At 38.0% G+C, this 288,358-nt stretch overlaps 1 protein-coding gene, 1 non-coding gene and 1 pseudogene across 2 annotated transcripts; 1 reads left to right on the plus strand and 2 right to left on the minus strand.

Annotated features, from left to right (window-relative positions):
- The first annotated feature begins 53,574 nt into the window (after window positions 1-53,574).
- Reps2 (RALBP1 associated Eps domain containing 2) lies at window positions 53,575-201,622 on the plus strand. The gene is made up of 17 exons (XM_071606892.1): window positions 53,575-53,647; window positions 80,393-80,541; window positions 83,140-83,266; window positions 89,088-89,185; window positions 107,672-107,810; window positions 110,964-111,027; window positions 113,240-113,382; window positions 118,976-119,070; window positions 125,761-125,830; window positions 127,550-127,609; window positions 132,293-132,338; window positions 135,803-135,939; window positions 156,506-156,567; window positions 179,744-179,827; window positions 180,960-181,105; window positions 193,688-193,793; window positions 201,418-201,622. The coding sequence occupies exons 2-17, from the start codon at window positions 80,413-80,415 to the stop codon at window positions 201,484-201,486; spliced, it is 1,575 nt and encodes a 524-aa protein (XP_071462993.1). The 5' UTR covers window positions 53,575-53,647; window positions 80,393-80,412; the 3' UTR covers window positions 201,487-201,622.
- Window positions 201,623-203,624: 2,002 nt separating this feature from the next.
- On the minus strand, window positions 203,625-203,696 carry Trnat-agu (transfer RNA threonine (anticodon AGU)). The gene has a single exon. It is a non-coding gene; the product is annotated as a tRNA-Thr (tRNA).
- A 46,672-nt stretch (window positions 203,697-250,368) lies between these two features.
- Window positions 250,369-251,617, minus strand: LOC114086175 (large ribosomal subunit protein uL30-like; annotated as a pseudogene).
- Between the last annotated feature and the right edge of the window lie 36,741 nt (window positions 251,618-288,358).

Here is a 288,358-nt window from a genome sequence, read left to right on the forward strand (position 1 = left end):
TTTTCCTCATCTTTTTTAAAATTTAACTTTATTGTTTGATACTGAGGATTGAACCCAGAGGTGTTTTGCCACTGAGCCACATCCCTAGGCTTTTTTGTTTTTATTTTGAGACAGGGTCTCATTAAGTTGCTTAGGCCTTTGCTAATCTCATCTTTTTTTTTTTTTTAAATAGAAAATCTCAAACAAATGAGTAGGTAGAATAATGCAGTAGATCCTACTGTACTTGCCATGTAGCCTCAACAACTATTAGTGAATGGCCAATTCCTTTTTTTAATGTATATTCCTACTCTGTTCCTGTCCCCCTCTATTATCTTGAAGCAATTCTCAGACATATAATTCATAGTTTTGTCTTTAAGGAAGGAACCTGGAGTGGACTGAAAGAAGTGAGATTGTGCTGTAGTTTAAGATAGGCAAAAATGTTACCTGTGGCTTATAGTCCAATTGTTAAGACTGATGATGATTCAACATAATCAAGCCTTTGCCAGTTATTGGGATAAATGGTGATTGAGAACTGATTTAGAAACCAATAGGGAGATCGAGGAAGTAACCAACTGAAGACTAGGCATATAAGATGACTTCGAACATGGTCCCAATTTCACATTCTTAAGTAGGGACTACCCTATTCGAAAGGCATAGAAATTTGGTTTTGATGAAATCTTGGGCTCTTTTCCTAATTATAACTTTTAAAAGATGATTTGACTGATTTCCAGGTTTTTTCCCCCAACTTTCTATTTGGTTCTTAAAGGCAAAGATCTTATATTTCCTGTTTATTCTATTATTTCTATACATCTATTGGTGGGCAGGCAATCAGCCTGGGTTGCTCAGGACTGAGGGTTTTCTTGGAGTATGGACCTTTTAGTTTTCAGACAGTCCCTGGCAAATTGGGATGGTTGGTCACCTCTGTTGGTTACTGCAATATTTATCTATTGCTCTATGACAAATTGCCATAAATTTAGAAGCTTAATAAGCACACATTTACTACCTTCCTGTTTCTGTGGGTTGAGAATTTGGACAGGATTTAGCTGGGTCCTCAGTTTAGGGTTTCATAAATATACTGTCAAGGTGTCAGCTGGATTGAATTTCTTTCTGGAGTTTAGAGGCCTCTTCCAACCTCTTGTACTTGTTAGTAGAATTCTTTTGCTTGTGACTTTAAAAATATATTTTGCTGATGCTGGGGATTGAACCTAGGGTCTAACATGTGCTAGGCAAGTGCTCTAGCACTGGGTTGCATCCCCATTATGCTTGTGATTTTAGTATTGAGGTCCTAAATTTCTCAAGGCCACCTCCAGTTCCTTGCCCCCTGGCCCTCTCTATAGGTAGTTCACATGGCTGTTTGCTTCTTCAGGGCCAGCAGGAGAGTGTCTTTAGTCACCTAAGACAAGTGACATCTCATCACTTTTGCCATATTCCATTGGTTAGAAGCAAGTCATATGTTTTGTCTGAACTCAAGGGGAGGAGATTATACAAAAGCACTGACACCGGTCCTTTGGTTCTTTATCTAAAGCAGAAAATTATTCTGGTTAATTTTTTGAGGCCAGGAAAAAAAAAAAAAATATATATATATATATATATATATATATATAAAATTAAATGTATGTATGTTGCTCCATTACTAATTTTGAATTTCTTTATCTTTAAAGAAACATTTTAATGTATAATTCATTTTTTTATCCCAAATAGAACTGGCAAGTATATGTATTCATAGGTATTTTCAATTTTAATCTTTTTTTTTTTTTTTTTTAGTACTGGGGATTGAACCCAGAGATGCTTTACCAATGAGCTACGACGTCTCTAGCCCTTTTTGTTTTGAGATAGGGTCTCACAAAAGTGCTTAGGGCATTTCTAAATTACTGTTGCTGCTTAGAACTTGTGAGCCTCTTGCCTCAGCCTCCTGAGTTGCAGGAATTACAGGTGTGCACCACTACACTTGGCTCAATTTTAGTCTTTAGGTAATTTGTTTTTCCTCTTACCTGGAGGGAGGCAGGATAAAAAGTATAAAAGCAGATGTTCTTGCCCTGTATTGCCACTCTTGCCCAGAATGCTTCCAAGAAGACCATAATCTGGGTCTTCTTCAAGTGTCTGTGAGTTTGGATGGCAGGAAAAACATTTGTTTTTATTACCACCATCCCAATTTAAATTGGCCATTTCATTCTGTTATGCTTGAAGGCAATACACCACAGTAACATCAGCAATTCCTTTGGCTTTATCACCTACAGAAATAGGAATTTTTTTTTTTTTTTGTATCAGGGATTGAATCCAGGGTGCACGTAACCACTGAGACACATCCCCAGGGTCTCACTGAGTTGATGAAGGCCTAAGTTGTTGAGGCTGGCCTGGACCTCCTGCCTCAACCTCCCAAGTTGCTGGGATTACAGGTGTGTGCCACAGCACCCAACTTAACTTGAAATGTTTTATGCATTTAAAAATATTGTCATAAGAGGTCCACATAACAGTCTGCCAAAGGGGCCCAGCATAAAAACAATTAAGAAGTCCTGCTGTGAAGAGTTGTGAGGTGTCAGGACTAGAAATATTTGTTTTTCTTTTTTTTTTTTTTAATTTTTTATTGTGGGTTGTTCAAAACATTACAAATTTCTTGACATATCATATTCCACACTTTGATTCATGTGGGTTATGAACTCCCACCTTCACCCCATACACAGATTGCAGAATCACATCAGTTACACATGCATTGATTTACAAATTGCCATACTAGTGTCTGTTGTGCTCCGCTGCCTTTCCCATCCTCCACCCTCCCCCCTCCCCACCTCTCCCCACCTCTCCCCACCTCTCCCCTCCCCTCCCCTCCCCTCCCCTCCCCTCCCCTCCTCTCCTCTCTCTCTACCCCCTCCACTGTATAACCCTGAGGGTCTCCTTCCATTACCATGCAATTTCCCTTCTCTCTCCCTTTCCCTCCCACCTCTCATCCCTGCTAAATGTTAATCTTCTTCTCCTGCTCTTCGTCCCTACTCTGTTCTTAGTTACTCTCCTTATATCAAAGAAGACATTTGGCATTTGCTTTTTAGGGATTGGCTAGCTTCACTTAGCATAATCTGCTCTAATGCCATCCATTTCCCTGTAAATTCTATGATTTTGTCATTTTTTAATGCAGAGTAATACAATTTGTTTTTCATAGTTCATTGTTTTCAAAGTCAAAAGGCAAGTCTGCTGTGGTCCCTCCTTTTTCCAGTCCATCCTGCAGGAAGCCCAGAGCAAATGGATGCTCAGCTGCTTCCTCAAAACACGCCCTTAACAGTCCTTATAGTCTGGCTCTGAGCTCTGCTCTTGACCTTTTTTATCTGGCCCTGTCAGCTAGGCTTCACTGTTAAGGGTGAAGGACAAAAGAGGAAGAATAAGCTCTGTTTTGGGATAGTTCATCGGGAGCAAATGTCAGCTGCTTGTTGGGCCTATTTAATGTACTCTATTATCTCTCATTCAGAGATTTTGATTCAGAACTAGAATTGTAACTCAGGACTAGGAGGGGTTATTAACAGTAGGCTAGTGGGAAATGTTTGCTTTGACTTAATTTATTTGTAGCACTTTGCCATTATTTTTCAAAAAATAACTTGGTTCAGTCTCCTGAGGGCAAAGTGTTTCACCTGTGTTAACTTCCTGAGTAATTGAAGTAAATCCCATAAATGCCAGCAATTAAGAATTGTTTTTTTAAAGGCTGTCTTTCTCAAGTATTTAATATGTGCCCCTGATGCTTTCAAAATACCATATCTAATACAATAATCTCTTAGTCTCTCTCTTAGTTCAGGGTCAGCTTTGTGAAGAACAAATAATACATCAGCAACAATTTTTTTTTTTTTTTTTTTTTTTGCCCCGGAGGTGTTTGGTGTACTCTGGCTTTTTAAAATTTTTTTTCCCCTTTTGGGATCTCTTTGAAATTATTTTAAATGTTTTAATTCATCTCCTTTGCTTTCTTTCTGATACCTTTGTAGTCCTAGTATTGAAAATGGCAATGGGAATAAAGCATGTAAAATTTAGCATTTGGATTTTTTAGCATCTTTTAAATTATTCTTTGTTCAAGATCAAGGTTTTTTTTACCTTCACTACTACTAACATTTTGTTTGTATGTGTGTAGGGGCCTGTTTTGTGTAGTGCAGGATGTCTAGCAGCATCATTGGTATCTACCTGGTAGATGCCAGCAGCTGTCCCTCTCCCAGTTGTGGCAACAAAAAAAATGTTACCAGACATTGTCAAATGTCCCCTGGGGGCAAAATTTATTCTAGTTTTACATATATGGTAGTAACAATCATGGTAGAAGCTGACATTTATTTACTTTTACTATGTTCTTGGCCTTGTCCTATAACTTATAAAATGTTCATCTTGTTTAATTCTCAGAACCAAACCAAGACATAGCTATTACCATCATCATTTTTTTAAAAAAATATTTTTATTAGTTGTTGATGGACTTTTATTTTATTTATTTACTTATACACGGTGCTGAGAATTGAACCTAGTGTCTCACACATGCTAGGCAAGCACTCTACTGTTGAGTCACAGCTCCAACCCACCATGCTCATTTTGAAGAAAACAAAACAGAGGCACAGAGGTTCACTTACTTGATCAAAATCACATAGATAAATGACTTTTGGCAATACTTTTAATAACATAGTTGGATTGAAATTAAGTCTTTTACTGAGGACATAGAATAAAAAAGAATTGAAAAGGGCAGGGGAAGTTGGGTGGTGTTGTCTTAATGGAGAGGATATTACATCCATAGCAATTCTGTGTAAATGTTGGATTTCTTGCTTAAACGTGTGATTTCATAGTGTGTGTCTGAGTAAAGGACATGGACCATTTCTAAGGAGCTTCTGAAATGTCATGAAGCAAAATGTGGGACAGTCTAGGGTCAAGGATGACAGATCAAACTTTGAAACTAAGGAAAACAATGGAAATTAGGGTAAACTGGGTATGGGGGTGAATGCCTGTAATCCCAGCAGCTTGGGAGGCTGAGGCATGAGGATAACAAGTTCAAAGCCGGCCTCAGCAAGTTATGGAGGCCCTAAGCAACTTAGTAAGACCCTGTCTCCAAATAAAAATAATAAAAAGGACTGGGGATGTGGCACAGTGGTTAAGTGCCTGTGGGTTCAATCCCCAGTAACAAAAAATAAACAAACCAAAAAAAAAAAAAATAGGGTAAGGTTGTGGATCATTCAGGGTCTCACAAGAAATGGCATGTTCAAAGTATTTTAGTGAAAACAGGAATTGGGGAGGCATGAAGGAACTAGCAGCAGCAGGAAGTCATTACTGTCCCTAGACCTGAAGGAATAAGGGGAGGGAACAGTTGCTGCTATAGCTGAGAAAGGTGAGTTTTTCTGTAGGAACAATAGTCTAGAAGAATATAACCTTTGCCAGAACTGTGGCTAGGGACTAGGGAGGGGCTGGAGCAACTCATTTCTTTCTTTCTTTTTTTTTTTAGGAAAGCTTAAAAAATACTTTTTATTAGTAAGAAAAACTCCCGATCTTTAAAACACAGAGAAGATATTTCTTCCTTTTCATATTTCAAAATTAATAATACTTTTCTTGGAAGGGAGATCCTTAAAAAGAATATATTTATGTATGCAAATCTTTTTTTACTACCATAAATTTCTTTTTAAAAAAATTATTTATGACAGTGGAATGCATTGCAATTCTTATTACACATATAGAGCACAATTTTTCATATCTCTGGTTGTGTACAAAGTATATTCACACCAATTTGTATCTTTATACCTGTACTTTGGATAGTTATGATCATCACATTCCACCATCATTGCTAACCCCCTGCCCCCTCCCTTACCCTCCTATCCTTCTGCCCTATCTAGAGTTCATCTAATCCTCCCATGCTCCCACTCCCTATCCCACTGTGAATCAGCCTCCTTATATCAAAGAAAACATTTGGCATTTGGTTTTTTGCTATGGGCTAACTTCACTTAGCATGTTGGCGAGGATCTGGGGAAAAAGGTACACTCATACACTGCTGGAAAGCAGTATGGAGATTTCTTGGAAAATTGGGAATGGAAACACCATTTGACCCAGCTATGGAGTAACTCATTTCTATCTCCTGCCCTGTGATTTGCTGCCGTGGTTCCCATTGTCCTCGCCCAACTAAAACTCAGGGAACCTGGGCATTGAAACTTAAAGAAGTTAGCCTTCTGGGCTGAGTGACTAAAGAAGGGCTGAGAGTGGTTCTGGAGAACACATGGAAGAAAAGCCACCTTAGACTACAACTGGGAATGAGAAACACTGCCCTGGATCCTTGGCACAGTGGGGCATGACCAGTGATGGGAGAAGGAGAAGTCCTTTTGTGCCAAGCAGGACTTAGGAGTATAGACAGAAGAGAGGGCTGAATAGGAGCAACTGGTTCATGTGAGGTTCTTTTTCCAAATTCTTCAGGGAGATCTTGAGGAATGTGGAGGTGTATGTGTGTGTGTGTCTGTGTGTGTGTTTTGTCCTTTTTGAACAGAGTGGGGCCTTTCTATGGGTTGGAGTGGTTTGTCCTTGTTCATATCACTGGAAACATATAGCAGTAGAATGACTTTGTTTTTGAAGTTCTTCTAGATGTGGCTGCACAGGGAGGGAAAGGTTGCCTTGAGATTAGAGATCTAATTCAGGGGTGGAGAAAGTGTATGATAATGTTTGGGGGTATGGCCAAGCATGAGTTTTACTTTTTTTCCTCACCTAAAAGACAGGACTTCTACACGAATTCTTCCCTACACAAAAATAGTTCCCAAAAAAGAAAAGCCTAGGACCAGATGGCTTCATAGCTGAATTTTATTAAACATTCAAAGAACAATAAATACTAATCCTTTTAAAGCTCTTCCAAAAAATAGAAGTAGAGGTAGTATGTTTAGGTTCATTTTATGAGGTCAGTATCACCCTGATACCAAAGTCAAATGAAGGTACCAGAAGAAAAGAAAACTACAGGTCAATATCTTTGATGAACATTTGTTATGGTTTGGTTATGAGATGTCCCTCAAAAATCCTGTGTTAATTGAAGAGGTGAAATGGTTAGATTATGACAGCTATAGCACAAACAGGGGATTAATAATTTGAAAGGCCAGGTACTGTGGTGCACACCTGTAATCCCAGCAGATCAAGAGGCTGAGGCAGGATGATTGTAAGTTCAAAACTAGCTTTAGCACCTTAAGGCTGTAAGCGACCTAGTGAGGCCCTGTCTCAAAATAAAATATAAAAGGGGCTGGGGATGTGGCTCATGGTTAAGTGCTCCTGGGTTCAATCCCTGGTACCAAAAAAAAAAAAAAAAAAAAGGAATGGACTACTGTACTGGGTAGTAACTGTAGGCGGGAGGGATGTGGCTGGAGTTAGTCGGTCATAGGGGCCATGCCTTTGGGGTTTATTTTTAGCCCCTGGCATTTCTCTCTCTCTCTCCCCCCCTCCCCCTCCCCCTCCCCCTCTCTCCCTCCCTCGTCCCCCCCTCTTTCCTGGGAACCACAAGGCACAAGGTGAACAGCTTTCCTCTACCACACCCTTTTGCTATGATGTTCTACCTCATCTCAGGCCCAGAGTGATGGAGTCAGCCCATCATGGACTGAATCTCTGAAATCGTGAACTCAGACTTTTCTTCCTTTAAGTTGTTCTGTTCAGGTATTTTGTTCATAGGAGTGAAAACTCTATTATACAACATTCATGCAAAAATCTTCAATAAATTTTTTTTTTTTTTGGTACCAGGGATTGAACTCAGATGCACTCAACCACATCAGATGCACTGAGCCACATCCCCAGCCCTATTTTGTATTTTATTTAGAGACAGAGTCTCACTAAGTTGCCTCTCTAACTTGCCAAGGCTGGATTTGAACTGGTGATCCTCCTGCCTCAGCCTCCCAAGCTTCTGGGATTATAGGCATGTACCACCATGCCCAGCTTTTTAAATAAAATATTAACAAGTCAAATTCAAGAATACATCAAAATGATCATATAGAGTCAGGTGTAGTGGTGCATGCCTGTAATCCCAGCAGCCTGGGAAGCTGAGGCAGGAAAATTGTGAGTTCCAAACCAGCCTCAGCAGCTCAATGTAGCCCTGAGCAATTACTTAGTGAGATCCTTTCTCTAAATAAAATATAAAAAAGGGCTGGAGATGTGGCTCAGTGTACCCCTGGATGCAAAGCCTGGGGCCCCTGAAAAAAAATCAGACATTATGACCAAGTGGAATTTATCCCTAGAATTTAGGATTGGTTTAATAGACACAGAACAATCAATGTGATACACCACATTTTAATAGAATGAAAGATAAAAACCACATGATAACTCAATAGATACAGCAAAAGCATTTGACAGTGTTCAACGTTCTTTCATGATAAAGTTATCAACAAAATAGATACAGAAAGAAATTTCTTCAACATAATAACAATCATCTATGTAAAGCCCACAGTTAATATCATAATAGGAAAAAAATTAAAATTTTTAATATCTGGTACAAGACAAGAATGCTCACTCTCAGCACTTCTATTCAACATGGTGCTGGAAGTAGAAGCAAGAACAATCAGGCAGGAAAAATAAATAAAATGCATCAAAATTAGAAAGGAAGAAGTACAATTATTTCAGTGTGCAGATGACATGATCTTGTGTGTTGAAAACACTAAAACTTCCAAAATAATTTGTTAGAATTATGAATCCAGTAAAGTTGCAGGATCCAAAATTGACTTATAAAACCAGTCATATTTCTTTATGCCAATAATGATATGTCTGAAAAAATTAACCAAGAATACAATCCCAAATATGATAGCAGAAAAAGAATAAAATACGGCCAGGCATGGTGGCACATACCTGTAATCCCAGCAGCTTGGGAGGCTGAGGTAGGAGGATTGCAAGTTCAAAGCCAGCCTCAACAAGAGTGAGGCACTAAGCAACTCAATGATCTCTAAATAAAATACAGAGTAGGGCTAGGAGTGTGGCTCAGTGGTTGAGTGCCCCTGAGTTCAAAGTTCAATCCCTGGCACCCACCACAACCAAAAAAAAAAAACCCAAAAAACAACAAAAAAAGTAGGAATAAATTTAGCCAAGGAACTGAAGATTTGTGTGCTGAAAACTACAAAACCTTGATGAAAGAAATTGAAAAAGATAGCCAGGTACAGTAGTATGTTCCTGTAGTCCCAATTACCCTGGAGGTTGAGGCAGAAGGATCGCAAGTTCAAGGCCATCATTAGAAATTCAGTAAGACCCAGTCTCAAAATTAAATAACAAAAAAAGGCTGTGGATGTAGTCTAGTGATAGAGTGCTTCTAGGTTTAATCCCTAGTACCATAAAACAAAACAAACAAACAAAACCCTGAAGAATATTATGAAAAGATAGCCTTTTTGTGGATTGAAAGAATTATTGTTGAAATGTCTATATTATCCAATGTGATATATAGATTCGGTGCAATCCCTATCAAAATTACAATGACATTTTTCACAGAAATAGAAAAAAATTCTAGAACTCACGTAACATCAAAAAAGACCCAGAATAGCTGAAACTTCACACTTCCTGATTTCAAATTATAGTACAAAGAAATAATAATAAAATGGTATGGTATTAGCATAAAAACATATATCTAAGCCAGTGGAAAAGAATAGAAAGCCCAGCTTTTACAGTGATTCTTTTGGATAATACAACAAAAGCACTGGTAACAAAAGCAAAAATAAACAAGCAGGACTCATAAATCTAAAAAAAAAAAAAACAAAAATCTGTCTGCACAGCAAAAGAAACTATGAAATTAATACATAGCCTGTGGGTTGTGAGAAAATATTTATGAACCAAATATATGATAAGGCATTAATAGAAAAAATATAAGGAACTCATCCAAGTCAATATTAAGAAATCAAATAAGCCAATTAATTAGGCAAAGAACCTGAATAAACATCTTTCCAAAGGACACATACAAATGGCCAACAGATATATGAAAAAGTGTGCAATATCATTAATCATCAGGCAAATTGCAAATCGTAAACACTATGAGAAACTATCTCACATCATTTAGGAAGACTGTTCTCAAAAAGACAGACAAATGTTGACAAGGAAAAGGAAACCTTGGTAGTATATTGTTGCTAGGAAAGTAGATCAGTGTAGCCATTGTGGAAAACAATATGGAGGTTTTTCAAAAAATAAAAAAAATGTAACTACCATATGATATAGAGAAATCTCTTCTAGGTATGTACCCATAGGAAACGAAATCAGTATATTTAAGAGATAATCTTCATTGCAGAACTTTTTATAGTAGCCAAGATATGGAAACAAGTATTTATCAGATGAGTGGGTAAAGAAATTGTAGGGTGGGGCTGGGGTTGTGGCTCAGTGGTAGACTGCTTGCTTAGCATGCCTGAGGCACTGGGTTCGATCCTCAGCACCACATAAAAATAAAAATAAAGATATTGTGTTTGTGTAAAAACTAAAAAAATAAATATTTCAAAAAATTTGTAGGGTGCATACATACACCCACATATACATACATACTCATATATACATACATGAGAATATTATTCAGTCTGAAAAATAGATACTGCCATTTGTGATGACATGGATGAACCTGAAAGACCTTCTGCTAAGTGAAATAAGTCAGATATTGAAAGACAAATATTATATGATTTCATTTACATGAGGAATCTGGGGTAAGTCGAGTATATAGACAGGGAATAGAGCCATGGTTACCAGAGGCAGGGGGCGGAAGGAAATAGGGGAAATGTAGGTCAGAGGTAGGAATATGCAGTTTTGTAGGATAAATTAGAGGTCTAGTGTATAGCAGGATAAAATTGTATTGTATATTGAAAATTTGTCAAGAGAATAGCTTTTAGCTGCTTTTACCTACCAGTCTCATGATAACATGGAAGATGATGAATATGTTAAATCACTTACCTCTAGTTAAAAGTTCAGTGTAGATATATATGTCAAAATATCATGTTGTATGCCTTAAATTTATACAGTAAATATAGCTATATGTGTGTATTTGCACATATTGAGGATTTCTTTGTATTTTACTCAAATCCACTAAGGAGATATTGAGCCGAGGCCTTAAAAAAGTTACAATCCTCCTCATATACTTTAAAGGCAAATGCAAAGAAATAGCTTGTTCCTTTTTGCATTCTTCTTGTATTAACATATCTTCTGGAAAATTTGTTGCCATGGCAATGGGATATTATCTATCTCTGTAGTGTACTGCATAAAAATAGCCCTTTGTGTTCAAGAATGATGTTAGTGACAGGTGGTTGGGTGAATGTATAGCAGGCTGCTTTGTCAGGAGCAGTTTCCCAATTTTCCATTGTTTAAAGTTGTGAAATCAAAATTAGCATTGTTTTTTTTCTCTCTCAAAATGTAATTTTACATAGAAAAAGCAGTAGTGATGCTCTGTTTAATTATGAATTACAAGCCTTTTTTCGCAGATCATGTCAATATGATGATTGAATCCATCTCTCATGGCAATAAGTAAAAGGTTTGTTTCCAGTTTGTATTGGTGTTACAGGGTGTGGGGCATCAGGTTTGCATAGGGGGCCAGTAGGGCTAATTTCTCATTGTTTAAAATATATATATATATATATATATATATATATATATATGTGTGTGTGTGTGTGTGTGTGTGTGTGTATGTTGTAGATGGATACAATACCTTTATTCATTTATTTATTAATTATTTTTATGTGGTGCTGAGGATCAAACCCAGTGCTTCACACGTCCTAGGCAAGTGCTGTACCACTGAGCTACAACCCCAGCCTTAATTTCTCATTCTTGAGCAGTTGGTTTTGCCTTAGGTGCCTTGTGCTTATAAAACAAGAAGTAGACACGGGTCAGGTTGAATAGATGAGCTCTGAGGCGTTAATAAAATAATAACTTCTTGTAGGTTTTTAAGTGGAACAGTTCTTTGGTAAAAGTCAGATCTACCTGCTGGTTTTAGAATATAGCCAAGGACAAACTCTGACCTTAATCTCAATTTTTCCTTTGAAAAATCATTTGGGCAATTTATTTTTATTATTATTATTATTTTTGCAGTTGTAGATGGATACAATACCTTTATTTTATTTATTTATATTTATGTGGTGCTGAAGATAGAACCCAGGGCCTCACACGTGCTAGGCAAGCCCTCTACCCCTGAGCTACAATCCCAGTCCCATTTGGGCAATTTCTTAAAGCAGTAACTGAAGCTTTTGTCATCCTCTCATCTTTCTTCTAGAAGTTTGTCTTATATGTAAATAATAGCTTCTGGTGTTGAAATAAAATTTATTGTAGTTTTGAGAATTTTAAGAGACCATCTCAAGAAGAAAATACCATGGTTTGTAATATTAAACATAAAAACACCAGCTCTGATTGTGATTTGCATTGTACTACTGTAGGAATAGAATCATTCATTACCTTTGCCTTGTCTGTTGGAGTCAGTATGAATATTTTGTTGTTGATAATATTATAAAAAGTTGTTGAGTTTCATTATGGGTATCCAGTACTACTCTTAGGACTTTTTGTGTATTAACTCATTTCATTTCTATAAATGTTCCTGAAAATTTTTGTCACTCTTTTCCAGAGGAGGCATACTGATGAGTAGACCTTGCTGTTTCTGCTAATTTTGTGCCTTGTACAACTTTGTTGGTTCTTTTTGCTTACCAGTATGTTGAAATGCGTGTTATTCTGAAAGCATTCTTCTAATCAGGGGTTGGCAAAAAATAAAAATAAAAATAAAAGCCTGTGGGCCAAATTCATACTGTCAACTATTTTTTGTATGGTCTATGAGCTAAGAATGGCTTTTACGTTTTTAAATAATTGGGAAAGAAATAAAAGGAAGAATAATTTGTGACATGTGGAAATTGTATGAAATTTAAATTTCAGTGTCTGTAAACAAAGTTTTATTAAAATACAACAGCACTCATTTGTTTACATATTGTTTATGGCTGCTTTTGTACTACAAAAAGAGTTGAGTAGTTGTAACAGACTGTCTAGCCTCCAGAGCCTGAAGTGTTTACTGGAAAAGTCTGCTGCCCCTACTCTGTAATCTACATCTAGAATGGGAGATTGTGCTGAATTAAAAAGCAGATCATGTAAACATTCATATGTATATGATGTCTCTTTTGCTATGCATTTTATTTTCCTTTGTTCTACTAAGTGTTTATTTTCACAAGCTAGGTTTCATGTACTGTGGACTTTGATTTAAGCTCTTTTTCTATACCCATATTGTTTTTTTGTCTAACAAATATTCATGGCCCTTCCCAGGTGAGGGAGAGTAATGAATTTTATCGTTTTACTAGTTAATGTGTTTTCTTTGCTAGGTCAGTAATTATAATCCCCCTGCTCTGTTTATTTCTAACCATATTGCTTTCTACTTTTGGGCTTTCAGCCAACATATAAACATTGACAGTTCAATAATCTGAACCAAACCACCTGGACTGATTTTGCTATTTTAATTTAATAAATCCTGCATATGATTAAGATGACATATTGTTCATTCCCCAGGTTGGATTTAATATACTTAACATAATCAAGTTTGAAACATTTGTGCAATTATTTTTGAAAATGTATTTTTCCTTGTCTCTTGTTTTCTGGCTTTAAAAAATAACTGCCTTGAGATATAATTCACATACCACACAAATCACCCATTTTAAGTGTACATACAGTTCAGTGGTTTAGTATATTCAGTTTTACAGCTGTCAATCACCACTATCAAATTCCAGAATATTTTCATCACCTCACAAAAATGCTCCCACACTTGCTAGCAGGTATCCCCAAACCCACCATTCCTAGGCAACCAGGAATTCTACTTCCTATCTTTGTAGATTTACCTATTGTGGACTTTTCATAGAAATGAAATCTTATGTGATCATTTGTGGCTGATTTCACTTAGCATAATGTTTTCTTCCTTCCTTCCTTCCTTCCTTCCTTCCTTCCTTCCTTCCTTCCTTCCTTCCTTCCTTCCTTCCACCAAGGAGTGCTTACTCACTGAGCCACATCTTCAGCCCATTTTTTATTTATTATTTATTTATTTATTAATATCAGTGATTCAACCATTGAGCCACATCCCCAGCCCTTTTTTAAATTTTGAGGCAGGATCTGGCTAAGTTGCTCAGGGCCTCCCTAAGTTACTGAGGCTGACTTTGAACTTTCTATCCTCTCCTGCCTCAGCCTCCAGACATGCTGGAATTATAGGCCTACACCACTGTGCCCAGCATATTTTGCTTTCTTTCTTTCTTTTTTTAGTTATAGATGGACATGATATATATAATAAAATGTGGTGCTGAGAATTGAACCCAGTGCCTCACACATGCTAGGCAAGTGCTCTACCACTGAGCTACAACCTCATCCCATATTTTGCTTTCTTGATGCTCTCTTTTGAAACATGAAAGTTTTTAATTGTGATGAAATTCCATTTATTAATATTTTTTCTTTTATCACTGGGTTTTTGGTGTCTTTTTAAAGAAACAATTGCTTAATCTGATATCACAGATATTTAAATCTATGTTTTTCCTGAAAGTTTTGTAAGTTTTAACTTATATATTTAGGTCTTTGATTCTTTTTGGATTAATTTGTGTATATGGTTTGAGGTAAAGGTTCATTTTCATTCCTTTGTATATGAACATCCAGTTGTCTAAACATCACTTGGTTTTTTCTCATTGAATTGTTTTGGGACCTTGTCTAAAATCAGCTGGCTAGGGATATGGCTCAGTGCTTAAGTGCCCCTCAGTTCAATCCCTGGTACCAATGTAAGGGACCGGCGAACGACGGAGGAAGAGACCACCAAGAGACCGACTCATGCAACAGCAAAAGGGGGTTTATTGAAGATCCAGCATGCTGGGGCTCTGTGCTCACTCAAGGAGGGAGAGCAGCCCAGAGCCCCGAGCAGGGGTTGAGCAGTGCTTAAGTACACTCTTTTTAGGGAGGGCAGGAACTTTACATACATCACAGTCTCCTTTAACAAATCACCATACACCGCGGGAAAATCAAACAACAATTCTCAAACATGATTAGTACATTCATTGGCGGGAACAGGTCGGGCGGGAGTGATAGGTCAGTCCTAAGAAGGGGGTACATTCAAACTGATTGGTTTGGGCCCTGAATGCCTACGTGCCAAACTGCACAGGGCCCAGGTTATTTAACAACTAAATGGTCAGGGGGAATATCTACTGGGCAGTCCCGGGAATTGTCCTAACTGCCTCAGGAATTTCAGGTTTTGAGTGTAGCATAGGAGCTTAACAATACCTGATCCTTTACATTTTAACTCAGGCTTTGCAGCTTAGAAACTTTACAATGCCTGGTCTTTAACTTCAGTTTCTTTTATCCTTTCACCAAAAAGAAAAAAAAATATATATATATATTTGGATCATCATTTATATTTAATCAAACTATATTTCTCTCATAGTTATTACTTCAGTACTACACTATCTTGATTTGTTTCATCCATTTTACTTTTTCTTTTTAGTACTAGGGATTGAACCCAGGTCCTTGTACAGGCTAGGCAAGTGTTCTCCCAGTGAGCTACAGTCCTTTTTTAATATTTTGAGACACGGTCTCACCAAATTACAGGGACTGGCCTTATTCATGTATTTGAGGCAGACTTCTCCCTTCCATCTCTCACTTAAAATTAGGATGTTTAATAATTGATGTTATCTTAATGGCATTGAAGCTTGCAGACTGGGTGTTATTGGCTTGAGAAGAGACACTGGAGACTAGAGTTAGGGCCTTGTTAACTTTAGGAACAGAGTGGTTGGAATGCGGGGTTCTAAGAGAGGTGGTAAATTGGATCCTTCCTCAGTGTTTAGCAGCAGTCCCAAAGCAGGAGTAAAAAATAGGCTAGTTTCACAGAATTTCAAAGTTGAGGACTGATGGTTCTAGCTTCTTTTTATGGAGGCTTTTAAGAAATATCGTCTCACCAAATGCTGTTGATGGCACAGAGGACAACACTGGAAAAGTAGGAACTTTGACTACTCCGAGCCAAAAGATAGACAAGAAGTCTAATTCTAAATGTGAAGCGTCTTCAGGAAAAACTTGAAAAAAATTAATTTTGCTTATTTTCCTTTTTATGTATATATAAGTGGTAAATGAAATTCTAAGTCTAAAAGAGCTCCTTTAATAAGCCTAATGAGAGAAATGCTAAGTAGTAGAGTGTGGTGCCATATATTACTTGGCAGTGTTTTCTTAGTGCTTCCTAAAATACTGGAGTTTTAGGTTTGAAATGCTTTTCATCCTTCTCTTTTGAGCTCTGTCTATACCTCAGAGGGATCTGGGTATTTTCCTAAGTTTGCCTTCTTCCTGCACTCACTATATTTCCATTCCTTTTCCAGTCACCATGATATTGTTCTGTTTTTCCTTTCTCTTGTGCTGGTAGGTTTAAGTTGTTTCTCAATAGAAATAAAATAAAAATAAAGAGAGCCCTGCATTATTGTTTCTCATAGCACTGAGTGGGAGTGGTTAACATTTATGTTCAGTTCAGTGGGAATTCATTCAGTCACTCAAGGGATGAGTTTACAGTAAATGACTTATAGAAAAGTTGTAAAAATGGCCCAGAGTTCCCTTGTATTCCTCACCCTGTTCCCTTAATGTTAACATTTTATGTAACCATAGCAAATGATCAGGAATTGATTAACATTGGTACAGTATTATTAACTACACTACAGACCTTATTGGAATTTCATGTTTTTCCCCTGGAGGTCTATTTCCGTTTTAGGATCCTGTCCAGGATCCCATATTGCAGTTAGCTTTTATTTCTCCTTAGTCTCATCCAGTCTGTAGCAATTTCTTAATCTTATCTTTCATGACACTTTTGAAGAATATGGACTGGTTATTTTGTACAATGTCCCTCAGTTTGAATTTGTCTGTCTTCTTACAATATGTGCATTTTTGGCAAGAATACTACAAAATGATGATGCATCATTTTCAGTACATCATATCCTGTGGATATGTCTTGTTACTGGTGACATTTACCTTGATTCCTTATTTAAGTTGGTGTCTACAGGGTGTCCCTCCTATAAAGTTATTATCTTTTTCCTTTGCAGTTAAAGTATCTTGAAGTATATGGTTTGGGACTATGCAAATATCTCATTTCTCCCCAATTTTTGTCCATTAATTTTAGCATTCATTGATGGATTACTCCATTATTATTTCATAGAATATTTGTGATAAATATTTGATTAAGGAAAATAGAGCTGTGCCCTACAAGAAGCAAATATCAATTGCATTTAAATCCTCTTGTGTGGGTCATGGTGGCACACACCTGAAATCCCTGTGACTTGGGAAGCTTGATGCAGGAGGATCGAAAGTTCAAAGCCAACCTCAGCAACTTTGGGAGCACCAGTTTCAGAATAAAATATAAGGGACTGGGGCTGTAGCTCAGTGACAGAGGGCTTGCCTAGCATGTATGAGGCACTGGGTTCTATCCTCAGCACCACATAAAAATAAATAAATAAATAAAGTAAAATAATTAATAAAATAAAATATAAAGAGGGTTGGGGATGTGGCTCAGTGGTTAAGTGCCCCTGGGTTCAATCTCAGTACAAAAAAAAAAGAAAGAAAAAAATAAATCCTATTGTATGGATTAGTATAATACTAGCAACTGTGTCCCCAAATTTCTAGGGGTTAAAGACACAAGACATTTTTCTTTTCAGTATTGGCATATTTCCTGTTTCCAGGAAAACACTTTATATGGGTATTTTCCTGCTGTGCGGTGATTCAAAGATTCAGGCTAAACTTTTTATTTTGAAGTAATTTTAAACTGACAAAGAAGTTACAAGAATAGTACAAAGAAAGCCTCTATAACCTCTACCAAGATTTACTATATTGGCCTTATCATTTTCTTTCTCTCTCTGTGTATATATATATGTGTGTTTTATATTTGTTAGTTTATTTGTTTTCACTGTGTTGGGGATTGAACTCAGGGCCTTTTACATGACAGGTAAGTACTCTTATCACTGATGTACATCCCTAGCCTATTTCATTTTATATTTTGAGACAGAATCTTACTGAGTTGCTGAAGCTGGCTTTAAACTTGTGATCCTCCTGCCTCAGCCCCCTGAGTAGCTGGGGTGATGGGTGTGCGCCCTTGCACCCATCACCATATATGTCTAAATTTATATATTGCTATATACTACAACATTTTGAGATAAGGTTGCCATATATCATGCTCTTTTATGCCATAATAATTTAAACTTAACACTTAATATTTTTACTTATTTGTTTAATTCTAACAAACATACAGTTTCAGAATTGCTGACCTGTGTGAGAAACACTTTAAATATATTGTAGCATTATATGCACAGTTGTTTTTGTCTCAAGCTTTACAATACCTAGTCAAGATACAATTTTCCAGTTTTCCACTGATGCTTTTGGAAACTGTACCTAAACATACACTTCTTTTCAAATTGAGAAAATGTAGTATCAATACAATAATTTAGCATGCAGTCTGTATTCCAGTTTCATCAGTTATCCCTCAAGTGTTCTTTGTTGGAATATGTTTTTTCTCCTGATAAAGAATCAAATCCGGGATCAAATTGAATTTATTTGTCATGACTCTTTTGTCTCCCCTGATCTGGAGTAGTTCTTATAAGCCTTTCTTTGTCTTTTCATCACATTGACATTTTGAACAATCACATTTCGTGACACCATTTCATAGAATGTACCAAATTTAGGTTTAGTTGATATCTCTTCTTGTTTACATTAAGATTATGTATGGAGTACTGTATAAATGACATTCTTCTAATGTAATGCATCAGGAGGCATATGATGTTTTATTGCTTCACATTGGTGATTGTAATTTTGATCATTTGGTTGAAGTATTATTTGTCTGAAGTGTTTTAGATATGATATATCAGAGTAATCAATATTGTGAAACCTCATATAGAAGTGTCTAGATTGAAAAATTATGATTGAAAAGGTTTTCAAAATTCTTCAGATTGAATATATCTTACAATAAACCCAAACTGTTTTTAACTTTTCTTTTGAGTCATTTTCTATCATTGAAATGTGAATGTATGATTTAACCATTTATGACTATTATATTTCTTCATGCAGGCACTTATCTTCTTAAATTTTTTATGGTTGTAAAAAATAATAAAACCTACCATATTAACCCTCTTTTAAAGTATTTTTTAGTTGTTAATAAACCTTTATTAAAATTTATTTATATTCAGTACTCAGAATTGAACCCAGTGCCTCACACATGCCAGGCAAGTATGCTACCGCTGAGCCCCAGCCCCAGCCCATTTTAGATAGTGTAGCCTTATGCCCTGGTTTGGGTGGAGCTGAAGAAATAACTATAGTTTTAAAAATACTCAATAAAATTGCCCAGGTGACCCACTTAGTCCTTTTAAAGTGTGCAAATCAGTGACATTAAGTACATTCACAATGTTATGCAACCATCACTGCCATCTATTTCCTGGGTTTTTTCTTATCATCCCAAATAGAAACAGTACCTTCCAAGCCATAACTACATTGCCACTTTTTTCCCCAGTCCCTCACAACCTTATTTTATATTCCACCACAATATTGAAGAATAAACACCAGTTTTTTGTGTTATCTGGTCTGTCATTTGGCTTTGGCTCCCATGTCAGAAGTATGATAAAATATTATTTGCCATATAATAAAAAGGTAATTTCTGGATTTTGGCATGAGTTATGATATACTTCAATTTCTGGTATGGAATATAGTTTTATTCTGAAAGTTAACAGAAATAATCATTAGTTTGATAATGATCTTTGGGTATTTTGGAGAAGATAAATACAAAGAGAGGTCAAATTATTCCTCTGGGGTGGCAGACCAAAGATTAAGTTGCCTCTTACATCTACCCATTGGATATAGTCACTCAGATTAGCTGTGCTTTTGTACAGGGCTCAATAGATATACATACATATCAACTGGAATAAATTTTAGCAGTGTTAGAGGCCCATGGCTCATAAAGCACTTTCACACTGCAGTCTCTAAATATTCCTATTTTCTGGTCTGTAAAGTGAGAATAAAATTAACTTCTCTCTAAAGGGTACTTTGGGACAAGACTGTATAATACTTTGCAGAGTAGAAAGGGCTCCTTATTTTTAGTAACATTCTTCAGTATTCTTCAAGGGCTCACTATCATTTTTATGACTATTAGGAATATTTATCAGAGCTCTTTTTTAAGAAAAAATTTTTTTGTAGTTGTGTATGGACAGCATGCCTTTATTTTATTTGTTTATTTTTATGTGGTGCTAAGGATCGAACCCAATGCCTCACACATGCTAGGCAAGCATTCTGCCACTGAGCTACAGCCCCAGCCCTCAGAACTAATTTTAATAGCACCATAGATACACTATAGATAGTGTAGCCTTATGCCCTGGTTTGGGTGAAGCTGAAGAAATAACTATAGTTTTAAAAATACTCAATAAAATTGCCCAGGTGACCCACTTAGTCCTTTGCTGAGTTGGATGTTGGGTGACTCATTTCCTTGACAAATTTGACAAGGCCCCTGGACTGTTAGCAGATTCCTGCTTTTAGGTGGACTATAAAAAGAGAGAGAGAGGGCTGGGGTTGTGTGGCTTAGTGGTAGAGTGCTTGCCTCACATGTATGAAGTACTGGGTTCGATCCTCAGCACCACATATAAATAAATGAATAAAATAAAAGTCCATCAATGACTAAAAAAATTTAAAAAGAGAGAGAGAGAGAAACACACACACACACACACACACACACACACACACACACAATAGGAGTAGCCTGGGAGTCTCTTGCTCTTGAAAACAGCACATTGATTGCATGCCCCTATCAGATTGTATGGCCCTGTCAAACAGCTTGTATGATTTCTCTGATGTTCATGGGGCCAAGGATTCCCAGAGGAAGGAGGCTTTTTACCTGAAGATTCAGCAAGTCAGTTAGGCTCTTACTCCAGGCTTCCTGCTCTTGGGAGCTCTTAACTTCAATGAGTGCCATTAGTGCCTATAATGCCTTAATGGTTCCTATTACAATGGCCAGAAGTAGGACTCTCCATTTCTCATTGAAACTCACTTCTGCCTGAGGATTAAGGATGGGTGACTGAGGTCCTGAGACAGCTGGAAGGACCCTTGTTCACTTTCTAGTTTTGTCTGAAGAATACTCAGGCTGTCTCACTGTTATTTCTTTGGTGGTGTCAAAGGGCATGTGAAATTTGATGGTTGTCTTGTTTTGTTTATTTCTGCCTTAAAGCTTATCCCAGAACTTAGTGGTTTACAATAACCATTCTCACAGTTTTGTTGGTGAGGGGTTAGGGAAAGTCTGGGCTGGGCTGGGCTGTTCATTTCTGTTCTACATGGTGTTGGTTGGGCAGCTGGGCCTGCAGGTTCCACTTTCAAGGTGGCTTCTTCACCCTTATTAATGACTCCTCAGTGCATGTGACCAGGGTCTCTCATGTGGTATCCCATCCTCCAGTCTTTCCATGTGGGTTAGGCTGCCAATACCGTGGTGGTCCCTGGGTAGTTGCCCTTTTTGTAGGGCAGTTATGAAATGAAAGTTTCTATTTCAAATTTAGTTCAATATTGGTAACAAATTTAATATTGGGATTGGGATTTTTATCATTTTCTTTTATTGTAATTATGACCCAGTCAGGATAAAAACCCAAAGAAAAGAAAGAGCACTTCATTTTCTTTGCTATTTGTGTGGGTGATGGATTGTCCAAATAGCAGGAGGTTCAACTTTTGGCTTGTTTTGGATTACTGAGCACCATCCTTCAGAAATCATTTCCTAATGTTCTCTTGGCCATCTGGCATGAGCACAGAAGACCTTTTACTCAATAAAAGTAAGCTAATAATAATAACAAGCTGAAACATCTTGATAATAAATATATTTGTACAGCTTTTCAAATCCTAGGTTATTGAAATTCTGTCAGCTTTGGCTGGTTTCCATGCTCCTTCTGTGCCCTTGTGTTTTTTTTTTCCTTGAGCCACTCCTGCTGACTTCAAAAGGATGCTCTGAGCTCTGACAGGAGGATCGGCACTGCTGCGATGCAGAAGTGGTGAGGCTAAGGTTGGATTCAATTACAGTAATCCTCATAAGTTTTTGGTAGAAGAGAGGCATGCCAGCCTAACTTCCATTTTACAGGTAAGGAAGAATACGTATAAAAAGATAAAATGGCTTTTCTTAAGGTCAGCATCTGATTCGCTACCTTCCTCAACCTGGTAAGGATTGATAACACAAAACAGATGTTCCTTGGATAACAGAGCTGGATCTTTTTATGATCCTATATTTATTATTTGTAGCACTGAATCTTTAAAATAGGAAAAGCAATGTTGATTCTATCTAGAAACCGTGAAGCATTTAAACATGAGGCAAAATTATGAGAAAAGGTTAGAGACTAAGTGGCTCCTATCTTTTAATGTCTTATCTTCTATGGTGTAAGTTAAGGAATAGTTCGTTTTTAATGCAATGAAAGTCAAATTTCAAGTGCTGTTCAGATTAGACAAAATACTAAATTAACCAAGTGTTGTAAATGTATCCTAGGTCAGGGCTTTGAGTGCCCAAAAGCAATTCCCTATAATTATTCTGAATGCTCAGATTAGAGGTTTTCTGATTTACCATATATATTGTATTACCTCACGCTGTGAGATTCTTTATAGGGTGTCAAATATGTGGGAGGATTTAAATGAATTCTCTTAAATACTTTATAGGATAAGATGATCCAATGGGAACTGAATGTTTTCAATTAGGATGTTTCCATGGATACCATTAAACATGCCAAAATTCATAGCCACAAGAGATTTTTTACTTGCTTCAATATTGATTAAGAAATCTGAGAACAGTCTCAAGAAGTGTAAGATGCAGGTGGAGGATAATCAGTCTGAGGGTAGTATAAAATTTGCTTTCTCTCCCATGGTTAAAGGCTAGTCCAGAAAAATTCTAGGCAATCAGCCAAATCTATCAACAGGATTTATGTAAAAAAAATCCAGAATGAAAATGAATATGGGTTATTTCTTTTACCCCAGGTTTATTTATTTAATGTTATTTATTTATTATTTATGTTAACTAACTTATATTCGCTTTCTTATGTGCTGGGTTTGGCAGCAAGAAAAAACAACCAGTCCTTTGTATCTGTGTCATTTGTTAGGAAAAACACACTTAATAGTATTTAGATATCTTCAAATTTGCATCCCTCTGGGAAAGATTTACCTCAAATTAATACTTTTTTTTATTTAGTACAGGGTTCTTTACCTGGGTTCTCAGATCTCTAAGGATCTATAGAATAGAATTCAAGGGAATCTTGATTTTTGATAGAGAAAAAAGTATATCTTTGTTTTGATGTTTAGCATTTTTATATTTAGCATTAATAGGTTCATTAATCTATTAATGAATGCAAATGATGTCATAGTACTATTATCCCTACCTGTGACTTTGGCTTCAGTAGATCACAGATATTTCCATATTGTATCATAGCTATTGCAGATATCTTGAAATATTATTTATGCTAATCACCACTTTACATTTTGGCAGTTTTTAGTTACTGCTAGTACTTGATTAGAAATTTTTTTTTTAGTTGTAGATGGACACAATACCTTTGTTTTATTTATTTTTATGTGGTGCTGAGGATTGAACCCAGTGCCTCACACATGCTAGGCAGATGCTCTACCACTAAGCTATAACCCTAACCCCTAGTTATTGATTTTTAATGCTATAATAAAACATATATATTGCCAGGCATGGTACCAGGGATTGAACTCAGGGGCACTCAACCACTGAGCCACACCCCCAGCCCTATTTTGTATTTTATTTAGAGACAGGGTCTCACTGAGTTGCTTAGCACTTTGCTTTTGCTGAGGCTGGCTTTGAACTTGTGATCCCCTCCTTCTTCAGCCTCCCGAGCTGCTGGGATTACAGGCGTGTGTCACCGTACCCGGCTTCTTTTGACTTTAGTGTAAGAATTTTACTTCAGGTGGATGTTAAGGAAATTTGGGAAATGGTATTTAAGTGTATTATGTGCTGCATTAAGTAGATCATTGTTAATCCATGGGGAAGAGAGGAAAATTCTGTTCATTTTCTTATGGATTGCAGTAGGGATCAGTAATACTCTCACAGAAGTTTCCCCAGACTGTGTGACGTGCCTCCTTCTTTTCCTGTGCCATGTGCCATAATAGAGCGTAGAGCAGATGTGGGGACTTGGCTGTCTCCTGGGAATTGGAACTCTGACACTTTCTTGTGGGACTGTTCTCTGGCTTATCCTGGTGGGAACTGACCTGAGATTTAGCAGTGAAACTGGGTCAGTTCATGGCTGGGATCCAGAATGTGGAGAAAACAGGCAAAATGATAGCAGGGTAGTTTAAATGAAACATCCTACCTGGCTTTTTCCCAACATATTATTTTAGAAAATGTGGTGAGTGAATTTGCTGTGATGTGAGAGCATCATTTTCATCTGTTACTTGGTTATGATAGCCTATTTATTGTTGTCTAGTTTTAGTAGCCTTTTAATGTTCTCTAGCAGAATGCTGAATTAACACACAAAAAGAGTAGGTAGTTGGTATTTGGTTCTGTGATAGGCATTATCTTGCAAAAATGCCAAACAATTTTTATGAATCTTCAAATTCATTTTCACTCCTCACCATGTTTGTGAATCTGGGTTGTCCATCTTCTTTTGTTTCAATTGTATTTTCTCCTTTTTCCCTGTGGGGAAAGCAGTTCTTGAAAATATGATCAAGCACTGTACCTGACAGCATCGATTATCTTTATCTGAAGGCAAAAATTACATCACACATTTACTTTATAGTGCTCTAGAAAAAAGGCATGACAACAGTAAACAAACATATTTTATTTCTATTCTGGCAACTTTTTTGGTAATAATGTTATTTACCATAGAAGTCATATACCACATAAGTCACCTATTTAAAGTCTACAGTTTGGGCTGGGGATGTGGCTCAGTGGTAGAGCACTTGCCTAATGTATGGATGTGTGTTTTCCACTTTCTTAGTATATGCCCAGAAGCCAGAATGGTGAGATATAATTTGAATTAAATATGGCAGAACCCCTCAAGCACTTTTAGAAACTATTTACTTCCCTAGAACACAGTTTGCAGACAGTGTTCAAAGGCAAGAGTATTGTTTTATTTATTTATATATATATATATATATATATATACGTATATATATACATGTATATACGTATATATATGTATATACGTATATATATACATACATATATACGTATATATATATATATATATATATATATATAGAGAGAGAGAGAGAGAGAGAGAGAGAGAGAGAGAGAGCGCGCGCGCGCCCAAGCTGAGAATCCAATCCAGTGCCTCACACATGCCAGGCAAGTGCACTATGGCTGAGCCCCAGCCCCAGCCCCAGAATATTGTTCTTTTTGTATTTGTTGGGGAGTCATGGTTTGAATCTTGGTTTCGTAGGCTGTGGTGTGAGTTTTATTAGTCATATGTTCACAGATGTTCACATCTTTCTTCATATTTAACATGTTAATGCTTCTAGATGTTTTAGGGGTTTATAGACTGTATTGTTGCTTAAAAAATTTCACAGTGTTTCTTGCTATTAACTTTGGCCATGGATTTGCTTGGGCTAGTGCTGTAAGAGAAAGTAATATATGCCTTTTTCCAGGCAAAAGCTTTAAGAGCTAGTACAGTGGACAGGACAACCCCAACAACACTAATTGTGTGGTCCCAAATGTCATTAGTGTTGAGGCTGAGAAAACCCTGCAATAGTATAACTCAGTTTATCCCTATTAATGTAGGGGTGTTGAGAAGATTAAATGGAATAAATTATATAAAACACCTTAGCATACAGGATGGCCTTTTATTTTATAACCATTTGGCAGAGCCTGGCAGTAGCTTTGAGGTCCCTTTCATCCATGGGAACCAAGGTCTTTTTTAAGTTCCCTAGGATTCAACATTCAGTTTAATTGTAGTTGTGTTTATAAATCAAGGGTCATTTAAAAAAATGTTTTTTTTGTTGTAGATGGATACAATACCTTTATTTTTATTTATTTATTTTTTTGTGGTGCTGAGGATAGAACCCAGTGCTCACACATGCCAGACAAGCACTCCACCACTGAGCCACAACCCTAGCTCCTCAAGGGTCATTTTTTTATCAGAATCACTTACCCCTTAAAAGAGGGAACTAATATTAAGTACTCATTTGGCACCAAGCTGTTTTATATATTATGATTTTAAACAAATATTATATGAAGTTGCTCTTCCTATACCATTTGGTTTTGATGATGAATTGAGGCACTATGGCTGAGTTAAATAATTTGACCAAGATCATCAGTTTGTGGGAGGTGGGCCTTGAATCTGAAGCATGGCTGTTTGCTTCCAGAAAACTCTTTTTGCAGCATTGTTTTACTACCTCTTTGGCATTAGTTTCAACATAAAGAAGTGAGAGCAATACCTGATTTATAATAATTACATATGGTATTAGTTAACTCTTGCTGTATAACAGGTTACTCAAAGCTTAGCACTTTCAAATAACAAATAGTTATTTTCTCACATAGTTTCTGAGAACCAGGAGTACAAGAGAAGATAGGCTTTGTTCAGGATCACTCTTGAGGTTGCATTACAGTTGTCATTCAGGCTATAGCAATCTGAAGGTCTGATTGGAGCATTTGCTTCCATGATGGTGTGCTCATATACTTGTTGGCAAGAGGCTTTAAATTGCTCATATGAGCCTCTCTTTAGGACTTCTTGAGTGCCTATACCACATGGCAGCTGGCTTCCCCAAGAGATCCAAGAGAGATAGCAAAGCAAAAACCACAATATTTCTTATGATGTAATCTCAAAAGTCATAAATCATCACTTCTGCCTTATTCCATTGGTCACATAGACAACCCTGATACAATGTGGAAGAGTACAATACAAGGATATCATGAATATTATAAGGTCGAGATCATTGGGGGTAATTTTAGAGACTGGCTGTCAAATGTATAGGATCCTCATTTCCCATAGTTGCAAAATTATAAATTACATTTGTGTTTTATATTACAAAATTCTAAACACTTACTTTGTACTGTAAAATGATCAATTTGATTCGTTTTTATAGCTGAGTATAGCTCCATTGTATAAATATATACCTTATTTTATTTATCTATTCATTTTTTGAAGGACACAGAAATTTGATTCACAGCGTGGCTGTTGTGAATTATGCTTCTATAAGCATCGGTATGTGTGTATCACTTTAGTATGCTGATTTTAGTCCTTTTGGATAAATACCAAGGAGTGAGGTAGCATGATCAAATGGTGGGTCCTTGCCTAGTCTTTTATTTCCTAGCCTCTTGAGGAACCTTCATACTGACTTTCCAGAGTGGTTGTACTCATTTACAGTCCCATTGACAATGCATGAATGTACCTTCCCTCCATATCCTCATCAGCATTTATTGTTATTTATATTCTTGATGATTGCTAATCTAACTGGAATGAGGTGAAATCGCAGTGTAGGTTTTTAAAAAATTTATTTATTTTTATGTGGTGCCGAGGATTGAACCCAGAGCCTCGCATGTGCTAGGCAAGTGTTCTACAGCCATGCCACAACCCCAGCCCCTCAATGTAGTTTAAAAAATATTTATTTATTTATTTTTAGTTGTAGTTGGACACAATACCTTTATTTCACTTATTGATTTTTTTATGTGGTGCTGAGGATAGAACCCAGGGTCTCGCACGTGCGAGGCGAGCGCTCTACCACTGAGCCACAACCCCAGCCCTCAATGTAGTTTTGATTTGCATTTCCCTCACTACTTAGGATGTTGATCATTTTTGTTGGCTATTGGCATTTTTAGAAATGTCTGTTTAGTTCATTTGATGATTTATTTATTGGATTATTATTATTTTTTGGTGTTATATTTTTTTGAATTTTTTATATATTCTGGATATTAATCTCCTGTTGGAGGAGTTGCTCATAAAGGTCTCCTCTCATGCTGTAGGCTCTCTCTTCATGCTCTTATTTCCTTTGCTATGTAGAAGCTTTTAAATTTGATGACATCCCACTTATTAATTCTTGGTTTTATTTCTTGAACTTTAAAAGTATTATAAAGGAAGTTGGTGCCTGTACCAATACGTTGGAGTGTTGACCCTCTGTTTTCTTCTAGTAGTCTCACTTTTTCTGGTTCAATTCCTAGATCTTTGATCGATTTTGAGTTGACTCTTGTGCAGGGTAAGCATGGTAGGAGTTTGGGATCAAGCTTCATTCTTCTACATATGGATATCTACTTTTCTCAGCACTATTTGTTATGAAGGCTTTCTTTTCTCCATTTGTATGTTTTCGGTGTCAATGGTCATATGACTGTTTTTATGTGGATTTGTCTCTGTGTCTTCTGTTATATTCCATGATCTTCGTGTTTATTTTTATGCCAATGCCATGTTGTTTTTGTTACAATAGCTCTGTAGTATAGTTTGAGATCAGGTGTTGTGATGTCTCTAGCCTCATCCTTTGTGCTTAGTATTGCTTTGACTATTTGGGTCTTTTATTCTTCCATATGAATTTTAGGATTTTTTTCTAGTTCTATGAAGAATGTTATTGGTACTTTGATGAGCACTATATTGAATTTGTGTATGTCACTTTTGGTAGTATGGCCATTTTGACAATATTAATTTTGCCTTTCCAGGAAAATGGGAGGTCTCTCCATCTTTTAAGGTTTTCTTCAATGTTCAATAGTTTTCATTGTAAAGGTCTTTCACCTCCTTAATTAAATTTATTCCTAAGTTGTATTTTTTGAGGTTATTATGAACAGAATAGTTTTCCTGATTTCTTTCTCCGCAATTCATTATTGGAGTCTAGGAAGGCTATTGATTTTTATGTTGATCTTGTATCCTGGTACTTTGAATTTATCAGCTCAAGAAGTCTTCTTGTAGAGTTTTTTGGATCTTTAGAATGAAGGATCAAGTCATCAGCAAATATGATTTGACTTCTTTTCCTGATTGTATCCCTTTAATTTCCTTCTGTTGCATGATTGCTCTGGCTGGAGTTTCAAGAACTATGCTGGCTAGGAGTGGTGAGTGTGGGCATCCTTTTCTTGTTCCTGATTTTAGAAGACATTCTTCCAGTTTTTTTCCTTTCAGTATGATGTCGGCTTTGTGTATGTAATTTATAGCCTTTATAATGTTGAGGTAAGTTCGTTCTATACCTCGTAGTGGTGAATTACACTTATTGATTTTCATATGTTGAATCAACCTTGCATCCCTGGAATGATACACACTTGATCATAGTATACAATCTTCTTAAGCTGTTTTTGAATGTGGATTACTAATATTAAGGATTTTTTGCATATGTGTTTATCAGGGAGATTGGCCTGTAGTTTTCTTTCCTTGGTGTGTATCAGGTTTTAGTATCAAGGTGATACTGGCTTCATAGAATGAAGTTGGGAGTGTCCTCTCCCTTTCAATTTTGTGGAATAATTTGAGGAATATTGGTGTTTGTTCATCTTTTTTAATATTTATTTTTAGTTGTAGTTGGACACAATACCTTTATTTTATTTATTTTTATGTGGTGCTGAGGATCGAATCCAGGGCCTTGCACATGCTAGGTGAATGCTCTACCACTGAGCTACAACCCCAGCCCTGCATTTGTTCATCTTTAAAGTTCTGGTAGAACTTGGCTGAGAATCTGTCTGGTCCTGGGCTTTTCATTGTTGGAAGGCTGCTAATTGCTGCTTCAATCTCGTTGCTTGATATTGGTTTAATTAGGGTTTCTATGTCCTCTTGGTTCAATTTGGGTAGGTCTTATGTGTCTGGAAATCATCAATATCTTGTATAGTTTCCAGTATAAAGTCTCAAAATTAGTTCCTAATGATCCTCTGGATTTCAGAAGTGTCTCCTTTTTCATCTCTATTTTTTTTTTTTTTTTAATTTGGGTCTTCTCTGTCTTTTGGTTAGTTTTTCTAAGGGTTTCTTTTCAGAGAAACCAATTCTTTGTGCATAGATCCTTTGTATTTTTTTGTTATTATCAATTTCATTAATTTCAGCCGTGATTTTTTTTGGGGGGGGTACTGGGGATTGAACTCAGGGGCACTTGACTACTGAGCCACTGAACCACATCCCCATCCATAGTTTGTATTTTATTTAGAGACAGGGACTTACTGAGTTGCTTAGTGCCTTGGTTTCACTGAGGCTGGCTTTGAACTTCTGATCCTCCTTCCTCAGCCTCCCGAGCCACTGGGATTTATAGGTGTGCACCACTGAGCCTGGCTCTCAGCTGTGATCTTAATTATTTCCTATCCTCTAATGATTTTGGAATTAGTTTGTTCCTGATTTCGTAGGGCTTTGAGGTATAGCATTAGATTATTTATTTGGGGTCTTTCTGTTTTTACTTTTCTAACATAGGAACTCAATGCTATAAACTTTCCTGTTAGAAATGCCTTCATCCTGTCCCAGAGATTTTGATATGTCTCTATTCTCATTTTTTATAATGTATTCATTTTACATTTATGTGGTGCTGAGGATCGAACCCAGTGCCTCATGCATGCGAGGCCAGCACGCTACCACTGAGCCACAATCCCAGCCCCCTCATTTGTTTTTTAAGGATTTTTTTTTAGTTGTAGATGGACACATGTGGTGCTGATGATAGAACCTAGTGCTCCACACGTGCTAGGCAAGTGCTCTACTACTGAGCTACAACCCCAGTCCAAGAATTTTTTGATTTCTCTTTGATTTCTTCTCATTCAAAAGTGTATCATTAATCTCTATATGTTAAAATGGTTAATTTTTTAATCTTTTTTTTTAGTACTGGGCATTGAACTCGGGGACACTCAACCACTGAGTCACATCCCCAGCCCTATTTTGTATTTTATTTGGAGACAGGGTCTCACTGAGTTGCTCAGTGCTTGGCCATAGCTGAAGCTGGCTTTGAACTCACAATCTTCCTGTCTCAGCCTCCTGAGCTGCTAGGTTTATAGGTGTGCACCACTGCACTTGGACATTTTGTTATTGGTTTATAATTTTTTCATTATGATCTGATACAATGCAAGGGATTATCTCTATTTTTTGTATTTGCTTTGTATGCTAAAATAAGTTCTGTTTTTTATTCAGTAGATGTTTTTAATAATTTTTGAGTTACATTTACACAAGATTTTATAACTCAACTATGTTGGGAGGTTTGACATCAGATTTAGTTTATAATACTTTAACATAGTCCCCTACCACGTTGGTTATTAATGTGGGTTGTGTTAACACAGAATGGTATTTCAGAAAATATGTTACTGAAGCTGTATCCTTGATTAGTATAATTTTTCTCACATTTCTTTTTATATATATTTTTAGTTGTAGATGGACACAATACCTTTATTTATTTATATATATGTGGTGCTGAGGATTGAACCCAGGGCCTCACACATACTAGGCGAGCTCTACCACTGAGCCACAACCCCAGTCTGCTCACATTTCTTTTTAAAGTCAATATTTGTTTCTAGGGAGCAGTATGAGGGAGCGGGTGTAGATATATTCTATCTGCAACATGGAAGATTGGCAAAGCCGGGTGCAGTGGCACATACCTGTAATCCCAGTGGCTGGGGAGACTGAGGAAGGAGGATGGTAAGTTCAAAGCCAGCCTCAGCAATTTAGGAAGGCTCTAAGCAATTTAGCAATACCCTGTCTCAAAATAAAAAATAAAGAGGGCTAAAGATGCTACTCAGTGGTTAGTCACCCTGGGTTCAGTGCCCAGTACCCACCCCCACCCCCAAAAAAATAAATAATAAAAAAGGGGAAATTATACCTTTTCTTTTGTAGTACTGGGGATGAAACTGAGGACTTGCCAAGTGCTAGGCAAGTACTCCACCCCTGAGTTACACTCCATCTCCTGTCCTTTTTATTTTGAGACAGGCTCTCATGAAGTTTCCAAGGTTGATTCAAAGTTGCCATCCTCCTCAACCCACTAAGTATCTTCCAGAGGCTCCTCAAGTTTAGAGGGGTCCTGGAGTCTGCATCCTAGAAGGCCCCGGGGCATTTACGATTTTGTGCATCACAAAAGACAGAATCTGAGCTCGGTGTCCAGCCCAGAGCCCAGTAGGACCCAGGGTAGCATGTGGCCCATCTGCACCTCAGGCTTCTGTAGCCACTATGCCCAACTTACAGGACCTGTGGAATGTGGCGCAGAACCCACATACATTCAGGAATCTCCTGGATCTGATTTATCTGCATCCTCAAGGTCACCTTCCTCAGGCTCACAGTGGAGGCAAAGACTGAGAGCCTTTTGAAGCCATCTAGGGTCTTGCAGGCCTCACTCCCCTGAGAGGTTGGAGGCATTGGGGCCCCTAGCCTGGGTTCTTGCTGCTGGGACAACTCCTGGGTGCTGTCCCCAGGGATTCCCGCAGGTCTGGCACTGACTGGAGTTCTTCCTTTGGGAAGAAATCCCAAGGACTGGCACTTGAGCAGCCATTGCCTTAGGGTCTGCGCTCACAGAAGCCTCCTGGTGCAGGCTCCAGGGCTTCTTACATCTGGAGAGGTAGGTGAGGTACTGTTCTTAGCTCCTGTAGGTGAGGTTGAGTTCATTTGACCAGGATGAGGGTAGGCTCAGAGGCTGCTCCCGGCCAGGGGATGGTGCAGGGTGAGGGTGTGGTACTTGATGCCAAACTACCTCTGGGGAGACAAAGGGGATACGGAGAGATGTGAATGGGAGAGGGGGACCTCAGAGATATGAACAGGACAGGGGACCTTGTGCACCTGCCTGTGCCCTAGGTGGGAAAGTGCATGGGGATGGGGGTTGGGGGCAGGTCTCTGAGGGAGCCCTGGGCAAAGATTTCATGCCTCTAATGCAGAGATTTGGAAGGCTGAAGCAGAAGGGTGGCAAGTTCAAGGCCACCCTGGGCACTTTAATGAGACCCTATTTCTAAATAAACAAAGGACTAGGAATGTTAACTCAGTGGTAGAGCCCTGGGTTTCATCCCCAGCACTGCAAAAAGAGAAACAAAACGGAGATCCCTTGGGCTCTGGAGGTCAAAGGCAAGAGGAGAAGCCTGGAGGGACAGGACCTGGAACCCAGGAGGGTAGGAAGGGCTCTGCCTGAGGCTCCTCAGGTTTAGAGGGGGCCCTGGAGTCTGCATCCTAGAAGGCCCTGGGGCATTCATGATGTTGTGCACCACGAAAGATAGAATCTGAGCTCAGGGTCCAGCCCAGAGCCCAGTAGGACCCAGGGTAGCGTGTGGCCCCTCTGCACCTCAGGCTTCTGTAGCGGTGGGAGCCTGGGATGTGGCCAGGGCCAGCAAGGACAGGGCTTCCCCTGCTGAGGGCCAAGGACAGGGATGTGTTGAACAGGAGTCCAACCTGCACATGACATTCCTCCAGGCCGAGCCTGGAGGCCAGTACCACCAGGGCACTGTGGGATGGATAGGGGTCCTTCAGGAAGTGTTTATCCAGTTCTTTTTGTTTCTGCTTGCTGAGGATCTAACAGGATCGCAACTCTGGCATGTTGAGTACAGTAAATCACTAGATTCTTGCATCCTGGATCCTATTCTGTTCCTACACAGGTCTAAAATATAGTCTGATTTAGAGAAGGTTCTATTTATAACTGAAAAGAACATGATTTCATTGACGATAGATGAAATATTCTATAGATGTCTGTTAGGTCCATTTGATTAATAGTGTTTTTAGTTCTGAAGAGTCTTTACTTAGGAAGACCTATCTCTTGGTGGGAGAGTTGTGTTGAAGTTACTCACTATTATTGTATTGTGTTCTTTATATTGAGTAGGGTTTGTTTTATGTACATAGATGTGCTGACATTTGTGGCATAAATATATACAATTATTAGAACTTTTTGTTAACCCATATGAAGTGACCAACTTTGTCTCTTCTAAATAATTTTTACTTCAAGTCTACTTTGTCAAATATGAGAGTATCTATTCCTGTTGCTTTCAATCTTCATTTTTCCAGCCTTTTACCATTAGCCTGGGGAGGTGGGTGGATGTCTTTGCCTTTGAGTCTGTTATAAACAACAAATGGTTGTTTCATTTTTTTTTCTTTTCTTTTCTTTTTGATACCAGGGATTGAAACCAAGGGCATTTAACCACTAAGCCACATCCCCAGCCCTTTTTATTTTTCTTTTGAGACAGGGTCTCACTAAGTTTCTGAGGCTGTCCTTGAACTTCCTATCCTGCCTACCCTCCAGAGCTGCTGGGATTATAGGCCTGTGTCACCATCTCTGACTGTTTATTTTTCTTTTAATCCCCTCTGCTAATCTATGTCTTTCCATTGAAGCGTTTAAGCCATTTATGTTCAGTGTTATTATAGAGAGATGGTTTTATTTCCTGCCATTTTGATTTACTTCTAATGTTTATTTCAGACCCAATTCCCCTTTTATTCACTATTCTTCTAGTGAGATTCATCCATATGTGGGCTCTAATCTTTATTTTTCATTTTTGCTGTTTGTAATATTTTGTAAGTATGTTTTGTGGTTCTGGTTTGGGTTTATGAACTCATTTAGTTCTCTTAGCATGTTTAAGTTTTTATTTCATCTTTAATTCTGAGGGATAGATTTGCTGATTGTAGCAATCTTGGTTGACACCTGTTATCTTTCCAGGCTTGGTACAATTATTCCAAGCCATTGTAGTTTTTAGAATCCAGGCTCAGAGATCATAGAAAGTCTAATTCTTTGACCTCTAAATATGACCTGCCTTTTTTTCTCTTGCAGCTTTTAAAATTCTATCCTTGTTCTGTATTTTAAACATTTTAATTACAGTGTGTGTTAAAGAGGATTGTTGGGGGTGCAGAGTAATTGGGAATTTAACCTAATTAAATCCCCTGTCCTTTTTAGTTTTTCTTTTGAAACAGGGTATCAGTAAGTTGCTTAGGGCTTCACTAAGTTGCTGAGGCTGGCCTCGAACTTGTGATCCTTCTGCTTCAGCCTCCTGAGTTGCTGGGATTACAGGTGTGCACCATGATGCCTGACATGAATTTCCACCTTGGATTGCACCTAGGGACACTTTACTACTAAGCTATATCCCCAACCCTTTTTAGACAGGGTCTCACTAAGTTTCCATGACTGGCCTTGAACTTGGAATCCTCTTGCCTCAGCCTCTTTAATAAAACAATTTTTTAATAGTTGTAGATGGACAGCATGCCTTTATTTGTTTTAGTTTTTTATATGCTGCTAAGGATCGAACCAAGTGCCTCACACATGCTAGGCAAGCGTTCTGTCACTGAGCTACAGCCCTAGTCCCTTGCCTCAGCCTCTTGGGTAGCTGGGGTTACAGGTATGTGCCCAGCTAGCTTTTCCTTTTTATATTAAGCTCTTGCTGAGAGGCAATCCCTTGCAATTAATGTATGGTGTTTATCAGTTGGATTTTGGGAAGGGGCTTTGTTTAAACAAATCAGAACTAAGTTTTTTTTTCTATCTATCTTGGAGGTTAGATTAGATTTTCCCTGAAACTTGAGGATGTTAACTGGTCCTCTTCTTTTTTTTTTTTAAAGAGAATATTTTAATATTTAATTTTTAGTTTTCAGCGGACACAACATCTTTGTTTGTATGTGGTGCTGAGGATCGAACCCGGGTCGCACACATGCCAGGCGAGCGCGCTACTGCTTGAGCCACATCCCCAGCCCTGGTCCTCTTCTTGAAGAAGTTCAACTATAATTTTGTTTATTACATTTGGTTTTGAACTTTGAGGCATAAAAGTGTCCTGATGGGCTACAGAAGTATATGGATTTACTGTGTGTAATCATGCAACCATGAAATCAAAAATGTTTCCACCTCAGGAATCAACCTATCACTTTTAACCATTGTTGATTGCATTGGCTTAGAGCTTTTTCCTCCCTTCACGTATTTTCCTTTTTTCTTTCCAAATTGTGTTTAGTTGGATGTGACCAATTCTACATGGAGGCTGGCTCACTCACTCACATTCTTGACTCCTGTTGTCCCAGTGTCATGCTTCATTTACACAGTGATAGCTTTTCTTTATCTGTTGACTTGATGACATGTGCATCATATTTTTTTCTTTGACATAAGAAAGATTAAAAATAAATCCATGATTTGAAGAAAACTTGTCAAAGTTAAAAACTGTCAAAGAGGCAGCTTTAATTTTCACTGTAGCCAGGACAAGTAGGCCCCTGATGGGAAGACTTGCTTTCTCATTTCACACTGCCCAGTGTAGGTGCCTGGGACAATCAAGGTCAAGCTGGTCACCAGTATTACTTTTGGTCTTAAGTATAGAAGGGCATAGGGTTTTTTTTCTTACCATAATTAATAGATGTTATGATAAAAAGGAGGTGTAGTAGCATAGTTGTCTATGTGGGTGTTGGAAAGGGTGGAGTTTTTCCCTTATTTGAAAGTTAGAAAGTTGGAGGTTTTTTTTTTTTTTTTTTTTTTGTAATTTTAAGTTATTCATTATTTATTTTAAGAAAAATTTTTGGTTATTATAAATGAATGATCAATGGTATTTTCTGATCTTGAGGATTTGTGGGCAATCTTTTTTTTCTCTCTCTCTGATGTTGGGGGATTGAACTCAGGGCTTTGTACCTGCTAGGCAAGTGCTCTACCACTGAGATATATCCCCGTCCCTGGTGGGCAATCTTTTTGAAACAATCCAGAATGAGAATAAAAATTATTATGAAAATCAATTTGAAAGACTATGCTGTGTTCTATCACAGGAATCTTAATACAATTTATATGTTGAGTTTTTACCTTAGGGACTTGCATTCTTAAGAGCTGACTTTTATTTTGAACTTTCTAATGTGTGTCAGCTTATATCAGCTCATGAGCATGTTTTCATCTGTGCATCATGTTATATTGGGACTTGGATGGAATGTAAATCTTTTATTGGCCTAAATCTGAGTCTAATCCTCTCCATGGTTTTGGTAGAAAATCAATTTCCTCTGCTCTGTCAAGATTTTTCAGGTCAGTGCTCTTTGGAAGTTTCCCAATTCTCTTAGATTAAAATAGATTTTGTTTCTGTGCTACATACTGGTATCAGTTAGTAGGACACTGAGATCTAGAGACTGAGAAAATGGAGGTCGATGAGATGTGTATGCATTCTTCTATATCAGTCAATTTGTGAATACACTGCATGTTTGAGGAGCGGAGGGCTGTGTTTGCTTTCAAAGGCATCATTTTGTGAAGAATTGTTAGGAATACACAAGTTGAGACTGTGCACTTAACTTTAATTAGTTCTGCTTGATGACCTGCTCACTGACTCACTAAAAGTGACCTCCTCATTAGAAATGAATGGGAGGCAGAACTTCGTGTCCCAGTCAGTCCATTTCACTAACATGGGCCATTGGAAGTTAGGTGATCAACTTGAACTTTCTTAGTTTTAGTATTGAATGTTGTACATCCCAGGAAATCCAGGATGGTTAGTCACCCTAGCAGTGAAAAGCAAGGAGATGGATGATTTGGAACTGGCAATTACCTTTATAGATTTTTTTTTTTTTTTTGGTACCGGGGATTGAACTCAGGAGCACTCAACCACTGAGCCACATCTCCAGCCCTATTTTGTATTTTATTTAGAGACAGGGTCTCACTGAGTTGCTTAGTGCCTCACAGTTGTGAGGCTGGCTTTGAACTCACAATCCTGCCTCAGCCTCCTGAGCTTCTGGGATGACAGGCATGTGCCACCATGCCCCGTTTTTATAGATGTTTTAAGGAGGGAGTTAATGTAGATATGTGGCCCCTTCCTGCCTAGTGAAGCTATTGGGTTAATGATTATACTTTGATATAACCAAAAAAAAAAAAATGGAAATAGAAGGGATAGATCTTTTTCTGTCTTCTGAACCTAAAGGATACATTTAGGGGATGTTTTGGTTAAAATTGTTTTTAATTAATTAAATTAATTATTTTTTTTTGCAATACTGGGGATAGAACTCAGGGATACTCTATCACTGAGCTACATCCCCAGTCCTGTTTAGTTTTAAATTTTGAGTCAGGTTTTTACTACGTTGCCTAGACTGGCTTTGAACTTGCAATCCCTCTGCCTCAACCTCCCAAGTCACTGGCATTGTGGGAGTATGTCACTGTACCCAGCTAAAAGGTTTTTTCCATTAATGTTATTTTTATTTTTCTCCTGAATGATGCAATGACCTTTGACTCCACTTATCCTAGCTTACAATTTCTGTTGTTTTTGCCATATATTTTAGTACTATATATTAAATTTCATAACTCATTACTATTTTATGCAGGTATTTTTTATTTAGGTCAGAGTTCAGCAAACTTTTTTTTTATAAAGGCCAGATGGTAAATATATTAGTCTCTGTAGTCCATATTGTCTCTGTCATAGATGCTCAGGTTTACTGCTATAGTGACAAGTGGCCATAGACAATATGTAAATGATTATATTTGCCTGTATTTGCACAAACAGGCAATAGCCTAGATTTGGTCTACAGGCCAACTCCCAATTTAGATTTATAGACAGAGTTACTATTTTATTGTCCCTTCATTTTTTTCTACATCCTTGAGTTTGTATGTGGAATCATTTTTGGTTGTGGTGCTGGGGAATTAACTAGGAATTAGCACCCTAGCCCTGGGATCATTTTTAAGGCAAGGATGTCTGTTCCTATCTTTGTTTTTCAACACTGTTTTGGTAATTCTAGCTAGTGTAATAAGGCAAGAAGAAGAAATAAAAGGCACACAAATCATAAGGGACCCTGCCAAGAATTATAAACTATTCCTATTTATAGATGGCGTCATTGTCTGTATAGAAAATACCAAGGAATCTACAAAATAACTCTTGGAGCTAATAAGTGAAATCAGCAAGGTCTAAGGATAAGAGAAAATGTTCAGTAATGAATTATATTTGTATATGTAAGCCACAAACACATGGACACTGAAATTAAAAAATATAATACCTGGGCCAAGAGTGTGGCTCAGAATAGAGTGCTTGCTTTGTATGCACAAGACCCTGGGTTCAGTCCCTAACACTGAGAAAAAAAATGTGTGTGTGTGTGTGTGTGTGTGTGTGTGTGTGTTCATACATACAGGGAGGGAATGCCATTCACAGATACTCAAATATACTTAGGTTAGTAACCAATACACACAGGACTTGTACACTGAAACACATATAGACGTAATATGTTCATGGATCAGAGGGCAGTAAACCTGTTAATTCTCTGAAAATCAATATACAAGTTTAATGTAATTCCTATAAAAATCCTAGCAGGATTATTTTTGTGGATGTAGATAATATTTAAAAATTTATATGAAATGACAAATAAACTATAATAGCTAAAATATTTTTTTTACTAGGGATTGAACCCAAGGGCTCTTAACTACTCAGCCACATCCCCAGTCCTTTTTATTTTTTATTTTGAGACAGGGTCTTGCTAAGTTGCTTAGGGCCTTACTAAGTTGCTGAAGTTGGCTTTGGATTTGTGATTTTCCTGCCTTAGCCTCCTGAACCACTATGATTATAGGTATGTACACTGTGCCTGGCTAAAATAATTTTGATAAGAATAAAAGAGGAAAAATAAGTCTGCCTGATTTTATGACTTATAACTACAGTAATCAAGACTGTGTAGAATCAGTGGAGGAATAGAAATATAGATCAATGGAATAGGTCAATGAACTTAGAAATAGACCCACAGAAATATGCTCGAATGATTTTTGACAAAGAATCTCAATATCTTCCTCTTCCTCCCCACCTCTTCCCACCTCTGTTTTGGAGATGGGATCTTGCTTTATCTCCCAGGCTGATCTTGAACTCCTGGGTTCAAGTGGTTCTCCTGCCTTCAGCTTCCTGAATGGCTGGTGGCACAGGCACATACCACCATGCTGGACTTTTTAAAACTTTATTTTTTATTAGCACACTAATTGTATATATTAATAAGGTACAGTGTGATGTTTTCGTGCATGCACATAGCATGCATTGATCAAATCCAATCACCTTCCATTCAACCCTTCCAATCTCTATCCATCAGTATTCTACTTTCATGCTTACTTTTTAAAAAGGTGGACACAATGTCTTTATTTTACTTTATGTGGTGCTGAGGATTGAACCCAGTGCCTCACGCATGCTAGGCAATTTCAATTTATCTACCTCTGAGCCACAACCCCAGCCCTGACTTTTTTTTTTTTTTAAGTTTTCATATGTGAGAGAGTACATGTGATACTTGTCTTTCTGTGTCTGGCTTATTTCATTTAATGTAATGCCCTCCAGTCCCATCCATGTTGCTGCAAATGACAGAATTTAATTTTTGTTTATGGGTGAATAGTACTCCGTTGTGTATATATACACCACATTTTCTTTATCCATTAATTTGTTGATGGGCTCCTAGGGTGATTTCATGTCTTACCCATTGTTAACAGTGCCACAGTGAGCATGGGTTTTCAGGTACTCTTTGGCATGCTGATTTCATTCTCTTTGGTTATAAACCCTGAATTGAGTAGATGGATCATAAGGTAATCTGTTTTTGTTTTTTAAGGAACTTTTGTACTGCTCTGCATAATGGCTGTACTAATTTACATTCCCATCAATAGTGTGTCAGAGTTCCTTTATCTCCATATCCTCGCTTTTGGGGGCCAGGTACTGGGGATTGAACTCAGGTGTACTCAACCACTGAGCCACCTCCCCAGCCCTACTTTGTATTTTATTTAGAGACAGGGTCACATTGAGTTGCTTAGTGCCTTGCCATTGGTGAAGCTAGCTTTGAACTTGTGGTTCTCCTGCCTCAGCCTCCTGAGCAGTTGGGATTACAGGTGTGTACCACTATGTCTGGCTCTCGCTATCATTTCTTAAATTTCGTGATAGTAGCCATTCTAACTTGTGGGAGATGGTATATCATTGTAGATTTGATTTGCATTTCCCTGATGCTAATGATATTGAATTTTTTAAATTTATTTGTTTGCCATTTGTATTTTTTTTTAAGAAATATCTATTCAGATCATTTGCCCATTTTTAAATTGGATTACTCTTTTTAAAAAAGTTTTTTGAATTGTTTATGTATTCTGGATATTAATCCTCTGTCATATGAATAGCTGGCAAATATTTTCTCTCAGTTTTTAGGCTGTCTATTCCTGTTATTGACAACAGAGTGAATAGAGAACAGAGTGGAGCTTTGATGTTTTTGACAAAATTTTTAAAGCAGTTAAGCAGAGAAAGAAAGATAGCCTTTTCAACAAATGGTGCTAGAAAAATTGACCTTCAATAGGCAAAACCAAAGTGCCTTGATCTAAACCTCATGTCTTATACCTAAGACAACTAAAAATGGATCACAAACTTAAATGTAAAATATAAAACTTATAAAAATATGAGAAATTCTTCAGGACCAAGGGTCCTTCGATCTGACACTAAGGATGCAATCCATAAAAGAGAAAGATTGATGAATTGGACTTCATGAAAATTAAGAACACTTACTTTGAGAAAGACCTCATAAAAGGATGTGAAGACAAATTCCAGAGTGGGAGGAAGTATTTGCAAATCACATATCTTGATGTGGTGTGGAGTTATGTTCATTATCATTAGCCATTAGGGAAATGAGATTTAAAACCACAATGGGATATCACATCATAACCTATCAGAATGGCTAAAATGAAAAACGGGTGACATCATCAAATGCTGGCAGGAGTGTAGAGAAACTGCATCATTCATACCTTGCTGAAGGTAATACAAAATGATTCAGTCTCACTGTGATTGACTTTTTTTTCCCCTCAAGCACTTATAATTTGGGATGCTCTTCACTCTGTGTCCTTTGAGTGTCTCTTGCCTCTGTTTTTTTTTTTTTTTTGGTTAGGCATAAAACTAATTTCTTCATTTCAGTTCCAAGGTCTTTTCCAAGCACAGTTAACTTTTATGATCTCATTTTTGCAGTGGGTTTTCACCAAAGGGCAGGGTGTCTGTTTTTTCCTGAGTGATTTTACTCTTTACCTCTGTGACTGAGAATTCTTTGTCCCCTGACTTTCATTACCTTCTTCTCCTTTGCAATAAAAATTCCAGTTTTGAGCTTGGCACATGGTTGTCCAGAGTAAAGGTTGCACTGCCCAGATTTCACTGTAGCTAGTTGTGGCTTTGTGGTTAAGTATGATCTTCTGTTTTGATTGAACTACAAAAGAAATGGAGCTATTAATTAGCTTTAAAAAAACCATAGTGAATAGGGAAAATAAAATAGTTGTTATATAGCAGTATGTTCTGAATTGAATTGTGTCTTCCCCAAAATATATGTTGATATTCTAATCACTAGTACTGAAGAACATGACCTTATTTGGAAATAGGGTCTTTGGAGATAAAATCAAGTTAAGATGAAGTCACATCGCAGTAAGGTGGGACTATAATCCAATACGATTAGTTTTCTCATAAGAAGACAGCCATGTGAAGACATAGTCACACAGAAAGAAAGCCATTTGAAGACAAAGATTGGAGTGATGATTCTACTATAAGCCAAAGAACTTCTGAGACTTAATATTAAGAAGCTTAGGGAGAGGCATGGAACTTATTCTACCTTAGAGCCTTCAAAGGAAACTTTCTAACCCTGCTGACACCTTGAGTTTGTATTTCATGCCTCCAGAACTGTAAGACAATAATATTTGTCGATTGTTTTAAGCCCATTTATTACAGCAGCCCTAGGAAACCAATATACTTTGTTTCCAGAATTATTTTTGGGAAACTGTGTTCTGAATGTCTCTGTCCTCCTCAAATTCATATGTCGAAGCTTAATATCCAATGTAATAGTATTAAAAGGATGACTTTCAGGAGCTGATTAGTTCATGAGAGTAGGGCATGAGTGGTATTAATGTTTGCATAATAGAGTCCTGAGGGAGCTTGTTTGCACCTTCCACTATGGAAGTTACAGCAAATAAGTGCCATCTATGCCATAGATAACCTTTACCTGACACTGAATCTCCTGGCACCTTGATCTTAGACTTGTCAGTCTGCAAAACTGTAAGAAATAAAATTTCTATTGTGGGCTGGGTGCAGTGGTGCATGCCTGTAATCCTAGTGGCTCCGGAGGCTGAGACAGGAGGATTGTGAGTTTAAAGCCAGCCTCAGCAATGGCAAGGTGCTAAGCAACTCAGTGAGACCCTGTCTCTAAATAAAATAAAAAAAATGGGGCTGGGGATGTGGCTCAGTAGTCTAGTACCCTTGAATTCAATCCCTGATACCACACAAAAAAATTCTATTGTGTATATGTGTGTATGTGTATGTGTGTGTGTGTGTGTGTGTGTATATATATATATATATATATATATATATTTGTTTATTCGGATCTTGAAAAGGTTTAACTAAATCCCCTTCCAAGAGCCACTGGGAAAAAAAAATATATATATATATATAGTATACCCAATGTAAAGTAGTAACCCAAATGGACTAAGACCTGGGGTATTTTAAGAAATGGTTTGAACATACAGAGACTTCTTTAAATCTGGTGGGTCTTGAGGTGTTTGGACTATGCCTTTTTACTGGAAAAATCTCACTGTACCAAACATAGACATTCTTTATTGCTCACAAGCCAGCTTCCTTATGTTTTTATTGCGATTTGATCTTCTTGAATGCCAGCCAAAGTATAAGGTGAATGGAAGATGCAAGGACTAGGTGGTTTCCATGGAGACTTCTTGCAGAAGCCCTTCCTTTCTCTGTTCAACAGTTGTCAGGGAAACATGTAGTTTCAATTTGTGGGGTCTGCCAATTTCAGTGGCTCTTGGAAGGGTATTTAGTTAAACCCTTTCAAGATCCGAATAAACAAATTTAGAGAAGAGATTTTTAAAAGATTCCTTTATGTTTTATATTAGGCTTTTCTGTAATTTAGGGCCGTTAAGTAGTTTTCTGTGTGAAGTGATCAAACTATCCATTTGTTCATATGCAGCAAATTTCTTTGATCTTTGAGGGAGAAAAACTGAGGTTCAGAAATGGAGAAAACAAAAATGGAGAGCTGATGTCACATGCCACACAATTCTAGCCAATGCTCTTTAGCATGTCCTACAGTATGAGGAATCCAAGGGACCTGACCTGTACAAAATTGTTTACAGGCTGCTAAGTTTGCTGGCTCAGCACTGTATTTATTGCTTCTAGTTAGCTGTTGTTAAATCAGAGGCTGGAGTTGGTGGTGGTAAATGGAAATGGTGGTGAGAGCACAGATTCTAGGTATGAGTAGTTCTAATAAATGAGAATTCCCTAGAGTTATCTATTGTCTCATCTTTATCATTGTGCTCTTTATCAAGCAGTCAGGCATGGTAGATTGCAAAATGCCTACAGTACTTTGCAACTCTTCCCATCAAAGAAGTGGAGCTTGTTTCCCCTTCCCTAGGATTTTGGTTGGCCTTGTGACTTGGTTTATTGATAGAATGCAGAAATGACCTTGTGCAGGTTTTTAGCCTAGATATGAGGAAACATTTCAGCTCCTTACTGCTTTGGAACTCTGCCACCATGTAAAAAATTCTAGATTGGGCTGGAGGAAGAGACCATGTGGTGGAAAATAGAGGCACCCAGCCAACCTAAAACCAACTGTAGAAGCGTAAGTGAGTCCACCTGAGAGCAGTGGCACCTGGCCCAGATTTAGCTGAACTCAGCCCAAATTGCTGAGCCTCAGAATTTTGAACTAAATAATTAGTTGCTTTAAGGCATTTGGGTTTTGGGGTGGTTTGTTAGGCAGTAGATAATGATATAGCCAAATTTGTAGCCCTGGAATGATGAAGGCTCACCTGTAATCTGCCCTCTGTAACATCCAGGATTCTTAGTAACATAGTCACGTAACCAACAGAAATTGCTTGTGGCTAATTTAATCAGAAAAGGAGTTTGTGGATAAATTTTGGTAATTCATTCTTTCTCCTGGGAAGCCTAGGGGGAGGGTTGAAAAATCCACAATTAGAAGGCAACACTGCCAGAACTACAGCTGGTTCATGCTACAGAATTGATCCATTGAGGATGGTGATACTGTAGCTGCTGAATATTGTATGTCTCCCCCTGTACATCATTGCCTGCATTAGATGTTGGGGTGGGGTTGCCCCTGGAATTGGGTGTTGCTCCTCTTTACAAGAAAATTATCATCTACTATTCCTGTTGGTTTGCAGCATTTGTTATTGATTAAAATGCCCATATGGGTATTGGCTGGCAAGCTTATGTCCTGTGTCCATACCCTGATTAAAAAACAATAAGGAAAGTGAATATCAGAAACTTTTTAGCTGAAAGCAGGTGGAAAACTTCATAAATACTGCAGGGATTCTGATACTGGGAAGCCAGAGGAGAAATGGGAAATGCTCATTTGTTTCTGTTCTGTACTCTGGTTAACTCAGTTGGTTATCACACTGTTATGATGAAGTAAGCTTTGTGGTTTGTTCTCCAGTTCTATTGAAAGAAAATACTCAGTTCTGAACTGTACTCCTGACACCTGCTCCCTCTCACAGATATGTGCTCATGACCACTTGGAAAGCCAAGAAATAACGGAGCCTAACTTGCACGTAGCTCTGGCTGCCAAAGTATAAATAGTATATGTCTTTTAGTTGGTATGTCCAAAGAGACTTTGCCATAAGTGAGTGGTATCTTAATGCCTAAGAATTTGGAAAACTGCACAGTGAATTTGATTCATGTGATATTTCTAATATAAATTGTTGGGTAGCAAGATCTTTCAATTCAGATGATTTCTTAATTTTTAGCATTTCACTAACTTCTTTAGACTCTGAAGTTCCTACTGCAAAACCATTCATGTTGGATTAGATACTAGAAATAATTCCCACAAAGAGAAAGGCCCAGTTTCTACTTGGTGTGTAGTAGTCTTTGCTAAATTTCCATCATCTTTAACAAAATTCTTAGGTACACACCCCAATCAGATTATAAATCCTTTGATAACAGGGATTGTTCTTTCTTTGTCAGATATCTTTTAGTTTTGAAATCTCTAAGCATGGCTTATGAGAGTGAACTGCACTTTGGATAGAACATCGTGGAAGCAATTAGAACCTGGATCTAAGCTCACCCATTGTGGTGGGGTCATCAATTTAGTGGGACCAGTGGATTGTATCCTCTGGCAATGGAAAGTCTATCTAGGCTGATGAAACAGTATTTACAGGTGATTCGAGATAGGTGCAGAAGACTCACGAGGACCTTAGGGATGTCCCTTCTGGTAAGTGCAGCTCAGTGGCATGAGACCTCAGATCACAGACTTTAGGAATTTGGTTATCAGGGAATTGTCAGCAGGTTGCTGTTGATAAGGTAGATGAGAGTAAGTTCAAGCCTTAAAATGATGGGTGCCTAGAGAGGAAAGAGGACGAATGTGAATAGTTGAGACACAGAAAGGGGACTTGATCATGGAAAGAGGTCAGTTAGGTCAGTATTATATGCCCATTAGGTCACAGTAGTAACAATATCAGTATTGTCTTGGTGCTTGGTTCTGATCAGTTGGGCCGGAGCCTCTTAAACCCAACTGGATTTGCCATAGTGATGCAGAAGGCCTGAGTGTGCTGGTTGTCATGGGACGTTTTTGTGAGGAGAACACTCATGAATAGGGAGGAAGGGCCCTTCTCCAGCTTTATTGCCCTGGAGCAGCTCACTTCAAATGGGATCAGCCTCCTCAACCGGGAGGCTGTTAGAATGTCAGGGAAGTGAGATATGTATTTGTTATTTTAACAATTGGATAGGGTCCTTAGTGAGAACTTGACAAATCAAATTAATGAAGTCAGATTGCTTATCCCACCCAAAATGGATGTTTCTGGTAAGAGTTTAGCTTTGTGCTAGAGGCTTCAAAATATCTGGATTTAGGGTCAAGTGTGAGAACTCTAGTGTGATCTGAGACTGAACTTCTATCCATTTATTCATTCCCTTAGCATGTTGAAGATCTGTGTGCAATACTGATGCTCCACATAGTTGAAATGTAAAGAAATGGGACACATTTCTTTAAAAAATAAATTGTGTGAGTGCAGATAAAATAGTCTAGATAAATATAGAATGGATTGAAATAAACAACCTCATAAAATTCCAAATAACCTGAGCCTATAGTTTTACTTTTGAGAAGCTCTAAAAAATGTCAATAAATGAACTGTCTGCAAAGCTAATTCTTTGGCTGGTGAGATAAAGTCTGAGTTGCCAGAACCAGTAAAAGTCGTATGTAATTTTGGCAATGCATTTGTGTTCACCTGAGATTTCTCTACCTCCAGCTGTACAAAAATTCTGTGATACATAGAGCCTCAAACCCTGAGCCAGAATTCTAAAGCTAATTTTCTTTTGTAATCTGAGCTGTAATTGCATTTTAATTTGGTTCTGGAGTCAAGACTGCTTGTGTATATATGTGTATTTCCTTCATCTCATTAATTCCTGCCATTTATGTCAGTGCCTGGGACACAGTCTGCTCTCAGTGAATGTTAGTTTTTACTGTGGAGTCTGCTATTTTTTTCTTCTAAACCTATGGGAGGATGCTTCCTTTGTGCCTCAGCAGTTCACCCCATCACCTCTTCCCCTCTGTTCAACCTTCAGTTATTAGATCCCCATTTCTTCCCAGACAGATGCCAGTCCTAAGGAACTCCTGACCCTGTTGTGATACATGCCTGTATGTGTGAAGCCAGCTGGGCAGTTTGGAAAGCTGTGGCATTGGTTTGCCAAAAAAGACCTAGTTTACAAAAATCATAAAAGACCATTGTCATCAAATGCCATCATTATCTATAATTCTTCCTCATTCCAAAAAAAAAAAAAAACAATCTAGGTGCATAATAAAATCTCTAGAATCACTCAGTGAAGCCTATAGATGCTGATCCATTGTGCAAGAACCTGTATTCCCATTTCTGATTAATTTAATGCTGATAATCCCAGACCTTCTGTCAGCTCCCTAAAAGCAGAAGAGAGAATGAACCATGAGAGTCATGGGCATGATCAAAACAGCTAGCCTGAGTGGAGAATGTCTTTTTTTTGTCATTAATAACCATACTGGCTGGGTGTGGTGGTACACACGTGTAATCCTAGTGGCTCAGGAGGTTGAGGCAGGAGGATTGTGAGTTCAAAGCTGCCCTAAGCAACTAAGCAAAACTGTGTCTCATTATAAAGAACAAAAGGCCTGGGGTATGGCTCAGTGATTGAGCACCTCTGGGTTCAATCCCCAGTAAATGCTGCTCTCCCCAAAAGAACCATACTAATTTATATTTGATTCTTTACTATATCTCTGTTTTAATATATAACATAATACCACCATAGACTAAGATAATTCAAAGTTCTGGGAGGATGGGTTGCATTCCCCTTTGCCTTTGCCTGCGTGGAATCAGGTGATTACAAAATGATTTACCTGAGGTTCTACTTCTTGTTATCCTGTGATCAGGCCAGTGTCTTTGATCCTTTAGATTTTAACAAAGTATTTGGTTGAATATGTTGATAGAGTCACATAATTCACTATCTAATGGTACAAGATACCATACATAGGAGTTCTCGTTAAGCCATCAAGAGTAAAAACACAATAGGCATATCTAACTTATTCTGTGAGCCTTCTTTGCTAGAAATCAGTGGCATGGGTGCTGCAGGGAAAGCAGAGATGTTCCAAAAATGCAGGACTTGCCCTCAAGAGACTTTTTATTATTATTTTTATTATTATTTTTTGTGCGGTGCTTGGGATTGAACCCAGGGCCAACCTTTATTTTATTTATTTATTTTTATGTGGTGCTGAGGATTGAACCCAGGTCCTTGCACGTGCTAGGTGAGCACTCTACCGCTGAGCCACAACCTCAGCCCCCTAAATTTATTTTTAATAGATACTACATTCATATGATTCAAAATTCAGAAGGTATAAAATGATATGCAGTAAACTCTTTCCTCCCCATGTGCCCTAGCCTCTCAGTTTTCTTCCCTGGAGGCAGCTGGCAGCCACTTTTGCTAGCTTCAGCTTCCAGAAATAGCTTATAAACATATCAATAAATGCATCTATATTCAGCCTTCATTTGAAAGAAATGTATGGATAAATCTGATTAGTGGAACTTAGGTGATATGCTTGCATATGAGCTGCTAGGGAATCTGGGAATTTTGATTCTCTGTTTTTAAGCCAGGAAGTGGGATTTGGAATATGCAATTTTTTTTTAAAAAAAGACTTTTCCAAAAAAGATGGGCAGTCACAGATATGAGAGATGTCCACAAAGTTTCCTAGAATTCTATTGTGTGGATTAATCACAGTTGATTAATATCTTGGAGGTGGACCTCCAGGTGTTTTCTGATCTGTTAATTGGTGCTATATTGAATGAGCTTATACTTATGTCATTTTACTTATGTAACATGGAATATAAATTTCAAATTGCCAAACTTGACAGTGAGTACTAGGTAGGATATTATGATATTATATGGCTCTCATGGTGTTTACTTCTCTCTATATCACAGTGACATCTGTGTGGTATTCTTGCCAGAAATGTTTGAGTTGAATGTAATCATAAGAAAACAAATAAATCCTAAATGTGGGACATTCTGAGGACAGCTGGTCTGGACTCTTGAAAGGATTCAATGTCATTAAGGACCAAGGGGGATTGTGCCAGATTAGGGGGAGACTAAGGGAACATAAGATTAAAATGCAGTGCATGAACATTGATTAAATACTGGATCAGGATAGGAAAATCCAGCTAGTAAGCCATTTTGAGGACAATTGAGGAAATGTGAGTGGGGACCATGTGTTATATGATAATATTATGTCACTGTTGATTTCCTTTGGTGTGGTGATGCTGGTGTAGTGGTGTAGGAAAATATCTCTGTTTCTAGGAGGTAAACAATAAAGTACTTAGGGGTGGTGGGTCATGAGGTGTGTCTATAACCTACTTTTCAGATGGTTTGGCAAAGTGGGAAGGAAGAAGGGTGTGGATATGTGTAGAATAGGTTGTTTTGTTCCATGCTGCTCATTTCCTAGCGTACACAGTGCTTTTGGTGGTGAGTGGCCAATATACTTTAAAATTAATAAGTACTTTAAGGTATTAATAGGATCCTCTGTCAACTAAGCACTGTATGTCTGACCTCCTTTTAGGAGTGTGGTTTGGCTTAGGCATATACCACAGTACCTTATATTGGTCAGTAGGATAGAGGGGTTTGTGTTTTGTTTAGTGGTTTACCCCAAGTCCCTCTGGACTGCCAGTCTATTGAATATTAGAAAGTATAAATGAGTAGGAAATGGAAAAGCCAGCATATTATTAACCTGCCTCCTCAATTGTTTCCTAAGAGGCTGAGTTACAACTTGTAAGTGTGTACTTCAGACTCTCTTCAGGATTTCTGTTGTTGAGTGTGCCTACTTGGGAGCTGACACCACTTGGGGGTGTGCTGAGTCAAAAGAGGCACCTTTCTGGAGTGTTTAGTAGCTGGGACACCACTGAGGGATTCTCCTGTGCTCTGAGGCTTATGGCCAGAATGGAGAATGGTGGAAGCTTTGACTTAACCCCATACCCTCCTAGCTGAGCAGGAAGGGAACAGAGAAGTTAAAATTCTGTTATATTCCTGCAGGAGCTCTTGGGTTATATGGTGTGAGATGACTAAAGCCAATTTAGCAGCCACTTGTAAAAGTAATTACAAAACGAGAGAAAGAACTATTCTGCTGCTACAGGCTGTGAAAACTAATTAATTCAACATTCATTGAGCAACTGAGTATTTACCAAGCATCGTAAAGTACATATCCCTGGGAATACAAATGATAAAAACATAATTTTGCCTTGTGTTGGCCACTTGGGATGGGGGAAGGAGATGGGGTACAGTGGAGACAGTTACCACTGTACTGATTTAACTGTATTACAAGGCTTGTGATGTGATAGCTGGTAAAAAGTGGTTTTAGAATGCAGAACACATGCCACATGGGATTGCTTAAGGTTCAGAGGCAAGGTTGGTCTTCGGGTGACTTGAAGAATGAGCCCGACAGGCAAAGAAGTGGGGAGCTATTTGGCTTCCATGCAGAGGGCTCAGCAAGTGCCCATAAGCCCAAATGGATTTGGGTGTTGAGAGATGGGTTGGAATCTGGTGTGGTTACAGCCTTAATTAACTGCAGGGCGAGGGTTTTTGGAAGGGTAGTTTGGGCCAGACAGGAGGGCCTCAAAAGCCACTCCGGAGTCTGAATTTTGCAGGAAGGGAACGAGGAGCCCTGGAAGCCCTTTGCAGTTGGAAGGTGTCCCGGTTTTAATAAGAGACCATGAAGGCTGGTATGCGAAGGTGCACTGTCTAGAGAAGACTGGGAGCAATGGAGTCAGAGCAAAGAATCTGGACTTTGCCAAGTGCAGCCCAGAGAGAATACAAAATAGGGGTGCTTTTGGAGAAATTTTCCAGGCCCTCTCTCTAAGAGTTTTTAAGTTTCAAAATGCAAGGAGGCCTTTAAAAATACTTGAAGGAGAGAAACTTATTCAAACCTTTGAACAGTTCTGAAAATTTATTACATTTCAGCTAGGAAAGAGTATTATTTCAGGCAAACTGGAACGTGTGTGGACTGGTTATTCAGCACAGTCACTTAATCTTACAGAATTAGGTAGGAGGGAAGCTATTTTAGTGGCCTTCAACCTCCTTCCAGAACTTTGTCCAGGATCCACCCACATTGTTGGTGATTTTTTTCTGATTTGTATCCAGCATCCCAGCAGTTTAATGTGCATCTGTAAGCTGTAAGGAAGTTGATTTCATCCATTCCCCTTTTTTCCATTTCTTGCCTTCCACCTGAAAAAACAAACTCTAGTCCATAGGTCCTTATTCTGTTTTATAAATTTGTACAACACGTAATCTCAGATGGATCCAGCCGAGAGTGTAACAGGTTTAAAGTTTAAACTAAAAAGTAAGAATGGAATCTTTTCATTTTTTCTTTATTTTGAGTAAATCTCAGTGACTTAGATTGTTTGAAGAAGAAATATTGTAGAATACCTCCTGCTCATGGAGTATCTGGAATAAATCACCACCTTTTTTCCTGCAGATATCATCAAAACATTTCTACCCATAATTTAGAGCTTTTCCAGACAGAATTTAAACTTAAAATACTTTGAACCCTGATGAACAACAACAACAACAAATCTTATAAAATTAATCTGTTTTTTGGATCAAGAAGTCCCAGACTATGAGACTCCATATGTAAATTCCAAAGGCTTATAATTATTTTCTCTTCCTTGAGAACTGAATATTTCAGAATGTTCTTGGCATGCTTCTCAGAGGTTTCATGTATAAAGAACAGGAAAAGTGACCTATGGGCTTACCTCACTTAAATGTGTATATTCTACTTTGTATACAAAGCAGTGATTCTAATGCTGTATGCGACCAAAGGACAGATTCCAAGGTAAACAAGGTGCTTTACTAATGTCAGATTAGGGCATGAGTCTTAAACTACCATAATAAATGTTATACCAGTATTTTCGGTTACCTGTAATAAAGAGATTTCCAGTTCAGTGTAGTAGCTGTGGTAAAGGAATAACTGAAGGTGAACTTGATACTACATGGTTACCTTTTGAAATGTAGTTGTTATGTTTTTCACATATCAAGGATTACAATTTCTTTTTCTTCTTTTTTGGTACTAGGGATTGAACCTAGGGGCACTTTACCACTGAACCACATTCCCAACACTCTCCCCCTGCCTTGGGTACTGGGGATTGAACTCAGGGGCACTAGACCACTGAGCCACATCCCTAGCCCTAGTTTTGTATTTTATTTAGAGACAGGGTCTCACTTAGTTGATTAGCACCTCACTTTTCCTCCGGCTGGCTTTGAACTCTTGATACTCCTACCTCAGCCTCCAGACCCAGCTCTTTTTAAATATTTTATTTAGAGACAAGATTTCGCTGAGTTGCCTAGGGTCTTGCTTAGATGCTGAGGCTGGCCTCCAACTTGTGATATGGAGAATGAACCTCCATAAACCTATCACCTGACTTCAACCATTATTAATTCTTGGTTATGCTTGTTTTACCCATGTGCCCACTTCCCTGTTTATGCTGAAGCACATCCAAGACAATGTATCATATGGTGTTCATTTATAGACATTTGAATGGCTTCCTCTCAGAATACACTGGGAAATAAATTATACCCAGGATATTGGGAAGAGCTTCAGAGCAAAAGTCACATTTGAGCTCCATTCAGGTGTGGGGAAGGATTTTCTAGTTCCAGGTGATGGGATGGAAATCACCAATTATTGTAGTATCTTAAAAATGTGCGTAGTACTTTTTTTTTCTTTCAATACTAGTGATTAAACCCAGAGTTGCTTTACCACTGAACTACATCCCCAGCCCTTTTCATTTTTTATTTTAAGACAGGGTTTCACTAAGTTGCACAGGCTAGCCTTCTGCTTGCTACCTTTTGCCTTAGCCTTCTGAGTACCCGGAGTTACAAGAGTGCCCCACCGTGCCCTACTGTTTAGTACTTTTCTGTTCTTCTGAAAAGAGCACCCAAAATATAATTTCAATGGTTAGGAAATAATTTCTCCTGAGAACTTTGTGATAATAATTTACTTCTAATTTTGATAAACTAGGATAATCCACAAGTAGTGGTAATAACTAAACTGTTCTCTTCACCCCAGTGACTCTAGACTTTGTACATTAGAATCTACCCCCTAAAAAAAATCACTCTCCTTTGTAAGAGGAGTAACAGCCATCCTTTGTCACCTTTATTTTAATCTTTGAAAGAGGAGGAAAATAAGTACTGAAACATCATGGGTAAGTAGAACTTAATGATCTGAATTCAAAAATCTCACTGTCAACTGGAGGAGAGGGAAACCAACCGGTGTGGATATGTAGGTTCCCAAGCAACTTTTGGTTAGCTACCTTGTGAAATTCTTCATGTTTCATCATATATCTTGTCTCATTTTCCTGTTACAAAATGGAGTTTTCAGCATTACTTTTCTTATCTGTTTTCAGATCACAGAACTGTGTGGTGCAAAGCGGGTTGGTTATTTTGGTCCAACACAGTTTTACATTGCCCTGAAATTAATTGCTGCGGCACAGTCTGGCCTGCCTGTGCGGATAGAAAGTATTAAATGTGGTGAGTATCTCACATTTTATATTTTTTTATTGTCTGTGACAGGTTTCTTATTTATGAGGACAATTTTTAGTGGGGTTAAGGCCTATTCTATAAGCTTTTGTGGAATTTCTCACTTCCTCCAAATTCTCTGTGTAAAAAAAAAAAAAAACTTAGCAGGTGGCTTAGTTCCTTTCTTTTTTAAATGGGCAAAAAAATTCAGAGAGTGACCTGAGATTAGTTCCATTTAACTGACTTGCAGTTAAAACAGATTTTGTTATTTAGGATGAGACTGGGACAGGACTTCTAGAGCCTGTGGCAAAATAATAAGATTCAGTTTAATTTTCCACTTGAGGTACCTATAATGTCACTTAAGGCTCTCTTAGGGATTAGGGGTGGAGTGACAGAGAGAGTTGAGTGGAACTGTTCTTTTTTTCTCTTTTCCATTCCTTTAAGTCACATCAGATATGCTCATCCTTTAATTTCCAGTTCCCAAAGCACTGTACTACAATTTTGGCAGAATGAATCTATCTTCTCATAGTTCTGATTTATTATTCTCTTATCTTTCCACCCCTGTTCCCAGCCCACTAATATGCTTGAGTTCTCTCCACAGCTTAAACAAAAAGCAAAGGCCCCAAATATTAATATTATTTCTACTGCCTTAGAAAGAGATTTAAAAATCCATATGAAGAAGGTGATTATCAGAGGAATGCACTCAAGTCCTTTGATAATTCACTGTGATACAAAGTACTTTCATATATCCACATGGTTATGCAGGAAATTTGTTTCTTTTCCTCATTTTGAGATAAAGATTAATCAGCTGTTCTCTCCTGTCCTATGAGGGTTGGGGTAGACACCTAAATGGGTTTAATATTTATGGTTAATTCATAGAGACTGTGTGGACAATCCAAATATCTGAGATGATTGCTGGCTATGATAGCTGGCTATGGGAGACAGAGCCCCTTACACTAAGCGTCAGGGGGCTGCAGTCATCTGTTAATCTTTTTCAAGGACTTAGAGTGTGCCAGACACTGTCATATTTAATCCTCAGAGCATCCCAGTAAAGTAGGTGCAGTGCTTATTAGGTTTACATTGTTTGGTATAAACTATAGTAACACATGCCACAACTATCTCAGTGCCTTCACTAGACAAGGATTCTTGTCCCACTTTGCAGTGAGTCAGGGTGACCCTCTAGAGCAGCTGCTCTCCATGTGGTGGCCCTGTGATCCTGGCTGCTTTACCTTATGGCACCTCCAACACAAAACCTGTCCCCCCCAATTGCTGCAACAGGGAAAGAGTTTCTCACCCTAGCAGTTAAATTCTTTTGGCCTGAATGTGACTCACATTTTTGCTGCTCAAAGTGCATTGGCCAGAACTTTTCACATGGATCTGATTCACTGCAGAGCAAACTGGGGAAACACAATTCTCTCAGGTGACTTTGAGGAGAGGAGAACTGGTTATGGCATAATATTGCGAGTCTCTACTGGGGTGTTATTATTGTCCCAATCTTACAGATTTGGAAATTGAAGTTTAGGGAGGTTGAGTAACTGAATATATATACCCATGGTTAGTAAAATTTAGAGTCAGCATCTCTGCCTCTGGACCCTATGCCCCATTGCTATGTAAAATGGCTTCTTCTCCATTCCTCTTTCCTTTTAGTAAGGTGCTAACTATAACCTGCAATCTTGAAATATTTTCCAAATGGGAAAATAATTGGACCCAAAACGTATGTGTTTACATTACAGAATTTGGTTCTTTGACATAGGTTTCTTGATGGAACATCATTTCCTCAGGTGGCTTGGTGTCTGTTGCTAGAAGACAATCTGCCCTAAGACTGTTGCTACAAGACTGCTACAGCAGTCATTGGCTTTGATGGCTGAAAGTTACATCATATTGAATTTGGATTTGTCATAGTTCTTATTCTATTGTAAATGGGTATTAAAACTTTATTGTAGGGGTTTCCAATGTTATCTTCTGAAAAGTTAGAGCTAATTTGTTGTATACTAGAATAAACTTCTGGCGCACGCCTGTAATCCCAGTGGCTCTGCAGTCTGAGGCAGAGGATTGTGAGTTCAAAGTCAGCCTCAGCAATTCAGCAAGACCATAAGGAACTCAGTGAGACCCTGTCTCTAGTTAAAATACAAAAAAAGGGTTGAGGATGTGGCTCAGTGGTTAAGCGCCCCTGGGTTCAATCCCCAGTAACCAAAAACTTCTGACACTTTTGTTACCTATTTTAAGTTAAACTTAAATCTTTTGCCTGATTTGTGGGGCCAAATGTTTTCTCTGATAAGTGGATGCTAATCCATAATGGGGGGTGGGGCGATGGGATGAGTAGAGGAACTTTGGATAAGGCAAAGGGGAGGAAGGGGAGGACAGGGGGTATGGGGGTAGGAAAGATGATGGAATGAGATGGGCATCATTACCCTAGGTACATGTATGATTGCATGAATGGCATGACTCTATTTCATGTACAACTAGAGAAGTGAAAAAGTTTGCTCCATTTGTACACAGGGAATCAAAGAGCTTTCTACTGTCATGTATAACTGATTAGAACTAATAAAAAAATAAAAATCTTTTACCTGATTTGTTCCCAGATCTACAGCTTAATTTCCTAAGGGCTGTGAAAAGGATTGTCAAAGTATTTGTGTAAAGGATTAGTACCTTCTCATAAAGAAATAAAATTTTCTTGCTTGTATTTTAGAAACATTGATGTAGCCTTTTTAATATATATATATATTTTTAGTTGTAGTTGGACACAGTATCTTTATTTTTATGTGGTGCTGAGGATCGAACCCAGTGCCTCACACGTGCGAGGTGGGTGTTCTACCACTGACCTACAGCCTCAGCCCAAAGGACTTTTTTTTTTTTAGTTATAGAGGGACACAGTATCTTTATTTTGTTTATTTATTTATTTTTTATGTGGTGCTGAGGATCGAACCTAGTGCCTCACATGTGCAAGGCAAGCGCTTTGCCACTGGGTCACAACCTCAGCCCCTGATGTAGCCTTTGTTTTTTTTTTTTTTTTTTTGATACCAGGGATTGAACCCCATGGCACTTAACCACTGAACTACATCCCTATCCCCTTTTACAATTTTTTATTTTGAAACAGGATCTTGCTAACTTACTCAGGGTCTCACTAAGCTGCTGAGTCTGGCTTTGAATTTGTGATCCTCCTACCTCAGCTTCCCAAGCCACTGGGATTACAGGCATGTGTCACTAGTCTTGGCTTGATGTCTTTTACCTCTGGGGGTTTATGTATATCCAGAGTTTATTCTGAATTGTCTTCCTTCATTTGAAGTTTTACTAAATAAAAATTATTTGTAGTTAGCATAGTTTGCTTAAGAATAAAGGCAAGATTGGGCCAAACTTTGAGCCACCACCTAGAATTTTCCACTTTGTTGCTTGCATCCTATTAGCTTGATGTTTGGCGACATAAACCTTGAAGGCCTCTGTGAAGCCCTAACCTGAAAGCCTAGTGGTAGCCCTGTCACTTTCAGGCAGTCACACCCATTGAGTTGTGAATGGATACCCTTATTTTAAGAATGGCATGCGTGTGTGTGTGTGTGTGTGTGTGTGTGTGTGTGTGTGTGTGAGAGAGAGAGAGAGAGAGAGAGAGAGAGAGAGAGAACGAACCTCTATCCCTTAGTTTTTCCAGTTTTGGTAAATAACACCACCATCTACAGATGTTCATGCCAGAGATCCAGAAGTCATCCTGGATTCCTCCTTTTTCCTCACTCCCCAATATAGTCATCAGTAGCACTGGCAGTACGGTTCTAGTGTCACTGCTTGTTGCCTCCATCTCTTTGTTCCCACTAGACCAGGTCACCTTCTACAATTACCTGGATAACACAATGGTTTTGCCATTGTGTTTTTGGTCTTCTCTTTTCCTATCTCATTTCCAGCTTGAGAAAGAGTGACCTTTACAAAACAGACGTATAAAATTTCATCCTCTTCCTTAAAACTCTACAGACATTTGCTTATTGTGTGTAGTAGAGTGGCATTGATCTGTAAGACTCTGCATATAATCTAGTCCCTGTTTACTATTCCATTTTTATATCAGAGCTCTCTCCCTCACTTGAACTTTTTTCCTTAGCCTCATGGCCTTCGAGCCATTTCTGGGCAATCTCTTTCCAGCTGTAGGACATATATCCATGCTATGTTGACATCTTAAGTTCCTAAGGGTGGGTTCCTCTTCCCTTCTGTGTCTCATGGTTGCTTTGTTCTCATCCTTCAGAATTCAGAGACTGCTCCCACCATCCTATCTAAAGTACATCTTGTTATATTAATTCATTAATTATGGGAGTAGCATATGGTAAAGCTGGTTTTAGAAAGTGTAGAGAGTCAGAGGTATTCTTAGTCATAGAAGGAAAGGAGGCTGGAATAGGATTGGTATATTACATACAAAACCAATTAACATTCTGTAGGGCAATAAAATTGGAATTCATTTATTGTACTCTTTTGGAAGATAAAATTTATTTGCAGTGTTATTAAATGAGAGTTACTTGTTAGCTAACAGTTTTCTACAATTTAATAGCTACCCTTTCAGAATTGCAACTTGGGAGGCTGAGGCAGGAGGATCACGAGTTCAACTCCAGCCTCAGCAACTTAGTGATACTCTAAGCAGCTTATCAAGACTCTGTCTCTAAATAAAATATAAAAAGAGGGTTGGGGAATGTACCCCTGAGTTGAAGAGTAAATAGTAAGTTGCAACAGAAGTCCATAAACCTAGAGAGTTAAGTCATCCGTGGATGGGCCCATTGGATAATTCTTCTGCAGGATCTGTTTCCTTATGTGATTTTTTAAATTTTTATTTTTTATTAGTTGCTCGAGACAATACAATGATCTTGACATATCATACATTTGATTCAAATGGGGTATGAATTCTCATTTTTCCACCTGTACAGATTGCAGGATCACATTGGTTATACAGCCACGAATATACATACAGCAATACTAGTGTCTGTTGTATTCTCCTTATGTGATTTTTATCCTTAATTCTATTTATATGATGTATTATATTTATTGATTTTTACATATTGAGCCATCCTTGTATCCCTGTAATGAAACCAACTTAATTTTGGTGTATGATATCTTTAATGTGATATTGAATTCAATTTGCCTATTTTTTTAAAAAAGATTTTGCAACTACACTGGTCAAGGAAATTGGTCTACAATTTTTTTTGTTTTGTTTTTAGTTTTTGTATGTGTACATGTGTATCCTTATCAGGTTTTGGCATCAGGGTAATGCTGACGTTTGGAACAGTTTGGAACAGTTCCTTCTCTTTTCTACTTTTGTTATCGTTTGAGGGTCATTTCTTTTAGTTCTTTGAAAGTCTAGTAAAGTTCAGCAGTTAATCCATCCAGAGATGGACTTTGCTTTGTTGTGAGACTTTTTTTTTTTTAAATACTGCTCCAATCTCATTACATCCTGTTGTTCTGTTTAGGTTTTTAAATATACTGTTGGTTCAGTTTGGGTAGGTTTCTATGTGCCCAGAAATTTGTCCATTACTTCTAGATTTTCCAATTTATTGGCATATAGTTTTTCAAATATTCCTAAATAATCCTTCAAATTTCAGTGGAATCTGTTGTATCCCTTTTTAATTCTTAATTTTAATTATTTGGGGGTTTCTCTCTTTTGGTTAGTTTAGCTAAAAAGTTCTGAATTTTCTTTACCTTTTCAAAGAACCAACTGTTTGTTTCATTTATCCTTTTGTGTTGCTTTTATTTATGTATTTATTAGCTTATTTATTATTTATTTATTTTCACTAGGGGCACTTTATCACTGAGCCACATCCCAGTTGAATGCAGGGGCTGTTAAACACTGAACCACATCCCAATCCTTTTTATTTTTACCTGTTTATCTATTTTTCTATTTATTTATTTGGTACCAGCAATTGAACTCAGGGATGCTTTACCACCGGCCACATCTCCAGTCCTTTTTATGGCTTTTATTTAGAGACAGGTGCTTGCTGAGTTGCCTAAGCAACTAATTTGCTAAATTGCTGAGGGTATCTTTGAATTTGTGGTCCTTCTGCCTTAAGCACCCCAGCTGCCGGGATTACAGGGAGCACCACCATGCCAGCTTACTTTTTGAGACAGGGCCTCACTAAGTTGCTGAGGCTATTGTAGAACTTGCAATCCTGCTTCAGCCTCACAAGTTCTGGGATGACAGGCTTGCACCACCGCACCCAGCTGTTTTGTACTTTTAGTCTCTATTTCATTTATTTCTGATCTGATATTCATTCTTTCTTTCCTTCTACTTATTTTGAGTGTGTTTTGTTTTTGTTTTTCCAAGACCTCAAGATGCATCATTATGTTTTTGCAGGTGCCTCTCCCTCTTAATGTAGACACTAATTGCTGTCAGCTTCCTTCTTAGTATTGCTTTTTCTGTATCACACAGGTTCTAGTGTATTATGTTTACGTTTTTGTTGGAGTCTATAAGGTTTTTTTTTTGAGAGAGAGAGAGAATTTTTTAATATTTATTTTTTAGTTCTCGGTGGACACAACATCTTTATATTATTTTTTATGTGGTGCTGAGGTCAAACCCAGCACCCTACGCATGCCAGGCGAGCACACTACTGCTTGAGCCACATCCCCAGCCCCAGAGTCTATGAGTTTTTAACACCCCCCCTCCCCCTGGCCAATTTCTTCAGTGACCTACTATTCAGTAGTGTGTTGTTCAATCTCCATGCATTTGTATAGTTTGTTTTGTGGTTTTATTCCTTTATGATCTGATAAAATTCCAGAAATTATTTCAGTTTTTTTGATGCTGTTAAGTCTTGCATTATGGCCTAATATATAATCTCTTGGAAAAGATTCCATGTGCTGATGAAAAGAATTTACCTTATGCATGTGTTGGATAGAATGTTCTGTCAATGTCTGTTAAGTCCATTTGATCAATAAGTGTCATTTAACTCTGATGTTTCTTTGTTGATTTAAAATTTTTTTTAGTTGCAGATGAACGCAATACTTTTATTTATCTATTTTTATGTGGTGCTGAGGATTAAACCTGGTAACTCACACATGTTAGGCAAGTGCTCTACCACTGAGCTACAATGTCAGTCCCTGATTTTCTTTTTTGTTGTATGATCTGTCTGTTGGTGAGAGTGGGGTATTGAAGTTACCCACTATTATTGTATTGAAGTCTGTCTCTTCCTTTGGGTCTAGTACTGTTTGCTGTATAACATTGGGTGCTCTGATGTTCAAACAGTGCATACATATTTATAATCACTATCTTCTTAGTGAATTGTTCACTTGGTTAATATGTAGTGACCTTCTTTGGCTCCTCTAATTTTGGCTTAACATCTATTTTTGTCAGATATAAGTACAGCTAATTCTTTTCCTTTGTAGTCCATTTGGTTGGAATATAATTTCCATCCCTTTACTTTTATTCTGTGTAAGTCTTTGCAGGTTTGGAGAGTTTGTGGGGGTCACATACTGTTGGGTTGTTGTTGTTTTTTTTTTTTTTAATCTGGTTAACCAGCCTGTGCCTTTTAATTGGAGAATTAAGACCATTTACATTCAGGGTTATTATTAAAATGTATGTAGTTGTTCCTATCATTTTGTTGATTTTTAAGGTTGTTTTGAATATTCTATATTAATTTCTTCCTGTCTTATTTATCTTTGATATTTGATGATTTACAATATTGATAATGTTTGATTCTTTCCGGATTTTCATTTGTGTGTCTACTTTTCTAGTGAGATTTATTCTTTCCCATGCTGTTATGATTGTATGAATCTTTCTTCATCTTCTGGGTATAGAATTCCCACTGGTGACTTTATAATGCTGGTCTGTTGGTCATAAATTCCTTTAGTTTGTCCTTTTCTTAGAAGCTCTTTATTTCTTCTTTGATTCTGAAGGATAGCCATGTTGTATATAGTAATTTTGGTTGAAAGTTATTTTCTTTCAGGAATTAAACTACATTTTTCCATGCCCTCCTGGCCTTTAGAGTTTCTACTGAGAAATCTGCTGTTGTTCTGATGGGATTTGCCTTTAAATGTGACTTGATGCTTCTCTCTTGTGGTTTTTAATATTCGTTGTTCTGTACTTTTGTCAATTTAACCATAATATGTCATGAAGAGGTTCTTTTCTGGTCATGTCTATTTTGCTTTCTAAATTCTTCTTGTACCTGGATATCCACATTTTCCCCAAGATTTCAGAATTTTTCTGCTGTTATTTCACTGAATGTTTTCTGTGCCTTCAGCATGTAGTTGAGGTATTCCAATTATTTGGACATTTGATCTTTTAATGGTATGCCAGATCAAAGCCTGGGGGTTCATCATCCTTCTCTTCTTTCCTTTGTGGTGCTTGTCAGATGACTGGTGGGAGTCATTTGTGGCTGGAATAATTTAGAATACCTCTTAACTGTCTTGCATGCTGGAACAAGCTATGGTGGAATGAAGAACTCTCCAGATAAAGATTCCCTCTGAGACTATTTGGATTGCACCCTCAGAGTAGGGAATATGCCAATGCCACAGCATGGTTAGGAGCTAGCGCAGTAGATGGAACTTCCTACAGATTATCTGTGGAGGTTTTTGTGCTGTGTATTTGGAGGGCAGGACCATGGTAACACCCGCTCTACTACATGACCCCTGCCACCCCTGAGGGTGGAGAGAGGCCATGGATTCTCAAGGATCAATGCTGGGGGGATGGTGGTAGGTTCTGTGTCATCCACTGTCCATGATTCTGGTGTTCATAGTCCTGCCTCCTGCATGTAGTCACACACAGCTACTCACTCCACTGGACCTTGATAGCTGGCCTATCAAACTACTGATTCCAGAGGAATGTGTCTTTGTTCTCCCAAGCACTGAAATCCTGTCTCCCACTGCCTAGAACTCTCAGTGAATTTGTTCCAGAATCTTTTTCCAGGCCAGACTGACTCTCACATCCACTGTCCACCAAGCTTGAGTAGTGACCTTGTTATGGAGTCCCAGAGAAAGGGAAATGCCTGGGCCTTTAGTGCAAAAACAACAAACTCAGGCCCTTCTCAAGATGGCTTCCAGTTATAGTTCCACGAGAATTTGCTGGGAATTGTAGAGAACTTCTCCATAGCTAGTTCCCCATCCAAATCCAATGTCCCTTGACTGTTTATGCTATATTTCCTGGAGGATCTGGAGGATGCTGTGCCATTGGTACTTGCTGGGACTCTCCCTTTTTCACCTCTGCTCCTGCCAAAGGGGAACTGCCACTCCTTCTGGTCTGCTTCCATGCTGTGGGTAGTGGGGCTTTCTATTCCACCCTCTATTCCACACTGAGTTTCTTCAAGTTTCTGTCTGTTGGCTGTTGAACTTCAGCATTTCTTCATGGTTACCCACTTAAGTAAGCAGATACATTCCAGTTATTTTAATTCTCTCTCATGCAGAAGTAGGGGAGTGCTAGGTGCCTCTAATCCACCATCTTGGGAAAGTCTCACCGGTCACTCTTTAAGCTAAAGCAGTTGGAATTCTGTAAGGGATCTTGCAGAAGTCCTTTTGGTGCATGTCATCTTTCTAAGATCCTGGTTTCCAACATTTTCTGCCCTTGAGAATCACCTAGAAAGCATTAAATACAAAATAAAAATATAAGTCCCTGGGTCCACCTCCTGAAGTTCTCATTAAATGAGTCTGGGATCTAGCCTGAGAGTTAGTACTTTTAAGATCTACTCTGGTGATTCTTACATGGAGCCAAGGTTGAGAATGACTTCTCATGTGAGTCATTTTCAAAAGTTTTGCGTAAACTAAAACTACACATTTGGTTCTACTGGCATGCAGAGTGCATCATTTAAGAGGGTTCTTTCTCTTAGGGTTATGCACATGCTGACTCTACATTTACATGACCCTGATAGCAAATACCTCCTTAAATCTCGGCAATGGCTCTTTCTCTAGCCTCATCCTAGTTGGAGCTGAGGTTAAACAGATGGTGAAATAGGTTACTTGGAGGATGGAAGGAGGGTGGATGAAAATTGAAAGAATTCTTGATGAGGAAACCATGTGGTAAACATTTGCCCTGGAAACTGCTGTAACCTTTCTTCTTTCTGGGAACTGGACTTGAGCATGTGTGCAGACTAAGAATGCATACAAAGATACAAATTTATAAGGAAACCAATTGTTTTGAAGTAACTGCCAAGATGTTTAAAAGGAATTATTAAATAACAGTATATTGGCTTTTTAATTAATGCAAGATCTAGCAGTGTTCAAAGTAACTATCATACTTTCAGAGTAGTAATGAACATAGACAATACATCAAGATGTCTCTAACAACTTGCCAGGTGTAGTGATTCACATCTGTAATCCCCTGCTTCTCAGGAATTTGAGGCAGGAGAACCACAAGTTTCAGGCCAGGCTAGGCAAATTAGCGAAATCCTATCTCAAAATACAAAACTAAAAAGTCTGGTGATATAACTCAGTGGTAGAGCACTTGCCTAGCATGTGCCAGGCCTAGGTTCAATCTCCAATATTATTAAAAACAAACAAACAAACAAACAAACAAACAAACAAAGAGAGTATCTACAACAACTGTAATGTGGTATTAAAATGCCAGATTTGTTGAGTAACAAAATCACAGGTACTGCTTTTGATATTGTTGTTTGTTGTCTACATTCATAGCTGAAAGAAATTCGTGATTTCAATTAGGGTTGGGTAAGTAAAGATTTGATTTTTTTTAACCTTATCCAAGGTGACAGACCCCTGATTTCTTTTTTGGGTACTGGGGATTGAACTCAGGGGCACTCAACCACTGAGCCATATCCCCAGTCCTATTTTGTATTTTGTTTAGAGACAGGGTCTCACTGAGTTGCTTAGTGCCTTGCTTTTGCTGAGCCTGGCTTTGAACTCTTGATCCTCCTGCCTCAGCCTCCTGAGCCACTGGGATTACAAGCATGTACCATCGCACCTGACTTGATTTCTTTTTGATGATCCTTTTGGTAGTTTCATTTCTAGAACAGTTACAATGGTGTGATTTATGTATTCTCTAGAGCTATGTTTCCCAAACTGGCTCATGGTCGGGTGGCAATCTGGCACAGTTTGCAATGGAAGGAGAAAGAATTAGGACAAAAGAATGAGCCTTTTTTTTTTTGAAAATGAGGTTTGTATAGTTAATTCTAAGATGATTTTTTTTGGCCCTATTGTTAGGTATTCTTTTATGAAATTAATAATGGGTTATAGTTTGGGATAAACTTCTTGACCAAATAAAATGTTGGCAACTTTATGTTGGTCTTCTTCATTTGGGGAGTTTATTGGGGGAGATTTTTACTGTTCTGTGAAATCCCCAAATTTGTGAAACACTGTTGTATTCATAAGTCTACTACCAAGAAGTTCCCAAGGTAAACATCATGTAACTCATTTTGACTCCTCACTTATGTGTAAAACAGTCATTCTCAACTCAAATGATTTTTTAAATTCCTTCTAGGCAATGTGTGGGCATACATATTTTTGCTTGTCAAACTATGTAGAGGGTGCTATAGGCACTAGTAGGTAGCGACCAAGGGTGATGCTAAACACCTTACGTGGTATGGGACAGGACCCTCTCTCTTAACAAACCCAAATTATTCAGTCCAAAATGTGAGTAGTGCTGAAACTGAGAAAGCTTTTTGTAAGCCAAAGTCAAAACTTTAGGGATGGTAGGGACTCTAATCCTGCTGCCTCACTTCCTTTGCTTGAGATTTTTTAGATCCTTTGAGAGAGATAGATTTTTTAGATCCTTTGAGAGAGATAAAGAAAGATTTTGCAACAGTGAGTCCTGGTTTCCATGGCTTCTTTTCCCAAACAAGAATTGTTTTATCCAAGGAACAATAAAAGCAGAGATTCTCTGATTGAACTGAGATGCTCTACTTGTTTGGTAAACCCTTCCTGACTCTTAGGGCTAAGAGGAATCTTTTAAGCATGACAACTAGTTTGGTGATTTATAGAAAAGAGCACTCCTTAGGGTAGGCCAGAAAGGAGTAAGAAGCCCAGGAGGTAAGGGTATAGCTGACTATGGGCTGATGTGTTTGTGTGTGTGTGTGTCTGCACACACACATGCATATACATGTATTAATAAGTCTAATTAGAGGGCATTTTTGAATACTAAATACTGTGTTGGGTTTCCCATTCAGCCGAGGTCACTTAACTCTTTTGGTTAAAGTTCATCTCAGTGTTCCTTTCCTTTTTTTCTTCAGTGGTTAGTTTGGCAGTTTTCTTCATACTTGTCTTTCCTTCTTAGCTGTGCTCCAGGGACTCACTTATGCAGCATGACCCACTATACAGCTGGCCATTTGTGTTCTTCTAGGGGTTCCACTCCTCTACGCCATGCCCATAGTCTTAGCTCATTTGTTGTTCTCTCCCTTTCCAAAGTCCTTTTTTTCAACCTTATGAGCAATGGTTTCCAACCTAATTGATTGTCAAAAGAATCCAAGAACAATGATAATCCAGTAAAGACTCTGAATCTCACTGGGAAATACACATTGATGATAGGTTAAAAAAATGTTGCCTTTAACTTTAAGGGTTTTTGGATCCCCAGAACCCACTCATGGACCCCTGTGAGGAGCCCTTCCACCAGAGAAATGGAGTTTATGGAATGAACATACAGGATGTAAGTTGGAAGAGACCCAGAGTTGATCTGATTACATACAGGGAAATTGAGGCCCAAGGAGGTGAAATAAGAGGGCTATTGCTTGGTAGTAACAGAATCCAGTAAATTGTGAGTCTCCTGATTCACTCTTGGGTTTCACTCATGGTATGCCCAATAAATGCAATGTATTCAGCTAGATGTGGTAGCGCTTGCCTGTAATCACAGCGGCTTGGGAGGCTGAGACAGGAGGAGTGCAAGTTCCAAGCCAGCTGCAGCAACTTAGTGAGGCCCTAAGCAATTCAGCAAGACCCTGTCTCTAAATAAAATACAAAATAGGGCTGGGGATATGGCTCAGTGGTCAAGTACCCCTGAGTTCAATCCCTGGTACAAAAAAGAAAAAAGTAACTTATTCAGCATCTTCCTCCATAAAAATTTACACCATCACCCTTCCCACTCTGACCTCCACTTCTCCAACCTGGTTATCTAGCTGCCCATTTCCAAATTGACAAGTGTTTTTTCAAATTAATTAATGAAAAATAGTGTGATAGTTGGGACATTGGGATGATAAGACTGGCCTGATTTTTTTCCCATAGTAATTGTAGGAAAATGTGTGGGGAGGGATTCACTTTACAGTTGTAGGACACTGTTGTCATAACTTTCAGTAAACTTATAAGTAGCTGGTACAGTTCAGTGGACAATGAAAAGCAGTAGGAAAGAAGGGAGACAGGAGGCAGAAGTTATGTTGTGATCATAGCTCTAACACTGTATTGCTTCATGTTTAAGACAAAGCAATGTGAATACCAGAATGGGTTTTCTTTTTTTTATTTCTTTTCTTTCTTTCTTTTTTTTTTTTTGTGGTACTAGGGATCAAACCCTGGGCCTTGTGCATGGGAGGCAAGTACTCTACTAACTGAGCTATATCCCCAGCCCTCTGAATCGGTTTTCACTAGATCATTTTCTGGTTCTGAAGTGCCACAGTTTAATGCTGAATATTCAATTCTTCAATAGGAAGAATTTTAATTTTCAGGATGACAATGTAAACTAATGGCTAAGAGTATGGGTCCTAGTTGTAGACTACCTTATTTTAAATCTTTACTTTGTCTATTTTTTACTTAGTTCCTTCTGGCAGTTTCAAATTCCTCACCTGGAGAAGGGGTGTCTTATGGGGTTGTTATAAGTACTTATAAAATCAGCGAATCCCTTGCCAAACAGTTCGGAAAAGCATGTAAAACTATATTATCTAATGTGGTAGCTACTAGACACATGACTAGCTATTGGATACTTGAAGTGGGGCTAGTATGACTGAGAATTTAATTTTTAAATTAAATTATTTAAAATTTGAGTAAAGGGCTGGGATTTAGCTCAGTATTCTAGTGCTTGCCTAATATGCAGAGGCCCTGAGTTCAATCCCCAGCACCACCAAAAAAGAAAAGAAAAGAAAAATAACCCCAAAATTTAAATAAAAAACTTCAAGCAATATAAAATGTTTTTTCTGTTAAATGCCACTTTTTGATTTAGTAGGACTACATTTCATGATAGCCTTTGCATTGTATAACATAGGGGTCAGCAAAGTTTTTCTGTAAAGGGCCAGATAATATTTTAGACTTTGTGGACCATGTGATCTTTGTCTCATCTATTCATCACTTATAGTATAAAAGTAGCTACGGGCAATAAATAAACAAAAGAGCATGGCTGTATTCCAGTTAAACTTTATTTATGGACACTGAAATTTGAATCTCATAACTTTCATATTATAAAGTATTATTTTTCTTTTGATTTTTTTTCAAACTTTCAAACATTATACTCACAGAATGCACAGAAATAGATAGCAGGCTAGATGCGGTTCTTAGGTGCATACTCAAGATAAATGAATTTATAGCCATCAAAAGATGAAGAATGTTCAAAGTGATCCCAAAGTGGAGAAATATAAATATTTATCACAGAATAGTGTATAAAAATGTCAATTTATTAATATATAAACAGGTTGCTCCATAGCAATGAAAAAGAATGAACTATGCCTGTGTACATTGTGTTGGATGATTATCACAAAATGTTGTAAAAGAAGATAGTCACAAGGATAAATACTATGTGATTACATTATATGAAGTTCTGTAATGGCAAAGATAACCTGTGGGTTTAGAAATTAGTACAGAGGTTGCTGGTGGGACAAAGGAGATTAAAGGGAAAGGAATTTGATAGAAAATTCTTTATTTTAATATAGGTGTTAGTTTTATACACATACATATATATTTGTCAAAACTTCAAGTAGTATATTTAAAGACCTTTATAAATTACCCTTCCATACAAAATATCCTTTACATAATTTAAAGACAAACCAATTAGTTGCTGACATTTAACAATATACTATTTCTTGTACAATACATATTTCTGGCCACAATGACCCATGTTCCCCTCATAGAAACTATCAACTAGAGCTTTGAACTTCCAGTATGGTAACCAATAGCCAGGTGTGGCTGTGGAGCACTTAAAATGTGGCAAATATGAATTTAAGTGTGCAATGAGGGTAAAGTTTGAAGATTTAGCATGAAAAAATAATGTAAAATCTTTCATTATTCTTGTAGCACTGCTGGGGATCCAATCTAGGGCCTTTTGCATGCCAGGCAAGTGCCTTACCCCTAAACTATATCCCCAGCCCTCATTAACAGTTTTTTTTAAAGTTGATTTTATGTTGAAGTGATGATATTGGGTTAAAATAGATTATTAAAGTTAATTTCACTTTTTAGACACTTTAAAATTAGTTTTATTGTGATAAAATGCCTATAACATTAAATTTTTCATCTTACTCATTTTTAAGTGTATAGTTTAGTAGTATTAAGTATATTCACATTGTTGTGCATCCAATTTCTAGAACTTGTTCACCTTTCCTCGCAAAAAGGAAACTCTGTACTCATTAAACAACTCCCTGTCTCCTTGCCCCCAATCCCCTGGCAACCATCCTTCCATCCTTCTACTTCTGTTCCTTTGAATCTGATGACAACTCTTCTTCATTTTTTTTTCTTTTTTTGGTTTGGTACATGGGATGGATCCCAGGGCAGCTTAACCACTGAACCACATCTCCAGCCCGTTTTGTTTTCTTTATTTTGAGACAGGGTCTCACCAAATTGCTTAGGCCTTGCTAAGTTGCTGAGGCTGGCTTTGAACTTGTGATCCTCCTGCCTTTGCCTCCCAAGTCTTCAGGTGTGTATCACTGCACCCGGCTCCAAGTATGACTATTCTTGATACCTCATATAAAGGGAATTGTATAGTATTTGTCTTTTTATGAGTAGCTTATTTCACACTTTAAAAAAAGTTTTTTTAACATGGCTTCTACAAAATGCACAGATATGTATTTGACTTACATTATATTTCTAGTGAATGGGATTGAATGACTGACTATAAACATGTTAGATGGAACATGGGTTCTTTTGCCTGGCCTTGACCCCTCCCAGTTATCAGTAAATTGAGGCCCAGTACAACTTGCCATTATTAATGAGTATATGCTGCTTACATTTTTTCTTACATTTTTGAGGAAATTTTAAAAAATGGTTTTTTTTATCCATGTCGCCATCAAATATGGAAAAACAAGATTTTTCCTTACTTTTTAGAGGCCCCCATGTTTGAAAAGGGGGAGGCATCGCTTCTTTAGTGGAAGGGAAAAACAATCATTTAATATACAAAGCAGGTTGGTTTGGTGATGCACACCTGTAATCCCAGCAACTCAGGAGGCTAAGGCAGGAGGATTGTGAGTTCAACCCAGCCTCAAAAATTTAGCAAGGCCTTAAGCAACTCAGCGAGACCCTGTCTGTAATAAAATATAAAAAAGGGCTGGGGATGTGGCTTGGTGGTTAAACACCTGTGAGTTCAACCCATGGTACCAAAAAGAAAAAAAAAATAGTATACAAAGCACTTCTATGTTCAAAGACTGTAACCTAAGATACCATTATGAAACAATTGCTGCTTTGGGTGGCTTCTCATTGAGAGACATTCTATGATTCTAATGAACTACTATAAAAGGTCCTTCTCCTATGATTTATTGACACACATCATTGCATAGCATATACTTTATTGATTAATTTCCTAAATAAATTTTCACTGTTAAATTTGGTGTGTGTATGACAAGGAAAAACATTTAGACTGTAAAGTTATAGAGTCTTTATTTTTAAATAGGTTTTATCAGCTTAAGGGAAATGGCACCATCATGAAAGGTTTCAATGATAAGAATGTTATTGTGTATGATTACAGTTCTGTTAAATGAAGATTGTTTAAAACCACATGACTGAAGAAAGTACAAGAGAAATTCAGCCATATTTTGTCTTTTGCTGTTTGATGGCCATCTCGGAGAGTGTGTTTATTTCTTAGGCGAACAGTTCTGTAGAAATGCCATAGCCAGAGTGGGAGAATGTTTGAAATGACAGTTTCCTAAAGGGCATCTGGGACTTCTATTTAAGTCCTAGCAACACCACAGGTTGCATTGTTCCCTAGAGTGGTCTTTTGAATGCCAGTAAAACACTGTTCAGGGGCTTATAAATCCTGAGAATCTCTTGGTTTTCTTCCTCAAGAAATACTTGGAAGTAGAATCATTGTTTCATGGGCAGATCAGGATACAAAATATTTTATATGATCTTGTTCCATCTTTTTAGATGGTTTTTGCAGAGTGTGCTGAAACTCTTTTCTGAGAATAGAACATAGATTGGCTTATATTTGATTCACTGAGACTCTGGAGTTTCTTTTCTCATGCAAGACTTTTGAAATCCATTCCTGCTTGAGTGCTGGAGAACTGCCCAAGGTTGGGAAACAATAAAACATTAAAAATGGTGGCTCTCCTCTCTTTAGAGGAGAGTCTTGGTTTAATTTTCCAGATTGGTTCCTCTATTTATGTCTCTTGGGCCCTTGGCTGATTGATCACACAGGGATTTGTCATATTGCCTGCTTCTTTGAATCAAATGTGGACATAGCAACTAAAAATAAACATGATGTGGATATTGGAGAACCAGGGGCCTTCTTTGCCTGGGGAGCTAGGATACTTGCTGTTGCTAAGATGTTTTCTGGCTTTAGCACAGCATCAATCATTGGAAGTACAGCTGTGTTTTTGGAATGGAGGGCTGATGGAAGCTGAAAGCCAGGCTGATGAGTATTATCCTGAACAATGGATACAGATGCAAATCATTATGCATAATCCGTAATATTATCCTCCTTTTTGTGGGTCTTTGTGCTATGTGATTGTGTGTGATTTGCAGTGCTGAGAAGTATAAGTGTGCCAAAGTATCACTTCCATTTTCAGAATAGTTTTGTTAGAAATTTGAAAGATAAGTAAATACACCAGACTGTTGCAGTTCAGTTCTTTGTTGCATTGTGGGTGGCTAATGGTTTTGACATTAGAATCTTGTTGCATATTAGATTGATTGCTTGGACTTGATAACATTTTCCTTATTATGTGCCGCAGTCTGGCTGGGCACAATCAGGAGCCACTTGTCAAAAGAAACTAACTTTATTTTTAGAACCACACATGCCAAACAAAACAGCCTCTCAGGAAAAACCCTCAGAGCCTCAACTGCCACCACCGGCTTTCCACAAGCCTCTCTCCCCCACACAAGCTTCTCTCCACCTCCCACAATCCTCCTGCTCTTGAGGCCGATTGGCTGGGTCACGTGGGCGGAGCCAAAAAAGTCCCCCAATGAGCAGCTCGGTGGTCTGAAAGGGCAGGGAAACAGCCCAATGAGCATCACCGCAGAGGAGCCAATCAGCTAGATGTTGCTGGGGCCGCTGTGAGCCAATCATCAGCCGGCAGCTGGAAGTTTGCTGGCAGCTGGAAGTTTGCTGGGGCCCCTTTGGCTGTGGCTCTCAACATCTCCCCCTCTCTGTTTAAACAACAAGCATGTGGCTTAGGGACCGTGCCTGCCTTAGGTTGTCCAATAGTACATATGGTCCTTAGGTTGGTACCATTGCAATTGGATCTTACCTGTCACTGACTACCGGTCCAGTATACAGCCACACCTGTGGAGAGGTCTTTGTACCAGCGGGGGTGTGAGGTTCTTTGCCTCACCTCTGTTGGCCCCCAAATTTTAGCTGGACGATCATGACAAGCAGAAGGGAGGAAGATACACCAAGCCAATTGACGGCTCCTTTTGGAAAAATTGTACCACCAATGACATCATCAGCAAAAATACCCCAACACTACCACAAGTCACTGCACCAACAGATAGTTCACAATGCATACAGGTGAGTTCACAATGTGTCCAGGCAAGTTCTGCAAGCAGTTCAGTGATGGCTATTGTAGAAGCTGTAGATTGGTTTTATCTTTGACTTCACCAGCACTGGGATGAAGATAGGAATTCTGGCAATAATGGCTAAAGAAAAAATTATGTAACATTACAGAAGGCACTAAAAGAAAACAATTTTCTTAACAATTTACATTGTCTTCACTGGCACTGGGATGAAGATAGGAATTCTGGCAATAATGGCTAAAGAAAAAATTATGTAACATTACAGAAGGCACTAAAAGAAAACAATTTTCTTAACAATTTACATTGTCTTCACCGGCACTGGGATGAAGATAGGAATTCTGGCAATAATGGCTAAAGAAAAAATTATGTAACATTACAGAAGGCACTAAAAGAAAACAATTTTCTTAACAATTTACATTGTCTTCAAGAGAATTATTAAATATAATGAAAAGGAAAGGTGAAGGTAAACAAACAGATCTGTTAACCTTCTTTTTTGTTTACATATTAAAACAATCCTCAACAGTTGTTTACCCAATTTAAATTAAACCATATAAATCACGTGAAAAAAAATATTTGGATCCATTTTATCATGAGCGCTCATCATATATGATATATGGACATACGTACATTCAAACATATAACACAAACACAAGTGTGCACACATAATATAATACATACAACACATAACATTATAGTAAAGGCCTTATAACTTTTTACAGGTGAAATCTCCATTGCAATGTTTAAAAACTCTATAGTCAAAAAATAGAACTGATCAGCAAAACATTAACCTAGGTCTGTATGAGCTCAAAAAACAAAATAGAACTTCATGATATGGCAAAGGGCAATAATAAAATAGATATTGGAAAAAGCATCCTGGTTCTGTTGCAGATGTAAGAATAGCCAAACTGGAGTTTTGGATATCAGTTGTTATGGATTTGAGCCAAATCATCTTCTTTTTGGTCTGTAGAAATCGCTTTAGTTAATCTTTCTGGAATCCAAATCGGCTGCTGTTCTCCCTGTGGAAACACATAAACAGACCCCCGACTCCAGACAATCACTGGGTCAGGACCTTGGTTAATCTCTCTGGAATCCAAATCGGCTGCTGTTCTCCCTGTGGAAACACACAAACAGACCCCCGACTCCAGACAATTACTGGGTCAGGACCTTTCCATTGTCCTGTTAGAATATCCTTCCAAAGTACCTTGGGCTTATGTACATTTTTTGGACACATATGCCTTTCCGCAGCACTAAGTCCTGATGAATCCAAATTTAAAAAGTTTAGAGTAAAAAGGGTTATTTTAAGTTTATCTTTGGGGAATATATACCCCTTCCCAATTCCTTCTTTTTACTTTAATAAGTACATTTTAATAGTTTGATGAGCTCTTTCAACTATGCCTTGTCCCTGTGGATTGTATGGGATTCCTGTTATATGAGTAATGCCAAATGTTGAGCAAAATTGTTTAAAAGAGGTAGAAGTATAACCAGGGGCATTATCTGTTTTTAACTGTTTTGGAACACCCACAGTGGCAAAATTTTGTAAGCAATGAGCTATAACATCTTTAGTTTTTTCTCCGGCATGAAGGGAGCCCATCAAAAATCCAGAAGAAGTATCAACTGTAACATGCAAATATTTTAATTTTCCAAATTCTGGCAAGTGTGTGACGTCCATCTACCAAATATGGTTAGGTATCAATCCTCTAGGATTGACTCCAAGATTAACTTGTGGTAAAAAGGTCACACAATTTTGACATTGTTTTATTATTTGTCTAGCTTGTTCCTTAGTTATTTTAAAACGCTTTTGTAAAGTATTAGCATTGACATGGAACTTTTTATGAAAATTTATAGCTTCTTCTAGTGTAGAGAAAATATGTATGTCATGTGTAGTTTTATCTGCTAAATCATTGCCCAAACTAAGGGCTCCAGGCAATCCTGTATGTGCCCTGATATGTCCTATAAAGAATGGATCTTTTCTGTCCCAGATTAGACTTTGTATAGTGGAAAGCAAAGAGAAAACAGTAGAAGAAGGGGAAATCCTACCAGCATCTTCAAGAGATACTATAGCATTAACTACATACTGACTATCAGAAAATAAATTAAATACAGAATCTTTAAACATCACAAAAGCTTGTAAAACTGCATTAAGCTCTACCTTTTGAGCTGATTGTTTGGGTACTAAAAATGTAAAAGTTTGATCAGGGGTAACTACTGCTGCTGTACCATTATTTGACCCATCAGTGAATATATTTGGAGCATTCATGATAGGTGTTTTTCTTGTCATTTTTGGAAAAATTACAGGATGCAATGACCAAAAAGACAATAAAGGATTAGATGGTAAGTGGTTATCAAATGAAACATTAGATTTGCACATGATTATTGCCCAAGTATTTAACTCATTAGCTAACTCATCAATTTGATTCATAGTATATGGAGTAATAATTTTATTGGGAGAAATTCCGAACACTCCCTTTGCTGCTTTTATTCCTTTGAGTATTAATTGTCCTACAGCCTCAGGATACCTAGTAAGAATAGTGTTAGGAGAATAAGATAAATGTATCCATAATAATGGACCTTCTTGCCAAAATACTCCTGTAGGAATATTTTTTGTTGGTAGTACAATAAATAATAAAGGCAAACTTATATCAATTCTATCCAAATGCATATTTTCCATATATGTTTCAATGATTTTTAATGCCTTTCTTGCTTCAGGCGTTAACATTCGGGGTGAATTTGGATCTGATGGACCTTTTAGGATATCAAATAAAGGTCCCAACTCTCCTGTTGGTATACCTAAATAAGGCCTTATCCAATTTATGTCTCCTAATAACTTTTGAAAGTCATTAAGTGATTTGAGTTGATCTACTCGTATTTGAATTTTTGGTGGACGGACCATGGTTGAGGATAATAGAACTCCTAAATAATTAATTGGAAAATTTAATTGTACTTTATCTATTGATATCTCTAGATTATAATTTTTTAATAAGTTTGTAAGTGTGGCATAACATTCTAGCAATGTGTTTTATCTTTGTGTGCTAATAATACATCATCCATATAGTGAAATATTTGTAGTTCAGGATTTTGATTTCTAAGTGGCTGGATTACTTTGTTAACATAAATTTGACACATAGTTGGGCTGTTAGCCATCCCTTGAGGGAGTACTTTCCATTCATATCTCTGATCAGGACCTTCATGATTTAGTGCAGGGATAGTAAATGCAAAACATGGACTATCCTCAGGATGAATTGGAATTGAAAAAAAAACAATCTTTAATATCTATAACTAAAACATACCAGGTTTTTGGCAAAGCAGACAATTGAGGAATCCCTGATTGAGCAGGTCCCATAATAACCATCTCATTATTAATGGCTCTTAAATCTTGCAATAATCTCCATTTACCAGATTTCTTTTTGATGACAAAAATGGGAGTATTATGGGGAGATACAGAAGGTTGTATATGTCCTTCTGCTAATTGTTGTTTGACCAGGTCATGGGCTGCTTGTATCTTTTCTTTAGTCAGGGGCCACTGAGGAACCCATACTGGTCTTTCTGATTTCCAAGTAATTTTTATTGTCTCAGTGGCCCTTTCTGAAAATCCAACCCATGTCTGTCTGTTCCTTGATCTATTTGTATTGGTGCTGCTATACCTTGTTCTTGTTTTTCTAATCTTTTTCCTTTCCTAAAACCTTGTCTAGTCATAATAGTGGGTGCATTTTGGTTGATGTTATTTGTTAATGTCAAACCTAATTGATCTAGGACATCTTGTCCCCATAAATTTACGGGAAGATGATCCAATACATATGGCTGTATAGTTCCTTCACATCCTTCAGGATCCTTCCAATCTAATACCATTGCACTTCTATGGGGATTAGTTGCCACTCCTAGGCCTCGAAGCGTTTGAGTGGCTTGTTGTAATGGCCAGTGTTTTGGCCATTCTTGACGAGAGATGATGCTAAGGTCTGCACCTGTATCCAGTAGCCCATTAAATTCATGTCCTTGAATATTTAGTTTTAGCATGGGGCGAGAATCTAAATTTAAAGAAAGCATAGCCCAGTCTACACCTGTGGAGCCTAATCCCTTGGAACCTCTTTCTACAGTACGACTGGAAAATTTATCATGTAGGCTGGGTATTATTAGTAACTGTGCTATTCTATCTCCTGGTGAAATTACTGATATACCCTTTGGAGAACTGGCTATAATTTTTATTTCACCTTCATAATTGGGATCAATTACCCCAGGACTTATCATAAGTCCTTTTAGAGTAGAAGAGCTGCGTCCCAATAATAAGCCTACTGTTCCTTTGGGAAGAGGTCCTTTCACCCCTGTGGGAATGATTTGAACTCCCATCTCTGGAGTTAGTACTGCTCTGGCGGAGGCACAGATGTCCAACCCTGCGCTCCCTCTGGTTTGTCTGATGAGGGATCTGATGGACAATGTGTCCTGGGCACTACCCTGATGGGGTTGCTGGGTTCCTCCAGTGCTCCGTATATTTGTGGTTTTGGGCCCCGGAGCATTGGGCCCCCCTGTCCATTTTTTGGCAATGGAGCCCGATGCCTTTCTCCACGATATCGTGGATAAACACCTGGTCCTTGTTCGTTTTTTGATAATGGAGTACCCTCTATGGTGGTTTGAGAACGGCATTCATTAGCCCAATGTCTCCCTCTACGGCATCGTGGGCAAATACCTGGTATTCTACTCCTTTGATACCTAGTTTTGTTAAACCCTCCTCCAATGGGGCAATTCCTTTTAAAATGTCCTGTTTGTTCACAATTGTAGCATGTTCTTGGCCTGGCATCTAAAGCCTGTTTTACTGCAGTTGCCACAATTTACCCTTGTTCATTAATGTCTCTGGCATCTAAAGCCTGTTTTACTGCAGCTGCCACGACTTGCTCTTGTTCATTAATGTCTCTACATAATTTAATATATGTGTTTAAATCTTCATGTTTCCATGGTCTAATGATATCTCTGCACCAACGATTCGCTTGCTCATAAGCCAGGTGTTTTAGTAATGGCATTGCTTGTTCTGTATTCCCAAAAACTCTGGTAGCTGTTTGAATAAGCCTATCTACAAATTCAGCATAAGGTTCATTAGCTCCTTGTATTACCTTAGATAATTGACCTTGTAAACCTCCATGTCCTTGTAAAGTCTTCCATGCCTTAATTGCATCTACAGCAATTTGTGCATATACACCAGGATCATATGCAATTTGTTGCTGCTGATCCTCATAAGGTCCCTTTCCTAACAACATATCTAGATTTCTCTGAGGATAACCAGCTGCTGCATTTTGCCTAGCCGTCTCCTTGCAAAATTCCTCATTGGCAACCTTCCATAACAGGTATTGTCCTCCATTTAGCACAGCTTTACACATATTAGCCCAATCTGCTGGCGTCATGTTCAAGTTGTTAATGGATTCGACAATGCTTACAGTGAAGGGTGCTTGAGGACCATAGGTTGTTACAGCCTCTTTTAGCTGCTTCACTGTTTTGAAATTTAAAACATGGTAAAATCGCTGCCCTCCTGCCTCAAATACAGGGCATGTTAATATTTGAGATCTTGTCTCAGGATCCCAACTATCAACTGCGGGGGTTGGGGACCTCCCAGCATATGGAGGTGGCCTTGTTAGTTGGACACTTACGTCCTCTGGTGATAGAAAGGTGTTAGTAGCAGTCTCCTGTAGAGGTGGTGCTGTTGGTTGGACACTTACACCCTCTGGTGATAGAAAGGTGTTAGTAGCAGTCTCCTGTTGTAACTTCCCCCCTGATGGCTTTTTCTGTTTTACACTTTCTTTCTCTGTCTGACTAGCTTGAGAGGCCTTCTCTTTTACTTGAATCTTTTCCTCTGTCTGACTAACTTGAGAGACCTTCTCTTTTACTTGAATCATTTCCTCTGTCTGACTAACTTGAGAGAACTTCTCTTTTACTTGAATCAATATGTCTTCTCCTTCCTCTACCATTGTCTGAACTGAAGGCTTTGGACTAAGCAAACAAGATACGAACGTCCACAATGGCAATGTGCCAACTGGCAGAGTCCCTGGGCTTTTCTTTTCTATTCTTTTTAAATCTTCACCATGATGGTTCCATTGTGATATATTTAACAACTCCTCCTTAAAAAGCCATGGGCTACATTTTTGTATTGTATCAACGTATGCCCTGACTGTTCTTGATTTTACTGAGATGCCTCCTTCCTCTAACAATTTACTTAACACTCTTTCAGTTTGTTTTTTACTAATTTCTGATCCCATATTTCTACTATAATACAACCCAACAAGATGACGCCAAACAAAACCGAGACAGAATGAAATAAAAAGGGAACAACAAAAAGTCATTATAGCCTTTCTATCCTCCTGACATGTGCATCCGTCCTTTCTCCCTATCTGTTCCTCAGACGTAAATAGTTTTTCCTCAGATGTGAGCGGTTTTTCTTCCGTCTCACTCATCTCCAGGGACAGGCAACTTAAAACAAAAGTGAAGCAAAATAAAAGAGGAATCTTAAAATGGCTACCCATCCTCTCGCCCTGCCCTCAGGGGCGAGCAGTTTCACTTACCCTCAGTCGCTCCCCGTGCGAGCCACCAAATGCCGCAGTCTGGCTGGGCACAATCAGGAGCCACTTGTCAAAAGAAACTAACTTTATTTTTAGAACCACACACGCCAAACAAAACAGCCTCTCAGGAAAAACCCTCAGAGCCTCAACTGCCACCACCTTTTTTTTTTTTTTCTGCTTCCTGAGGGTCACAGAAACAAAAATGTGTGCTAGGCTGAACTAGAGAGACTGTAAACTGGCAGAGAGAAGCAGGGATGACATGATGGAAAGAGTTTTGGATTGGAATCAGAAGGTCTGGGATTCTGTGACTAGCTACATGAATTTGGGCAAGCCATTTAACTTCTCTGAACCATTGTTTTCTTGCCTCTTTTAACATACAGTCACAGTGTCCTTTAGGGATGTTATGAGCTTCAGTAAGAACACGAATATAAAATCTGTTTGGGAAATTAATTCCTGTGTAAATGCAAGATGACATGGCTAATGGATAGTAACAAAAAAAAATTTTTTTTTTTGTATAGACAAATAGAGATTGAATATGAAAGTTCCTTAAAGAATTTCATTGAGTTCATCTATTCCTCCCATGCTCCCGCTCCCTATCCCACTACGAATCAGCCTCCTTATATCAAATAAAACATTTGGCATTTGGTTTTTTAGGAAGGGAGGGGGCATGGGGTAATTAATGGTGATGGAATGTGATGATCATTCCTATCCAAAGTACAGGTATGAAGACACGAATTGGTGTGAATATACTATGTATACAACCAGAGATATGAAAAATTGTGCTCTTTATATGTAATAAAAGTTGTAATGCATTCTGCTGTCATATAAAAATAAAAAAAATTACATAAAAAAGAATTACATTGAGTGAAAAATTGTTCTACCCAGTAAGTTTGCCCTAGGAATAGGAGACCTTGATGTAGAGTCCTGGTTAAGGACCAGCTTTCTTGGGTTCAAAACATGGCTCATTCAAAGATGAAGCTTTGTGATCTTGGGGACACTTTTGAGCTCTTTCATGCCAGTTTTCATATCTATAAAGGGTATTGATAATGATAGCTATATCTTACAGAGTTTCTGTGAGGATTAACTGAGTTAATATTTGCAGTTCCTGAACACTGCATTTGGCATATTTGAGCATTGTGTAAGTTTTACTTGATACCATTTGTCACTTACTGTATTTATACAATGTCATATCTTTTTTTTTCCTTGGCACTGAACTATAGGACGAAATAGGAGGTCATTCCTGAATTTGTTTTGCAATGATTCAACAGCATTGAAAGGTGTTAAGCCAGAATACCTTGGTTAAAGTCATAGCATTTTTCTATCATGATATTGTTATGAATCCTCATTGTGCCTAATTGAATCTATATTTGGTGTTCTGAATTTTTTCCTCAAAAATGATTCATCTTTTTGGCCATTGAATTCCCCTTTTTTTGCAGTTTTAAATTAAAGCCTCACTTGAGCTTCTCTCTTTTTGGTCCTAAAGAACTGCCTCTGCCTCGCTTTATGATGTCAAAGAACGATGGCGAGATGCGATTTGGGAACCCGGCTGAGCTGCATGGAACTAAGGTTCAGATTCCATATTTAACCGCGGATAAAAATTCCTTCAAAAGAATGGACGATGAGGATAAACAGGTAAACAATCCAATTAGGCATGTCCATTTGATTCCGATCCTGAAACTTCTCATAGCAGGGCCTCATGTTGGTTGTTAAGCTTCCAGCAAATCTCACCATCTGGAACACAATTATAGACTTGGAAGTGAGCCAGTAAAGTTTCCTTGTAGCAAGAAAAAGAGTGTGACGCATAGGAATTACCATGAGTCACCCAGGGGCCCTTTAGAGCCTACTTAAGTGTAGAATTGTATCTAAAATAAGGCTACTGATTTAATACATTTATTTGCTTTCTCTAGGTCATCAGTTTTCTTACTGGGTTCTTTGAAATGTAGCTTCTAGGAGTTAATAGGCCCTTTCTTCCAAAAAAGAAGTCTGGAGAAAAGGTTTTGCTGGGTAATATGTTTGGAGAATGCAGTTTCTTATCTCATTTTGGGGGGAAAGTTTTAGCTCTCAGTCTTGGAAATTCATAGTGCATGTTGGCACATTACAGACCCTAAGAAGTACTGCTGTGAAGAGACCTGGAGATCTGTGTTTACTATGTTCCTTACACCAGGGAATCCTTTCAAGGGGACATGTTTGGAATGCCATCTTGAAGAGTGCTGCTATTACCCATTTAGCAGGTTTGGAACCAGAATAGGGAGAATGGGCTTTTAAAATTAGGCCACTAATTGCAATAGTCAGATGTTAATTGGTAGAGACAAAAATATGAAATCTCAGAAGAATGGGCCTATTAAGAAGAGATAAATAGTCTACACATGAGTAAACCCTGAGGACACCAAGGCAAGAGCTCATATTTCTGATAAGGAATCTGAACCACATAGAGAAGTCAAATTATATTTGACATAGTGTTTTCTACATGTTAAAGAAATATGGTATATTTTAGGAAGACTTGAATCAAAAATTTTAAATTTAATGGACATTAAAGGATTATATCGGAGGATTAACTTATGGCTCACCTTGATGATGTTGAATATCTGAGGCATTGCTGCAGAAATATTATATTTATAGTTAAGGGAGCTGTAGCACATCCTGTTAATTGCATCTACTATTGCTTCTGACACATTTTAAACTAGCTCTTCAAGGATATATTTTAAAAGGGTGGTGTAGGAATTTCTAGTCAATATTTTTTGACATGTTTCCCTGCCAACATTTGGAGAGGAATGAAGATCCCCAATCACACAGTGGTTGATACCAAGGGAAATTTCCAGGCCTGGTCCCCTGGCTGTGTGAATGAAGGCTTATCCTTTCACTTGAGGCTGGGGTCATAACCATTCTCTGGGTATGAGCATACACTTCAAAGCAAATATATCCCTCCCCCCTTTTTTAAAAAAAGTATTTGTTCAGTAGCTCAGATTGTATATATCTCTTTAGACTAAGGAAGCCAGTAGTCTCTGTGTTTTGAAAAAAAAAAAAAACAAAACACTGTTCCCTTATTATTTGGGTATCACAAAGTTACTACTTTATTGGTAGTGTTTGAGAGAACAAACAAACGAACAAAAACAAAAAAAAAAAAAAAAAGAGGAGGAGGAGGAAACCCAGCATCATATCAGGTTGTTCACCTTGCCTAGGGTCCTATATCAGGTTCATATTCGAATTGGGATTCAAATTATAGCTTGTGAAGGCTTCATCCTAGTATTTAGGAGAAGTCTAGTCAGAGTGGTTTAGCAGTAATGTATTGTTTGCAGTCTCTTAGTGTAAAAGAAAGTAAAAATGCTAACATTTTACATTGGCAGAGTAAACTCCAAGAATATTTAGCATTAAGGATTTAAAATATAAATTTAAAATAGAAGGGAGATCAGTGGAGTCAAGGAAGAGAATAGAAGGGGAGGGTTAGGGTTAGGGTTAGATAGGGAGGAACAGTAGAGTGAAATTGATCAAGTTATGCTATGTGCGTATATGAATATACCAATGTGAATTTCACTTTTAATATCTATAAAGTACCAATTTAAAAAACTATAAATAAATAGAAGGAATACCAATAGAGTAGAGAAAGGGGAACAGGGGGAGGGAGGAGGGAAGGGAAAGAGGAAGGAACTACTCGAAACTGAGCTGAAGCAAATTATATTCCATGCATGTGAGATTATGTCAAAATGAACCCCAATAGTATGTATAACTATAATGTCTATAATGAACTAATTATATATATATATATATATATATATATATATATATATATATATATATATATTTTTTTTTTTTTTTCATTATTCACATTTGCTGGAAGACTTGATAAGTGTAAATCCAGGAAATAGAAGTCTTTATTAATGAATGAACATTGAATCTATCCACAAAGAAATCACAATTGGGGAGAATGAATGTTATTTCATATGGTCAGTGTCTTTCATTTTTTTAAAGGAAAATATTATTAGAATAACTGAAAGAATTTCAGGCTTGTTTTAATGATTTAAGTAACACAGGTGAGACTTTGTTCTCTGAGAGACTTTTGAATCCTCAGACACTGCCTTTTAACCTTGCTGCATTTTTTTGAGGAAACATTTCTCCCATTTGTTAAATTAGCCGGGTCACTGGCCGTAGAGTTGTGCTCTGCTTCCTAACCGCAGCTCAGAATGCCAGTCTTCTCAAGTGGTTGCCTCTGAACTCTGCTCTGGTTCTTTGAAGCAGGAAGCACAGTCTCCCACGATGTCACCCCTCGCCTCCCCTCCTTCTTCCCCGCCTCATTATCAGAGGGTGCCCTTGAGCCATGGCTACAGCAAACTGCGGAGCAGCACAGAACAGATGCATCCAGGTAAGCTGCAACCTGGGGGTCAGCTGTCCCAGGCAGTGTCTTAGAGGTTTTTGAATCTACCAGGCAGCAGTGCTACCAGCTGCTTAATTTCCTGATTTAATTACTCTTGTCTTTGGAAACATGGCTCAATTTAATTTTATATTTTCAAGCAAGGATTTTTTGTTTTTGTTTTTGTTTTTGTTTGAAAATGAAATTAAATATATCTCAGTAATGGTTTGTTTCCTGTCCTAGAAACTCATTCATCTTTAGACTTGTAAACAACTATTTATATGGTATAACCTTTCATATACAGATTTTGTAAAATAGGAGCATAGCATGCTAAAGGTTTTTGGTTTGGGGGAATAGTTATTCCTTTTTGCAAACATATCAAACATTTTTTATATAATAGCTGCCTTTATGAAATTTCTTTAAAATGTAGCTATGCAAAAGCAAAGGATTTGATCCACCCTTTAAAGACTGAGCACATAAGTGAAAATATTGAGCTCTTATGTTTTGGAATAAAAATAAAGGAAATGCTAGGGAAAGGATTTTACTGAAAAGCATGCAATACACACAATTGTGGGGCTGCCTGCTTGCTCACATTTATGCTCTGCTGGCTATGTTAGTGGTAAAATATGTTAGTTGGTTCTGAGGATGACTTGCAAAGTTGGCTGCCTGGACTGTAATGTTTAAAGCTCCATAAATTCACCGTAGCATCTTGTCCTTCTAGGGTTTAGGCTCCCAGTTTTACGATAGGACCGATGTAAGGTATTTTTGAATTGGCTGTCCTATAGCCCCCTCCCCCTTTTATTTGGTGGGCAGTGACTGAAAATGACCCAGTTTCTGTGGGATTTTTTGCTGCATTGAAAACAGTAGGGCTTCCTGAGGGTCACAGAAACACAAATGTGTGCTAGGCTGAACTAGAGAGACTGTAAACTGGCAGAGAGAAGCAGGGATGACATGATGGAAAGAGTTTTGGATTGGAATCAGAAGGTCTGGGATTCTGTGACTAGCTACATGAATTTGGGCAAGCCATTTAACTTCTCTGAACCATTGTTTTCTTGCCTCTTTTAACATACAGTCACAGTGTCCTTTAGGGATGTTATGAGCTTCAGTAAGAACACGAATATAAAATCTGTTTGGGAAATTAATTCCTGTGTAAATGCAAGATGACATGGCTAATGGATAGTAACAAAAAAAAATCACTTTCCTGAAACTTGAATATCCCACTGGTGTTGAAAACTCAACAGGACTAAAAATTCTTCATTATCCTCTTATCGTTTCCCTTGTCTGATTTCTCTATTTTTAGAAGTAGGTCTTTTTTCTCTTTCTAATATTATTTGAGCTTTGGAAGTTGGTTTTAAATTCATAGGTCAATTTGATTTTCTTATACTGAGTCAGCCTGTTGCTAAGTTCTACCTTCTATATTATTTAAAAAACTTGTCTGTACTCTTATTTCTTGCCCCATCCTTTCATTCCATTCAAATTGGGCTTCTAAGTTGCCCAGTGCCAGCAAAACATCCTGCTTCTTTCTGGACTTTTAGCAGCCTATGCTAAGGCTGTCCATGCTTCCATGCCTCTTTATACTTTTTAAAAAATTATTCTTATACTTATATATGACAGCAGAATGCATTATAATTTTTATTACATATACAGAGCACAATTTTCATATCTCTGGTTGTATACAAAGTATATTCACACCATTTGTGTCTTCATACGTGTACTTTGGATAATAATGTCCCTCACATTCCACCATCATTTCTAACCCCATGCCTCCTCCCTTCCCCTCCAACCCCTCTGCCCCATCTGGAGTTCATCTATTCCTCTCATGCTCCCTCTCCCTCTCCCACTATGAATCAGCCTCCTTATATCAGAGAAAACATTTGGCATTTGGTATTTTGGGTTGGCTAACTTCACTTAGCATTATCTTTTCTAACTCCATCCATTTACCTGCAAATGCCATGATTTTATTCTCTTTTATTGCTGAGTAATATTCCATTGTGTATATATGACACATTTTTTAATCCATTCATCTATTGAAGGGCATCTAGGTTGGTTCCACAGTTTAGCTATTGTGAATTGTGCCGCTATAAACATTGATGTGGCTGTGTCCCTGTAGTATGCGTTTTTTTTTTTTAAGAGAGGAGAGAGAGAGAGAGAGAGAGAGAGAAATTTTAATATTTATTTTTTAGTTTTCAGCATGTGGTGCTGAGGATCGAACCCGGGCCGCATGCATGCCAGGCGAGCATGCTACTGCTTGAGCCACATCCCCAGCCCCTAGTATGTGGTTTTTAAGTCTTTTGGGTATAGATGGAGGAGAGGGATAGCTGGGTCAAATGGTGTTTCCATTCCCAATTTTACAAGAAATCTTCATACTGCTTTCCATATTGGCTGCACAATTTGCAGTCCCACCAGCAGTGTATAAGTGTACCTTTTCCCCCATATCCTCGCCAATACTTGTTGTTTGTCTTCATAATAGCTGCAATTCTGATGGAGTGAGATGAAATCTTAGAATGGTTTTGATTTGCATTTCTCTAATTGCTAACGATGGTGAACATTTTTTCATATATTTATTGATTGATTGTATAGAAACAATCTGTGAGGTGAATAGAGAGCCTACATCTTGGGAGTAAATTTTTACCCCTCATGTATCAGAGCACTAATCTCTAGGGTATATAAAGAACTCAAAAAGTTAAACACACACACAAAAACAAAACAAAACAAAACAAAACCCCCAAATAACCCAATCAGGCCAAGGACCTGAACAGACACTTCTCTTTATACTTTTTAAGTGAGGTAAAATTTATACATGATAAATGCACAGTTTTGGGTGGGGGGTATTGGGGATTGAACCTAGGGGTGTTGAACCATTCAGCCACATCACCAGTCCTTTTTCTTTTCTTTTCTTTTTAATTTTGAGACAGGATTTCACTAACTTACTAAGGGCCTTGCTAAATTGCTGAGACTGGCCTCAAACTTGCTATACTCCTGGTTTAGCCTCCCGAGTCACTGGAATTATAGGCATGTACCACTGTGCCTGGCAAAATGCACACATTTTAAATCATCAGTTTGAGTTTTAACAGATGAATATGCCTATGTAACCACCACTTAAATAAAAATACATTTCCATTATAGCAGAGATAACCTCTCCAGTCACTGCCTACTCCCCAATGCAAGGACAGTTTTTTTTTTTTTTTTTTGAGAGAGAGAGAGAGAGAGAAAGAGAATATGAATGAATGAGAATTTTAATATTCTTTAGTTTTCGGCGGACACAACATCTTTGTTTATATGTGGTGCTGAGGATCGAACCCGGGCCGCACGCATGCCAGGCGAGCGCACTACCCTTGAGCCACATCCCCAGCCCGCAAAGACTGTTTTGATTTTGTTACACCATCTTGCCTCTTCTAGAACTTCATGCAAATGGTAACATACAGAATGATTGTATTCATTTGTGTCTACTGGCCTTCCCTCAGCATAGTGGTTGAAATTCACTCCTATAGTGATACTGGTAGTTCCTTTTGTGTTATTATTCAGTAGATTCCAAAATGTGACTATATTACAATTTGATGGTCATTCTCTGGATGGACATTTGACTTGTTTCCCAGTGTTTGGCTGTTATGAATAAGGATACTATGAACATTTTTTGCATTAATCTTTTTGTGACATATACTGTTATTTCTCTGGCACATAGTAGTGGAATCTCTAGGTCTTAGCATCATAAGTAAGAAACTGGCAGAGTTTTAGTTTGATAGTAAACTTTGGAGTGATGAAATCTTAAGTTTTTTTTTTTTTTTAAATAGTTCTTCCTTTGGAGAAAGATGGTACTTCTCTTTCCTTCCTAAACCTCCTATAAAGTGATTGAAGAATTACTTTGTTTGCATTGAATTGAATGTTTTGGGTTTCATTTGGGAGCAAAGCAAGCCAATACAATAAATAACCCCTACCTTTTAAGTTCCTGAGTTCAGGTCCAATTGAGAAATGAGCCAGAAGTCAGACTGATCTGATGATGACCTGAATATCACTTTACACAGCTGACTGGAATATATGTCATAGCTATGTGGCCTGATGGACTTCACTCATATTTAGTCATAGGCAGGGTTGGTGAGATCAGGCTTTCCATACAGTAGGAAGAGGAAATCTACCTTCAGAATGACACCCCCTTCCCTGACTTCATGCCACTGAGTCCTCATCTAGGCCTCCTGATGAAAATAACCTCTCCCTCCCTCCCTCTCACTTTGTATCTTCCTCCCTCCAAGGGAACACCTTGTAGGTGAGGGACTGGAGGTGAAGGCCAGATAGTGGTTTCCTTCCTCACATCTCCCGCTGGCAAATAAGAGCCTCTTCCTTCTAATGTGAAGCACATGGAACTCATGGGCTTTGCCTCCCTGGTCAACTTTATGACCACTGTGATTCCAACCATGCTATGGTTAATTGTTTAAAATCGTTTGGCAAGCTAGACACTATGGTGCATGCTTGCAATCCTAGAGACTCACAAGTTTGAGACCAGACTTGGCTACTTAGTGAGATCTGTCTCAAAATAAAATAAATAAAGAGATGGAGGTAAAGCTCACTGGTTCAGTCCTCAGTACCATTTAAAAAAATCTTTTGGCAGAGTGCAGTTGGTATTAAGTGTTGAAGTCAGTATTCAATCAACATGAAATAACTTACAAAAAATCCTACTTGTCACAAGGTAATGCCTGTCTACCAGCTGACTTTGCAATTTGAATTATGTGCTTTCAATATATATTTCTTTTTCAGTTTTTCTATTTGTATCCATTCTTTGTAGGTTCTGAAAATCTACTTAAGGATTTTCCAGGCAATCATTTTGATATTTTTATATGTTATAATATTGCTTTCTAGTTGCTAGGAAGAAATATAGAAAGCAGATGTGAGCCCAATAGTGTTTTGTTTTTGATGTACTGTTGTTATACCTTCTTTATTTTAGAAAGAACAGTGGTAAACTGATCCCATAAGAGGCTGCTCTGCTCTCTATCTAATTTTATTTATAAGTAAACTAAAGAAAGAAAGTATTTTATGTATTTACATTCTTTCCAGAACTTGGACTGTTAACCCACAGAGATGAGAAATAGTTTCAACTTGGGTGAGAATTGCTCCTTTCTGTTGGAGCTGAATACTACCTGGTTATGTTGAACCATCTTCCTGCCACATTGACAAGGTTATTATTAAGTGTTCTGGAAACAAAAGAAGTAAAAAAAACATTATTTTTTGGGCCTTACAAACTTTTTTTTAAAGGTAGTGAAATCATTTTTGAAGTTTGGCTACTGAATAGCAGAATAGTATAAATATAAAATACATTTATTCATTTTTGTATTTTATTTGGTTTTGTCTTCTGTATTATACAGAAGGAAGACAGTGCCATTTATTTAAAAAAAATAAATGGTAATGTTGATTTTTAGTATTCAAAATGCATATTGATTTTCTTCAGGGTTGGATGGTGAATAGAAGACATTTAAACAGGGGCATATATAGAATTTACCTCATCTAGAATTTGGACACTTTTAACATGGCACTTTTCTAGCTACTCTTTTTTTTTTTAATCACAATTAAAGTTTTCACTATTTCAGCTACACACTTTATTCCTTAATGTTAACCTGATATAAATATTTTTCTGCTTTAGTGTGAATTCATTGGATGTCTTTAGACTATTTAGTGAAATTGTGCCCAAGAATTCATCTGTCCTAGGTGGCCCTTTGAGCCTCTGCTCTAATTCCTTTGCCAATTCTTCCCTGAAAAGCAGATGCTATATCAGTTTAAATGTGAAGTCATAATTTTTGGATGGAATTGTTGCATACCATGCTAACTTTCTCTCCTGCTCTTTCAGCTCCTTATGAAGCTAGACAGCCCCTTGTCCAGCCTGAGGGACCCTCATCTGGGGGTCCAGGAGCCAAACCCCTTCGGCATCAGGCTTCCCTTATCCGGGTAAGTAATGATGTAGGGCTCTGCCAGTGAAAGAGTGGAGACAAGCTTTGAATTTTGGGGATGTGGCTTTTTTTTGGGGGGTGGGTACTGGGGATTGTACTCAGGGGCACTCGACCACTGAGCCACACCCCTAGCCCGATTTTGTATTTTATTTAGAGACAGGGTCTCACTGAGTTGTTTAGTGATTTGCCATTGCTGAGCCTGGCTTTGAATTCGCAATCCTCCTGTCTCAGCCTCCTGAGCCACTGGGATTACAGGTGTGCACCACATCGCCTGGCTGGGGATGTGGCTTTTTAATGGGCCCTCTTTTACCCTGCAGGGAAGATATATAACTACCTCCATGCACAAATACTGCATTTCTTGTTCTGTTGCTTGTATATTTTCTATCGTGTTTATTTCTACTCCTCTTCATTGTCTTTAGATAAACCAGGGTAGTCCTTGATTTTTGTTCTCAATCTTTAGATATAAAGCATCCTTCTGCCTTTATCTGCTTAATCATTAGGTAACTCTTTCAAGGAAAGCTTTACTTTTTCTAAAGCAGCCTGTTTTGTCTATACCTTTTCTTTGTTATAATTAATTCAGTACATAATTGTTTTCCATTTGTTTTGTGCCTCCAATTATAAAAGGCAGCAGTACTTCCATATTCTTTCACTGCCTAGGACAATGCCATTTGGAGAATAGTTATTTTGCAAGTGGCAGAAACTACAGTTTTTATATGTCAGATACAAAAGAACAGGTGATATCTCAGTTTTTCCTGGCCACATTACAGTTTTAGACAGCTTCAGCTTTTCCAGTGTTTTCCATTGGATAAAGAGCTCTTATTTTTTTTCTATGTCTGCAGCTGTTGTCTTGTGAAGTAGCTGACTCCTGTGGTGAAGTCGTTTTCTCAAAAGAATGATGTGTGTGTGCCTGTGTGTGTCTGCTTGCAGAGGATAAATTACAAAAAATATGTTTATTGTTTAACACTAAATACAAGAGGAAGTGGGGTGGTTTGTGTAACATTTCAATTGTATAATTCAGGAAGAAGGATCATTTATTCACAGAGAGTTCTACTTAAAATAGAAGAGTAATGTTGGACATTCTCATAAAGAAGTGGACTATTAGATTGGAAGTCTGAGGAAGATCCTGGAGTTCACTGAGTCCCTTCTGGGGATGGGACCTTGTGTTAGGCATGGTGCAGTAGTTGATCTTTTAAAGTGGTACTCTGTGTATAAAGAACTTTCTTAAAGATAATAATTCAGCCATGTGTGATATATTTAGCGCTTCCTATAACCATAAGCTCTAGGTACTGCTCTATTAATGAGTTGACTTTGGCTGAGGTCAAGCAGCTCATTGAAGGTTTTATTCATTGGTAGTAAGTATCAGAGCCAGAATTATTAAAAAATATTTTTTGTTGTAGACGAACACACAGTATCTTTATTTATTTTTATGTGGTGCTGAGGATTGAACCCAGGGCCTCACACATAGGAGGCAAGCACTTTACCGCTGAGCTACAGCCCCAGCCCTGGAGCCAGAATTTGAGTTGAGGCCTGTTCAATGTGAAAACCTGCCCTTTGAGTCAGGCACAGTGGTGCATGCCTGTAATCCCAGGGGCCTGGGAGGCTGAGGCAGGAGGATCACAAGTTCAAAGCCAGTTTCAATAAAAGTGAGGCACTAAGCAAGTCAGTGAGACCCTGTTTCTAAATAAAATACAAAAAGAGCTGGAGATGTGCCCCAGTGGTTAAGTGTCCCTGAGTTCAATCCCTCGTACTCCCTCCACCAAAAAATCTGCCCTTTGAAATAATTTGCCCATTAAGAGTTCTATATTATAAGAAGGCTAGGTTCTAAAGTTGCTTTATAAATAAACATTGGGTATAGTAAAAAAGCATCCTTTTAGCGAGCATGTGTTGTGCTTATTATGGATCCTATAGCTTCACACATGTCAGACAAATGCTTTACCACTGGGCTACATACACAGCCTAAAAAGTGTTCTTTTTAAATTATTTTTTTGTATTTGTAGATGGACAGCATGCCTTTATTTAATTAGTTTATTTTTATGTGGTGCTAAGAATTGAACCCAGTGCCTCACATGTACTAGGTAAGCACTCTGCCACTGAGCTATAGCCCCAGCCCCTAAAAAGTGTTCTTGAAAATTCTTTTTTGGTACCACATTGGGAAATTAAGATGCCATTCTCTCCCAAGGCCAAACAGCTCAATTTTACCCCCAACTTGGAACAGATAGTTGTTTCTTCAGCTGAGCCCCAGATGTAGTAGTTGGCTGCATTTAGAGATCTTGTGGTACAAAAATATGTGCTTCTAAACACCAGATTCCCATCCATTGTAGAGACATATTTATGTTGGGGAAGGTATTGGAGGCACTGGGATTCATCCCTAGACTTTCCAGGTTATGATTGTGCAGGTTCCTGCAGAGTATATTCTGGTTATGTGGAGACTAGATCTTCAATGGTTACGATGATGATCAGACAAGCAGTGAATCCTGAGCTTTGTAGTGCTAGGACAGGAGTTCCCAAATGCCTTCTACCAAGCCCCTGGAAGGGATGGCCATGAGCACTTACTTGGATTGGTGCCTTCTGACTTCTCTTTTGATCTCTAGGTACTCCTTTCTGCTGATAAACATGCTTCTTGAGCCTTTCACTGAATTAATATTTAGAGACACCTGTTAAGTGCTGCTCAGGTACTGTGTTGAGGATATAAAAATGAGGTCTAACACTAGCAGTCCCTGCCCTTATAGAGCTTACAGGCTATTGGAGGAGATGTTCATTAACCAAACCATCACAAGGTAAATATATAATTATTGATGGGCCTAAGTAAACTCCTCTTATTAACAGCAATGTCTTTGAGCCCCTAGGTCAAAATTACAGCAGGATAATAAGATGAACAAACCAGCACCTGCAAAAGTGTGAAGTAGAGCAAAGAGACCCCAGCAACAGTTATGATATGTGATGTGAACACAAATTATACTGTGCTTCTAGGATGAAAAATGGGGGTAAGGTATGACCTAGCCTGGACAGACAGGGACTGATCAAGGAAGGCTTCGATAGGGGAGTAACATTTGAGTTGAAATGAGAAGGATACAGAGGTGTTCACCAGAACAGTGAATGGGGAACAGGCTAGAAGACAGAATTGCCTATACAAAGACATTTTCCATATGCTTAGCATTTTGTACACATTAACAATTTTGAGTTAATTACTGTTATCCCATTTTTAAAAAGGTAACAAAACCTGAGGTTTTAAATACTTAAGGTTTGCCCATGGTCACAGTTAGGAAGTTGTAGGATCAAAGTTCAGATATTGGATACATATCATTCTCTGCACTGATTGTTGGTTTCCGAACTGGATGGATGATGATGTCATTTTCAAACGAAAAACTGGTGCCGGGAGAAAATGGTGTCATAGGTCAGTGTTGTATATTAGGAATTGAGCTTCTGAGAGCACAGAGGAAGTAACCAAGAGTTGGCAAGTTCAGTGGGTCTGGAGCTTTGGTGAGATCTGAAGCTGGACACATGTATTTGACAGCAATTGGTCATCAGAAGGTCTTGTGGTATACTGTAGAGAACTGCCCTGGGGTAAAAGTTTTCATTTCTGTATGACAAATGACTCAGCATGGATTTATCAATGCATTGTAACAAGTCCCACCATCTGATTCTCTTAATGTTTGTTTGGCATCAGTAGAGATTCTCCTGCCTCCTGTTTGAAGCATGGCCTTGTTGAAGATGAGAGCAAGGGCCCTTTCTTATTCAGGACAGCAGTCTGTGGTTTTTGTGGCTGATATATTTTTCTTTCTTCAGTTCTTAGGTTTCCTTCTTATGCTTGTCAGCTTGGTTTGGCTGGACTCCATGTTCCAGAAAACAGAATGCCAACCTGAATTAGTCATGGAGATGAGGGGATTTGAAGTGAAGGTTCTTGGTGGAAGGGGATTAGTATTTATCAGGCATGGTACTAGGCTAGCTGGATTGACTAATTCTTCTCATTTTGTTTTGTTTCTGTGCTGATGGCAACCCTCTCTCTTCCTTCTAACTTCCTTTGTGGTCTGATATTCAAATCCGTTCTTCCTGATTAGAATGGTACATGGCCTCTAGGGTCCTGGGGAAGGCCTTTAGGGACCCCTGACTAGTGCCATTACAGATCTTGGATGTGGCATTTTACAAGTGCTAGTATCCAAACATCAGAATGATTAATCTTTTTGCTTAATATTTTAGGAATTTCACTTTTTTTTTTGGTTTGGGTGTTAGATGTTGTTCCCTCCACCAATTCAGGTACTAAGCATAACCTATGTTGGTGGATGGTTGATAGTGGTTTGTAAAGAAATTAAGCCAGGAATGATGCCACACACCTTTAATTCTGGTGATGCTGAGGTGGCAGAATCACAAGTTCAAGGCCAGCCTCAGTCAGCAACTTAGTGAGACCCTAAGTAACTTAGTGAGACCCTGTCTGTAAATGGCTAGAGATGTGGATCAGTAGTTAAGTGCCGCTCAGTTCAGTCCCTTATACCAAAAAAATTTATAAATTTCCTTTCCTGTTTCATGTCTTATCAGATGTATAGAGATCATTTTGTGGTTTACTTTTCACAAGTTATCTTAAAAATCTAGACCATGTAGTCATTTGTGATTTTGTTGGCATAGGATTTTGAAGTGTATCTTTTCCTTTCACTCCATATCCCAGCCTCTGGTTTACCTTGGTTTCCAGAATCTATCTTATGTTAAGTCTTTGTCTTATTTGACTTCTTGGCACCTATTGGCATTGGGCACCTTCTTAAAATACTATCATCCTTTGGTGCCTGTGATGCCATACTCTCTTGGTTTTCATTCTGCTTCTCTGGCTACTTCTTCCTAACTTCTTTTCATTCCTCTTTCCTCTTTATGCCCCTTACATGTTGGTGATCCCTGAATTTGCTTCATTCATTCATTCATTCATTCATTCTTTAGCTACATGGAGGCTGATCACCACATATCAACATCAGCCAGATGTCCTCATTCAAGTATCTGTCCCATTGTCATTCTCAAGTGAGATGCCTTCCTCACAAAACCAGCCCTCACTGTTCCTGTCTTGACTTCCTCAGCCCATTAGCACAGGCCATGCCAGGTGTGGTGGTACATGCCTGTAATTCCAGCAGCTTGGGAGACTGAGGTAGGATGATCAAAAGTTCAAAGGCAGTCTCAGGAACTTAGTAACATCCTAAGCAACTTAATGAGACTCTTGTCTCAAAATAAAAATATAAATGCTGGGGATGTGGCTCAGTGGTTAAGTGCCCCTGGGTGCAATCCCGAATAAAAAAAAAAATGCCATTAGTGTTACTGAAAGCTTGGTCCTTATCACCAGTGCCAATCCAATAGTGAGGAGATGGTTTTTGAGAAAAAGGAAAAAGGTTTTATTACTTTGCTGGCAAAGGAGAAGCATAGGGGACTCCTGTCCCAGAACCTGTGATTCAGCCCATGAAGGGGAGCAGGGGGCTTTCAAAGAGGTGATTCAAAGGCTCCATTCCATTGTTCTCTGTTGGAGTTGTAATTCATTTGTTAATTTGGGAGATAGTTATTTCTTTTTAAAATTTTTTTTTGTAGTTGCAGATGAACAGAATGCCTTTGTTTTATTTGTTTATTTTTATATGGTGCTGAGGATCGAACCCAGTGCCTCATGCTTGCTAAGCAAGTGCTCTGCCACTGAGCTACAGCCCCAGCCCCTGGGAGATAGTCATTTCTGAGATCTTCTGGTGCCATCCTAGAAGTCTGAATTACATTGTTGCTGTGGAGGTTGTGTACTCAAGGATAGATAAATCTGCCTAGGATGGAGAAGAAAGGTAATCCTGTTCCCCCTGAGATTAGGGAAGAGTACGAACAGGGAGAGAAGAAGAGAAAGAAACATGTTCATTTAAAACTGTGCGGTGGTGAATGCCTCTAATCCTAGTGACTTGAGAGGCTGAGGCTGGAGGATCATAATTTCAAGACCAGCCTTAGCAACTTAGCAAGGCCTTGAGGAATTTAGGGAGACCCTGTCTCAAAATAAAAAAAAAAAATTAAAAAAGGGTTGGGGATGTGGCTCAGTGGTTAAGAGCCCCTGGGTTCAAATCCGGGCACAAGAATAAATAAATAAATAAATAATATAAATAAGTCACAGTGACAGAGCAGCAAGAGCTATATTCAAAGCATAAAATGGACCACTGTTATAGCATGAACAATGTTTCTTTAACTTAGTTGTGTCCTTTCTTCCCCTCCCTCCCTATTTCTTTTTCTCTTTCCCCCTCTTTCCCCTTCCTCTCCTTTTATAATGCTGGGGATTAGTTTATCTTGCTTCTTCCTCCCCACTTTTACTCAGTCTCAGGTTCTAGCCATCCCCCCCCCCCCCCCCGGGGCTTAATTGTAGGTACTTAGGTCAATAAGCGGATTCTCTCTGTTCCTTGAGTACTTACAGAAGGATTCTAAAGCAAAAAGCAAGTGGGTTAAGGGAAGCAAAAGAAACAAATACCCTGGAGTCTCTGTTAGAGTGCTATTGGCATAAACCAGAAGAGACTTGCTAGTCACTGCAAGGAAATTGTTCATTCTAAGAGTCTTTCTTGGAGGCTGACATTGCACTGACAGAACTTTTTGTGCTGTGAAAATATTTTGTGAGTGGACTGGACCAGGATGCTAGCAAGATAAGGAAAGCAGAGAATAGAGAATGACTGAAAGATTAGGCCTGGCCTGAATTCAGTCATGACAGAGTTAGTGCTATGCATTGGGAAGAATAGTGAAGCAGGCAAACGATCAAGGCATACCTGGTACTACTGTCTTATCTGCTCTGATTTTCTTACGTAATACTTAGCCAAGTAGGTGGCCCACAAAGTGGCTGGGGACCACCAGGGCTCTTTCAGGGTTTGGGAATTAATTCTCTACCGAGGCACCGGTTGGCCTCTGTGGATGTGTGTGTGTGTGTGTGTGTGTGTGTGTATGTGTGTGTATGTGTGCACATGTGGTTTGAATAGTGCCTCAGGCATTGTCTTTCTTATTTTTGAATCTTTACCCTCTCCCTTTGTCTAAGAGCACTGATTTTGACTCTGTTGAAGTATCCCTGTGGTTACTTCAGCATAATGTCACTTCCACATTTAGTTCTTGCACTTTACTTTTCCTATCTGTCAGATAACCAAGCTAATGATGAGCTATCTGAAGAAATGTAAATGGATGTGCTTGTGAATGACTTAAGTTAACCTACTTGGTGAAGAACAAACCACCTCATGATGGTCTTTCTCCTTACAGAGCCACGGGGAAAGAACTTTTAAGGGTTTGGTTATTGCAGATTATGCAGTGAACAGCACATATGTTATTATTTCTGGCTGTGAGTTGTAAGCTTTCAAAGATTCTTATTCTTCAGAGCAATTAGAGATTTAAAATTTTTTCCCACAAATTCCAAAGGATATAGAGTGAAAAGTGTCTTTCCACCCCCCTCACCCATTCCAGAGGGGATGGATATGACCTATTTCTTTTATGTAATTCTATACAAAAATTTTCTATATATATAAGTTTTTGTGTGAATCTTAGTGATATGGAAAAATAATTATAGGTAATATGTACAGAGAGTTTAACCTTTTTATCCGTAGGTAGCATACTATATATTTGTCATACACTTAGCATTTTTTACTTAATAACAAGTTTTACTAACATTCTTAGTGGTACACAAAAGGCTTGTTTATCTTTTTTTTAAATATACACATAGTATTTTGTATGTGTATCTTCCATAAATCATTTAACTAGCTCCTTTTTCTTGCCATCTCTAGTACTTGAAATTATATCATCGTTTGCAGATATATAGAATCAGTTCCTAGAAATGGGATTATTGAGTGAAAATGTCTACATATTTCTAATTTTTTATAGAAGTTTTCGAATTGGAGGCTATTGCAGTTTACACCCTTGGTTACAGTGTATGGAAATGTGTATTTTCCAATACCTTTGCAAATGCAACGTGCTAACAAACTTGTGGACCTTTGTTATCTAGTAGGTGAAAAATGATATCTTGGTATAGTTTAATTAGCATATATTTCTTTATTAGTGAAGTAGAAGATCTTAATGTTATAGATGTCCTGTAAAATGCCCTTTTCTAGGAATTGACTCTTTGCATTATATGTTCTTTTTTCTTTTGGGCCATTTGCATTTTCTGACTGGTTTGCCATTCTTACTAGACTGAAACTGGATGCTAGTGTCTCTTTTCCTCTGGATCCAAGAAGACCAGGTCACGTGCACCTGCAGTGCTGGAAGGATGTTAGGAATACCAGTTTCTTTACAGTTCTGGAGAACCCCTTGCCTGCCTACAGGCATGCACCACTGTGCCTGGCATTGATTGTTTTTTGGTACTAGGAATTGAACTCAGGGGTGCTTTACTTCTGAGCTACATCCCTAGTTCTTTTTTCATTGAGATAGGGTCTTGCTAAGTTGTTGAGGCTGGCCTTGTGATCCTCCTGTCTCAACCTCCGAGTTCCTGTGTGCACTATCATGCCCAGCTTAGGTAGTACTTTGTAAAACTGGGAAAGAAAGTGGTGATTGTTTCTAGTTTATACCCCAGGATCCCTGGGTCTCAATCAATATGGTACCATTTCAGCGTTTGAGTTCTTCAGTATTCTTCTTCATGGCAGGTGAACAGGTAGTGTTATGTTCCCATTTGCCTATACCAACAACAGTAGTGTTTACTAACTGATGACTTGTTTGATCTCAGTGCTGGGATGGCCTATTTCAGTTCTTTCAACAATCTTGTATGGTACATATTATGTCCTATATTCATCCATTTGGAAGTACTACGTAGCTCCTGTGAGTTAGCCACCATGGCAGGGATACTCTGAAGTCTACAAACTTGCTCTGAAGGTACTTGTAGTCAAGTGGGGGAGATGGATTAGAATCAGATGATCCCATCTATGCATGTAAAATTCAAAGCCAACAATTGCTGCAAAGACAAGGGAGTACTCTGGTAGCACATAATAGGAAAACCTGACCTCAGGCTGAAGAGTGAGAGAAGGCTTCCACAAAGAAATGATACCAGAGCTGAGCTATGAAGAAGGACTAGGACTTAAGTAGGCAAAGCAAAATGAAGCAGGGAGATGAGGAGAGGGTATTTCAAATAGTGGCAAGAGCCTAAACAAAGGGCATGTGTTGGTCAGGAATCTTTTTGTTTGTTTGTTTCATTTTGTTCTTTTTATATACACATGACAATAGAGTATATTTTGACATATTATACATACATGGAGTGTAACTTATTCTAATTAGGATCCCTTGTGGTTGTACCTGATGTGGAGTTACACTGGTTGTGTATTCATATATAAACATAGGAAAGTTATGTCTGATTCATTCTACTGTCTTTTAGGATTGATTATGAACAGAATCTCCTTTGGATAGTTTAAGCAAATAGTGATTTATAATAGGGAGTATAGATAGCCTGCCATATCTTTGGAAGAACTGAAAGTAGAGACTCAGAATAGAGTTTGCAGGAACAATTTCCAAAACTCCACTATTGAACAGAGATGCTAAGCTAAGGAAGTTTTGCCTCTGCCACAGGCAGAAGGCTACAGCATTAGGAAACTACTGCCATAACTTCATCCAGTTCTATGCCATGAATAACCTAGGTGAGCCAAATGAAGGCTTCTTTCACCATGTAACTCAGCTCTGAATCAAACTTCCATGGGTCTATTTGTTTAGTGGACCCCAAGTTTCTTGTGGAATTTTAGCAGCAAAAATATTTGAGCAGTGTAGTTTTTAGCTAGCCAGCCTGTGCAGTGCAGAGTTATATAAGAGGGGTGGGATGGATTTTGAATGAGCCAGTCTGCCACATATGGCATGGAGATTAGACATATTTGAAGACTTGAAAGCAGGTTGGTATTGTTAGCGCCTGGAGTGGGAGGGAGGCAAGTCTGGGGTGAGGGAGGGCCCTGTAGGCCCTGGGAGTACTTTTGACGTGAGAAGCTGATGACTTGGAAGTTAACTTGTTAGTAAGTGATCATCCCAGATTTGAACCCAAGTCTGTCTGCCTTCAGAACCGGTGTGTCATTTGTACCTTCAATCAGTGGCCTCATTCTCTAAAGTATTCCTTTTATTTAACCAGAGTTCTTGGTGCATCTGTTTTCCAGCTGAACACAGGCTTCCTTGAGAGCGAGTGGGAAGACATACTGGAGAAGATATAGGCAGCCTTGACCTGTCCAGCAAGGATGGGTGTGGGAGCATCATTACATCATTTGTGGAAGTCCATAGCCCTGTCAATCTTCTCTTACTGCTGACTGCTTTTTTTCTCCTGGTCTTCTCTTCTAAGCAAAGGGCACAATCTTGACAGTTTTGAAGGAAAAATTTCTCTGGAGCAGTAGACCTTGGTTTTTGATGGAAGAACTGGAGATAATTATTGCTAATAAGTATTTCTTATGTTAATCAAAATAGTGTTAGTTCCACATACCAGAAAACAGTAAAACGATTAAATATCTGTATCATTGGCTGTCTGCAGGATTCTCTCATGATGTGAAAACATGCCAGATGCTGCTGACATGCAAAAATTATGTGAGGAAATAAGAAGTATTCTGTCTGTATAATTTAATAGTCTCAAACTATACCAGATGATGGGGAGGAAGGTGAAAATATAGCAGAGTCATTCATATCTCAATATCAGAGCATCAGTCTGCAAAATTGCTTCAATGATTTAGGCATTGCATAAGGCTCTTTCTGGAAAGGAAGTGTTTTTCTAGGTGAATAGAACAAAAACCATAGAGTTTGATGATCAAGAGTACATACTCAGGATTCAGTTCATATTCCCTTTTTCAGCTCTTTCATTTACCAGGCTTGTGGTCTTTATTACTTTTCTTACCTAATCCACAGTTTCCTGTTCTACCAAATGGGAATAATGGGTCCTACCTTGCAGAGTTATTGTGAAGATGAAAATAGATCATTGTGTATTGGGTACTTATAGTGCCTGACATTTAGCAAAATAGTGAATACTGGTTACCTATAATATTCTTTTATATCTATGGTGATAGTTTTTAAAATTTAGCTTATCTTAACAAGAAGCAACTATGTGTTGCACATTAGGCCCAGAGAGATTCCAACGATTTAGAATCAACTTTCTAACCTGGTGAAATTAAATCACTAAGTTAGCTTGGCAATATGGGGTAAAAGACATCTTTGTGGGTTCATTTCCATGAAAAAGACAGAAGTTATTTTTTGCAACTTCCTGTGAATATATAATTATTTCACAATAAAATAAAAGAATTACAAAAAAAGGTGTCTAACTTTGGTAAGTTGAAGATGGCCCAGTCTTTACAGTATTGGGTAATATCGCTGGACAAATACACATAGGTTCATTTTTCAGTCAGTTTAGGAGATCTCATGTTAACTTTTCTGTGTTCAGACTGGCATTGACAATTTATCCAATAATTAAAAAAAAAAAATTTTTGGTACTGTGAACTGAACTCAAGGGCACTCAACCTCCGAGCCCATCCCCAGCCCTATTTTGTATTTTATTTAGAGACAGGGTCTCACTGAGTTGCTTAGAGCCTAAGTTGCTGAGGCTGGCTTTGAACTCGCAATCCTCCTATCTCAGTCTCCTGAGCCTCTGGGATTACAGGCCTGTGCCACCATGCCAATCATTTTTATTTGCTCATTCGTTCAACAAGTACTTATTAAGTGCTTCCTATGTGCTACTTTTCCAAGAACAAGAGATACAGCACTAATTAGAATAAATAAAATTTCCTTGTGGTGGGGAAGGGTGAGAGAGAGTGTAAACACAATTTATTGAGTGTAATGTAGAATGGTTTACTAATGAGACAGAATAGCTGAGCTCTATCTCCTTTTCTAGCTCCTTTTTTTCATTCCTCATATAACTATTTTCCCCGTTTCATCTTAGCCCTCTTTTCTTAAAAAGAACTTTGTACTCCTTCCCTGGGAATCCCCTCCTAACTCAGGAAACATGGGCCTATTTTAACCAAACAGAAAGGTGTCTATAAAAATTGGGGCTGGATGGGAGGAATGGCAGATCTTCTTTTCCCTTTTGGCTTTGTTTGAAGGATGGATTAATTGGGGGAACAACTACTATAACAAACGTGCCCTGTATTTTAATGACTTACCACGGTGGTATTTCTTACCCATATAACAGTCTGGCAGGTGTCTTTCCTCCCCATGTTGATTCAACAGACTTTTTTTTTTGTAGTGGGAATTGAACCCAGGGGCCCTGTACCATGGAGCCACATCCCTATCCCTTTTTTACTTTTTAAATTTTGCAACAGTGCCTCACTAAGTTGCTGAGGCTGGCTTCGAACTTGTGATCCTCTTGCCTGAGTCTCCCAAGTTGCTGAGATTATAGGCGTGCACTACCTCACCTGGCTCCACATGGTGATTCCAGTATCAGAGCTCCTTCTGTTCATAGACTGCCATCCTTCCTTTGGTCCTGCCAAGGTCACTGGTGCTTACATCGTATTGAGTTTGATTCAGTTAACATGGCTGCATCTAACTGTGAAGGATGCCAGAAAATGTCATTTCTGGCTGAGTAGTCACTCAGTGACACCTTTATACCAGGCATAGTTGGGGGTGAATTATCAGAGGATGTTCACCATAATCTCACAGACCAGCACTGCCATCATTTGTCTCTTATGTTTTTCAGCCCCATGACTAACCAATTGCTGTGATCTTTCTTTAGGCAGATTAATATTCACTTGGGCTATAGATAGAGTTGTCTCATCAGCCAGTTAGCCATTCTTTATTTTTAGGTATTTAAGTCCTCTGACTTTTTTTAATGTATGAGATCACGTTTTGATCAGTGATCACCCTATGGTACTCTTATTTCCAAAGTATTTTTGGCAGGAGAAATGCCCTCACATATTCATTGAGGGCTTGGTATGAGTTTTCATTTCTCCAGAAGGTTTGTTTTTGCTAATATACCAAAAGGACATTGTTGTAAGATAATTATACACTCATAGGTGAAATGGCTGGGCACTGAGGCAGCAGCATTTACTGGATGCCTCTGGGTTGGGATTATATTCTAAGCAGAAATGTTTTATGGTTGAAACAAAATACACACCCTTTTTATGTTCTGCCTGACAATGCTTCCTTGCAATTCATATTATTGAACTTCACTTGATTTTTAAAGATTCTTTGGGGGTAAATGCCACCTTTTGGGATTTTATTAATAGTATTACTTTTTAATGAGTTGTTTGAAGTGTTTTTCATTTTAAATAGCCAGTTTTCCCTAGAGATAATAACTTGCAGTGCCAAATACTTGCATTTCACTTGAAACAAAACCAAGGGGTTGAATGTTTTAAATACAAGCAAATCCAATTCTCTTGTGTCTCGAGAAACTGTATAATGAACCATATGTATATGGCTTAAGCAGACAGATGTGGAAGATTTCTCTCTCCTCTTACTTTTTTTTTTCTTAAAAACACTTGCAGAGCTCAAAATTGGCATCAAGTAGCAAATATCTGTGCTTAGCCAGCAAAAGCACTAGAGCTGCAGTTGAACTGGGGAGGCCTTTTAGGGTGTGTGCAAAAACAGAGCTTTTCCTGGTTCTGGTTTCTACTTGTATGGCGAAGGCTCCAAGAGCATTCACCCTCATCTTTGCCTTCAGTCTTTGTAACTAGCCATTCTCTCTTAAGTGACTGACATTTTAGATCTTTTTCCAAAAAGTTGCATTGATTGTTGTGATTCTGTTGGAGGACATTGTTCCATGCGTGTGGGTCCTGTGGTGAGATGGTCCCTAGCTGCTGACAAAAGATACTCAGATGCCTGGAATAGGACTTCTGCTGCTTGAGGTCATGTGTTTTTTCTTTCTCCTATTCCCACCATAGCCCTCTTTACCTCTGGGCCCCATTGACGTCTGTTCCAGGTTTCTGATATGGCCATAACTGTTCTTCCTGCCTTTTTAGTCTCTTGTTTTGTTCTCCTAACTGAGGAGATCTTTCTGTAACTTGAATATGATTATTTAATTATCCTGTCTAATACTTACCTGTGGCTTTCTAGTGTCTTCAAGACAGAGTCTAAGCCTGGTAACTCTGGGCTCTGCTTTCTGTCTGTCTGTACCATCTTGAGGCATCTGCACTAATATCCATGCTGTGCTGACAGCTTACTCTGTCTATATTTAGCCCAAAGGAGCTACTATCAAATGGTCATTTTCTTTTATGTTTTAGTGTCTTCGCAAATACCATTTCCCTTCCTTGCCTTGCCCTGCATATTTTATGGCATTGCTTCTCAAACTTCAGTGTGCTTAGAATCACCTAGATAGCTTGTTAGATCAGTGCTAGATCCCTCTCAGACTTTCTGATTTAGTAGGTGTGGGGTGGGGCCTGAGAGTCTGCATTTCTTAACAGGTCTCCCATGGTACTGATGCAAACGGGGACCACACTTTGGGTAGCAAAGTTCTAGAGTGTCTTATTAAAGCATTTCTTGCTGTTTTGTGGTTGTATGTCTTTCTCCTTCACTGAATTCTAGACATCCTGGGAAAAAGAATCTATTTGCCCATCTGTAGTCATAAAGGGATATGGTTGCTATTTAGTAAGTATCTATTGAATGAATGCATTTTCAAGTCACTGTTGATCCACTCAAGTTTATAGGACTTTGCTTCTTGTAGTAGATCAGCTTTCTTTTGGCATGATTCAGCTTAATGGTGTGTGGAAGGTCATCTACTCCTTCCATATGTCCTTATTTGGTACTTCAGATGCTTACTAGATATGGAACTTGAGAACCTCCATGAAGATTAGATCATAGGTGAAGTACAGGACATGGTTTTGTTTTGATAGCTCTCAAACTTTAAAATATAAAATGGACTCAGAGATTTTCTTTCATTCAGAACAACACAGAGCAGTTTCCATATCTATATGTTGCAATGTGAGATATGCTCCTGAACTTAATCAAGCCTGTCAATAAGTGGACCTCAGATGCTTTTGGTATCTGTGATGTACCTGGTAGGGATTGTATGTGGGTTAAAGGAGTATCTGATGTGATTCTAGCCCTCCAAGCTGAAACGTATGTGAAGATACTTAAGAACAATTTACATGTTCAAACTATGTAATGCTCACCATAATTATCAAAAAGGTACATATTTTTTTAAAGAATACACAAATGATTTGTTTTTTTTTTAAACCAATTTAAAATGTACATTTAGGAGCAAGGGGAAAGAGAGGGTAGTAGGTTAGCACACTTAGTGAACACAACTGAAGGACCATACTATGTATGGATTACACAGTGTTCATATGACTTTTCTCTTTGTCATAATGCCTTTTTGGTTCTAGGGAGTAGAAGCTTTCCTTGATAGCTTAAGTTTTCTTGAAAAGGAAGAGGGTTTGGGGTTCTCATGGGAATCCAAAGAAATGAGAGATAAGGAGCCGACCCAGTGGTCCATAAAGGTAGAGTTTTTGATTATTCATGCTTGCTCTGCCATCATGGACCTTGCCTAATTGCATTGAGTTTGCTTTCCTGGCCTCTTCCTTTGCGCTGTCAGTAGCCTTCCTTGCCCCCTATTCTCGTATTGCTTCTCAAAGGCTCTTCTCATCCTTGGTTCTAATCCCCTCTTGAATCCCACTGGCCCTTTCTCCACATTATGGCTCTGCTCTTTATTTGTTCAGGTTCTTCTTTCTCTACTTGTTAAGCTATCTACTTCTTATCTACATCTCCAAGAATGAGCATCTGGCCTAAGTTGTTCTTGCAAGAGAAGAGCTTTCCGGGCCAGAGCACCTCAAAGGCTAGAGCACTGTGTGCCCACCCACCCTTACCCGACTCAGTCAAGTGAGACCGGGCATGTGGTGGGTCATTTGGTCCACCTCTGGCTGCTGGCTCCACCTTTGTAGATGGGCCAGGGAATAGGCAGCGCCTTGTATTGTTGCTGTGGGCACAGGAGGTATGTGGAGAGCCTTTGGGGCATTGGGGCTTGCAGAATTTTGAGTCAGCTTGCATCAGAGGAAAAGTGTCCTGAGGAGAAGACATAAATTTGACCTATAAATAGTGAGTACATGGGCAATCAGAAGCCTGCTGAGAGTGAGCAAGGGGGACATTGGATTTTAAGGGTCCTGAAGGCCAGATAGAGGAAGTGGATTGGTCATCTCTGTAAGCAGAGGAATCAATCACTCTGTTCTGTTCATTTCTGATTCCTTTGGTCAGAATAGCCTTGAGATCTACTAAGAGACCACTGAGGCCCCCCAGGTGTGAGGTGATAGGGAGAAGAAAGAGAAGGTGGTCATGGGACTGCAAAAGAGCAAACATGGACTGACATTAACAACTGGATAGGGCAGCTTCATTACCAGGAGGGAAGTGGTGTATTCCTGGGGATAAGGAACTTCCATTTCACAACCAGGGAATGCAGTAGGCCAGCACTCAGCATGGAGACCTCTGTGCCTTTATTCACTGGGAAGTGCGGGGACCAATCTTCTGACCTTTATCCTGCCTGCTTCATGAACCACCACTGCCCACTTCATTGTTCACTCCTAAGTGTTCATTCTTGTCTCTTCTGTCTATACCCCACTGTTCTGGTTCCTTTGCTCTTACTCTTTCTGTCAGAGGTGACTTGAAGGGCAGTACTCCTGTGAGTTCTCCATGTTATAATGTGGCCTGTAATCCAATTCAGTTCCAGCTGGCGTCCCTCCATCCTGTGTTCTACCTCTGAACCCTGTTAAACATCTGGGTTCATTCAGAAAGTGCTGCTAGGGCATAGATTTGGAATTTGGTAGGAACATTTTGAAAAGTTGTGGGTCTGTTGAGTACTCTGACTTTTAATTTTTCTTGCTTTCTTTCTTTATATTGTTTGTCTATTATTAGAATGATAGAGATTTAAAAAAATTCAAATAGATGCAAACTAGTTAAAAAACATTCTGGTATGCAGGAACTTGACTTTGAACCAGAGATTAAAAACAGAAGTCATTATTTGTTGTGTGCAGGGGTTCATTAACACATGGGCCAGTCCCTTAGGCTCTCTGGAAAAAGGATAATAAATAATACTTGCTATGCCTACCTTTAAAAAATCTGGACAGACTAAAAAGAGGGGTGTGTGAAATTCTTTATAAATGTCAAAGCACTCTGTGAACTCAAGGTCTTAACTTGTAGACAGTAACTTCCTGGGCATTTAAAAATAGTTTGATTTACATTTGGTAGAAATTAATCTAGTAGAAAGTGACATAATGATTATTAGTGACTAACAACCATGTATCTCCCATCTCCTTTATGTGACCTTCCTTGTGACTGTCCTAAAGGAACAGATGCTTTCTTTCAAGAGCAGCCCCTCTGCTGGGTGCATTCCTACTTGGCACTTCTAGGAATATGCATTCTACTGGTGGAGTTTCATCTCATTCTCCCAGCCCTCTCAAAGTACCTTTAGTCCAAGGTTTCAGGTATCAGAGTGATATTTTACTTCAAATATGACATCACAAGGTTATATCACAGCTCAAAATTTTGTACATCCTTCTTTCTTCCCCACATTGTGAGAGGGAGACAGGTGTTCCTGGGAAGCATTAATTTCTGGAATGTTGTGTGTATGGGGTTGGGGACAAAGGAGATGGTTTGCTGTCTTTTCTGCAGATAGTGGGTAGAATACTTTCTCAATGATTAATTTCCTGACAGTGTGCTCAGAAGCAGGCAACTTGATGACTCCTCAGTAGTAATCACCCACCCCACTTCTTTCCTATTCTCCTTTTATCCTAAAGTTCACTGTTCTGATGTTCACTTCTTGGTACCATGAAAGTGGCCCTTGGCAAGTAGCACCTAAATCTTGGAGTGGATGGGAAAAGTTAAACAAAGCCCTTGCTGTTTTTCCTCCTATCATCAAATCACCATTTTTGTTTCTTTCCCCAGGGCCTGGGATAGCTTTTGTTTTGTTCTGTGCTGCTCTGATTTTCTGGGCTCCTAAATCTTCAAATTTGATGAGCCCGCCCTCTAGTGGCAGGTCTGATGCACCCCTTGTTACCCTGTTTATTGTTGTACCATGACAATTGTTTTTCATCACTCAGCTCTATTAGTGTTATCCCCAACTTATACACGTGGAAGGACGGGGTCTGTGATATTGACTTGCCACTCATGCAGGACCTTGGGACACAAGATTTCAATTGGAGCTTTTGACTCCTGGATTTACACTGTATGAACGCAACAGAAAAATGATCATGTAGTTATAGATGTTCTAGTGGGTTTTATTCCTGGTTTAAAAAGAATCCAGATTATTTTATCATAGACTCAACTGATCTGAAAGGATCAGAGTATGGTAAATAGTTGGAGATAAGAGTGATAGACCTTTTTTTTTTTTTTTAACCCTTCCTTCATGACATTGGAAAATTTTCTTGTTATTCACCAGGGGTTCAGTATTTCATGTTCAGTCCTGTTAATAGCATTGAGGAAAACAAAATGTATAAAGCTTGATGTCTACCTGTAAATTGATGTTGCAGTCACATTATAGTTATGAGGCAGTTAGATTTATTCCCTTGGGGAAAAAATTAAATACAATGCCTAATAACATTTTTGTTGATGTGTTTCCTTCATCTCACTAAAAGCAGGTTCTCTGAGCATTTCCTTTTTTTTTTTTTTTAAGTCCTTTTCAGTGGAGAGAGAACTACAGGATAACAACAGTAATTACCCAGATGAACCCTGGAGGGTAACAGAAGAACAGCGGGAGTACTATGTTAATCAGTTCCGATCCCTTCAGCCAGACCCAAGTTCCTTCATTTCAGGTGAGAACATGGAGTCCTTGGACATTGTTCTCATGTGAATTACAGTAAACATCATGAGAAGTACTTTATACAGAATGAATATGACAACCTTCTGTGATTTCAGTTTGTTTTCTTCTAAGGTGGAATTTCTTTCTTTTTTTGTTTTATTTTTTAAAAAATATTTATTTTTTAGTTGCAGCTGGATGCAATACCTTTATTTTATTTATTTTTACGTGGTGCTGAGGGTCGAACCCAGGGCCTCGCACATACTAGGCAAGTGCTCTATTGCTGAGCCACACACAACCTCAGCCCTCTAACGTGGAATTTCTTATCAAGTATAAATCTCACAGAAAAAAAAATTGGCAATGACTTTGGGAAAATTATATTTCTATTTCAAAGAAGTTAAATGGGAATTTTTGGGAAACTGGTCCAGACCCTGCACCTTATTAATTGAAACAGTACTATTTTTTTCTTGGTGCATATTAAGTGTATGCAATAATTGGTTTCATTGTGACAGACTTGCACATGCATATAGCAAATTTAATCAGTATCACTCCATAATAACCTCCCTTTTCCTTCCTCCTTCCTCTGACCCGCTTTCTCTACCCTAATGATCTTCCCTGTCTACTTTCTCAAAATCTTTACCCACCCCTGCCCCTGCAGCAGTTCTTGAAATGGCAGATTGTAGCACCAAGGGGACACCTTAGATTTCTTATTCATTATTTTAGAGTCAGAGCAAGGACAAGAGTGTAGCCTTCTGAGGAGTCTCCTTATGTTTTATACACTCTTAGAAGTTCAAATTCATGCTTGTTTTCTTCAGCTCAAGTCTTTCACCTCTGGTTTTTCTGAGAAAATAAAATATAGGAGGAAAATTGACCAGCATTTTCCTACATGTAATTCTTCTTGGTTATCTTCAGATATATGTATTCCTATTGAATTCTCATGCAAAATTCCAGCTGAGAGGAATTGATTTAATTCCTGTGTGCCTATATTTTATAAGACTGAAGGCTAAATAGTGACTAGTAGAGTTTGGAAGAAAAATTAATAAACTGTCTTTTTTTTTAATATGTCAATTTTGAAGCATAACAGTATATTCTTGATAATTATAACCTGACATATTTAAATTTCAACCAAGACCAGTCTTCTATGAAATAAGATGTGTAATGGAGATATGCTTGTGTAAATAAGTGTAAACATTACTTGCTGACTGGTGGTAATGGCTTTATGAATGATGTAGATATAACAAATTAATATTATCATGATTTTAAAAAGCAAGGAGAAACCCAGATTATACATATTGACCACTTGCTAACCTTACCCTCTTCTTAGTGATTTTCTTCACAATATATTTAGCCAGATACAAAATAGGTACTTGTTAGAAATGTTTTTATTTTCCTTCAAATTTTTTATTTTTCAGAATTTCAAATGTAGATACAAGTAGACTGGCCACTACCCCTATGTGCCTATCACATAGCACCAGTGATTTTATCTGTATTCCCTCTTAGCCCGGATGATTTTCAAGAGCAATTGTCATACCATTTCATTTTAAAAATATTTCATAATGTATCTCTAAAGATAAGGTCTCTTTGAAAAAAGCATACCTCACTGGCCTGCACATTCCTTAACATCAGATTTTCATTGTTCAGATTTCCCTGGTTGTCTCTTAAATGCCTTCTAAATAAAGTTTGATTATAGTTAGGAGAGTTTAATACATTATGATTAGGTTATCTCTTTTTTAAAAAACAAACTTTATTGAGATATAATTCATATACCATAAGATTGACCACTGCGAGTTTGCAGATCAGTGGTTTTAGTATATTCACAGCCTATAGTCACAATGTAAGTTTAGAACATTTTCATTACCCACCAATAAACCACGTTCTTGTCAGCAGTTATACCCTATTCCTGCCTTCCCCACCTCCTAGTCCTAGGTAACCACAAATTTACCTTCTCTTTGTATAGAGTTACCTATTTTGGAAAATTGTACTTAAATGGAGTCTCCTTTTATGATGGCATGGTGGTGGGGCTTGGGTTTGTATTTCTCATTAGGACAGATCAAAGGCAGGAGCCCTCAGGCTTTACTAGTGGCAGCCAGGCATTAGTTCAACGTTTTAGCTGTTTATTTCCCTATGGATTCCACCTAACTTCTCTGGAACAGTACGGTTAGAAGTGACTCTTTACTGTCTGAAGGCCAAGACAGGCCAGGCCAGGCCTTGAGTTGTGGGTTTGGATCTAATATGATGTTTTGTTTTTTTGTTTTTTGTTTTTGTACTGCAGATTGAACCCAGGAGGCGCTCAACCGTTGAGCCATGTCTCCAGCCCTTTTTATTTATTATTTATTTTTTTAGTATTTACTTTTTAATTTTAACTGGACACAATATCTTTATTTTGCATTTATGAGGGGCTGAGGATCGAACTCAGTGCCTCAAACATGCTAGGTGAGCACTCGACCACTGAGCCACAACCCTAGCCCCAGCCCTTTTTATTTTTTATTTTAAGACAAAAATATATTTTCCAGAAGGTGTGTCTTTGTTTGGTGGGATTCATGGTGCTAATTTTCTTCTTTTTGCTTGCTTTTTCTACCATGATTGTATATTAATTTTCCACCCTTTATAAATAATTTGAAATTTGTCTTTTGGATTTTGAATAAAATTTTGCAGTTTTTTGGTAATAATGAACTTTGAAGTAATTATCTGAATTGCATCTGTCATATGAATGTCATTGTTGCTTTTACCTTTTCTTTTTTTTTAATATTTATTTTTTAGGTGTAGCTGGACACAATACCTTTATTTCACTTATTTATTTTTATGTGGTGCTGAGGATTGAACCCAGGGTCTCGCAAGTGTGAGGCGAGCGCTTTACCGCTGAGCCATAACCCTAGCCCTACTTTTACCTTTTCTGATGAATATATTCTTGGAAAAGCTGTTTCATACCTTGTTTTTATTTCATCTATCTATCCATCCATCCCAGGGATTGAACTCAGGGTCTTACTATGCTAAGCAAGACATACGCTGCTTTTAGTCCCGTTATTTGTAGTTGTTTTGAGGAATAAGTGTGTTTGTGGTTGTATGGTAGAGGTTGCTGAATGAAAAATGAGGATTTACTTGCATATAAATATAAAAGCTGCTCTAGATAAATAATTAATGATTTATTTAAACAATGACTTCTTGATAGGTTCAGTGGCCAAGAACTTCTTCACCAAATCGAAGCTTTCCATCCCAGAACTCTCTTATATATGGTAAGTAGAGTTAATGCCAACTAGTGTCATATTATCATACATATTCACCCTTTAGTATTTTTTAGTCTTATTTTTGAATGATTTTTTTAACACACCGAGTGAACACAATTCAGATTTTTAAAAAAATATTTTTTAGTTGTCGATGGACCTTTATTTTATTTGCTTATTTATTATATGTGGTGCTAGGAATCGAACCTGGTGCCTCACACATATGAGGCAAGTGCTCTATCACTGAGCTACAACTCCAGCCTCCAGATTTTTGTTGCTATGAAGATTAAGTTATCATATGAAAAGCACAATGAACAGTATCTGCTACACACTATGCACCAGAAGTGTTAACTGATAACGTCCTAATTATTATCCCCATCTCCATTCCTTTTCATTCTAGGCAGTTGTGGGCATGTGAGACTTTCTATGTTATATATTTTATTTTCAGATATTTCTATTTGGTGTGAGGCAAATAACCAGAGGACCTTGAAAGACTATTAGCTATAGTATTTTATACGGCCAGGTGAACAGAAGGTCTAGGAACATTGTGGAATTAAGTTATATTTGACTATACTAGCCGCCTCTGAGCATTTTAAATTTGGCCAGTATTTCTCAGCTGGGCCCTAATTCAGCCTGCAGCTGTAGCATTCACTTACTTTGCTGCTGAAGCTGCTGCAGCTTTTGTTCCAGAAGGGCTGTTGCAGGGATGGTCCAGATGGCTCTATTTGCATCTGTGAAAATACTTGGAGCCATAAACTTCCAGCTGTGTGTGGGCTAGTTCTTCCCCAAGATTGGGCAAGAGATCATGCTGGTATAAATATGTAAAGAAAACATTGGGGTATTTATGTAAAGTTTTTTTCATGAAGATTCATAAAAATTATGATAGGATTTATGATGGCATGTCATGTTTTGTTTATCTTATTGAAAATTCATTTCAATAAATGTACATGCCAGTGTATCTGGGATTCTAAGCTGGATTTAGGTACTTTGACAATATACACTGGCATTAGTTGTTTTTCAGCAAGCCTTATATTAGGTTTTGAAGCTAGGAGAAAAAGAAATTATCATTTTGAAAAGAATACAGTCTGTTTTGGCAGAATTCCCAGGCTTATCATTATTGGCGTAAGGCTTCCTTTGGGGGGTGGGGTGTCAAGACACATCCATGAAGGCCAAATGACATTTTATGAATCTAGCATTTGAAGAATTCCCTGACTCCTCATCCTGGGGAGCAGCTGTTTCAGGGTTGGTACATTTTATTGGAGGAGGAGGATGTGAATGTCCAAAGGAAAGTTATGTAGCTTATCTTAAGTGATATTTTTTTTCTTTCCAACAGCAATACCTTTCTAGTACAATTTTGTATAAGTCTTTATCTCTATGCTTGTCCTGATGCAAGAATCTGTACATCTAACAGATGCTAGTGCTTATGGGGTCTTAGTTCCTTTGGCAAAGAGATTTCTTTTGTGCTGAGTAAAAAGGTCTGTGCCTTGTAGTGGGAACTGTGACTGAAGCACAAATAAGTCTTTTCAAGACTCCCCTTTTCTTCTTTTTTGTCTTATCTGGTTCCAGCCTTCCCTAGTTGCTAGTTTTATCTTAAAACATAATTCAGTCAATATTTATTGAGCCAATTTGTATTTTCTCAAGAGAGGGAATTCTCAAGCAAAGAACAGTTTGTTGCAAAAATTTACATGATTTTAAAAGTTCAAGGCTTTCTCTTAAAGCTGGAAAATGAAACACCTATTTCTGTGCTCTGGGTAAACTGCATAATGTCTGCATACACCCTTCCTGTGCCTGTTTGAGTAACACCTCCAGGGCTCTTTGCTTCATTCCGCCTGCATTTACTGAACGATTGTCATCTAAGCGATTGTCATCTAAGCCTGGAATTCTAGGTATTCCTTTTCTTTTTGTGCTACAGTTTGTTGTGCCACCTTTACAATGTTGTAAAATAGAACTGTTGGAGAGCCAAAAGAATTTAAATTTTTATTTATAAAATGCTACTGATGCTGATGCTATTAATTAGCTTTTTTTTTTTTTCTTTCTCTGTGTGGCCCCCTGAAGTTTCAAACGAGTTTAGCCAGTTTTGAGTCCCAACTCTGGTGGTATGGCAGCCATCAAATGGGTTTAGCCAAGAGGGCTTAGGGACTGCCACCAGAGAGCCTGGGAGTTGTGTTTGCATGTTTGAGCCTGAAGCCTCATGGCAGGTATTTCTGACATCTGTTCTATTTAGGGAACTTAGTGATGCTGACTGCGATGGAGCCCTGACTTTGCCTGAGTTCTGTGCGGCATTTCATCTCATTGTGGCTCGAAAGAACGGCTACCCACTACCTGAGGGCCTCCCGCCAACTTTGCAGCCCGAGTACCTGCAAGCAGGTAAGGCCTATTGTACATCATAAACTTTAGGCACTTTCCATGGAGGTCTAATAAAAACTTTATTTCTTAATCTCATGTCCAGATATGAGATATATGGGGAGTCCTTGGTATCTTCAGTTTTCTTTAACTTGCATTAAACTTTCATATCTTATGATATGAGTAATAGGGCTAAACTGGCTAAGTGGGAATCATCTGTTCTTCCCATTTTAGTTCCCTATGGATTGGGACTGAAGTCATTATCCTTTGTAACAGTTGCGGAATAGACAAATATCAAACCTCTCGTATGATACACAGTGAAGAACAAGATCTTGTAGAGCCAAGTGTTGACTTGGCATCTTGAGATACTCTCAGTATCTCTAGAATAGGACTCTCTTTTTTTGGGGGGGGGTGTCTGGGGATTGAACTCAGGGGCACTTGACCACTGAGCCACATCCCCAGTTCTTCTTCTTCTTTTAAAATATATATTGTTTAGTTGTAGATGGACAAATACTTTTATTTTATTTTTATGTGGTGCTGAGGATTGAACTCGGTGCCTCACATATGCCAGGCTAGAGCTTTACCACTCAGCCACAGCCATGTCCCCCCTCCCCCCAGTCCTATTTTGTATTTTATTTTCAGACATGGTCTCACTGAGTTGCTTGGCACCTCAATATTGCTGAGACTGGCTTTGAGCTGCTGGGATTAAAGGCCAGTGCCACCCGCCCGGCAGGACTCTGTTTTTATGCCTAATAAAATACCCCAAACAACTGTTTGAACCCTTTGGATAGGAGAGAGTCATGGTGAATCCAACATTTGTGTCAGTTCCTTTAAGAGATTAGAAAAATAAAATATCTCTTGCCCTTATCAAAGGCAGTGGACACTGGTATGATTTCCATTATTAGAGAAGTGTAGTTTCTATTGAAAAGTTCCAGCTGTTCACCTAGTGTATTCATCTTTCTCATTTTTTAGGGAAGCCCCCTTAAAAAATGAGAGCTTAGTCACAGGTGATTATTGGTAAGAGGGAGTGGTATCTAAAGAAACTAACTACTCATAACTAGAGTATTCTTTCATGAGTGTTTCTGGAAAAGGCCTTATATTGTGTTTCCTTTTCATGGTGATACCAAATCAAAGGGCAAATGTCTCATCTAAGTCAGTCTTGCTGTCTCTGACTCTTCAATGAAAAGAGTGTTATTTTCTGTATTAGATAGCAGGTAGGGAGTCAACCAAAGGAAAGAAACTGCATTGCTGGTGCCAGTAACAGGTAAATATAATCCGTTGAGTGACCCATTCTGGGATTTTTCTAAATGCCCCATAAAATGTACAAAAGTGAGAGATCAGAGAGTAAAAATGACTACTGATTTCAGGTAGTGGACTTTGCTAATACAGCTGCTTTCTGCTTACTCTAGCCTGCTGCCCTTCCTTCAAGGCTAGGGAAGACCCTTATGAATCCCCAGGAGTTAACTTTTAAGTACATGGTATGGTAAACTTCTCTTTCCTCTTTGTCTCTCTGTCTCTCCTTTCTTTTTGATTGTGGCCCAGAAACCCTGACATTCCTGGGATGTATTTGTCAGTTTCTCATTGCTATGACCAAAAGTCCCAACATGAACAACTTAGAGGAGGAAAAGTTTATTTGACTCATGATTTCAGAGGTTTGGCCCATGGTGGATGAACTTCATAGCTTTGGGCCTGAGGTGGGACAGAACATCATGGCAGAAGGGCATGGTGGAGGAAAACTGCTCAGTTTATAACAGCCAGGAAGCAGAGAGAGCTTAGTTCAAGGATCCAGGGATAATGAAATCTCCAAGGGCCCACCCCTTGAGACCGGCTTCCTCTAGTCATACCCTACTTGCCTATAACTACCACCCATTAATCCACTCATTATTAATCCATCAGATGGATCAATCTGCTGATTAGGTTACAGCTCTTATAATCTAATCATTCTACTCCTGAACATTCCTGCATTGTCTCAAACACGAACCTTTGGGGGCTTCTTCATATCCAATTCATAATATGGGGCTGTCTTGGGAACTGCATGGATTATATTATGAAGGTAGTATAGGGTTATAGAGAGATCTGCTTCTCTTAGGAGTGGGGCCACCTGGAGGTTAACAGCTGGCTAAAGGCCATGATCTGCTCCATGGTTATTTAGTAGCACTCAATACCTTCACAGTTTTCTCTTTTGATCCCTGGTAAGAGTCCTAGAGACTATCCTTGCCTATTTTTTAAAAATATATATTTTAGATGTTGATGGAGTTTTTTATTTTATTCATTTATTTCTATGCAGTGCTGAGAATTGAACCCAGTGCCTCACACATGCTAGACGAGCACACTACCACTGAGCCACAACTTCCCTTTTTTTCAATTAATTTTTTTAAAAATTGAAATAGGGTCTCATTAAGATACCCTGCTTTGCCTTGAACTCTTAATTCTCTTTCTTCAGCCTCCTGAGTAGCTGGGATCACAGTTGTGCAGCATCATGCTCAGCAGCATTTTGGTGTCTTGATTAATGCTGTTTTATTGTTCTGAAGCCATGTGGCCATGGAACCTATCCACATGTCCTGTCTCCTTATTTGAGAAGTTACTTTGTAGGTGTCCAAGTATTTCATGGACTGTTTCAAAAGTCACTGATAGAAATCTGATATCTCCAAGGTACAAGTTGTTAATAGAAGAAAAGTAACCTCTTGATTCCTTTATTGCTGTAAATGGCATCTTATGACTTGCTTATTCAGTAGAGGTGAGGCTCTAAAACAGAGAGCCATGTTTGAGAGGCTGAGGTAGGAAGATTTCATGCTTGAGGCCAGCTTGGTAACTTAGCAAGATCCTGTCTCAAAATAAAAAAGGGTTGAAGGCATACCTCAGTGCTAAAGTACCACTGGGTTTAATCCCCAGTATGTCAAAAGAAGAATGCCAATCAAGACATATCTTTCATCGTTTGGAATGAAGACCCTTGTTTATTTTCTACTGGAGTCTGTCAGCATGCATTTATACAGAAACAACTGAAAAATCCATCATATAACCTCCGATTAAACAAAAATCACCTATCCTTTCCAGGGATTGTGGGCTTAATATTGAATAATAATTATATAGTTCTAACAGAAAACATGAGAGACCTCATAAACTCCCATTCATGCTCAGTAACAGTGTATTTTAGGTAAGTTCTGAGGATTTATCAGTTAATTTTTAAACACTTTATTAGTCATATTTATCCTAGTATGAAGCTCAAGAAAAGGCCATAGCCATTTTAGGTATTCTCTATGCTTTTAGACTCTGAAAATATGAGTGGTCCTATTCATTTTTTTTAATCCCACTTAGCTTTTTTCTGAAGCTTAGCTCTTTACTCATTCCAACATTTTCCTGATTGGTTTATATTCACTCTTTTAAAACATTAATCCAGTTTTTGACAAGATTGTTGAAAACTATAAATAATGAAACTGAAATTGTGTCTGATGTCATTTTACTTGTAATTATGGGAATAATCCCATTTCCCTAACAGTGAAAATTAAAAGGCAGAATTAGAAGTATAAATTGAATTGTTTGGCAGATTACCCATAAGCTGTTTGATACTCAATGTTTTGGTGATTGGGCGAATTCTTATATAAATTTTTTGCTGTCTAGTTTGTTAACAAAATATCAAGCATTTACTATGTATGTGACACTCTGTTATTCTCTGTGATCTGAATGCAGAGAATAAGAGTGCCTACCTGCATAGAATGTGTGGGCAATTATAAGATAGATGTTAAATAAACTCATAAATTATGTCATTGGAACCAGGGATAAGTGCTGTGAAGGAGAAATCCAATTGAATTTAAAGAGAGTGCATAACTTTAGGGAAGATCTCCTTAAATGTTTGAGATGAGATGTAAAGAATGAACTAGGGAGGGTTCTGGAGGCTAAGAAGGAGGAGGGGTCGCTGGAAGAGGGAGCAGCATGTATGCTGGAGAGGCACTGACAGGGGGCTTAGAGCACAAGAGAAATAGAAATTGTAGGCCTCTAGCTGAAGTTCACAGAGGAATAGAGGTTTGGATGAAGCTGACAAGGAAGGTAGGGAACAAATTGTGGGCAATAATATTGATCTATATTTGGCAGGAAAGTGACGGAATCCTGTTTGAAATAATCCTGCTGATTGCCCTCTAGAGGACAGGTTTTGAGGGGCAAGGGTGGAAACTAAGACCCAGCTAAGGTAGCAGTTCAGTCAGGAGCAGCAGGGGTCTTGCACTGGCGAAGTGATGGTGGAGATGGAGAGATGTAGATACATTGAAGAGAGATTTTGCAGTTAAGTGTTGTCTCTTGTAGTTTTTGAAAATGTTAGCTTTCTGCATAAGTCCTTTCATGATAAGGCATTGACCTCCAAGATCTAGTCAGAGGACTGATTGGTAGACTAGAAAAATAAATCTGGTGTTGTTTAAAACTGTTCTTGGGACTGAATTGAAGAACGGGGCTTTGAAAGGTGTTTTGTTGAGTTTTTAATCAAGGAAACAGACCAGCAGGTGTGGTTAGAAAAGTCTAATTTGCCCCATTTGAAATTCAGTGAAATTCAGAGCAGAACAAGCAAATGAATAAATTAAAGAGCTTATATTCAACTCTATGTGGTAGCTGAGAGTTGGGCCAGGCCTTTATTGCAAAGTGATGTTTGCATCTCACTCCCTAATGGGGCAGGAAAATGGGTAAAGATTAAAAACAATGCCAATCCATTGTTCATATTTGATTCAAAAAATCTTTTTAAAATGTTGCATTAAAATTTGACTCCTTAGTAGCTTTTCTTGACAAATTTGATTTGTAGCTTCTGTTTATTATCTACCCCAGTCTGCTTTTCCTTTTTAGGATACTGACAAAGTTTCTAGCTGTTATTTCCTTCCTAACTACTTTGCGACAAAGTGGTGAAGCAGACTCTTTTTCTAAAAAATAGCCTGATTTTAGGTTATTAACTTATCCCAAGTATCATGGTTTTCCCTGATGCAAATTCACTCTGCTACCCAATTAATAGCCACTGTCATTTTTATATGTTAGAAGAAGCTCATGATGTGATTCTTCTTTCCTTGTAAATCACCAAGAGTTTTTGCTTTTTATTTTTGTTGGTTCTGCTAAACAAAGAGGTAATTACTTCATAAAGTTATCTTAGTCATAAGATTTATATAAGATCATGTTTATTTCCAGTAATAACTAAAATGAAGTATTTCCTTTAACTTATGTTTATAGTATTTGAACTATCACCATAGTTACTACACTTAAAACTTATGCTAGTGGCATAGTTAAGACAATATATTGTGATAGTGATGGTTACTTTGGAAAACAACTACTAAGTTGTAACATGGAGTGCTAAGAGCATGAACTCTTGCTGGACTTGTAGGAGTTAAAGTTTTTGATCTTCATTTATTACCTATATGAATTTGAGTAAATCGCTTCACTTCCCTGTTCCTCAGTTTTTCACATGTGAAGTGGGGATAATAGAAGTACTGGGTTGAATTGTAAATAACTTAAAATACTACTTCAACATGATTGTTTTATAGGTAGTACATAGGAGTGAACAGATTTTGTTGTTATACATAACAAGTTCAGAAACATGATTAGAAACACTACTCTGGCTACAGTAAATGTTCTTTTTCTTTCTTCTTAGCTTTTCCTAAGCCCAAGTGGGACTGTGCATTATTTGAGTCTTATTCTGAATCAATGTCAGCAAACCAGCAACCACGTGACTTGAATCGGATGGAGGTAAAAGATCTTTTAATGTTAATAAATAAGGATGTGTATAGAATTAAATCATTAGCGTATGTTCTTTACAAACTCAGGGAAACTAACTTTTATAACATTTTCTCTTCACACTTGGTAATTACTTTGAGAACTGGCCTTTCAAATCTAAAAACTGGGTACACCTATTATTAGTATCGGTACCAGGGATTGAATCCAGGAGTGTTCAACCACTAAGCCAAATCACCCATTTAAAAAAAAAATTAGAGATAGGGTCTTGCCAAGTTGCTTAGGGACTCGCTAAATTGCTGTGGCTGGGTTTGAACTTGCAGTTGTTGCGCCACATGCCCAACACTTATAATTATTCTTTTATCTTCTCCCTTGGACGACATTTGGTGAAGTAAGCAATATCTCTTCATCTTCTAGAGGTGAAATTTAGATATAGCCAAACTAAGCCAAAAAATGTTAGCCAAGTTATTTACTTTAACCTAGTAAATAATTTGTGTTTTTAATTACTAAACATTAGTAATGTATAATGAACCATAATAGTTTGAAAAAAGATTTGAGATGTATATTGGTCCCCAGATCACATTCAAACTTCCTCAGAGTTTTAAACTTTTGGACCAAATGAGGACTGATTTGAATGATCCCTAGAGAAACTTGGGATTCCCACAATATTGAGCCGTGAATGGAAGGACATAGCCACATATTTAGTGATCCTTAGCTATAGATCAATAAATTGGAGTTGTTATTATCACCACTGTGTTATTATTATCATCACCATCATCATCACTACCATCACTATTGTGATTTCTATTTATGATACCTGCTGTTTCCTTTCTAACAAACAATCTGGAGATGGGGCTTAGGATGTAGCCTAGTATTCTAGTGACTAGAATAGTACACTTGAGGCCTTGGCACCAAATAACAGCACCAATCAACAATCCCCAGCACCAAACAACAAAAACAATAAAACAGAACTCTGGAAATGTTTCTTTAAAAATTTAATTGACATATAATAGTATGCATATTTATGGGGTACAGTATGATAATTCAGTACTTGTAATGATCATATTAGAATATAAAAACGTCTAAATAAATGAAGCTTATCTACAGACTCCAGTTAGGGTCATCTGACCCTAGTTGGAACCACTATAAGATGGTATAAATCAAAGGCAGGGCACAGGACATTTCTTTCATTTCTTATGACTGCCTGCATGTGATTAGCTACTCTCATACCGGGTTCTTGTGCATATAATTGTATGTTATTGATTTCATCCTTTACTCCCCTATGAGCCAATCAAACATGCCTCTTCAGTCCCTCTGATTAACATCTCTCTTCGCTGCTCTGCTACACTGTCTTTGAGTTGTAGCCTTCCTGGTGCTTTATTCAGCTGCCCCTCTTCTGTAAAATTATTGGGTTGATTGGTGGGTGATTTTTACTCTTTGTGTACAAGCATATTGTTTCAACTTACCACAGTATTAGATGGTCTTTGCCCTTCCATTAGAGACAATACTGTTTTTTTTTTTTGTAGAAATTACGCTGCTGACTCATGTTGCTTTCCCTATGTAGTCACTTATGATTTTTCTAAAAGTAAAGAAGACCAAATATACACATGGCAGTAAGGTCTGTTACACACACATACATACATACACACATACACACATTCTGTCTTTGATGACATTATGTATATATATATATATTCACCTTTGTGGATGTTTCGTGCAGCTAGTTTCATATACTTTTTTTTTTTTTTTTGTACCAGGGGTTGAACTCTGGAGTGTTTAATCACTGAGCCACATTCCCAACCCTTTTTAATATTTTATGTAGAGACAGGATCTTGTTAAGTTGCTTAGGGCTTCACTAAGTTGCTGAGGCTAGCTTTGAACTTGGGATCCTCCTGCCGGGCCTTCTGAGTCACTGGGATTATAGGCATGCATCATGATGTCTGGCAAGTTTTATATACTTTTGTATGATTTAACTGGCCCCTTTGGGGAGAAGGGGTTAAAAACTGCCTATTCTTTTTTTTTTGTCCAAATAAGAAAGCAAAACAACAAAAGCCACACACCCCCGCCTCAACCAAATTGATATTTTTGAGGATGAGGTGTGTTTTTAAGATAATGAGTGTAGTAAATAGAATTCAAGGATGAAGTAATAATGTTAATTGATGGTTTGGCCACTTAAGAAGTATAGGTTGGATTTTAAAAGCTAATGATTAAATATTTTATGTTCTTCTAAACTGTTACTCATTGTTTTTTCTACCAGTCTTTTAATCTATCATAAATGCATGGATTTTAAATAGATTTTGGTACCAGCCCTGTGAGTAATGAGTCCAGTATAGATATTTGTGTTGTGAATGAATGCTGATCAAGATTTCAGGTGATGAGAGGTTTTCATAGCAGTACATCTCTAAAGACAGGAGAGCTATAACCCTCTACTTATTTTCATCAAGAATTATAGATTTATGCTATATCCATCTATTAATATACCATAATGAATCCTGCTTTCATATAATTAAAATGTACTAATTAAAGTAATATGATAATAATGATGATGATGATGCTAATTAAAGTAATATGATAATGATGATGATGATAATAATAATAATAATAACAACGACGACCAGTAGAGGATGTGGATCAGGGGGAAGGAGGAGGGGAAGGAAAGGGAAGGTACCAGGAATGAGATTGATCAGATTATGTTATGTGCATGTATGGATATGGCATAATGAATCTCACCATTATGTATAATTATAATGTACCAACAAAAAGAATTATAGATTTAATTTCAAGTATATTCCTCTTTAGCAATGTTTTTTAGATTACTCAATTTCTTTCTTTTTGAAAACAACTTTATTGATAAAAAATTCACAAACCATACCCATCTAAAGTATACAGCTGAGTATTTTTTTGTGTATTAACTATTATTCACCCATCACTAAAGTCTAATTTTAGAACATTTTCAGCATCCCGAAGAAAACCCCTGTAGTTGTTATTAGTTATTTGCCATTGCCCCTTCCCCACCAGCCTCTAATAACCACTAAAGCAGTTCTTGTTTCTGGATTTGCGTAGTCTGGATATTTCATATAAATGGAATTATATAATATGTGGTGTTTTATGATTTTTTTTATTATTGGTTTTTTGTGTGTGTCTGTGTGTGTGGTGCTGGGGAATTTATCCCAGGGCCTTGTGCATGCAAGGGAAGCACTCTACCAACTGAGCTGTATCCCTAGCCCATGATTGGTTCTTTAACTTAGTATTTATTTATTTATTTATTTTAGATTCACTCATGTCATAGCAGTTCCAGTGCTTCAGTCCTTTTTGTGGTTGAATAGTATTCACTGTGTGGATATACCCCATTTTCTTGTTCATTTAGTAGTTGAGGGATATTTGGATTGTTACCTCTTTTGGCTCATAAAAGTAATGCTGCTTAATATATGTATTGCTGCTATAAACACACGAGTAGGTTTTTGTGTGAACGTTTTCCTTTTTCTTTGGAGCATACCTAAGTATAGAATTGTTGGGTTGTACTGTAACTCTGTCTTTTTTTACTGCTAAACTGCTTTGCAAAGTGGCTGTCCTGTTTTATGTTCTCGTACCAGCTGTGTGTGAGGGTTCCAATTCACCACCATCCTTGGTTACATTTGTTATTATGTTTTTCATTTTATCCACCCTAATGGAATGAAGGGGCATCTCATTGTGTTTTTTAAATTTTTTTTTTAGTTGTCAAGGGAACTTTATTTTATTTATTTATATGCAGTGCTGAGAATCGAACCCAGAGCCTCACACATGCTAGGCAAGTACTCTACTACTGAGCCACCACCCCAGCCCCTCATTGTGGTTTTAATTTGATTTTCTAAATGACTAATGATGTTAAGCATCTCTTCATGTGCTTATTAGCCATTTGTGTATCGTTGGTGAAATATCTATTCAAATCCTTTGTTCATTTTTAAATTGGTTTATTTGTCTACTATTGATTTGTAAGTGTTCTTGTGCGTCTATGTCTTGTCTAAAATAACTATTGCCTAATTCAAGATTTTGAAGACTTACTACTATGTTTTCTTCTAAGTATGTTATAGTTTTAAGTTTTGTATTTAGGTCTATGATCTATTTTAAGTTAATTTTTGTGTAAGCTCTGAAGAAGATGTCAAATTTCATTCTTTTGTGTATTGATATAGAGATGTCCCAGCACCATTTATTTAAAGGATAGTTTTTCCCATTGAATTGTTTTATAAAAATCAATCACCTGTAAAAATATAGGTTTATTTCTGGATTTTCAGTTCTGTTCCATTTATATCTATATGTTTATGGTTATGCTAGTATCATATTATCTTGATTTCTGTAATTTTGTGGTAAGTTTTGAAATTGAACATGGGATCTTTTTTCTTCATGAATATTTTGGTATTCTGGCCCCCTTGTATTTGCATATGAAATTTAAGGCAAGCTTGTCAAATTCTGTCCAACCCCCCCAAAAAAACCCAAGAAAAGAACAAACCAAAAACTTTCACAATAATTAACCAAGAAGAATTGCAATGAATGTAGATCAATTTGAAAGAGACTGCCATTTAATAAGTCTTCTGATTAATGAACATGGGATATCATTCCATTTGTTTAGATTTTACATTTTCCAACAAACTTTATAGAATTTAAAAATCTGTATTGTCTATTCACAAATCAGTTTCTTCTTCAAAGAGGTCTGATTTATAATCTATGTGGGAGCAGACAATGAAAGAAGACACTGTAAGATAAATTGTCTGTTCTACTGGAGCTGGTTGACTTTGATTAGGAAATTATATCTGGAGGCTTCATTGTAATGCGAAGAATTACCTGAGGATTGTTAAATCCTAGATCAGGTTACCACAAGTAGTACTGTAACCTCAATTTTTGGAATAGTTTAAAAATAGATGCATTGCTTATCTTTCTAGAGTTGCTCAAGCTTTGAGGCGTAAACCGGTTAACCTTTTGAGCATCAAACTGTTCCAAAAATATACTTTTCTTCCCTTAAATTTTAAAATTTATATTTATTTTTGTTTTTAATGTGTTCAAAATGTAAAGAATACCAAAAGGCATTTGTTGATGAATCCTCCTTTTATTCCTTTCCTCCATCCAATGAGTAACCTTTCATTCTTATCTTTCCAGAATTTATATAAATAAAATTAAATAATAATAATATTTGCTTTATCAGAGGTTTTAGAGTGCATATTTTTCTAGTCTTATTGAGATGTAATTGACAAAAATCATATATATTTGTGATGTTTTGATAAAAGTGTGCTAAAATCATTACCATAATCAAGCTAATTAACATATCTATCACCTCATGAAGTTCTTTTTTTTCCGGGTGGTGACAACATTTAAGATCTGGTCTCTTAGCAATTTTCAAGTATACTATGCATTATTATTAACTAAAGTTAGTGTTCATGTTGAGAGTTTTTAAGAAGTAAGTTTATTGTAAATAGATTTTAAACAATTTTAAATTAATTCATACTTGATCAGTTTAAGCATTCATCATTAAGTGATGACTTCCCTCAAATGTGAATTAGGAGAAAAGTTTATTTGCTCATCAATAAAGGTCTCTCATTTTATATCAAGGTGTCTTTTTTAATCAGGGTTGGACATCCTCTGCATGACAGATCCTGGCAAATACCCATGTTTTGGGGCCACTTATCAGAACTTTTCTGTGGGAGACCAACCTTACACGTGACTGAGTACACTCCCTGGCTGGGTGCTGAGGCACTCAGTCACAGAAATGTGGCAGAGCTTTCCCCACCTTTCCTGGGTGCCAGGGTCGCTGTCTCGTGCATGGGTGTGTCTTGCTATAGCCCCATGGGTGAAGCTATGCTCACCTGTTCCTTTCTAATATAACCCCTTGCCCTGTTTAGGATAGAATCTTCCATGGAAGTGCCTTGTGTGTGTCCCCTTCTCTTACTTGCCCTTGGGTGTGGCCTACCTAGATGTCAGTCAACCTGCTGACAGTGGACATCATGAAGATAGACTCAGCCCCCTGAAACCTGACCCCTTGCCTCATTTAAATAACTTCTCCTCAATAAAAGGGGTCAGTGCGTGCTCTCGCCCTCTTTCTCTTTCTGCGGACCCTTAAGGTCAGAGGAGCCGTCACAGCGACCCCAAAGGAAAAGGTATTTGTGTCTTTTGTTATTTTGTGCAGCCCAGTTAGCCCAGTTTATCTGAAGTGACCCCTGAGCCTTTTAGTTGCGAGAACAGAAACCCGGCACCTCTCTCTGCTTGTTAAAAAGTACACAGGTTCATACTTGGCTGACTGGACAAGTGCTATTCAATTCTCTGGCTGAATCCCAGTCCAGATTTGAATTTAATGTAGGATTCATACATGTGATCTGAATCATTATTTCTTTCCTCTGTATATGAAAAAATTCAATAGAAATTATCTTTTTATAAAATTTTATTTTAATTGTAGATGGACACGATATCTTTATTCATTTATTTTTATGTAGTACTGAGGATTGAACCTTGTGCCTCACACGTGTGATGTAAGTGCTCTGCCACTGAGCTACAGCCCCAGCCAATAGAAATTACCTTATGCCTCACTAGGAACCTAAAATAAATAAATATATTAAACAGTGTAGCTTACTGAAGATAGAGCTTTGGCAATAAATATAGCTTTTTAAACATTTTCATCGTATGTGCACATCACTTAATTTCTATTCCAGCTTGTAAATTCACTTGTTTTTCTTTTCCAAGAAGACATCTGTTAAAGATATGGCTGACTTTCCTGTTCCTACCCAAGATGGGACTGCTGATGACAAACAAGGTACGAAAAGAATGAGTTTTTTTTTTTCCCCTTCAAAGACATTCTTCCTTTGTTTCCTTATCTATTTCTTTTTGAATGGCCGACTTCTAGAGCAAGTGAGAACAGTTCTCAGCATGTAAAATCATTATGCAATAGTTCAAATTGTTTTTTATAAAACAATAGTTTATAAAGTAGTAGCAAGAGCTTGGGTGTTCAGATCCCCTCATTTCATTAAACCCTTTGTCACTCTTGATTTCAGGCTATTCTGACACCTTACAGTGGAATCTGGTCTTATGAATTAGAAAATGAAGTGGAAATAACAGCAAGCTCAGAATCTTGTGCTGGCAGATATGATCCCAGAAAAATCAATGTAAATTTACATTTGTACACAGGTGTAATCTGTGAGGAAATTCTCTTTTCGGCCAAGCCTCTGTGCCAGCACTTTATCTTTTTCTCAGTGTTTTTTTTTTTTCTCTTTGGAGGTCTGACATGGAGCTCAGCCACAATTTGCCTTTTTTTTTTTTGGTACCAGGGTTTGAACTCAGGGGCACTCCACCACTATCCCCAGCCCTATTTTGTATTTAGAGATAGGGTATCACTTAGTTGCTTAGCCCTTCACTGTTGTTGAGGCTGGCTTTGAACTCACAATCCTCCTGCCTTAGCCTCCTGAGTGGCTGGGATTACAAGTGTGTACCGCTGTGCCCGGCAACACAATTTGCCTATCTTATTGAGAAGCCATGCAGCACAGTGTTCCATGTTAGAGCTACTGTCAAGGACTGGGGATATAGCTCAGTTGGAAGACTGCTTGCCTCATATGCATAAGGCCCTGCAGGGTTCAATCCCCATTACCACTGGGGGAAAAAAAAGAGCTACCATCAAGCACAGGAATGAGTTGGCTTGCAATAGTAGGAAGGCCCCTTTCTTCCAAGCCCTGTACTTTGCATAATGTTTTCATAATCTACCAGCACCTTCCTCATATGCTGTTTTATTCAGTCCTTAAATTGACATGTTCTATCACCTAAAATTTAGAGATAAGTAAACTGAAGTTCATGCGGTATGAATTATTTACTTTTACAAAAAAGCAAAGGAACTGGAACAAGAAGTAAGAATTTCTAAATCTCAAGCCAGCATTCCATCTGTTATCTGATAATGATTCACTACCTTTGAATGAGAAAAGCTTATCTGAAGTGAAGCTATTTCAGGTTTTATTGTTGAGACTTGCCATTGATTCAGCTTTCATAGGGGTTAAACATGAATAATAAGTTTTTCATTAAGCAATAATTTCATGCTTTTTATTTAAATATTTGCTTAGAAGAGGCAGATGAAATAGACAGTGGATGTAGCCCTGTGTGTTCTCATCACTCTCCTAACTGGTGGATCTTAGTTTTGACGCATAGTGGAATCACCACTGGGTGAACGGTGAACTCTGAAAATATTTTAGCCCGGGTTTCACTCCAGATAGTCTCATGCCATTGACCTGGCTGTCAGGAATGAAAGAGGGGAATTTCTCCTTCTTCCTGATATTGCTCTGTGTAGGAGGAGAACCTATTTCCATGCTCCAGGAGGTCTTTATTGTTCTAATAAATGCTATAGCAACTTTTAGAGATTTGGAAGATCTGTTTTAATAAGTGACGACTAGAGATTCTTTCTTTTAACAGAATATACCTCAGAAGTAAACTTTCATAGGTTTTTTGTTCTTTTCTCTTCTTTCTCTGTGTTCTCAAAAAATGAAACAAACAGCGCTAGCCTTGAAAAATACTATGAATGAAGCCCTACCAAAGGATGTGTCTGAAGATTCAGGTAGGAGAAAACCATTTTAATGTACTTTCTATATTAACATTTGTAGCTAAAAAAATAGTTGTGACAAGATTGCTCCCTCTGCAATAGTATGTCTGTTTCTCTCTAAATACTTGTCTTGTGTTTTGTTATAAGGAAACCCTTTTGACCTTCTACCCTTTTTCTGTTTTTAGATATGAGAAGAAGGTGACTTGTTTTTAAGTTGTGAATTTAGGTTTCATTGACAGGATCACTTATTTTGAATTTAGGGTCTTGCTAAAAAAGTACAAAATTAAGAAGATTTGGGGTTGAGATGATTTCAACAAGACGTAGTTTCTGTGTAGAGCAAGGAACTATAAGGTAAGTCAAGTGGAGGCTCAGAGTAGGTATTTTCCATTTCCAAAGCAAAAATCTCAAATATTTTTCTTATACTTCAGCACCAGGAAGGCAAGTATATGTACTTATACATGGAGTGGATTCCAAGGAGACAATAAAAAAACTGGGATGTCCTTTTTTGAAAAGGTGGAACTGTGTTTGTGGATCCATGTAGAATGGCTGGGCTTCTGTCCTCAGCTCTCTCCTGGTGGAGCCGTTGTTGAACCAAGATGAACCCAGTTTAAAACTGAGTGGCTACAGAAGGCATTAATAGTTGGAACTCTGGTTGTGAGGACATGAAGAACTTGCTGTTTTCTCTTTTACTATTATTTCTCTTGCTTTTTAAATAAGTAAATCATGTTTGTTGTGATTAGCTGGCTATCTTCCCAGGCTTATGTGTTTAAAATTGGGATAGAGGAATCAATATAATATTGAGACTTATGCTTTGATAAAATATTTTCCAAATAATGTCATTTAGGATTTAAAAAGGATAGTGGGAGGAAGAAGAGGAAGGAGCAGGAGGTTGGATCAGAGGAGGAAGAGAGAGGGTGTAGAGAAGGAGAGGTGGAGAAAAAATATGAATGAGAATACATGTTTGATTTTAGTGATAAGGGCCTGAGAAATCTGTATTTTTAGTCAGCTCCGAGGTGATTCTGGTTTGCAGCTTCTTTGGAGAACCACTAGCTCTAGAAGTGATGCTGCAAAATAGAAAATGAAGATTATAGATCAGTCATGACTCCAGAAGTGATGTGAATTCCCAGGCCTAATTTTGATTTTTGAGATTTGTTTGGATTCATTCATCATAGGGGGAACGCTCTGTTTGTATAGGCCAAATGCCTAAGGCTAATCCTTTCCAGCTCTAATTTTTGATGCTTATGTGGATGCTTCCAAATTTTTGCAAACTTCATGTTATGGTATTAGCAAAAACTGTTTAAAGTTGAATAGATGCTTTTCCAGCAGCCTTTGAGCATCCTAACTCTTCCTATTTTGTCCCCTAGGGATTTCAGCATGAGATCAAGTGCTCTCTAAGGGATGAGCTTTAAATCTCATTTTTAAAAAATATATTTATTTTTAGTTATAGGTGGACACAATACCTTTTTATTTTATTTATGTGGTGCTGAGGATAGAACCAAGGTCCCCACACATGCGAGACACACACTCTACTGCTGAGCCCCAGCCCCCCTAAATCTCATTTTTAACATTCCTTGATTAGGATTTGGCATCACCAAGCAAAACCTAACAGGTGTACCAAAGTACATGAAGTGTATCTAAATTCATTTCACACTGTGCCTGGGAGCATGCTGCGTGTTTTCCAATTTGTTCTAACCATTGCTGCCCCTTTCTGGATATGATGGAATTCCTTATTTCAAACTTATTTAATATCTCTTTTCCTAAGAAATGCTTGATTTCCTCATGGGAGACACAAGAGTCTCAAGGTGGTAATTATACTTCTGGTTATTGGTCCATGTCCTGAAACAATTCACCTCAGTTCAGTTGCTGCCTTTTAGAAGGTTAATATTTAGACTTCTCTCTCTTCCCATTCCCATTTCCTGGAAAGATGATATGCCTGGAGTGTTCCAGGCAGCTATAATTTTTCCCTTTCTCCAGCTAAGTGAGAAGCTGTGATTCATCCACTGAATTCTTGAATCCACAACACAATGTACCCTTACCATTTTTGCAGATATCCATATGCACTGAGCCAGGCCTTCAGAGGCTTGGAGGCTGATAGAAGAGTTAAGTATAATAGAGTAGTCCAGCCTCTTCTAGTCTGAAACCTAGGGAGACTTACCATGACTTACCTTGGATACATTTTTGCAGGTGGATGGGGAACCATCTCCTTACTCTGCTCTTGACAGTTGGTGGTAATAATGGTAATAATAATAAAGTGGTGGTAATAATAATATAGACAATGAAGGTGATGTGGTGGGTGATAGATGAGAGGGTAATATGTTATCATGGAATAAGGGCATTCCTTGTTAAATATTTTTTTTCCATATACCCTTTCCCTTTTAATTGCTGAAAGTGTTTATATTAGTGGTGTCTAAGAGATTTCTTACTCAACACCCTATTCCAACCTAATTCAACCAAGCACACTGCACAGTGGCAGTCTTTATCTTGATGTCTCTGGGTCATGCTGAGGTGTTTTAGACTGGTTTGCCTACATAATGTTGCTTTCAGATTGCTTTTGGTGATTTTAGGGGCTGCTCCATTGCCAGCAGTCACCCCATGGTCTCACTGCTATAGAGAAGTTCTCTCCTTCCATTACCTGTACCAACTTTGCTGTCCCGGAAGGAACTAAATTTAGAAACCAGATTTCCAACATTGAAATAGCAGGAAACTGTATTTGTATTTATGTATTCTATGACAGTAACAACTTGCAACTCTACAGTACATTCAGTATTTTTTTTGTATCTTTACCTTCTTTTCTGCCCCTGTGAGAAAGGGGCTGCATTTTTATTATCTTCACTCTGTAGGTGATGAAACTGAGGTTCAGGGAGGTAACGACAGCTAGTTAATGTCATGGTAAGGAGGAGCACCTCGGTTTCAGGACTCCTGGCCTGGACTCTGGTCTTGTCTCCCCATTGCTCATCCACACCCTCACCCCCTATGTCTATCTGTCTTATCTTTTATGAGCAGGGCTCACCCCTACTTTCACACCCATCCCTACACCAGCAAAAAGACAAAGATAATGACAGTTGACAAAGGAATTAACGGTTACCATGGTCTGGTTTGGGGAACAGTATTTTAACACCACCAGGATTTCTCCTACCCAATTACTTCTTGAAAGCATTGGAGCTCAAGGGAGAAGAGGAATACAGAGCCAGTGGTAGTTAGTCTGCCCAGAGACTTATTCTCAGCTACGTGGTGAGTCTGGCCATATGTTGGCTTCCCTGCAGCCCCAACGCTGGCTCTTTTTTGTTTGTTTGTTTGTTTTTTGGCAGGTATCCAGGATTGAACTCAGGGGCACTCAACCACTGAGCCACATCCCTAGCCTTATTTTGTATTTTATTTAGAGAATGAGTTGCTTAGCACCTCGCTGTTTCTGAGGCTGGCTTTGAACTCGTGATCCTCCTGCCTCAGTCTCCTGAGCCATGGGGATTATAGGTGGTGTGCCACCTCACCTGGATCTATTTCAGTTGTTTGGAACTGAAAAATGCCAGTGTTCTTACTACAGTAAGCCAAAATGCTTAGGTTGGAGAAATGTGTCTCTTTTGCAGCTGACCACGTCTAAGAGGAATATCTCTTTGTGCCTTGTTAGCATTTATGAGGATTTTCAGTTCCCTTTTCTGCCCTGCTTATTTAACTCAAGGATTTTAATGATCATCATCAATTCAGCAGGCTGCTTCAAACCAAGGAGGGTTTTTATCTTTGGAGCCATGTAAGAGGATGGAATAATGCAGTGAGACATTTTCTTTTGGAAAAATTTGTGAAAACAAATGAGCAAATTATACTCTCCTTGTTTCTCATTAGTAGCACTCTTTGTATGAATTTTTATGACATCTTATGAGGAAAAATTTGCAATGTTTGCAAAACCTTAACATAGCTACTGGTTTCTAAAGTTGTCTTCCATAAAGGTTTGAAAACAAAACAAAACAAAAAGAGTGATGCTTTTGTAAATGTTTCTAATTATTTCCCACAAGCTTTGATGGTAAGTAGGCTCCATGGGTGTTTAGGGAGCAAGTTAGTTTATAATTTAAATTTGATGAGGAAAAGTCATGTGGTGGACAAAATATTTCAATGATTTCATTCCATCATATTCTTTGTCTGATTTGGTCACAGAGACATGGGGCATAAGGATATTTTTCTTATAGGAAAAGAAGCACAGCTTCATTTAACTTACCTGTAGGAGTGTTGCTTTGTTGTGACCATGCTGCTCTGGTAGTATATATTTTTTAAAAAAATGGTTGCCTGAATAGGTTTCTTCCTGGCCCACAGTAGAGTCTAGTTTGAAATCTATTACTAGACTATCATGATAGACCAAGAAGCCCTCATATATGGACTGGCCATATAAAAGATAACCCCTTAAAAGGGTTGTCTTTTTATCCTGGGTTGTTTTCATTTATCAACTTAGATTTGAAGAATGGCTTCTCAGATAGTGTTCTGACAGAAGGGGGAAATTACGCAGGTTTTCCTTTCCCTTTAGTCGTGCCTTTACCTTTAAAATAATATTAGGAAACTCTGACAATGTGGAAGCCCTGAAGTTCTCCACATGGACGACTCTACCTCACATTTACTTGTTGATATGTTCTGTATGGGCCCAGGTGCTGCATATAATCCTGTTTACCTGCAGAAATGAAACCCAACCAAACAACAAATAATCTTTTGTTTCAGCAACTCCTAAGGATTCCAACAGTCTCAAAGCAAGACCAAGATCCAGGTAGTATTTATTTAATTTCTGCTTTAATACCCTTGTGCCCTGTCCCTGTCTAGAAATACTCCCCATACCCAAACACTGATCTTATTTGCCTTTATATTTGAAGCTAAGGATATGGGCTGTTTCACTAGTTGTGAGTGACCTGGTTGGAACACAGAGTGTTGCTGGGGAACCTCTTATTCTCTGTGGCCATTAGTGCTAGAAAATGGTGACTGATCCTCTGTAGTCCCCTTACAGGAAGTGGGTTGTGTAAGATGATCCAGTTGGAGCAGAATGATAAATAATAGGAGGAAGTAGTGTTGGAAAGAGTAGAATATGGTTAATAGGTAACTAACAACTAAAACTTGCTATCATGACCAGGTGAATATCAAAAAGTAAGAAATCTCTGGAATAAAATATAAAATAGGGAAAAATGCTTTTGATGATTTCAAGTAGGTGTGAAATTTCAGGTAAGCAGTGCTTAATAGTCTTTTCAAAACTATCTTAGTGTCTCTTCTCTGCTCCACATTTTTAAAAATAATCATTAGTGGAAGAGGCAGAACCAGTAGGGCAAAATTGTGGTTGATATCAGACTCAGAGGAGTAGAAGAGAAATATAGAAACACTAAAAGAGTTAAAATCCACCAAAGAGGAGAAATGATATTAGGACTACTTCAGAGAAGTAGAACTGGTAAGATAGAATTGTGTAGAACCTGTGTAAGATAGACTACCTTATGTGTTTTCTGAGTTTTGCTTTGGTGCTTAGTGACTTCCCCCACTCCTTTGGCTATTAGACACATTTGTGAAAAAGTGAGTTTAAGCCTGATGGTAGTTAATAAGCTTGAAATAAATACCTACATTTATGGAAATCTCATCTCATTGTAAGGCAGAGAGTTACTCCTTAGTTTATCTTTTATATTTATGTTTTCTAAATTGAAGTTTTGCTTCCTTGTTTATAGAAAATAGAGACACCTATATTTATATTTTTAAAAATTATAAACTAATTTATTTTAACGGGAAGGAAAGGTATAGTCACTTTTTATGTCTAGTGTCACCACATTTACTTATTCTTTTTATTTTTTTAAATTTTTTTAGTTGTATACAATACAAGGATATATCCTGAGATTATCACAAAAGCATGGAACACAATCCACTCCAATTTAGTCCCTAGCACCCCCACTTCCCTCCTTCCACTCCACCAGTACTTCTTCAATCCATTTCCAGTTTAAGGATGAATGGATCTTTTACAAAGGTCTATACTAGCATTGGGATATGGTAATAGTAATTTTTGTCTGTTTTCCTAGTAGGAAAACCCTTTATGAATTGCAGAAATCTGCTTATGTATTATGTGTTAAACCATAAATTGAACTTCATAGTTTTAGCTTTTGCTGACTACTTCTCTCCCCCAATGTCAGTGCAATTATAAAATTTCTTAGGCCACATTCTCTGTTATTAGTATGTGTAGTAAATATTTTATATTATTCTTTCAGAGATTGGCCTCCTGGTCTAATTTGGATGATTTTATTTTCACTATTTCCACCTGGGTCTTTACTGCAAACAAGAGAATCAAATCATTTTAATTCTTCTTTTTAGAATAGTAAAGCTTTGTGGAAATGTAAGAGAAAGAGGGAAAGTCATTCTAATGCCACTATGTCTATTTTTTGTCAGTTCCCTGTACATTTAAGTTTTAATTGGTTGTTGTCATGGTTATACAACTTCATTTATTTGATATTTAGTACTTTCAATATGAAAATATAAACACACAGGTTATATGTGGACATGAAATGGAAATGAGGCTTATTGTATGGGATGGTGTTCATGTGTGTATACCTACACATGCACACATTTTTTTTTTAAATTATGTTTTTAGTTGTAGATGGACATGATACCCCTATTTTATTTATTCATTTATTTTTATATGGTGCTGAGGATCTAACCCAGGGCCTCGAACGTGCTAGGCAAACGTTCTACCGCTGAGCCATAACCCCAGCCCCACACACATTTTTTATACACACATATTATTCTTTCTTGAGTGGAAGATGTTATAAAAGTTGTATGTGACATAGAAAGTTCTTTTAGTTTTTACCTAGGGTCTGGAATTTTTTTTTAAATCAGGAGTTTTTGTTTAAAAACCTTGTCTTCTTGTATCAATTCCCTTTTATTCTGGTTGAAAGTGTTAGAGCATTCCTCCTTGCTAGTTCCCACCTGTCCTTGCCTTGCCTTAACTGTCTTGCCAATTATATTACAGGGACCACCCCAGAGCATGTCAGATGTCATTATGGTGGCTTTATTAAAGATTACAACCTTGCAAGATAGGTAAAACTCTTTAACTACCACAAAGAAACCTTGAGAAACTAATTGAGGAAAATAAAAACTTGCTGTGTCAAGAGCAGCTCTGCCAAGAACTGAGGGGCCTAATAGTCATTGATAGATTCTAATTTCCTAAGTACCACTCTAATAGCTAAGGCCAAAGAACAGTTTCCTGAGGTTAATTTGTCTCCAGGACATATCTCTGACTCAGAGGTAATTTTCTACTTTGACATGAAATTAGTGGAAAAGCTGAAGAGAAGAGACTATACACATCCACTCCCCCATCCTTTTTGTGATCATCATGTTGGGAGCCTATCCTTTGACCTAAGCAATAGGTCAATGTATGGAGTTGAATTAATGAGAAAATAAATAGGTCTCCAATAAATACTCTAGCTGCTACTGTCTGGCTCATAGGCCATATAAAAACATTTTTTTAAAATGGAATTTTAAACAGAGACTGGAGTTTGAAAGAACCTATGTAACTTTCTAGCCAGTGTGACCTTTGGTGATGGTAAGTTATGCAGTTCCTTTTTCCTTAAATGTCATTGTTAGAGTTATAATCTCAGAAGTTGCACCTTGCTACACTTAAGGAAGAAGAAGATTAAGTTGAAGGTTTTGCTTTCAAATTTTCCCTAAACCTCTATTTCTTAGGACAAGACAAGCTGAATCGCTTAGCCTTTTGATGTGTGTTTTTCCTTTCCTAAATTTCATTTATGGCATATTCCTTTGAATATTTGATTCTTAATCCCAATTTATCTGCCCCAATTCCATATGTGCCTGTTATCATACTTGCAAGTAAACTGAAAAAAGTTCTGCGATCAGTTAATACCAGGGAGCTCTTCTATTAAAACTCGGAAGTACCTAAGCTGAAAGTCTTATATGTTACTCTTATTATCAACTCTAATAAAAAGCAATTTGAATCTACACAGAGCTTTTGGGGATAAAGTTAGGTATATGCTATAATAAGAGAAAAGTGGTAAAAAATACTCCAATCTATGGTTGTATTTGGACAATCATTATACATAACAGCATCTAAGAGATAATAGATTTTATGGCTACTTTTGGCAGCCTATCAGCCCTTTGCAGTCACTTTGACTTTGGGGATATTTTTTGTTTCAACCCAACTTCAGGAGTAAAGCTTTGCTATTTCCCTTCTGACCTTCCCTTATTTTGCTGCAGATCTTACTCTAGCACCTCCATAGAAGAGGCCATGAAAAGGGGTGAGGACCCTCCCACCCCGCCACCGAGGCCACAGAAAACCCATTCCAGAGCCTCCTCCTTGGATCTGAATAAAGTCTTCCAGCCCAGCGCACCAGGTGAAGTGCCCCTTTTCCCCTTGAGCCCTTTCCTTTCCTTTCCTGTTGGAACCAGTGGGTGTGTTTCCCACAGAGGCTTTTGTGAGTTTGGGGAAAGAGCAGACCTGGCAATTTCCCATCCCACAAAGGTCTTCATGTTGCTGTGGTATTCTTGGGCAGGAAACCAATCCTAGACAGATATATAACACATGTGTCTGGAAGTTTGCCCACTTTGCTGTGGATGAAGAATTATGAAGTTCTCTACCAAGAGGATAAAAATAAGACAACTCTTGACATCCCAGTGTGTGCTTGCTGGGGTCTGGTTCTCTGCATCATGGTAATTTGTAAACAAGATCACTGTCATTTCTTCTGATACTTATGTGGTTCTTTTGTGCAAGATCTTGGTGGTCTGTGCCTGGTTAGACCCTTCTACAGTTTATCCTTGTGGAAAAGATCCTGTGCACTGTGGGGTTTAATGCAAAGGGGGCTTTAAATCAGCCTGGTGGTTGGGTAGGTAATAGAGGTAGATATAGAGCAAGGACTTCTTCAAACAGGTTGCGCTGGGACTTCTGGGAATGGGACTTTCTTAAGCCAACAGCTGTACAGTTGGGCCAGAGGTGGAGGAAGCCTGGGAGCCTGTCTGCTCCACTGGCTTCCTGTGCAGTGGAACATGTCCTCCTGGGGAAGCTAAGGAATAGAAGGTGAGAGACATGCATTTACATCACTGCAGGTGATAGGATACAGCAAGTTCCAGGTGTTATTTTGGGAGCAGCAAGGGCCTTTCCACTGATTCATGCAAGCAAGCTATAAATACACTGATTTCCTGAAACGTTTTCTACATCTATGTGCATTTTAAATCAAGCCAGCCTCAGATGCTAATGATTTGCAGATTATTATCTTTTCTACTAAAGCAAGAAAAGATACTCCTTGGCTCACACATGAGCGTGACCTCTGTGTTTGGGCAGAGCTCAGCATGTTTTATTTGTTCTAATAAAGTGCTCTCTTTACAGTAAAGTTGTAGATTGTTTTTTAATATACTCGACTCTGAAACTCTGTGAAATTCGATTCTCCCAATGAGTTCATCAGACAAAAATTTCTCTTGAATTTCTCCCCATACTTTGTTATAAGTTCTGGAATAATTTCATAGTAACTGGTATTTAGGGTGGGAGTAGCCAGGGTGATGATGCTCTAAAAATTCACATGGCTGGTGGATTATGACCTAGAAGATTTTTCTGTGGATTTAAGAGGATTAAGATAATCTGGGTAGCTATCTTAATACCTTTCTCTTACAAGGAGGGAGACTGGAAATGTGTATGCATCTCTCAGGCTGTTCGACCAAGCAAAAGAGAGATCAACTGTCTCTGAGAATTAACAACCTTTTGCCACATTGCATCATATAGCAGAAGAGACAAAATTGCATTTAGAGCTTATCTCAGCTGATTTTTAACTTTGATTGTTAGCAAGTGGCTTAATCTTTCTGTACTTCAGCTTCCTAATTTATAAATAAGGCCAGTATTGACTCCATGGAGTTTTAAGGTTTTGGTTAGATAAAAATCATAATACAAATTGTCACTCTGTTTGGTCCATAGACCTCAATATGCATCTGAGGCACATATTCCCATGCCCTGCAAGTGTCAGTCAGTGGAAAATTCTATGATTCTTCCTTTGATGGCTTTTCATAAGGCTTGCAGAAGCACTGAATCCCAGATGTCTGCCATATTACCTCATTTGTTAACATACTTACTTTTCTTCCATGTATTTTGTCTCATTTTCCCAAACCCAAATAAAGTACCTGTTTTCAAGTTCTTTAGGGAGAACCAGAATTAAGACAGTTTCTTTTTGACATCTTCAATGATGTGACTTCATGATGAAAAATATTTTTATTTTGATAAATACCCTTGTGGCATGTCCAGATAGAGCCAAGTTTGAACAAAGAATAGATGGACAGGTGACATCTGTAGTCATAGCCTACTTCCATTGTCTTTTCAGAACAGGTTTACACACATGACCTTTTTAAAAAATATTTTTTAGTTATACATAGACACAATATTTTTTTTTTATTTTTATGTGGTGCTGAGGATTGAACCCGGTGTCTCACATGTGTGAGGCAAGCACTCTGCCACTGAGCCACAACCCAGCCCCCCATACATGACCTTTTAATGAACAGAGTTTAAATTCATTTCATGAAGAACAGAACATTTTGCAATATGAAAAGCAGGCAGTATCATTGTATCTACTTAATTTGTTTCCATGTTAGTTCATGCACACAGGAAAGTATGGGTTGGTTTAAATTATGTAGATAGAATTTTAGTATCTTGCATATTGCTAGAAAATATTAAAATTCAGACAAACTAGAAATGTGTGAAGTAGACTCTAAATCTACCAGAGGAAGTCCACATGGTGTAAAACCCTTTGTTGTCACTTTAGATATGTGTGAAATGTGTGAAGCAGAGTCTAAATCTACCAGAGGAAGTCCACTTATGAGATCCGTGGTGCACATGGTGTAATTCCTTTGTATCACTTTAGATAAACAGGATCACACTACATTTGCTGTTTCTAATGAACCATTCTTCTATTTCATAGTAGAGAACTACATCATTCATTTTAATGCTTGCATGATATGGATACCATAATTGTTTATTGTTTATGGAGATTTCTCTCTCTCCTCCCTCCTCCTTCTCTGGTCCCCATACTTTTCTCTCAAGCTCATCTGTGACCCTGATTCTCCCCACCCGCTCTTTCACTTATTTCTCACCCTTGCCCACCTCATGTCCTCCTCACACCCTTCTGTATCTCCTTTCTGCCCCCCCTTCTCCCCTTCTCTTTTTGTCCTTCCTCCTCCCTCCCTTTGCCAGGCTTCCCCAAAACCCCATTTTGCTCTTGTTTTAAAGAAGGCAGAGGTTATCAATGATTTCAGATCCATATCTTTGTTTCTCCATCTAATTGTTTTCTTGCACTAAATCCTATATGTTGGAGTTCTGGGGTCAAAGCTGTAGATATTGGAAGTATAGTTGTATATTGCCAAACTGTGGTAAAGAAAGCCTATCAATTTATCCCATTGGTAATAGTATTTGAGAGTGTTTCCTCACACTCTCATCACTGTTTCATGTCCATCTTTTTAATCATTACCCTCATGATAGGCAGAGATTTTCATTTTCCTGATTTGTAGTGAGGATAAGAATCTTTTCATATCTCAATTGGTCATTATTGTTTCTTCTTTTTTGAGCCACTTGCTCACAAGGCTCAGTCAGCTTCTGTTGCTACATCTGGTTTTGCCTGACCTCAAACACTACTTGCCTCATCTTCATTTTGCCTGAGAGGTTCTGGACTTCCCTTATCCCAGGCACTTGGGAATGTGAGGGTAGCCCTGGGAAAGCTAACCTAACCTGTTGCTCTCTTTGGTCCTTGTCCCTCCTGCCCCTCCTTCTGCCAACTTTATCTTTTAAGACAAACTCTGCCTGGGCTACCCTGTTTATAACAATGAAGGAAAGAGGGAAAGTAAAGGAAAGGGGAAGATAATATGAGATGAGGCAAGATGTGGACTTGAGTTGAAAGAAGATAGAGTGAATTCTATGTTTGAAAAAGTGGGACTGATGGGATGAATGAAGCTAAGGTTATTAAGACAGAGTGGCCTAAGTTGGAGTGATAATGTGGAGAAGAAATTAGAGGGATAGAACATGCAAAGAAGCAAGAAGAGGAAAATGAAGACAAAGATGGGATGGTTGTTAAAACAGGAGTCATGATGTTTTATACACAGTTAGAAGCAACAAATAGCATCAAAGACTGTAGAGCCAAAGGAAGGAGTTTCTGCAGACTCTTGGTGTGAGATTCAAGTAGGATTTAAAGGATTAGCTGGGTGGCAGTAATGCCTTCAAATTTATCAAAAGAGGTAACATGATATGTAAAAGAAAAATAAAGGACTGATTTAAAATGCAAATCTATAAACAATTAACAAGGCAAACTTTGGAAATATGGGACACCTGGCCTCACCTCTATCTGTAAAGTGAGTGTGGATGTGTGATTTACAGGAGTCTGGACTATTCCAGGGCTCTAGGAATGAACATCAGACCTAGAACTTAGCATTTTATACTGTATTTTTCTTTATTTATTTCTTTTTTAAATTTAAGTGTAGTTGGACACAATACCTTTATTTTATTTATTTATTTTTATGTGGTGCTGAAGATCGAACCCAGTGCCTTGCTAGGAGAGCTCTCTACCGCTGAGCCACAACCACAGCCCCTATTTTTCTTTCTTCTTTTTTTTCTTTCCACATTTTTATTGGTGCTATAACTATGCTTTCAGCCATGAAACATTTTATATTACAGAAATTCTTATAAGAAAAATCATACCAAGAAGCCAGTCTTTTTCTAGGACCCAACCTCTTCTTCCTCATTAAAACAGTTGTTTTCATAAGATGATTTTTTTCTATAAAAGGGTTTTTTTCTCTTCCATTGGGTGGGAATTTCCCTCCTTCAACTCTTGACTCTTACCCACTTCTTCTAAAGCTGTGTCTAAAGTTTGTAGCCTGAGGTTTCTGTGGTGATGGTGAAAAACTTTAGGTCTGCCTCTGCCACAGCAGCCCTGTTCTCATCATTGAGCATCTTGGCAGAAGGGACAGAGATTGTATAAAGGAGACATTGTCAGTTCTTTAAAGTTTCAGACCAGGAATTTTCATCTCTTCCACCACTTTCACTCAAATTTAATGGGGAAACCTAGTCCCGTGAATATATCCTGCTGTCAGGCAGGGCAAATATTTCCTCATGACACCCTTTTACTTTAAAAGATGAGAGTGTCTGTCGATGGACTGCTTTTTCTACCAGACCCCAAATGGCCCAATACATTGAGATCCATATGTGAAAACCATTGTGATGGCTGAACAAAATACATCTATGGGTAGTGTCTGCATGAGGATGACTAATGATAATAATAATTCATTCTGTGGTTAAGAAATTATGGTACATCCATATCATGCAATCTTATGAAACTGTTCAAAAGAATAATGTATGTGGACTAAGTGGAATGTGAACTGAGGTAAATTAAGTGAAAAAGGTATCTGTAGAATATGTAGGTTGGCAAATTTATAGACAATTTCAGGAAGAATACTGAAGAAACTGGTAATGATGTTTACGTCTGGGGAAGGAAACGGTATGATGGGTCAGGCCTGGGAAACAGGCTATTTTTCATTTAATAACTATTTGTATTTTAAAAATTTTGTCTCACAGTACAGATATTACCTTTTAGAAAAATTTTCATTTTTGCCCTTTAACTGCAATTATGGTATGTGAGAGTTCCAGACATGTTTTTCCTGGCTAAATTTACCTGTCTCAAACTTGCCTACCATTCTCTATCCAGGGTATCTTTATGACCATCTGCTACCACCTCCTGGAATGCAGCTGAAATGACAGAAGCATTCCAGAGCATTCTTTGAGGCTCTGATATGTTCTTTGGATTACTTTTTAGTGTCCCTACAACATTGAGGTATAGTTTTGGTGGACTTCCCAAAGCCTCCATTGTGAGATGTCCAGTTGGGTAAAGTGACATGGTAAGGGCTCTGGTATAACTTGGGAGGGTAGGTGTGTTTTTTGAGTGGTGAACTGAGACAAGTCTGGCCTGGGTTTTCCACAAATGAATATTATATCTCTCTGTAACATGAGAAATAAGTGAACATCTTGGGAATAAGAGGTGTTCTCAAGGCCAAACTTACCCTTCAAGTACTTTAAACAATGAACTTGGCCACAATACAGCTCCGCACGATATATTTTATGACTCATTCCTGTGAGAGCTACTTGTTCCTTTTTAAAATCTAGCAGGATTTAAAAATTTGTGGGATTATGCGATTCTTGCCCTGCATCGAAACTTTTGGGTCCACAATGCACATTCATTCAAGGGTTCAATTTGGTAATTTGGGCAGTTTTATATTTTTTAAATTAAAGCTTTAATGAGTTATAATCCACACACTATAAAAACTACCTTTTTAAAAAGTGTATAATTCAGTGGTTTTTAGTATGATCATATGGAGCATATATAACCATTAGCATTATCTAATTTCAGAACATTTTCATCACCCCCAAAAGATATCTTATATCCATTAGCAGTCATTTCCATTCCCCCCTAGTCCTGGCACCCACAAACCTACTTTCTGGTACTGTGGATTTGCCAGTTCTGGACAAATAAATAAAATCATACAATGTGTGGTCTTTTGTGACTGGCTTCTTTCACTTAACATAATGTTTTCAAGATTCATCCATGTTGTAGCATGAATCAGTACTTCATTCCTTTTGTGGCTAAATAATCTCCCATTGAATGGGGATACCACATTTTGTTTTACTGTTTACCTGTTAATGGACATTTGAGTTGTTTCCACTTTTTGACTATTTAAAATAATTCTGTGATATACATTTATGTCCAAGTTTTATGGAAGCGTATTTTCCTTTCTCTTGGGTATTTATTTACACAGGAATGGAAATTTGCTTTATAGAGCAACTCTATTTTGAACATTTTGAGTATATACCAAACTATTTTCCAAAGCAACAGCATTAATTTACCATCTCTCTAACAATGTGTAAGGATTCCAGTTTCTTTATACCCTTGAAATATTCATTACTACCTTTTTTTATTTTAGCCATCTTGGTGGATATAAAATGGTATTGTTTTAAGGTTTTGATTTGTATTTTCCAGTAATGTTGAACATCTTTTCATATGCTTCTTGGTCATATTTATGTCATCTTTGGAGAACTGCCCAACATTTTTACTTATTTAAATTGAATTATTTGTCTTGTTATTGTTGATTTATAAAGTTTTGTTCTGCATATTCTAAATGCAAGTTATTTTCATATATTTGATTTATAGGTATTTTCTCTCATTCTATGGGCTCTATGCTCATTGTACTTGTTTTAACATCTTGTCTCTTTAAATCAATAAGTTCCTCTCTCAATCTTTTTTCTCCCTTTATATTCATTCATCCATCCATTTACTTATTCATTCATAACGAAATCTTCCATCCTGTAATTTTTCTACTTTCTCTGTTTGGTTGATTATTCTTCTATGTATTTCTTATAAATTAGTAGGTAGGTCTAAGCTTGATTAGAATCAGATTAGATATTTGAGAAGAATGCTTCTCGTGATGCTATATATGTCCTGCTGATATTATATTATGAGATTCCTGATGTTTTAATGCTTTCTTTGGGAGTTGTTTGCTTTATTAATGAGTTCATGTAGTACTAGTATCATGTATATGTTAGGATAAAGATCCCCAGTAATATTTCAGATAATGATTTTATCAGGTACTGATCATCATTGCCTACATCTAGTGACATGCTGGTAAATATTTAACAATCAGCCATTTGCCATAGAAGCACCCACCAAGTTGGGCAAACACTGGCTCAAGTCAGGACCCTAACTTGGAAATGACAAAAAGGGAGAACTAACCTCTATTTTGTACCAGGCCTGATAGCTCAGGAAAATGATGTCCAGAAAAATTAATATTTTATGCAAATTCATGTAACTGTTAAGGGCAGTGTGCAAAATCAAATTGACTTCCAAAGCCTTCCCGTTGTGTCACATTAAGTGTATATGTAAATATAAATGAAGCATATGTGACAGATTCCAAATCTATGTGTGTATATATAAATATATTTTTTAAATAAAATTTGAACCTTTAGGGGGAAAAAAACGAATCAGCCATTTGCCAATTTTCATGTTGTAAACACTCCTGCCATGCTAATTTCACTCTTGGTGATCTGTCACTGAATGTGGAGCCGAGAACAGATATATGCACTCGGCTTTTCAAGGTGATGTGAGCTGTTTCCAGCAAACTGCTGCTTAGATCCACTAGTTCATTGGTAGTTGCAAAATGCTCTAGTTTGTTTGTTTGACCTTTATTAATTATGATTATAGTTCCTTTAACTATTTTCCTGTTAGTGGGCATTTAGCTCTGACTACTACAAAACTTGTTAAGTAACAGACCATAAAACAACACAGTTCTCAGTATATCAGTAAATTCCTTATATCCATCTAAATTTACAGGATTATATAAAAACTGAAAGAAACTTCAGTGATGGTGATTAAGAAAGGTGTTCTGTCCACTCCACCAGTATTTAATGAGCATTTACCTGGTATTTGGCACTATGGAAAATTCCAAGCAGAATATGGATATGGCTCCTCTGTACTCAAAACTCTTTAGGACTTGCAATATAAACACCAAATCCCTAGTGGAACTGAGCCTGAAACCATGTGAATACATGAATTTAGTCAAGGACATACTATGATGGCATGGCATGCCTGGGGAGGAATGTATTATAAGAAGAAAATGGAGACCAGAAGATTCAAGTCTGTTGACTGGCCAAGAAAAATGGAGACTGAAAGAGAGGCATTTGTAAGGATTTACGAAGTCTTAAGAGAATATTCCCATAGGAGTGGTAGGGTTAATCCAGACTGCAAAGGTTGTGGAGTGAGCAAGGAACTTTGGTATGGAGTAGTTGTCATCACAAATTCATTTTGAAATGTTTAAGACTTACCAGTTGGTCAGCCTATATGTCATATTTAAAAAATTCCTAATAGAAAAAAGACAGTTCCAAGGTGATAGAATATTTTTCCAGATTGCCTTTTTCTCTCTCTTTCCCTCCCCTCATTACTCAGCTATAATGAAAATGTCTCATGGGTAAAAGATCTATTTACTTCTTTAAATTATAGTTTGATCTTAAAATACACAGATATATACAACTAGTGATTTTAACCAGTCCAGGCATTTAAGAGTAAAATGCTTAGGAGAAATGCATTTATGTAAATACAATATAAGAAATGAAACCAGAGACCTATCTTTGATGAAGATTAAATGTCATGCATTTTTATTGCTTAATTCTGCCTCTGTCTCCACCTGGGACCTAAGTAAGTCTTAATGTATATTCTATGGTGTAGAAAAAGGGAGTTATTGGTAAATACCAGTAAATAAATTAGAGTGTCAGTGCTAAAAGAGAATGTCCATATTACCTTAACTACCTCTTACATATTATGGATTAGGAGATTTATATCCAGAGAATGCAATTGTTCTCCATCAGAGTCCTTTAATATGGAAAATCTTTGTTCAGACTTTGTTGCAGCAGATTTGGTACAGTTTATATTAATTTAATTTGAGGGACATACATTATTATTTTTCCACATGTAATAACCCTAATTAATATCTAAAGTAAATAAGATATATTAAAGAATAAATATGGTACCCTCTATGTGTAAGAAACTCTTTAATATTGTTTTCCTGTATTTCCTTCTATGTGATTTTAAAAGTTGCCAAATTTCCCTGCGGTTCTTCAGAGGAAATAGTTATCTCTTCATAGCTGTGACCAAAATACCAATAAGAACATCTTAGAGCAGGAAAGTTTATTTCAGGATGATGGTTTCAGTCCATAGTTAGCCAGCTTCATTGCTCTGAGCCTGAGGTTAGGCAGAACATCATGGTGAAAGGGCATGCTGGAGGGAAGCTGCTCAGCTCATGACAGCTAGGAAGCAGAGAGAGTGCAAGGTGCCAGGGACAACAGTATAAACCCCAAAGGCATGCTCCCAGTGACCTACTTCTTCCAGCCATATCCTGCCCACCTATAGTTATACCCACTTAGTTCATTCAAATTAGGATGGACTGATTAGGTCATAGCTCTCATAATCTAATCTGTTCACCTCCTGCATTAACACAGGAACGTTTTTGGGGATACCTCATATCCAATCCACAACAATAGGAAAGCACATTTTGCCTTTTTAAATACTTGGAAATCTTAGGAATATATCTATTTCTTTTTTCTTTTTTATTTATCAAAAATTGTTATTATAAAAATTTAAAATATAGGAGGAATATAAGGGAACAGTACACTGAATATCCAGCTTCAGTGATTGTCAGTGATGACTTATCTTTGTTTTGTATATATTCCTACGCCCACATTATTACACTTTTTTCTACCCTTAATTTATACTTTACTGAAGTATAATTTATGGAATAAAACGTTTACCCATTTTAAGTATACAATTCAGTAATTTCTGTTAAATTTATTAAATTGAACATCTGACATCATAATCCAGTTTTAGAACATTATTAGCACCCCAGTAGTGTCTCTCTTGCCTGTTTACAGTTAATCTTTGTGCCTATCAACAGCCCCAGGCAACCACCAATCTACTTACTGTTTCTATAGATTTTCCTTTCGTGGATATTTTATATAATCTACGATATGAGGATTTGTTTTTTGTGAGTCTGTCTTTCTTTACTTTGTTTAATATTTTTTGAGGTTCATCCATGTTGTAGCATATATCACTACTTCATTTCCTTTTATTCCTGAACAGTATGCCATTGTATGGATAGACCACATTTTAAAATCCATTTTAGTTTGATGAACATTTGAGTTGTTTATTCTTTTTGCCTATTATGAATAATGCTGCCATGAACATTTGCATAAAAATCTTCATGTGCACATAAGATTTTATTTCTTGTGGCTGGATACCTAAGAGTATAATTGTATGGATATACGATGAATTTAAGTCTACCTTTTATTTGTTTGTTTTGTACTGGGGGATTGAACTCAGGGGCACTTAACTGTTGACCTACATCCCCAGCTCTTTTTATGTTTTATTTTGAGACAGGGTCTTGTTAAGTTGCTTAGGACCTCACTAAGTTGCTGAGGCTGGCCTTGAACTTGCAATCCTCCTGCCTCAACCTCTGGAGCCACTGGGGTTACAGGTGTGGGCCACTGCACTTAAACAGATTACTGTTTCTTTATATCCTCAGCAACATTTCTTCTTATTATTTTGATTATCCTATGTCCTAGTGGTTGTGAAGTGGTATTTCATTGAGGCTTTGATTTGCATTTGACTAATTATCGATGATATTGAACATTTTTTCATGTTCTTTCTGGTGATACTGACTTTTTCCTAGGGTAAAATGTCTGCTTAAATCATTTGTCCATTCCAAAAAATTGGGTGAAGTACAAAGATTTTGAATTTGATGAAGTGCAGTTTATCAATCTTTTCCTTTTTGGATCATGTTTTTGGTGTCATATCTAAGAAATCTTTACTTAACCTAAGGTCTGGAAGATTTTGCTCCATTTTCTTCTAAAAGCTTTATAATTTTAGCTCTTATAGTCAGATCTCTAATCCATACTTGTTTAATTTATGCTAAGGTATCAGGTAACAGTCTGAATTCTCCTCTTTATATGTTAAATTGTCTTGGAGCCTTTGTTAAGAATCATTTGATTACAAACAGAAGGGTTTATTTTTGAACTCTCCATTCTGTTTTGTTAACCTATTTTATTTTTTAAAGTAGAGGAGTCGTGCAGTCTTGTGAAGAGATGATCATATGACTCTGAGCCTAAATATTTTGCTGTAGCAGCATCTTTTTTTGAGTGTCTAGCATCTTATATAGTTGAGTTTGTGGTTCATAGCATATTTAGAAGCATCCTTTCAGTTCCTTGAAGTTGCAAGGCTTTCTTGCTTTGAGGTCTTCTATAATGCTTATTCATTGGAAATAGATTCCCCCCTTTCTAGAGGTTTCTCTACCCCCCTCACTGCACTTTTTGTCTTTTTACCACTACCTGTCCTGTAGGTTCAAAATATGAAACTGATTACTGCTCCATCATAGCCTTATGACCTTAGTGATGCCATTTTATTTCTCTAGGCATTAATTTTCTTGTCTATAAAGAGAAAGAATTGAATTTGCTCTCATTAACTTTACAAATTCAATCTTTAATATTATCCTTATCAAATAAGGCATGTATAAGTTCGTCTCTTTCAACTGATGAAAATATTTCGTTCTGTTCCTTAGAACACTTTTAGCAGGCTTGTGCTTTGAATATGTGTGTGGGAGGGGGATCATCAGGCGATAGAGGTAGCTATTGTTGGAGAGGTACTCCTTGCGAAACTTTTGTTGAATACACACGTGTGTATGACATATGCATCACTAGGTATCAGGTCATCCATACTTTTGTGATTAGAAAGGAGAAAGAATGAAGAATTTCTAATATAAGGGAATAGCCATTTTTATGACCTTGCCAAGAAAAGGAATGGCCTTTTCTGATGAAATCCTTGAAGCTTTGCATATGGCTAACTTTCTACTAGATTGATACTTAAAAATGTAGGTCATACTGGCAGGCTCCTTTCAACATTTTCCATTTTTTGAATGTTTTTTCTTTGGCATTCACATGCTTTTATCTTATTCATCAAATACTCCCGGGTAGTGGGGTTGGGAGCCCCTTACCACAGCTGAAATTATTCCAAGTCTCACTCTCCTAAAGAATCGACTTTCTGTTCCTGAAGCTTTCCATTGCCACATCTGTTGCCTTATGTCTACTCAGTAAGTTGGAACATGTTTTCATTTAGTCATTGATTTGAGGCTTTATAAAAATCTGAAGGAAATTAGCAAATAATAATATCTATGAATAATATTTTGCCTGGAAATTTCTAAGCATAATGAAATAAGAGAATAAAAAATGTTAAAGGTTAGCATTTTGGATGATGATACCAAGAAGTTGAGATCCAGTGGATCAGTGCATGTTTTTCAATAAACTTAAAAGAACATTTTAAACACTGAGAATTATTACTGTGTGTTCTGAATGTAGTGTTATATGGCGAATTGTTTTCCTGAACTTCTAAACCGGTGTTCAGGATTTGGGTATTTATTCTTTTTCTCCTGATTGCATTAATAAATTTTTTTGCCTTGACAAAGTCTTGCTGATATCTGGTGTTCTACCTTATTAACTGTAAGACTTCTAGAAAAAACCTGCAATTGCTTCATGATTATAATAACTTTTGTGTAGAAAGAGCATTTCCTCTCCTCTCTTATTTTCTTTTCCCTTCCAGCTGTTACTACTAACAGGTACATTGGCATCTTTTGGCATACATTATTCAGCCAAAGTATTTGTTGTTTTATTTTATGTGAAGGTATACTTTTTCTTTTGATTGATCAGAACATGTTGAATAAAATATTTGAATTCAATTTTAAGTGAAGAATGGTCTGAAAATAAGATTTTTCTCCTAATTTCAATTCCAGTTTTTCAACCACTATGTTTATACCTGCTAAATATATGGCAGTGTTTTTAGGTGCTGTGGGGGACAAAAAGATAAATTAGAAAGCTAGTTCAATAAATCCCATGATTAAAGCAAATGAACAGATACTCATAAACACTAGGAAGGGATTTTTTCAGTAGCAACCAAAGAAGGAAATATACCTGTTATTTTGGGGGTGAGGGAGAGTGACAATTGAGGGTGAATCAAAGACTGTGGGTTCAACCCCCACCATACCAGCTTCCCTGCAGAAGCCATATGTCTGAGTGAACAAATCTTGATGTTTCTCACTCAGATCCCAAATCTTGAGTGAAATGAAGTGAAATGAGTGAATTTTTCTTTCTTTCTTTTGACTGAAGGTGAGTGGTAATGACTTCTGGAAGGAGAGGGAAGAAGCTGGAAAAGTAACCATAGCAGATATCCTGACATGGTAAAGAGAAGGCCCAGGGTTCCATGCTGAAACCTGAAGTTCCTCCATGGCCATTGATACATCCTGAAGATTTAGAAGAATACACTCTACTACAAGATTTTTTGTTGATTATTTTGTTATGATCCTCATATTTTTAAATAATGGATAACCTCTTATAGACTTTTCAGTTTCTGTTGTCATTCACTGTCTTCCCTCTACTCCCTCATTATAGCTATTAGCATAATGTTGGTTAGATTAATACTTAAATATTTATATTATTATGGCCATGTAAGCCATAGAGTAAATTCTCTGTCTTACCTGTATAGGTTTTTATTTGTCCTGGAGTGAATAAGTTTTTTTTTTTTTTCAGTATATTTGCCCCTGATTTAACCACACACTCCCTCAGTTTTCTACAGCTCCTTTTATAAAATTCTAACACTTCAGATATTCTGTCAGTTTCACTTTTTTTGAGAAACCTAAACTTACTGTCCTCCATGTCTGGTATATAATTTACGTCATGCGATCTCTACACATTGATATCCAAGAATTTCCTCCTCTTTCAACCATGTTGGATCCTTTTATTCTGTATCATTTATTTTATTCTTTCATGCTTGTTTACTCTCTTGTTTTGGTGGAGTACATTGTGTAGTAGCTTCCTTGGAAGTGATACATTCATGGAGCTTAATTTGAGACCCTGCAAATATCTAAAAATATCTTTAATTATACTATTATTCAGGCTGGTACTGTGGGCATATACTCATCAGTTTGAAATAATTTTTTTCATGATTTTTTTTTTTGGTGGTACTGGGGATTGAACTCAGGGGCATTCAACCACTGAGCAACATTCCCAGCCATATATTGTATTTTATTTAGAGACAGGATCTTACTGAGTTGCTTAGCACCTCACTTTTGCTGAGGCTGGCTTTGAACTAGAGATCCTCCTACCTCAGCCTCCTGAGCCACAGGGATTACAGGCATGCACCACTGCACCCTACTTTTTTTCGGAATTTTAATGGAATTGTTCTAATGAAGTCTAGCTTCTAGTGATATATAAGAAGTCTGAAACCATTTGGACTTCTAATCCTTTGGATGTGGCCTGCCCTCCTCTTTTATTCCTTGCTGAAAACTTGTAAAAATTTTCTAACTCCAGTATTTTCATGATGATGTGCCTTATAATGGGTCTGTTTTCTTCCATTGTCCTTGATACTCAGTGGCATTTTTAACTTAGAAATTCATATTCTTCATTTCTGGGAATTTTATTGAACCATTTAATTGATTCTTTTTTGCTATTTTGTGCTTTTCTTTGTGGATCTTTTATTTGGACGTTACCCTATTTTTCTAGCAAATCTGCTCAGATTATTTTTGAAGCTTCTTATTGCATGTTCTCTTTCTGCCATTGTATTTTAAATTTCTGATTGCTCTTTTTCATTTCCTGAATGCTTCAATAGTTTCCTATTGTCTCATCTTTTTGAATAGTATCTTTTAACACTTTCTCTGATGACCATTTAAAATTTCACCTCTTACCCTCACCCCATTGTGGGTGTATACACTTCATAAAAATAGAGCTTTTTATCTGGTCCCCTCACCCCATTTTCACAGCACCTCAAACCATGCCTATTACATAGTAGTATTCAGTATTTCTGAAATAAACTGAATGATAATGTGTACTTCCAAGTTTTCTCCAGCATAGGTCTAGTCTATTTCTTTCTGGTTATGTTTTTCTATTTTTATTTATCTCTACTATAGGTTAGAACATTTTCTATGATATCTGCTAATACTGAATCATTTACTTATATTTAAGAATGGGAGGTAACAAGCAAATTAAAGTATTTGAACAGATGGGTGGTACTTGCCAAATGTGGCTGATATTATTTCTTGGAATATATATATATATATTTTCATTCTTTCAGTCTTTGGATGTAAAAGCTTAGGTACAAACGGGAAGAGGGCTGGAAGAGTCTCAGCATACATAATGAAACATTTATTGAATCCCTCTGTTTTCAGTGGGGCTTCTGTGGCTTCTTCTGGGCCTGATGTCCTCCCTAGAAACGAAAAATACATCTAGCATTTTATTGGAGTGGAAAACATGCCCAAACTGTGAAGAATGTGGGAAGAGATTTTAGGATCTAACCACTTCTAAATTGCTTCAGTTGGCCTTTTTTTTTTTAAAGGGGGGGGGGATATAGTCCTGTATTTCTTATGAAAGTTTAAAAAAATTTGTTGTATTCTGAGTTATCAGGTTAAAAAGGGATAGGGCATGGCCACCTTACTTTTTATTGCTCTCTTCATCTTATTTCTACTTCCAGAGGAGTTTGGCACTGATTCTTGAGAAATGAGGAGGCTTCTGCAGTATTTTTTGATATTGCATATCTGCTCAGGCATCTGTCAATCACTCATCTATTTCCCCAATTCCAAATTTAAAGGAGAGCACTCTTAGGGTTTAAATATGAGGTGTCTCTCAAAAGCTCATGTATGAGGCAATGCAAGAATGGTTCAGAGGTGAAATGATTAGATTATGAGAGCCCTAACCTAATTGGTGGATTAATCCTCTGGTATGGATGAACTGGGTGACAACTGTAGACAGGTATGGTGTACCTGGAGAAGTAGTTCACTGGGGGCATGCCCTTAGGGTTTATATTTTGTCCTTGGTGGGTAGAGCTCTATCTCTGTTTCCTAGCTGCCTTGTCCTGAGTTGCTTTCCTCCATCAATGCCCTTCCTCCATGATTTTCTGCCTCATCTAGGACCCATAGCAATGGAGTAGGTTGACTGTAGACTGAACCTCTGAAAACGTGAGCTAAAATAGACTTTACCTCCTGTAAGTTTTTCATGCCAGGTCTTTTGGTCACAGTGATGCAAAGCAGATTAAAACAAGCACCTGAAAAAATCCATTCACTGTTGTGTTAATAAAAGTGAGATTATTCCCATGTATTCAATCTATCTATACTTAAAAGTTATATTATAGGCATTCTACAGACTCACAAGTCAAATAGCAGAGGCTATCATTCTTCATTCTACAAATAAAAGAACAACCATTGAAAAAAGGACCAACTAGTACTTCTAGAAAAGAAAAAAAAATGTAGTGGAAAGTCAAAGACTGAATTAACAAGACATTAAGTATAGCTAAAGAGGAGTTAGATTAATTGGACAATAAATCTTAGAAAACTATCCAAAACACAGAATACTTAGACAAAGAGCTCCTGAAGGAGAGGTAAGAGAAAATGGTAGAACAACAATGTTCAAAGAGACACTGAGAATTAACCAAAGTTAATGGGAATGCCACATGATCAGAAAGAAGAAGATCCAAAGAAGCTTAGGCAGGTGATGAAAGAAAAAGGAGGAAATAATGCTTGTGCAGAATCATGGTAAAGTTTGATATTTCAGAGTACAAAAACAAAGAGAAGATCTTAAAAGCAATTGGAGAGAATACAATTACTAACAAAGAACAGCAAGTTGAATGAAAGTTGACTTCTCTACAGCATTAATGGAAGCCAAAAAACTGAAATTCTGCCTTCAGTATGCTGGGAGAAAGTAGTTATTTCAATAAGTTTGCTACTAATGGACTCTAAATTTTTTTAAAAAAGAAACCTTTAAAGGATATACTTAAGACAGAATAACATTATAAAAGAAATTATAGTGGAATTTAGGAAGTTTTAGGACCAAATGATAATATCACATGTAAAGTTTTATGAAATTCTAATTAAAAGGCAATTAAAAATTATAACCCTAAATGTTTATACTAGAAAAGAAAAAAGGTAGACAAGCCCAAAGAACATAAGTGGGAAAATTAATGAAACAGAAAGCATATATAACAATATGGAGGCTGATTTTTTTTTAAGAGTAACATAGCTGATATATGCCAAGCAAGATTAATGAAGGGAAAGTAGAATGATGACATCAAAAGAAATGGAAAAAGATAATTACACATGTAGAGATTAATATGATCATAAGAAGGGGGTATGAAAATCAACATGATAATAAATTTGAAAATTTAGACAAAATGAAAACAGTCCAGAAAAATACCATATCAGAACTGACTTAAGAACTAGAAAGTCTAAATAGTCCTAAGACAGTCAAAGAAATGGAATTATTAACCAAAAATTTCATCCCAGATGACTCTACTGGCATGTTTTTTCCTGGTATTCAGAAAAAATGTTTCTAATATTATACAGTGTATTTCAGAGTACAAATAATGAGAATGCTTTCCAGCTGAGCCGATCATAACTGAGGCCATATGAGAAAGGAAAATCATGATAGTCATTGTCATTCATGAATATAGTTGCAAAAATCCCAAATAAAATATTGGCCAACTAAATGTAGGCGATGTTAAAAACCTGAACAATTTGAGATTATCCCAGGTCTGTAGGAATGCTTTAATATTAGAAAATCCAGGGGCTGGGGATGTAGCTCAAGCGGTAGCGCGCTCGCCTGGCATGTGTGCGGCCCGGGTTCGATCCTCAGCACCACATACAAACAAAGATGTTGTATCCGCCGATAATTAAAAAATAAATATTAAAAAAAAGAAAATCCATAATGCAATTCACCACATTAACAAATTATAAGAAAAAAATACCATATTCACAATGGGCAGAGTTGCATCTTTGCTTAAAATTTAACATGAAATCACCATGAAAAAATCTCAAAATAAGAATAAATAGGAATTTTCATAATATTTTAAAGGATAACCACCATAAACCTATATAGCAAACATTATAATTCATGGTGAACTAGTGAATGTTTCTCTTTGCAATCGAGAGAAGACGAGCATGCCCATTATCACCATTTTAATTTAGCTTAATAGTAGATATTCTAGGTATATATGTAAGATCAGAAAAATAGTGGTAAAGGTATCAACAAGAGGAAACAAAGCTGTTGTTATTATTTGTGATATAATATTTGACCACCCCGAATCCTCTTAGAACTTAATGAGGAAAATAACCAATATCAACTCTTTTTTTTTAAAGAGAGAGAGAGAGAGAGAGAGAGAGAGAGAGAGAGAATTTTAATATTTATTTATTTTTTAGTTTTTGATGGGCACAACAGCTTTGTTTGTATGTGGTGCTGAGGATTGAACCCGGGCCACATGCATGCCAGGCGAGCACGCTACCGCTTGAGCCACATCCCAGCCCCCCCAATATCAACTCTTTAAAGATTCAGAATGACCAATGATCACATGCTTGTGATACTATTTTGTTTCTTGAAACCTAGTAGTAAGAAACTGAGGCAGGGTTCTATTTTAAATGGTCTGAAATTGATTTTTACCTTATCTTTCCTTTATAGTTGGGGCAACTTATAATGAACCTAATAAATGGTGATGTAGGTGATATGATTTTATCCAAAAGTGCATTCAGAAATAGATCTATACATCTTTTTTTAAAAAAAGAAAAACATGGCATCTGTCCTTTTAAAAATTAATAGTAAAAAAGGAGCATAATCTGATCTGAATTTGGATATAGATCCTGTTTCTAGTAACTCTCAAGGTGGTGAGCAGGGACAGTTGCATGACTTGCCTTGTTTGTTTCCTATCTCTCAGGAATCACCATCTTTGTTGCCTGATTTTCTGGTGTTTTGAAATCTCTTTTTGTATATGTTTTGTTCTAGTATCTTGAAAACTGTTGTTTTGTATGGTTCTCTGTTTTTTGTTATTTCAAATGGGTGAGTAAATCTGTTTTATTTCCATCTTGGCTGGAAGCAGAAGTCAATTTAACTAAATGACTTATCATTTCATGCATAGCCCTCTTCTGTTAATAAAAGGTTGTTTTAATACACGTATTCCGATGCAATTTTGTGGCCATTCTTTTAGAAACATGTATATTTTGCTTATTTACTTGTTTTGTTTTTAAAGTAACTGGTAATTTAAAAGCCCAATCCACTCTAACCTTTAGAGTACAGGCCTGAGATGGATAATTTCTGAAGGCTTTCAGCATTCTTTTGTACTGTACGCTTTGTTACTATTGGCTGTTCAACCTCTAGTGTTTTGATCCACTGATGTGTTTTATAAATTTTAATGAAAGACAGATTGAGAGAAGTTGTAGGTCCCACATGGCTGTACCGTATCCATGCACTGGCTCAGAATGAGCAGCTTTGTAATATTACTCTGAGTTACGTTTGTGGAAAGCACAAAACTCCATCTTCTAACTTGTCTGATTCAGCTAGGTCAAATCAATAGTGATTTTCAAAATTTTCATGTTATTGGTATGTTGGTATTATTTGTTGTTTAAGGCACAGAAGATTGTCCAAATATTAGTACATGTATTATAAATATTTGAATAAACTACATATAGTTATAAATACATGGGTTTTTCTAAGGTGTTTGTAAACAATGTAGTTTTTACTTGCCATTATGTGATCCTAAACTTATTTCTTGTGTGTGATTATGGACTTTATTCATAATTCTCTAGTAGGTGTTTACTTTCATTGTTAAGTTATAATTCAGATGTTCTTGGCTTAACTCAGATATTCTCTGTATCTCATAAAATTAAAAACATGCAAGTTTCTTTTAAAACATCCTTCAAAAGTTGCCAGATTATTTTAGAAACAGATTTAGTTATCCCTGATAATAATGATCAGGGAGAGAAAAGAAATTGAGATCTTTCAAATAAATAAATCAATCACTTCAGTCCATCACTTTTGGCCTTTCCCACTGCAGGCAGATCCAATCACAGGATCACATACAGGGTGGCAGAGTTGCTTTTTTGGGGGTTCTGGCTCCCTTCCTTTTGACAGCCCATACATTGAGTTAAACAGCAGTAATGGCTGAGATCTAGGGAGAAATATGACAGAAGCCTGTATTATTTGAAACTAAATAATCAACATCAGAATGATGAAGGATTATCCACCTTTCCCATGCAGAGTTCCCAGCTTTTGATCAAAAGATGTTTTTTTCTTATCATTTTATACTGTCTTAGTCATAAAATGAACCTAAGTATTTACCTAACAGCCTTTGCAAATACTTGTGTTTTGGGTAAGATGGAAATGAAAAAGGGATTAGAAATAACATGTAGTCTTTTTTTAAAAAAAATTCAGAGGGATTTTAAAAACATGTTAAATACAAATGCCATTGCTATTCCTAGTTCAATACAAGAGGTTTTTGTTTGTCTTCTTTTTATGGGGTGGTCTTTAACAATATGTGTTTTTCTTTTCAGCTACTAAATCGGGATTATTGCCTCCGCCACCTGCACTCCCACCAAGGCCTTGTCCATCACAGGTAGGAGACAGATTTAATTTCTGTAAAGCATTTTATAGTACACAAATTGTCCTCCCAGTGTGTGTCTTTGCAAGCGTTTATCGCCACAGAACTGGTCTGTCAGATTCCCAGGAAATATCTGGATGAAGGGAGTAGAGTGGATTAATTTCTTTTCATTCTAGCCAGCCCAGCCTCATGTGGAAACGGAAAAATTTCCTCAATAAGCCACCAAGCAAACGTGTACTTGTTCATTCTTGGCTATTGAGAGTTGTGTGTGGTTTTCATAGAGAGGAATAGAAGGAGGCGGAGGATGTGGTTGTTTTGTATAGTATGTTCAGTCTGGGTGGTTATATTTTCATTAGCATCTTAAGAGTTATGTTTATTCCACATAAACTAAAAATAAATGGTCATCAACACCAGGCTAGTGCTGTGATTTTGGCCCATGCAGTGCTTTCTTTAGTATGGTATTTACCTTCAGAACAATAAGCTGAAATGGTAGGAGTGGGAGAATGTGTCAACAAAATCTCTTTCACCTGTAAATTAATTCTGCCTTATTTCCATGTGTCACTATGGCTTATTCATCAACACTTTCTGTGGAATTGAAAGTGAGAAGCAAGAAGCAAATCTATGGAGTGTGGTAGATAGTGCTATAGATCTTTCCTTTTGCTAATTGCTGCTGAAGAGACTTTCTATCTTTAATGACCCTTTCCAATTTTTGGCAGAAAATGTTAGGAAATTTCTCTGCAGACAGTTTCTACTTCGTGCTCTGGGGGGTGGCTCAGAGCATACCTTTTCATGTAGTGCTTCTCAGGACTTGAGTCACTGAAACCACTTTTAACATTTGTTTACTGTTCCTTCAGGCAGTTAGATGGTCTTGAGCATCCACTGAACCACAAGATGCAAATACCATGATATTGACTTCCTACTTCAGTTTGAAGGGTAATAAAAAGCCCAGTTCTTCTTGACTTGTATATAACAAGCAAGAACTCTTTTTTCAGAATGCAGTACTGGCTTTAAGAGGTACTGATAAGTTAACAAGTAGTTATCAAGTCTGGTCTTTCTCTAATGCCAAATCATAGTTCCACCCTAAGGCTTTCCTTGGCCATAATTTCTCCTCATTCAAAATTATTAGCTATGTTAATTGAGCATCTACAATAGACCAGGCATTGTACTAACTACTTTCAAAGCATAATTTAATCTTTATAAAATCTTATGAAGTAGGTACTAATATCATCCTTTTTTTTTTAACAAATGAGGAAATGGGAGCACATAGGAGTTAAGCAGATCACCAAGGTGGGGTAACTAGTAAATAGTAGAGCCAGTTCCAAACTGAAGTCTTTAGGCCCTTCCTCTCTATGTCACTGGAGTCTAAGTGTCTACATCTACAGCAACACAGCAGATCCATTATACTCATAACTGAGGCTTTCACCAATCCTCCATGGAGGACCTAGATGAGTTGAGGCTGTTGCTTTGTACCAACAGCAAACTTGGACTGGATCACAACAAAATTAACTGACTTTCTGGGAGTACTCATTTACCTGCTGCAGTTTCAAACCTAGACTTGAGGACCCCCTGAATGAATGTGTGGAAGACCTGTCTGAAAACACTTTTGTAATGAACCTCCCTGTTACACAAATGACAACAGTGGCCTGAACTGTGCTACTTTATTGCAAGTCCTCATGTGAGCTGCTTGAAGTGGGCTTCCTGTCTGCTTTTTGGGCATGGTGATTGAGGATCTGACAGGGAGACTGGGAATTCTCCAGTTCCTGTTAATGGATAAGTTGCTTCTTTGTCTACCAGATTGCCCAGCACAGTGTAAACACTGAGCTCAGCACTCAACCCAAGTCTCCAGCTCAGGTGCCTAACTGTGGAGAACAGGTGTGCAATGGAGGCAGAAAAATCTCTAGGCCATTTCCTTTCTGCCATTGCCCCCTTTCATCCACTGTAAGTGGGATACATATTCAGTATAACAGTCCTGGGTAATAAGCACATGGTTGTATTTTGTCTTCTTGCCATGTCAAATTCCTAATATTGACCCTAGGAGAATCTCAGTCACCACCTGTATGGAATACCATAGTCTTTCCCAAATTTCTTGTGATGAAACAGTCTCTGGAAGATATTAGTAGAGTTCTGTGGTAAGAAAAATTTGCAGGCTGCTCCCTCTATACTCCCTTTGGGAGATTCCTAGTGTATGTGAACCCACTAAAGGTTTTGAAGTCCTATGGCAAAAACAAACAACAACAGAACCAACAAAAAACCTGTTCAATTTTGTTAAAGCAATTTTGTAGCTTGTGTGGCCATTCATCATTATATTTATAAAATACCTACCACTATCCTGAGGGCTTAGGGGCTAGGAAACATTATTAGAACACCAGGCTTAAGGTGTTGCTAAGAGCATTTCCACATTGTTCTCATCTGTCACCTCACTTCTGTATTATGTGATTAAAGTTAAGTTTTATGTTATACCAATAGTCTTCTCTAGAAGATTTAAAAATTAAAGTTCACTGCACATTAGCTTGAGATTTCAAATTGTCCAGGTTTTCAGTTTGTTCCCTTTCTTTGATTGTTTTTCAATTCCTTCTTGCTTACTCTCTCATGAGGTCATTTTGCTGTCTCACAGCAAATTTTATTATAAAGAACTTAAACACTCTGAATTCTTCCTTTGCTTTGTAAAATATTTTGAATATCTGCTATATTCAGACCATCAACCTAACTTGGAATCTACAGAGACATTTTCATGGGGGCTTAGACTGTAGTACCATAACCTGGAGACCTGGGGAGAAACCAGGAAGCATGGTAAAACTAAAATCATTACATTTATTAGTAGCTGTGGAAGAGGTTAAAGTTTCTGTATTATTTGTAGGATTTAGATATTTCCTATTATATAACTTGATAAATGGGTGAGACTAGTTTGTAATAATGAAAAAAATGTTCTGTTTCCTGCAGAGGAACACTGTTTTAAAAGCTATGTGACGAATCAGTTGTGATATACTTCCAGGTTCCGAGTATGTTACATACTCATTTGAGTTTGTACATTTGCATATATATATCTACATGTAACAGAAACATATCTACTTTTATCAAGTGAGAGAGATGAGGTATAGGTTTTCAGCATAAAATGCAGTTTAGGTGGATTCTACTTATACCAAGCACCACTGTGATATGAACATCTGGATTAAGTTATACAAATGGGGCCCCAGAGTTAGGGAAAGGAATAAATTCAAAGAAACAGATCTTTTATTTTTCATACTATTAGGTAAGAGCAAGAAGGACCAAGTGAATAAAGAATCAAGCGTTTTTTTGTTCCACATTTTCCTTTGGAAAGACTGGAAACCAGAGCATGGTCTTTTGGCTCAGTTCAGAAGTGTTTTTTTTTTTTTTTTAAGACCAATTCATAGCATAAAAAAACAGAAAGCAATTAGAGCAGACTGTTTCATATGGAGCCGCATTAAAGTGAGTGTTAGTTGAACTTATTAGCTTGCTGTTTCTGCATAAAGTAAAATGCCATCTACAGAGTTTGTGCTTGTCCTGTAGGTCAGTTCTCTGCTAAGGGACTATTTAGTACTTCCATAGCTAAATCCCTTTAATAGCATTGATCTCATGCCAAATTTCTTATGGCAATTGTGATAGAACCACGGATTCAGTGTAATTATGTTTAATAAAGAAAAGATTTGGGGGATACAAAGTATTAACTTTTAAGTTTTACATTGGCACCACATCTGATGAATTAGGGCTTCCTCTAGACTAATGTGCTTAGAATTTTCCTATTTATGCCACTAGTTTCTTATCTTAACATAGCAAGTGCTCCCCACTAGCAATGTTATGAGTACTAAGATAACAGGCACGGTGGAAGAAACATCTTATTAATACTGTTACATTTAGATCAGGAAGGCTCATGGGATGGGTGGGGTGATCACTGAAATGACTTTTAAAGAAACAAGAGCCTCTTTATTTTTAGATGGCTGAGGGATACAGAGACTTCCTGTAGGGGAAGAAAACCAAATGCATAGAAACAGATATGCATGAGGTCCTGGTATGTTTGAGGAACTACCAGAGATTTGGAAAGCCAGATTTGAGGGAAGATTGAGTGTTCTGAAGGTGGCAGTGAAGAGCAGGCCACCTCCTCATCTCCAGTCCCAGTGGTGCCAGAACTGTGGGAAAGAAATAGTCCCCCAATAAGAAAGTTCTCTATGGAAAGCAGCTGCTGAAGAGACAGTAGAAGTTTAGTTAGCCTGGCTGTTTTCACCCTTGGCTACATAATAGCATCATCTGGGGGAGCTTTAAATCTGCTGAGGCCCAGAAATTTTGGAATGAGGTGGTAAGTCCCAGTCATTGGGTGTTTAAAATTTTTTCATGTGATTCTAAAGTGCAGCCAGAATTGAGAAGTACTCAATTAGAGCAAGAGGAAAGAATGTTCAGAGAAAAGATCTAGAGGGGATTTTGTTGATGTCATTCCATAAGTTCTAGTGGAAGAGGAGAGAGAAGCAGGAGTTCAGCTTAGGGGATGTACCTAAACCCTGTGGGGACAAGAACCCAGATCACGAGAAATGGCCTGTAAACCACAGGCTTCTTGTGATGACTGATGTGAATATGGTGAGAAAGTGTAATAATAGCAAGGTCCTGCTGGAAGGACTCGTCACTGTGTGCCACTGGTCATGTGTGTACTGTCATGAAAGATGAGCCAGGAACACAAATGGCCTTGAAAGGAAACTAGAGCCACCATGATTCATTCAGCTAATTTCCCATCTAACTTTTCTGTCTGGCTAGAATCAGAGCTGAAGGTCATGCTGAACCCAGTAGGAATATGCTGGGCATGTGCTCTTTTTCAAAGCCAAACTTCTTAGACACAACTTTTTATTACATGCTAACTTTGTTATATTTGGAAGGAATGATCATATCTTACTTAAACTCAAATGGCAGTTGTTAGGCTCTGAACTTCTAAAATACTTGCAAGATGTGGTAGTGTACATTTGTAATCCCAGCCACTTAGGAGGCTGAGGCAGGAGATGGCAAGTTCAAAGCCAGCCTCACCAAATCAGCAAGACCCTGTCTCAAAATAAAAATAGAAAGGATGAGATGTATCTCACTAATAAAGGACTCTGGCTTCAATTCCCAGTAAATGATCCCCCCCCAAGATCTTATTTTAAATATAAATGAAAAAAATCATAAAACACAATTAAGGGAAAAACTGCTTAGACCAGTTTTTACTGCTCACTCCTGCTAAGTACAACTGAAACCCTAGAGATGATATAACAGAAAGAGAGCTACTTTCTACTGTCATATACTTGGAGGTATACTGTTAAGTAATTGGCAGAAGTTTAGCTGTTTTGGCAGGGAAATGATACAGTTTTTCTTGTAAGAATATCCTCTTATAATTAAGGATTAGGAAAAAAATGCCTTCTGATATGATAAGAATAAAAAAGTTATTTGAAGCTTTATCAGAAATGATCTTTGGAAGCTACTTTTAGAAGCCATGTTCTCAGAAATTGGGATAAGACATGTATAACAGTGTATAATAACATAGTTATGATGACTCTAGCAATTGTGAGATTCAAATAAATAGCTCACAGAAATAGGTCATCTCGTACTTATTTTTCATCCATGTTCTCTGGATAGTGACTCTATTGCCCTCCTTTTTTTTAAAATTTTTTTATTGTTGGTTGTTCAAAACATTACATAGTTCTTTATTTAAAATTTTTTATTGTTGGCTGTTCAAAACATTACATAGTTCTTGATATATCATATTTCACACTTTGATTCAAGTGGGTTATGAGCTCCCATTTTTACCCCATATACAGATTGCAGAATCACATCAGTTACACATCCATTGATTTACATATTGCCATACTAGTGTCTGTTGTGTTCTGCTGCCTTTCCTATCCTCTACTATCCCCCCTCCCCTCCCCTCCCCTCTTCTCTCTCTGCCCCCTCTACTGACATTCATTTGTCCCCCTTGTATTATTTTTCCCTTTCCCCTCATTTCCTCTTGTATGTTCTTTTGTATAACTCTGAGGGTCTCCTTCCATTTCCATGCAATTTCCCTTCTCTCTCCCTTTCCCTCCCACCTCTCATCCCTGTTTAATGTTAATCTTCTTCTCATGCTCTTCGTCCCTACTCTGTTCTTAGTTACTCTCCTTATATCAAAGAAGACATTTGGCATTTGTTTTTTAGGGATTGGCTAGCTTCACTTAGCATAATCTGCTCTAATGCCATCCATTTCCCTGTAAATTCTATGATTTTGTCATTTTTTAATGCAGAGTAATACTCCATTGTGTATAAATGCCACATTTTTTTAATCCATTCATCTATTGAAGGGCATCTAGGTTGGTTCCACAGTCTTGCTATTGTGAATTGTGCTGCTATGAACATTGATGTAGCAGTGTCCCTGTAGCATGCTCTTTTTAGGTCTTTAGGGAATAGACCGAGAAGGGGAATAGCTGGGTCAAATGGTGGCTCCATTCCCAGCTTTCCAAGAAATCTCCATACTGCTTTCCAAATTGGCTGCACCAATTTGCAGTCCCACCAGCAATGTACAAGTGTACCCTTTTCCCCACATCCTTGCCAGCACTTGTTGTTGTTTGACTTCATAATGGCTGCCAATCTAACTGGAGTGAGATGGTATCTTAGGGTGGTTTTGATTTGCATTTCTCTGACTGCTAGAGATGGTGAGCATTTTTTCATGTACTTGTTGATTGACTGTATGTCCTCCTCTGAGAAGTGTCTGTTCAGGTCCTTGGCCCATTTGTTGATTGGGTTGTTTGTTCTCTTATTGTCTAATTTTTTGAGTTCTTTGTATACTCTGGATATTAGGGCTCTATCTGAAGTGTGAGGAGTAAAGATTTGTTCCCAGGATGTAGGCTCTCTATTTACCTCTCTTATTGTTTCTTTTGCTGAGAAAAAACTTTTTAGTTTGAGTAAGTCCCATTTGTTGATTCTGGTTATTAACTTTTGTGCTATGGGTGTCCTATTGAGGAATTTGGAGCCCGACCCCACAGTATGTAGATCGTAGCCAACTTTTTCTTCTATCAGACGGTGTGTCTCTGATTTGATATCAAGCTCCTTGATCCATTTTGAATTAACTTTTGTGCATGGCGAGAGAAAGGGATTCAGTTTCATTTTGTTGCATATGGATTTCCAGTTTTCCCAGCACCATTTGTTGAAGATGCTATCCTTCCTCCATTGCATGCTTTTAGCCCCTTTATCAAATATAAGGTAGTTGTAGTTTTGTGGATTGGTTTCTGTGTCCTCTATTCTGTACCATTGGTCCACCCGCCTGTTTTGGTACCAGTACCATGCTGTTTTTGTTACTATTGCTCTGTAGTATAGTTTGAAGTCTGATATCGCTATACCGCCTGATTCACACTTCTTGCTTAGCATTGTTTTTGCTATTCTGGGTCATTTATTTTTCCATATGAATTTCATGATTGCTTTCTCTATTTCTACAAGAAATGCCGTTGGGATTTTGATTGGCATTGCATTAAACCTATAGAGAACTTTTGGTAATATCGCCATTTTGATGATGTTAGTTCTGCCTATCCATGAACAGGGTATATTTTTCCATCTTCTAAGATCTTCTATTTCTCTCTTTAGGGTTCTGTAGTTTTCATTGTATGTCTTTCACCTCTTTTGTTAGGTTGATTCCCAAGTATTTTATTTTTTTTGAAGATATTGTGAATGGAGTGGTTGTCCTCATTTCCATTTCAGAGGATTTGTCGCTGATATACAGGAATGCCTTTGATTTATGCGTGTTGATTTTATATCCTGCCACTTTTATTGCCCTCCTTTTTCATTGGTAATTTTGTAGACTGACAGTGTTGCCCACTTGTAATCCCAGCAACTCAGGAGGCTGAGGCAGGAGGATCACAGTTTGAGGCCAGTCTCAGCAACTCAATAAAACATAATAAAACATAAAATGGGCTGGAGATGTAGTTCAGTGGTAAAGCACCTCTGGGTTTAATTCCCAATATAAAAAAACAACAGGAAGGTAATTTTGCTTTGTATAGACTTCCAGACTGAAAGTTAATTTCCCTCAGCATTTTGAATGTATTAACCTCCTCCTCTTCTGACATTTATTGCTGCTGTTGCTGCTGCTGCAGAGTGTACTGTCAATCTATTTTTGGTTCCTTTGGAGTGACTCTGCCTTTTCTCTACAGGGGCTTTTAATACTTTTTCTTATGTTCTGTTTATGTCACTGTGATGTGTCTAGGCATAGATTTAAGTTTATTTATTCCAGGTGACACTTGGTATACATTTCCCATCTGGAAAATCATGTTTAATTTTAGAGCACTCTTAAGTCATGTCTCTGTGGGTTTGATTTCTCTACTAATTTCTTCTTGAACTGCAATTGGCTATATATTTCTGTGTGTCAACACATCTTTTACTTTTAATAATGATTCTCTCATTTTTTAATGTTCTGATCATTCTGTGCTAGCCCTGGACCAAATCTTCGTCTTCTAAGTGATTCTCTGTATAACTGTGTATAGCCAAAATTTTTCTATCTTGTTTTAAAATCTCTATCGCTATTCTTTGATTCTAGGTTTTATAATCAATTATTTTTATGTCAGTCCTTTTTTATGTTTCCCTATTTTTGTTTCATGTTTCATTTCCTATATTTAACATTGAGAATTCTAAACATACTTAATATATTTAATGTTATTTCAACTTGCTCTATTTTCATGTTTATTGGGAGTGAATTTTTTTTGTCTTAGATATTGTCTTCCATGCCTTTGAAAGTTGCAGGCTTGTGATCATTGAGTTGGGTTTAAATTTCATTCTCATTTCTCTGAGCTTTTTCCTATCTGGCAGTTCAGCAGCTATCTCTACCAGCTATACTCCAGAGCCCTTTACCCCTAAACCCCATGTCCTTTAGTCTAGAGCCATTTTTTTGTACTTGAGGTACATTACTTCAATCTGGTGTGGATGTCAGAGTTCTCAAGGATGGCATCAGATGCTAGCTTAGCCCAGGACCAGGCTGTGATATTAGACAGATGCTCCTTGATGTAGGATGAGGTTATGTCCCAGTAGACCCAATGGAGACCGAAAACATCGTAAATTGAAAATTACTTTAATATACTTAACCTGCTGAACATCAGAGCTTAGCCTCACCTACCTTATACATGTTCAGAGTACTTACATCAGCCTGTAGTTGGGCAAAATCGTCTAACACAGAGCTTCTTTTATAATAAAGTGTTGAATATCTCATGTAGTTTATTGAATACTCAAAGTGAAAAAAAGAATGGTTGTATGGCTATGTCTTCATACCCTTATAGGGTTGAAGTACCATAAGTTGAACCCTTGTAAGTCAGGGACGGCCTTTATATACGTTCTGTCCTTTTCCTAAGTAGACCCCTCTGAACACCATCACAGGCTTCATTCTGGCTTTTCAGATTTACAGATAGTGAAGCATCACCTTAGCCTTTGGTTTCAGGGAATGAGCTCAGTACTAGTCTCCTGCCTCATATGGAGATCCCTGTTATTTTGCTGCATGTGAACTCTCAGCCACCTCTGTATGCTTCAGAACTCCCAGGCTGGCCTACTGCTTTGTGTTTTGTCCCCTGATGAACCTTTTCTGGCTTCTGAATATCAAAAGCTTAAATTTCGATGCTTGTGTGTTCATACTTTCACATCTGTCATTGCATGTCATTTTTTATTAGTGTGTTATAGTTACACAATATTATTGTTTGTTTGACATAATTATACAAGCATGGAATATAATTTGCTGCAATTCAGTCCCTAGTACTTCTCCTTTATCTCCCCCTGTTCCCTTTCCTCTTTTCTACTGGTTGCTCTTCTATTTATTTATAGTTTTTTTAAAAAATAGTGCATTATAAATATATGTAAAAGTGAAATTTCACTGTGTAATATTCAAAAGGAAGAGGAAGTTGAGTTCAGAGAGTGAAAATGAACTGTTTGGATTCTCATAGCTAGTAAGTTACCCAGCCTGCTCTTGTAGAAGAGGCCAGCTGGAAAAGGTTTCTGGGGAAGTGCTAGAAATTGAATGATATAGAGAAGGAGGGTAAGGGATAGAAATCAGCCACTACCTGTCACAAAAATTAGCTATAAACCTGCTAAGCAAAAGTTAATGAGAATTTCTACTCTCTGTGCTTACCAGTCATTTTCAAAATGTGAAATCTTTTCTACATCCATCTAAAATACTTTTTGTTGTGTGTGTATGGTACTGGGGATTGAACTCAGGTGCACTTTACCACTGAGCTACATCCCCAGCCCTTTTTATTTTTTATTTCAGGGTCTTGCTAAATGTCTCAGTCTAACCTCCAATTTGCTATCCTCCTGACTCAGCTTCCTGTGTCACTGGGATTACAGTTGTGCACTGCGCCAGCTAAAATGCTTATTTTAAAAGTATACAAGCTAGCGAGGTTCTGTGATTTTTATTTCACTTATGAAGCACTTTTTTAGAGTGCTGTGTGCCCGATGGTCTTCTAAGTGCTTTACAAATACTAACTCATTTAGTCCTCATAACAGTCATGCGTGATAAATTCTGTTGCTCTCATCATTTTGCAGATAAGTAAAATAAGACAGAGAGAGCTTTAGGAACTTGCCCAATGCCACACACAGCAAGAAAAGGCTGTGATTTTAACCCTGCTGTCTAGCCCAAGGTCTAGCTTTTAGTATGATACTGTTCTATGAATTCATGTTTCAGAATTATTCTCCCAACAACCAGGCTGACATATTATCTTTATCAGGGACGACATTTTCTCTTATGAAACCTCTTAATGAGTTAGCTTTGCTCCACTACTAATGACTTGTTTTCTTAGATTTCTTACTCTTTATTGTATTATGCTCATTATTTTTGTCGCGTATAAAGCTCATTTTGCTGACATCTTCTCTGGACAGTGCCCTCAGTTTGCCTAAACAGTTCATCAGGTGTTAAGGGAATGTTCTTACTGTAAGCCCGTACTTTGCTAAGAACTATGAGAGCATGAAGATTGTGATGTGATCCTTATCCTGTAACTCCTTCATCTTCCTTACCCTCTGAAGGCAGTCCTGCTTAACACCATCCATTCTGTAGTCTCTCGTGGCACTTACATATAACATTTTCCATGTGTCTTGTTTAAACCCATTTCCTTATGTTTTATTGATAAACGTTGTAGGCTGTAGCTGGCCACTATGTTTCTTATAAGTAACAAGACAGCTCAGTTTCTCCCAAGAGGGTTAGTTGTGCTTGGTTTCTCTTTTTTTTAAATTTATTTACTTTTTAAATTGGTCGTGCTGGATATTGAACCCAGGGCCTTATGCATGCTAGGCAAGCATTGTACCACTGAGCCATGTCCCCAGCCCTTTGTATTTTATATTTTGAGACAGGGTCTCAGTAAGTTGCTTAGGGCCTTGCTAAGTTGCTGAGGCTGGCTTTGAACTTGTGATCCTTCTGCCTCAGCCTCCCAAGCTTCTGGGATTATAGGCGTGCATTACTGCACCTGGCTAGTTGTGCTTGATTTCTAGATAACTGAACAATGAATTCCTCATTTCTCTTGTCAGTCTCTCACCCCTACCACACAATGACAGAGTACACAAGTCACTTTTGAGGGTAAGGGGAGGAGTATATAAGTAGGGAAGTATAGGCAGCAATCATAGTGCTATGGTGTTAATGGGCTTAGGAAGGCAGCCTGATAGGATTTGAAGCTGATGCTCTTGATTCCACTATTACTACCTTTTATTGGCTTTGTGACTTTGGGCAAATTACTTAGTCTTTCTGTGTCTCCATTTCATCATTTGCAAAATGGAGATAGTGTTAGTGTTTATTTTCATAAGGTTGTTATGAGGATTCAATGAGATAAGACCTGTAGAGCCCTTAGAACGGTGCCTGGTACATGGTCCACCCTCAACAACAGTAAGCTGTTATAGTTATTATCGCTGCAGGCCCAATGAAACAAAAGCAGGATCCTGTTTGAAAATGCAGAAGACCCAGGATATCCAGAAATTGGTAGCCATATGCCCAGAATAAGTGCTAGACTGCTTACTCTGAACTACTTTTAATAGAATCTTTTTTTTTAATTACCCACTCCTATGACCTTTTGTGGACTAACCGACTGCCTTCTTCAGAAGTTTGCCAACTATAGCCTGTAGGCCCAATCCAGATCATCACTTGTTTCCATAAACAATGGAAATTTGAAAGAGAAAAACCAGTTGGCAAGAGGTATGCGTAGGACATCTTTCTTCAACCTTTTCTCACAGGGAGCTTAAGTCTCAAGAGAATTCTTCCATCAGGAAAAATAATAGAAATGGGTAGAAGAATCTGTGGGAAGAAGGATAGACTTTCCCTGTCACCCACAGTCTCCTAAACAATGCCAGTGTCTGTGATTTGTCATTTTTCCTTAAAGACTTTTATCTGACCAAGGTGCACTGTCTTTCAGACTTGATTAGCAAAACTCTGAGCAAATATCCTTTATTCAACTGGCAGCTTCAAAGGCTTGCTGTGGGGGGCCTTCCCAACTCTGTTTCTGAAGCATAATTAAAGGAAACCAGACTTGGCCTCACCACAGTGTACTATGAAGGTGAGGAAGAAGGGAACATGGCTGCTGAGAGAAGACAGAGGAAAGGAATTTATCTTTCTAACTCCCTCCTAAATACCCTACTCTGCCCAGAAAATTTTGTAGTTGTTGCCTAATAGTGTGCTGATAAACCCTTTCTCTGGAGAATGGAAGGTAAACCTCAGTTTGTAGCCTGTCTTGTAAATACTCCCATCAGGCTGATCCTGAGCAGAGTTGGGAATAGATGTACACCATCAGCTCACTGGTACCAGCTAGCTCTGTATAGACAGTTTTACTTTGCCTCACAATCCTCCTGTTGGGATTCTGTGTGCCAGGTAATGGCATCTCTTTCCTTCCTTCCTCCTTTCCTTGAGGCAAAATTTCTCTCTTGTTTACATTTAACTTGTACCACTAGATGGCACTTTAAGGACATTACAGGAAATTGTCTCTGTGGGATTTGTTTTTTTTTTTTTTTTTAACTTTTTATTGAACTATATGAATGTGCAACTCAGTGAATTTCTACAAGCTGAACATGCACATGTAATCTCCACCCAAATCAAGAAACAGAATATAGTTAGCACTCCAGAACTGGTCCCCTCTCTTGTGCTATTTTCCCTATTGCCTATATTTAGGGTTAGCACTATTTTGACTTCTAACAGTGTAGATTAATTAGTTTTGCCTATTTCCTACTTTATATGAGTGGAATCATGCAGTATATGCTCTTGTGTCTGACTGCTTTTGCTTAAATGATATTCGTGTGATTCATCTATATTTTTGTATGTAGATCATTGCTGTATAGTATTCCATTGTATGTACAAATATATCACTATTTTCTACTGTTGATGGATATTTGGGTAATTTTCAGGTTTTACAATGATGAGTTGTGCTGCTATGGACATTCCTATCCAACTATTGAGTGGATGTGTGTTTTCATCGTTCTTGGCAATATGCCTTAGACTTTCATGGCACAGGGAAGGTATACATTCAGCCTTAGCAGATGCTGCCAAACAGTGTTACAAAGTGTTTGTACTGATATAATCAACCAGTGGTGATCCCAGTCCAGTTCCACATTCTCATCAGGGCTGAATTTATTTTATGGCTGGTTCATAACTCTTACCATAATTTTATAGTCCCCTCTCTAGCAAATTATTTCTAATTGAATTTTTTAAATCTATTTTTTGTAGATGTTGATGGACCTTTATTTTATTCCTTTATTTATATGCAGTGCTGAGGATTGAACTCAGTGCCTCACACATGCTAGGCAAGTGCTCTACCACTCAGCCACAACCCTAGCCCTCTAATTGAATTTTTAAAAATCATATTTCCCTGATGGATGTAGCTCATGCAGGAAGGACTGCATCAACCCCAAAGGAGACATTTCTTATAGTCAAAGTGTGAACTATCAGTAGTTGGAAAGAATGTTATTCTACACTCCATCTCTAATACAGAGTGATGGAACCATGGAGAGAATTCAGGGTTTGTTTGTTTGTTTGTTTGTTTTTGTAGTACTGGGATTGAATTCAGGGCTTCACACATGGTAGCTCAGTGCTCTCCACTGAGCTACATCCCACTCCCCACAGAGGGAATTCAAATGATGAGTGTGGTAAAATATTGCATGAGGCTAGGACTTTGAGGCCTTTTAAATTTTTTGTATACTGTTATTATCACTAGATCTATATATATCAGTGGTGGGGGACCAGCAAGGAGAATTTCTAAAGTCCTAGTCATGAGATACTGTTGAATATTGATGGGTGGTGGTAGGTGCCTGCAAGAGAGGCATTTTTTTTCATCTTATTCATAGGGAATACAAATTTCAAGAGAATCCTGCCATAGATCACATTATCTGTGAGGACCATGTTGTTGAGTCTGCAGATGAGAGTGTAATATGGCTTAAGTATGTGATATAGAGAGTGAGGCTCAGACTCAGCTCAGATCTTTGTTGTATTAATAGAAATTGGAAGTAGAAAAACAAAACCCTGGTCATGGTCAAAACACTTGCATTTTATACCAAAATAAAGCATTCAGAGTCCTCTAGTTATAATAGCAAGTATTTTTCATGGATGTTGTCCAGTAATCAAGCAGGTTTTGGGAATCCGTAGGAGATTCTGTCATGTAACTACTGAATCCAGGGACTACTTCTCCATTACAGTTGCTGATTACCCATTCCCACCAAAGTTCTTCCTGAGCTCCTCAGTGTTTTCCTGGGTGTTTCCAGTATTGGATTGTTTTCCCATTGGGCTGAGGGGAGGTGGGTGGTGCCAGAGATGTTCAGTGCAAACTGCCTGAGATGTCTGTACTGAGGTAGCCTTCAAATTTGAAATCCTGAAAGGGCTTTTATTTTTTAAAAGTCTCCCCTCCAACATTGATAGTAGTAATATTCAGGGGCACAGATTTGGATTGTGGATCATCTGCTTAGGGGCTTGTAATCTAAATTGGAACCAGCATTTTCTCAGTCTAGGTTTCCCTCTGTTTGTCAAGGGTGAAAAGTCCGTTACACTGAATTGGCTGCTGCCTGCACTAGCAGAAACTGTGCCTGGGAAACCAGTCACACTTTTTTTTTTAACAATAGCTGCTATCATTATTGAACAGTTATTATGTAGTTGTGTTTAATAATCTAGACAGATATTTTGTTTATTTCTCACAGTGTCTGAATGAGGTGGATTATCCCCATTTTTCAGATGAAGAAATTATACCTCAGAGAGGTCAAATATGTGACCTATGTGACCAGCTTATACACTGAGCAAGGGCAAAGCTTGGATTTTACTCTAAAGCCTGCACCCTATAACTGCTATGCTCTGTGGCTGTAGTTACCATGGGATGAATTCTTAACCTCCTTTTCAGTGGAACACAAAACAGTGTTGGACTTATTGCTGGCTCATTCCACCTGCTGTTTGTTGGTGTTCAGTTTAGGCTCTGGGAAAAATGATAGCACAGCAAGACCCAGATCCTGCTTTCTAGATGGTTACCGTTCAGCTCCATTTCTGCCTTTCACAGGTGACTTGGGTCATGGATTTTGGTAAACAGTCATTCAGTGATTTGGGTCTTTTGGACCCTCTTGAGTCTGGTTGTGGAATGATGGGGCTTGCTGTGGCCAGTATGCTGCTGGATGATGTTTCTGCATGGTAGGTCCCTAGGTTTGACCACATGGCTTTCTGGTGTACCCTTGTCTAGCAGAGATAAGGGTCAGGTGAAAATTAGGCAACAAATGACATTTAGTATACTGAGAAGATGCTGGAAAACCCTAAGAGGCTGCAGCAGGATTGTCTGCTCATCTCCTTAAAATTTAGCCACTGTCTCTGTGAACCCCAGTTTGGGGATCCATCCATCCTGATTCTTTGGAATTAAACAAAAGTTGAGTTTATTTTTACAATCTGTCAATAGCATGCATTGCAAAATTTAGATGTCTTACCAGTTACCCATACCTTGGCAAATTACTGCAATTAAGCTTTTTTTTTTTTTTTTTTGTGGTTCTGGGGATTGAACCCAGGGCCTTATGCATGTGAGACAAGCACTCTACCAACTGAACTATATCCCCAGCCTGACAAACAACTTTTTTTTTTTGTACCAGGGATTGAACTCGGGGGCACTCAGCCACTGAGCCCCATCCGTAGCCCAATTTTGTATTTTATTTAGAGACAAGATCTCACTGAGTTGCTTAGTGCCTTCCCATTGCTGAGGCTTGCTCTGAACTCACAATCTTCCTGTCTCAGCTTCCCAAGCCTCTGGGATTACAGGTGTGCGCCACCATGCCTGGCTAAAAAATGACTTTTTAACAAAATCTTGTTGCTGAAGATTTTTGTCCTGCTGCAAATATTTATAGATGGAACCTTGGAGGCATGTACCTAATTCCTCCCATGATAAATGGATGAGCAAATAGTTAAGAAGCCTAGTCAGTCATTGCAGGAACACTTATGGCCTTTTCCAGACTAAGGTCCCTGGAGACTTTCTTTACTGATCTTTTTAAGTGAAGAATTTTGACCATCAATGGTCCCCAGTTGGTCTGGGCTGGCTATGTAAAAATCACCCAGGGAGCTTGTTAAAATACAAGTTTCTCATGCTCCATTCCTAGGAGATTCTAATGAGGGAACTCTGGGGTGCTGTCTAAAAATCTGCAATTTATAAAAATCCCCCAGATAATTCTACTGAATTAGATATACACCAGCTAGCTATATTTGGGAACCAGTGGGGTAGAAGGTATAAAACAATTGATTTGGGAAGAAACCTTTTATAAGTTTGAAGATTTAGGGAATACTTGGGTATATGTAGTAGGCTCCATATGGATGAATTAACCCAGGTATAATGTAGTCATAAATTGGAGCCAGGTGGTGGAAGAACTTTAACTGGCTGAGGGGTTGTGTTATATGCCATAGGCCTTGGGGACACGCTAAAGGCTTTGAGATAAAGAGCTTCCATGAGATGATGTTTTACAAGATTAGTTTCTCAGTGATGTGTAGGGTGAGTCAGCCTGGGCAAGAAACTGAAGGCTGGAAAAACATTTGCTGAAGTTTTTGTAGTGGCCCAGATGGGAAGTGTGGTGAGAACTTGAAATGGAGTAGGGGGTAGGTCCTTTTGGTAAAAAGAGGCTGCCTCAGTAGAACTATAATCTGAGATACATTGTTTTAAACTATTTAAAAACTTTTAATTTATTGTTAGGTTCATCTGCCTTGACTATTAGCATGAATGATTTCTATTGTGTATTTTTTCCAAGAGTGTTTTTTGATTGATTTGGTTTAGTTTTGGGTACTGTTTTTTTTTTTTTTATACCCAAGGGCACTTTATCTTTGAGCTGTATTTCCAGCCTTTTTTTACTTTTCATTTTTCAACAGGGTCTCAATAACTTGCTGAGGGTCTTGCTAAATTGCCCAGGCTGGCCTTGAATTATAATCCTCATGCCTCAGCTTCCAGAGTTGGGATTACAGGCATGCACCACCATGCCTGTCCAGCAGGTTTTAAGGAGCCCATGAAACAAATTCATATAGAGTAGTAGTTGGCAGCAGCAACACAAACTGTTACTGCAACAAAGAAAGGGAGAAAAAAAGCAGGAGGGGAGCCCTTTCTTGCCTGAAAGCAACCCCATCCACACCCTGCCTCCATACTCTTGGCCAAATAAGAAGGGGAAGGGTGTGCAGCAGGGGCCCCTGGAGTTGGATCTGCCAAGAACTGTGGAGATTGCTCCTCTCCTAGGATTGGGTGTGGACCTTAGTATCTGGCAGGAATGTTCTTCCTTTGTTCATCTAAAACCCAGCCTGTAGTTAACGTTTCCTAAAGTATGTCCCACAGAACATTATTTCTGCTGAATGTTAAATGAGTTACATGAGAATAAAGAATTGAAGTCAAAGAAGTCTGAGAATGTATGCCTTAACAAGCAAAGGCAAGTGGCTTCCATTACCTTACAGAATTTCAGAGCACGAAATGTGCTATGTGCTCATTGAATCACCAAGAGGAAGATAGACTAGCCAGTGCTTCCTAAAGTTAGCTGTAGATTATTCCCCCCTGTAGGTAGGGGCTGGCAAATTACAGCCAAATCTGTACCACCCACCTTTGTTTGTAAATAGAATTTCTTGGAACACAGCTATGCCCATTCATTGGATTGTCTTTGGCTGCTTTAGCACAACAGTCGAGTTGCAGAGCTGCCACAGAAACTGCTTGGCCCTCAAAACCTCAAAAGTTTACTGCTGTCCCTTTACAGAAAACATTCACCAATCCCTGTTCAAGATCATTTCTAGACTGCCTTAAGGAGATATAAGTGGATTGTTCCAGCACTGCTTTATGATGAATCTGCTTAATTTTATTCAGTTTCTGTATGGCCATAATTCTTTCTTCTTCCTTTAAACCATTTTTTTCTCTCAACCACTTATCAGGGTCAAAACCTGAGTTCCATATGTCCTTGTTCTTTTTCTTTCACTTATGCCATATTCTATCAAGCACCAATGATGTATCCAGTTTCCAGTCTAAGTAACTCTCACATCTACCTGTTCCCATTCCCACCAACCTGGTTTAAAATACAAAGCAAATCAGACCGTTTGTCTACTTTGAGTCTATAGGTGGCCCCTCTGGCCCTCAGGGTGTGCTCCAAATATGCAATGTGGATGTAAGGTCTGGTTAGGGAGACAGAAATTACTGGGTGGTATTCCATAATAGAAGACATTTAATTCAAGGAATTAGATGCTTACAAAAAGCATTAGACATTGTCAGGCTTCTGTCTGCTGCAGTGTAGAGAAAAGTACAGAAGTGGGGAAGGTGCTGAATGAATGGTCTTCAGATAATCCAGGTCTGTAAAGCCATGTATGGTCTACCCCACTGCCTTTCTCCAGTTCCAGCGTGCCCCCTGTTTTGCTCCCCACACTTTAACTTCACTCTACCTGACTAGATTCCTAACTCTACACATATTCCTAACCCAATTTTAAAAATGAAAATAAAATGACTAACATGTATTATCTCTCTGTATCAGGAATTTGGGAGTGGCTTGGTTGGTTGGTTCTGGTCCAGGGTCTTAAGAAGCTACTGGGGATGTCGCTCAAGGCCCTGGGTTCCATGCTCAGCAGCACCAAAAAAAAAAAAACAAAAAAAACAAAAACAACAAGATGTCATCCAGGAATGCAGTCATGTGAAGGCTCACCTGGGGCTGGAGGATCCAATGCTAAGATGACTTGGCAGGAGGCCTCACTTCCTTGCTAAGTAGACCCCTTGTTAGGACTGAGTGGATTTCCTTACAGTATATCAGCTGACTTCGCCCAGAATAACCAGTATATGAGAGAAAAATACCAAGGGATAGCATATTAGAGTGCTTTAAATCCCCCTTTCTGGGACCATGTTGTGTAGTGTCTCTGGCCAGGTTCATTAAAGGCAAAAAAGTCAAGGGGAAAAAACCAAGGAATAATGGAGTCTCAGATAAAGGCTGACCTTGGCCTGATCCATATAGGGAGTAATCTGGTATATAAATTACATCACAGAATTATCCTTCTTTGAGATAGAGGACTGCCCTTTTATATCCTTCTACATACACATCAGTTATTGTCCGTGGCCTGCTGGGGGAAGGGTTGGGAGGTAGGCTTCCATCAGTTGACAATTTTTCTCTAGAGAAAAGAGCAGCTGTGAGTCATTAGTAGCCAAACCTCAGAACAGCTGGGGGATGGATGTGTCAGCCAGGTAAAGGTGATCTGAGTGGGAGCACTATAGCACCTTTGACTGCTGGCTTCTTCCTGTTTAATTCTGAAGTATTTACCAAGGAACCTGACTGTAATTGAATAAAAATGAATGAACAGAAGTGCTTAGCTTCTCTGGGCCTGTATTCATTTCTGGGAAGCCAACTGAGCAGGCCATGTTGTTCCATCATCCATGGAAACAGGCAAAACCACAGGCCAGACAATTCTCTGCATCCTAAGCGGCAGTACCTTGTTCTACCATGTGACCTATCCAGGCCTTTTTTTTTTGGCAAAATTGGAATGAAAATAGCTTGTCATTTGCAGTTGGAAAGTACTAGAATTGATGTGTGAGAGTGTGTGTATCTGTATATCTCTATATCAATATCTGTATCTGTATCCCAGGTCCTTGCATATAATTTCAGAAAGGTACTTTTGTAAATGAAAAAAAAGTCAGATTGGGGCTGTGGCTCAGAGGTGGAGTGCTTGCCTAGCATGTGTGAGGCACTGGGTTTGAGCCTCACCAGCACATAAAAATAAATAAATAAAATAAAGCTTAAAAAAACTCAGACACATCTTACCATTGCTTCCTCATTCTTCCCAGCTCCTATCTGATTGTTGCTTGTGTTTTTAGAGATGTTTAAGGGAAAAGGTAGCATCAACAAAGACACTCTACACCTTTTCTGTGTTCAGAATTTTCATTTCTGTTGAGAACAAGGTCACTTTATCGCCTCCTTCATTATTTTCACAAGAAGGAGACTTCACTTACCTATGCGGGGAAGGGAGTTGTAGAACACACATTTCTCTGTCTGCCTGAGGAGAAGTGACCAATAGAAAGGCAGAGTGCCGGGGTCTGTCACTCCTCCTCTCTGCCTGCCTGGTGAGATATGTCACTACACACCTGTGGTCCCTGCAGGGGGCTGCATGCATAGACTTGGAGCCAGAACAGATACCTTCAAAGTAAGAGATTTGTGGGTGGAAGGAAGGAAGGGGCCTCAGGTTCAAGTTGCATTCTTTACCACAGTTCATTGGAATCTCTGTACTCAAGCAGTTATTGGGCCCTCACTCAGCTATTAATTAAGTTGATGTTTGAGTCACAGATCTTGGAGTATGACTCCATTTGTCACAACCCACAAGGAAAGTGAAGAGAGTGCTGCATTCTCTGTACTCCTGACAATGAAAGATCCTGGGGAAGCTTTGGTTGGGTGTTTCCCAGGCACTTCAAACTCTCTATGACTCAAAGTGGGCTCCCCTTACTGCTGCTTGTCCTGTGCTTCCTGTCTTGGGAATCCGCCTCAGTATTCTTGTGGTGACCCAGGCTGACATCATGAGTCTCAGAGCATATAAGCCCTTTGTGAATTTTTGGAGCCTCCATTTTTACCATCTCCAAACATTGCTCCTGTAACTGGCTGTGTCCTGCGTGCCACTAAGGCCTCAGCTGACTCTTTGCTGCCTGAGTCTTTTTTATTTGGGGTGGGGGGTGGTATTGGGAATTGAACTCAGGGTTACTCAACCACTGAGCCCCATCCCCAGCCCTATTTTGTATTTTATTAGAGATAGGGTCTCACTGAGAGTTGCTTAGGACCTCGCTTTTGCTGAGACTGCTTTGAAATCACCATCCTCCTGCCTCAGCCTCCCAAACTGATAGCATGACAGGCGTGCGGCACCGTGCCCAGCTGCTGCCTTAATCTTTGCTGCTGTACATGGCTGTGTGCTTCTGTAGTCCCCACACTGCTTCCCACCATAGTTTCCTAAAGCATGATTGCTTGGCCATTTCTTCGTCTCTCCCCTAGACATACACTCATACACTGCTGGTGGGGCTGCAAATTGATGCAGCCAATGTGGAAAGCAGTATGGAGATTTCTTGGAAAACTGAGAATGGAACTACCATTTAACCCAGCTATCCCTCTCCAGACTGCTTATAAGCAGGGTCTGTACGTTGTTCATCTTGGATAACAGCACAGGGCCCACCTGCAGTAGCAAAAATAAACATTGCCTTGAATGAATAACTCTTTGGCTTAAGGGTGCCTGAGGCTACATAGCATTGTGGTTATAAGCCTAACTTTGGAACTCAAGGCCTGGATTTAGATCTTGCTATTTGTGTGATCTTAGGTGAGTTCCTTAACTTCATGATCTTCAATTTCTTCACCAAAAGTTTGGGAATAATGATACTTCCTAGGGCTATGGTGAGGGAATGCAGTAAATAATCATGCAAAGCACTTTGAGCAATGTGTGACATATAGCTCATATTCAGTGTGTCATAGTATCTGATAATAGTTACAGCAAAAATAATAAAACAGTTATCATTGAAGGAAGGGAGAAGGCTGTAAAAAAGTACTTGGAACTAGAAATCAGGTATGTTGAATGCCTGCATAATGGGTTTAGAAGAGATGGAGTGTTTGGGATAAAAGATAGAAGCAGATGGGATTACTGTAAGGAAGAATGAATAGGGAGAGAAAAATGGGACAGGGGAACTGAAGACAGAAAGTTGAGAAACCCTATATTTGAAGGATAAGAAAAGACAGAAAAAAATGATTACAAGTAGGAGATTGCAGCTTCTCAGATGCCAAGGACAGGAGTTTGAAAAAAAAAAAAAAGCAGTCAAGGGTGCCATGTTGGGTGGAAGGGGAATGAGAAGATTAGAAAATAATCTACTAAATGAGAGAATGTTAGTTCCCTGGGAACCAACCCTTTCAGTAGAGTCAGAGGAAGAAACCTTGCTCTCTGAGTGGTTAGAGAAGGCTGGATTAGAGCACATCAAGGCAGTTGGTTGTGCTGTAGCATGTATGAATTAATTTGTGGGTAAATGGAGGACTGTCAGTGAAATGTGGAAGTCATTTATTTTGCAAGTGGGTTTTTTTTCCTCAGCATGTTAACATTTTGCACCATTGGCTGAAAGCAAAGTACTCTAACATAGCTGAAGGAAGCAAGTCTCTGGGAAATAGGGGGCCACACGTGACACCCAGTTACCCTGTGTTCTGGCATTCTTTGCCAATCTTTGTACATTTTAGTCATTGATTCTATACCACTTAGCAGCCTCAACAATCTGATGAGTCCTTCTACCACAAGCCTCCTTCTTTTTTAAATGTAAAGAGCCAAATTTACTAGAGTGTTTCTTTATTAGGTATTTAACATTTTTTAAAAAATTGCAGTGTGTTTTAAATGATAATGATTGTTTTTCTTAGCACTCCAGTTAAGATCTTAAGGTCTTTCCCCCCATAGACCCCATTATTTTTAGAATTTGATTTTGTAAAGTGTTAGTTTTTAAGCAATATGTATGTCAGTTGTAGTAGAAACTCCCATGATTCTTTTTCCTAAGGTTGAATAATATGAGGAGGAGAGGTAGAAGGGAATAGCAAGGTCTGTGAGGAGTTTCCCCCGAGGCTGACCAGACTCAACCATGCTTGGCTGCAACTTGGTCAAAATTAGTTTTCCCTGAGTGACCATTTTCCTGAATACTCTGTTATATATTTAGGTGTTATGTATTTTTGGTTAAGATCAAATGTAGTATACATTTAGGTGGTTGTATCTTTGCATTTATATCATCACTGTGATCTCTTGCTACAGTCTGAACAAGTATCCGAGACTGAGGTACTCCCGCAGATGAACAGAGCCCCTTCCCAGGCTGCAGAAGGTAGTCCAGCAAAGAAGGTAAGGGCAGCATGAGGATGCCATTGTGGTGGCATTCTGAGGACCTCTCCTGGGCTCCTTGCCTCTGTTATCAGATCTACTGCTTTAAAGTTTCCATGTTCTGAAAGGAATGGGAACAATCCGCTTTTTGGAAAATGTGTGTTCTTTGTGAAGATAAGGATCTTGAAACTTTCTGAACTTGACCCTTGATATTATTGAGAGTTCATACTCCCCTCCTCAACTTCCCAGCTAAAGATGGTGGCCTTGCTTTTGGCAAATCAAATGATGTGGGGAGGAATATATGCATTTAGTGAAACCCCACACACCTGCTAAGCCTAAATGAACATTTTTTGGGGGTGGAATACTCTCCCCTTCTTGGCCTTTGTACAATGATTTCGTCTTGCATTCCACTATCTTTACTTCCGCCCAGCCACGCCATTGAGTTCCCTTTCATTTGCTCAGTTAGTACCATCTACTTATCATGCTTGTTCCCTACTTTTCTTCTTATCCTCTTCTTGTTATTCCCCATTTTCTTCCAGGCCCTTCTCCCAGTAAAGAGAATGGGCCTTGGGCTTGGGAGCACAGATGATGCAGGGTCCTCCAAGGAAGCAGACCAGCTGTCTCCTTCCAGAACACAGTGTAGCTTCTTTGTTTGACTTTTTGTGGACATCAGGAGGAAGAAAATTATAAGCACATGACTAAGACCTTTACAAACTTCAAAATTTTTGTTACAAAAGGTGCCAAAGTAAGACAGAGCCAATTTTGTCTTCAGTTGGAAAAAAAACAAAACAAAACTATGTTAGATGCACAGGGTCTACGTGAGTTTAATTCACAAAAAGTAATAGATCGCTTACAAGGGAAGGCCAGTAGAATCTGATTCGTGTGTTCTTCCAGATGACAAAAAGAGGCAATAGACTGTAAGCATTTAAAAGAAAAAGAGACAAAGGAAGGCAGGCAGGAAGGCTGGCTACCTGCTGGAATCTGATGCCTGTATCTTTCACGTTCTTGCCTAGCTAGGAGTCAGCCACTTATCCTTGGGTATGAAGTTTGAATAGAGCAATCTTCTGATCTTGGGGACAAAGCTAGCATGATGGTGGTGGTGGGGGGATTTGTTTTTCACTTTGTAGTTTTTCGTTTTGTTTTTAATCCACAGGATATATCATATTCTCAGGCTCCATCAAAGCCCATTCGTAGGAAATTCAGACCTGAAAATCAATCTACGGAAAACCAAGAGCCTTCTACTGCTGCAGGTGGGCCAACTTCTGTAGCAACTGTGAAACCCCATCCAACGGTCCAAAAGTAAGTAGAACTGATGAGAACAAGATGAGACTCTCTTTTATGTGTGTGTGAGTGTAAACTCACATCCGTGGAATAGTCTTATGATTGTCTTATTCACCTCTATGATAGGATTGAGGTCTCCCAGTCACATAGAAGGCTTTTAAACTATAGAATTTTAACCTGACCCTATAGAATTTAAGGGGCAACTGAGTCCTAGGCTGTGGTGGTTTGGTTGGGTTTCCTGCCCTTTGTCTCTTCTTGCCTTCCTACTGTTCTTTATTGTGCTGACGTAGATTTTCCTAGGAAGAAGACAGTACTATGGGCAGTTTTCCCACTTTTCCTGTCTTATCTCATTCTTTCCAGGCATATGGCTAGCTCCATGACCACACATCTTTCAATAGAAGTGGTACGTGGTTTTTAAAAATCCCCATAAAGAGTTCTTGTCATCAGTCATCTCAGCTCTGAATGGGCACAGTTAGAACATCTATAATATTTATCTCACCAGCTGAAACTGATATTGGAGAGAGCATGGGGACATTTGTGGACATGGCCAGAGACTTGAGACAACAAAATTATGGACAAATCATTTGGCTTTGGGAAGAGCCTTCACTTGCCTCATTTTTTTATTGTAGCATTCTGTGAGGTGTCAAGGGCAGAAACCTGCTGCTCTCACTTAACTTTATATGAGCCTGACTGGGCATGAATGTATGGGCTCAATATCTATCATGACACTTCTGTAAAGACCTTTTAGGTCTCTGGGGCTTATGTGGATTTTCTTCTACTTATACTGTCGTGGAAAGAAAAACAGCAAGTTTTGTGGGTGGTATCAGCAACTGGCCTTTGTAGCTGAAACACAGTTCTGAATTTCTGCATTCCTCTTCTTCAGATGATCTCCCCACCCTGCAAAGGGAAAATTCCCTGGTAGTATCAATCCATAAAAGAGATATTTTTTTCTGGTTTTCTTTTTTTTTCAATTTCAGTTTTATTGAAATGAAATTGACATACAGTTCATTTTTTAAATCTACAATCCATTAGCTTTTAGTATATGCACAAAGCCCTGCAGCTATCACTACCATCTAATTTTAGAACATCCTTATCATCCCCCAAAGAATCTCTGTTCCCCGTTTCCCTTCTGTGCCCAGTGCCTGGCAACAACTAATCTACTTTGTATCTATTTTGCTTATTTGCCCATTTCATATAAATGGAATCATGCAACGCGTGATTCTTTGTGTCTGACTCTTTTTATATTGTTTTCAGGGTTCATTCATGTTGTAGCATGAATCAGAACTTCATTTCTTATTGCCAAATAATAATCCATTGTATGGAGATACCACACTTTATTCAGCCTTTTATCAACTGATGGACTTTTATATTTCTACTTATTGGCTGTTAGAAATAATGCTGCTATACTATTTGTGTACTTGGTTTCTGTGTGAGACCTATGTTTTCACTTTTCTTGAGTGCATACCTAAGCATGGAATTCCTGGGCTATGTGATCATTCTACATTTATCATTATCAAAATGTTTTTCACACTAATTGTAACATTTTACATTCTCATGAATGTGTGAGGATTCCAGTTTGTCTACTTCTTCATCAGCATTTTTCTGTTTTATTATTATTATTATAGCCATCATAGTGTGAAGTGGTGTCTCATTGTGGATTTGATTTGTGTTTCTTTAATGACTAATGAGGTTGAGAATCCTTTCATGTGCTTATTGGACATTTGTATATATTATTTGAATAAATATCTATTCACAGCTTTTGTCTTTTGTGTGTGTGTGTGTGTGTGTGTGTGTGTGTGTGGTATTGGGGATTAGACCCAGGGGTGCTCTGTCACTGAGATACATTTCCAGGCCTTTTTTTATTTTTATTTTGAGGTAGACTCTCACTAAGTTGTCCAGGCTGACCTCAAGTTTGTGATCCTCCTGCCTCTACCTCCTGAGTCACTGGGATTACAGGCATGCACCACTGTGCCTGGCCTTTGCCCACTTTTAATTAAGTTTTTAATCTTTCTCTCCCCACTTTTTTTTTGGTACAGGGGATTGAACCCAGGGGCATTTAACCACTCAGACATATCCCCAGCCCTTTTTATTTTTTATTTTGAGGCAGAGTTTTGCAAAATTGCCTAGGGCCTCACTAAATTGCTGAAGCTGGCCTTGAACTTATGGTCTATTTGACTCAGCCTCTGGGATTACAGGCTTGCACCACTGCGCCCAGCTAATCTTTTTCTATTTTGAGTTATGAGTTCTTTATATATTTTGGATACAACCCCCTTGTCAGTTATATTATTTGCAGATATTTTCTCACATTCTGTGACTTGTCTTTTCACTTTCTTGATGGCTCTGCTTATAGAACAAAAGTTTTTAATTTTGATGTAATCCAGTTTATTTTCTCTTCTGTCTCTTATATTTTTGGTTTCATATCTAAGAAACCATTGCCAACTCCAAGTTCATGAACATTGGCTCCTATGTTTGCTTCTAAAAGTTTTAAGTTTTACACTGATGCTTGTATTCTGTTTTGAATTCATTTTGGGTGTGGTATGAGGATGGGATCCAACTTTATTCTTTTTGCCTGTGGATATCCAGTAGTCCTAGCACCATTTATTTAAAGGAGATATTTCATTTTATCTGCCTGTTTAATGAGTGTCCCTCAGCATGATAGCCTCTTGCTAGGTGAGGTGATTATATGATATCTAGTTGAGAGAGGCTAGGAGGCACTAGCACATTTCATAGTATAAACAGCAGGGATTTAGGAAGCTTAGGCTCTGAGGTCAGGGAATTTTATATAATGTCTTATTTTAGTTCCTAGACTAGTTTATTTTAGAGTGATAAGAAGTGACTTAATATTCACAATTAAAAAATATTTTTAGTTATAGATGGATACAATACCTTTTATTTGTTTATTTATATGTGGTGCTGAGGATCGAACCCAGGGCCTCACACGTGCGAGGCAAGTGCTCTACCACTGAGCCACAATCCCAGTCCCTCATAATTGTTTTTTTGTACTGGGATTGAACCTAGGGGCGCTTAACCGCTGAGCCACATCCCCAGCCCTTTTTATTTTGAGAATGGGTCTATCTGAGTTGCTTAGAACCTCTCTAAATTCTTGAGACTGGCTTTGAACTTGTGATCCTCCTGTCTCAGCCTCCTGAGGCACTGGGATTATAGGCATGTGCCACCGCACCCAGCTCAATATTCATGATTTTTTAAGCCCTGAGGAAAGAGCAGATATATGATGGTCAGTTTATAGTCCTTTCTCAACCAGAGTTTTGGAGAGAATTAAGCCTTGATGCCCTTAGACATTCATTGTGTGTAGTAAGTTAACCTCTCTCTCATGCATCTAGAGTGGTAGTTGCTATGTATTGTCTTTGGAAAAATTGAGAAAAGACTCACAAATAATTTTCTTCAGGGCTTACTGCTATAATAGAACACTGATTGAGAATGCCAAAAAAAGTAAATCAGCTGCAAAGTGGTCATCAGCATTTTGAGAAATTAACATCAGAACTGAACCACTAGGATTAGACAGAGGGGAGTGAAGAGAGGGGAGGGGGGTATGGGGGCAGGAAGGATAATAGAATGAATTGGACTTTATTATTCTATGTGCATATATGATTACACAACTAGCATGATTCTACATCATGTACAACCAGAAGAGTTGGCACATCATACATAAATACATCTATTTATGTATGATGTGTCAAAATGCATTCTACTGTCATGTATATCTAATTAGAACCAATTTAAAAAACTGAACCAAATTTAGTTTTAAGTATTACCATTGTCTATTCCATTTAGTGCAAAGGAACTAATAAAATTTTGTCTTCAAGTGAATTGCTGAGTCCAGGTTATAAATAATAAACTGATTTCAGACTGTATCTTCATTAATAAGGACAAAAGTAGATTTTTCTTAGAAACAATTTGGCTTGGTTGGTTTTAGCCTACATCTTATGTATCTGCTACAAGGGTGTGCTTTTGGAAAATAGAATTATTTGAGCAGTTTGGAGATAGAGGATATCCCATGTCTGTACCATGACTGAGCCTGCACCTGCCTTCATAGCCTCTGTTCTCTGTAACCCCAGGAGGTGTCCTGGACAACCCTGCGACATTCCTAGAAGCCAATGTGGTAGTGTTTGCTTGCCTGCATGATAATATTTTATGCATGAAGGGACATCTAGTTATCAGTGTGGTTGCAATTCTTTTTCCCTTCCCTCCTCATGCTTGGTGTTTATTGGGTTGTCTGTGAGATTTGCAATTGATATCCATGATAAAAATCTCCCATTTCCAAACAGATAAAGGCAATAAAAGTTTGGTTCTTAGAAACTGTAAGCAGAATTTCTTTAGGAGAAAGCAGGGTCCAGGATGAACATTAAGAAAAATTTTCTTATTCATATTCTTTTTTTAAAAATATTTTTTTAATTGTAGTTGGATACAATACCTTCATTTTATTATGTGGTGCTGAGGATAGAACCCAAGGCCTCACACATGCTAGATGAGTGCTCCACTGTTGAGCCACAACCCCAGCCCCCTTATTCATATTCTTTAAAATATCAGTTTGGATGCTTGAAGAGAAAAGAGATAATAGTGGCTCAAAGAACATGGAAGTTAATTGATCTTTCTTATGTAGAAGTCTGAGTTGGTGAGTGGTCCAGAATGGTAGAATAGCTCTGACCATGAATCCATGTACCTTTTGTTTTCCTGTTCTAGATTCCCTTGGGGATTTCCTTTATTCGTATGGTTGAAAGTAGTTCACCACCAACATGTTCACATTCTAGGCCATAGGAGGGGGGATAAAAAAGAAATTGAGAAAACCAGGCACACGTCACTTCTCTCTGAGCCATTGGCCCCAAATTTAGTTATATGGTCTCATTCACCTGCCATGGACACAGAAATTTAGCTTCTTGTTGGGTGACCATGTGTCCAGCTCAAACTGAAAGTGATATGTTACTTAAAACAAAAAGTCGTAAGAACAAGTTTTGAGAGATACTCTGGTACAAAATGGACAGTACCTCATGGTGCTGCAATTGTAAATCAACAGATAGCATGACATGAATGAAACTGGGAAAATTAAATATCTACTTAACTCTTACTCTCCCATTTTCTTCCTTTGAAACCAGGACAGTTATAGCCTAGCCTGGAACATTGAAGAAAAAGATAGAAAAACCTATACAGGGGCTGGGGATGTGGCTCAAGTGGTAGCGTGCTCACCTGGCAAGTGTGCAGCCTGGGTTCGATCCTCAGCACCACATACAAATAAAGATGTTGTGTCTGCCGAAAACTAAAAAATAAATATCAAAATTCTCTCTCTCTCTCTCTCTCTCTCTCTCTCTCTCTCAAAAAGAAAAGAAAAACCTATACAGGTAGACTCTAAAAGCATTTTTTGGGGGGTGTACTAGGGATTGAACCCGGGGTGCTTAACCATTGAGCCACATCCCCAGCCCCTTTTAGTTTTTATTTTGAGACAGGATCTTGCTAAGTTGCTGAGGCTGACCTTTAACTTTCGATCCTCCTGCCTCAGGCTCCCCAGTTGTTGGGATTATAGGCATGTACTACCATGCCCACTGTAGAAGCAATTTTTGAGAGGCAAATTATTGCCTTTGATGAACCTTGAGAGGTATTCTGGGCCTGATACTGGTCTGGTTTGGGCCTCATCCTCTCTTTGCATTATTTGGGACTCCTTTGGTAGCAAGTAATAAAAAGCAACTTGAGGTAGCAAAACCATATTCTTTTTAAGGATATAGGGGTAGTTTGTGGAAAACAGTCACAAAAATGGATTGGAAGAGAGGACTGCAAAACCTTTTGGGCTCATTCTGATTCTTCTTTATTCTCTTAGAATGTATTTGTCATTTTTTTTCTGCGAAGAATTCTACCACCTTCAGCTTCAGAGTAATTACTTTCTTGCTGTGCAAGGTGTAAGCTGAACTGAACTCTTAACTATAACCCACGTCCCTGTGAGAGAGAATCTGGTTAGCTCAGCATGGGCAAGCATCCATTCAAGTGTGAAAATGGCAGTGAGGGTTCAGGAAACAAACAGAACTGCCAGGAGTCCATCCCTGTAGAGGTGGGGGAAGAGGATAGAGAAGGGGTGACTTATAAGCTAGCATACATAGTGTGGTAATAGTTTAAAGGTGGAGGGGCATCCATTTCAGATCCACATCTTTTTAAAAACTTAGTATTTTGAAATGATTATAGGTTGACAGAAAGCTACAAAAATAGTACAAAGGTCTTGCTTCCCCCTTTTATTGCATTTTACCTAACTATCATACAGTATCAGAACAGGATAGTTCTGTCGGTTCCTCACATTTTATTATATATGTCGATTCTTATAACCACCACTGCAGTTAAGATACTGAAATCACTCTTTCCTCCTTTTTCCCACCATTTTTAACCCCTGGCAACCACGAATCAGTTTTCTGTTTCTATAATTTTGTCATTTTGAGAATGTTATATAAATGGAATCACATAGTATGTCACCTTTTGAGTTTGACCTATTTTACTCAGCATAATGCTCTTGACATACATTTAGGTGGATATATATACCAATCAATACTGTTAAGCAGTATTCTATGGCATGGATTTAGCCATTCATCTGTTGAGGAAAATTTTGGCTGTGTCTAGTTACTGGTTATTAGAAATAAAGCTGCTATAACCATCTGTGCATGGTTTATTCTAAATACACAAGTTTTCCTTTCTCTGGGATAAGTGTCCAGGACTGTGATTATTGGGTTGCAAGTTAAATGTATGTTTAGTTTGTAATAGCACTGCTAAGCTATTTTTCAGAATAGCCATACCATGTTACTTTCCCACCAGCAATGTATAAAGATTCAGTTTCTCTACATCCTTGCCAGCATTTGGTAATATTCCTTTTTAAACTTAGCTGTTCTAATAGGTGTATGGTGCTATCACATTGTGGTCTTAATTTGCATTTCCCTAAAAGTTAGTGATTGTTAAATATCTTTTCTTGCGTGTATTTGCCATCATATATCCTCTACAGTAACATGTCTCCACCTATCTCTTGCTCATTTTCTAATTTGTTTTTTTAACTGTTGAGTTTTGAGTGTTCTTTCTATATTCCAAATACATATCCATTGTTAGATATGTTGTTTTCATATATTTTTCTTTCACTCTAGCTTGTCTTTTCACTCTCTTAACAGGGTATTTCATAGAATAAAAGTTTTTTAAAACTTCGACCAAATCAAATTTATTGACTTCTTTTTCTTTTGTGGATTGTGCTTTTGGTGTCATACCTAAAAACTCTTCACCTTAGCACAAAGATTTATATTTTCTTCTAAATATTTCATAATTTTATACTTTGCATTCAATCCCATAATTTATTTTATTTATCTCCGTCTGTCTGTCTGTATATGGGTATTCACTTGCTTTAGAACCATTAATTGAAAAGCCTATTCTTTCTCCATGGACTTTTTTTGGCACCTCTATCAAAAATAATTTGGTTTTACATGTCCTATTTCTGGCTGCACTCTTTTGTTTCATTCAGTGTGTCTCTTTTCCATAAATACACAGGGCTTCATACATTTTAGGCACATGCTCTATTACTGAGCTACATCCCCAGCCTCTTGATGAGTATCTCCATTACATGATTACTTGATACTGTAAAGATATAATATGTTAAATTTCTCCCACTTTTATAACTATTTTTGAAATATTTAAAATTATTCCAGTGCTTTTAACTTTCCATATAAATATTTAAATACTTTTGTCTTGAACTACAAAAAATGTTACTGGGATTTTGATAAAAATTACCTTAAGCCTGTGTATCAATTTGGAGAGTATTAACATCCTTACTGTGTTGAGTCTTATAATCTATAAGCATATGTGTCTCCATTTGTTTAGATACCATTTGATTTCTTTCATCACTATTTTATATATATAGTTTTTAGCATGCAAGTTCTATACATGTTTTGTTATATTTATATGTAATCATCTCATTTGGAATCTTTGTAAATGATAGTCATTTTATAAATTCTGGTTCCCAAGTGTTCATTGTTAGAATATAGAAGTACTATTGAATTTCATATGCTAATCTTCTGTCTTGCAAACATACTTCTGTACTTGCTGAAATCACTTATTAGTTTCAGTCTTTTTTTGTGGATTCCTTGCAATTTTCTGCATAGAACATTATGTTTTCTGCAAATAAGGACTGTTTCATTTCTTTCTTTCTAATATATGTACCTTTTATTTCCTTTTTCTTTTCTTTTTTTCCTTTTCTGACTTACTATGCTGGTCAGGACTTCTAGAACCATGTTGAAAAATAGTGATGAGTGTAGACATCTTTGCTTTGTTCCCAATATTAGAGGGAAAGCAGTTTTTCATTAACTGTGGTGTCAGCTGTCATTTTGTTGTGAATATTTTTCATCAAATTGAGGAAGTTCACCTCTCTTTATCATTTTCTAAGAGTTTCTATCATGAATGGGTGTTGGGTTCTATCAAGTTCTTTTTTTGTGTCAATTGATATGGTCATTTTTCTTTTTATGGCTTAAGATGGAGGATTACAACACAATGTGTACATGTGTTGAAACAACACATGGTACCCCATAAATATGTACAATTTTTATATTTTCATTTATCAATTAAAATCAAATAGTGGGTTATATTGATTAATTTTTGAATATTGGATCATTCTTCCATTCCTGGAATGAACTTCCTTTGCTCCTGGTGTATACTTCTTTTTATATATTGCTGAATTATTTTTACTAATAAATTGTTAAAAGTTTTTTTGCATCTATATTCATCAGGATACTGTGCTTAATTTCCTTTTTGTGCTGTCTTTGTCTACTTTTGGTTTTAGTGATATTAACCTCATAAAATGAGCTGGGAAATGTTCACTTCTGTGGTTGAGATGGTGCAAAATTGGCACTCTTTCATTTTTAAGAATTTGGGGGCAGGCTTGGTGGTGCATGCCTGTAATCCCAGCAGCTCGGGAGACTGAGGCAGGAGGATGGTGAGTTCAAAGCCAGCCTCAGGAAAAGTGAGGCACTAAGCAACTCAGCAAGACCCTGTCTCTAAATAAAATACAAAAAAAGGGCTGGGAATGTGGCTCAGTGGTTGAATGCCCCTAAGTTCAATCCCCAGTTCAAAAAAAGAGTTTTCTTTTTTTTTCATAGTTCTCCAGTGAAACTGTCAGGGCTTAGAGATTTATTTTGGGGGGAGTTTTTAAAAAGTACATTTTTAAAATGAAATTTGAAAATTTCAGAAAATTTTCAAAAGCACTGTGGAATAATGGGTGAGTTCTGGTAATTACCGCTTTTGAAGCAGTTGATCTCCTTCATTTAAGTTTTCAAATTATACAAAAGAGGGGAAGGGAAGTATTATTATATTTACCCTTTTTATTGTTCATTCTTTGTTCCTCATGTTCTAAGATTCCTACATCAGTTTTTTGTTTTAGCAATTTCTTTTGGCCATTCTTTTCGGGTAGATCTACTGGCAGTATATTTACTTTCCTTCATCTAAAAATGTTTTGGTTTTCCTTTAATTCCTAAAATTTATTTTTACTGGATATAGAGTTCTAGGCTGATAGTTTTTTGCTTTTGAATTTGAAAAGTGTGTCATTTCCTTCTGGCCATCATGGTGTCTGGTTAAAAATCTGCTGTCATTTGAATTGTACTCTTATAGATAAGTTTATCATTTCTTGTTGCTTTCAAGAATTTTTTCTTTGTCTTATTTTTTTAAAGTTTAATTATAATTTAGGCTCTTTGGGTTTTTAGTTTCTTGAATTTATAGGCTTATGTCTTTTGCCAAATTTGAGAAATTTTCAACTATCATTTCTTCAGATGCTTTTTCATCTTTCTCTCTTCTCTCCTGGAAGTTCAATGAGGCAAATACTAGATCTTATTCTTTTATAGGTCCTTGAAGCTGTGTTCAGTTTTCTTTCCAGCCTAGTCTCTCTGTTCAGTTTGGGTAATTTGTGTCTTCAAATTCACTGATTTTTGTCCTCTCTATTCAGCAGTTGAGCCCATTAATTGAGGTTTTAATTTCAGATGTTATATTTTTCATTGATAACGTACCCCTCCATTCCCAATGGTGTAAATGGAAGTAAAATAGGGAAACTGGACTTCCATCCTCACCTGGAAAAAACAAGATGGCAATACTCTTCCTTCACTGGCATAGTGTCAGAGGAAACATTCATTGTGTTTTTCTTTTCTGATTGGTACCAAGATTGAACCCAGGGGCACTTTACTACTGAGTTGAATCTCTGCCCATTTTTAAATTTTGAGAAAAGATCTTGTTAAGTTGCTGCGAGTCTTGCTAAGTTGCTGAGGCTGGCTTTGAACTTGTAATCTTTCTGTCTCAGCCTCCCTAGTTGCTGGGATTACAGACATGTGCCACCATGCCTAGCTGTTTCTTCTTTATATCTTCTATTTCTTTTCTGAAATTTTCTATTTTTTATTTGTTTAGATATGCTTGTATTTGTCAATTGAAATATTTTTATAATGGCTAAGCTAAAATCTTAATTAGGTAATTTCACATCTGCATTATCTAGGTGTTGGCATCTGTTGTGTTTTCTCATCACATTATGATTTTCTGTTTCTCCATTTGATAAAGATTTTTTATTGTATCCTAGACATTTGGGGTATTATATAATGAAACTCTGAATCTTATTAAAATCTTCTATTTAATCGTGCTTTCCTACTTGACTTCCATTTACACCATGGAGGATGGAAGGGTCTATTGTTATTGCTGAATGGGAGTGGCACTTCAGGCTTCCCACTAGACCTCCACTGATACCACCCTGGCTGAGAAGGGGAGTGGTGTTTGGTTATTGCTCCTTATGTGGCCTCCACAGTGAGAAGAAGGTTCTTTACCACTAGAAAGGAGTGAAGGTCCTGACTTCCTACTTGACATCCTCGGATGCAACACCACCTTGGAGGGTGCCCAGAGGAGGAAGTCTAGCCATCCCACTTGGCCTTGGCTGATGAAGATGGGATTTGGGGGTTGTAATTTTTTTGTGGTGTTTGATTGTAGTAGAGTAGTTATTGTCTAGAAGTTCTCTATATTACTTGGCTACCCCTTTTCAGTTCTTTTGGCTAGAGAAAACAGAGTTTTTTGAGGGGGAGCCTTTTTGTCTGATCTCACTGGTATATATGTACTGCCAACTTCTACAGTATCCAGTCTGGGATATATGATGCAAAAGAAAACCCAGAGAATTCCCTACTGTGTGTTTCCTTGGGTATTGAGTTCTCTTTCTGGTTTACCTCTTTATTCTGTCTTTTAGAGTTATCTTATGTTTATTTTTATATATTGTCCAGAGAGTTCACTGTACTTAGCAGGAAGAATAGAGAGAAATGTGTCTACTGCATCTTCTCCTGGACCTAGAAATCTAATCTATAAATATATTTTTCTCATTCACTTGTGAAATTTAATAATGTTATGTAAGTAGAGAGTAGAATAATGGTTACCTCAACCTTCCTTACATTAAACTTAAAAAAATTTTATTGGTTCTTTTTAGTTATACATGACAGTAGACTCCATTTGATGTAATTATACAAGCATGGAATATATCTTTCTAATTAGGACCCCAGTACCTCTCCTTCCCCTTTCCTTTCCCCATCCCCTGTTCCCTTCTAATAGATTGTCTAATCTATATTTTTTTAAAAAGCAGATTTGAAGCTTCTTCCTGCCTCTCTATGGATGAAGAAAGTAATCTTTAATTCTGAACTTACTAGGGACATATTATGTCTTCTATGATAAACAGAGTGGCTAGCATACTCTATATCCTCACTAAATGTTAATTTTACCTATATACCTATATAGTAGTCACAGACCATTCTAGTTCAGTTGCTCCAACCTAGAGTCCTTCTTTCATTAATTACAAATGGTTGTTTTTCTAGGGAAATAGAAATCACCCTTTTGCTCTAAAAATTTTGTATTTTTTTGCTATAGGATAAAATGTTGTAGGTTATGCCTGTGATGACCATGTTGATGTATCTTCCTAACCATGGGCAGTTTTGAGAGGTAAAGATAGTAGTAAAATGACCTGTGACCAAAGAGTTTAACCAGAGACTTTAATGTGCAAAGTAGTACACACCTTTTCTCTGAATTTACTATTGAATTAACTCAGGGATATTAAAATATTCTAATTTTTTTTCTCAATTGCCACAGATCCATGCTGGTGCATGCACATGGACACCCCCACCCCCACTCCACTATCCATTAACAAAGAAATGATGGAAAGTTAGGCAGCTAAAGAAAATATTCTTCTATTATTTTCTTTCAAAATTGTCCAAAGAGGCCAACTGCAGGTCTTTTAAATGTCGTTAATCCTTACACAAAAGGACATTCCAATAAATAAGGTTTGTTAGAAGAAATGCCTATTAAAATATCCAGAATAAATGGAACACCAATGTTTGTAAAGGCCCAATTCACAGCTTTTATTCAAGTTATAAAATGGGAATTATTTCAGGTGTAAATAATTCATCCCGACAAATTTGTTTCATTTGGTGCCTGCCTGTGAATATGGGGTTTTATTTTTGGAGTCCTGTGATGTTAACCCTTGTTAGCGTGGCACCTCTCATAGATCAGAGTTCTGACCTGCGAGGGTCCAGACCTCTAAGCTCTTTTCACCAAAATGTTTGTACTTTTCTATAGGCAGTCTTCCAAACAGAAGAAGGCCATTCAAACTGCTATCCGTAAAAATAAGGAGGCAAATGCAGTGCTGGCTCGATTGAACAGTGAACTCCAACAGCAGCTTAAGGTAAGGAATGTTTCCAAGATTTGGATTACCAGGCTCTTCCCTGGCTTTTTAATTTTGCTTTGTGTTGACCACTGGCTGCCCATCCCTGTTGGTAAGAGTTGCCTCTGTTCTTTCGTGCTTGGAGGGACTAGCAAATTTTATAGGTAGGCTGCATATTATGTGTGTTAAAAGGAAAGATAAATCTACCAAAAGTCTCTTTGAAGCACTTGTTGTCCAAAGCTTCGGAGTTAGTGCTTAATTGTTAAAATCCTCTCTGAAAGGTGATGTGTTGACTTCTTTCAAAGGAAGTGACCTGGGTACACTATCAAAGAGCAACCCCTCTTCTGGTACCATGAAAATGGTTCCATCTCACCTCCTCAAGGACATCAATGCAATTCTTGTCATCATCTGTTTCTCTTTATTATTAATCTCCTCTGCGTTAGTTTCCTATAACAAAGTGTTACGAATTCAGTGGCTTAAAACTATAGAAATTTCCTCTCTTGCAGGTCTGGAGGCTAGAAACCTGAGTGTTGTCAGAGTCATGCTCTCTTTGAAGGCTCCAGGAGAGAATTCTTCCTTTCCTCTTCCTAGCTTCTGGTAGTTTCTTGCAGTCCTTGGCAGTCCTTGGCCTATAGACACAACACTCCCAATTTCTGCCTCTACTGTCACATGGAATTCTTCCTGGGTCTCTATGTGTCGTTGTCCAAATTCCTCTTCTTATTGTATCCTTCTTTTAAGGACACTGTTCTTTGGATTAGGGCCCATCATAATACAGTATGACCTCATTTTTAACTTGATTACATCTGCAAAGATCCTATTTGCAAATCAGGTCATATTTATAGGTACTGCAAACTCACATAGCCACTACTTGAATATATATTTTGGTGAGACAAGATTCTCTACTGGATCATTCCTTATTCACCCATAAATGTGCTCCAGTGTTGCCCATTGCCCTTGACTGATTACTGCCCCATTTCTCTGGTCGCCTTCACAGCAGAGTTTCTTAGAAATTGTTTCTATTCACTGTCTTCACTTCCTCACGAATGGTTTTCTCTCCCTTCTACTTTAGTATGGCTTTGTTTTGCTACATTCATAGCCCTCTTATGGCCAAACCCAATAGGCTTGCTTTCATATTATTTGAATTTTCAGAAGAATATACAGAACTAACCATTTCTTCCTCAGAAATCACTTTTCTAACCAGATTTTGAGATACCATACTTTCCTGGTTTTCCTTCTACTCCACTGGTGCTTTTTCCTTCCTCCTTTGTGGTCTCTGCCTTCTTTGATTTCTCTTTTACATGCACCCCCCTTGCTAAAATTTTTCGTTACAAAAATTTTCAAATGTGTAGGAAAGTTGAAAGAGTCCTATGATGCACACTCACATAGCCACTACTTTAGTTCTGCCACGTTTTATTATAGTCTATGTACACCTCCATTTATCTATCACTTCTCTCCATTAATTCATATTATTTTAACATATATTCAGATGAATTTCAGATGTATGAGTACTTCTAAATATTTTAGCTCACACATTGTTAGCTAGAGTTCAATATTTTTATAGGTTTTTCTTATGATATAAAATTTACATACAGTGAATGTACCAATCTGTACTGATCTGAGGTGTTACATTTATTGAATGTATATATTTTGGAACCCAAAATCTTGTCAAATGAGAGAACATTACCATCACTCCACGAAGCTTTCTCGTGTCCTTCTCTGTCAGTTCCTAGCCCAGCCACACACAGGCAACCTCTATTCTGAAATTTTTATACCATAGTTTTGCATGTTCTATAACTTTGTGTAAATGGTACCCTAAAACACACTTTGATGGAAAGCTTCTTTCCCTTGGTATTATATTTTTGAGATTTGTTTATTCTGTATGTATCAGTAATTCTTTCCTTTTTATTACTGAATAGTATTCCATTGAGTGAATATGACATAACTTGGTTGTCAGTTCTATTCATGGGCATTTTTAAACTGTTTCTAAGCTGGGAATGGTGGCACATGCCTGTAATCCCAGCAATTTGGGAGGCTGAGACAGGAGAATCACAAGTTTGAAGCCAGCCTTAGCAATTTAGCAAGGTCCTAAGCAACTTGGAAAGACCCTGTCTCAAAATAAAAAATAAAGGCCTGGGGATGTGACTTACTGGTAAGTACCCCTGGGTTCAATCCCCGGTACAAAACAAAACAAACAAACACACACACACACACACACACACACACACAGGAAAAAGTGCTGCAACTATTTTCAGTTAGGATAATTTTGAATGAAAACACATTTTAAAACAAGTTTTTGTGTGGAAGTATGTTATCATTTCTCATGGGTAAATTCCTAGGTTTAAGATTAGTTGCTAATATGGTAAGTGTATGTGTACTTAACTAGTTTTATTGGTAACTGCTAGGCCTTTTTACAATGTAGTTGTAGCATTTGACATTCCCATCACTACTGAATGAAAGTTCCAGTTGTTCCACATCTTTATTAGTATTTGGTGTTATTCTTTTTAATTTTAGCTAGTCTGTGTTATGTACTTTTATCATCATTTCCTTGATGACTAATTATGTGGATCACTTTCCTGTGTGATTACTTACGTTTTATATTTTTTAATATACTTTTTTTTAGATAAACACAATACCTTTATTTATTTTTATGTGGTGCTGAGGATCGAACCCAGTGCTTCACACATGCGAGGCAAGCGCTCCACCACTGAGCCACAACCCCAGTCCTACCTTTTGTATTTTATGAAGTATCTTTTGTTCAGTTGTTGAATTGAGTTTTGGGTCTTTTTTTGGTGTTGAGTTGTAGGTAGTAGCTTTTTACATATGTTGGTTACCTGTCATTTGTTAGATATAAATTTTGTGAATATTTTCTTCTAGTCTTTGTTTTGCTGATTTATTTTCTTATTTTCTTCAATCTTTTCATGAGCATAAGTTCTAAATTTTAATAAAGTGTAAATTTATCATTTTTAATAGTTATTACTTTCTTCCTATATTAAGATACTTTGTCTATCTCCAAATTATTAAGATATTCTTTTGTTTTCTTCTAACAGCTTTATTGTTTTACCATTTACATTTAGGATTTTGATCCATCTTGATTTATGTTTTGTATATGATGTGAGATAAGGGTCAAGGTTCAGTTTTTCCCATTTTAATGTTTACTCCAGCACTATTTGTTGAAAAGACCTTCCTTTCCTCTTTGGATTGCTTTAGTGCCATTGTCAAAAATCTAATGACCTTATATATGTAGGTTCATTTCTGAGTTCTTACTCTGCCTCATTCACTAATTTTTGGATCCTTATGCCAGTACCACACATTCTTGATTACTGTTGCCTTATACTAAGTGCTGAAACCAGGTGATTTTCTTTTATCAAACTGTTCCTTTTCAAGATTCCATTGGATATTGTAAGCCCATTGTTTCATATAGATTTTAGAATTGGTATATCAGTTTCTACAAAGTCAAAACTGATAGGATTATGATTGGATTTGCACTGATTCTCTACAACAGTTTAGGGAGACTTGACATCTAAACAATCTTGAGTTTGCTAATCTGTAAACAGAGTAATCTCCACAATTATTTAGGTCTTCTAAAATTCCTCTCAGATGTTCTCAGTTTTGAGTATATAAGTCTTATAGATTTCTTGTCAAGTTTATTCCCAAGATTTTATGACATGATTGCAAATTGAAATTTTTTTAAATTTTATTTTCTAGTTGAGTTTATGAAAGTCACAGAGTAGAAGACTTGCACCCCTCCAAATCAAGCCATGAACAATTGGTAATAGAAATTTTAAAAAGTATAATTGCATAATAGCTTGCCTCCTCCCCAAAGTGAAATACTTTGGTGCGAGTCTATCAAGGAATTGTATGCTAAAAACTACAAAATACTGCTCAAGGAAATATAAGAAGATCTAAATAAATGTAGAGACATATTTTGCTTGTGGATTTGGAAGATTCAACATAGTCAAGATTTCATTTTTCTCCCAAATGATCTTTAGATTCATTGCAATATCAATAAAGATCCCAGCAGGATTTTTTGTGAGAATACAGAAAGCTGACCCAAAAGCTGTAAGGGCCAAGGCACTGGAATTGCTAAAACAAATTTGTAAAAGAAGAACAAAATTAGAGGAATCACTTACCATCAAATTTCAGTTAGGAAAATGGTGTGGTGGAAGGATTGGAGCATAGATCAATAAAACAGGATAGGGTCCTGAAATAGACCACATGCCTACACTACAGCCTTTTGATCTCTGACAAACACGCAAAATAAACTCAAGGAGAAAGACTAGTCTTTCATCAAAATGTTTTGTAACAATTGGTTATTCATATGTAAACAATGAACCTTGATCTAAGCCTCAAACTCTATGCAAAGGTTAACTTAAAATGAGTCATAGATGTAAATGCTAAACATAAAGCTACAAAACTTTTAGAAGAAAACATAGGGAAAATGTCCTTATGACCTGAGGTTAGAAATGACATCAAAAGCATGATCTATTGGGCTGGGGATGTGGCTCAAGCGGTAGCACGCTCGCCTGGCATGCGCAGGGCGCTGGGTTTGATCCTCAGCACCACATAAAAATAAAATTAAAAGATGTTGTGTCCACTGAAAACTAAAAAATAAATATTAAAAAATTCTCTCTCTCTTTAAAAAAGCATGATCTATAAAAAAAAACAATAAATTTACCTTCATAAAAATTAAGAACTTCTCTACCAAAAACATTGTCAAGAATTAAGAGGCAAACTACAGACTGGGAGACAGGGTCTTGTCAAGTTGCTTAGAACCTTGCTGAATTACTGAGGCTGGCCTCAAACTTGTGATTTTCCTGCCTCAGCCTCCCAAGTTGCTGGGATTACAGCCATACCCAGTTTAGAAACAGTTTCAAAATGCCCATGAATAGAACTAACAACCAAGTTATGGCATATTCACTCAATATTCATACTCACTATTCAGTAATAAAAGGAAAGAAAATATTTACAAATCACATATTTGACAAACAACTTATATCCTGATTATGTAAAGAACTCTTTAGAGATCAGTGACATAAAAGGAGGAGATTGAGGGGGAGGGAAGAATGATACAGTGAAATTGACCAAACTATCCCATGTACATATATGAATATATCACAGTGAATTGTACATCTCCTTTTATTTAATAAAAGGAGTTCATTTTTTGTTCTTTGTTTAATTTTCATTATTATGATACATTTTTTTTTTGCAGTGCTGGGAATTGAACCCAGGACTTCACACATGCTAAGCAAGCACTCTACCACTGAGCTACATTTCTAGCCCTATTAGGATGTATTCTTGTAATGATAGTTTTGGAAATGCACAGCACATTGGGAACTTGTCAACTTTGTACTTTCAGTGACCTGGTTAGATTATATAGTTGGGGAACCTGCAAAGGCAGTTTCATGGGCTCCTTCTTGGTCTAGTGGGAGACTTCGAGAAAGGTCAATCTTTTGGTCTCCTGTGTGGGTGGAAAGACCTGGTTCATTGGAGTGGGAGGGCTGTGGATGTTAGCATCCAGGATATTTATTTACTCTTCAGCATCTTTTCTCCTCACCTGTGCCTATTTCTTGCTTGTCCAGATGTTCTGTTTTACCATTTTAGTTAATAAATCTTCAGTGCTCTTCTCTGGTGGCAGGAATGTCGTGGAATCTAATTGCTTCTGAAACAGACTTCTAGTCAACAATTATTTTAGCCAGTCCTCCTCCCCTTGTTCACTGCCACTTTCATAGGTATCTGGTGCTGCCAGTTGGAGTCCTTCAGGGACTCTTCTATGTAAAATCCGATTGGTTCTTATTTTTTCAATATGCTTAGCTTGTGTTTCAGCTCTCTTTACTTGATCCGTATGTGTAGTAAAGTTCTAGGTCTAATGAACAGATGTTTAAGAATCACCAAAGCAGAGCTCTAGTCATGGCCCCTCAGTCAGTACCTTGACCAAGCTAATTTACAAATGCAAATGGTCCTTGAACAAATGACCTATGTGTTTCCTTAATGAAGGGCTCCCCTATGCAGCTCAAATTTTAAACTATTAATCTTCTAGCCTTTCCCAGAAGGACCTGTGGCCATTTATTTACTAGAGTGGCTGTGTATTGTGGGAATGACTGGCTCTGAACTGGCACTAGTTTTAGGAGACCAACTGTTACTGTGACCCACCAATCAGAGCAGAGGCTTATGGAGGTCAAGTCATCAGTGAGGATTGGCTTAGGTCTATCTCATAGTGGGTTCAGGGCATTTACAAACCCACACTGTGGGTATTTCCTCAACCCTAGAATGTATACTTGGAATAGATGTACATAGCAGCTGGCAGAATTCCCACATCCCCTCATCTCACTCCATATTGGCTAAGTAATTTACCATTCGTTTCTTTGCCTGATCAGCTTATATATTTTATTACTACCATTTCTTCTTCTCTTTTGTTTTCCCTGTCTTATGACTCTATCACTTTAAAAAGTTCCTGTGTTGCTTTAGTGAAGTTCCAGGAAGGTGTAAGTATGGACCTAGCATAACGTTGTCTTCAACCTTTATCTGAAAATCTCTATTCTGTATTGCAAGATGATGTTATACTGTCCCATGACTCTGAAGATGATCCATAAGCTAGTGAAATATTAATGCTTACGTGTTAAGCCTGCTTCTCTTTCCTCTAAGCTCTAAATATGCATATAGAGTTTCTTACTCTGCTTTTTCTTTCTAGACATCTAATATACATCTGAGATAATTAATTTTTAGCCTCTCTTTGAAATGCCTATTCTTTTTTGTATTATTTTTAGTTGTAGATGGACAGATAATTTTATTTTGTTTATTTATTTTTATGTGGGGCCGAGGATCGAACCCAGGGCCCTGCACATGCTAGGTAACTGCTCTACCGCTGAGCCACAACCTCAGCCCTTGAAATGCTTGTTCTTATCCAATCTTCCTACAACCAGCTATCAACTGGATAAACACTTGTGCTCTGTGCTAATTACTAGTGTGTTAGCTCTTCTGAAACAACTCAGAATTGAGCCTTTATACAGAATTCTTTATCACCTTGACTAATTTGACTTAAGAATGCCTATGTGTGCTTCCTTTCTCTCTTCAAAAACATTTGTTTTAGGCCTGAAAGTTTGATTTCCCAAATAGAAGATTGCTAATTCTCTCTTCTGCCTATTACCAAGAAGTCACACAGTAAGCATGTTTTGTGCAGGATCCTGGATAAAACTTTGGTAGAGGGACAGCGAGCGTGCCTTTTCACCCCTCAGACCTGACTATGTTGCTGGATTAGAAGCCAGAGATTGCAGCTAGAAATTTAGCTCGGGTGGCTTACCTTTCAGTATTACAAATCTGCTTTTGCCTTCTGGTCTTTCCCAATTAGCCTTTTAATTTTTAATATCATTCTCTGCTACCCTGCTGATCCTACAAGGTAAGACTAAAGTGGGGTAATGGAAAAGGGTTCATGAGCTTCATATCATCATCTTCAGAAAGGAGTTGAGAGATTAGAAATTGTGAAGCCTCCCTTTGTATAATCATCAGTTTTAAATCGGGTCCCTTCCAACACTTAAGTATTTGTGGATCCAGTTGTAAGTTTCCTTTGAATATTTGATAAAGTAGAGATAAACCCAGGAAATGACCCATTTGCTTTTTGTTTTTCTTCTCCCTGTTTTGTACTACTCAGGAGGTTCACCAAGAACGAATTGCATTGGAAAACCAATTGGAACAACTTCGTCCAGTCACTGTGTTGTGACCTCCACGTTTCAAGTGACAGCGGGTGACCTTGTCTGCCAAGATCTTTCTTTTGAATGTTTGAGCCCAACTACTTGTCATAGATGTCTTAATGTGTCAAAAGGTGTGAGCAGCAGAATATAATCCATATGACCTTTTCTCTTGCACTTGTGTATTTTACTGTGGTGGAAAAAATTCTTCAACTGATTATCACACTTGAAATTGTAATTATTAGTGGAATTTATCTCCCATTCTTAAGTACATTGTCAAGATATTAGATGCTGCTCCTTACCAGAAATCAGTCTTTTAGCAAATAATTTAGAGCATTATTTATTTAAAGAATTTATGATTTGTATAAAACCTTATAACCAAGTACCTTCGGGATGCTTGTTTTATTTTTGTATGTATATCACATGCAGTAGGTTGGTTTCCTGAATAATTGGGATTCTAAGTGGATAGTCTTTGGCATGATGATAATAAAAACAAAAACTAAGATAAAACAAAAGCATCAGATTTAGACTGGCGCTATGCCCTCCACCACTATATGCCAAAATTGCTTGTCTAGTGCCATTTTGATGTTATATCTAGCTATAAATAATACATGACTATTGTTCTCTATTGAATGTCAAAGACTTATTGAGTCTTTACACCTCTGTGAAGTGGAGATTTTGGCAATGAGCTATTTAACTTGGCCAATCTGGGCCGTCAACTCACATAACTCAGTTCTTTCATGTAAATTCTGGGCAAGAGCAATCTACTTTAACTGCCTCGCCCTATCAAATTAAATATATAGTTGCCAAATCTCTACTTTTATCCTGCATGGGACAGCATATCTGTAAATGCATGAGTTTGGAAACCACCCATCAAGTATGAAAAGCCAGATTGATAAACCTTTGTTGTTTGAACCCAGGTATCCAGACCGGGGAGGAAAGGAAAAAGGTTACCAATAACCCAACAATCTCTGGTAGTTATTTTTGTCTTTATTTTAACCTGGATCATCAAAGTAGTGGACATGAAGAAGTAATGAAAGAAAGTAGTCCTCACACTGGCTATATAACTATTTGGTTCTTTGTAAAATATACCCTTGGAAAGTAATTGGTTTATATCCAGTTCAGAGGAGCTCACCCGACTCCAGGGTAGGTGGTATGTGTGAATAACAAGTTCAAATTGCAGGAGCCAGTATGCTACAGAAAGTTAGGTAGCTGCTGGTTCTCCTGAAAGACCAAGTTGAAAGTGGGGATTGACCAACCCCTTAGGTCACAGACCCTCACAGGGCTTGCCAATTTCACCATCACTTTGAGAGACTTCTATAACAAGACATAATGTCTCTTGTGCATTTTGCTAATTTACTCATTCTTTGAATAGTGGGATAGGGTGTTCCTGGGGTCCTATTTGAAATGGCTTTGGATAGGTTTGCAATATTGGGATTATTAAGCCATTGATTTCAACATAGCTGAGAGCTTTTAGCAAAAGTAGGCATTTATCTAATATTTCCTTGTTCCACTGGCAAGCTTTATCAGTAGCTTATCAGCAGAAGAGAAAGGCTCAAACAGATGATGTTTTTTCCAAAGAAAAACAAATTGTTGAATCTATTCCATGCATATTTAAGGATTTTGAAGTGATTGGATTTTGAAAGTCCTGAAACTTGAATTATTTCTCTATATCCTTTTTTTTTTCTCATTTGGCTGCCTTTTTTTTTCTTCTGGGGAAGGGTTGGAAGTGAGTTTAAACCCTTCCTAAGATTATGAATGGGTCAGTGCAAATTTTTAGGTAACTTGTTTCCCCATGTGCTGAGACCTGGAGGCTGCAACAAATTTTATCAACAATGTTCTTATTGCACGTGTTTCACAGCACGTTTGGCTTTATAGTACATTCAATCCAGGAAAGACTAGCATATGCACTTTATCTCATAATCTTCCAGTACATGTGCAGTCACTTGGGATAGCACTTCATATCCACCAACCAGACATATAAACCAAGGAATGTTAGTTTATGCTATGCATTTTAAAATATTGACATGCTGTTTTTCCCCCATGACAAATGACAAAGTGAGCCAGATTAGGAGGTTGGGGTTTTGTTTAGTTGGCTTGGTTTTCATAAAGGAAAAATCTTGCATTGGACAATCAAAGCCTTCCAAGTTTCTCTAGTATATATAAAATGTGTGTGTGCTGGGGATCAAACCCAGAGCCTCATGCATACTAGGCATGTGCTCTACCACTGAGCCACATCCCCAGCCCATCATCAATATTTTAAGATAGGCATTTCATCAAAGCACACACCAGTAATGTCTGTACCCTGTCTTATTAGCTGGACTTAATTTTGGCCACAATTTATTAGTGCTTAGAAGTGGTTTTTTAAAAAGATTAAGTATTTTTGCGTGTATATATACACAGACACACACGTACTACTATTATCACCTAACTAGTGCTTATCCTTTATTTCTATGTTTTTTTAGGATACACACTTTTAATTTAGGGTTATGATTCCTGATAATGTTTCTGTGAGCTTTATGTGATTTTCAGCAAGTCTGGCTTATTGATACCTCTTGTAAACAACTCCCAAATTAGGCTAGCTTATTGGGCAGAATTCTACAGACAGAAGGTTAATGTTGCCCCCATTTATGGGGATTTAATTACCTTGTTGTTCAGCAGTCTTCCCCATTGGGATTCTCCAGTCTCACAGATGAAAGCACAGTAGAAGCTGGAAGTGGGCTTATTGGGTCCCTCAGCACATCTTGTATGTGGCATATTGCTTTTGCCACCTCTCTACTTGGCAGACCTAAAGCAAAACGAAATGAACCAAGTGGTAACTATCTGGCACAGGTGTGTATATTGAAATCAAGGCAGATATTTGCCTTAGTAACTTCTTTACAAATATTATATAAGTGCTTGGGTCTAATTGCAAGAGGAGTCAGTTTAGGTGGAAGCTGTGCCCATCTGCATTTCACTGGAGAATACAATGTCAGATCTGGGCAGGACTGGTGCTCATCTCCTGTGGTTTGCATGTAAGGAAATCAGAGTCCTACAAACCAGCAGTTCCTGGCCCAAGAATCCATAGAAAGGGATAGCTAGTGGTAGAGTTGAGATGCCAGCCTAATTTTATCAATTCCAAGTTAGGTCCTCCTCTGTCAATACTAAAAATAAAGTAGAAGGTTTTTTTTCTATTTACCATGTTGAATTTTATGGACTTAATTAGTCATAAAATATGAAAACATGTTTTCAATCTAGAAATTTCTCTTGGATTAAAAATAAAATCTGAAGGAAAGGAATATCATTGAACTGTTTGCTCTTCTGAACACCTCACCTTTCATGATGCAATAAGTTACTCTGAATTTCTTGGCAGAACTTTGGACAGCTGTTGCTTTGAATGGATTCCATTCCCATATCCCTTCTGGGAGTTTGTTTTTAAAATAGACTACTGTGATTGAAATGAACTCAATATGTACTATGTTATAGTTTTCTTCAATATATCTTTGGTTACTTGGGTCTAAAATGTTCAATTTCAGCATACTTCAGGGTGAGTGATCAAAAACATGGATTTTCCTTTGATTTCTTACCAATGTCTGAACTATCATAAAATGTTTTTCTCTTTAGATGTGATTTGATTCTGCAGTCTGTTTCTAAATAGTTGTCTGTTTCTTAAATGATTTCACAGCCATGGTAATAATAGATATGTACATAGATGATCAATAAGTTAATATCTGGAATTAATGTGTTTTGTGCAATTAAGGCAAGCATTTGCAAATGTCTTCTTCTAAGCAATAGTTGGAAAGATTTCAATTGCAGTATTAACACCTTAGAGCTAAAAGCACTTGTTCCATGCAAACTAGAATTACACCTTCTGACTAGAAATCATCAAGGGAATGTGATTTTAACATTATAAGAATATGAATTTAACATCTCATAGCAACCAGACCCTCCCATATTTTTGGCAAGTAGGCTCATTAGGTTGTGGTTTGAACATAATGAATGCAAACAAAATGAGTTAACAGTTAAGAGGCCTTTCTTTCCTCTCTAGTTAAATAAAACACAAGTAACTTTGGTTTCTCTTTCCAACTGGTTTACTCTGTTTCAAGTGTACTCTTTAAAAACACTGATTTCAAAGGATCAGTTGAATTTTATCCTTTAGTTATGGGTGTTTTGTTATGGTTTTTGCATCATGACTCAATGTGGTTCAAGCTCCTAGTGAGAGGTGGGGATTTGGGTTTTCAGAGTCCCCAAGCCTGCCTGTCTTGCTTATTCTTCAGCACAGGCTAAGGGAGGCTGCCCACCAACACAGATAGATCAGTCACCGGTGGTAGTTTGAATTACTCTGTGGGCCATCTGCTTTGCTTGTTTGTGAGGGGAAATGCGTCTAGTTTGTGACCCTCCCAAGAGCAACACAAAGAGCAGCAGACATGGAGGGACAGACTTTAAAAGCAATGCAAGCAGATTCTAAAAGCTGCTGCCCACCCCAGAGCAGTCTTTCAGAGGCTGTTTTGAAAATATTCCCAAAGAAGCCTGTGTGTCAGTTGGGAGCAAGGTGGCATGGGTACATAGTTGCTTTTAGGTTTGCATAGTTATTCCATATGTTTACTAACACACATGATGGTAAAGGAGACTTTTTGAAGAAGTACTGCAGGTTTTCAATTGATAGGGCTTATTCTAATTATGGAAGCCATGCTTTGCTTTCAGTAATTGGGAATGCTTATTTTTCATGTCTTGTGAATTTTCCTATCATTTGAAGCAAATTTCATGGCTAAGGTAGGTTGGAGAAAGTGGGTTCAGAATTCTGAAGACTGCAGGATAGTAGACTTTCAAAGGACTTCAACTGGAATTTAGGAACTACAGTAAGGAAACCTTCAAGTACCAGTTCCATCCTAAAGTACTCTATTGAATAACAGGACTAGATCCTAAAGCCCCTTCCAGGAGCTCTACCCTGGTACTGAATGTAATAACCCCATTGTATGCAGCTTGGATCAACTAAGTTGTGTTATTTTTGTCAACTTGTGACAGTTTCAACTGTACCCTTCTTGGGAACCAGGTTTGCTGTCTTCTTTAGCACTGCCATTCTTTTGTCTTCAGCACAAATAAGATACTTAAGTGAGCCAGAGGCCAAAAGAGCCATTTTAGTCTTCATAGCTATTGGCAAAGAGAGAATGAGCTGATGGTCTATTTTAATCTCGAAAGTAAAAAAAAAGAAATGTATATTTTTTCACTACAGGTACATTGAACAGTAAAAAGTGTAACAGCAAAGTATATATTTGATGCCTTCTGTCTTTTCATGATAACGTGCTAACAAGTTGTGTTAACATTTTACTCAGCCAGAGTTTCATTCATTTGCTAAGCATTGGGAACACTATGTATACTGACCTTAAATAAATCCTGAGAGTGTCCTATATTTGGATTGTGACTTGTAGACTCAAGCTAACTTGTACTGCCTCTCTTTCACATTTGTTGAAAAATCTGTGAAGAACATAGTAAGACTCTCCAACTTTGGAAAATGTACATGATGTGAAACTGGGGTGCTATGTTAAAAATAAATGTATGATAACTAAGTGGCTTTTATGGAGTCTTGGTGTCAATATTTTGTGGTTTCCATTTGGTCTTATGTGCACTAAATGCAAGTGATGTGAAAAGGAGGTGGCAGTCTTCCCAATGAAATCAATAAGACTTGCTTATTTTCCTCTCCTGATGATCTAAGACAGGTCCTTCAATGCTTGCATACCGTAAACACTTGGCAGTCACAGAATGTCATGGCTAATTCACAGTACAATTTTTTTTTTAAAAAATTATAGTTGTAGATGGACAGAATGCCTTTATTTTATTTATTTTTATGTTGTGCTGAGGATTAAACCCAATGCCTCACACATGCTAGGCAAGCACTCTACCACTGAGCTACAGCCACAGCCCTCACAGTACATTTTAAAGGTCCATTGGACTGAAAACTTGGCTTAATGTGGGGTCAGTTTATTGGCTTTATATTTTCAATGGTTTTGTTTTGTTCAAGAATCTTTCCATCATGGTATCCTTAGCTGGCGTGGAGGTGACAAGGAAAGATCAAGAAGAATTGATTCAAAATCCTGACCTCATTGTTGCACCCCAGTTGCAGTTTCTTACTTTTAAAATTTGAATAATTTTAGGAGGAACCAGTCTCCTATTGAGTGGATTTCCTTCTCTGTTGCTGCATCCATCCATGGGTTCACTCTATCCCCTGGCCTTCTTTCTGTAGATAGTTACCATGTCCCAACTGTGTAACCAAGCACTGTATGTTAGGAGCTGGTGATGAGACCAAGAAGACAAAACCTCTTTTCTCAAGAAGCCCACACCTCACTGGGGCAGAGACCTACAAATGAGTGGCAGTGCAGAGTGGGATAGTTGCTGTGAGGTTATTAGGATAGGCTAACTGCTGAAATGAACAACCCAAAGGGTTCAGTGAATGTCACTCATGTGACCATCCAGGGTTGATGTTCATAACTGGATCATTTTCCTTGTGATTATTCAGGGACTGAGATTCCCTCCATGTGTGACTTCATTGCCCTCTAGGGATGGGGAATTTTCTCCTAACCAGTGGGTGGTAAAAAGAGAAGAAAGTACAGAAGATACATTTACTCTCCACAGAAGTGACACACATCACTTCTATGCATATTTCACTCCCTGGAACTCAGCCACATAACAATGGTTAACCATAAGGGAGACTAGGAAATGCAGTCTAGCTTTGAGCTTTAGGAACACACAGGAGGGGCATCTAAACCAGCCTGTGGGGATCTGGGAAGGCTTTGTGGAAGAAGAGTCTTTTTTTTGGGGGGGTAGCAGTTCATTGAACTCAGGGATGCTTAACCACTGAACCACAGCTCCAGCCCTTTTTTGTTTTATTTTGGCACAGGGTCTCACTAAGTTGCTTAGGGCCTTGCTGAGTTACTGAGGCTGGCTTTGAACTCACAGTCCTCCTGCTTCAGCCTCTTGAACTGCTGCAATTACAGGAGTATGCCACCATACCTGGCTGGAAGAAGAATCTTAAAGAGGGAAAAGCATTAACTAGGAAGAAGAGGGTGTTCCTGGTAGAGAGAGTTGCATGTGCTAAAGCAAGGTGAGGTGAGCATATAGTATATTCTGGGAAATGCAAAGAGATGATACTGTGGATGGGATGGATAGGCATGGAATGTGGAGGAGAGGAGGTGGCAAAGGTTGGACACAAAGCCAGATGGGAAGGTCTCCCAATGAGAAGGCATAAATGACCCTGAGATTAAAGTTACTTTCAAGATTTAAGAGCAAATGCATTGGCACATACCTATTATCCCAGTAGCTCAAGAGGCTGAGGCTGGAGGATCACAAGTTCAGAACCAGCCTCAGCAGCCTTAAGGCCTTAAGGAACTTGGTGAAATCCTGTCTTGAAATAAAGAAGGGCTGGGGATGTGGAGTGCCCTTAGGTCCAATCCTTGGTACCAAAAAGAAAAAGGAAAACAAAAAAGAACAAATGCATGTAATTGTTTACATCATTAGTATTCAAGAAGTGATTTGTATTCTTCCAACTTTTCTCCTTCCCTAGAATATGTAAACTAGTGTTTCTAACATAGACCAAATCTGTTAAGTTTGATTTGTTATATATATTGCGAGTTTTTGGTCAAAGGACCAAACAAAGCCCAGAACACATGAGACTAAACCTTTGTAGGCAGGAGTTCTATGGGAAGATGTAAGACTTTTTCCTTTTGGGGAAAGATAATGAGCCCTGAGATGATCAAGAGGTGCAGGGCTCTCTTTATGTCAAGAAGGCTAACAAAGTGCAGAAATGAAGAGTTTGGAAATGAAGCTAAAATATGCAGTTCCCCTCTTTTTAATGGTTTTCATTGATGCATTAAAATTATTCATAATATTGGGATTCATTGTGACATATTCACAATGTCACAATGCCAGTATGCCACAATACTTGCATGCACATAACATCATTGATTACTCTCATTGCCCACTACCTCCCCTTTGCTCTCCTCTTTTCTCTCCTTGATTCCTTTCCTCTACTGGTCTCTCTTCTATTATTATTTTTAATTAGTGCATTATAATTTCTATAAAAATGGGATTAATTGTGGTATATGCATACATGAACATAGCATAATTTCATTCTCCAGTCCTTCCCTATGCCCGCCTCCTGCCTCCTTCCCAATGCCCTTCTACTCTATTGGTTTCTCTTCTAAAGGAATAAAAAGGAGGTTGCCAAATCCTTTTGAACAATGGTGCTCAATGAGTTTATTTAACAACTCCGAAAAATCTCAAGCTGAGGCTGAGGGCAGAGGATCACAAGTTCAGAACGAGCCTCAGCAGCCTTAAGGCCTTAAGGACCTTGGTGAAATCCTGTCTTGAAATAAAAAAGAAAGAGAAAAAGCTCCAAGTGGAACATCTCCAGGGCAAACTCCAACTTCAAAGAGTCCTGACATAGTGTTTTTTAAATATATTTGGAAAGTATGAACAACAGTATTTGCAGGTATCTGAATGGTATTGCCCTCATTGCATTTTTCTTTCAAACAGATTGAAAAGGACCTAGTATTAGCTTAATAACCCAGACATACCTTCCTTTATTTGCTCTGAAATCCTGTTAACATATTTGGCAGAAGGAATTGACACAGAAGCTGTATAAATTGTCAAGATTCACATGTGAGAAGAGCATCATCATCATCAGAATGCATAAATTGTGTATGTGTGTGTACAGCCATAGTAATTTTTTAGAATATAGAACAATAAAATATTTTTGGGGGAGAGTATTTTGTCATTGACATGGTTTAGAATTCCTGGTGCATGGTGATAATAAAAGCTGACTTTTACTCAGTGGTATTTTTAAATTTTGTAGGAAGAATACACCTCTTATTCTTTTGGCTGGGTGGGGGGGTACTGGGGATTGAACTCAGGGGAACTCAACCACTGAGCCACATCCCTAGCCCTATTTTGTATTTTATTTGGAGACAGGGTCTTACTGAGTTGCTTAGTGTCTTGCCATTGCTGAGGCTGGGTTTGAACTTGCAATACTCCTGTCTCAGCCTCCCAAGCCACTGGGATTACTCTCATTCTTGGTAGCACTACAGAGTGGGGTGCATGCCTCCACCACATAATAGACTTAATCAAAACTACAAGGCTGGGTTCGGTGGCACACACCTGTAACATCAGCTACTTGGGAGGCTGAGGCAGGAGGATCACAAATTTGAGGCCAGCCTGGGAAACTTGGACCTGGTCTCAAAATAAAATTTGAAATAAAGGGCTGGGGATGTACTCGGTGGTAGAGCACTTGCCTAGCATGCATGAGGCCCTGGATTTAATCTGCATTACTGCTCCTCCCACCACCCAAAAAATGGTTGAAGGAAAGCCAAGGAAAAGAAAGATAATGCTTGGAGAATGGAATAAAGGAGAGCAAAACAAATTAAATACAGATACAGAGAATTGTGATGCAGGTTCTTTGAAATTCAAATGAAATTGGCTTGGACCTTAACCCATACTTGGTGGGAGCCCATCCTGGGCTTTCTGGAAATTCTGAGAGGCAGAGGGATTGATGTTTTATCCACGATTATCTAGAGCAATTAGCTGCCTCCTCACCACTACCAGGGATTCCCCTTCACGTGTCCAAATCTTCATGAAAAAGCTCTGCCAAATTAATCCATTAATTCAAATACTTCCAGGGCTCAGGCAGCAATATGAGTGAGGAAAGTGAGTAAGGAGTAAGATGAAAAGTGGCACTGGCACATCTGCTTCAGGGATAGGAAACAAGAGGGAATGGTAGAGACTATGGCAAGTTGGAACCTACCTACCTGTTTATAAAGGCCATGCAGGCTCCTTTGTTGCTAGATTTCTGGTTCCTTGAGAAACTCCATAACTCATCTCCCTCACCACCCCTGCAAGTCCTTTTTGTGTATTTTTTGTTGTAGATGTAACATACATGCACAAATTTTAAGTGTTCAACCCAAAGAATCGTCCAGCTAATCCTCCAGAACAAAATTGGAGGACTTAGACTAGCAGTTTTCAAGACTTATAAAGCTATATTAATTGAGACAGTGCAGTATATATTGTTTGAAATGATAGATTAATGGTACAGAATGGAGAGCCTAGAAATACATCCACACATATGCAATCCCTTGATTTACAATAAAAGCCATCATAATTCAGTGGTGGAAAGCATGGTCTTTTCAATAAATGGCACTGAAGCAATTGGATATCCATATGGAAAAAAATGAACCTGGAATCCCTGCCATGCACAAATATTAATTCAATATGTATCATACTTATGAATATGAAAGGTAAAACAAAGCTTCTAGAAGAAACCATAGGCGAATATCTTCATGAATTTCATAGAGTTTGTTTTTTAAAACCAGGGCATCCAAAGCACTAACCATAAAGGAAAGGATTGATAAATTGTATTTCATTAAAGTTCTTAACTTTTGTTTATCAAAATCCATGACTAAGAATTTTGGCAAGCTGCAGAACAGTAGAACTTATTTGCAATACATCTGTCACAGGATACTTGCTTATTTTTTTTCTATGTTGGCAACTATTTCCAATTTTAAACACCGAGGGAAAAGAAACCGCTGTGCAGGCTGACACTCTGCAGGCCAAACAAAACAGGTCTATGAGCCAGCTCAGGCCCACGCCTTGCCAGTTTGCGACCTCACCTTGAGTAGCATGTTAGAGTGCAGAGGCTTTAACATTTCTGTATTTTCTTTTTCTTTCCTTGACCAGCCGTTTTGAGGGAGAGAAACAATGGAGAGATCTATTTCTCAAGAATCAGAATTTTCACTTAGATGGCAAAATGGTTGGTTATACTGAGTTTAGGTTTTAAACAGTATTTTCTTCCCTGCTGATAGACACAATAATTAAAGAAAATATTTTAAAATATGATTCAATCAACTTTTTTTTAATTGATCCTCACTGTGTGCTCAGCATGGCTTGACTCTGTGGACACCATAACTGATTCTCTTTTCACTTTGCTCCCTGACTCTAGAATTTCTCAGCATCCTAGGTTGATAGTCTAGAGATCTGGGAGGTCAGCTTTGAGCTGCAATGAGACCAAAGACATGAGGAAATAGATTGAGTTTAAATTTTTAGCAGTTAATGTCCCACTTCTTTATTTTCTGCCTCTTCCCAAACTCTGGTTTTGGTCTCTCTCTCTTCTGTCATGGTGCAGTTGGAGATGATGGGGTGGGGTGGGGGACTTCCTCTTGTCACCTCTTCTAACCCTATTGAATAAGAGGAGTTGGGCTGAATGATGACACTTTGCTAGCATAGCATAATAGTGAAGAACAGGATCTGCAGTTAGACTGCCTGAATTCTAATCCTTAACAGCTTTGTAATCTTGGGTAGGTCCCTTCTCTGTGCCTCACTCCCTCTTCTGTAACTTACCAGTAGTAGTGTGTGTATTACTTACGATAGTGCCAAGTAATGGCTATGGTTAAATTAAAATTTGACTGTTGGCTGGTTGTCTGTCAGGCTTTGAAATTGTGCCAAGCATTGGGAACTAGAAGACAAAGGGGTCACTGTCTTAGAGACCACCAGCCCACTCCTGATTTCAAGAGAAGCAAACAACTTGACTCCTCCCCCTTCTTTGAACTGGCCAAAATGTGACCACTGGGTGGTTTGATGACATTCTTTTTCTTATGAAACCTGATGATGGCTACAATCTGAAGCCACTCAGAGGAAGATCATTCTGTGGAGTACCCCTAGAAATTGAAACTACAATTATTGTGCAGATGTGGAAGCCTTGAAGCCTAAGAAATGACACTAACTTACAACATGGCCACATGATTGATAAAAAGCCTAGATTGCCTTGAACAAACTGTTAGTAGAAATATGGACATGGAGACTGTTGGTGAGGGCTCAAGGGGATTAAGAAGAGTTACAAAGAAATCTTAAATCACCTTAGAGAATGCCTAAATAACGAGATTTGGTAGAAATCTGGACTTGGAGAATACTGATGAAAAGGACTTCTGAGACAGTGAGAAACATGTTTTTGGAAACTGGTATAAAGGAGATTGTTATGGTAGTAGAAAACTTAGCAGAACTGTGTTGTGAAATTAGTAGAACTTGTGAAAAGAGAAACTTGGATATTGAGTTGAGGAGATTTCCCAGGAAAATATTGAAAGTACAGCTTGGTTTCTTCTTCCTTTATAGTAAAATGGGAGAGGAAAGAGATAAATAGAGGGAAGAATAATTAAACAAAAATGTGCTTGATGACTTGGGAAATTCTTAGCCTGTTCAGATTACAAAGGTCAAAGTATTAGTCACAAAAAGGCTCTCTGAAGAGGTTAAAGGTACAGATCATTGCAATCAAACCAGAGTCTCTGGAGAAACCTTAAGGGCATAATTCCTCAGCCATTTTAACAAAAGCCAAAAACAGGAAATAGAGTATCTCAAAAAGTTTTATAAAGCAGAATGGAGAGTCCTTAGAAAACTTGGAATGGAACCACCATTTGACCCAGCTATCCCACTCCTCGGTCTATACCCAAAGGACTTAAAAATCAGCATCCTACAGGGACACAGCCACATCAATGTTTATAGCAGCTCAATTCACAATAGCTAAACTGTGGAACCAACCTAGATGCCCTTCAATAGATGAATGGATACAGAAACTATGGTATATATACACAATGGAATATTACTCAGCATTAAAAGATATTAAAATCATGGCATTTGCAGGTAAATGGTTGGAGTTAGAGAATGTTATGCTAAGTGAAGTTAGCCAGTCCCAAAAAAGACAAGTGCGGAATATTTTCTCCAATATGAGGATGCTGATCCATAATGGGAATGGATGGTGGTGAAAGCATGGGAGGAATGGAGGAACTTTATATAGGGCAAAGGGGAGAGAGTGGAAGGGAGGGGACAGTGGAGTAGGAAAGACAATGCAATGAGATAGGCATCATTAACCCAAGTACATGTATGAAGACACAAATCATGTGACTCTACTTTGTGTACAATCAGAAACATGAAAAATTGTGCTCTGTATGTGTACTATGAATTGAATTGCATTCTGCTGTCATATATACCTAATTAAAACAAATAAATTAATTAAAAAACCGTTTATAGACCTGACTTCTTTCTAATGGAGTGAATCCCTATGAACATTCACAGGAGATTCATAAAGTTCTTGAGAATTTTACACCAATAGAAACACTATTGCCAGGGACCAAAAGGAACAGAGTGTGTGAAACAAAGAAGGCTATAAGATTCACAAAATTCTGCTAGAAGGAAGCAAGTTGATACAAATATTCAGGTACAAGCATGTACCAGCTTTCATGAAAAAGGAAGCATGACTCAGAGAGGGAAACAGGAGTCCAGAAAGCGAAGCTGAGAGCCCAGAAAGTAAAGTTGGGAGCCAACAGAGGATTATTCTGAAGGCTTGAAACTTAATGGAGTTTGGCTGGATTTAAAAATGTTTTGGAACCGTGATTCATTTTTAACCTTCCATTTCCCCTGTTTTTGAAGCATAACTTGATCCCATGTCTGTCTCATTATTTTATGTTGAAAGAAAACTTGTTTCTTTAGTTTCACACATACACAGATGGAGAGGGATTGTGCCCTAGAGTTGTGCTTAAGAGATGATACCCAAATCCTCATGTGTACCTGATTTAGATGATACAAATGATAACATGTGGGACTTTTGAACTAATGAGATTTAGATAAGATTTTTTTTGGACTTTGAGTTGATGCCATAGTGGGATGAGATCTTTGGGGACTTTAGGGTGGAGTGAATGTATTTTACATGTGGAATGAATGAGAACCATGGGGTCTACATGAAGGCAGAGTGTAGTGAACACAATTTTAACTCTCATAATCTCCACCCTCTGGTATTACTACTATGTTGTACAGCAGAGAGAACTTTGCAGATGTAATTAAAGTTAGTAATCAGCTAACCTTACAATATGGAGATTATCCTGGATTATCCAGAAAACCTAATGTAATCACATGAACCCTCTGCAGCAGAAGAGAAAGTCAGATTCAAAGCATGAGAAGACCTTGAAGATGGAGGGAGGAATGCAGTGAGGACCTGAGTCTCCTAGCTGGCAACCAGCAAGGAAATAGGGACCTTAGCCCTATAGTAACAAGGAACTGAATGTGTGTCAACAATCAAAATGTGCATGGAAGCAGATTCATCCCCAAAGCCTCCAAAAAAGATTATAGCCTTTCCAACACTTTGATTTTGTTTTTGAGAAACTCTTGAACAGAAGACTCAGCTGAGCCACATTGTACTTGGACTTTTGATCTATGGTCCTATATGGTCCTGTAAGATAAATTTGTGTTGTTTTAAGCGTCTATGTTTGTGGTAATTTGTCATGGCAACAATAGGCAACTAATACAAAGTCCTTATTCAATTTCTAACATTATGGTGTCCACCAGGAATTTTCTGGGATTGAAATAGGAAAGGGTAAGGGGAAAGGCCAAAAGATAAAGGCCCTTTCTGACTTCTCTGAGCATTCATACTTTTTATTATACTGTCTTTTGGGAAAATAAAGAGTGCCATAGAGGTACAGTGGATGCTTCTGGTGGGTTTCTAGAGATTGTGTTCTTGATGTCAGTCCTGCAGGGCAATCCTCCCCAGTTCATGAGCTTGACTACAAAAGCAGCCTTTCTTAGAACAGTTGCAGAGAGAGGCTCTAATAATGAGGTTAGGAAAAGGAATATCAGGCAGCCCAGACTGTGGGCATGGGAGTAGGGCAGGGGACCTTCTAGAGGAGGCCTGTGAGGGCTAAGTACTGGCAGCTGGGCCCCAGATATCTGCAAAAGAGGACAAATAGACAAAGAACAAGAGATATGAGGTGAGAAAGTCTGAGATAGAGTCCTAGATGCTGCTTCTGGACTGTGGCTCTGTGAAAATCACTCTTCCTAACTTCTCTTTGGCTTCTAATTATAAAGTGTGGAACTTGAGGAACTGTAGCTCCAACTAAATAATATGATACATTTTGTCAGTTGTGCAGCATCAAATAAGTGCTAGTTGGGATTTGTTACACCTGATACCCAAGTCAAATCAACAGACATTGATGAAGCTCTTCACAGAAAATGTCTTAGAGAATGCAAAGGAGACTCTGCCTTGGCTCCTACTGAATATCAGATATAGCTGCCTGTTTTAGTCAGCTTTTTGTTGCTGTGACCAAAAGATCTAACAAGACCAATTTTAGAGGAGGAAAAGTTTATTTGGGGCTCAAGGTTTCAGAGGTCTACAGTGCATAGAAGGCCAACTCCATTGCTCTTGGCCCAAAGTGAGGCAGAACATCAGGGCAGAAAGGTATGGAGGAGGAAAGCAGCTCAGGACATGACAATCAGGAAGTAGAGAAAGTGAGCTCCCCTCACCACAGAACAAAGTATAAACCCCAAAGGCACACCCCCAGTGATCTATCTCCTCCAGCTACACCCTGTAACTTGCTTACAGTTAGCATCCATTTACTTTCTATCAGGGGATTAATGCACTGATCAGGTTAAGGCTCTCCTAACCCAATCATTTCACCTCTGAACTTTCTTGCATGGTTTCTTACATATGAATTTTGGGGGGACACCTCACATCTCAGCCATAATACTGCTATTGTGGGACACCTACAGACATAGCTCAAGTATCCTCGAGGATTCATAGCTCTAGTATGCTACAGAGGCAGGAACTGGCAATCTGCCTTTCTACCTTCTTTCTACTTCCAGCAAGGTAGTTTTCTTGGGAGATGGGATGGAGGAGGCTGAGGTAGAATTGGATAGAAGGTTTTGTGGCAATATGACTTCTAAATGATTTTTAAAATTAAAAAAAAATCTTCAGGAATATTCTATGAGGTGGAAACATTGTGTGTGTATGTGTGTGTGTGTACGCCTGTGTGTGCATGTGTTTACATGCACCTACATGTGGTAGGAATGGAAAGAGGCTCCCAAACAGCATATAGGGAACCATTAAAATTAATTGAAGTGAGACTGGGATTGAACAGGGAGATATCCATTCTGTTGAACATCAGGTTCCTTCTGATTGTAGTATCTGAAGTGCCTGTCGACTGCTGATAAGATCTGGATAGAACGGAACTGTGTTCTCTCCAGTTCTAATCTCCATTTACGAAAGGTCTGGAATGGTTAGGCTCACAGGGTTTGACTCATATAGCAGCAAGAATGGTGCATGTCTGCTTTCTGTAAGTAAGTACGAGTACTCTCAAAAGCTGTGGTGCCTGAAAGTGATTATAGGAGTACCTGGAATCATTCAGGAAATTTTCAGAAGCCCAGCAGCTTCCCAGAAGCAAATATAAATAAAAGGAAAAAAGCATTTGGCAAAAGGTTCCATCCCCAAAACTTCTTGATAAGAGAATTTATTATTTCACAAAATAAAAATTCCTGGGTTGGGGTGTAGTTCAGTGTTAGAGCACATGCTTTAGTATGTGTAAGGCTGTGGGTTCAACGTCCAGCACCAAATAGCAGCAAAAACACCAACAATAATCCTAAAAAAGAGTGGTTTGTATCAGATTTTATTAAATGGCTTGACAACATATGTAGAACCCAGGTTCCATCTACCTTTTTGCTCTGCCATCCTACAAGGTTGTTATTCCTCAGACCTTGTCTCTGTCTGACCACCAGGTGGCTATAGTAGTTGCCACTGTTTTGTTCTTAATAATGACATCTAAATGTAAGAAAATCTATTTTTTCCCCTGAAGTATGGGGGATTGAATCCAATGGCACTCTGCCACTGAGGTATATCCTCAGACCTTTTTATTTTTTGAGACAGGGTTTCACTAAGTTGTTGAAGCTGGTCTTGAAATTGTGATATTCCTACCTCAGCCTCCTGAGTAGCTGGGATTAGAGGTATGAGCCACTGCACCTGCCCAGCTATCTATTTTTTTTTAAATACATATTTTTAGTTGAAGTTGGACACACTACCTTTATTTTATTTGTTTATTAATTTTTACATGTTCCTGAGGATTGAACCCAGCACCTCACATGTGCTAGGCAAGCACTCTACTGCAGAGCCACAACCCCAGCCCCCTATTTTTCAAAGTTTTTTTTAATTGCAGATTTACATAAAACTAACCATTTTAAAGTGGTTGATTCAATGGAATTTAGTATATTCACACTGTTATGCAACCACGACTTCTAACTAGATCCAAAATATTTTCATCACCCTGCTCATATCCAGGGGGTAATCACTCCTCATTCCCCCAACCTACCCAGTACCTAGTTCTTCGCAATCAATGATCTACTTTCTGTTTCTATGGATTTGCCTGTTCTGGACATTTCAGATATTTTCTGTAACAGTGGTACTATTTTATATTCCCAATAGCTGTATGCAAAGGTTCCAACTTTTCCACATCCTCTTCACCAACACTTGTTAGTTTCTTTGTTTTGGAAAAATCAGTGGTTGTGAAGTGATACCTCATCATGGTTTTTATTTCTATTTCTCTAATGACTATCTATATTGAGCATCCTTTTTTTAAAGAAGATGGACACGATACCTTCATTTTATTTATTTTTATGTGATACTGAGAATCGAACCCAACGCCTCACACATGCTAGGTAAGCACTCTACCACTGAGCCACAACTCCAGCCCTGTGTTGAGCATCTTTTATTTGCTTTTGGGTCATTTAATATGTCTTCTTAAACTTTTCTTTTGTGTTAGTTGGCTTTCTATTACTGTGACAAAGCGCCTGCGCGGGTCTACTTAAAGGAGGAAGGGTTTTAGTTTTGGAGCATGGTTACTTGGCTCGGTCGTTTCTGTGCCGGTAATGATGCAGAACATCACGGTGGGGAGAGCAAGCTACAGCACAGCAGGGCTGAGAAGCAAAAGCAAGAGAGAGTGATCAAGAGTCAGGGACAAAATATACCCTTTAAGAGCACACCCCCAGTGTTCCTCGTACTCGACCCCACCTGCCAAAATTTCCACCACCTCCCAATAGCACATCGTTATTAATGAATCTACTACTGATAAAGTCAGAACCTTCATGATGCAACAACATCTCAGAGGCCCCACTTCTGAATACTGCTGCATTGAGGACCATTCAACATTTCAGATCCGAACAGGAACACCTTTAGCGCTTACAAGAGCTTTGAATGTTAGGAAGATGGCGGAAGCAAACAAGGCTGTCGGCCCAATCTCCTCGTGTCACAGAAAGGAAGCAGCGAATGAAAGCATAATTGAGCGGTGAGTGACGGACTAATGCTCTATGGCTGGATCCTACATAGTGGGAGCCCTGGAGAGACTGGAAGGTGGTTACCAGAGTAGAAAACAAGACTCAGGTCCTAACTGGAACCTGGGGAGGGAAGAGGGGGTGGGCCAGGGAGCAGGCCTCTCTTCAGTTCAACCAATTAAAAAGGGCTGAAAAGACAGAATTTAAAATGCAGGAGGCTCCTTAAAACAGCACAAACCACTCCAAGCCCAGCTGTGAGAAGGAAGCTGAGTGAGGCGCCTGCAGCCCAGGCCAGTCCCCCTCTTAAAACAGCCAGGCGGCTGCCCACGCCCAGACAGCAGCAAAGTGAGCCACAGGGAAGCCCCCTGCAGTGGGCCCGCTTAAGAATTTGGCCAGAAAGAACTTCTAGAAGGATCACTATGAGCATAAATTATAAATCTCAGAAACCCTCCCTCCTCCTCCCCCTCACTGTCAACAAGAATGGGCTGCAGGGCACCTGGGCCAAGGGACATGCAAGTCTAGCCCCACTCAGCCTCTGGGACCCAGGCAAGGGCGAAGACCTCTGTGCAGGTTCACTTGACTCAGAGGCCACAACAAAGCAGCTTTGGGCCTGAACACAGGAAAGTTGATTCACCAGCCCCCCCTATCACTGGCACAGGGGTGGGGGTGAGGGGCTGAGGGGGGAAACCCAAGGGAAGCCTAAGGACAGTTCCTAGGATCACAGCACCCTATCAGAGGGAAGCTCCCTGAACATCCAGTGATGTACAGACCCAGCAGGACATTGCCAGAGGCTACACAGCAGAAAGGGCAGATGCCAGCCTAGGTGCATTACAGCCTGACCCATGATTCCAACTAGTAAACTACAGGGCATTGTTTGGATACTTAGGGGACCTTGCACCAGACTTATTCAGCAGAAGGAATCAACGCCCACTATTCACAGGGGCAGTGGAAACTAGAGTCCAGGTGAACCACCAGAAACCCTTTACTATAGCACCTCAGAGGGTGCAGATACCAGGGGGAATACTAGGGCACCACAGAACACCTGCAGAAAACCCACAACCAGTGTTCCTGCACACACAGACAGCTACCAGGATCTTCACTACCACAGAAGGAATCTAGCAGAAGGGAACAGGTAACAGGTGACCCACAGCAAACACGGGGGCACATCCTAACCTGAACTTGTGCAACAGTAGAATCAGCCAACTCACAGCACTGCCCTCTCCAACACTCTAACAACTCGAATGCCAGTTTTGATCACATAAATAACTCCTTAGCTTGAATGATAACACTTAACCCCATAGCCAACATTGTACCTCCATCCCATTTGAATGCACTTCATCTAATGGGTTAAAGCACTGGAACCAACCTTCCTATCTTTGTTTTCCTAGCTCTAGTTTATACCTGCTTCTCCCGCAAATAACACCAATTCATTTATTCCTCCTTTGTACATTGGTGTGAATTACCCTTTTAGTCTCTCACTCTCTTTCTTTCTGTCCTTGTTTTTCCCTCCCCCATTTGTACAAACTTTCTTCCTCCCTCCTTTTAGTACTCGCTTAAGTATATAGTAAGTTTACTAAATTTAACTATTAATTTTTGACCTGTTTCAGAATTTTATTATAGGTATATACCTAAATTTGAGGAACCACAGAGAACAATTACAACAAGTTTTTGTTCTTACAGTGTTGAATAGTATGAGACTTGGCTCAGAAGTAATTACAATAAATAGGGCTCAGTAGTATCTCTTAAAGTGTAGCTAAATTGAGATCAGAAGAGGTCACACCTTGAATTAAAATACCATTATCTAGATATCCACCCAACCCAGGGCTCTTAAGAAAAGAAGCTCACATAGCAGTCCTTCAGTTACAAGAAGAAATCAGAATGATACTGACAGATGGGTAGACATACAAACAATATGAAAAAGCAAGGGAACAAACCATCCCAAACAACCCATAATGCTTCAACAGCAGACTTCACTGACATCACAGTGGAGGAAATGTCAGAGAAAAAATTTAGAAAGTTCATAGTTAAACTGTTCTAAGAGCTAAAAGATGATGTAAAGAGTGAACTCAGAAAGAAAATACAGGAAGTGAAAGATAATTTCAATAAAGAGAGATTCTGAAAAAGAATCAAATAGAAATTCTTGAAATGAAGGAACCAATACATCAAATTAAAAATTCAATTGAAAGCATCACCAATGGATTAGACTACTGGATTACAGATTTTTCAGGCCTCAAAGACAAAGCATAAAATCTTGAAAATAGTCAACCAGAGAGAAATGATTTAAGAGACTATGAACAGAATATTCAGGAAATCTGAAATACCATTAAAAGTCTAAATTTAAGATTCATTGTGATAGATTAGGCTCTGAAACACAAACCAAAAAAATGCACAATCTTTTCAATAAAATAATATCAGAAAAATTTTCAAGCTTAAGAATGAAATGAAAGTCAAATAGAAGAGGCATGTAGGACTCCAAATATACAAAATCACAAAGGGTCCACTCCAAGATACATTATTATGAAAATACCTAACATACAGAATAAGTATAGAATTTTTAAAACTGATAGAGGAAAATGATTGGTCACATTTAGAGGAAAACTATCCAGATCTCAGCTGATTTCTCAATCTAGACCCAAAAAAGAGAGGAGGGCTTGGAATAGTATATGTCGACCTCTGAAAGATAATGGATGCCAAGCAAGAATACTATACCCCACAAAATTAAGCTTCAAAATTGAAGATGAAATAAAAATCCTTCATGATAAACAAAAGCTAAAAGAATTCTTAACTAGAAAGCCTGCACTACAAAATATACTCAATAAAATGTTTCATGAAGCAGAAATAAAGATGAAAACCAGCATAGGAAAACATTATGCTAGAAGAATAGTCAATCAAATAAGAATCAAATCCAATTTAAATAAAAAATGACAGGAAATAAGAGTCATCTCTCAATAATAACATTTAATGTAAATGGTCTAAACTCTTCAATCAAAATATAGGTTGGCAGTTAGGATTAAAAACACAAGAACCAACAATATGCGGTCTCCAAGAGACTCACTTCACAGGCAAAGAAATCCACAGACTGAAGGTGAAAGGATGGGGAAAAACATACCAGTCACAAGGATCTTGTAAACAAGCAGGGGTCACCATTCTCGTATCAGATAAAGGGACTTCAAGCCCAAATTAGTCAGAATACATAAAGAAGGACATTTCATACTGCTTAAGGGACTTGTACATCAACAAGATATAATGATCATAGATATTTATGCCCCAAACAATGGAGTATCTACATACATCAAACTCTTCTCAATATTAAGAATCTGATAGACCACAATACAATAATACTGGGTGATTTTAACATGCCTCTCTTATCACTGGATAGGTCATCCAAACAGAAACCAAGTAAAGATCCTATAGAAATAAAACATACAATTAATAATTTGGACTTAACAGACATCTTTAGAACATTTCACCCATCAATGACTGAATTCACTTTTTTCTTAGCAGCACATGGAACATTTTCTAAAATAGACAATATTTTAGGTCACAATGCAAATCTTAGCAAATACCAAAAAAAAAAAAATACAGGTAATACCTTGCATTCTATCAAATCATAATGGAATGAAATTAGAAATCAATGATTAGGAGAAACCACTCTAACATCTGGAGATTGAATAATACACTCTTGAATGATGAATGGGTAGCAGAATCAGGGGAGAAGTAAAAAGTACTTAGCGGTAACTGAGAACAGTGATACAACATATCAGAATCTCTGGGACACTATGAAGAGGAAAGTTTGTAGCACTGAGTTCATACATTAAAAGAATGAAAAGATACCAAATAAATAACCTACCATTATGGCTCAAGACCTTAGATAAAGAAGAACAAAGGAACACCAAAATCAGTAGAAGACAGGAAATAATTAAAATCAGAGCTGAAATCAATTAAATTGAGATTTAAAAGACAATTGAACAGATCAGTGAAATAGTTGTGTTTTTTTTTAAAAAAATAAACAAAATTGATAAGCCTTTGGCCAAACTAGAAGAAAGAGAGAAAAACTCAAATTATTGAGATCTGAGATGAAAAAAGAAATATCACCAGAGACACTACTGACATCTAAAGGATCAGCAGAAACTATTTTGAAAACTTATAATCCAATAAGCTATAAAATCTTGAGGATATGGACAAATTCCTGGAGACATGTGACCTATGCAAATTGAACTAGGAGGATATAGAAAATGTAAAAAGATCAATTTCTCCTAATGAAATTGAATCAGCCAGCTGGGTTTGGTGGTGCTTGCCTGTAATCCTAGTGACTGGGGAGGCTGAGGCAGGAGGATTGCAAGTTCAAAGGCAGCCTCAGCAACTTAGCAAGGCTCTAAGTAACTTAATGAGACCCTGTCTCTAAATAAAAACATAAAGAAGCTGGGGATATGGCTCAGTAGTACAATGTCTCTGGGTTCAATCCCAAGTACAAAAAAAAAAAAAAAAAAAAAAAGGAGGAAATTGAAGCAGTCATCAAAAGGGTTCCAACAAGGAAAAGCCCAGGACCCAATGGATTCTCAGCTGAATTCTACCAGACTGTTAAAGAAGAACTAATATGAATCCTCCTCAAATTATTCCACAAAATAGTAAAGGAGGGAACCCTGTCAAACTCATTCTATGAAGCCAGTATCACCCTGATACTAAAACTGGAAAAACACACATAAGGGAAAGAAAACTTCAGACAATATCCTTGATGAACATAGATGCAAAAATTCTTTCCCTCTCTTTCTTTCCTTCCTTTCTTTCTTGTGTTGGGAATTGAACCCAGGGCCTCATGCATGCCAGGAAAGCACTCTACCACTGAGCTACATCTCCAGGCCTAATGCAAAAATTCTTAATAAAATCTTGGCAAATTGCATACAAAAACACATCAAAAAAAAAAAAAAAAACACATCAAAAAAGTAGTGCACCATGACCTGGCATTCATCCCAGAGATGAAAGTTTGGTTCAACATATGGAAATTAATAAATGTAATCCACCTCATAAGTAAACTTAAAGACAAGAATCACATGATTATCTCAATAGATTTAGAAAAGGCATTTGACAAAGTATAGCACTAGAAAAACTAGGGATAGAAGGAAACTACCTTAACATTAAAAAGGCAATATACAGGGCTGGGGTTGTAGCTCAGTGGTAAAGTGCTTGCCTAGCATGTATGAGGCACTGGGTTCGATTCTCAGCACTGTGTATAAATAAAATATAATAAAGGTACATTGACTTTTTTTTAAAAAAGGCAATATACAACAAACCCTAGGCCAACATCATTCTGAATGGAGAAAAACTGAAAGCATTTCCTCTAAAAACCAGAACAAAACAAGGATGCCCACATTCACCACTTCTATTCAACATAGTTCTTGAAACTCTAGCCAGAGCAATCGGGCAAGAGAAGGAAATTAAATGGATATGAATAGAAAAAGAAGAGCTCTAAATTATTTCTGATTGCAAATGACATCATCCTACATTTAGAAAACCAAAAAAAAAAAAAAAAAAAAAAAAAAACCAAACAAACAAACAAAAAAAAACAAACCCAAAACCAAAAAAAAAAAAACTCCACCCAAAGACTTCTAGATCTCATAAATGAATTTAACAAAGTAGCAGGATACAAAATCAACATCCACAAATCAATTGCATTGATAAATCTGTTGAAAAAGAAATGAGGAAAACTGTCCCATTTACAATAGCCTAAAAATACTTGGGAATCAATTTAACAAAAGAAGTGAAGGATCCCTACAATGAAAACTATAGAACATTAAAGAAATTGAAGAAAACCTTAGAAGATGAAAAGGCCTCTCATGTTCTTGGATAGGCATAATTAATATTGTCAAAATAGCCATACTACCAAAAGTACATATACAGATTCAATGCAATTCCCATCAAAATTCCAATGATATAACAAAGTGCATAAATGCATTCTACTGTTATCTATAACTAATTAAAACAAACAAAAAATTACAAAACAAATTCCAATGATGTTATTAACAGAAATAGAAAAAGCAGCCATGAAATTCACTTGGAAAAATGAGACCCAGAATAGCCAATGAAATCCTTGGCAAGAAAAGTGAAACAGGAGGTATCACAACATTGGACCTTAAATTATACTACAGAGCTATAGTAACAAAAACAGGATGGTACCAGCACCATGAAAACAGGCATGAAGACCAATGGAATGGAAGACACAGAGATAAACCCACGTGAATACAGTCATCATAGTAGACAAAGGTGCCAAAAACATGTTTTGGACAAAAGATAACCTCTTTCACAAATGGCTCTGGGAAAACTGGAAATCCACATGTTTTTACTACATGTGAAATTTAACCCCTCTCTCTCACTCTGCACAGGACCCAACTCGAAGTGGATCAAAGACCTAGGAATTAGACTAGAACCCCTGCATGTGCTAGAAGAAAATGTAGGTTTAACACTCCAACATGTCAACTCAGGAACTGACTTTCTTAACAAGACTTCTAAATCACAAGAGGTAAAATTAAAATAATCAATAAGTGGGATGGCATAAAATTAAAAAGCTTCTTCACAGCAAAAGAAACAATCAAAAGCATGAAGAGAGAGCCTACAGAATGGGCAAAAATCTTTGTCACCTGCAGCTCATATAGAGCATTAATTTCCAGGATAGATGCAGAACTCAAACCAAAACAAAACAAAATAACCCAGTCAGCAGTGTGTATAAATAAAATACCCTTCACGGAAGAAATATGGTTGGTCAACAAATATATGAAAAAGTGTTCAACATCTCTAGCAACTAGAGAAATGCAAATTAAAACCACACTAAGATTACATCTCACTCCAGTCAGAATGGCAATTATCAAGAATATAAGTTACAATAAATGTTGGTGAGGATGTGGGGGAAAGGCACACTCACACATTGCTGGTGGGACTGCAAATTGGTGCAACCACTCTGGAAAGCAGTATGAAGGTTCCTCAGAAAACTGGGAATGGAACCACCATTTGACCCAGCTATCCCACTCCTTGGTTTATACTCAAAGGACTTAAAATCAGCATACTACAGTGATGCAGCCACATCAATGTTTATAGCAGCTCAATTCACAATAGCTAAGCTATGGAACCAACCTAGATGCCCTTCAATAGATGAATGGATAAAGAAAACATGGTACATATACCTAATGGAATATTACTCATCCTTAAAGGATAATGACTTTATGGCATTTGAAGGTAAATGGATGGATCTGGAGACTTTTATGCTATCTGAAATAAATCAGTTCCCCCCACTCCAAAATAAAAGTTCTTATGTTTTATCTGATATGCAGAAGCTAATCCAATATGAGGGAGGCAATAAAAAGAAAGAATAGAACTAAGATCAGAGGACTAAACAAAGAGGAATGAAAGAAAGGGAGGAGGGATGGGGTAGGGAAACACATATGGGATATGGGATAGGGAAAGACTTTCCTATGTATATATATATGAATGTAGCACAGTGAATCTCACCATCAGATACATCCACAAGACACTAAATAAAAAACTGTACATAAACAGCAGAAATATTCATAGAGTGGAGGGAAGGGAACAGGGGTGGGAAGAAGGAAAGGTAAGGGGAAACACTGAGGACTGAATTAGAACAAAATTTATTCCATGCCTCTATAATTATGCCGTAGTATATTTTATTGCCATGTATAACTAAGAGGAACCAATAAAAATACTGACAACACAAAATGCTAGTGGTCTGCCTACTATTACCACAACTTGTGTGTATTTTTAAATTAAAATTTAATTTTAAGATAAATGTGGATATATATGCAGTTTTATCTTCCTGTCACTGTTCCTGATACTTCCTGTCACTGTTCAAAAATTTTTTGTTGAGTGTATAAACACATTAATTGATAGTATAAAGAATAATCTACCCCAAATTCACTTCAGTTTCTGGTTATAATTAGTTGTTTTCTTCATCCATCATTTATCATAATCCTAGGTACTGGGGAGACTGAAGCAGAATGATGGCAGTTTCAGGGCCAACCTGGGCAACTTGGTGAGACATTGTCTCAAAAATAAAAAATAAAAGGGTTGAGGATGCAGCTCAGTGGTAAGGTATCATTGGGTTCAATCCCCAGAATGGGTGGGGATGGAGAGCAGAAGTAACCAGGAAAAGACATGGAAGAAACTTAAGTCCATATTGCTTAGTAGAAAAGACAATCCGAAAAGGCTACATACTGTATGGAGACACATTTGTCAAAACTTATTAAATGTACAGCACAAAGTACCTGAATTTAAACTATGGCCTTTAAGTGACAATAATAACAATATTGATTCATTGATCATAACAAATGTACAACACTAATCCAAGATGTTAATAAAAGAAACTGGAAGTATATATGTAAAAAAAAAAAACCTTACTAGGTCATCATGTTTTATTTCTCCGGGTCAAGGAAGAATTATTCCCTTTCTATACATGTTATCTGTGGCGCTTTCATATCCAGTGCTATAATGGTGCACGTGCAAAGTAAATGTTGAATGAATGGACACACACACATACACACAAAAATCACTGCCCATCCATCTCTCCTGTTATTCCTTGCTAATGAAGCCCAGTTTGGTTCAGCTAATGGGGAGCCATGTCATTCAGGGGAGACTACACTACTCATACACTGGTTGGCACAGTAGATAAACACTGCAGTGATCGATCCAGAGAGGAAAAGTGATGTCCATAACAGGGCCAGTTTAGCTTAATATCTTTTAAAAAATCAAAAAACACTATTCATGCATTTTAATCTAATAATTGCACTTTGGAGAATGTGTCATAAAACCAATAACCAAAATAAGATAAAAAGTTTGTGGAGAAAGCTTAAGGAGGCTTTTCTTTCTTTCTTTATTTTTAAATATTTATTTTTTAGTTATAGTTGGATACAATATATTTAATTAATTAATTTATTTTTATGTGGTGCTGAGGATCAAACCTAGGGCCTCACACATGCCAGGCGAGTGCTCTACCACTGAGCCATAACCCCAGCCATAAGGAGGCTTTTAATAATCCGACTTTCCTTGCCAATAATTCATTTAGGGTGGACATATCACCAGTTCTAGCCAATGGTATGTCAAGAGAGTTTTGTTAGAGACTTCTGGGAAATGTTTCCTCACAGTTCAAAAATTGACACTTTTGGATATCACTCTGTAGGGATTTGATAATTGGAACTGCTTCATCTGTCTTGCAACCAGGAAGAGACAAGCCTGAGGACAAACGACACTCTTAAGAATGGTAAGCAAAAAGATGGAAAGAACGTGGATCCTAGATGGAGTTGTTGAGCCATTAATTAGCCTTCTATGAAACCACACTACTTTTTAATATCTTATTGTGAGACATAATAAGTATCCCTACATGCAAGCCAGTTTGATTCACTTGCAGTCAAAATACTTCCTGAGATACACAGCAGGAACTCATCTCTCTTTAATTTTCATCCAAAAATTAAAAGTTTAGGATATAATAACTGCTTCCTGATTTTCACTTGTTCCAAATAAGTGCCAAGATATAATGGCTTTGTAATGTTGGTACTACATCAACCAAAGTTTTTTTCTCTGTATGTTTCTAGTTAGAGTTGGTCATAAGAGAAATTTGGAGGAGATTAGCAAGGTAGAAATGAAGCCATAACCATTTTGCTTGCAGGAGGTCAGTGTAGGTTAGATCCTGTTACTGCTTATGTACATTTTCATGAATCTTACTGGTAGAACATCAGCCAGGCTTGAAGTTTCGGTTTATTCACGAGGCTTTACTTCCATTTCTCCAAATCCTCAGCCAAGTGTGAATGTGACTTTATGGCAAGAGTACCATCTCCTGCAACCCAAGGCAGCAAAGTTGAAAGCTTGGAGATGGGGAAAGGAAAAAACAAGTTCCAACCTGTACCTCTCCAACTTGTACCCCTGTTCTCACCTACTTCACATCCACCTGACTTCAGGCTCTGCACCAGACACAGAAGAAAGAATCATAAAAAGGGCTCCATAGCCAACTACTTTTTACCATTTCCTATAATTGCTTAAGTTCAAATTCCTATAGTAATTTCCTATTCTATAATTCCTAATGATTCTGTTCCTCTGACTGAACTGGCTGATATACAAAGTCAAGTTTTCCTGGCTTACCTTTAGATTTTACATCCAATTTATGGCAGGGAAAAAGTTCAAATGAATAGAGTTGAACTCTCTAATATGGACTCAAATGAGGACAAGTAATCCTGCTTTCACTATTCCATTGGAACATATCTCTAGACTGAATGTGGATGGTAGGTCATTAGTTTGCAACTTCTGCTCTTGGTGTTTTAGGATCTCTCATTTCTGTAGATATTTTTAAATTCTCAAATGACTTGCTGAATTTATCCACTTTAATATTAGTTTTGGGCCTTATTGCCCCAGGAAAGGATATCTTTGACATTGTTATATTTAATTATGTATGTCCACCAAAATGCTATGTAACCAAACCACTGCAAAACCCAATGGTTTATAATATTAAGTATAAATTTAGCTAATCTGTCTATGGGGTGATGTTTTAAGCTGGGTTCAGCTGGGCAGTATATCTGGCTTTGCCTGGGCTCAGTCTCATATCTGGCAATTAATTGACTGTCAGCTAGTCCAAGATATCCTTGGCTAAAAGGAATAGGGTTACTTGGCTCCTTTCTATGTCTTTAATCCTCTAGAAGTCCATCCTGAGAATGTTATCATGGTAATGGCAGAAGGCAAGAGTGAGCTAGTCTAATCATAGAAGCTCCTTTCAACCTTCTGCCTCTGTTATCTTCTCTTACATCCTGTTGTCCTAAAGCATCCACATGGCTGAGCCCAGAAACAGCAGAAATGTATTGAAAAGCTACATGGCAAAGGAGTTGTATCACACTTACCAACATTCTTTTCACAGTGGTGATTAGTAATCATGTCACTGTTGCTATTTTCAGAACCATTTCATTTTCAATGTCTACATTTTTAGGGCTTATAATTGCCATGTTTATGTGGCACAAAACATTCATTGACAACCTATTGTGTCCAAGTCTGAGCTCAGCACCCCCACTCAGTAGGATAAGTAATTGCCTTATAAAACTGCATCTTTGTACCCTGAGCTTGCCCTCTCCCTTTCTTCTCAGATAGCTTATGAAAATAAACAAGCAAGGGGTAGAAAAAACAAAAGCCCTAGGGGAAAAGAGTTATTAAATAGTGACAAATAGAGAAATACATATTTTTAGGCTGAGAATAAACTGAGTCATGGCTAAGATTGCCTGAGCTACCTATCAGAAATGTTGAAAAGCAGATCAACTCCAAGTCAGTTGTACATATTATTTCTTAGTTTTAATTCTACTGGTTTTATAGCAGTAATTTTAAAGAATATATTTAGGATTGAAAAGCAAGTGTTGGGCTGGGAATTTAGCTCAGTGTTACAATGCTGAGCTAGCATTTTCAAGGCCTTGGGTTCAATCCCCAGGACTGCCAAAAATTGCAAGTGTTTAGGTTCTTAGGTTTTCGAAATTCTTGATGGTTTTCTTTTTGAGGGGAGTGTGTTCTTAGTAATTTTTTTCTAAGAAATAACTCATTTATTTCTCAAAGGTGCCCACTGTGTATTTGTCTTAGGGTTCCCTAGAAGCCAGTCCTGAGACAAGGAATCAAATTCAAGTAGTTTATTTGGAAGTAGAGGAAATACCAATAAGGAAGTGAGACAAGGATGGTAAGGCAGAAAGTAAGGAGTAGATAGTCAATCCACTTAGCTCTGTGAGCAACTGGAGAGCATCCTGTTACAGAAGTCTGGGAAGCTGTAGAATATGTATTTCCTAGTTACTACACCTAAGGCATGAGGAAGCTGGGATAGTTATACACCAGTCAACTCTCAGCAGTCACTCATTGAGTGACTGAGGCATTAATTCCCTAGTACCTCTGGCCTGACAAACAGGCAGGCAAAGTGGGCTTCAAACAACTTCAGACAAATTCCCTCAGACAAATGCAAATGCTGGCTATGGGACGTCAGGACAACACCTGACCATGATAAGAGTAAGGGTGTAAGAGTATAAGGGGAGAACACTGACAGAACCTGCTATGATTTCCTTGCATGTGCTCTGATACCCCAACTATAGGTAGTAGAACAATTTTGCCTACTTCACTAACCTCTATTGAGTGAAGCACAAAATATTAAGTTTTTATTGGAGAATAAAGTGCACTATAATTCATACATTTTTCAGCTTTATTAAGGTGTAACTGATGCACATAAGTAAGTTGCACATATGTAAAGTGTGCAATTTGATGAGTTTTGACATATGAATAACACATCAGTGAATCTTGCCTGGAGCAGTTATTGCTGCATTGTTCTCAGAGTGACTTTTCTATTTCCCTCATTTTTTTTAACATTTGTTAATAGGAATTCTTCTGTAAGGATGTTTGTTTCTTGTTCCCCATTAATTTGTTCAATCATTTATTTATATAAGTATGGATCCATAGATATTTATTTCATCCTTTAGATTATAACACTCCCGTTACTTCATTTGTTACTCAAATTATTTCACCTCTGACAATTGGAAGCTCTCCCAGGGTGGCTTCTTTATCTTTATGACATGTCCCACAAATTTTTGAGTACCTCTACCTGTTTCTTTTAATAGAATTTCTGCTGCATTCATTAGGAGTTATGAATACTTTTATATTGATTAGCATTAGACTTGGCTGCATGTAACAAAAAACTCTTAAGTAACATGTCTTCAACAAGACTGAATTTTATTTTTCTCTCTTGATATACCATGTTCATGGATCAAAAACTCAGTTTTATTGGGTTGTCAATTCTTCCCAAATTATCTGTAGATTCAAAGCAACCCCAGCCAAATATACCAGAATTTTGTTTTGTAGAAACTGAAGGCTCTACAATTTCAATAACTCTAAAATTTATATGGAAAATTAAAGGAACTAAAATAAAATAGCTAAAACACTTTTTTAAATAAGAGAAAGTTGAGGGACTTTCACTATCTGAGTACAAGGTTTACTATAAAATTATAATAATCAAGACAATCAGGCATTTGCATAAGGATAGACATATAGATGAATGGGAGAAAACAGAGAGTCTATAGATAGTCCACTACATATATAGTCAGTTAATTTTTGTCAAAGGTGCCAAGATTACTCAATGTGGAAAAAACAGTCTTTCAACCAATGGTGCTAGAACAATTAAATAACCATATGCAGAAAAGGTGAACTTCAGTCTTCATCTTGTACCATATGTAGTAATTAACTTGAAACATATCACAAATCAAAATGTTAGCATTAAAAATCTAAAAGTTCCAGAAGGCAACATAAGAAAATTTAAGGATTCTTGGGGGTAAGCAAAGTATACTTAAAAAATGCACAAGCCAGTGGGTATGGTGGCACATGCCTGTGATCCCAGCAGCTCGGAGGATGGGGCAGGAGGCTCATGAGTTCAAAGCCAGTCTCAGCAACTTGGTGAGGCCCTAAACAACTCAGTGAGACCCTGTCTCTAAATAAAATACAAAAAAGTCTGGATATGTGGCTCAGTGGTTAAGTGCCCCTGAGTTCAATCCCCAGTTAGGAAAAAAAAGGTACAAGCCATAAAAGAAAAAATTGGTAAATTTGACTTAAAAAATTGAAACTTATTCACTTTTTAAATTTATATAAGACAGTGGAATGCATTACAATTCTTATTACACATATAGAGCACAAATTTTCATATCTCTGGTTGTATACAAAGTATATTTACACCAATTCATGTCTTCATACCTGTACTTTGGATAATAATGACCATCACATTCCACCATCATTAATAACACCCATGCCCCCTCCCTTCCCCTCCAACCCCTCTGCCCTATCTAGAGTTAATGTATTCTTCCCATGCTCCCTCTCCCTATCCCACTATGAATCAGCCTCTTTATATCAGAGAAAACATTTGGCATTTGTTTTTGGGGGGATTGGCTAACTTCACTTAGTATTATCTTCTCTAACTCCATCGATTTATCTGCAAATGCCAAGATTTTATTCTCTTTTATTGCTGAGTAAAATTCCATTGTGTATATATGCCACACTTTTTTTATCCATTAATCTATTGAAGGGCATCTAGGTTGGCTCCACAGTTTAGCTCTTGTGAATTGTGCTGCTATAAACATTGATGTGGCTGTGTCCCTGTAGTATGCTGTTTTTAAGTCCTTTGGGTATAGACCAAGGAGAGGGATAGCTGGGTCAAATGGTGGTTCCATTCCCAATTTTCCAAGAATTCTCCATACTGCTTTCCATATTAGCTGCATTAATTTGCAGTCCCACCAGCAATGTATGAGTGTGCCTTTTTCTCCACATCCTCATCAACACTTATTGTTGTTTGTCTTCATAATAACTGCCATTCTGACTGGAGTAAGATGATATCTTAGAGAAGTTTTGATTTGCATTTCTCTAATTGCTAGAGATGATGAACATTTTTTCATTTATTTGTTTATTGATTGCATATCATCTTCTGAGAAGTGTCTGTTCAAGTCCTTGGCCCATTTATTGATTGGGTTATTTGTGCACTTTTAAAAACAATGTTAAGAAATTTGAAGAACAAGCTGCATGGGGGGAGAGAATATTTTTAAAACATGTTTTATTGGTGCATTATAATTATACACAACAGTGAGATTGTACATGTCCATAACACAGTTTAATCAATCTCATTCCCCAGTACCTTCCTTTTCCCTCTCCTCCTTGCTTCCCATAATCCTCTTGTTCTACTTGGGAGAAAATATTTCAAAGACATATCTCATGAAGTATCTATGTCCTAAATACAATTCATTAATAAGAAGACTTAAAAACATGGTCAAACAATTTGAACACACATTTCACAAAAGAAATATAGTGGCATATAAACATTTGAAAAAGATACTCAGACTCATCAGTCATTAAAGAAATGCAAATTAAAACCACAAAGATATATGCTACATGTCTACTAGAAGGGTTAAATGAAAAATTCTGACACTATTAAGTGTTGATGAGGATGTAAAACAATTAGAACTCTTATACACTATTGGTGGATGAAACAGGTTTGGAAAATTCTTATAAAATTAAACATACATTTAACACACCACCCATCAATCCTACTTGAGAAATGAACAAAGTCCACACAAGGATTTGTACACAAATAGTTATAGGAGCTTTATTCATAATTACCAATACTGGATACAATGCAAATACCCACCAACTGGTGACTTCTTGTGAAAACATTATCAGTATTATGTTTTTTTATAATCCTTAGCACATGGCTTAATTTCTCTAAGTTACATCATGGTCCAATATTGTGGTTTGGATCTCCAGTCATTCCAGTCATAGGTTAAAAAAAACAGTGGCTATCACAAACTCAGACAAGTAAGTTGTAAATCTGCCATATGTTGTGGGTATCCAAACAAATAATTGTGCTTAGTTTACTCTTTGGTTCTCAAGAAAGTATGTTTCTCCTTCATTTAGAAAACCAGCACCTCTTTGATGTATATAAGCCCCCTTTGAAGGAGGTTATATAAATAATACATATCCTAAGATTGAGGGCAGAGAAATCAAACAGTGAACTCCTGGGTTTTAACTTTCATATGTGTATATTTATTCAACAATTTATAGCACACACTGTTCTCTATGTCCACAAAAGAATTAACACAGTTATTCTATGCTTACTTCAGTCTTTAATATTCCAGTGATTAGTAAATGACCTTCAAGCATGATTAACATCAGTACATTAGAGTTTACCTACTGAAGGTTAAAAATTTGACTGAGCAAGAGACTAGTCAACTGATAAAATACCAGCACTTTTTTAAACACCCATAAAGTTTACCAAGTACCTTCACACCCTTTTTCTAACAGACTATCATTTTTAGGGCTAACAACCTATAGGCAGTTGACCAAATTTTGACCAGAAAAATACTGAGGCTGGAAACATTTTTCCCTACAAATAAAAAAAAAAATCAGAAAAGTGTAATCCCAAACTGCTCTGAAGGAAATAGCTACTTTTCTTGAGGAAAATCTTTGAAATGAAAATTAGAGTTTCCATTACAGCTTTCCCTGTTGCAAACTGTTTCCTCAGAGAGAATAGAACAGTTTTCTTTAGAAAAAAATGTCTTTTGATGTTGTTTGTGTTTTCTGTGGAATGATTTGCTGCATGCTTCCCCAAGAGGTGGAAACTGGCTTGAGTGTGTTTGACCTAATACAGTTGTTGCCTTTTTATATTAGGGATATTTATTCTATAACTGTTGAAAGTCTAAAATGGTAACTTAACCTACAGAAGAAGGAGCAGCAGTAGTACAAATAACTGTTAGATATATTCAAGGTCCAACTCTTAGAATAGGCAGACTCTTAAGAGTTTAATCAAGTAGCATGTGTTGTATTCATCATCTATTGCCACAATAATGCTACATAAAAAAACATCCCAGCTGGGGCTGTATTTCAGTGGTAGAGTACTTGCCTGGCATGTGTGAGGCCCTGGGTTCAATCCTCAGCACTGCATATAAATAAAAGATCCATTGACTATATATATATATATATATATATATATATATATATATATATATATATAGTCAAAACTCAGTGCTTTAAATTATTTGTTCACACACCTCACTCACATACCTATGGGTTGACTGGCATTTGGATGATACAGACTGAGCTTGGCTAAACTTGGCTACAAGCTAGGGTCCAGATCAGTTTCCTATCTCACTTCTTGTACTAGCAGGCTAGCTGGACATATTTTCTAGCATTTTTATTCTTTTTTTTGTGTTATTGGGGGTTGAACCCAGGACCTCATGTATGCAAGGGAAGTGCCCTTCCATTGAGCTACATCCTCTGCGCTAGCTGGACCTTTTTTCATGGCCATAGCAGAAATAGAAAAGAGGTGAATGGAAACACTAGCTGCTTTAAGGTCCATGTTCAGAACTGGCACACTTGTTTTTTCTACATTATACTTAACCAAAGAATGTTATGTGAGAAAGAAGCACTATTAATGGAAATAGACCTCACCTCTAAATGGAAGAGTTGCAATGTCATAGAGCAGAAGGCATGGATAGAGAGAGGGATGGACAATTTAAAATGATAATTCACTACCTACTGAAAATCAACAGTCATATTTATTTCCATACCATTAGCTAATCTATCTCACTTCTGTCCAGGACTGTAGGTATCAACTGTCTGGGGTGGGGTGGGTAATGTCATTGGGTATGTCAGAGACAGGACTTCTGAAAATCCTTTCTCCCCTAAAAGTAACAAAGACCCTGGAAAATATGGTCAAAATAAGCATTTTTAGATCCCTGGAAATTAACTGAATGTTTGCAGCAATCTGAGAAGCATTTATTTATTTATTTTAAAAATAATTGGGTCCCCTTAAGAATACTGAATTTTTTTGGTATTATTGCCTTATTCTCATCACCCTCTCTCCAATCTCATGGTAACCTTGAAATATAACAGCCTGCAATTGCAGTGATAACCAGCAGCCTAGCAGCTACTGCATGCATTAGAATAGAGTTGGAGCTCTTGCAAAACCACTTTCCCAGATTAGTGATATTATTTGACCTATTTTAAAGTTCCTTAGAATATTCCACTCACAAGGGTTGTCTTTATTTGACCTGACTCAGAGCTCATCCAGTGTGAAAACCCTTCTCCTCAAGGGCATTTGTCAGAAACAATCAGTAGCAATTGTTTAATATCACAGCTGCCTGAGGCAGTGGTAAAATTGGGACAAATAACAACTAAAACACTTAAATGGAAAAACTAGGGGATGAAATATTTATAGGGGCTTTGAAAGCTCTGGCATATTCCTGGAAATCTAGAAGGCTACCTACATGTATGAATCTGAGTTCCTGCCTGGGGCTACATATATGCTTAAGAAAGAACTGAGAATGCCCTAAGCTCTCACATCTGGCTGATCTTAAGTTTCTGCACAAGCATAATGTGAAGGCTAAGGCAAAGTTCTAAAGAAGTTCTGTAAATAAACCAATGGCTTGGAACAATTCAAGAAATACGGTTGAATATATATGGCTGAATATGGATAAGAACATGGAGAACATCCAAACTGGTTGAGTGTAAAAAGTGTGTCCCAGCATGCACAGAGAGCCCCTCAGGAAAGATTCAGAGAATTATTCATTTCAAAGCATTTAAGTAAATATGGTACAATCATCAGTTCACCAGAAGTTAACTGAATAGAGACTTCAGTGGCTACATGGGACAAAGAATACAGACTTAACATAATTAGTTCAGGCATGTCCCTAAACAAAGAGCCACAACAAAATGAATGGCAACAACAACAAACCTTAGGGAGGAAGATAGTTCTCAGAGTTGCCAGACTATATTATATAAAATAGTTTTTAAAAAATTATAAGAAATGCAAAGGAACAAGAAAGCATGGCCCATATATGAAAGTAAAAACAATCAATAGAAACTGTTCTTGAGAAAGCTCAAATATTGGGCTTACTAAACAAATAACTTAAATCAGTTATTTTACATATATTTGATCAGCTAAAGGAAACTCTGTCCTAAAAACTAAAGGAAACATAGGAGCATGAGAATGATCTCACCAAATAAAGAATCAATAATGAGAGAGAAATTGTAAAAAGTGAGTAAATAGAAATTCATGGTTAAAAAGTATTACAGGGGTAACACAGTAGATTTGAGCAGACTGAAAAAAAATTCAGTAGTCTCAAAAATGGGTGAATTAAGATTGTCCATTCTTAGATGGAAAAGAAAAAATGAATGCAGTAAAATGAACTGAGCTTCAGAAACCTGTAGTACACCAAGCATGCCAATATACAATGAGAGTCCCAGAAAAAGGAGCAGACAAATGGGCAGAATAATGACTGAAACCTTCCCAAATTTGATGGCAAACATTAATCTACAAATACAAGAGGCTCAATGAATTCCAAGTAGAAGAAACTCAAAAGAAAGTCATTTGTAGACTACAATGAAAGAATACTAGATGGTAAGTTCAGTCCACATGGAGGAATAGAGTACCAGTAAAAGAAGTACAAGATAATTGAATAAAGCAATAATTATAAATCTGTGTTGATGAACACATAATTAATTAGATGTAATTTGTATGACAGCAAGAAAGAGGAAAAAGGGAATGTAGAGATAATTTCTTACATATTATTGAAATTGGGTTGATATTCATCCAAACTAAATATTTATAAGTTGTTGATTGTAACACTCAAGGCGATCACTAAGAAAATGACTCAAAAATATAGTACAAGAGAAGGTATGGTACATTAAATATATCTGACACAAAAAAGTCAGTGATGAAGGAATACAGGGACAAAAAAGATATAAGACGTATAACAAAAGCTGGCAGATTTGAAATGAGAAACAAAAAATCTATAGAATGTAGTTAAAGCAGTGCTTACAGAGAAAATTATAACTCTAACTGCCTATATTAAAAGAAGAAAGATTCTGGGCTCTCAAGATGGCAGGCCAGAGGCAGGCAGCATCCTGTGTCATTCTGTGACTCAGGTCTCACCTAGTCGGAATACTGCATCTCAGAGAGTGTAAGAGGACCCCTATAGTAGAGCTGATTTCCTGAGAAATCACCAGCACTATGACCCCTGCTCAGGGCTCAGAGCCTCAGCATTCGAGCAGGAATCTGGACCCAGGGTGCCTGAAACCCAAAGCCTACAGTTCTAGCTCACGCAGGGCTCTCAAGCAGCTTAGCAGAATCACCTCTCAGCACCTCTGCAGAACTCCAGACTGCACTCTGCTCCCATGCAGGTCACTCGGCTGCTACCTACCCACAGCACAAGGCCATTGCCCAGCTCCCCCACCTCACCAGACTCCCCGGCACTGGAAGCAGACCAACTCCATCTTGGATATCCTTTCTTGCCACATTTGGTGTGGGCAGCTCTCAGCTCTCAGACTGGATCTCCATCTGGCCAGGTACCAGGTATCCAACTCACTCCCCCCACCCCTCAGCAGTGACCTTGGCACAGTGACCACTCAACATAAAAACAGCTCCCAATTGGGTAGGTGTGCAGTGTGACCAGGGTGCTGCTCACCTGGTGTGAGCCTGGCTGTGAGAGGTCCCGCAGGTGGGAACTGCTAAGTGGGAGAAAGGGAATGGGACTAAAGTTTAGAGCCTAACAGAGAGACCAGGAGCTGGGAAATCTCCAGGCAAGAGAGGGAGATACAGTGCTCAAGTCAGATGAGAGGTCCCAAAAACAGACCTGTGAGGTGCAGCCTCCCTGCAGAGGCTGGCAGGTGGCACTTCCTGCTTCCAGATGCCGTACACCAGGATCAGTCTTCCCACCATGGTACCTATACCATCCTGAGGGCAGAGACACCAGCTTAAAACAGACAGCCCCACCTATTGGATGAGAAGAGAAACAGAAAAGAAATGGATCTCTAAAACTAGCAACAACCCTGATTTCTTCTTTCGAGTTTTTTCCCTCTCTTTCTCTTCTACCCCTCTATCCTCCAGCCCTCACATCCCCAACATATGTGAAACCAAGAACTTTGCATGAAATAGAATTTTGAGGACTGAATTATCTGAATAATATAATATAGAGAAGTTGTATATGCCCTTTGTTTTCTTTTTTCTTCTTTCATTTTTCTTCCCCCCTACAAATTTTACTATTTTAACATCCTGTATTTCTCTAAATACATATCTGTGTTTGTTTTATGTACTCTACTGTCTTCTCATGTACTTATCTACCCTAAATTACTTCCTGTCTATCCTCTTGCTACTAACCCTCTTCATTAGATGTCTCTTTCACATTTCCTAAGATATATTACCTCTGTATCCTCACATCTTCCCCCCCTTAGCATATTGTCTTACTCCCAACCCCCAGGTCATTGTCCACCATCAGAAACTGTAAACCTTTTTATGAAACTACTGATTATATTTTAGATAATAATTGAATCCAACATTTCTGTACATTGAGACTAAACTGTTAATGTCTTAATAACAACAGTTTGTTCATAGGTTATGTATTGTTGATATTAAGATCAGCTAATATTGTCCTTCCCTACAAAGGAGGGATCTTGGAACCCTACAAGAGCACTACAAATCTATAGAGTAATAACACCCCATAACCAGAGAGCAGGAAAGGAAGACACATGAGCAACATGAAAAGACAAGGGAAGAAAGTACCACAAACAAATCAAAACATCACATCATTAGAATCACTGGCAGCCACAGCAGAAAAAACGACAGAGAAGGAGTTTAGGATATACATGGTTAAAATGTTCTGAGAACTCAAGGCAGATATAAGAGAGCAAATACAAGCAGTGAAAGATCACTTCGACAAGGAGCTACATAAACAAATCCAAGAATCAAAAGGTCACCTCAACAGGGAGATAGAGGTTCTAAAAAAAACAAACAAACAAAAAGAAATACTTGAAATGAAACAAACATTAAATCAAATTAAGAGCTCAAATGAAAGCATCACCAACAGAGTAGACCACTTAGAAGATAGGACATCAGACAATGAAGATAAAATATATAATCTTGTAAAGAACATAGACCACACAGCAATAATGGTAAGAAACCATGAGCAGAACATTCAAGATATGGGATAGCATAAAGAGACCAAATTTAAGAGTTATTGGACGGTAATGGACGGCATTAGAGCAGATTATGCTAAGTGAAGCTAGCCAATCCCTAAAAAACAAATGCCAAATGTCTTCTTTGATATAAGGAGAGTAACTAAGAACAGAGTAGAGACGAAGAGCATGAGAAGAAGATTAACATTAAACAGGGATGAGAGGTGGGAGGGAAAGGGAGAGAGAAGGGAAATTGCATGGAAATGGAAGGAGACCCTCAGGGTTATACAGTGGAGGGGGTAGAGAGCGAGGAGGGGAGGGGAGGGGAGAGGAGGGGAGGGGGGATGGTGGAGGATGGGAAAGGCAGCGGAGCACAACAGACACTAGTATGGCAATATGTAAATCAGTGGATGTGTAACTGAGGTGATTCTGCAATCTGTGTATGGGGTGAAGGTGGGAGTTCATAACCCACTTGAATCAAAGTGTGGAATATGATATGTCAAGAAATTTGTAATGTTTTGAACAACCAACAATAAAAAATTTAAAAAAAAAAGAGTTATTGGGATAGAGGAAGGCATAGAGGTCCAAACCAAAGGAATGAACAATCTATTCAATGAAATGATATCAGAAAACTTTCCAAACATGAAGCAAACATTAAGAATGAATTGGAAATCCAGATTCAAGAAGCCTACAGGATGCCAAATGTACAAAATCATAACAGATCCACACCAAGGCACATTATAATACAAATGCCCACCATACAGAATAAGGAGAGAATTTTAAAAGCCACAAGAGAAAAGAATCAGATTACATATAGGGGAAACCCAATTAGGATAACAGCAGATTTTTCAACACAGACCCTGAAAGCTAGAAGATCCTGGAACAACATATATCAAGCTCTGAAAGAAAATGGGTGTCAACCAAGAATCTTGTATCCAGCAAAATTAAGCTTTAGATTTGACGATGAAATAAAAACTTTCCATGATAAAGAAGAAAGATTCTGGTCGATACTTTAAGAAACTTAGGAAAACAACAGCAAACTAAAAGAAGTTAGGAAATAAGAAAGATTAGAGTAGAAATTAATGAAATAGGAAATCGAAAAGTGGTAGAGAAATATCAATGAAACCAAAAGCTGGGTCTTTGAAAAGATCAACAAAATTGACCAACATTTATGGGATCAGTTCTATGGTGTGTTTTAAACAGTTGATTATCTATTGTCCTTAGTTCTTGTCTTCTCATTTTCTGCAGAGGTTATTTCTAACCTTTTCTATTTTCCTCAATATTGCCCCCAACCCAGCACACACAAAAGCATGCTCACACATGTGCCAAATGCACTAAATTTGTAGGAAATAATTGTGTCATGATTTTTATAGGGAAAATAAAGCCATCAGATGGGAAATTCTTTAATTTCTGACCATCAAACTTACTGTTTCATTTCATGGATTTAGTGAATCAATCAGACTATAAGAGAAGCCCTTGGTGATGACTTTTGAAAACAAATTCTATGCATTAAAATGAGTGATAGATAAACCAGTTTGGATAAACTAAGGGAACCTGGACCTTTGCCAATTGCCACTAACAGAATGAGGGTGAATCCTGGCTACATTGCTTGGAGTGGGCTCAACAATGAATTACCTGTGTATTTGCTGGTTAGAAATTGTTCTCACTGCCTGCCTTACTTGGGAAACTTGTTCTCCCCTTGGGAATTTAAAGTGGGTACAATATTTTCATGTGACTTTCCCCCAATTTTGTTTCAAGGGATATGTTTCTCTCTTTATGTTCTATCTGTGATGAATCTAGTTGTGAACCAATCTGCACCCTATTTATTTGTGTGAGGGAGGAGCAGAATGCTTTTGAACAGATTCTGCTTTTGAAATTACTTGGAATCTGCTTTTTGCTATGTCCCGGACTAACGTTGAAGTATCATACCAGGGAGATTGTTATTCATTAGTCATTTATTTCTAAGCTTGGGAAGTGGGAGTGCTACAAAGGGAGGAGAGGTTGGGTGGAGGAAAAGAAAGAGAACAGCATGTGTAGTTGTGTGCTCATGGTAGTGAGTATTATGACCTGTTCTTATTCTTGAAGAAAAATTAGGCCTAGCTTTATACAAGTAAACTGATCCCTCCCCACAAAACTGTGTTTAGGCACTGATCTATATGTGAGAAGGAGATGTTCTTGTATTTACAGAAAAAAAGGGAGAGGAGAGGGAGAAGGAGAGACAGAGAGGGAGGGAGACATAGAAAGGGAAGAAGGAAAAAAGAGAGAGAGAGAAGACAGCAAGCTGTGATTCCTTCTAAAGCTGTTTCTAAAATTCCTTTAAGCCTTCATGATTATTATACATAATTGTTATAACACTTTCTTGGGTTCCAGCACAAGAGGGGGTTAAATAATTCCAAAACTCTCTTTGACACCCTGATTCTCTAGAACCTGGCATGGGTGATAATGACAGTGGAGGGGTTCAAAGTTGCTATGGGAAGAGAGATGGGGGAAGTGTGGCTTTTGTTGCTCCCCATAGAGTTCCTGAATATATTTCTTCTCTCATAACAGAGGGTTTGTGTTGTCAGTTAAGCCCAGAAGAAGGATAATCATAGCGGCTAAGGCACAGAGAGGTTGGATTTATCTGTGACTCTGGTGACCATGGGCTGCTCCCCAGGAAGTACAGTTGTTTCACTGCTGCTAATCCACAGCCTGCTATAAAGGGGGGAAATAATAAATGAACCCAGAATGTTATGTTAGGTTTTAGCTCATTGACTTAAAAGGCTGAGGTATAATTTCCCTGAGATTTTTTTTCCAGTCATGAACATCTGCTCACTGGAGCCTGCAACATCTGTAGCACTTGTAGTCATTCTTTGCAAAAGACCATAAAGTTTATAGAAAAATGAGTCCACCCAGACACAGAGGAGACCTGGCAGAACCACCTTCCTGGCTGAGAACTTTGTTGTTTTATATTTCAACATGAGCTGCAGAACACTGTGTGCCTATACTTGAGGACATTGGGAGAAAATATAGCTGGAATTTCTTCTCTGCCCTTTCTACACACAAATGCACACCCCATTCCTGCAGTATACCGGGTGCTCTCTCATTTATATTATCTTCTTTAACCCTGACAGTGGCCCTGGTTGTAGCCATTTGCTCTTTCCACTATAATGTATGCTTATATAGACAGTTTTAAGTGAATATGTTGAACTGGGAATTTTAAGCCCCAAACACAAGTTTCTGAAGTCTGGATTCACAATTATATGGCAAGGAAGAATTGCTAAATAGAGGCAACATCGCACCATAGACTGGATTGGGACTGGGAGATCTCCGTTCTGGTCTCAGTTCTTATATATCACTTGGTTTCTTTGGGGATTTCACGTCTCATTTATATAGTGAGGAAGCTGACTTCAATTTTCTGTCTCTTCTAGCTCTTATGATAAATCAACCAGGAATCAACATTCAGTATGACCCCAACCCTGTAACATAAGTGCACAGGATTGAAGCGGGGAGAAGGCAAGAAATAACTATGCAAAATATTTTCAGAAGTGGTAGGATTTTAAGGGAGCACTAACTTTATTTTTGTTCCTTTTGCCATCTTGTAAATATTCCATAATGTATGGAAAGTGAGTTCACCCAGACACAGAGAAGTGTGTATTTCTTTGTGTGTGTGTGTATCTAATTTATCATCTAAGTCATGTAAAAATAGTGAATTATTTAGGGAGAAGATGACACCATCTTTTTATTGCATTATCTCCCTCAGATAGGTCCATTATAACACCTCCACTGAGTGTTGCCTACCTAACCATTGTTCTCCCAAATCACTCCCACAGTGCTTACTTGTTGCTTTCTCCCAAATCACTCCCATGGCGCTTACTTGTTGCTTTGGGTGTGTTAGACTTTTTGGTATGTAGGTGTGGTTTGTCTGTTTGTTTATTTATTTATGGTGCTGGGAATTGAACCCAGGGCCTTGTGCATGCGAGGTAAGCACTCTACCAACTGAGCTATATCCCCAGCCCCTGTTTATGTATGGTTTATAAACTCAACTGGATCAAGGGCTTCTCAAGATTAGTGTGTCTTCTTTTTTTAATTCATTTTGAAATTGCTTTGGCACTACACATTATAAACATTTACAGTTATTTGTTGATGGAATGAATGAATTAAATATTTCATTCCAATATCTTGGATCTAGATGTTTCTTTTTTTACTCAGTTAAAAAGACTGATAGGGCTTTGCACAGGGGCCAAGTTAGAGTTCTAAAAAGTTCTATTGATATTACTTCTGTCCTCCAAGAACCCCAAAGAGTTTATACACATCTATGAATGTCTTCAATGAAAAGATTTATGATGGGTACCATAGAAGTGATGGAACCTTCAGAGTACAGGATTTCTAGGATGGAGAATTCGTTTTCAACAGCACATCAGGAAAATTATACCTGGCATTTTTGGTGCCTCATAGAACATTCCTTGTTCTTCCTCTGATTTTGGACACATCTGCAATGGATAGTTCCAAGCAATTTCATGGTGATGCTGATAGCATCCTACCTCCATGTGTTAACATGTGTGTCTTTCTGCCTCAGGATTTTCTCTAACACTGTAGGAGCTGGCTTGGTCCATGTACAAGAGCAGCTTAAAAAAGCAGGGAATATACTGTCCTCTGGAGTAGCTTAAAACCAATTAAAGATGGGAGCTGGTGGATTAAGTCCAGTTCTTTGAAAGATGGACCACTCTGAGAGGATCCCTGTGGAATCAATTTCTTATTGCTTATATCAGTGATCTCAGTAAAGCAACTTATATTGGATTTTCCTCCATCTGTGTTTTACTTTCTTTACTCAATATGTGTACTCAAGTCCTTGTCTCAGGGTCTGTATTTGTAAGAAACCAAATTAAGGCAGAAGCCATTATGATTATGATGGATTTGAACTAGGCCTTGTCCACAGGCAAAGACAAGGTAAAGGGGGGTGGTTAGGTAGTGGCATATTGTAAGGAAGGCATTGAGAGCACAGTATATACCTGGTGTAGTAGTTTTGATGTATAAAGATGTGGAATATATTCTTCACTATTTGAATCTGAACTGACCTTGGCTTGCTCTAGAAGTGAAGTTGTGTGACTTCTGAGCTTAGGTTAGGCCTTAAGCAGCCTGGTAAAATGCTGCTATTATTCTTATAACTGCCATGTTTACAATCAGGACTAGCCTGTGGGAGGATGGGAATCACATGAAGCACAAGCTTTTTCAGCAGGGGAACCCTCTAGATACTCCAGTCACCCCATAAAGGGACTACAGACATAGTGAGTAAAGCTGGACCAGAGAGCTCAATACAAATCACCAACCAGAAGAATTTCAGGCTAATAAATGGTGGTTGTTTTAAGCCACTAAATTCTGGAATGATTTTCTCTGCAATAAAAACTGATATATCAGGGAAAACTGGGTCATCCTGATTAGCCAGAAGATGACATCCATGACTTAGATCAAGGGTCAACTGAGGTAGGTTTTGAATGCCATCCTCAAGGTTATAAGTGATTCAGTAGGTAAGGAGACAGTGGAGGAAATGGCTGGCGAATCACCAAAGATTTAGGCTCCCTATTCCTTGCTATGAAGGGACTCCCCAGCAGGGACTATATTTCCCCATATCTCTTTGTTCTCTCCATGGAGTTATAAGTGGCAGGAATAGGTGTAACCTTTAGGCTGAGATAGCTAGGTATTGGTATAGGATCCTCCATGCTCTCCCTCTTCCCCTTCTGGCAGCTGGATGATACTCAGGCAACCTTGAACCTACAGAATGGTAGAACCACAAGAATGCAACCTGCATTCTTGAAGAGGCAATTACCTGAATATGGGCTTGGACATGACAGCAGAAAGAAAAGCACCAAAGTAGAAAGCCCTTTTGTGGTAGTTATCTTCCTTCCAGGGGAGGAAACTAGTTAAACTGTCAACAGTTTCACTATTGAATAAGAAAATATTTATGCCTAAATTTGTTTTCACCTTTTTGGTTGTGAATTAGAAAACTGGTCCCACCTAATATTTCAGGATAGGAATCTTAAGAGCCCAGTTCTCAAAAAAATTCAAAGTTTCTTTTTAAAGGATAATAATAATGATGATGTTTAATCTATGAGAAATGCCTTGTCCCCTCTCTTGATTCTGGAACACCCTGCTGCTTTCTCCAATGCACTACTGAGATCCTAATCTAAACAAATACTGCCATTTCATTGCTTTATTCTTCTTTGTGAATGTGAACACAGATCCTCCTGAGGAAACAGGAAGGTTTTAAGGAATTTTCTTGGAAACAATTTAGATGGATTTCATTTCTGTTCACTGTAGGAGCAATTCTGAGCTTGTATATGGGAGTGTTTTAGAGCCACATGTTTCTGGAAGAGACTCATCTCTTAGGATTGCTCCTTGGGACAACAACCATCCTTGGCATCTCATAGCTGTGGCACTGCTGCAAGTAGCTTGGCTTCCTTGCATCATTGGTTGGCTTGGCTGTGCCTCTTCCCACAACTCTCTGCCTGACTTCCAAGACTTCATAGGACATCCTTGAACCCAGCAGCCTGTCTGGCTGAGCATTTTCTTTATTGCCTGTGGCCACACCACCAGCAGCTTAGCCTATGGGTCCCCTGGTATTGGCCCCTCCCTTGTTCCAGCCTGTTTGTCAAGTCTCCTTGACCTAGTCTACCCAAACCAAGCCCAGATTTTGACATTATCCTAAGGGCATCTGTAGCTCTTCAGCTGTGCTTCACGGTGGCCTTGGAGTTCTTCCACCTCCCACCCAGCTCCCAGAGCTCCCTGGAATGTTGAGAAGGAGCTTTGACCTAGACCTGGCTCACCTCACACCATAACTAATAAGTTTATTATAGCATGTAATAAAAGTCAAACCAGCTTGACTCAGATTCTTTAAGCCAATTTCAAACATCCCATATCATCCTAGCAGAGCATACTGTTAATTTTATTTAAAAATCTCTTTCTAGTGTTGTACTGGGAAAAAATGTGTGTTCAGGATCCCACAACATTCCACTTTAGTGTTTTAAGGGATGTGAGATTTCTTCTACTATCTGAGCTAAAATGCCATAATTATAATTTTTATGTTTTCCTTTTGTGCTTGTTTTAGGAGTTGAAACCAAGATCGATACCAAGACTTAAATACTGGCCACCCCTATAATGGGAAGTTGGTTAATGATAATAATAACAGTGATGATAATAACACTAATCAGCATTTACTGAGCACCTATTACATGTCAGGCTCATTTAAAACTAAATTATATAGTATCTTATTGAGATCCCATGATACCCTTGCCCTGTAAGATAAATATTATTTCATTTTACAGATGAGGAAATAGAGGTACAAAAGTGAAATGATTTACCAAATTTCATAAAATACAACAATTAGGTAGCTTGGAATACAGGCCATGTGTTTGTGTTGTTAGCTTTATGTTATCTTGTATCTCAGTGTGTGGCAGACAGGTCCTAGTTACATGTTTTTTTTCCCCCTCTTAATTAAATATGGAGCAAATGATGGTGGAATTTTCTTCAATAATTGAAAAAAAACCATTGGGAGTTATTCTGTGTAATTACACCAGTCACCATCAGCTCTTCAAAGCAAGGAAAATTAAAAATAACTTTCTAGACTTCTAGAATATAAAATTCAACCATAATTTCACCACCCAGAAATAACTATTGTTAATTCAAATATTGTTAATACTTGAATATTTTTTAGCATTTTTATTTTCAGTGTCTTCAAATATTATGTTAATAATAAAAGTACTTTTAGAAAGTACAAAGAATCAAAAAGAAATAAAAGTCATTCTGAGTTCTATTGCATGATCAGCTTCTCACAGTCTGCCTGTATCTCTCTCTCTGTTTGGGTCATATTGTTTTATAATCTGAGTTTTGTAATTTAACAATATTTTATAAATGTATTTTGTGACACTTCTATGCCCTTTCATGACACTTCTACTGGAATTTTTTTCTCTTCTGATTTTGGTGCTGGGGATTAAACCTATGGCTATGCTTAGCATGTACTCTACCACTTAACTACACTATGGGCTGTGATAGTAAAGCAAAAATGACTCCATTTTGTTTTGTGACTCCATTCTGTAAAACAACCATGCCAAGTAGAAGGGTCATGACCAGGGCAAGATGATCTTTTCCTTTTTGCTATAGAAACCTTTAAGAACACAGAACTACCTAATGGGGCATTGTTTCTGTAACTAGGGTAATGGGGCTCTGTTTCTGTAACTGGGATGACTTGGCTAATTGTGATTGGCTAAGTGTCCCTCCGCCTGACTGCACTCTCCTGCTTCTGTAACTTGGCTTGCTTGCATTGGCTAGACCCTCAAACACCCCTTTTTCAGTTTTCATGCTTAAAGGAGTGCTCTTGCAATTGTTTGGGGCTGATCAGGGGAACAGCTTTATGTTTTGGTCAGTCACCACTGGTGTGCTTCAATAAAGGCATGATTTGATTATACGTGAGTGGTCTGGAAGTCAATTTATGAAACCCTGGGATGTTGCTTTAACTATAATAAGGCAAGTTTTCTGTTTTGAAAACTCAGTGACTTAAAACAACCCACATTTATTATCTCCCAGTTTCCATGGATCAGGAGTCCAGGCTTAGCTTAACTTGATCTTCTGGTCAGGGTCTCACAAGTTTGTCATTGGGGTGTTGATCAGGCTTCATCCTTATCCAAAAGTTTGACTAAGGAAGAATTCACATCCAAGCTCATTCAAGTTGTTGACCAAATTAATATTCTTGAGGCTATATGACTGAGGGCCTATATTCTTGCTAGCTATTTATTGGAGGCTGGCCTCAGGCCCTATAGGCTGTCCATAGTTCATTGCCATGAGGCCCACCACATGGAGGGTTCACAATATGGTGGTTTGTTTCTTTAAGGTCTACAAGATGAGTATATTCATTCATTTATTCATTCTCTCTCTCTCTCTCTCTCTCTCTTTCTTTTTCTCTGGTAGTGAACATTGAACTCAGGGATGCTTAACCACTAAGTCACATCCCCTGCCCTTTGAAAAAAAACTTTTTTGATACAGGATCTTTCTGAGTTGCCTAGGGCATCACTAAGTTGCTGAGGCTGGCTTTGAACTCACAATCTTCCTGCCTCAGCTTCCCCAGCCACTGGGATTACAGAGTGCACCACCACATGGCAAGTATTATATCTGTCTCTATCATGACCTAACCACAGAAGTGGCATCCCATCACATTTGCTATATTGTATTTAATAAAATCAAGTGCCAAGTTCTCCCATCACTCAAGGAAAGGAGATTATACAGGTAAGACCATAGGGCTATTGTAGGGTCTATTTGTCACACACTATTTAAAACTGAGTCATGATATTTCAGCTTTTTTTTTTTTTAACATTGAGAGCAGGTACTGTTTTATTAACTGACCAGATTACAAAAATAGCATGGTAGATACCTTAGTCCATCCTTCTAATAAGCCTGTCAATCTGGTCTTCCCTATTGCCAGCATCTCCACCTTCTATAAAATGGGTGGTCTTTTTCTTCATTCCACCTCTTGAATAAGACAATTTGAAGGGCTACTTGAAGTTATTTGCTTCTTTGAAGTGTTTTCCAACCACGTAGATCTCATGAATTAGATCTTCCATGCAGAATATTTATCAAGAGATAGAGCAATGAAAGTGTTATCTGTCAAGGCAATTTGTTTCTTATTGATTTTGCCATATCCACACTTGTAGGTTCATTCACTGACTTCAGGTTTCAGTACCCCCATGCAATATATGGTTCCATGATCCTCAGCATGCTAATTGAAGCCTTGTTGAACTTAACGAAGGTGCCATTGAAGATCTGGTGAAGGTGAAGAAGTTGTAACACTTACAAAACTTTGGGTTCACACCATTGATACCTCTGATCCTGATGACAAATGTCAATATGGGTTCTGCAAGTACATAGAAGTTGCCAGCTTTTGTTGCCATCCTAGCCATTTGAATTTCCATTCTGATGGATGGAGCTAGAGAATATCATGCTAAGTGAAATAAGCCAAACCCAAAAAACCAAAGGCCAAATGTTTTCTCTGATAAGTGGATGCTGGTCCATAATGGTGGGTGGGAAAGGGAAGAATGAAGGAAGAATTCACATTGTGCAGACGAGAGTGAGGGGAGAGGAAGGTCAGTGAAATGAGATGGACATTATTACCCTATATACATGTATGATTAAACTACCATTGTGACTCTGCATCATGTTCAACCAGAGGAAGAAGTTGTGGTCCATTCATGTACAATGTGTCAAAATGCATTCTACTGACATGTACAACAATTAGAGCAAATTAAAAAAACAAATCTCCATTCTGTACATCTACCTATATTCCTTATAGTAATGATTGGGTTTTTCATACATAAGCTTCCTCCTTGCCCTTTTTGTGTGTGTGTGTGTGGATTGAACCCAGGGCCTTATGCATGTGAGGCAAGCACTCTATCAACAGAACTATATCCCTAGCCCTCTCCTTGACTTTCAAAGCATCTTTTGGACAGACTTCTTTCTCAGGTGCTTTACTTTCATCTCTGTGAAATTCCTTCACTTTTCATTAAGGGTTTCTGGTACAGCAGGAACCTTCTTTTTGTTCTCTTTGGCACCCTCCATGGTTCCAGCTGGAAAAAGAGGATGACTTTAGCTTTTGATATCTTTCTTCTTCCCCCCTTTCCTTCCTTCCTTCCTTCCTTCCTTCCTTCCTTCCTTCCTTCCTTCCTTCCTTCCTTCCTTCCCTTCCTTCCTTCCTTCCTTCCTTCCTTCCTTCCTTCCTTCCTTCTTTCTTTCTTTCTTTGTATCAGGGATTAAACCCATGGGTGCTTAACTCCTGAGACACATCCCCAGCCCTTTTTAATATTTTGTTTTGAGACAGGGTCTCACTAAGTTGCTTAAGGCCTTGCTAAGTTGCTGAGGCTGTCTTTGAACTTGTGATCCTCCTGCCTTAGTCTCCCAAGTCACTAGGATGGATTACAGGCATGCACTGCCATGCCCAGCCATACTATAATTTCTTTACTGAACTCCTTATATTTGGAATTTAGTTTCTATGCTTTTGTCATTATAAATAAAATAGCAGTTATCACGTTATTAATCAGATTTCTATCAATATAAAAATACCCAATATAATTAACTTATTACAAAGAGAAAAAATTTATTTTGGCTCATAGTTTTGGAGGTTTCAGTCCATGATTGATCATCCCTATTGATTTGGGCCTGTGGTGAGGCAGTACATCATGGTGGGCGCACATGGTGGAGCAAAACTACTACCTCATGGCCAAGAGGCAAAAGAGAGAGAAGAAATAGCTAGGGTACCACAATCCCCTTCAAGGATATGTCCTTCAATGACCTAAGGCCCAACTTCCTAAAATTTTCACCACCTTCCAATAGGACCACACTGAGGACCAAGTCTTTAACACATGGATCCTTGCGGGACATTCAAATCCAAACTGTATTAATCATCCTTGTAGTTATATCTTTTCATAGGCCTTTAATTATACATCCTTTTCATAAATTATAGGAGATGGATTTTCTGGGTCAAAAAGTTCATGCATTTTAAAGGCAATTAATGGTGTAGTATATAAGGGGACAGGAGGCTTTTTAATGAACTAAACTGGGTTAGTATTTATAAATTGCTTGAATATTGCTGGCCACACTGGAAGGACACATTCACACATTAATTAAAATAAACAAAAATAAAATTGAGTTATTTTTATCCTCATATCAGCCCTTTGGGGTATGTACTAACGCTATTTGCATTTTATAGAAGAGGAGGCTAGAGTAAAGAGAAAGGTAACTGAATTGAATACCAAAAGACCTGGGTCATGTTCCAGCCCCTCCATTCATTAAGCATATGACTACAAAATAACAATGAAAATAACTACAGTTATTTTTCCTGTCTAAGTTTACTATCTCTTCTTTCACTATTTACTTGAGCAAGTACTTAGAAACTGTAGACTGGTGATTCTTACCCTTGGCTGCACTGTGGAATCACTTGTGGAGCTTTAAAAAACTAGAATTGCCTGGATTCTGGCTTTGGAAATTCTGATGCAAATGTTCTGGGCTATGGCCTGGGCATCAGAATTTTTTAAAGCTCCTAGGTGAATCTAATGCGCAGCCAGAGTTGAGATCCACTACTAGAGCTGCCTATACTTGCAAGAGATTGTTGAGGAAGTAACATTTAGTTCTTGTTTTTCTGTTCATTTTACTGTCAGGAAGTGGCACACTAGGGTCAGGCTGGATCAAACCTCAGTCTGAAACTTTATTCAACTCAGTCTGCAAAGTTAGTTTGGGAAGCCATCAATTACCTGCTGTTTTGACCCCCGGTGTGGGTCCCTGGGCAGTGGGGCATGAGCATCAGCCATATTAGAAGGGGTTGCTTTCCAGTGGAGCCTGCTGCTATTTTTCTAGGAGGAAAAGCAGATCTTCACATCAGAGCTTCAGTATCCTGCTGCCTGTCAGTCACAGCTGCATGACTGAGGCTAAGGGACCAGACGCCTGGCTGCCTGCCACTGGAGCTGGGTAGCAGATTTGCTGAGGTGTCTTTGGGGCCAGGCCAGCCTTCAAGCTCACCATGAAGACTGGGAATAAATTTCTCTAAGGAGCCAAATGCAGTTCAAAATGAACATGATCAATCAATGAAATGAAAGTCTTGGTCAAGTTTTCCCAGCATGACAGAGAAGACCAGCTCCAGCTTCTGTCTTTATCCTGCATCTGGTAAATTGGGAGAAGTAAGTGTCTGCCATTTTGCTGAAATCAGACACTACCCAGTGATTATGGAGGAAAATGGTGGTGTAGAGAAGTTTTCAAAGAAAGACAATGAAGAAAATAGAAAACTCATACTTAAGGCAGGCCTATTATTGTACATCAGGCATTATGCTGGATACATCATAGGTGTAATATCATTGAGTATGACAAGTCCAAGAACTAGATGTAGTTAACTCCATTTCACAGATGAAGAAATTTAGCCTCTTGGCCTACAAAGCATTTGTTCTTGGCACATGGTTCTGCTTCTCAAATTGGGAAGGGAAATTTTTGATTGAAGCAGCTCATTTTTTTGTTAACTTCCTTGCTTTCTCTTAGAATTATTGCCATCATGGCCTGTCTTTGGCCCAATTTTGAAACATTGAAGATTGCTTTTCATGGTTCATCTTACCCACTGAATTAGTTTAGACAATGTTAACTGCTATAACAGACAAACCCCCACATCTTGGAGACCTAACACAACAGACATTTAGTTCTTGCTCACATAAAGTCCAACTGGCCATATAGGGATGAAGATTTTGCTCCATGTAATCATTTAGGGACTATTATGGTTTAGATGTGAAGTATCCCCCAAAAGCTCATGTGTGAGACAATGTAAGAAAATTTAGAGGTGAAATGATTGGGTTATGAAAGCCTTGATATAACCAGTGCATTAATCCCCTGATAAGTATCAATTGGGTGGTAACTGTAGGCAGGTAGGGTGTGGCTGGAGGAGGTGGTCACTGGGGGGGGGTTTGGGGGTATATATTTTATACCTGGTGAGCAGAGCTCTCTCTGTTTCTTGGTGTCATGTCCTGAGCTACTTTCTTCCACCACACTCTTCCACCATGATGTCCTGCCTTACCTCAGGCCCTGAGGAATGGAGTTGGACATCTATGGACTAAGACCTCTGAAACCATGAGCCCCCAAATAAACTTTTCTTCCTCTAAAATTGTTCTTGTCGGGTCTTTTGGTTACAATGACACAAAAACTGACTAAAACAGGAACCCAGGTTTATTTCATCTAAGGTTCTGTCCTCCCCTAGGGTTTTGCATCTGCATTTTGTTATCCAATTGGGCCTCTGCATCTGCAAGGCAGGTGGGGAAAGGGAGTGTGGATGATCCTATAGGGAGTTCCACAGACTAGGTAAGGACATGATTCACCTCACTTTTATCCACATCCCATTAACCAGAACTCAGTCATATCTCAATGCCTATTGCAAGGAAATCTGGGAAATTTATTTAGCTGTGTGCTAATAGAGACAAGGACAATGGATTTTAGTGAAAAAATACAGAGAGAGTAGTCTTGTCCCCAATATGCCCCTGAGGTCCTGAGGTCTCTTCATTCCTGAGGCCTCACCTTCTTGACCATGTCCACACCTTCTCCAGAAAGCTGTTTTGTGCTTCATTTAAGCTCTCCTCTGACAATGATCTCCTACCAAATTTCTACTCAATGTGCATAGGTCAGGATAGGAGAACTGAGGGTACTTGGCCATAGTATTGTCAGGAGTCTTTATAGGGTTATCTTATACCAAGGTGACAGCTTTCTGGAGGTGTGGGTATGGTCAAAAAGGTGAGACCTCAGGAATGAAGAGATCTCAAGGCCTCAGGGGCATATTGTGGACAAGACTAATATATATATATATATATATATATATATATATATATATATATATATTTTTTTTTTTCACTAAAAGCCATTGTCCTTGTCTCCATTAGCACATAGCTAAATATATTTTCCAGCCTGCCTTGCAACATCATACCCTACAGGGATTGAAGGCAGCTTGGAAAGACCAGGGACTACTTTGCTCCATCCCACTGGGCCAGCCAACTGAGTTCAAGTTGACTGCTTCAGGTTTGTTGGAAGCTCTCTTGTCTCTAAGAATGGCTACCATTCATCCCAGAAAGAAGAGCTCAGGGCACATGTGTTCTACTGCTTCTTTGCTTCACACTTTCCTACCTACCACAAACTTATAGATATCTAAGTTTGTGGGCCTCTCAAAGATATCTGGCTCACCTTCTGCCAGCTCTTCAGAGCAGGGAGTCAGTAATGGAGAGGTTGCTGACCTGTGGCTTAACTGTTCATTTGACTAATGCTGATGAATGTCAGCATGTCAGACTCTGAAAACCCTGACTGTTTTGCCTTCAGAGTTTCTTCCTGTGTGTGTGTGTGTGTGTGTGTGTGTGTGTGTGTGTGTGTGTGGTTTTGTTTTTTTCCAGCTCTGCTAGCTTCAGACCCAGGGAGAAGATGAGTTTTATAGCGATGGACGGCAGGGATTTTTCACACCTGCCAATTCTGCTAATGAGTCTGCTAACCCCCTTCTTGATTATTGGTGGGATAAAAGTAAATGAAATGTGCAATCTGGTTTAAATGTAGTCATTTGTGATAATATAAATGGATCTTTTAGAAGATATTGAAATTCTCATTTGGTGAAAATTTGTTTCTCAGCACCATGAGGAAAACAGCAGGCAGCTTCCTTTGCCTTTGGTTGGTGCATATTGGGTTCTGACCTCTCTCTCCATGTGGATAGGGCATGTGACCCTCTCAGGATGACCAGGCCTTCCTTGAGCTCCTGAAGACTGTAGACTTTGGTGTCTGCTGAGGCCTCTGCCCACTGTAGGTTAACAATGTCCCATTGAGGTACGTTTGTGGTAGAACCTCTGGCTTTTAACCTAAGCATCATACCCTACAGGGATTGAAGGCAGCTTGAAAAGACTAGGGACTGCTTTGCTCCATCCCACTGTGCCAGCCAGCTGCGTTCAAGTTGACTGCTTCAGGTTTGTTGGAAGCTCTCTTGTCTCTAAGTATGGCTACCATTCATCTCATAAAGGAGAGCTCAGGGCACATGGGAACTACTGCTTCTTTGCTGTGCATTTTCCTACCTATCACAAATTCATAGGAATTTGCCAGAGTTCCTTCTTCCCGCCTGCCTGGGCCTAATCCCCTTGAAAGAGGGAGGAATGGATGCTTGGAACTCCATTAAGGGGTTTGCTGCCAAGCTGTGGGGGAAGTGGTGAAGTTGGAGGATGGAAAGTAGAGATGGGGATTATTCTTTAGAGACCAACTGTTCGAAGCTTAGTTAAGTATTAACCCCCTACAATAGATGCAGCTACAGAGCAATGCCATGGTTTATGTTTTGGGTAAATAAACAAGGCATTTAAGTAGCAGAAATAACCAAGACCAACAACCCAAGGACAGTTTTTTTTTTTTTTAAACGTAATATTCTGAATGCACTCATGGCCTCACTTTGCACAATAACACAATTAATGCTGGGGGTTTATCTGACCACATAAGTGTGTTCATTTATGTGGTAGCTAGCTTTCCTGCCCAGCTGACCTTCTGTTTTTACACTCTCCTTCTTTGAATTGCTCCATTCTGTTCAAACAAAAAATGTGAAAAGAAGAAAAGGATAGAGGAAAAAGCAGAACTGAGATGATTTTAATTTTTTGCTGATGATAATACTCATGTATTGAGGCTGAATGATGACTCCCTTTGGGGATACGTGGCCAATGATGAATGGGAGCAGCAGTGCTAAACTGATATCATCTGGATGGAAGTTGGTTGCCAAGGTATTAGGAAGACCCAGAGAGTTTCTGATCCTCTTCTCTTTAACCTTGCAATGCTAAGGGCAGAGAAGCATCTCACTGCACACAGGGGCTCTTGAATAATACTGATATGTTGATTTCCATAAGGTTTAGTGCATGGTTGGTTCTCCAATTCAGTCTTTCCTTGACTTGGTTTGCATACCCCAAATCCAGCCTTCAGAAGATGACTCTACTCATATACCAGTGAAACAATATCACATTATGGAATGAAAAACAGACCAAGATTTAAGTCTTAGTTTTTATCCCTTACTAGCTATATGATCTTGGTATAGCAAGACTATGCTTTCCAAAGTGGCTGTAACAATATCTTTCATCCTGCATATTCTTCTAAACCCTTGCCTGCCCCCATCAGAAGGCAGAGTCTAGTTCTCCCCTTCTTGGATCAAGGATTATTTTCACAAACAGAATATGGAGGAGGTGATATGGTATGACTTAAGAGGTTAGCTTATAAAGAGATTATGCAACTTCTGCTTGGTTCTTTTCAGATACTCACTCATAGAACCCAGATCCATGTTGTGAGAAAGCCCAAACAGCCTGAGTGGCCTAAGTGGAGAGGAACCAAGTCTATTGGCCTAAAAACCTGACAGAGCTCCCAGTTAATAGCTGGCACCAGCTTACTATCCATGTGGGAGAACCATCTTTTTTAAGCCTCTAAGTTTTGCTTATTTTATGGTAACAGGCAATCGCAACATTTAGGATCCAAAAGTCCCTCCCACATTTCAGAATATACTCTATAGATATAAATCACCAGTATATAAGTAAATCTATAAGTGTGTTTTTGTTGTAGGGAAAACCCAAACCTTGAAGCAATCACAATACTAGTCACTAGAGAAATCGTTGCATAAATTATATATACCATCCACACCACAGACTGTGAAGTTATTATAGAGTCAATTAGATCTATATTAATCACCTTAGGAAGATCTCTGTGATATATTTTTAAGGTAGAAAAAAACAGTTGCAATGTAATTTATAATATCCAATTTGTGTAAAAATGAACAGTAATTAACTCTACACATGTGTATTTCTGTTTATAGGTGTTTGGAGAATTGTGTAGAAAGATTCACATCATGCTGGTTACACTGGATAATTTAGTAATATTGGGGAAAAACAGGCAAGGCTCCTGGTCATAGTGTGTGATATTAAAGAAGGTCTTGGGCCAAGAATGGTGGTGCTCACCTGTAATCCCAGTGGCTGGGGAGGCTGAGGCAGAGGGGTTACAAGTTCAAAGCCAGCCCAGCAACTTAGTGAGACCCTCACCTACTTAGTGAGACCCTGTTTCAAGTTAAAAAAACAAAAAGAGTTGGAGATGTGGTTTAGTGGTTGAGCATCCTTGGATTCAATCTCTGGTACTGAAAAAAAAAAAAAAAACAACCCCAAAACAACAACAAAAAACAAAGCAAAACAAAAGAAGATGGTCTTATTAATATATATTTTTGGATTGTTTCATTTGGTAGAGTGATCATGTCTTGTCTTTGAAACAAAAGAAATACAATAAAGGAAATAACATTTTCCTATTAAATTTAATAAGGACACCGAACCTACAGTAAGACAGATGTAGACTTGAATCCTGATCTATCACATACTAAGTGATGTTAATTAAGCAAGCTACCTGGTTTTCCTGGGATTTTGTTTCCACACCTATAAAAAAGAATATTAGAGCAAAACCCAATATTATACATAATTTCTATAATGGGTGTCATTGGAAGAAATTGATGGGATTATTTCTATTGTTACCCTAATATTGGTCCTTGTTTTGTAAATTTATTTTATCCATATTCTGTGTATTCAATCTGGTCATAGGAAATAATTAAATGTATCTACATTTTAATAAGACCTTTGATTTTCATTCATTTGTGATACTAAACTATAAAAGGAAATTAGCACAAATGTACTAAATGAAATTTGAATACAAAAAAGGAAGCATAACAGTGCCTACCTTGCAGAATGATTGTGAGGATTAAATAAGAACCTCATTTTGCATGCATAATCCCAATATAAGCCTTACCTTCCCCACATCCAGTCTTGGTTGACATCCTGTCTGAAGAAATACAGTCAACAGATAAAAAATAAATGAGTACTTCAGGCTTCCTTATATTCATTCATTGTCTTTCTCTTTCTGTCTCTGTCTGTGTCTCTCTGTCTCTCTGACTCTCTCTCTCTCTCTCTCTCTCTCTCTCTCTTTATCTCTCTCTCTCTCTCTCTCTCCTTCCTCTCTCTCTTCTTCTTGCTCTCTCATTCGCCATCTTCAAAAGGGAATTGGGGGGAAAGTGAAGTGTTACAAAATTTTGTCAAAATCCTTTCTCCTACCATTTCCCTTCTCAGTAACTTCCACATAGGTGATAGTGATGATAATAATGACAATGATGATGGTTCACTGAACCTTGAATATGTGTCCTAAATTTTCTGTGTTTTACATGTATGTCACATTTCAATGTCAAAAATAAGCAGAGTTTTAGGATTGCTACCCAGGTAGTCTGGCTACAAAACCAGCCTTCTTAACCATACTTTTGAAACCTAGGGAAACCGCAATAAACCCTCTAGACTTTTTTGCTTCATTTGCTCTTAGTTAACCTCCATTCCCATTTCTCCCTGCCTCATCCCATAAATATTCACAAACCTTATTCACTGGGAGGTGTTTTTGAGACCTACTTTCCAATCTCCATGCACTTGGCCACCTTGTGGATTAATTCTCTTTTTTTGGTAAAACTTCTCCTTTCAGTGATTGTCATACTGCACAATGGGCAAAACAAACCTGGTTTAGTAGCACTGTCTCTCGGTTGCACCCCTAAATTCACTCTTCCTCTACCTCTCAGATTCTCAATACCTCAAAAATTTCCCCTCACTTTTCTTCCATTCAGTTTTTCCTTGCCTCAAACTATGCTGACTTCGTTCAAGGTTGGATGTGGTACCTGCTCATGGACCACATGGGGCTTACTCTGGTAAGACTTAGAAGTTCTGGAGACTTCTTGCTCTTGCTTTTCCCTTACTCCCCTAGGAAAAGCATAGGGAGTTTTCGATATGGTCCTTTTCTACTTGGGACTCTTTTCTGTGAAATATTATTGCAGACAAGTTAGTGAAGAAAAGTTTAGATCTCATGCTATTGTACTTTGAAATATGGTCACACATTCCTCTCTTCTCTGTATTCACAGTCTTGTAATGCGTGTAGATCTAGTTTGGCCATGCAACTTGATTTAAGTCAATGGTACAGTGGTGAATGTGATGTAAGAAGAGACTTGAAAAGTCCCTGCTTAATGCAGCTTGTGCTCTTGGACCCCTCCACTATACGAAGTCTGGGCTAGTATGCTGGAGGATGAGAGACCATGTGGAAGAGAACCAAAGTGCCTCAGCTGTCAGCCAGCCTCTAGTCGAACTGGCAGCCACTGATGCTGCTCAAGCCAGCCCAGTAATCAGCTGAGCCTGATGCAGATTAGAAAAACTATAATTGAATATATTCAAATTGCCAGCCCACCAAATCATGTACTGAATAGTTGCTGATCTGTAGTTAACTTTGTGTAAAGCATTCAGGGCATAAGAGATGCTTGATAGATGAGAGTTTTCTTCTTCTCTTTTCCCTTGCCTCCATAATCATCCCATCCCTAAACCAATAAAGGTAAATCCCACCAGATCAAGTTACAAACTAAACCACGACCTGTGATTTTTTTATTCACATGGATATCATCTCCATAGCCAGGACAAGTCATGCTTTGACTGACTTGTTTGTTCCATTGGTGGCAGAGCCAGAAAAAATGGCCATAATATTTCTAATCTCACATCATCTTCCAGAACCTTGCTACAGCTCCATCAAGATTTGGAGTCTGTGTTGCTTTACCTTGAACATTGGTTGGGCTCTTGTTGCAACTTTACGTAATAGAACACAGTATTAGTTGTGACTAATATGTACCTTCAGAGGCTAGGTCATAAAAGGAAATGCATCTTCTGCCTGATGTGTGTTTGTCCTCTCTCTCTGCTCCCCCTTCCTGACTCAGGACAAGTTCTTTTGGAGCCCTGAGCTGCCATTGTAAGAAATATGGCCAAACTGTGGCTTCCAAGTTGGAGAAGTCACATGGAGTGACCACACAGAGATAGAGAGGCATGAGGAGCCCAAGTTGTTCAACTGCCAGCTGTTTGCATATTTCCACTAGATATATGACTGCATAAGGTGGCCAGATGACCTTAGCCTCAACCCCTCTCTAACTGAAACCTCATGAGTAACTAGAAAACCATTGCTTATGGAGCAGCATGCACCTTTTCTACCACAGTATCTGACATAGTTTCCATGCAGTGTGCAGTTGACATTTCTTACATATACAACCTACAATTGAGAGCACAAAGCTGGTGCTGGCTAAGGGGACCCTCAACATGAGAGCCAGTCAACAGTGGACAACAGAAGTATAGTCAGAACTCACAGAGACAGAAAATTAGTAAGGAAATGTTGAATTAGTAAAGATCTGAAATATGACTTTTTTTTGTTAATTTTTAAATGTGATTTTTACATCTTTCAGATGGTCACAGCAAAAAAGACAAGTAGCCTTGTGACTGGTGTCCTAAGGGCATTTGATGTTAAATAATAATAGCTGGTTCTGAGTGCCTGCTATGTACTAAACAACTATACTGACTATTTAATCATCACACCACCATATGGGAGGTACTATTGTTGCCCATTTTTATGAACATGGCAAAGATCATGCAAGGAATAAATGGCAGAATTGAAATTTGAAACTGGCAGACTGCCTCTATAGACCATGATTTTAATCACCTAACTATACTGTTTCTTGATAATTGTTAATGTTTCTAAATGAATTTTTAGGAAAAATAACATTTTAAGTAAGTGGTTTATAAGTAAATGTGGAGACTATAATAGGGATTCTGGTTTAAAATATTCAAAGGAGGAATTTTCTCAAAAGGAGTTTCTACCTTCAGAGAAGTTACTAGGGAAAAATTTAATCCCATTCACAAATTGTGAAATTGAGAATTCTTCCTATGTTCATATATGAATACACCACCAGTGAAACTCCACATCATGTACAACCACAAGAATGGGATCCTAATTAGAATAAGTTATACTCCGTGTATGTATAATATGTCAAAATACACTCTACTGTCATGTATATCTAAAGAGAACAAATAAATAAAAAGGAATTCTGAACCAAATACTCTACAATATAACTAGATGCTGGATTTATGTTTTGTCTACATTTTTAAGGATGAGGAAAACCTCATGCACCTATTATTCCCCACAGATATATGTAATTATTGTTTGCCAATCAAAAATAAAATAAAACTTTTTTATTTTATAAAGAAACAGAAAAAGACTGAAATAAAAATTTTAGAAAAAGCATATAAATAGTAAAGCAATGGTAATAATGTAAAGTTTGTTAGATACATGGATCAAGTAACAAAAGTTGGGTTCAAGCCTGCATATATGCCATAGGAGGATTTCCCTCTAAAATAATTCCAGAGTCTTCTTGCTTCCACTCAGCCCTCTACAGTCCATCCTCCACCCTTCAGCCAGAGTGACCTTCAAAGGTAGAAATAAGATACTGTGTGTCTTTGGTCTAAAAACTTCTAGTGGATTCTTATTGCACTTGACTCACCTCTCTGTCTTCCCCTATAACCATGTTTCTTCCTCTCTTACTGGACTCAGCCACACAGTCTTTTTCTGTTTCTTAAAAACAAACCTTAGAGATTATTTATTCATTTATTTATTTATTCTAATTAGGTATATATGACAGCAGAATGCATGTTGATTCATTGTACACAATTGCAGCACAACTTTTCATTTCTCTGGTTGTACACTATGTAGAGTTGCACCATATGTTCAGTCATACATGTACCTAGGGTAATGATGTCCATCTCATTCCACCATCTTTCCTTCCCCCATGCCACCTCCCTTCCCCCCCTTTGCCCAATCACAGTTCCTCCATTTTCCCCATGCCCTCCCCACCATTATGAATCAGCATCTGCTTATCAGAAGAATATTTGGCCTTTGTTTTTTTTTTTGGGGGGAGGGGGGAATTGGCTTACTTCACTTAGAATGATATTCTCCAGCTCCATCCATTTACCTGCAAATGCCATAATTTTATTCTCTTTTAATGCTGAGTAATATTCCATTGTGTACATATACCACAGTTTGTTTATCCATTCATCTATTGAAAGGTTGAAAGAGATTGGGAATGGAAATATTAAGTCTTCTTGAGCTCTAAGCTAAGAATTTCACAGTGTCATTTCTGTTGCATTCCATTGGTCAAATAAGTCACAAAACCAGCCCAGCTTCAAGGGGTGCAGAAATGGACTCCACCTCTTCATGAAAGTAGCTGCAAAGTGTCAGTGGCCATTATTGCATTTTACCATACCCTTATTGGATTGCAACTTCATGAAAAGAGGATCTTGGCTGGTGTTTGGAAACGACTGCTCCAAAGCCCAAGACTGTGCTACATTATGGTCAACTCCATATTCAGTCCTCACTTTGGTTTAAGTTATTCAAGATGTGGCAATTCTGCCTTTTACATTAACCAACTCTGGAATGCAACCACCAACTGAGAAACTGTCGCTTTTGAGAAAAATTACCCAAGCTGGAATGGTGGGAGGGGAGGGGGTAATATGAGAAACTTCAAATTAAAGAGTGAGGCCGAAAATCTGTCAAGTTCTGTAAGATAAAAATCTTCTCGAAAGGGCACATCTGCCAAGACTGCATTTTCACAGGCAGTCTTGACTGGAAACGAGGTCAGCATGAAGCTAGTGTCCTCCCTCCCAGCCAGGCCTGGGGAGAGAACAGAGGGATTTTGATGAGAACTAAATTGGATTCCAAAAAGATGGAGCTCTGTATCCTATCTTAAAAAAATTTCTCTTAAGTTGATAAGAGATGTTGGCAAGGGCAACCTCATCCCTACTGTGGGCTTGGAATGAGACTACGTGGAGTGTTTCCTTTTCTCTTACCTGAACTGTTTCAAAGGACATTCCATTGAAATGTGTTCCATGTTTTAGAAGTAAAGTCATTAAATTAGCCAGTCTATCCTTCAGCACTTAGAGCTGACCTGCTATCTTTTCAGTGTTGTGCTGAATATCTTGAGGATACCAAAAAGTGGGAGGTTCTGCCTCAGAGAACTTATGAGGGACACTCAGTCCATGAAGACACTAACAATGAATGCTGCCTGCTGGCAGTGCTTCCTGCAGCTGCAGCCATGAATCTCTCCTTAAGGGAAGATTTGGGGGGTGCAGTTCCATGTCTATCACAACTATCCTTTATTGAGCAAGTCAAATGTCCAGATATTCTGCTCAGTGGTTATGTTGCCACACAATGGAATCTTAACAACAACCCCCTTTTGACTATGTTACTTTTAGAGTCACTGTTTTCTCAATGGAAACTGAATCCCAAAGTGATAGGACTTTACTTGGTGACCAAATCAGGATTTCAACTCATGTTTGTTTCTCTAACTCCAAGCTAGAACTCTATCCTGGCCTTGCAGTACATTATTAATAAAAAAAAGTCAGTAGCATTAATTGTGTTCTTATCTCATGCCAGGCCTTCTATGCATTATTTCATTTGATCCCCACCATTACCCTAGGCTATAGCTACAGTTATTATTTCCATTTCATAGGGGACACTGAGGCATGGGGAGGTTAAGTTGTTGCCCAATGTCACAAAGCAGGTCAGAGTGGCCCTGGATTTCCTTATAATTTCAGTAGCTGATGGCAACCCTCTTGTACCTCATTATTCTGGGTGCCTACTTGAGTCAGTAGTAGGAGAGCTGCCATTATCCCACCCACCCATGAGTATATCTAAGATGCATTCAAATGGGAATCATGCCTGTAAAACAATCTTCCCACTGACCCTGACCCCATTCATAGTGGGCCTGTCATGAATTCCATTCCTCATGCTAGCCTAATCCCCTCCCTGCTGGAATCCTGACAAGTCTTCTATTTTGCTCTTTCATTATAGAAGAACCAAGGACGGCTCTGCAGAAACCCCTTCCTTCCCCCTTTGTCCTTCCTGATCTCCCCTCTGCAGTGGGCTGCGGGGCCCAGGGCATGCAGCCAAGGAAGGGGCCTTCCTTAGAAGCTCTTGAGAAAAGAGATCCTGAGCAGCTGACAGAGAGGAATGTGCCCTGAATCCAGCAGCCTCCTGTCGGCTTTATTTCAGGCAAATTAAAGCTGACTGCAAAGGGGGCCAAAGAAACCCCACCCTTCACACTTTTTTGGACATAACACCCAGCTTCCATCTGAGAAGGTTCCAGTTGGAGAGGCTCCTGAAATTACTGCAACCAACACTCTTGTTTTACACTGGATAAGGCTGAATGAAGCTCAGACAGGTGAGTGGCTGGTATAAGGTCATATTGTCCTTTAGTGACAAAGCCAGGTCTTGAGTACCTTTACCCAAGTCACTGTTCTTTCCAACCACTGTGCAGCAGGGTCTCCAGCCTTCAGTCCTCTGGGGACTGAATTTTTGCCATGTCTGCATACCATCTGTGCCATTAATTACATAAGATTTTCTTGAAATTGACTAATGTTTTAGACAAAATTTATTGAAGAGGGAAGCTTCACAAATCACTAGTTTTCCTGATTTTACATTTTTTCTAATAAACATATAAGTTGAAAATCATATTTTTTGCATTCCACTGGCAATATACCTTCCACCTTTTTGGAAATAAGGCCTTAAGGATAACCATGATGTGGTAGAAGGAGCTCTGAATTCAAGTTTCTCCTGTGCTGCTTGCTAGCTGCAATGTCATGGGCAAGCTCTATGACCTTGCTGAGCATCAATTTTCTCAGCTGTGAAATTGAGTGAATACTATCTTTCACATTCCTTATGGGGTTTCCATGAGAACCCAACATGGTAATATACTGGAAGGAGCTTTGTTCATTCACACAAGCTAAACCAATGGGAATTTTCTTTACTACTCCTCTTATGATCTTTATTATTTTCCCATTCACTGTAGAAATATTTCTTCAGTTGCTCATCTTTCAAGAGACATGGAGGTCTTCTGGTGTCGGCTCCACCTTTTTCCTCACAGAGTGTCTCTGAGCAAATCCCTTATTTCCACATGCTTATCTGTCCTCTGGTATCTCTACTCCTCTGTGTACTCAAAGACATCCTGAGGCAGGCAATGAGTGAAGGGTTAGTTTCATATGTAGCTTGGTGAGCAGAACTTCCTAAACACAGTATAAATCTCCAAAGCCAGAGAGAAAAGTCTCCTTGAAATGGCTCAACTGGTATATCCAGCTTTGGTTAGTTCTGGTCAGGGAAGGGAGAATGCTGACCTATACTAAAGAAATCTGATCTGAATTTGTTTGTAAAGTGAAAGAAGGAGACCCTGCTCAGTGCTTCAGGGTCAAGGAAACAGCCAACAGATAGCATTATCAATTTGTAGACTTTGCTTACTGAACCAGGTATGAATTTTGTCCGAGACAAATCATTTTCTAGTTTTTGTTTTCTTATCCAGTCTCTGCATTTAAAATTCTCAAGGAAAGGATTTGTGTGTGTGTGTGTGTGTGTGTGTGTGTGTGTTTTACCATTCATAGTATTTATGAGCCATGCACTACTCTAGAGTTTTCCAACAATTAACCCATTTAAACCTCTCACCAACCTATGAAGCAGATACTAGTAGTAACATCATGTTATTGATGAGGAAATACACAGAGAAGTTAAGTGGTTTGCCAAAGGTTACACAATTAGTGCTGGGCAGATCTGGGATTTGAGTGTAAACAATCTGCCTCCAGAATCACTGTTCTTAACAATTATACTGTGTTATGAAATGTAAACATATTCAACATCCATCTTCCACCATCTTTCTTTTTCTTCTTTATTTGGGGGATTATCAGGGATTGAGCTCAGGGCCATTGGGACACTGAGCCACATCTCCAGCCCTATTTTGTATTTTATTTAGAAGCAGGGTCTCACTGAGTTGCTTAGAACTTTGCCATTGTTGAGGCTGGCTTTGAACTCCCAATCCTCCTGCCTCAGCCTCTGGGAGCTGCTGGGATTGTAGGCATGCTTCCACCATCTTTCAAGGTGCAATTTTGAAGGTTCCAGCCACTTAAGGCCTCCTCTGAGTGCATGTAGGGAAACCTTTTAACTCCAATTTACCTTTTCCTTATCTTTATAAAGTCACATACTACTTTCTTTCTTGCATCAGAATGATGTTTAAATGTCTCATTTTCCTCAGTGTGTGTGTGTGTGCATGTGTGTGTTCCTTAATAATCATTAGTATACATCACCGAATATTTATGGTTCTCCACTTTCAGACATATGGCAGACTTGGATTTCCTAGAACCCTTGTGGTGGGGTCATTGTGAGTTGTTCTGGTCAATTATTTGTGAGTAGAATATATGTGAGTTACTTTGGAGACTAATTGAATTGTCTGTGAAAAACCTCTAGAATTCTTCGCTCTGGCACAGCCACAGGCAGTATTTAAGACAGTGGCTGCTCCATCTGCCTGGGTCCCTGAGAGACCATAATGGGCAACACTCATAATGGGCATGTACTATAAACAAGATATAAAATTTTTTGTTTTTCTAAGACATTTGAGTTGTTGAGATATTGGGGCTATTTGTTTCTACAGCAAAACCTAACCTTTACTGACTAATGTAGTCTTGTTGAGCCCTAGTTTTAGTTATCAGTGTGCAATACAAAAGATGAGCAACATCTTAAGAACTATAAAGCTTAGGGCTGGGGCTGTAGCTCAGTGGTAGAGCACTAGCCTAGCATGTGTGAGGCCCTGGGTTTGATCCTCAGCACCACATAAAGATAAATAAATAAAATAAAAGTATTTTGTCTATCTACAAATACAAAAAATATTTTTAAAATTAAAAAAAAGAACTGTGAAGTTTGAATTTTGGAAGGGAAAACTTTTTATTAGGTATGGAGATGAACTCAAAATGCATATGTGAAATGCATCCAGATTGGAAAGGAAAAAAATATTTGTATTTACAGGAGATATAATTAACTACATGGAAAATCCAAGAGAATCTGCAAGGAAGCTGCTTGAAATAATTTTCAGAACACAAGAAAAATATACAAAAATTGATTGTATTTTTATTTATTAGTGATAAAAAGACTGGAATTCAAATTTTATACATAGTAATATTTACAGTGGTACTCTCAGATGTGAGATATTTAAATTCTAATAAGATATGTGAAGGCTCTTTATGCTAAAAGCTACAACACACTGAAGAAGCAATGGGGAGATGTACATATTTATCCACCAGAAAATTCAATATTTTTAGGTGTCAATTCTCTACAAATTGATCTATAGATTCAACATAATCTTAATAAAAACCCCAGCAGGATTTTTTGGAGGTAGACATTGATCAGTTGATTCTAAACTTTATATTTACATAGCAAATGAACTAGAATAGATAAAACAACTTTGAAAAAGAGCAAAATTAGAGAACTGACCCTATTTGATATAAAGATTTACTTTAAAGCCACATTAGTTAAAACAGTGTGGTGTTGGTGAAAGACTGGAAATATAGATCAATTAAATAGAATAGGGGTTCCAGAAGTTAACCCAGTCAAACATAATCAATTGATTTTCATCAGTGTTGCAAAAGGCAATTCAATGGGGGGAAAGGGATAGTCTTTTCAATAAATGATGCTGAAACAATTTGACATCCATTTGCAAAAGATAAACTTTGACACACATTCACATCTTATACAAAAATTAACTCAAAATGGATTATAGTAATCACAAAACATAAAGCTACAAAGCTTCTAGAAAAAAACAGGAGTATATCTTTGTGACCCAATGAGTTAGACATGACATAAAAGTATGATCCATAAAGAAAAAAGTTGATAAATTGTACTATACTAAAATTAAAAGTTTATGCTTTTCAAAAGATACTGTGAGATGAATGAAAAGATAAGTCATAGACTGGGATAAAATATTTGCAAATTATACTTCTTACAAAGAGCTAGTGTCCAGACAAAAGAACTCTCCAAACTTAGCAATAAGAAAATAAACCCTCCATTAAAAAATGAGCAAAAAGATTTTAACAGATGCATCATCAAAGAAGATAAATGGATGATAAATAAGCCCATGAAAAGGTGCTCACCATCATTAGTCATTAGGGAAATGAAAGTTAAAATCACAATGAGATAGCACTTCATTCTTATTATTACAGTATCTAAAATGTTTAAAAAGCACTAAGTACAAATGTTGGCAATGATGTGGAACTGAAACTTTCTTACACTGCTATGGTAAAGTATACTTTGAAAAACTTCTAGTGTCTTATAAAATTAGACCTTCACTTATCAGCAATCCTACTTGTTTATTTGTCCAAGAAATGAAAACGTGTTCATACAAACACCTGTACATAAATGTTTCTAGAAACTGTATTCAAAATTGCTGAAAATTAGGAACAACCCAAGTGTCCTTCAACTGGTGAATGGTTAAACAAACTGCTACCTGTATAGCAGGGGATACTATTCAATAATAAAAAGAAATGAAATATTGATACACATAATTATATGGATGATTTTTGAAATGCCTTACATTAGGAATTCAGACCTCAAAGGCTACATATTGTATGACTCAATTTATGTGACATTGTGGAAAAGGTAAAGCTATAGGAATGGAAAACAGATCAGTGTTTGCAAGATTTAAGGGTGGGACAAGGAGTTGATCACAAAGAGTCCTACATTGAGGGATTTTTTTGGCAGTCATAAAACTGTTCTGTGTCTTGATTCTGGCTACACAACTACATGCATTTGTTAAAACTTATACAATTACACACTGTGAAGACTGAATTTTACTATAAGAAAAATGGAAATTAGAGAAATAGAAAGGATAAATACATCTATTATGTGAGCTTGGTTCACTGTTAATTTTTCTTAAAGCTCTATCTCTCATTTCGAGTATTTAAATTCCTTTGGAATCTGTCTATCAGAGGTAGGTCACTCGTGTGTGTGTGTGTGTGTGTGTGTGTGTGTGTATGCATGTTCTGTCTGTCTCCTGAACTCAAGTTTCCAAGGGAGCAGAAATCATACACGCTCAAATAATTCCTCCATCTCCGCCTCAGCATGAGTCACCCTTTTGTTAACAGGAGACAGAAAAAGTCTCTGGAGGCATTTTGGCATGAAGTGCTTATCCTGTCTCAGACTGCAGTACCAATCTCTCATCTGTTTTCCTATTAATTATGCCTACCATTGTATCAGTCTGGCTCCCCCAAATAATTTGTTGGGTGGAGCAGTCACCTGGCTCTGTTACATGTCCTAGTGTCCATAGATAATGATGAGGGGGAAGACAGGAAAAAAAGGTGGTCCAATCCAGAGCTGAATGGGGGTAACAATTCCACCCCCCCTTTTTTACCTTTAAGAATTTTGGCATACCATTTAAAAAAGTATTTTTAGTTGTTAATAGACCTTTATTTTATTTTTTTTATATGTGGTACTGAGAATCAAACCCAGTGCCTCACACGTGCCAGGCAAGTGTGCTACCACTGAGCCACAACCCCAGCCCTTGGCATACCATTTAACAATACACTTTATTCCATTTACTATTAAATGGTATGCCAAAATTCTTAAAGGGTGACCTGAATTTTTACCTATGTCTACAGTCAAGTAACCACCATGCAGGTCAAGATAGAGAACCATTTCTAACACCCTAGATGATTCCCCATGTCACCTTTTACTTAGCAACCATTTCCCCCTCATTCCCAGAGGTAACCACTGTTCTGATCATCACATTTGTTTTCCCTGCTTTTGAACTTCATATAAGTGGTACTACACAGTGTGAATTTGGCTTTTTTCCTTCAATGTAATATTCATAAGATTTTTCCATGTGGTATGCCTCAGAATTTTTTTCTGTGTAGTATTCCACTGCATGAATATTCAACAATTCATTTATCCATTGAAACATTGATGAACATTGAATTTTTATAGTTTTTGGCTATTATGAATAAAGCTTCTGTGAACATTTTAAAATATTTTTTAGTTGTTGATAGACCTTTATTTTATTTATTTGTATGTGGTGCTGAAAATTGAACCCAGTGCCTCACACATGCCAGGCAAGTGTGCTACCACTGAGCCCCAGCCCCAGCCCTTCTATTAACATTTTTGTGCATGTCTTTTGGTATATGTATGCATTTCTTTCTCTTGAGTTTATCTCTGGAGTGGAATTGCTGAGTTATAGGTAGTACATATGTTTAGCTTCAATAGACATTGCCAAATGGTCTTCTAAAACATATCATTCTGTGTTCCTACCAGCATTTTGTGAGCATTCCTATTGTTTTGAACCTTGTTAGCACTTGGTATTGTCACTGTAGACATTATGGTAGATGGATGGTTCCATCTCATCATTGTTTTAATTTCCTCCTTGAAATATACATGTGCCCTCTTATTGTTGCCCTGTAGAGGAAAATTTCTGATTGGTTTCAGGGGTGTTAAGTGGAAGTGACAATTGTAGGTGATGGGCTTGTGGGAAAAACATGTTCATTAGGATAGAGTGCTTAACAACTGCCCCAGCGTTGCAGTGCCAAAGCAGATGGTATCCCTATGCCAATCTTCCTCAGGGCTGTCTGCACAGAGGGCTGGCTCATTATTGACAGGCATACTCATTCCTCCAAAAGATTGTGCTTGAATTATGATATATCTCTTCCCTGGGTAGATGGGCTTCTTTGAAACTTTTTCTGAGATTATAGGAGCTGATGTGGCATTTCCAGTCATTTGTTTTCAGAATGACAATGTATCAGTTTAACTACCACTCCTCTGATACATTTGTCAATTTGAAGAGAAAGTAGTAAAAGTGCACAAAAACCAAATGAGTGTTTATCTAGGTGAGGGAAACCAAATATCACCTAAACATTTTTTATTTGGTTTGTTGATGACCCTTTAAGCACAGGTACCTCCCCAAAAGAAATCCCATCAAGCAGGCGAGCTGCCAGGTATTTTACTCTGCACTTCCTCAGGTCTGTCCTGATATAGAGTAGGAAAATAGTGGAGGAACCTGGGGATGCATAAATAGCCCTGAGTTCTTTCACTCTGGGTTCATTTTGACCATTCCCAACCCCAATACCTATGATAACCCAAGGGACAAACCATCAAGTAAACTGATAACTAGCACTCATGGGCTTGGGAATTGAGTATCTGACTATGATTTCTGACTGTGCCACTTGCCAATTGTGTGAAATTGGCATGTAGATTGGCACTGTAGACCCTCAATTTCTTTACTTACACACTGCAGTTACTAATATTTGTCTCATAAGGATTTTGGGGGAGCAAGGGGAAAGTAAAGATAAATTGGGAGAACAAATATGAAAGTACCTAACATATGGAATAAGTAGTCAATAAATGTACTAATTAATAGCCAAAAAGTGGAAACAGATTAGCTGTCCTTCAACAGATTAATGGGTAAACAAACCATGGTACATACATTCTGTGAAGAATTATTCAACAATAAAAAGGAAGGACCTACTGGTGCAGTACAAATAATTTAAATGAATCTGCAGAAAATTATGTCAAACGAAAAAAATCTATCCTAAAAGGCTACATATTGTATGCTTGAGCTTACATAACATTTTTGTAAAGACAAAATTTTAGAAGTGGAAAACAGGTTAGTGGTTTTCGGGGTTTAGAGATGGGAAGGTGGGTGTATATATGGTTGGATATGATTATAAAAGGGCAATATAAGGGATTTTTATGGTGATGAAAGTGTTCAGTATCTTGATTGTAGTGGTGGATTTACAAACTACACAAATTTACACATGCAATAAAATTGCATAGAAATAAAAACACATAAGTACAAGTAAAACTGGTAAAATTCCATATAATCTATGGATTGCTAATATCCTGGTTGTGGTGTTGCACTATAGTTTTGAAAAATGTCACCTTTAGGGGAAATTGGATAAAGGGTACATGATCCCTCTCTTTACTATGTCTTATAACTTCATATAAATCTATAATCACCTCAAAAAATTCAATTAAAATATTAGTGTTCTCTTTAAATACAAATATGTCATGGATTATAAGAAGCACTATTTAATAACAAGTTTGATTTAATAATTTAAAACAAAGGGGAAATGCACTGCCTTATTAAGTCTATTTATAGACTGTAGGATAAATCTTGACTTGAGAAATATTAAAATGTGGGTGTGAGGGAGGTAGAATTGCAAGTTAAATAGGAAATAGCATAGTTTCTGGTAGTTGCCTCCTCAACTTCCATTTTCTATTTCTCTTCCTTATTCCTGCTCTCCTTTAGATATCCAGAGTTTTCATAAGTTTAATTTCCAAGGAAAGGAAAAATGTGAGGAAAAACTAAGTCACACCAAAATGTTGCTGATTTAATCAATTGCTTCTTCCTCATCTCTGCCTCATCACCAACTCATCTTTGAGCCCTAGCATAGTGACTTGTGTATAGTGTGCGTGGAATATTTGGTGAAGCTAATGAAAATATTTTAACATAGGATTGCTAGTTAGTCATTCCTAAGTTACAGGAATATTTCTCTATGGTTTGGCATCTTGGTGATTAGGGATGGGGATCTTTTTCTAGCCCTGTTCAAACAGCCCAACAGAATGCCCTGCCCACTCTAATCTTATCCATATAAAAATTCATCCATCCTCCAATGTATTTATAAGTTTTTTTTTTTTTTTAAAAAAACACCTCCAAAAATAAGGATCTACAAATTTAAGGGTATGTACACATTTGGGAAATGAAATTGTCATTAACACAAATGTAACTTCTGGTTGGTGTTCTAGTTCTATCAACTGATGATTGATGATGAGAATTATGTCTTCTAAACTCATGATCTTGCTTCTTTTATCCTGGGAAAATGCTTTAAAATGTTTTACCTGGTGTAGTTGAGGTAATATTCAAAGATTTCTCCTTCTGGCTTCAAAATTTCCCTCTGGATAACAATAATTAACTTGAATTTAGACTTATGTAAAATGCAATAAAATTTACTCAATATTTTAATTATTAGCAAACTGCTTTTCATTTTCTTGGAGCAGATATAATTAAAAAAATAGAAGCCAATACTCCACAACTTCCTATGATTTTATTCTTCAATTTAGATTACATATTAGGATAGTGTTTTCATAATATTATCCAATAGTGTTTTCTATTTTGGTTTTATTGAATAATAAAAAGGAGAAGGGTGAGGAGGAGAAAGAGGAACAGAGAGGGGAGAGAGAGGAGAGAGAAAGTAGAAAGAGGAGGAAGAGGAAAAGGAGAGGAGGAGGAGAAGGAGGAGGAGGAGGAGGAGGAGGAGGAGGAGGAGGAGGAGGAGGAGGAGGAGAATCACCTGCTGTTCTTCAGCCACTAAGGTTTTGCAGAAGATGGAGGCTTACTGTCCTAGGGGAGGATAGATATAGCATAGAACAAAATAGTCATTGCTTAGCTTTAAATTTCCACTAATTTTTAAAAACTCTCTTACTGTGACAATAGTCTTGAAAGCCAGACTAGTAAAGGGAAAGGAAAGGTTTTTCTTGGGACTCCTGAAGCTCGACTCTTATGTAACAGAAACCAAAACTTAGAAGGCTGCTAGGGTCTGAAAATTTATGTCCCCTCAAAATTTATGTTTAAACCTAGTCCCCAAGGTGATAATATTAAGAGATGGTATCTTTGGGAAGTGATTAGATCATGAGGCAGAACCCTCACAAATTCCAATAATGGCCTTACAAAAGAGACCCCCAGAGAGCTGCCTTGCCTCTTCCACTGTGTATGGAAAAAGGGAAAAGTTGCTCCCTGTGAATTAGGATGTGGGTTCTCACTAGACACAGTAGCTTCCATACCTTGGTCTTAGACTTCCCAGCCTCCGGAAATGTGAGAAATATATGTTGTTTATAAACCACCCAGACTATGATATTTTGTTATAGCAGACCAAACAGACTAAGACCAGTGTCGGTCATATAAAAGCCATAGAGTAGGAAGGACAAGGATACAATGAAAGTAAGGGAAGCACGTCTACACCAGGGAGGGAACAGCTTTCCAGTTCTGGGAAGTAAAAATATGGGCACAGAGAAAGGAAGAAGATGCAAGTTCTCCCATGTCCCTGCTTCCTACTTTCCAAATAGTACAAGGGGCTAGAAATTGGAGTGGTAGGAACATGCCAACTTGAAAGAAATGAAAGCATTGGGGTGACCACCTCATCAGGTATATCCCTGGATTAATACAAGCATCTCAGAGAAAGCTGCAGCAATATTGTAATTCCTGCTCTTTGATGAGGGAGAAGTGAAGTAACAGCAGTGGAGAGATGCATCCCAGTACCCTCATTGTCTACATGCTCCAGAAGGCAATAGAGAATTTCCAGATGCCTAATGGAAGCATTGAAAGAACAGGTGTATTTGAGAAAGTTTGAGGACAGGGAGGCTGCAGAATTTGGAAACCTCACAATGAAGGCAATGGCAAAGTCCATACACAATGCCCAAGAGACCAGTCACACATCAGTGAAGACCAGGAAGTGATGGCAAGTGATCAGGTGGGCCAAGCTATCCCCAGAGGACAGCAGGAAGACCAGGCCATATTCCCCAGAACCATAAAAATGCACCTAGTCACCATGTTAGAGAAAAGAGAAGGAAGAATCCTTGATAAAGAGGCAAAATTTGGAGAAACTAAGTAACCAACTGAGATTAATGCTAATAAACTGAGATGACTACAGTTAGTGTCATCAATTGGGATGTGAGCCTGAAAGCAAGAAATAAAGTTATATTTACATACACCCAGTTTGTGGACTTTAAATCTTGACACTAACACACCTTTTTTTAAAAAAAAATAAGTATAGTTTATTCAAAGAAGAGTGGGAGAAAGTAGTTGTGGCTAATGCTGGTGATGCTTTACCTATATCCCCTGGTATTTACCATTTCTGTGTTTACTTACCTGACATGCAACTACCAGCCCCTGCCATTCTTTGCCTGAGAGCCTTCTCTGACAGTTAGAACTTACTCTCTCCCTATTCTGGAAATGCTGGAATTTCTGGGGAATTAACACCCTCCAAGAAGTAACTGTTAGTCAACGACTGATGAGAGTTGCTGAATAAATATCCCAGCATCCACATCCCTTGGGTGGAGTGACTCTGATGTGTGCATTCTATATTGTCTTCCACATTTCTACTGTGGGTTTAAGCTATAGTTGATCACAGTAATAACTAGGTTGACAATGCATACTTTATTGATTTGTCTCCCATCCCTTCTCTCTAATTCCCTACTCCACTCTTGGTGTTTTTTGGGGATCACCACCTAAATAAATGACTTGCACTAGAATCTTTTCCTCTGAGTTGATTTCTAGGGGAACCCAAACTAAATTAGGGAAGAATATGAGTGGAATATGGGATTGGCAAACTTTTCTTGTAAAGAGCCATATAGCAGATATTTTAAGCTTTTTGGGACACATATGGGTCTCCATTGCATATTCTTTTTATTTACAACCCTTTTATAAATAATTATTCTTAGCTTGAAGGTCATAGAAAAACAGACTGTGGGCTATACATAGTTCACCAACTATAAGATAAGAACCTATCTGAGATAAAGATTGTAGATACCAAGGGAATTCTTCCCTAGCTCAATGTCTAAAATTTCAGTTGTCAACATACATTTAAATTTGTTTTCAGTCTCCCTTTGGGAAACACCCATTAAATGAAAGAATATGAATGAGACCAAACTAGTGACAAACACTTTGAAATATTAAATTACAAGTTCAATATTGAAAAGGTCAGCAATGGCTAGTAAAGAAAACAGAGCCAATACATAGATGCTTGTAGAGGTGGGGCTGATATTGTTGACACGAAAAGCAGTATTGAATTCCTTGGGTCTTCTAGTACTAGCTCTGCTATTTTTTTTTAGCAGAATACATTTTGGTAAATGATCTGACTTCTCTAAGCCTTAGTTTCCTAATCTGCAGTGTAAGTATGATGAGGATTATGATAACGATATACCTAATAGGGTTGCCATAATATTGTACAGTACTTGGCCACATAGAAAGCACTTCTCAAATGGTAACTATAGATCAATCATAGCACCATCGTGGAATGTAATTTAGTCTTATTTCAACATATACCTATTATATGCCAGGAAATGTGCTAGATTCTAGAGGAATAAAGAGAATAGGGGAGAAGGGATATTCTTACTAAAATAGCCTATTAGAGCAAAAGCCTGGAGAAATGTAGGGATGGAATGTTTTCTTCTATCAGAACTGAGAATAATAGAACATGGATCAATGGTAAGTTAAAAGATGGGGAGAGATAGGAGGTCAAGAATTCTGGGAAATAATTTTGGGACTAAATTTTAAAAAGCCCTTTATTATTTCTAAGTCTAAGAAGGTTGACTTTTATCCTATAATTGATTGACAGTTACTGGTACACTTTAAGTATGGAAGTAAGAAATCAGATTTGAGGTTTTTATGTGTCTTGCAGAAGGGATGCTGTGTTGGTGGTAGTTGTGAGGAGAGATTTGTGACCTTGTAAGTAGGGAGATTATTTAGGAAGCCATTGTCTCATATATCAGTTAGCTTTTGCTGCATAACAAACTACCTCAAAACTTAATGCTTAAAGCAAAAGTTGTTTGTTCAGCTCACAAACCTGTGTGTTGGCAATCTGGTCTGGCTCATCCGTGTGATTCTGGTCTCAGCAGGGATCAATCATATATTTACAATCAGTAGTTGTATTGCTTGGGGACCATCTGGTCTATGATGATGTTAGATACAATGACTTGTTTCTGCTCTATTTGGTCTCTCATCCTCCAGCAGAGTAGCCTGAGCTTGTTCATATGGAAGCTAAGCAAAGTTACAAGACAGGAAGTAGAAATGCATGAGACCTCTTGAGGGCCCAGGTCTAGAATTGGCACAGCATAACTTGTGCCTTATTCTCTTGGCTGATGAAAGTCACAAAACATCAGATTTGAGGGAAGGAAAACAGATTTTATGTCTTAATGGGAAGAACTGCAAAGTCACATTGCAAAAGCTGTGGACATAGGGACTAATTGTAGTCAATTTTATAATGTATATTATATACTGTAGTGTAAGAAGAAGATACTTAAGGCCTTAATTGAAGCAATGACACATGGAAATGAATAACAGGTGTTCAGCTTTATAAGGATGGTACCAAATTCTAGTTTGGGTAGCTGGTTTGTGCTGCCAACTTATTTAAGCCAGGAAATAAGGAGGAAGAATAAATATTAGTAGGAGAAGGATGTGAAGCAACTAGTCTGGTGTGAGGGGTAGAGATGCTGTTGGGATAATGAATTCAAGATGCTGAGAAAACAGGGTCCTTCTTTCCCTTTGCCTGTAGGATACAACTGTCCACTGTTTGTAATCTCTGAGCCCAGCTCAAAAATGTTATGCTAAGCCTGATTCCCCTGCAAATCTGTGATACACACACCTCAGGTAGGTTCTACCTCACTGAAAGCTTTTCATTACTCTCTAAAAGACAGTTCCCCACAGCTCTATTTAAGAAGGCTTTGCTACTTCCCAGTTGTGGTCATCTAATTACTGTATAAGAAATTACTCGCCAAAGCTCAATGACCTAAAACAACCATTTATTGTGCTCAAGAATTCTTGGGTTAGGAATTTGGATAGGGCACAGCAGAAATGGTTTATCTCTGTTATACAATGGGGCTCAGCTGATGAACTCAGGTTGCTGGTGACTTGACAACAGAGGGCTAGAGTCATCTGAAGGCTGTTCACTAATATGTGACCTTAGCTAGGGTTGTTCACTAGAATACTTCTCTGCACATAGCTAGGGCTTCCTTACAATATGGTAACTCAGTTTCAAGGATAATCATCTCAAGAAAGAGAGAGCCAGATGGAGGATAGAGTAGCTTTTTAAACCCAGTCTTGAAAGTCACACATCATTTTCTGCTGCATTATATTTGTTGTGGCTGTTATGAAGGTCCACTCAGTTTCAACAGGTAGGAAAATCGACTTGATCTCTTGATGAGAGAGTGTCCAATTTCTGGAAAAGCTTGTAGAACTGGAAATACTACTAAGGCCATTCTTAGAAAATATCACAGGTATATTGCCTTTCTCAGTGGAAGACTAGAGATCATTAGATATTCTTCTATTTCCTCTCCAGCTCTCATTTTATAGTGTATCATTCTACCTTCTTCTCCCTACCATACTTTTCCAAAAAAACAGGGTTCCCTCTCTCCAGAGTCCACTTCCCCTTACATCTTGATCCACTACTCCCTGCCCCAACCTGCCCAGGAAATTTTTGTGTGTTTTTCCTTTCCCTCTCCATTGGACCTTTACCCTTGACTCATGAGCTTTTTCACATCTTTTCCATCCTATGAAGCACTTTTCTGGGAACATTCTGCCTAGAACCAAATTCAAATATTTGCTCCTTGGTGAAGGTTTCTCAGCATCCTCTGGAGTTGGTTTTTCTTCCTATGAGTTACTCAAAGAATTTGGCTTTGACCTCTAGTTTGGAACTTGCCTCTTATTGCTAGTACCGAGCAGTTTCTATCCTTTAACAGTGCTATCCTCAAAGTCTGTTGTCATTCTTGACTTATTTTTTTATCAGCACTGCCCAGGCAAGTGTTTGGTACAAAAATACATGCATAATAATCATTTTTCAAATGAAAAATTGAAGGACATGTAGCAGATTTTCCATAAATACTGTTTCATAGAAGAATGGAGATAGTTGCCATTTATTGGTTTCTCCATACACTTTATACTTGTTAGTGTATATGTAGTACCTAGTAGCTTATATTATGATTCCCTTTTGACAGACATGGAAATAGAGGATCACAAAAGTTAAGAAATAACTGAGGTTGCCTAGTAGGTGAATGGCTGAGTTAGTATCTGAACCTATGTCTTTATGACTCTAAAACCTTTTTTCCCCACAGAATTAGATTGTCTCATCTATAAGAAGGATGTATATAGCCTTTATTCCTTGAGGCCCTGCAAAATGGGGTCATTTTGAAGCCAGAGAAATGGTTACTATTCTTTATCACCCTTTCCCCATTTCTATTGCCAGCTACCATTTTTTGAGAGTCTGCTGTTGGGAGGTTATTCTCTGTGGTTCTCCCTTATTTCTGTGCATCTTGCAAGCAGAGGTACTGACTACCCTTTATTCTGGGCTACCTTCTCAAGGATGCTTCTTGTTTAGCAAATAGCCTTGGAAGATAGACATGGTGTTTTCCTCCAGAGTAAAGGGCCACCTGGCTTACCATCTAGTATAATAAAGACATCAAGGAACAAAAGAAAGGCATGCCTACTATTCATTGTTAAAGATTCTAGTTTTCTAAGCTCAGGGTTCCTTTCCTGTAGTAAAACCCATGTGTATATGCAGGTATCACCCTACCCTCTTTGGATCACCCTGTGTAAATTGAGACTTGGGAAACATGCAAAAAATGCTGATAATCTGGCTACTGTCAATGTTTTAATAAACTGTCCCTTATTTATAATCTAGGAGTCCTGGGTCTTCTACCAGCATCTGCAAAACTTGGCAAAGATTATAATTTCCTTGACAAGCAGGCTAGCTTGTTAGTTTGCAAGAAGGATAAATCTTAGACTTTTTGCAGTTCTTGATACTTTCTTTGTGGCAGTTGCTTTTACATATCTCTCATCTTCACAATAACCCTATAGCTCCATTTTCAAGAAGAGAAAACAGATACTGAGATGTTTAGAAACTTGCTCAAGAAAGAGGAAGGATTAGATTTGAACTCAAGACAATGTGATTCTCAAACTGTGTTTTTTTCACAGTTCTGAAATAATTCTGTGGCCATGGCCCCTCTTTGCATCAGGGAAAGTATAAACCTTGGTTACTTAATTGCCTTTTGGTTTCCTAAAGATTGTTCATCTACTGTAAAGAACAAAGTCATTCTAAGAATAGCTTTTTACTTGACTTGTGAAGTCTTTGGAGATTCACGGCTATTTGAAACAAAAATCTGACTCTTCACTATATTTAATTTCTCTGTTATTGCAAAGTTCTACATGGAATTTGAGATTCTGGCAGTGGTGATTTTTTTTTTCCTCAAGGAAAAAAAACATTAAGACATTTGTTCTTGGAAAAATAAATCTGTATATGTGACATGTATGCCCACATGTATATACAATAGAGCAATCTATTCAGGATTTATTTTTATAGAGAGGACTGCTGTTATGCAAATATACACAGAATCGTTCTATGTTTTAAAGACATTTTTTCTGTATGGAGAAGTAGGGATAGCAGGAAGAAGGGGTCAGACAAAAAGAGACTGCATAGACACATAGAGCAAATCTACTTTCCCTAGGCTTTTAAAGATGTCTTTGGAGTAAAGGTTGTATGATGGTTTGAAAGAGGGGTGAAGGGGGAGAAGTACTGGGGAATGGAAGCACATTCAGTATTTTCTATTCTAGAGGTAGAGTTCCAAATGTTAATAAATGTCTATTGTGGCTTCTTGAGGGCCTAATTACTATAATTCCACAATGAAATTAGGCCCTTTGATTTAAGAAACTAAGTAAAAATAGTAACAACATCTGTAGACCTCTAGACCCCAAATGCAGTCTCAAAACCCTCTTAGAAAGATTTCCCTTCAGTCATTGGTGATGACAGTTCAGGTCCACAGTGATAGCATATCTTGTTGTCCACCACTCCACACTCTGGGGTATGTGTGGTTTCCAAGGCCCAGGTGTCAGGAAAATAAAAGGAAAATTAGGGGCCCATTAGCCTCAGACTTAAGTCTCGAACACAGAAACAACTCTCAAAGCTCCCAAATGCTTTCCCATCCCCCTCCAGCTCCCAGACTCAAGTCTGATTTCACCATGTTCACCAGAGCTCCCTGGTTTAATTAGCATAACTGTGGCTGCAATAGCACATGGCAAAGATTATGGTTTCCATGACCTCACTGATTCTGGAAAACACACTGATATTTTAGAAAATATATGTATTTTTTTCCTTCTGGGAATAAGAACAAACCCAATAACACATACCGGACACCTCCTCTGAACCTTCTTTCCTTACCATCCCCTGAGTACAGATTCTCTTATTCCTTTTTCAGCAACCAAATTCAGCAATCCATTTAAATGAATTCAAGATTAAGAGATATAGACATGGGCTGCTTATCAACACTCTTGTCAATAGATTGGTTCATTGCCTCCTGCATCCCCTTTTTGGAAATGATTGTGTAGTACCTAACTGAAAATGTATAATATTTGCATACCCTTCCCCCAACAACTCCAGTTGGACAAGTAGGTAATTTTTTCTCCATGTAATTACCATCTTAGAGAGCTTTAATAGTGTGAAGCAGCAAAAGAGCTTCTTTTTATTTTTATTTTTATCAGATTCTCCTGGTTCCCTGTCCATATCTCTTGAATGCTACCATTCAAAGTGCTCCTACTAACATCTAAATGGCAGCATCAATGAATGTGAGCCTGATGGCTTTTTTTCTGAAGTACTAGCCGCTACTCTGTACTTACATATGGTAGGTTTGAAGTGCTAAGGAATTAACACCACTGGGAGCAGCCTTCAATCAATGACTCTTGGCCACTGGTCTGTAAAACTTCAACTTATTTTCCCTTTATGTGGGATGAATTCGAGACCTGTGTTTCTTACCATTCCCCTTCATATCCTCATGGGATTAATTTCCAATGACCTAGTGTGGGAAGATAGCTTGATAATGTATTCCTAGTTGGATGTCTTCTTTTTTTCTGAAACATTTTTCCACTTTCCTACTCACGTTCTCATTACCTCCCAAATAAACTACTTGCAATGAATTCTAGGGGGACCCAAACTAAGATAACCACCAAAGGTTATATAAGACCACTGAAGGAGTTTCCAATAACCCATTAGCTGAATCTTCAAAGAAACATGGGGAAATTATTCAAACAACTGTTAGAGGCTCTGACAGAGCAGGGAAACTGACAAATAAGTTGCATATGAAAAAAATGCATTAGTTTTGCATTTCTTTTGGTCAATTATCCTCAACACAGCTCAGGCAGCTCCTGTTGAGTTTGGTCATTTTCAAGTGCTTGCTCATCAGTTAACCTGTCTTCATTACTTACTTTCATCTCTATCAGCAGACAAAGTCAATATTATTTCTATGATGGAATATAAGGAACCTACATTTTCATCCCAACTCTTTCATTTGTGGTATAATTGAGCAAGTTTTAAAGTTCTTTCAAACTTCAGTTCACTTGTCTCTGGGGAAAAATGCCTATTACACTGGGTCATCCATTCAACAAATGTTTTTGAGCATCTACTGTGTGAGCATTTACACTAGCTCCTTTGGTATATAGTCATGAATAGTTAGTTCCTTCCTTCTTGACAGGCACAACATAGATGTTGTGGGTTCTGGAATCAGACAAACACTACTATAGCTCTGTGACCTCAGTAAACCTTCATTTTCTTCTTTGTAAAGTGGAGCCAATTTTCTTACAGAGTTGTGATAATATCTATGATTAAAGTTAAGTCCAATTGTCCCAGATGTGGCACACCTATAAGACTTAAAGTTGAGTAATAAGTATATCACTTATGGCAATTTTTAAATGAATATTATCTTTTTAGAGTTCTATTCTTTTTTTTTTTTGAGAAAAAGGAAAAAGAAGATTTATTGTTTTGCTGACAAAGGAAAAACACAGGGGACTTCTGTCTCAGAGGCTGTGATTCTGCCGATCAGCAGGAACATGGGGCTTTTAAAGAGGTGATTCAAAGGCTACATTCCACGTGTTCTCTGTTGAAGTTGTAAATTCACTTGTAAATTTGGGAGATAGTCATTTCTGAGATCTGGTACCATCCCCAAAGTCTGGATTACTTCATTCCTTGAGTGTGTACTCAAGGACAGATAACTCTGTCTAGGATCAGAAAGAAAGGTAATCCTATTTCCCCTGAGATTAGGCAGGGGGAGAGATTAAGGAGGACCAGGGAGAGAAGAATAGAAAGAAACATGTCCACTTAAAAAATAAGTTGCATTGGCAGAGCATCAAGGGCTATATTCAAAGCATAAAGTGGACCTCTGTTACATTTCCCCACTATCAGTTTCTACATTCCATTTCTATGGAAAATAGGTAACAACATCTCCAAGTTGCTTCCTGATGAAAGAGGGCAAAATTGGGGAAGTAACCTAAAGTCCTGTTCTCTATCAGGTGGAGCATTGACAGTTAAGGGTATTCAGTATCAGAGCAGTCCAGAGGTCCACAATGGCAGATGGCAGGTGACTGGACAAGGCATACATAGGGCATGGATCATGCAGATGGCCAAGGGTGTCCCAACTTTACTGAGTTTAGTATTCTTTATCTCAAAGTGGACCATGATGGAGCAACTCAACTCCTAACTCTCCTGCATTTGGCTCTCAACAAGTTTATCAGCTACCTTCAATCCTTAGCATGGAAGTGGGGTTCCTTGGAGAGCCAGGCCTGCCCAAGAAAGCTGGAGTGGGGGCTGCTCTCAGGTCCCATGTGGGTTGCCAATTTTGTTACTGAAAGCTTGATTCTTGTCCCAGATGCCAAAAGCAAGGAAACAGTTTTGAGGAAAAGGAAAAAGATTTATTGCTTTACTAGTAAAGGAGAAACACAGGGACTCCTGTCCCAGAGGCTGTGATTCAAGAGTTCTATTCTTTTGAGAAATGTAATAGGTGAATGATTAGAGCACTCAAAAATATGTCTTTCATATATATGCAGTAAAATATGTGATATATAAGCTCTAAATTATGATTTTAAATCTATTTTAATGCACATGTCAATTTCTTTCTTTCTTTTTCCTTTTTCTTTTTTGGTACCAGGGATTGAACACAGAGGCACTCAACCACTGAGCCTCATCCCCAGTCCCTTTTTTATATTTTATTTAGAGACAGGGTCTCATTGAGTTGCTTAGGGGCTCACTAAGTTGCTGAGGATGGCTTTGAACTTGCAATCTTCCTGCCTCAGCTTCCCTAGCCACTGGGATTACAGGTATGTACCACCACACCCAGAAACACATGTCAATTTCATTGAAAAATTCACAGAAATGAAAACTTGTGACTTAATTGGTTAAACACAGAATATACAGTCCCAGTATATAAACAATGTTCCATTAGCAGGTAAGACATAAGAAGATTATAGTAGTTAATATTTATCGAGTGCTTATGACATGTCAAGTACTACTTACTTAAACATTTTAAATGCATAAACTCCTTTAGGTCACCCAATAACTTTTGTAGGTAGACACTATTTTTTGTCATTTTTATTATCCAAATTTTATGAATAAAGAAGTGCAAGAAGGCAAGGTAACTTCTCAAAGGTCACAGAGCTAATATACAGGGTCAGGCCTTGAAATCAGGTGGTGTGAATGCAGAATGCATACTCTTAACTTTAACACTGTCCCTTCTCAATGTGGGTTTTGGAGGAGCTTATTAGAAATGAAGAGTCTTGTGCCCACTACAGAACCACTGAATCAGATTCTGCATTTTAATGAGATGCCCAGGTGAATCATGCACTTATTACAGTTGGAGAAGCACTGCTCTACCTCATGCAGATTGGAATTTGATGAGTTAAGGGCTTTAGTGGTGCCACTAGAGCAAAAGTCCCAGGAGGTTTGGACCAAAGATAATTCGTTAAAATATAATATATTTTATTTGAAAGTCACTGATACACTAAAACACACCCCACACATCACATTGTGAATATGAACATGGAGAGTGAGTTGTGAAGGCCTACCTTTTTTCCTGATTATAGCTGTGCCAACAGATGCCAGTGGCTTTAACTAATTCTGCATTTGTCATTGGCCATAAGACATTGTTGTTGACAGCTATGTTCTCTTTCATTTTGATGGTTCAGGAAGGAATTTGCATAGGCATAATTGTTTTGTTTTCTTCCCTTTTTGTTGTCATGGTTACTTAATTCATTTGCAGCTTCAAGCTTCTTTCATATTAACCTGAAAGCCACTCAGAGCATCTCCTTCATGGAAGAGAATCATACATGAAGGGGGAGGCAGAGTCCTAATTCCTGAGTGTTTGGGTGATGGGTTTTAGATCAAGACACCTCTAAAGTAGAAATAACTTTTAAAGTTCAACCTGAAATTACAATTCATCTGGAGACCTCCTCTTCAGATCCAGGATTGAAACTCTGTGTCTCGAGTATGTGCATGTTTCAGTGGCAGAGAATATGTCCTGCAGCAAAACATAAATCATTATTGTAATATGAATCAGTGCAGAGGCTACAGGGAGGAGGTACATTCCCCAAAGCAATTCCATTCTTCTAGTTGCCCAGGGGAAAAATTTATTATCTGTGATGATGTATGTTGTAAATGAAACCCCAAACTCTTTGGTCATCCCTCACCTACCTACCTCAGTCTTCACCTGACTTTGTGCATCCCTGTTTCAGTCATCCACAATAGCCAAACCACTCAGAAATATAGTGGCTTCAGACACCATTTCATTGTTCATGATACAATAAGTGAATGGTTCAATTGGATTTTTGTTTTGCTTATGTCGCCTGGGGCAGCAGTTATCTGAATGCTTGAGTAGACTAGAATGTCCAAGATGGCTTATTCATGGCTGGCAATTAATGCAGGCTTTTGGTAAAAAGTACCAGTGGGAAGTTGACCAGAATTTTTATTTTTCCTCCATGTGGCCTCTCTTTATGGCTTGAATCTCTCACAAAATGATGACTGAGTTTCAAAGGGAGCATTCCCAGGAAAGAAGTATTCTATTGGTTAATAGGAAATACTGATCTAAGGGGAGAGTACATAGGACTTGTTGGGGAATCTTTGGTGACTATCTGACATAATCCCCCTGTATTAGCCAATGTTCTCTAGAGGAAAAAACCAACAAAATGTATAGATAATTATAAGAGGGGATTTATTAGATTGGCTTGCATGATCAGAGGCTGGATGGTCCTACAATGGCTGTCTGTAAGCTGGAGAGCTAGGAAAACCAGTACCTGCTCAGTCCAAGAAGTTGAGTCTCAGAACAAGAGGAATAAATAAGGCAGCCCCAATCCAAGGCTGATGGCCCAGGAAAGTCACTGGTGCAAGTCTACCTTCAAAGGCTGCAGAAGCTGGAGTCTAATGTCCATAGGCAATAGCAACAGCTAACAAACAAAAACACCCACTCAAGAGGAATCAAGCTTGCGAAGTTGGTAGAGCTTCTCCTTTTTGTTTCATCCTGGCCCACAGATTATTGGACTGTGCTGCCCACATTCAGGGCACCTCAGTTCACTGATCCACATGTCAATCATCTCTGGAAACAGAAACATCCAAAAGTGTATTTTTACCAGTTTTCTAGGTACCTCTCAATCCAGTCAGGTTAACAACCAAGATTGTCATATCCCTCTTTCTGACCTTTTTTTTTGTCCAAATTTTCCCAGTTCAAACTTTTCTACTATACCCATGGGAACTATTATTCAGTCACCACCAAAATTCTCTCTGACCTAAATTTCTTCTCTGAATGTGTTCTTTATTGTCATACTCTACGTGAAATCTAAGGACACAGCTTTTCCTGCCAGTTTCTGAGGTGCTGGCTATTTTCTCTTCCATATTTCTCATAACCCTAGACTGGAAGGTGAGATGGGTGCTTTTTTCTTTTGGTTCATTTCTAGTTTGCAAGACCACATTATAGTCCTGTTAGTAATACCATGTCTCTCTTCCCATCTTTGAATCTTAGATCATCATGCTATCTCACCTACTGCTCCTCTTGTTATAGCCATCTGTTGTCATTTTCCCCCCTTCTCTAAGATTTTAGCTCTCCATCACTGTTGCTCTAACACTGCTCCTGTTATGATTCTTGGGGAATTCCATTCCACGTCAATAACTTCCAATATTCTGCCTTTCTGTACCTTGACTTTCCATCTTTCAACTTTGTCTCTCTCCACATTAGCTGTACATTCCTACAGTCATAACCTAGAATTATTTCCAATATTTTTACCTTCTTCTAATCTCTGTTCTCCAAAGGCATTAAATACAAGCAGTTGAGACATAACAAATTTGCCCATAATAATCTTAATGTCTTTGTGACAAATACCAGTTTATTCAAAAGTTGCTTAAGATATGGGTAGCATTTATCAATAGCATGTTCAACACTGAAATGAAGAAACTTGCTAAATCCACAGAGGCAAAAACCTAATATGGGGTACAATGCACTGGGGATCGTGCTGCATGTATAATCAAAATAGCTCAATTTGAGATCTACCTT

The sequence above is a fragment of the Marmota flaviventris genome, chromosome X (genome assembly GCF_047511675.1).
Source record: "Marmota flaviventris isolate mMarFla1 chromosome X, mMarFla1.hap1, whole genome shotgun sequence".
Lineage (NCBI taxonomy): Eukaryota > Metazoa > Chordata > Mammalia > Rodentia > Sciuridae > Marmota > Marmota flaviventris.

Coding starts and splice junctions, on each gene's coding strand:
- Reps2 (XM_071606892.1), top strand. CDS start 80,413: ATGATGTCAAAGAACGATGGCGAGATGCGATTTGGGAACCCGGCTGAG. Junction 156,568..179,743: donor CAAGGCCTTGTCCATCACAG/GTAGGAGACAGA, acceptor CTCTTGCTACAG/TCTGAACAAGTATCCGAGAC. Junction 181,106..193,687: donor CCCCATCCAACGGTCCAAAA/GTAAGTAGAACT, acceptor ACTTTTCTATAG/GCAGTCTTCCAAACAGAAGA.